The sequence below is a fragment of the Ursus arctos genome, unplaced genomic scaffold, assembly GCF_023065955.2.
Source record: "Ursus arctos isolate Adak ecotype North America unplaced genomic scaffold, UrsArc2.0 scaffold_15, whole genome shotgun sequence".
Taxonomy (NCBI): Eukaryota; Metazoa; Chordata; class Mammalia; order Carnivora; family Ursidae; genus Ursus; species Ursus arctos.
This window is the reverse complement of record NW_026622819.1, coordinates 31582571-31870928: the sequence shown is the minus strand read 5'-3', so window position 1 is coordinate 31870928 and position 288358 is coordinate 31582571. Positions and strand designations below refer to the sequence as shown.

The window sequence follows — 288358 nt, the reverse complement described above, 5'->3', positions numbered from 1 at the left end:
TAGCTTTTGTTTTCTTTTTCTGTACTTCAAGGGGTTGCTCTACTGTTTTCTGCCTTTTCTTATAGCAAATGTATAGTAATTCTCATTTTTGTTCCTATGTATATAACATGTATTTTTTCTCTGGCTGCTTTTAAGATTTCTTCTTTATCACTGTTTTTAAGCAATTTGATTATGATGTGCCTTGGTGTAGTTTTCTTCATGTTTCTTGTACTTAGGGTTCATTGAACGTTTTGGACTTGTGCATTTATTAGTTTGCATTCAATATAAAAATATTCTTTCATTGTTTCTTTTTTGTCACTTCTTATTTTTCCTCTGCATGGAGACTGTAATTACATATAAAGTTTGGGAAGCTTGAAGTTGTCTCAAGGCTTGTTATGGCTATTAAGCAGTAAAAATGTGGGTAACATGACTAAGGGACTGGCCTTTAAATTTTATTTAATTTTAATTAACTAATATATAAATTTATGTAGCAATGTGGCTAGTGGAGTAAATATTGGATAGTGCCAGTGTAGAGGATGAAAACGTACAATAAGCAAATAAATAAAAATGGTTTAGTGTTGTTGGTAAATGCTGTGAAGGAAACTAAAGACTGGTAAGAGGTTGGAAGGAAGGCTTGAGATGAAGGTGTGGTGCCTTCTTATGGAAGGGAGCAAGGCCAGTGTTTTGTACAGAGGAAGAGAAATTCTGGCAGAAGGAGCTTTAATTGCAAAATCCCTGATCAGGAGACGTGCTTGATGCGCTCAAGAAACAGCAAGGAGGCCAGTGTGAATGGACTAAACTGAAGTGAAGGGAGAGTGGTAAAGACAAAATCAGAGAGACACTGGGACACAGAGATAAGCCCTTTGAAGGCCATGGTAAGGACTTGGAATTTATTCTGATTAAATGGAGAGCTATTGTATGTGTTGAGCAGAAGGGTGACATGATCTGACTCACATGCTCCTGCATGCTCCTGCTGCTGTGTGAAGAATAAATTGGGGAGAGCAAAGGTGGATGCAGAAAGGCCAGTTAGGAGGCCCTTGTAATAAGATGACTACTCAGGGTGTTAAGTGTCACGAAGTGGTCACATTCTAGGTATATTTCGAAACAGAGTAGATAGGATTTGCTGAGAAACTGCGTATGTGGTGGAAGATAATAGAGGGGTCAGAGGTGACCTCTAGTCATTTGACTTAAACACTGGAAGGATGGAATTTTAGTTACTGAGAAATGAAAGATTGTATGAGGAGGAGGTTTGCATGGGAAAATATAGCATTCAGTTTGGGACATAATGAGTTTAACTTGCTTTATATACATGCAGGTGGAAACTTGGAATCAGTAATTGTATATAGGAGACTGCCGCTCAGTGGAGTGTTTGGTCCAGAACAGGTGTGGAGGTGGCCTGTGTGTGCATAGTATTTAAGGCCATGGAACCAAATGGGATCCCCTAGAGAGTGAATATTTATAAAGAGGAGAAAAAACTCAAGATGAAGCCTAACTTACCAACTCAATGCTTATTTACCTTGCTTGGACCTCTGAATGCTACAATACCCCTTACTCAACTCTCTTGGCTTCTTTGCCACCTGGAATTGCCTGATAACAATGGTGTCTTTTCATGCAGTTTTGTATGTTTTTGTTTGTATGTTTTTGTTGCAACTTTAATGCAGTGACCACCTGGGTAAGATTGAGCCAGAAGAGGCCATAGATCACCCTCAAAAAGAAAAAAGCACTTACTTCTTGGACAAAGTTAACCTAGGTTAGGATTAAATAAGAGGGCTAGGAGCTCCAAAATAGGATGAGCCTAAAGAAAATCATTGATCACTTTAAGGACCAAGTACTTTCCTGGGCACAGGGGCACCCTGTATGGTTGTGCACACTGTGCATTATGCAAATCTAGGGGGTGCCTTTCCTATCATGCACATAGATTTTTTTTAAAAGTTTTACTGATGAACCATTTTTATTTATTCAACCTATTTGTTAACAATTACCCATGAAGACAGACAAAATTAACCATCATTTAAGTCATCTTTTTTTTAATTTTAATTTTTTATTATATTAGTCACCATACAGTACATCCTTAGTTTTTGATGTAGTGTTCCATGATCATTGTTTGCATATAACACCCAGTGCACCATGCAATATGTGCCCTCCTTAATACCCATCACCGGCCCTTCCCATTCCCCCAGCCCCCTCCCCTCTGAAGCCCTCAGTTTGTTTCCCAGAGTCCATAGTCTCTCGTGGTTCATTCCCCCTTCTGTTTACCCTCCGTTCATTCTTCCCTTCCTTCTCCTACCGATCTCCCTGCTATTTCTTATGTCCCATAAATGAGTGAAACCATATGATAATTGTCTTTCTCTGCTCGACTCATTTCATTTAGCGTAACCTCCTCCAGTCCCGTCCCTGTTGCTGCAAATGTTGGGTAATCATTCTTTCTGATGCATGCACATAGATTTTATATTTACTTTGACAGTTTTCCAGAAGATGGCAGGAAAGAGTCTTGAGGAAGGGATACATTTTTTTATTTTGCCCAAAGGCACCACATTTTCTAAATGCAGTGCAGATCCTGGGCCTCCCTGTCCTGGAGGATGGCAGCCCTCTCGGAGGTCAAAAATTCAAATGTGAAAAGGGGTCCTTCTGATGAAATCTTCTTCATGTTCCTGCTCCAATCCTAACATGCAGGATACATATGTGATTAGGGATAATTCCTCCCCAATACAGAGGAATGCAGTCCAACCTAATGATTTTTGATACGAATGTTTTGATAATTGGACAAATTGTAACTCTTTTTATAAGCTTCCGGGATCATCTATTCCTCTTTCCTCTCACAGACCAGCAGAATGCAAGTTGAGAGAGGTAGTGTGTGCGAAAGTAGATTGAAGAAAGGATTGAAAACTCACAGATTTGATTTTAGGCCTGCTCTGCCCTTAACTGACAACAGCCTTGGGCAAATCACTTGACATCATTTAATCTCATTTTCTGCATTTGCAAAACGAGGGAATTGGATGTGCTGATTATCAAAATCACTTCTGGCTTTAAGATTTCAAGATTCTGAAATCTCCCACAAGATTTTATGTAGGGTTACCTGGGTTAATAAGACAATGCTATTTTTTTACATTTTTTCCTGAATAGTATCAAAGTGGAGAGTATGTAGATTTAAATGATATCCCCAATATTTCAGATTTAGAATAGCATAACCTGAGACCATAAACAATGTAGGTTTTTGAGGTGTTAGGAAATTCTCTCTCTGTCTGTATTATCCATCATACCATGTGGTAGAGGAAGAACAGTTGACTTTGAAGACCAGTCAAAAATCCTGGGTGGAAGTTCAGCTCTGCCACTTACTAACCGTGACCTTGAGCAACTTACTAAACTTCTCTGTCACCTTTCTTAAATATAAAGTCGGAGTGCTAACATCCACTTGAAAGCATTACTGGTTAGACTAATCAAGAATCTGTTTGTAAGAGCTCTTAGTAAACTGCAATATGTTTTACACATTCGAGGGGCTATTAGTATCATGCTGAGGACAGTTTTCCATCACAGAGAAGTATCAACAAGTGAAACACACAAACCAAAGGTATTGTTTCATCAAGAGTCTCCCTGCCACCACAGCAATTTTCTCTATATCATGGCATGTTATCTTCCCAACATCCCCAGGAGGTGAGTTTCAGTTTGCCAGTTTTAAAGGTAAGGAAGCTGAATTATAGCTAAGTATGGTTCAATTTTATGTTATCTTTGAAAATGGTCATAAGTCTAGGGGAGGGACACTTGATTTTATTTTTCTCCCCTACCACATCATGCAAGAGAAAGATTTCATTTTGGTAATTTAATTGTATGTTTTTGTTTCCCTTCTCCTATTCCTCCCAGGTTCTCAGTGTTATATTTCCATTCACATTTTAAAGGAAAGATTTATATGAGCCACACACATGACGTGTGTTATGAAAGAAGCAGGCACAGAGTGTGGCTCATTCTTGATTCCCATATGAGGGGAAGAAAGACAGCCCTTCTGCTTCCTGCCTGATTTTGGCAAAGTTGGTGAGGTTTATTTTAGATATTGCCAAATGTTTGATCTTTTTATTAATATCTCCTATGCCTACATAGCAGCCATCCCCCAGAACTTCAAAAGCCATTTGTAGTCATCATTACTTAGCACGCTGAGTGTCCCTGTGAGACAGGCATGGGGCAGGTGGTGTTATCTGCCTTGTTCACGTGAGAACTGGAACTCAATGTGAGGCCTCCAGGCTGTTCTGAGGATGATTAGATGATCCAGGAGCAGACCTCAGTTTTTTACTCAAAAATCAGTACTTTCACCAGCATAATTATTAGCTGAAAAAAAAAAAATGGGGGACCAAGAATGGAATAGTGGAACTGTATTACTGAAATCCAAACACATTATTTCTTGCTTCTCAATACTAACCCTTCCTTTTACTCAAACAAGGCTTTACATATTTTGAAGCACTTAATCATCCATACATGAATGTACCCACTCCATCGACCATCCATCCATCCATGGATCCATTTTCAACACGGCACTTATCATATTCCAGGCACTCTGCTAGGTCCTAGAGCTCCAAAACTGAAAATGACTTATTCCTTGCCCTCGAGGATCTTTTTTTTTAAACATTTGCATTTTTTAAAAAGATTTTTAATTTATTTGACAGAGATAGAGACAGCCAGCGAGAGAGGGAACACAAGCAGGGGGAGTGGGAGAGGAAGAAGCAGGCTTCCAGCAGAGGAGCCTGATGTGGGGCTCGATCCCCAAACGCCGGGATCATGCCCTGAGCTGAAGGCAGACGCTTAACGACTGAGCCACCCAGGCACCTCCCTTGCCCTCGAGGATCTTAAAATCTACCGGAGACAGATATATTAATTAATAAATTCTCCAAAATAAAGCAGATTCTATGACAGATGCATGTATAGGAAGTAGTGTGGTAAATAAAAAGGGGGAAGTGATTAATTCTATCTGGGGGTCAGCTCTCAAGAGCAGATAAGTTGTTTTGCAAACAGCCACACATGAGGTGTAAAACCCAAACAGGTGTTTTAAATTATGGTACCATCAAGCTTTAGGGCCAGGCTTCGCAGTCTTCAGTGTGCAGAAAATCACCTGGAGGGCTTGTTGAATCATGAATTTCTTGGCCTCCATCTCCAGCAACTCGGATTCACAAGTCTGGCGGGAGTGTATTTCTAGCAAGCTCCCACGTCATGCTGCTGCTGCTGTAGCCCCGTGGACCACATGTTGAGAACCGCTGCTATAGAGGTAGACATCAGAAATCACTTTTAACCAGGTGATGCTCATAGGTCATTTTGCTAGGACCATTCAACCTCAGGACAACAGAGATGAATGAATAAAAGCTCTCATTTTTTAAAAAAAGAGGCAAATGTGACCTAGAAATTTGCAGTGATTTGCAGAGTACCTAGTTAGTCAGTAGCAGAGTTGACGCCATACTGCATTACAAACAGTGATTTCTGATACGTGTGCCTCATACAGCTGTCCTCTAACTCCCAGTTATAGGTCTTAGTCACTTTTATGAGTACTGAGGCGCTGATGGAAAAGTGGCTTGTGCGGGTGACGTGGGCATCTGTGTCCAGACCAGCTGCAAATAAATACCAGGATGAAGACAAAAGACCAACCTCTGTGGCAACAACTTTCAGAAGGTCCTGTTTCCTCAGTTGTAGAGACTTCACAGGAGTCTGTTTAGTGCAGCAACTGTACACAATTCCAGAGCCATCTTCCGTGTACCTCTATTCCCCTCGGAAATGACTGCTTCTGAACTTTGAAGCTTCTGGAGAAGTTTATAGATAGAGCAACTCTTGTTCATTTCCACCTGCGGAAGGACTGAATTAACCAATTTCTGGGTTTCTATCACTTTCATAGTATAGTGCTGCTTTCTTTTGTTCATAAATTGTGCAGGAGACCAGCCTCATTTTTTAGCTGGGAATGTCGTTCAGCCTCTGATCTGAGGGCTCCTTAAAATCTGGACCTTGTCTTCTCTTTGCACTCCTAGGGCCCTGGTATGGAGTCAAGCCTCAGGAACTGCTGACTGGATGAATGAACTGTGAACGTATGAATGTGCCTACTCAGAGTACCGACTTCTCCCCAAAGCAGCAAAACCAGGCTTAGGGCTGGTTTGAGGCAAAGCCATGAAATGAGTAAGGTTTCTTCATCACCCACAGATAACGAATCATTTAGGGCTCCTTCCAGCCCACTTTGGTTACCCTTCCTAACCCTTTCAGGCATATGGTGCTTCTGTGTGGCTCTCTTGTGCTCATGGTGTTTCCAGGGAGCTTTACACTTATCTTTTTTTGTCCTTTTATGTGTGTATGTGTCTTATTTATTTGTTTGTTTAAAAATCCCACAAAATATAAAATTTATCATCTTAACCATTTTTAAGTCTAGAGTTCAGTTGTGTTAAGCATATTCACATAATTGTGAAACATACCTCCAGAGAATTTTCATCTTGCACATCTGAAACTGTATGTCCATTAAACAACCCCTTCTTTTTCTCCAACCCCCTGGTAGTTACCTGGCAATTACAATTACCATTGTACTTTCTGTTTTATGAATTTGAGAACTTTAGGTATCTTGTGAAAGTGGGCTCATACAGTTTTTGTCTTTTTTAACTGGCTTATTTTACTTAGCATAATGTCCTCAGAGTTTACCCAGTGTTGTACCATGTGACAGAATTCCCTTCCTTTTTATGACTGATTACTGTTCCACTGTATGTATATACCATATTTTGTTTATTTATTCATCCATCAATGGACTTTTGGGGTGCTCCCATTTTTTGGCTGTTATAAACAATGCTTCTATGACTATGGGTGTACAAATACCTCTATGAGATCCTGCTTTCAATTTTTTTTGGATATATACCCAGAAGTGGGATTACTGGATCATATGGCAGTCCTATTTTTATTTATTTATTTATTTATTTTTGAGGAACCTCCATACTCTTTTCTCCAGTGGCTGCACCAGTTTCTATCCCCAGTAACAGTGCATGAGACTTCCCTTTTCTCTAGATCCTTACCAACACTTGGCTATTTTCTGTTTTGGTTTTTTTTTTTTTTTTTTTTTTGATAGTAGCCATCTTAAATGGGTGTGAGGTTATGATACTGTGATATGTAGTGGGAAGTATGTATTTGTTCTTCACTCCATTTCTGGCACAGAGCTCCTAAAACCTGTGGAATTTCCTAAATGATAAGAGGAATAAAGATGTCTTTTGTTATGTTAATTTGGTGACTTTTGGACCCCACCTAAGAATGGGGCCTGGTGGCCAGAAGAACCAATCATGTAATCAGAGAGTTGGAACTTTCAGTCTCATCCTCCCACCCCCCCCCCACCTCTGGGGAGGGGTGAGGGGCTGGAGGTTAAACCAATTGCCAACGGCCAATAGTTTAATCAATTGTGCCTATGTAATAAAGTCTCCATAAAAACCCAAAAGAATTGGGTTCAGAGAGATCCCAGGCTGGTGATGATGCGGAAGTGCTAGGAGAGTGGTGCATCTAGAGAGGGCATGAAAGCTCTGCACCCATCCCCCATGCTTGCCCTATCCTTCTCGGGCTGTTCCGGAGTTACATATAATAACTTACAGATATGTTATTTATAATAAGTCAATGATCTAGTAAGTAAATGTGTCTCTGAGTCCTGTGAGTCACTCTAGCAAATTAATTGAACCCAGGGAGGGGGTCATGGGCACTTCTCATTTATGGCTAGTTGGGCAGAAGTACAGGTAAAAACCTGGACTTGCAACTGACATCTGAAATCCAAGGCAGAGGTTGTTGGCACCTCCAATTTATAGCCAGTAGGCCAGAAGCACAGGTGAAGGGTTTCTGAAGGTTGTAGGGACTTGGGGACGGTTAAGGACTGAAGATTTAGCCTGTTGAACTTGATGCTATGTTAATAATAATATTAATTTAATTAACATAATATTAATAATATTAATAAATAATAGAATATCTATAATATTGCTTATAATATTATTAATAATATTATAATAATCCTTATTGAGCACTTACTATATGCCAGATGTGGTTCTATATTAATTTCTATAACAAATACCACAGAATGGGTGGTTTAAACAACAGAAATTTATTTTCTCACAGTTCTGGAGGCTAGAAGTCCAAGATCAAAGGGTTGGCAGGTTGGATTCTTCGGAGGGTCTCCCTCCTTAGCTCATAGATGGCCATCTCCTTCTGACCTTCTGGTTTTAACATGGCATTCCCTCTATGTGTGTGTGTCCCAATCTCTTCTTATAAAGATACCAGTCATACTGGATGAGGGCTCACCCATTTGACCTAATTTTACCTTAATCACCTCTTTAAAAATGCTATCTCCAAACACAGTCACATTCTGTTACCTGGTTAGGACTTCAACATGTAAATTTTGAAGGGACATAATTCAATGCATATATGAAGTCTTACAAAACCCTGTGAGATATGTGCAATTATTCTTCCTATTTTACCCATCAGAAACTGGAAGCATGAAGCAATCAAGTAACTTGCCCATGATCAAAGCTAGAAATGGCTCAACCATAATTTGAACAAGGCAACCTAGTTCAAAGTCTACGCTGTTACTCACAAAACTTTACTGCTTCTGTTATTTGATTTGTAAATTCTGTGCATGCTACTTTGACGAAAATAGAAATTAATAAAAATATGAGCAGGGTTTGTTTTAAAATTTCATCCAGAGCCAGTCTTAGGGTTAGAAAAATGCTTGCTGATTTTACACTGTAAGGACTATAGACCTCTAGCATATGGGGGTAATTTCTGCCCAAGCTTTCCTCTGGTGTCAACCTCTTAAAAAAATTCCTTTGGCTGTGATTTCGCCTCAGGAAATGATTTCAGTGGGGGCTATTTTTACTTTAATACCTGGGAGAACTGGGCTCTTTGGATGGAACGTCTTCAGTGTGTACATCCTGAGTAGATTATGGGCATCTAGTCTTCACATTGGCTCCCGTTCATGGACAATCCTGAAGAGCGGTAACCATAGTTACCAAGTGGCTTTGAAGTGACTTGCTCCAAAGGAAATTCTGAGCTGAAGCTAGAAGATTGCACTGGGGAGAGAATGGAAAAGGAAATTAAAAAGAAGCGAGGGAGTCAAGAAGTTGCAGGAGGTGGGGAGGATGGGAAGTGAGCTAGGCTAAACTGGAAAAGAGGAGCAGGTTAGGTGGGCCTGCCTTCAAGTTGAAGGAGAAAAATCACCAAATCTATCTTAACTGAATTCCATTCTTGCTTTAGGGCTTCTGTATTATATAATTTCTGTTAAATTTCATAGGATTTCTTATTCTAACTTTTTTTACCAACATAGGTTTTTTAATCCCTCCCCCCACTTTTGCAAGGTAAGATAATGATTATTGCTATGTATTGACCTACCCGGCATTTGACAAGTGATCTCTGCTCATTCTTCATGTCTTGTGCAGAGGAAAGGAACGCAGATAAAAGGAAGCAGACCTTCTACCAGCTTTTAACGACTCTAGGAATATTCCAACTTAATCCTTTAAATCTATGACATAAATAATTATAGAAACAGAGGAAGAACAAAAACACTGATAGGAGCTCAAAGGAACAAGTGCTGGGGTAGAGAACTGCCTAAAATGCCTTCAGACCTTTCATCCCTTAGCGAACACCATCTGTTAACATGCAAGGAAATTCAGAAGTCCCTGGGTTATAGCTGTAGGTATGGAGGTGCCAGATGGAACTATCTTAGCAGCTGTGGAAGCTAGGGAATAATTATTTCTCCCTGTATTTTGTGGCCTCAAGAGTTCTCAGTAGATGTGGCAAAAATAATCAAAGCCAGATGGTTCTAGGGAGATGTTGCCCATGGCCCTTCGACCCCTTTGCCTGTTTTCTGCCCTCTTGTCCCAATGTATGACCAGGAAGCCTCCGATCCACTTGGTTAGTCATAATGAATATAAACTCCAGGGGTAAACCACTTTACTGCAACATCGCTGGTACCCTAACATGGGGGGGGGGGTGGTGGTGCTCCTCTGCATCCAAGACACTCTACTTCAGAAAATGTCATGCATTTAGTCTTTACCACCATGGGCTGGTCTTTACTTGTCATATTCTCAGGCATCAGCAGTTTCTGAGCTGCTCACCATATCCCTTATCCCCAAAGCTAGCTCTGGGCTGTTTCTCTGCCCCATGTGATCAATTTCTTTCCTTGAGTTATGTAACAATTCTGTAGAGTGCTTGTGTATTCTATTTCTAATAGTCTCTGTTTAGATCTTGATGGCTGTCACGTACCTTCAGGAACCCTGAGCAGGCTTATACCCATCTGGGCCTTCACAGATGAAAGCTGGCTTGTCAGTTAGGTGAGCCAGCACTGCTCCACTACTATTTCCTTGTTGTTCTTTGTCTTGTTGGAGCAGGCAGCCATAAATGTCTTCAGATATGAGAAGATTTCTCATTTGGATCCTTTATCCTGATTCAACACCAAACACAATCATCCTGGTAGAATTTAATCTAATTGACCAGCAAGGTGATGCTATGTATATCCATTTAGGCTGCAAACTTTGATTGTATATGTATTTTTTTTCTAACCCGTACACTGCATGACAATGAAGTGCTACAGGATAGAGAGCACAATACAGTGAAGATGCAGTCCCAGCAGCAGTTTGGGAGTTGGAAGCAACTGGCTCACTTTAAATATTCGAGAATTTTTCAAGTCAATAGTTAAAGCTTCAAGTCAGTAGAAATCAGCCACTGTGGGAATATTTACACCATGAAAACTGGCAAACAATATAAATCAGGGCTTTCCTCCTCCCTGATCCTGGAGAGATGGCTTACCCATGAGAGATTGGGTGAAGGAGGGGAGAAGTATGGAAGGACCCATACTCTCCAATTTCCAGAGGAAGAAGTTTGTAAATAGGGCTGTCAAAACTGGAAAAAAAAATCAGTAATGCAAATTCTGAAACAAGTCACAGTTCAGTTGGTTCTCATAGGGTATAAAAATTATAAATATTTAATGAAATTAAAAATTTAAATATATACATTTATATAAATACATATATTTATATACAATTAAAGTTTGCAGTATAAACAGAGGTATATATATATGTGTGTGTATGTGTGCCATATATATATATATGTCTATATATATATGGCACTGCAACAATCCAGCAATCTGTGCTTTTTCAGACATCATAGACAAAAATGCCTAGTAGTCCCTGAACTCAGTTTGCTTGCAATTGAGTTGGGAGTATAGGACAGCTATTAGCTAATAGTATGTTCTAAACGCTGAATGACGCTAATGCAAATCTTCCCAGCCGAACTCAGGAAGACAGCTTCACTTTCTCTCCCATACTTACAGACCCCTTTGAGTTGCTAGTTTATCATAAAAACAGGGCTTTGTTTTTCAAGGGGATGACTTCAAAGAAACATTAGTACTTATAACTCCCAACTCAAAAATGTGTTCTCCAAAGTTTTTCTTCAGGCTTCAGTCCCAGTGGTTTTATGTAAGTGTTGATATTTTAAGCCTGTAGCAAATTTGAACTTCAGCCTTTTTATTGCTTTGCCATCACGGTAAAAGATACCTTTCAGTTATATTTCTGTGTTTTTAGTACATCAGTCCCTTGAGATTTTGTGCTTATGCTTACAGAGTATGTCACTGAGCTTTTCTCAGTAATAGACACCAAAAGATAAATCTATTCATCTAAACCATAACCTGATGGAAAAATACTGCAATTAACAATTCACTGGATGCTTTGGCAGCTAGTTCCCAAAGTGCCAAAAAGTCTGTTCACTCTGTCATCTTCTCCTAGGCACTCAAGGGCTCTAAGAGCCTCTGCTGCTTGTCCTAAACCACTAACAGACGGCTAAGAACAAAAGTTAAAGAGTAAATGGAACCCCTACATAATGTTAATCTCTTGCCACCAGTTCAAACCATACCCAGGGTATAAAATTCAAAATAAACCAAAAAGGTAAACAATGTAAAGCTAGTCTTCCTCCAAGCCCTAAGTTTATGCTCTCACACCCTGCCCCCCCCTTTTAAATTAAATTAGGTAAGATTTTTTTCTATTTTTCTTTTTAAAAATCTTTAATTTATTTATAAGTTTTATGATTATTAATTTTTACTATGATAATTCTCTTTTGCTTTCTTTAGGCTTAGTTTGTTGTTGAATACTAATTTCACCAATTGTCTTTTTTTTCTTCATTGGTATAAGGATTTAGGGAAAGGAATACAGCTTTCGTGGGACTCTTTAGGTCTGTTTTCAGTAGGATTACATTCTAGGTATTCTACAATTTCAGTTTTGATTTTCTTTGATCTATAAATAATCTTTGAAACAACATTTTAAAATAGGTAAGTTTCGATCCTTGGGTAGGAATTTCCAGCTTTATCTTGAGAAAGTAGTAATAACTGATGTGTGTTCAGTGTTTACTATTGGCCAGGCACTGTTCAATGTATTAAAAGCACGCTTTATTTTACTTAACCTTCAAACTAAGACTTTGAAATGTTACTAATATATACTTTATCATACATTTATTCCCCCCTCCTCAGCTCTCATCCCCACCTCCCTGTATTAAAAATAGAGACTGGCGCTTAGGAAAGTGAAAGGACTTGACCAAGATCACAACCTAGGAAGTGGCAGAGGCAAGACTAAAATCTACCCATTCTGAGCCCAGAGGTGGGTTCTTGACATTGCTGCAGGAGGAGAGAATCTCTTGTACTGACTCATCAGGTATGGAGCTAGTCAGCTCCTTGACTGGTGGGACTCAACACTTCTGGTTGGGCTGAGTATCTATGCAATGTCTCTTTCAGATATAAGTCACATTCCCAATCAGGAACAAAGAATCCTCCTTGAATCATTTCATCAAATGATTCCCCACTTAGATTTATGAATCTACCTACCTTAGGTGAATCCCCACCTTAGATTTATTAATACCATGATTATATGGTGTACTGCTCAGTGTTACACAAACCTGTTAACTAATACGGTTTTTGCTGTATTTATACCTTTTGGTACATTCATTGTGGTAGTACTCAATGTTGAAAAGGGTATGATAAGTGTTTCATAAATACCTTCTGCAGCGAATTTCAAACTTGGCCGCATATGAGAATCACCCAGAGAGCTTTAAAAAATCTCAATGCCCAAATCTTATTCCAGACCAATTAAATCAGAAATCTCTAGAGGTCGGACCTAAAAATTAGCCGGTATTTTAAAAACTGTGATGTCTTTGATAATGACAGTGTCAATGCTTCTGTTTCTAAAAAACAAATACTATCATTCAACTCATTCATCAGGGAGTGTTTATTTTCAAGTAATTTTTCTCTCCCCCAATGTGTCTTCATTGTATAAAATTTAGAAAATAGTAAGCTCCCCCAAAATGTAGACCACAAAACATGAATTAGCAAAGTAATGATTAAGTGAAGCATAGGTATATTCATTCTCTGAAGATATTCCTTATTAAGCCAGTGTTGATCATATAATTGTATAAGTTCAAAATGGTTTACTGTGACAAGTTCCAGAAAGGAAAATACAGAATATTTGAATATATAGCAGGAGAACTTCTTTCAGTCTGGCACTCAGGATAATTTTCCTAAGAAGTTTGAGTTGAGAACTGAGACTTGCAGAATAAGGAAAGAGTAGGAATGAATTAGGCAAAGGTAGGTGGGAAAAGTCCTTGGATACCAAGGTAACAGAATGGCAAAAGGCCATGGGGTAGTGGGGAGCACAGCTTTTTTTTTTTTTTAGAGACTAGAGTATCTAAAGTGCAACGGGTGGGGGAGTCTGTAGAGGGAGGCAGGGGCCAACTCCGTTAGACATTGCAAAGCATATTAAAGATTTTGGTCTTAAGTGCATTGGGAAATCATTAAAAATTTTAGGCAGAGACATGGAATAATCAGAGTTGTGTTTGGAGAAGATCTCCTTCTTTGCCATGTGGAGAAGAGATTGGAGTGGGCAAGGGGAGAACGGGGAAACTAAGTAGAATAAACGTTGATAGATGGTAGTAACTCAGACTGAGATGAAAGGTCAGAAAAGAAGAGGACAGTTTAGTTATTTAAGGGGTAGAATTAGTAGAATTTGTTGATAGATTATATGAGAGAATTAAGGAGGAGAGAGGTGTCCATGACAACCCCCTATTTTCTGGCTTTCATTTCTGGATACAGGATGTTGTGTTCCCTAAGACTGGACACATGGGTAAAAGACTAGGTTGGAGTGAAAGCAGATGAATTCAGTTTGGGATAGGTTGATTTTTTTTAAAAAAATTTTTTATTATGTTAAGTTAGCCAACATATAGCACATCATTAGTTTTTGATGTAGTGTTCAACGATTCATTAGTTAGTTGTGTATAACACACAGAGCTCATCACAACATGTGCCCTCCTTAATACCCATCATCTGTTACCTCAGCCCCTCACCTACCTCCCTTCTGTAACCCTCAGTTTGGTTCCCAGATTCCAAAGTCTCTCATGGTTTGTCTCCCTCTCTGATTTCTTCCCATTCAGTTTTCCCTCCCTTCTCCTGTGGTCCTCCATGCTATTCCTTATGTTCCACATATGGGTGAAACCATATGATGATTGTCTTTCTCTGTTTGACTCATTTCACTTAGCATAATCCCCTTCAGTTCCATCCATGTCGATGCAAATGGTGGTATTCATCCTTTCTGAAGGCTGAATAATATTCCATTGTATGTATGTACCACATCTTCTTTATCCATTCATCTGTTGAAGGGCATCTCGGCCCCTTCCACAGTTTGGCTATTGTGGACGTTGCTGCTATGACCATTGGGATGCAGGTGCCCCTTCAGATCACTACATTTGTATCTTTGGGGTAAATACCTAGTAGTGCAATTGCTGGGTCGTAGGGTAGCTCTATTTTTAACTTCTTGGGGAACCTCCATACTGTTTTCTAGAGTGGCTGTACAAGTTTGCATTCCCACCAACGGTACAAGAAGGTTCTCCTTTCTGGGCATCCTCACTAACATTTGTTGTTTCCTGTCTTGTTAATTTTAGCCATTCTGACTGGTGTGAGGTGGTATCTCATTGTGGTTTTGATTTGTATTTCCCTGATGCTGTGATATTAAGCATTTTTTCATGTGTCTGTTGGCCATTTGTATGTCTTCTTTGGGGAAATGTCTGTTCATGTCTTCTGCCCATTTCTTGACTGGATTATTTGTTTTTTTGGTGTTGAGTTTCATGAGTTCTTTCTAGATCTTGGATACTAGCCCTTTTTCTGATATGTCATTTGCAAATATCTTCTCCCATTCTATAGGTTGCTTTTAGTTTTGTTGACTGTTTCCTTTGCTGTCCAGAAGCTTTTTATCTTGATGAAGTCCCAATAGTTCATTTTTGCTTTTGTTTCCCTTGCCTTTGGAGACATGTCTAGCCAGAAGTTGCTGCAGCCGAGGTCAAAGGGGTTGCTGCCTGTGTTCTCCTCCAGGATTTTGATGGATTCCTGTCTCACATTTAGGTCTTTCATCCATTTTGAGTTTATCTTGTACACAGCTTCTTTTAATCCTGAAAAATGCTTTGCCCTCCTTGAGCATCTGGGCAAAGCCCAGGGCTCTGGGGACAGGAGAAGCACCATGTGTGTCTGCAGGTAGCAATTCATGCACTTGTTTGGAAGATCCTGGAGAAATCTAGAATCTAATTTGGGTAAGGAAGGATATAAAGATAGGTAGAGGTCAATGGATAGGAATGGGATAGAATTATCAAGGAACTTGAGGCTCCATGATGAATCTAATTAGCCAGAAGGAAAGGAGATTATGGTCAAAGGGGAGTGGGTGTGATTTTATTATTTTAAAGGTAGTGTAACTTCATGCAATGCCAAGGTCTATGCTGTAACCATGGGAGAGAGTGGCTAGGTGAGAAGGTCAAATAAGGCAGAGGCTAAGTGCTTATTGAATTGGACAATATTATTATATTTTATTAGTTAGCTTAAGCTGAATTCTTCCATTAACCACACACTTAAATTTTTTTCTAAGGAAACCTGGTAACCTTGACAAGCCTATTACTGCAAGTAGGGCAGAGCTTAGAGTCTTGTTTAGAATTTTTTAAAAAGATAATTTCTTGGGTGGTATCCTATTGAAACAACATCGATGGGGGAGGTGTGTTTTGCGCTAGTGAAGTATGAGTGGGTGAGCAGGTAGGTGAGCTCTAGTGTTCTTAGCCCTGTTAAAGTGGCTCACAGCTGGAAAGTTTGAGAATTGTTAAATTATTTTACCACACTCACCTAAAAAATGAATTAATTGAGAACTCTTAGTGATGCAGACCTGGCTGATTACCGAATCAACCATCTACAGAGCTTTTTCAAAATACATATATCCATTTCCTACCCTGAAACTAATGTTTCAGAATTTTAGAGGGGTGAAGCCCGTGTGTGTTTATAATCAATCGATTATGTATAGCCAATATTAAGAAACCACTGAAATAATGCTTAGTGCACAGTTACTGCTTTTGCTTGCTTATACCCACGGCTTCTTTTTCTGCTCATGGTGATGTGACCTTACCCTGGGACACCATCCCTAAGCCACTCTCCGTCTATGTGATTTTGGCAGAAGTGATGCGGCTATGACGCCAGAGACAGCAGGTTACCCAAGACTGCTTGAGGTGGGAATCACACCTCTCTTGTTTCAGAGACATTGGTTTACAAATGGCTCAAGACCTAAGCCAAGGTGATTTTTTTATTTAATGTTTTTTTATTATATTATGTTAGTCATCATACAGTACATCCCTGGTTTTTGATGTAAAGTTCGATGATTCATTAGTTGCATATAACACCCAGTGCACCATGCTATACGTGCCCTCCTTACTACCCATCACCAGTCTATCCCATTCCCCCACCCCCCACCCCTCTGAAGCCCTCAGTTTGTTTCCCAGAGTCCATAGTCTCTCATGCTTCATTCCCTCTTCTGATTACCCCCCTTTCTTTATCCCTTTCTTCCCCTACCGATCTTCCTAGTTCTTATGTTCCATAGATGAGAAAAATCATATGATAATTGTCTTTCTCTGCTTGATTTATTTCACTTAGCATTATCTCCTCCAGTGCCATCCATGTTACAGCAAATGTTGAGAACTCATTCTTTCTGATAGCTGAGTAATATTCCATTGTATATACGGACCACAACTTCTTAATCCAGTCATCTGTTGAAGGGCATCTCGGTTCCTTCCACGATTTACCTATTGTGGACAATGTTGCTATGAACATTGGGGTGCATATGGCCCATCTCTTCACTACTTCTGTATCTTTGGGGTAAATACCCAGTAGTGCAATGGCTGGGTCATAGGGTAGCTCAATTTTTAACTTTTTAAGGGACCTCCACACTGTTTTCCAGAGCGGCTATACCAATTTGCATTCCCACCAACAATGTGGGAGGGATCCCCTTTATCCACATCCTCTCCAGCAATTGTTGTTTCTTGCCTTGTCAATTTTTGCCATTCTAGCTGGTGTAAGGTGGTATCTTAGTGTGGTTTTGATTTGAATTTCCCTGATGGCTAATGATTTTGAACATTTTTTAATGTGTCTGTTAGCCATTTGTATGTCATCATTGGAAAAGTGTCTGTTCATATCTTCTGCCCATTTTATGATTTGTTTATTTGTTTCTCACGTATTGAGTTTGAGAAGTTCTTTGTAGATCTTGGATACCAGTCTTTTATCTGTAGTGTCATTTGCAAATATATTCTCCCATTCCGTGGGCTGCCTCTTAGTTTTTTTGACTGTTTCTTTGGCTGTGCAGAAGCTTTTTATCTTGATGAAGTCCCACAAGTTCATTTTTTCTTTTGTTTCTCTTGCCTTTGGAGATGTGTCGTGAAAAAGGTTGCTTTGGCAGATGTCGTAGAGCTTGCTGCCTATGTTCTCCTCTAGGATTTTGATGGATTCCTGTCTCACATCGAGGTCTTTCATCCATTTGGAGTTTATCTTTGTGTATGGTGTGAGAGAGTGGTCAAGTTTCATTCTTTTGCATGTAGGTGATTTTTTTCTAATGAGAACTAATTCCAGGACTTTTGCTTCACTTATTGGCTCATTCTCTTGGCTGTGGGTTTTAGACCTGGGAGGATGTAAGCAGGGAATTGCTGACAGGCATCCTGCCAACACGAAGAAAGTCTCTCTGGAAAGGGAGCAACACAGAGGAAAGCAGAGGCAAAATAAAGGGAGAGACCAATCCTGCTGACAATGTTCGTTAGATTAAGCCATTGCTGATTTTTATTTTAATTACAGTATAATTAACATACAGCATTATATTTGTTTCAGATGTGCAATATAGCAATTCCAAAATTCTATACGTTACTCCCCCTCACCTATTTCACCCATCTCCCCACCTACCTTCCCTCTAGCAACCACCAGTTGGTTCTCTGTATCTAAGAGTTTGGTTTTGGGGCACCTGAGTTGCTCAGTCAGTTAAGCATCTGCCTTAGGCTCAGGTCATAATCTTGGAGTCCTGGGATCTAGCCCCATGTCCGTCTCTCTGCTCAACAAGGAGTTTGTCTCTCCCTCTCCCTCTCCCTCTGTGCTCTCTCTCTCTCTCTCTCTCTCAAATAAATAAGTAAATAAAATCTTTTTAAAAGTCTGTTTTTTGGGGGCACCTGGGTGGCACAGTCGTTAAGCGTCTGCCTTCGGCTCAGGGCGTGATCCTGGCATTCTGGGATCGAGCCCTGCATCAGGCTTCTCCGCTGGGAGCCTGCTTCTTCCTCTCCCACTCCCCCTGCTTGTGTTCTTTCTCTCGCTGGCTATCTCTCTGTCAAATAAATAAATAAAATCTTTAAAAAAAAAGTCTGTTTTTTGTCTCCTTTTTTCTTTATTTTGTTTCTTAAATTCCACATATGAGTGAATCATATGGTTTTGTCTTCCTCTGACTTATTTTGCTTAGCATTATGCCCTCTAGATCCATCCATGTTGTTGCAAATGGCAAGATTTCATTCATTTTATTGGCTGAGTAATATAATATTACATTGTATATATTTACCACATCTTCTTTATCCATTCATCTATCGATGGATACTTGAGCTGCTTCCATATAAGCCATTCCTGATTTTTGATTACATGACCCTATGGTCCTCATTTGCTTAGGTAATTTTACTTGGGCTTTCTTTCACAACTGAGGAGTTTGCTACCTAGAGATTGGAGTCTTGTCTACAGTGATGTTGAGGTTCTCCCATTTTTTAGATGTTCTCCTCACTCCAGGTCGTGTGATTTTATCCTTCCAGGTGGTCTTTATGCCACTCCAGCTCAGGAAATTTACATTCTCAGAATCTGGCTCCTGTGGCAGGGAGACAAGAAAACAGAATCAGATCAAGATGGGAAGAACATTGATTCTCTATAAGATTATGGTCTCTGGTGACCCCCTAGACTTGCTTTGATTGCTCGGTTCCTCTGGAGTCCTCGTTAACATACCCAAATAGTTAAGGAACAAATGGCCTCAGTCAAAAAGAGCAATTTGGGTTTGAAAATGCTAGAAGTAATTGATTAGAACATTATGTTCTGAACTCAGGTTTAAAACACGACATAAACTAGACATATTAATCTAAACATTTTTTCTGTGTTGGCATTTTTCTTAAATTGTCCCTCTTTGTGCCTTTTCCTGCTGGATGCCCAGTTTCATCAGGTTATTAATGGTTTCTGAAATAAAGTGTTAAGTACTCCATGTGGCAAGATGAGGGATCACTTTATTTCCTAAAGTAATTTTGAAGAAATCAAGTTTTCATTGCAAGGAATATTGAGAACTATTATAATATTACCTACCTCATTGAGCTCCCTGCTTCTGATTTTATCTTGAATGTTTACCTCCTGAAACACCAGAAGGACCTGATTAGGAGACACATTTTGTTTTAAATTAGACTCATACTATAGATCCCAAGAGTCACCTAGGAGAAAAGTTAGAATTGTACATCCTACTTCACCTATTGTGTTGCTATTCATCAGGTAAATAGCTTTTCATTTCCCTGGGATGTCAGATTCTATCATTTTAGTGTCTGTAGAAGAAATCACTATAACATTTTCTGTACCTGGACAGAACAATGACCAATATTTTGTAGTACAAAGTCCAACTATCTCATAAATTGAAATGCTAGTCAGTAGATAAAATTTGAAAATGTAGTCCAAAAGAGGGCTTGATATAATTAATGTCCTTTTATTTCTTTTGAAAATGGTATAATCTTATGATTCCGGGTGAAGGTCATGTTTAACTGCTTTTCTCAAATGTCACAATCATTTCAGAATACTGCATAAATATCATTTTGGTATCAGTTTTCTTCCATGAAACAATTTCCCCTAATAACCCGAAACTCCCTCTGAGCCACAATGTCTAACTTTCTTTAATATTAATATAAAACTCAATTTTAGGGGAAAGAAATAGCAAAGAACAATTGGCACTCAAATCCAGAGAATCTATGCTCAGTTGTGTGCTCTTTTTCTTCTTCTTTGTTATTATTTGTAGCTTAAAAAAATAAAAACAAAAAACAAAAAAACACCAAAAACTTGCTAATATAGGAACACAGAACACTTTACTCCCTTACTCCCTTAGTACTAAATGTGCCCCAATTAGGATGGTGCACAGTCCACTGATAAAATGGAGACCACCTTCATTTGTCACTGTCAATGGAGTCACACAGAATTCTAGGACATTCTAAGAGTACATCTTAGCATGATTAAAACCATCCTGATTTGTCCTTTGTGAGCAACAAGACACTCTCAGCTGAAAGCTCAAGGTTATTTCTTGCATTTAAAAATATAGTTCAGAGTAAGAAATAAGCTGTAATGTGATATCTGAAATGCAAAACCCCGCCAATTAAGTAATATTTGAAAATCCAATCCTTTAACATTTAATAAGTATAGAAATGATTCTGAACACACACACGCACACACACACACACACACACACACACACACATCCTACACCTACCTTAGCTTGGTATTCAACAGGAATATATATACACACCTACGAGCATATCTCATGTTGTTTAAACAAATAAGTTAGAAGATCGTTTCTTCTATACTAGGGGCCCCACCTGGAGCTTTGTTAGCGTTCTCTTTGGATCTTAGGCATGTCTGACCTCATCTAGAGTTTTGTAGGGATGGACTTGCCAGGTATCCACTTACATAAGTGATGCTAGGGTCCCCTAGGAAAGCATACATCTTAAGGAAACTGCCAGAGACTCAAAAGATGATAAAAAGAACAGTACTCTGAGTTGGAGGGGAAAAGGGTGATTTGAGTACAACACAGCATCTCTCATGAAAATTGTCTGCCTACCTGGAAATGCCTTCCTTGCCAAGGATTTGGACACCAGTCTTAGAGTAAAGGTGACTTTGATATTTTTTTAAGAAGCCAGATATTGGGGCATGTGGCTGGCTCAGTAGGTTAAGTGTCTGCCTTTGGCTAAGGTCACGATCCCAGGGTTCTGGGATCCAGCTCCATGTCAGGCTCCCTGCTCAGCAAGGAGTCTGCTTCTCCCTATCCCTCTGCCCCTCCCCCCTGCTTGTGCTCCATCTCCCTCTCTCAAATAAATAAAATCTTTAAAAAAATTTTTTTAAAAGCTAGGTATTTACCCAAAGAATACAAAAATACTAATTCAAAGGGATACATGCACCCCAATATTTATGGCACCATTATCTACAGTAGATAAATTATGACAGCCCAAATGTTCATCATTTGATGAACGGATAAAGAAATGTGGTCCATATATATGTATACAATGGAACATTATCCAGCTTTAAAAAAAATGGAATCTTGCCATTTACAGTGACATGGATGGAGCTAAAAAGTATAATGCTAACTGAAATAAGTCAGAGACAAGCAAATACCATATGAGTTCATTCATATGTGGAATTTAAGAAACAAAATAAATGTGGGCACCTGGGTGGCTCAGTCAGTTAAGCATCCAACTCTTGATTTCGGCTCAGGTCATGATCTCAGGGTTGTGAGATCTAGCCTTACATTGGACTATGTGCTCAGTGGGGAGTCTGCTTGAGATTCTCTCCCTTCCCCTCTCCTTTTCCCTCTGTCCCTCTCCCGACTCACACACTTACTCTCTCTTTCTCTCTCTCTAAAATAAATGAATGAGTCTTAAAAAAAAGAAAACAAATGAGAAAGGAGGAAAAAAAAAGAGAGAGGCAAACCAAGAAACAGACTCTTAACTACAGAGAACAAACTGATGGTTACCAGAAGGAGGAGGGTGGGGGGGGGTTAAAATAGGTGATGGGTATGAAGGAGGGCACTTGTGATGAGCACTGGGTGTTGTATGGAAGTGTTGAATCACTATATTGTACACCTGAAATTAACATCACACCCTATGTTAACTGACTGGAATTTAAATTAAAACTTTTTTAAAAATGAAAAAAAAATTCTAGACTCCATTTTAAAAAACACTTAAAAAAATAAGTCAGTCTATGAAAAGACTATGAAAATGTTCAATTGTGAGTTATCACTGTAAAAGAAGAACTTTACTTTTTACTATGGTAGCAGATTTTTGAAAGTAATTTTTTGAATAAAAATTATTAACGATTTTCCTGAAAAAAAAAAAAGCTATTTTTTAATGATCTCAGTGAGTTATGAAGAGATCATCACCTCAAGATGGTGTTGCTTTGTAGTTTATGTTAAATTTTAGTCCAAATGGGAGAAGCAAACTTTCTTTATTAGGAATGACTACTGTTGAATATTCAAATATAGAATAGACACAGTAGCTTGAACTATTGATTGAAATAACCGCCACCCCGAGCAAAGAAACAGGACAAGGGCTCACCCTGCAGAGGACGTCAGGAGTGTCTCAGTAGCACTGGGGGCTTCAGTGGTTTGAAGCAGTGCATTGTCAGGATTCATTCTTGAACCTTAAGGTTACAAAAGTGGCATTATGCCAGTTAATGGAAAGCTCTCACACAAACATCAGCAGTCTGGGTGGGAGGTGAGAAGAGAAAAATAGGAGGTTCAATATGTGTATGTAAGAACCAGATAGTCAAAATTATAGAGTCTTCTTGGAGTCGTCATAAACAGGCAGTGTTATACTGGCACAACTGTGGGAAGAGAAATTACTGTCCTATGACTGCACTTAGGCACCAGCTTTCCCCCCAAAGTCAAAGCGGCCTGGGAAAACTGTCCGCCCTTTCACTAAACAAACTCTTCACTTTAATAAAAGTGAGTAAATTCATCTCAATGTCCTTTGGACAATGAGAATGTGATTGTCTCTATCAAAATACTTGAATTAGGGAGAATTTTCCCAGAACATCTCACTTGTGAAGAATGAGAACCTTTCGTGCTTTTTTTTTTTTTTAATTTAAGTAGGATCCACACCCAGCCAACAAAGAGTCCAGTGTGGGGCTCAGACTTATGACCCTGAGATCAAGACCTGAGCTGAAATTGAGAGTCGGACACTTAACCGACTGAGCCACCCAAGCACCCATCATGTTTTTGATGGCTGTGACAACCATCTGTGGGAAAGGGGATTGGAAACCAGAGGGGCTTTTACTTGAAGATTAGGAAGTTGAGTCAAAAGTAATTTTGCTAGAAACAAAGATGGACACCCCCATGCTCCTTCTCTTCCTCTATCTAGGAGCATATAGGTAGTACTTTCTGGACAGCTGAGCATTAATGGAGCATTATCCCATAATTTATATGAGGATATCAACTGCTAATGGAAGAAATTTTTGAGGATAATTCAACAAAAACGGTGTGTGAAAATAATTGCCTAATCTTTGTAACGGTAACAATATAAAATATTAGGCATTTCTTTAAGTATTTCTTTTCACAGAGGCCCCAATTTCTATTTGATATAATTTAGTGACTTTATCACTATAAATTGAAGAGGTTTTAGTGGTTCTTGTTAAACTCAAGACTATTAAATTCATCCAATTAGAGTTGTTTAAATTATTAGTATGATGCTTCCTTCTTTAAAAGGATTTTTGTAATCCTGTTTAGTACTGCTCATTTTACGAGAAAAATAAATCAAGATTTCAAGTATCTTAAAAGAATGAGAAAATGCTGCAATAACATGGGAGTGCAGACATTTCTTCAAGATTGATTTCAGTTCTTTTGGATATATACCTTTGATTTGCAACAACATGGTTGAATGGAGAGAGCATTATGTTAAGTTAAATAAACCAGACAGACAAAGACAAATACTGTATGGTATCACTTATATATGAAATCTTTTTAAAAATGCCATTTCATAGAAAGAGAGAGTAGAAAGGTGGTTGCCAGGGATTGCAGAGGAGGAAATGGGGAGACGTAGGTCAAAAGGTGCAAACTTACAGTTCTAAGAAGAATAAGCACTGAGGATCTAATGTTTAGCATAGTCAATCTACTTAAAATGCAGTACTGTATACTTAAAAGTTGCTGAGAGTTTATCTTAAGTGTTATCACATTTTTCTTCTAAGAGATTATGTTTTTCCATAGGAATACAAGTACATGATCTCACTTATGTGTGGAATCTAAAAAAATTGAACTTCTGGAAACAGAGAGTAGAAAAGTGGTTGCTAGGGGTGGCAGGGTACAGTAAATGAGGAGTTAATGCTCAAAGGGCACAAAATTTGAGTTTTGTAGGATGAATAAGTTCTGGAGAGCTTATGTACAGTGTGGTGATTATAGTTCATAATACTGTATTATATACTTGACATTTGCTAAAATAGTAGATTTTATGTGTTCTCACCACATGCATACACAAATGGTAACTATGTGAAGTAATTGATATGTTATTTATTGATTATGATAATTAAAACTATCTTTCTAAAGAAATTTCACTATATGTATATCAAAACATTGCATTATATACCTTAAATATATACAATTTTTATTTGTCAATTATATCTCAATAAAAATAGGAACAAACTTCCAATTACACTTAAAAATTATATTGTTCACATATAACTTGAATAACAGAAATATTAATAAAGAAAAATAATAAACTCACTATAGATTAACTAAAATTTCTGATATTTTAATCAAAGTTCATCAGTCATTTCTGACTGCTTTAAACATTTTACTGGCAAGCAAGTCTGTTCAGCCAACAATGAGTCAGATATGAAAAGAGTTAGCGGATTTAAGCGACTTGCTTTCTAAAGAAAATAATGGAACATGACTTGCAATAATTAAAGTCTGGGGTTCGAATTATGGGACATACCGGTCCCTCTTTCCTCTGTACAGTTCATTCCAGGGCTTGCTCTATTCCATTTGACTTGCTAAGTTCATTTACCTCTCATAAGGAAAGTAAAACATGGTAGTGGGAGTAAGGCAAACACGTCTCATAAAAATGACTTAGAGAACTCAAGAATATTGAACATAGAGAAGCAAATGAATTTAATAAAAACATACTAACTGCTTATCCCTTTTCATCTCCCCTACATCTTATTATAATTCTTTGTCCTTCTCTCTTTTCCATCTATCCTAACTCCCTTGGTCATTGCATCTGGTCCATGGCTTCAAATACCACCTGCATGCTGACAACTCTAATATATATACATACATTGGCTCTGACTCTCCCAGAAACTCTAGAGTCTCATTTTCAACTATTTACTTGCCATCTCCATGTGGATACATGAAAGATGTTTCAAACATAATGTGGTAAAAACGAAACGCCTACTCTGACTGCCCTCATTTCCCTTCCTCCTGAAACCTGATTCTTAGGCATTCTTCCTCATCTAAGTTCGTGATAATCCCATCCTTCGTTTGCTTAGGTCAGAACTTTTGGAGTCAGGCTTCTCTCTGGTCATTGCAAAGGGGACATGATACCTGACAGATGCATGGGAGGAAGTTGGAAGACATAGGTCGATAGAGTAGGAGCCAGTCTTATCTCAGTAAATCCATAGGAAGCCTTGGAGAGTGTGTGTTCCAAGAAGACATCTGACAGTGAAGATTCAGTGCTGTGTGTGCCTTTTAAGAAGAGTCCTGTAATTCTGAACACCTGCTGCTGTCATCAAGTGTGTGGATGAGGGAGACAGGGCATGGTGAAAGTTATATTCTAAATGAGTAGCCTCCTCCAGGAGGACTTTTTCACAGTGTTTGGGAAAGTCTGACTCTCTGAACACACTCAAATGTTGGCAACTGTGAGGCGCACAGTGATGCCTGTTTTGGGTGACACTGAGAACAAAGCTTTTAATGATGGTCTCACCCACAGTGTGCAATGCAAAACCCAACACCTGTGACTGTTCAGTCTTCTGTTATTGTGGAAATAATTACACTATTCATGGAACACAATAATCTGCAATATTTCTCAGAGGAAAAAGAACACATTCTGCCTCTCTTGGTTCAATTTCCAGAGCAAAATTCAACAGCTTTACTGTTCTACAGGAAAAACAAAACTAAAAGCAAAACGCACTGACAACTCAGATGAACAGAAAATGGCTCTGGATCTCACTGAATATATTTATTTTTAATTTTCCCTCTCATTTGTCTTTTGTATAGATACAGTGTATTTTAAAAGCTAGTATTCAACCTACTATAATTATTCATTGTTCCATGCAGTCGATGATCATTCATTTCCCATGTACTGACAGTGCTTTTGTATGGATATGCTATAATCAATGGAACAAAATTGGAGTTTTCATTTGCTCTGAGATTTAGTAGTTAGGCCCCACTGGAATATCGGGTGTGCCAGAGTTTACATCTAATCTAAATGTGATTGTGGGGAAATACCAAGCAAAGGAGTGCAGGAGCCAATTGTTTTTGTTACTTCTTGTATTAAGAGGGCTAACCACTTTATGTATATTGTCTCACTAATCCTTAAAAAAACCCTAAGTAGAAACTACTGTTATGATTTTATAGATGAGGACAATAGGTTTCATAGAAGTTTAAATGGTTTGCTTGAGAACACACAACTAGTAATTGCCAGAGCCAGAATTTGAACTCAAGTCTCTTTACTTCAAAGCTTATGTACTTGGGTACTACACTGCGTTGCTTCCCCACCACAAAAAAAGAGAAAAAAATAAAACAAAGGAGTGACATGAAGAAATACAAAGAAGGATGAACTGCCTTCCTTTCTAGGGGGCTTGGAGAACACCCAAGGTAAGGCTAGACAGAGGAAGGCTGGTTTGACAAAGAGTTAAGGCATCTTTGACTTCTACTTGAATGTTTGCTAGACCTTAATGAAAGTGGTAAAGAGAATATGGGAAGAAATACAGCTATTTAAGAGGAAATGATTCCTAGGATATTTCCCAGGACAAAGAGAGCTTGCCATGGTCTTCATGTGCAGTGTTGCTAGTCGCCACCATCCTGGCAGAATTATCAGTGGGGCTGGTAGAAAAACAAAGGCAATGATGCTTCAGCATTTTAACTCATAACAGGGGCTAGAAACCAGAGTTTGTGGATTTACAGTTGCGAAGAAGTGGTTTGGGAGTCTAACCTCCTAATGGCATCAGTATCCTAAGTGAAACATTTTTATCCTGGTGTAATTGAGGATCTGATTGCAGTTACTGGCTTTTAGTTATTTCAAACTTGGTTTGACTGAAGTGGAAGAAAATTCCCAAAGTTCTGTCATTCATTAACAATGGAAAAGTACTTTGGGAACATGGTTCTCTCTGACTTTCAAGGCCAAAATTCTTCTTGCCTTTTTATTGCCTTTTATTCCCAAAGAATAACAAAGTTAACAGGATGTCTTTGACTTGTTAATTATAATTTTCTAGTAACTCATGAAAAAAGAAATATAAGTAATTGGCAAAGTCTAAAAATAGCTAATTTGTGTCTGTCTGCTTATATAAGTAAAATATTACATTGTCCTTATGGGTTGTGAATAGAGAAGTAGTTAAGTGCGTTTTCAGTATTAATGCTTAAGGAATAACATGAGAGCCTGATGCCAGAATGTAAAATGTTTAGGTCAAAAAGACCTATATGTAAGTGTCATAATGGTTAGGAATCATTCATTCAGAACCAGGAGACAAGCAGGGGTTAATATTAGCTTCATTGTCATTTTTGTGAGAGTAAAAATCATTTCCTAAATTAAAGAGCTGCTTTGTGTAGATGTATTGAAACCACACACATAAGAAATGCTTAATGCTTTAAAAATTCGTGTTAATTTCCTAGAGCTGATAACAAATTGCCACAAACCTGGTAACTTAAAACAACAGAAATATATTCTCTCTCAGTTCTGGAGGCTAGAAGTCTGAAATCAAGGCGTCAGCCAGGCCATGCTCTCTCTGAAGGCTCTAATGAAGAATTCTTCCTGCCTTTTAGCTTATGGTGGTTACCAGCAATCTTTGGCATTTCTTGGCTTGCAGATGCCTCGTTCCATTCTCTGTCTTGGTTACCACAGCCATTTCTGCATGTGTCTCTGTCTCTGTGTCCCAATTTCCCTCTTGTTATAAGGACCTGTCATTAGATTATAGCCTACCCTAATCCACTATGACCTTAATCTTAACTTGATGACATCTGCAAAGACCCTATTTTCAAATGATATCACATTTGCAGGTCCTGGGGATTGGGACTTAGAAATAATTCTGTGGTCAGGATCTCAAAGCACAATTCTGTTCCTTTTTTGTGTATTTCCCTTTCCATAAGCTTTCTCTCAGGTACCCTGAAGGCCAGAAACCCGTCTTCCCCCAGTTTTTACAAAGCAAAAACAAGGAATCAGAGAAGTCATGGACCAAAAGCAATATATTAAGATTCAGAGCCCAGAATCTAGTCAGGAAAACAGACATCACACCAGTTATTTTAATAGAGAGAATCTAATATAAGGAATTGGAGGACAAGGGAAAGACAAAAAAACATCAGTGAGGTGACACAGATGTAGTAGTTGCAGGAAGATCAAATGGAAATTGTTGGGAATGGTGCTTGGGAAAGGAGACTTCACAGAGCTGAGACCCGAACTGCTATGGAGATGGTGTTGGGCCCCAGATCTACTGGTATCTTAAGGGCACAATGAGGCTAGTTATATGAATCTAGAAAAAAATGGAAACCAGAATCACCTGCCACTGCCCAGGTGATGAGCTGTTGTTGAGATGACACTGACAAGAACAGCAAACACTCAGGAAGGAGAATGTCCCCCCTCTGCCGGTGGTCAGCAACCCCTTAGTTAGTATATCCCGTTATGCCAGAAACAAACTGGGAGCCATCAAGCAAAGCTGAGACATGGCTTAGTGTCCTGGTTGCAGCATCACAAAGCAGAGTGTGGAAAGGTGGGTTTGGAGCTGAGAGAAGCAGGTGCAGGTTTGCAGAACCGGTTTTTCAGATATGAAAGATTAGTTAACACTGGAAGCTGGTAGAAAGGGGGTAAAGAGGAGGAGTTAATGAAACTAGAGAGAAAGGTGCAAAGGAAGTGTGGAAGGAAGATCTCTTTTGGGGCCAGGAAGTAGAGTAAAATGAATGAAGTTGGTGGATCCCTTACTAGCATTGGATATTTTTAGCACCTTGAACTGAGGGTTTTGAACTTAAACACTTTGGATGGAGATAAGGGCATATGGGGAAAACCTCACCTTCTAATCAAGGAGGAACTAAACAGATCCCGGTGGAAATTTCCTCACAACCTGGGGCAGCTACTGACACTGTATCACTGTTTAAATTCCACAAATAGGGAGTAACTATTATTTATTATATTTTCCTGTTGTATGCACTGAAGGGAACAGAAAATAAATATGAATACATGTATAATTAATTGATATAGCAATTGGTGGATTAGGACTTTAGAGAACAAATAGTTTAGACTCTATATTGCAGTGTTTCTCAACATATTTATGTTTCATTATCGCCCCTTTCAGACACTTTTTCCTAATTGTTTCTCTTCCCATAAAAATTTAATACCACAGATAGAGTGTACATTTGTTTATATACTGTGGCTGTTTGGAGAGACACAAACCATTGTAATGTCTAGTATATCCCCTTCCCATACCCTCCAAGAACTAATTTCTCCCTCTTGGGGGAAGACTGCCCCATTGAGAATTTGTGCCATGGTGGAAGTTGTTGGAACCTCACCGAGAACTCCTTCACTGGTGGTAAACCTATCCCCCAGTTGCTGTGAGCATTGCCTTAGGAGAATTCTCGAGAAGGTTGCCCTAGACCAGAGAAAACCACCACAGTGGAGGTTTTATCCACCCCAAATACCCATTAAAAAACCCCGCCAAAAAAACTGTACCTACTTACAGTGAGGTACAGAAGACTGACCTTCTGCTCCCTGAAAGCACCCCTGTAGGCCTCCAGTCGTGTGCCGAACCAGAAGCTGGACCCTCAGTCCAAAGCCCCAGGACAAGCAAGTAAGCCTCTTTCACAGAAAGACTGGGGGTGTGTTTCAGTCCGCTGTCTGTGCAGTGCCCTGAGGGTGGTAGTCTGCCAAGAACTCTCAGGTGGTTATAATCCCACAGGACCCAGGATCAAGCTCCCCTGGCCATGAGAGCCAGGCAATCATGTAGTGACCCCTGGGGGACATCTGCAAAAACCAGGGCGCCAGGTGTGTCTAAAAGCTCCTTTCAGAAAATACTGGTGTTCTGGAGTGTGGCAGAGGGAGGGCATGAAGATGGCGCCCACCAGCTAAAATGAGGCAGAGGGAGAGTATGCAGATGATTCCTAGAGGAAAAAAGAGTGGCGGAAAGCCCAGTGGTAAAAAAAAAATAAAACAAAATAAAATAAAGATGGTGCCTGCTAGCTAGAGTGAGGCCAGGGGAGAACATGAAGATAATGCCCTCTAGCCAGCAGGCCCCTAGATGTGCACTAAATTAGATGCCTGCTCCTCAGGCCATCACTTTAAGGTTAACAAATGAGCCTCTTTCACATGAAGTCTGGGTGCCTCTGGATCTGCTATTTCTGTGCCAGGCCCTGGGGCAAGTGAGTCTGAGCGGGTAAACCCTATTAGAGCTGTTTGTCGGAAAGCTATAGTCTTGTAGGTCTTGTGAATGCGGGCCCCATTGGTTTTCAAAACTAGATGTTTTGAGGGCTTGCCTCTAGAGTGCCAGTCTTCAAAGCTGGGGTTCAAACTCTTTGCTCCTCAGGGAGAGAAGCTCCAGGTTTTGAGTTCCTTCCTGACTGTGGGTGACCACCTGGAGGTGGGGCCTAAGGTAGACTGTGCCCCAGCTTCTCCTACCCAGTCTGATGTGGGCCTTCTGTCCTTTGTCTGTTTAGGTAGAATCACACAGTTTTTAGGGTTTTTTTGGAGGAAGTTGTTCCATATTTGCTACAGACTCTATGTGTCTGTGGGGAAGGGTGAGTTTAGGATCCTCCTACGTCACCATCTTGAATGGGAACCCCAAGAAGCTCCATCTTAAAGGAAGAGTACAAGCTAGGTGAGTAAGGATGAGTGAATGAAGTATGTTTGTTTGACATCAGAATGAGCACAGATGTGGAGGTTTGAGGGGATGTTGAAGAGGCTGGGTATTCAAGTTAAAGAGTAAATCAAAATGGGTGAATAGAGTAGCTCTTTCAGAGAACGGCTATTCTATGGCAGAGAGGTTAAGTAATTGGGAAGTGTTATGAAGAAAACAAAGCAATTCAATTTGTTAACATCAGGGAATGATCTACTGAGAGGCTGCTTGCTTACTTAAGCACTTGGAGTGAGAGAGGGGAGACCACAGAGGCAGGCACTTTTAGATCCTGATTAGTTGGGAACAGCATTGCAAGCTGACAGTCTAGATCAATGCTGTCTAAATAGAACTTCCCATGAAAATGGAATTTTCCCCTATTCGTACTGTTCAATATGGCAGCCATTAATCACATGGAATTATTGAGTACTTGAAATATGGCAAGTGCAACTAAGAAACAAAATTTTAATTGTAATTAATTTAAATGAGTTAATTTAAATAGCCACCTGTAGCAAGTGGGTAATCAGGTCTAGACTCTAGTCTGAGATGCTTCTTGTATGATGGCCACACTCAAAATGTAATTCTAGGCACAAGTTTCCTACTCCAGGAGGCTGCTCTTCCTTAATCATGACCTTTTCCCTACACGGTCAGCTTCCACATAGTTTATACATCTCTCCTCCAAGAGCATCCCCTTGACCCTTTCAGGTCTGGATTAGATACCCCTCCTCCAGTATCACAAACTTATGCCCCAACACCTTGAGGGCTGCCTGGATACAGAACTGTCTGTACATGCTTGTTGTATAAATAAATAAATAAATAAATAAATAAATAAATAAATAAATGAAAAAATAAAGAACGCTAAGGTGTAGAATCACTTAACTGAGTCAGGTGTAGGTAGATACTGATAATTAGAAGTACTGCAGCTTTGCTATGTGGAACTCCACAAAGCTGAACTCCAGAGAATTAAACTGTTCATGATCTTTACTTGCTAATGGGGTCAATGTCACGTCTTCTTCAGTCTCTTTGTGGATCCGTTAGCTTTGCAATATGTGAGTGGTGGCGTGGTTTGGGGAGCCAGACTGCCTGTATTGAAACACCAACTCTGTCACTTACTAGCTGTGTGACCCCAGAGTAGATGTTGTTACTTAACATTTCTCTTACTCATTTTGGTCATTTGTAAAGTAGGTTAACCTTGGTACCTGCCTCTTGGTGTTGTTAATAAGTAATATTTATAAAGGGCTTAGAATAATATTTGACATACATTAAGAAATTATTTGTTAAGTAAATGAAAAGCAAACTTGGCTACTGGCTCCATTAATATCCCTAGTTAGTGATCTTGTATCTTGATCAAAAGGAGAATTAGGAGAAGTGTAGGCAGTATATGTACATTATTTATTTATTTATTTATTTATTACTGGTTTTGTAGATGTTTTATTAATATGCTACTTCTCTATTAACATTTTTTATTTCAAGTTTTTATTTAAATTCCACTTAGTTAACGTATAGTGTAATATTAGTTTCAGGAGTAGAATTTAGTGATTCATCACTTGCATACAACACCTGGTGCTCATTGCAAGTGCCCTCCTGATTACCCATCACACTTTTAGCCCGTCTTCCACCCACCTCCCCCCATCAACCCTCAGTTTGTTCTCTATAGTTAAGAGTCTGCTTTATGGTTCACCTCTCTCTCCCCCCCTCCATGTTCATCTGTTTTGTTTTTTAAATTCCACATATGAGTGAACTCATAAGGTATTTGTCTTTTTCTGACTGACTTACTTTGTTTAGCATAATACATCGTTAATAATTGGCAACCACCCCATGCCTTCCAGGACCCAATCAGGATGAGGGGTGGGATAGCATATATGAACACTGAGAGAGGCTGAGGTAAAGAGCACTGCTCAAAGAATCACTACATAGACTGCAGAGTTTGCTAAATAGGTGAGAAAGAGTTCTGGAAAGGTAAGAATGAAACAGCCAAGTTTTAAATGAAATCTGGTATGCTTTCGATGTAAAGGGAAGCTTTTTGAAAAACACCTCCTTTCAGGTCTCTTATCACTTTTTCAGTCTAAGCTTGAAGGGGATTTTAGAAATAGAATGTGAGTTTCCACCTCTCCTTTCTCTAAGAGTTGCTATTGGGCATTTGATGCTTTCTTGTCTACTTATATTATGACTCTTTCCTCCTAGCACTCTTCTTTCCCTTCTGGGGAATTTCCTCCTCGCCATTGCCTACACTCTTTTGGGTGGGTGGAGGGAGGAAATCAAGGTGACCTGTCCACTTCAAGGGGGTGGACATGGATTTAACACAGGCTACCCAGACACTGTTCTCTAGGACTTTGATTTTTGAAGGAATGATACGTGGACTGGATTTACCAATCCAGCCATTCATTATCTTGATACCTGTACCCCATGGTTAAGAAGTTCCTATACCTTAAGGCTTTAGGTTTGCCCTTATTCCTGAATTGGTTCTGGAATTCTGGCTTATTCAGAATTTAGCTACTAAATATACCTCCAACAAATTCCATGTTCTACTTACATTAGCCAAAGTTAGTTTTTGGTGTAAAGGAGCTAAACTGATATGATTTCATATTTATTTAAGTCACTATCTAATGAAATAAATGTTGAACTTTGTAATTTTTCCTCAAAGCACTGTGTTTTAGGATATTTTTTTGACTCTGAAGTAAAAAAGGAAGTTTCAAGCTTGTAGTGTTGGGACTTATTGAGGTGAAAAGGAATGCTAACTATTTAGGGATATCAAATAAGAAATACAGACTAATAAGGGAAATTAAGTCCCAAAATCCATCTCTACAACAGAGGTCTGCAAACATTTTCTGAAAAGGCCAGATAGTAAATGATTTAGACTGTGAGGGCCGTACAGTCTTGGTCAAAACTCTTGAACTCTGCCGTTGTAGCACAAAAGCAGCTATAGACAATGTGTAAACAAATGAACATGGCTCTGTTCCAATAAAACTTTATTTACAAATATAGACAGCAGACAGGATTTGTCTCATGGGCCGTAGTTTGCTGACAGTTGCCTTGGAATTGTGCCTGGTATATATCAGGCATTTAATGCATATTCATTGGCTGGATGAATGAAAAAGGGGTCAGTTTCTAGGGTTGGCACAGTTCTTATCTGAAGGCTTCTATTTTCTCTGAGTATTAGCAGCAAGAGGTCAGTTATTGACAGTGGACTAGAGCTGGGGCTTTGAGATCCTTAGCAAAGGTCTGCAATGTCTGACTCTAAAATCCAATTCCTATACTTGCCTGGGAAGAGTTTACTGGAAGGAAAAGGAAAGGAATTCACACCTATTTAAGAGTCTAATGTAGAGTTCCTCACAATGGCTCTTTGGAACACTTGAAACAGAATTACCTGAGGTGTTTGTTAATGGATGTGGATTCTCAGGCTCCTCCCCAGACCTTTTGAATCAGAAACTCTGAATGCACTGCTATTTTTATCAAGTTCCTAAAGTGATTCTTATGCAAATTAAGTTTGAGGACCACTGGCTTAGTTGGTATCAGCAAATTAAAATATATTATGTAATCCTCACAACAACTTTATGCAATAAATATTACTAACCCCATTTTATAGATGGAAATACTGGAGCTTAGAGTTGCAGACGATTGTGCAGTCATGTAGACAGTAAATGAGAGTACGAAGTTTCACATCTACACTTGTCTGCATTAAAGCCCCCATATCCCCACTATGCTTTTCTGCCTCTAGCAACAACAAAACAAAAATACGGATTAAATTCTAGGACATTATCTAATTGGCTCCATCTGTGAAAAAATCTAAACTACTACCAAGGTTCAATTTGAAAATAAAATATCTGAAGATGAACTATTTTGGACTGAGATTTGAAGACTACTGTATAAATTAAAGAGAGGCAGTCCTATAACAATTCTGTAGTTATTGGGTTAGGCGGTGGATTTGGAATAAGGAGGGGTTTCTCTGCAATGTGTCATATTTTTGTTTTCAGTGTTCTTGCACAACAGAGAATGCTAGAGATATTATTCTGAGGCTGTTGCTGGAATCAACTCGATGCAAGCTTTCTTTGATGTGTAAAGTGACAAACTAAAATTCATTCATATTATGAATGAGGTCCAGATTGGCTCCTGCTACAGTCAGGTTGCATCTTATTGGAACATAACATATTTCGTCCCACTGTGTAGGCCATGCCATCATTTCACATAATTGTGAGGATCATATAGACTGTGTTTCAGTTTCATTGAAGTTCACTTAACTGCCAGTTGTTTCCAGCTATATACTATCACCATATCGAACTGGGACTTCTGTGCTAACTCCTTCATGCAGGCCATCCCTTGACCAGCAAGCCAGCTGGAAGCACATAAGCATAGCTGTGATTTTTTCCTCCATCCGGTGAGGAGCTCTGAGACAGGACTTGATGAGATCCTTGAGCTGTGTCCAGAAGGTACAAGAAAACACCATGTGTGTCTCCTGGAAATGAGGCATATTTGGGTCCTCCTGCTCTTCCACTGATTGCTAACTTATGGTATCTCTAGTTGTACAAGTTTGTTGCCTGGCTAATTTTATTCTAAGATTTAAAAGGCTTCTATTTTTGTTCAATACCTGGAAATACAAGGCAACTATGAGAATTTGAGTATGGAGGGTCCTCTGAAGTAACAGAAGAGTAGCATTCTATATTAAGTCTACAAGAAAACGTGCCTATTCTGAACTTATTAAAAGCCAATTCAAATCAAAAGCATGGAATTTATTGTCAAAATTTAGTAAAATTTAAAAATAATTTTGGTTATATGAAAATTCCAGTTTATGGGATACCCTTCTGAAGGTCACCTCCCTGTATGATGTGACTCCACTCTTCTGAAATATTTGGTATGTGCTGAATTACACTTTAATTAAATTTCCCTTATGTGTTGTTGGGTTAAAAGCACAATCAGTACTTCATAAACTGTATGTAAATTTTTCGCCACAAGTCTGAAAAATCATAGGCTGGCTTTTATTCAATGCCCTCCCCCTCTCCATAAAACTGCTGTCAGTAGCTGTGTGCCTATTTAATACCAGTCTAGACAAAGCATAGATGGAAAAAATCATGTCTATTAAAAAAAACGTCCATTATAATATGCTCCCCAATTATTTTCCAAGTAGTATATTGTGTATTATCTATGCCAAGGCTCAGCTTCTTTTAGCATGGAAAATTGAGAAAGGACTAGACAGCCAAAATTATAGTGTTTACAAAGGACAACTTCATGAGCCAGAAAGAAACTGCCCTAAATTCCTGCCAATGGCAGGAAAGAATGCCTTCCTCCTAAGCCCAGCCATAAGGTTCCATCTGCCAGGTGATATTGCAGTACCAAGGAACAGATGATTCCATAGTCTGCCCTGATTTTTTTTACCCTGCGGAGAGCCTAATGTATAGGATATAACAGGAGGAAAGGCTGAGAACTCCAGTATTGAATGAAACCTGCCTGACCAAAGATACTTCAGGGTCAGTACCCTGCTGATAAATGTCCTCTGAAAGAAGTAAGAAATTTCACAGTACCTTTCTTAAAGGGACATCCAAAAGAGCTGCCAGAATTATAGCAAGAAGAAAACTCTTGGCTGAAAACAAGTCTTGAGACCCTTCTTGAACTCTTATCCTTAAGAATACAGGTTCTCTGTTTTATGAATATCCCATTTAGGATTATTCCATATATAAGAACGAGTGGCTCATGCTGGGTAGGGGCAGTGGAAAGGATAGCTGGTTTTTGTACTTCATTAGAAACAAAATTAGGATCACCTGGGTGGCTCAGTCGGTTAAGCATCTGCCTTCAGCTCAGCTCATGATCCCAGGGTCCTGGGTTTTAGTCCCACATTGGGCTCTTTGCTCAGCAGGGAGCCTGCTTCTGCCTCTGCCTCTTGCTCCCCCTGCTTGTGTGTGTGCTCTCTCTCTCTCCCCCTCTCTCTGACAAATAAATAAATAAAATCTTAAAAAAAAAAGAAACAAAATTAGCCAGATAATAACAGACACCTGGAAACAACAGACCTCCCAATCAAGTAAAAGAAGGAATGTAGACAATTTTTAGCAGTGAGAAGTCAAGCACCACAGCAATGTTTTGTAAGAAGCAATAAGAGTTCACATGATGGGTACAATGCCATACAGACTGGAATCTGGGCCAGGACTCCAGATTTCAGGAGAGTTCTGGGGAGAAAGATAAAAACTTCAGTACCGAAGGAGCGAAGGTAGAGAACAGATACAGGAATAACACGATAAGGTTTCCAAGGGCAGGCAGAATGTCTTAGTCATTTGCGGGCCCCATTTTCTAGCTCAGTGCCTCATGCATTGTGAGTGCATTTGAAACTAATGATCACTCTACTCCCTCTTTCTTGAACATCAACTCCCTTTGATTTCTGTGGCATTACCCTTTTCTGTTTTTCTTTAACTCCCTTTGTCATGCCTTTTTAAAACCTCGTTTGAAGGGTTTCTTCTCACCACTTCCAGGACATCTCTATATGGATGTCTTATTGGTACCTCAAGTTCAGTACATAGAAAATATGTTGACTCTTATCTCCAAACCTGAGACTTCTGTGTTCCCTGCCTCAGTGAATGGCACCATCATCTGCCCCAAAACTTAAATTAACAGCTGAGTGGTGGTCTTTCCTCTTTCATCTCCCTCACCGTATATATCCAATCACCAAATCCAATTGATGTGTCCTTCTGAATAGCTTTCAAAACTACTATCCACTTTTTTCTTACACTGATTGCACTACCCTATTCAGGCTACTGTGATCTTTCACCTATATTATTGCACAATCGGCCACCTTCCTTGCTTTCATCTTTGCCACCATCCAAAGCATTCCCCCTATTGCAGCCAGGCAGCGCTGCTAAAAACAAAAATCTAATCATGTCTTTTCTCTGCTTAAATCCTTCAGTTCTCCATTATTCTTGGGTTCCCACATTAAGAATAAAGTCTTGATTTCTTAAAATGATTACAGGGCTCTTTTTGATTTGGCCTTTGATTACTTCTCCAGCCTCCTCTCTCAACTCCTCTTTTCCTATATATACCCCTTGGCCCTTTTCCACTTTATTCTAGAAGCGCATTGACACTGAGCTGACTATAAAAACTTCAGTCCTTTGCACACTGCTCTCTTTGCCTCGATTACTCTTCCCTTCTTTGTCTGGAAAGCTGCTATCCATTGTAGGTCACCCTTTATGTGTCACTTCTTCTGGGACATGTTCCATGCTCCAAACACCCCATCATAGAACTTATTAGAGGGTATAGTGCTTGCTTTTTTACCTTCTTATATTCTCTATCAGAATGTAATCTGCATAAAGGCAGAAATGATCCATCTGCCTTGCTGTCATTATAGTCCTAGAACCTAGCACTGTTTCTGGCATATTATTCTCTCCTAGTGAATAGTGTGAATAAATGAGGGCTTACTGAACTCATCTGAAGAAATTTATAGAAATGGGGTTTGAAAGTAGAGTTTGAACATAAAAGCAAGGCAAGACCTAAGAGTTACGGCCATTACAAGTGTGTAGCCCTTTTAGGAGTGCTAGAGGAACACCGTGATGGATTAAAAATGACTAAAAATTCTTTGACCCTTCTCCCATGGAAAGGCGAGAGTTGATTTCCCCTCCGTTTCAATCTGGGCTGGCCTGTACAATTTGATGAATAGAATATGATGGAGACGATGCTATGCTGGTCGGGACCTGGCATTTTAGAAGACAGGCAGCTTTTACATTATTCTTGTGGAATTCTAAGATGCCATATAAGACGTCCAACTATTCCAATGAAGGGACCACAGGGAGAGGCTCTGAGACTGCACAGAGATGGAGAGGGACCCAGCCAAACCTAGCCTTGCAGTTATTCTTGCTGAGGTTTTAGGCATAAGAGTGAAGCCCTTGGAGTCTTCTAGGTCTTAAGGAAACAGACTACCAGGAGCAAGTGATCCCAGTAGACTCCAAGTGAGCAGAAGAATTGCTCCTCAGAGACTTGCCCAAATTCTTGACCCCCAAGATCATGAAATATAGGAAAATGATTTAGGGGTGGTTTGTTATACAACAGTAGATAACCAGAACATCCACCACTTCCTTTTCACCAGCTGTTAGAGATGCAACGTAGGGAAAAGGTTTTCTCAATCTTGCCATGTTTTCCCTGCAGTAGCCATGCCTTTAGGCTTGAATGTGGTGTGGGGAGATGCATGCTTGGAGTCATGAGTCTCAGCTCATTCCCCATAGCAATAATTTCCTTTGTGATTGAGTTTCAGATCAGCCCTTAAACACCTGCAAAGTTCACATACATTTTGAAGAATTACTCTTTCAGTTCATACAACAAATACTTAGAAGCTGACCAACTCAGACACTGGAAATTGACTGGCTAAAAAGAGCCTCATATCTATTAAGAAGTGGCAAAAGATAACATTCAGGGGACGTGACTTAAAATCAAGTCTTCAGAGAGGTTGACTTGTCCTTGCAACTCATTCTATTCCATCCCAGTTCCTGGGGGCAATCAAACCCCTAGGTGGAGTGCATATAATGGCTTAAAAAAAATCTATATTAGTTGGTCTTTTGTTTGGGCTTAGTAGGATTCTGGTGTACCAACTCCTAATTATTCATGGCTCAGTTTCCTGTATCAGGTCATTGCTTTGTAGCCGAGTCCTTCAAACAGGTATTTTTCTGACAAAAATCTCAGTATCCCAAAAACCAGATTTGTGATACCTGCTGCCCTGCATCTCTTATTTGTCTCAGACCTCTGCAGTTCTTCTGATACGTAGAACTCTGGAGATTGCTTGACCTAACTCTACTTAAAATAACATTCTTAGCTTAGGACGTATTTGGACTTCCCTTCTCTCATTCTTGTGCTCTATTTCCCTCTCCAGTTATTGCCACCACTTCCACATCCCCTCAGAAGGTTAAATCTCCAGCCGGTCCCAGTTGACAATGTGCCTAAGGCTTATGCTCAACTTTGTTCCCAGATTCCCACCCTTATTATATTAGTCAGGGTTTAGTTGTAAGAGACACACATCCAACTAAGCTTCATTTAATCTAAAAGAGAGAATTTATTGCTTTTTGTATCTGACAGAAAGAATGAGATCATCCTCTAGGGCGACTGGATCATGGGAGTGATCCGTAGGTTTATCTCCTGATCTCTAGCATCTGCTTCTCTCATTCCCTTTTGCTATAAATGTGTCAGGAAACAAAACTACAGAGTTCAGGGCTTATATCCTCTTAGTAGGAAACAGAGAAGGAAGAACAGTTTTCATTTTTAGCTGATCATTTCACATGCCTAGACTGGAGAAATCATCATAGGGTAAAGCTGCTTGAGTCTGAGCCCTGTGCCCAGCCCTGTGACCAGGGAGGGGCCTGTTACTGCATAGGTGCTGGGCACAAGCAAGGCCTCAGAGACAATGGGTGTGAGTGAAGGAGACTTCCCAACTTGTCTCTGCAACTCTTGCCAGGTTCTCTGTGTCAGCTGGGATTGTCTAAGAGTGATCTGAGGCGGCACGGGTGAGAGGGACAGGAATAGAGCAAGACAGGAGTGTGTCCATCTGAATACGTGCCTGAGTTCAGTGCAAAGGGGACAAAGGGGACAAAGGGGAAGAACAATGTGGATTTTTCCCAAAGAGGACAGATCTTGACCATATGTCCATTTATAGAGATTTGTTAAGAATGAAACATCAAAAATAAGTATTGGAGGACTGAACAAACTTGGGATTTAGCTGTTTATTGCTGGCATTAGAACAGTTACTTCTTGCAGGTAATTCTATTTGAATTATGTTTATTTACTTATCCTGTACACCAAGGATAATAGCTGGACTTCATTGGAGCTTTTAGCTGACTCAAGAAGGAGGACCCTGACCTGAAACAGAGTATGAATAAAGATGAATATGTTTTCTTTTTTTCTGGCAAAAGTAGCTAAAGAGATGAGAAGTTATTTTCAGATAACTGGTGAAATGATGAAAGGAAGGCACACAGATTTTTTAAAAATTCTTTTTAAAAGAAGGAAATTAAATATTTTGTATAGAAAGCCTAATTACCTTATTTAATAATATCTTTCTAACTAAGAAAATAAAATGAACATATTTAAATAAATCAGGAGTTGAGAAGTTGTAAAAATGGCTTTAAAAAACAAAAACAAAGATTGCATTTTACAATGAGTCAGAAAACTTCTATCTACTTTGTTGCTAATTTGCTAATACATTACTAAATTGATTGTCTAGAATATCCTTGCCACTTTATAGATTAAAACTTAAGCATCTTTGGGGTGCCTGGGTGGCTCAGTTGGTTGAACGACCAGTTCAGGTTAAGATTTCAGGGTTGTGAGATCTAGCCTCGCATTGCCTCAGGCTCCGTGTCAGTGGGGAGTCTGCTTGAGATTCTCCCGCTCGCTCTCCCACTGCCCCTCCCCCTGCTCATGCATGCATGCACACTCTCTCTCAAAGAAATAAATCTTAAAAAAAAATCTAAGCCTCTTTATAAGCTTTCATTGGTAAGACAATTGATTTTAGAATCACCTGTATTAAAGCTTGTAATAGTGCTATGTTTGCACATATTAAGACAAATACTAAGTATGTATGTATTAAGACAAATCTTGCTTTATTAACAAATTATTCTAGAACTGAAGTGCCTTTTGTATTTCCTGTCTCAGTTTTGATCCTAAATCTGATGAGCAGGTATGAGATTTGAGATGAGAGAATATTCTTTTTGTGGAAGTATTTTTGTCTTCACAGGAGGCAAGGGCACTATAGTTGGCTGTTTTTCACAAAACCTGGCTAGTGTTTCTTGAGGGTTCCTATGACAAATTGACTCTCCAGAGAAATTTGGATGTCTTATATGTAGTTCCATTGAGTGCACTCATCCAGGTTAGACCATATGTCTTGGCTTAGTGTTCAGAAAACATGGACATTATACTCAGGCAGCAAGAGTGGTATAGATTTTACTAATTTTCCAGTTTTCACCTGAAAGCTTAGTTCAAATTGGCTGAAATGGGAAGACTGTCATAAAGGGTAAAGTGGCTTAAAGAATCTGAAGCATGTTTAAAATGGACACAACAGATAGTAGCTCAGCCACATCTAGAATCCAGTTTATTAAAATGCAGATTGGATTGGAGAAAAATCATTGTAAAGAGCAATTCTCAATACATGAGAAACTCACACATCAGTCATCCTGCAGAAGGCACAGGTTGAAAAGTAATTTAAAATATCCATGAGTGTGCTGAGTTGTATGGACATCTCAAAAATGGACTCATGGAAACAGCTGATGAAAGGCAGTAAGAAGGCAAAGTGTTTGAGCTGCATATAGGGAGGCAGCCTCCTTGCAGACCGTCAAAAGACAATAGCCGGGCAATGTATAACTGCCTTGACCCAAAGCCATCTCATGAGATAGGTGGATGGAAAAATGTGGAGTAGTGTCTTGAGATGGTTCAGGGGAGCATTTGTCCTCCTTCAGCCTTCCTTCCCCCCTTGGTTTAATGATGTTAAAGAGTTCAGAGTGTTGACTGGGGTCCCCTGCAAATTCACAACTAACCAGAATCTCAAAATGTGACCTTACCTGGAAATGTGGTCTGTGCAGATGTAATTAGTTAAGGATTTCAAAATGAAATCATCTGGATTTAAGATGAGCCCTACATCCAATGGCTGGTGTCCTCAACAGAAAAGGAGAGGACACAGACACAGGGATGATTGTCATGTGAAGATAAGGACAGAGATTGGAGTTATGATGCCACATACCAAGGAATGCCATGAGCCCCCAGAAGCTGGAACGGGTGAGGAAGGATCTTCCGCTAGAGACTTCAGAGCAAGTGTGGCCTTGCTCACAATTCTGATTTCAGATTTATGGCCTCCAGAACTGGGAGAAAATAGATTTGTGTGTTTTTTTAACCACCAAGTTTGTAGTAATCTGTTACAGCAGCTCTTGGAAACTAATACAAAGAGGGAGCAACTCTGTAAAGCTGTCAGAAACAATGGTGAATCCCCATGAATCCACTGCATCTGGGTACCTATAGGTGGACTTTCTCAGTCATTGAAAACACCTCATTTGTTAGTAGAGAGGGGCCAAGAGCAGATAATGACTGCATGGGTGGGGTGAACCTAACCAAATGAAAATCGCATTATGTACAATCACATTTAAAAAAAAATTACCTCTGGGACCCCTGCGTGGCTCAGTCAGTTAAGCGTCTGCCTTCAGCTCAGGTCATGATCCCAGGGTCCTGGGATCAATTCCCTCATCAGGCTCCTTGCTCAGTGGGTAGCCTGCTTCTCCCTCTGCCTGCTGCTCCCCCTGCTTGTCCTCTCTCTCTCTCTCTGACAAATAAGTAAATAAGATATTTTAAAAAGATTATATCTGTGTGGGGAATGGTACATGGGAGAACAATATGTAAATTATGTATCAATTCGCCAGCTGAGATCTGGCACATGAGTAAATTTTTGGAGAATTAAAGAAATAGGGGATATGTCCCATGGCCTAAGGGTTGAGTGGAGGATAAATCTGGGACTGAGTCTCACTATACAAACCTGTGCAACAGGAACTTCGAGTAGCAGCTAGAGGCAACTTTGAAAGTAAGGTGAAGGAACCCAATATGAGTGTTGAGGAACATATGTAAAATGTCTAACAAAATGCCTAAAATATGATAACTATGGCAAGTGTTTAATAATGTAAATTCCCATCATGGTCCCCTTCCCATATTGCTAAGCATTATTCAACCCTTCAGAATAAGGTATTTTATGCATGAAATACTTTTGGAGCTGTGCCCCATCTGATTCGATGTCGGGGTAAGGTCATATATATCTACACAAGCCAAACCCCAACAGAAAGTCTAATCTTTACTTGTCTTTTTCTCTCAATGAGAAAGATACAAATACATATTTCATGGCAACAATTCTAAATTCTTCTATCTGCTTTTATTCCCCTTTTTCCCCAAACTGAAGGTCTCTTACTGTTCTAGCCCAAAAAACTTTGTCATCCATGCTATCCAGTCCCTGTCATCTTTAAGACCAAATCTTGTCTATGCCATCTGTGGCCCCATGACATGTTCCTGATACTTGGATTCATCAGGCCTCAGGGAGTATAGTGCTTGCTTCTGTGTGATTTTCCCAAGAAACCACATATGGGAGAAAGCTCATCCTTTTTCTCCTTGAGGAAGAGAGAAAGAAGAAATAAATAATCAGGCAAAACGTATCAGGGAAAGACTACAAACCTCTCCATATCAAATGATTTTATTCAATTATATGCAATCTAACAGAACTATCTATATCTGACTTTCCTGAGTAGCACATTTTTCTTCCCCTTCATGTCATTTAACTGAATATGGAACCTTCATTTTAAATCTATTAGCAAAATTACCTGGTGGTGTGTGGTAGGTGTCATGTGCTGTGAATGGGGAAACAAAACTAAGATGAAAAACTTGCCTAGAAAAGTATTGCCAAGAGAAAAATGATATGTTGCTACATTTCCCTCTGCCCTAAAATGCTATCGATTTTGTTATACCAAACCAACTCCCACTGATTCTTTAAGCTCCATCCATATTATACTTCTGCTGTGAACTCCCTTCTGTCTCTCCTAGGGATAATCTATCATTGTGACCCCACATAAGTTATTACACAGTTATTTCTATGTGAATGCTTTGTAAACTGTTGTTGCCCCCTGGAAAACTGTTGGTCTTTTAGGAGTGAGGACCTTTATCCTTAGAGTCAAGAACATATGTAGTAAGCATTCTCTAATTATTGAATATAGTTAGTTATTCTTATACTCAGTTTCGCTACACTTTTCCATGCACTTTCAACCATTTATAATGAAGGCAATTGGGTCTATCTGATTCATATAAGGGTACTATCTTAACTCACTGATTATAGGTGTTTTTTTTTTTTCAGTGGGTTTTGACATGTAAACTTTGATCAAATAGTATGATGGAGGAAGGATCCTTGTGTGGCTGTTTAATTCCATGGTTCAAATGAATGACCTTCACTATTTTAGAAGGGATACTCTACTATCTGCTAGAGTCATAATGAGTGTCATAAATGAGTGGCTTCTCCGGAGACAAGAGGAGCTCAGAGATGAGGAGACTCTGAGGCTTTGAATTCAATAAAAGCTCATGAGAACTAACTTGAAATATGGCTGTTGGAAAAAGGTCAATAGCCTCTGGTTTCTTTATTGGGCCTCCATCTTTTTCTTCTCAAGGACTAATCTCATCTAGACTTGGACCAGTCAATTTGGATCATGAGCTTATTTTGCTTGGTCCTTCAAAGCTTTTTTTTTTTTCCTCTTATCCTAGAGACTGACTCTGGTAAGTACATGACTAAAATTGGTCAAGATTTTTACGCTAGAAGACCATGAGGCACAGGAGGGCTGTACTGAAGAGGAGTGACGGGAATTGAGGAACTTCTCTTTGTGAACCTGATGGAATGGAAGGAAGTAAACATTGGGACTAGAAAACCATCCTCAGGATGCACAGGAAACTGGAAAAAAGTGACAGCTGTGTAGAAGAGCATTCTGCTTACTGCGGGCCAAAGTGTCAGTTTGCTGTTAATATACATAATGTGGACATGACTTAATCTCTTATTGGAAAAGTTGTAAATTTGCTTCAAGCTGTATTTTCTTCTTTAGTAGCTTCTTTCTAAGTTGTCTGCCACTGTATGACTAATGTGGTTGAGGACTTCCCAACGGCACGTAGGATTGAGTGGTCCAAAGTATTGGCCTCAGAGGTACACACCCTGATTATTGCCAGAGCAGTTAGTCTACAGTCTCTCACCTAAAATGGTAATAATGGGTTGTTTAAGTTTTGATGTTTTCCAGGTGGAAGAATAAAAGTGCAGCTGTTATATTACCGTCATAATAATAATGGCAATTATTGTTTCTGTTAATGGCAAGAATCTCTGAAAGCTAAAAGAACTTGAAAAGTGAAATTAAGTGGAAGCTGAAATTGCCAGAAGAAAAATTAAGCACGTTATCATTTATCTCCCCTTTAATCCTCCTCTGGAGGGAGCGGAGGGACAGAAATTTTAGGTCAAACCTTTTTATCAACAGTAGTTTCACAGAAAGTGCATCAGACGACTTCTCTTCTCTTCCCTTGAGCTAAAAATCAGGGTGAAACTGTTTTTGGACATTTTATCCCTTCAAAGAACCAGAACCTCTATTGCCTACTAAGAACATTCAGAATCCACAGCTTTGCAAAAGAGATTAGCTTAAAAGAAAACATTATTATCTGGCTTTACAGAGACGTTCAGCCTTGCTTCAAGTCATGTGGTTTTTCCTCCCTAAAAAAAAAAAAATAAATAAACACAAAGAATAGAACAGCAGTTATTTAGAAGGTCAAATGCATCACTAAAGGCAGAATATGTGAATTTTCAGTCCAACTTTCCTATTTCCCCAAGGATCCTCTGTTAGCGTGTGCTATAGCCAGTGGGACAGCCATTGAAAGGGAGTTCTGGAGCTGATGAGAATCACCTATGGGGGATACAATGCGGCATTTTGTGGAGCAAGCTATTCTTGTCTGAGAGGCTAGAAAAAGCTTCCCCCATGAAATAATAAGTAAGAAGAAACCTGAATGATGAGTAGGAGTTAATGTTCCAAGTGAGGGAACACGATGTGTGACGTTCCTAGGCAGAGAAACTGAGAGAAAACCAGTTTGGGTAGAATGCATGGAATGAGGGGGAGAAAGGAGAAGGGACAGTTTGGGAGGTAAGCAGACTTTGAAGGGGCTCAGAAGGCATTCAAAAGGTTTTGGACTTTGTTCTCTGTAGTAATGGAAAATGACTGAAGAAAAATTATGATCAGATTTACATTTTGAAAAGATCCACCCTACTTCATAATTGATGCAGTCAGTGATCATGGATGGACGCTCAAACATTGGGTAGAAGGTCAGTGGAGACAGGACAGTAGCATGGTGCTGGGGATCACATGACAAATAATTTTCTAATAGGAAAGGGAAACATGTACGGTTACAATGAAGAGAGCCTAGAGCTGTCAGTCAACACCTTAACCAAGTGCTAAAATTCAGCATCTTAAAGTGAGGAAATAAGGCAGCACATTCAGAATGTGGGACATCCTATAGTGCAACTATCTTGAACTTAAAAATTCAATGTCATAAAAAATGGTTGGGGACAATTCTAAGCTAAGATGTAAAAGAGATGTAACGATGTAATGCAATAAATTAATGCAGGTAGAACCCTGAGGGTCTGTGGAGGGAGCAGCCACAAAAGACGTTTGTGGACAATTGGGGAATTGGAAATATGGACTGGCTATTATAGAATATCGTGGATTTATTGTTAATTTTCCTAGACACGATTTTGCGATTGTACAAGACATTCTCCATATTCTTAAGATGTATACACTGAAGTTACATTATTTACAACTTTATTTTTTTTTTAAGATTTTATTTATTTATTTATTTGAGAGAGAGAGCAAGTGAGAGCGTGAGCGGGGCGAGGGGCAGAGGGAGAAGCAGGCCCCCACTGAGCAGGGAGCCTGATGTGGGACTCGATCCCGGAACTCCAGGATCATGACCTGAGCTGAAGACAGATGCTTAACAGACTGAGCTCACCAGGCACCTACAACTTACTTTCAAATAGTATAAATAAAATGTGAATATTTTATATTCACAAAAGTATTATGTAAAAAGAGCAAAATAAAGCAAATGTTAACAATTGTAGAATATAAGTGGAGAGAATATGCTCTTTGTTCACTATAAAACTACTTTGAAAGTTTTTATAATTAAGAATTGGTAATAGAGAGGATTAAATATTATGGAATAAAAAAGAATAAAGAAAGCAAGAGTGAATATGGCAGTCAGTGAAGTTACTGCAGTAGTTCAGATAAGATCTGGAGCATAAACTATGGGAGTGGTGGAAGAGATAACTTGGCAAGTTAGATCACTAGGTAACAGAATGGATTGGACAGAATGGATTAGAGGTGATTTTTTGGAAGAGTGCCTGGCATCTAGTAGGCACTTAATTGTCTCAGTGCATAAAAGGACGAATGTGTAACATGGGATTCAAGAAGAGGGAGACGTGTGTGCTTTATGGATTTTTTACTTAGCCAACTGGGTGTATAACCATCAATTAAAATAAAAAACAAGAGAAGGAGCATGTTTTGGGAGGAAAATGAGGTAAGCATGAGGTTTCTTACAAATCACCAAAGTGGAGGTTTCAGGTTCGCATTTATATATAAAGCTCAGGAGCAAATTATTTCAGAATTATTGGCCAATAAAATAATTGAAACAGAAAAATGGCCCAGGAAGAGTTTATAGAATGAAAACAAAAGGAAAAAATGGTCCAGGATAAAGCCCTGAGGCACTTTAACCTTTAATATATGGGCAGAGATGGTTGGCTAGCCAAAAATGTTGAAATTGAGCCGACCGAGAAGTTGGAGAAAAACCAAGAGAGAGTGGCAACAAGGAAGTCAATGGAAGAGTCTTTTAAGAGGGAAGATCAGGCAAGATGCAATTGAAAAGTGAACATAAAGACCTAGGAGACTTCAGTAGTTGGCCTGAGAGAAAAATTTTGGAAGAGTGGTAAGGGGAGACATTAATCCACACTGGATTGCAAAGTTGAGTGAGGGGAGACGATATGAGAAGAGTGAATTAAACTCCTTTGAGAAATTGAACTGTGAGTAAGGAGATGGAGACTAGGAGAAGGAGGAAAGTTGTTTTTAAAGGTGGGAGACATTGAACACATATAAATGCAAATTGGAAAGTAAAGTTGTGAAGCAAAATTGTAGTTCCTGGAAAGGGAGGGAATACCTGATAGCACAAAGTCTCTGAGAAGATTGGAGGTGGTGACATCCAAAGCAGAGATAGGTTAAGGTAGGTCCTGTTACCTAACCATGCTGGGCTTCCAATTTTTATTGGTGAAATGAAGGGCATTAACTGAAAGATTTCCAATGTTCTTTTGGTTCTATCAATTTATGCTTTTGGGTGTCTGGAGGAAGGGGAGAGAATTGGAGTGTGGATCCGAATAGGGTATCAGGAATGTACACAGGCAACAGGACGCCATCAAACTTCAGGGCCAGGAATAATAGTCCTGGGGATGACTGTGTTCATGGGGTTGTCATCTGTGGGGAGATGACATGAATGAATGGACACCTGTGAAAATCTCTCTAAACCATGAAGTGGTGGTTGTTGGTATTACTCCCATCTAAGCCAGAACAAGAGGAAACAGAAATCACATTTATTTTGCAGTTTTACCCATGGCTAGTCTCACAACTACCAAAACTTTAGAGTAACTTTGAAGATATTTTTTTTCAACTGGCAGCCGAATTTAAAATATTTTTCTTAGAACACCTGGGTGGCTCAGTCAGTTAAGCGTAGGACTCTTGATTTCAGCTCAGATCATGATCTTAGGGTCGTGAGATCGAGTCCCATGTTGGGCTCCACACTCAGTGGGGAGTAGTGCTTGATAGTCTCTCTCTCTTCCTCTCCTGCTGTCCCTCCCCCCACTCATGCACACACTCTCTCTTTAAAATAAATAAGTCTTAAAAAAATAAATAGTTTTCTTTAGGTTGTTTTTATATGCAACTCCAGTAAAAGAACATGACCCTCCCAAAAGTTTTTGTTTTTGTTTTTGTTTTGAATTCGGTGGTGACTGTGCCTGACATAAGGATATTGGAGAGGAGGCAGACTTGGAATAGGAAAATAGAGAAAAGAGGAACTGGGGACCATGATGTGAAGATGGGTCAATGCAATGCAAAGGCGACAGGCAGTGAGACAGTAAATGATAAGCACTGATGCTGGTTGTGACTCCTATGGGGATTCAGGAGTCCATTTTTATTAATGTTAACATGAATCACAACAATAATAATAACCATTTTATTGAGCCCTTACTATGTTGCAGGCACCATGCAGACTATTCATCATCTCATGTAATTCTCAGAACAATCCCGTGGGGGTACTATTATTATTCCTATGGGTTTTTTCTGTTGTTGTTGTGATAAATATATATCACACAGAACTTACCATTTTAAACATTTTTAAGTGGCATTAAGTACATTGACATTGTTGTGCAACCATCCATCTCCAGAACTTTTTCAGGATCCCAAACTAAAACTGTACCCATTAAACAGTAATTCCCCCTTCCGCCTCGCCCCTATTATTCCCATTTTGAAGATGAGGCAGCTAAGGCTTAAAGAAAGAAACAAATATTTCTCAAGGACATAGAACTGATATGTGTCCTTAATTTTAGAGTCTCGAATTTATGTGTCTTGGAGGGTTTAATTTCAAGTGAATATGGATTTCCAGGCAGAATTGCCAGTGTATGCCTTAAGTTCCTGGATCCATTGAAGTAAGAAGGATTGTGCTAGGTATATAAGTAGGTCTGAGTTCTGAAATACCAAAGGCCCTTTTAGAACAGTTAACACTCTACACTTAGAATCCTGGCTGAGGAATTTCCTACTCCACAGTCTCTCTTACTCATGGTCAATGCTTTGGGCCTCTATGAGTCTCTCCTCCTTACCAAGGAATAAGGCCTTTTGAGGACAACCAGGAAGGTTTCTTGTGTTACCTTTCAGGCTAGAATGGCCAGCTACAGAAGCATCTAGTAAAGTGTATCATTTAATCCCAAACTATGAACTCCCCCAGAAATTAGTAATGTCTTAAACAATACCCTTATCATCCCTTTTTTGGGGCAGGTTTAGCTGGGAAATTTTTTTAAAAACTGAAAATCAGTACTGCTTTTCCTTGTGATTTTATTTGCTTCTTTTGCTATTTATGCCTTTCTTTCTCCTGCCTCTTCACCTCTTTCTGTAAAGTCAAGCTTACCTACAAACTATACATACATCAGTTGGCAGTGCACTTTAATATGTTGCTTGGATACAGATGTTTGGAACTATAGGAACACAATTTATACCTGATTCTGTTACTAAGGAAACCAGGGCAACTTTGGAATTTTCCTTTGGGAATCATGACCATAAACTGGAAAGAAATCTACTAAGAGTTTTGGAAGATGAAAAATATGTAAGACATGGTTTAATTGTATTTCTACACTGGCAAGTTAATATTTATAAGCTTCTGTAGCCTTTTCTGCCTGTGGTATAAATATTGCTACATGAATCTTTTTCAGTAAGTTTGATCAGATTATATGTGGGGGTGGCCAGGGTATTTAAATATAAACACAAATCACACTTGTAAAACATTTCCTAAAACAGACTATAAATAAAAGCATTGGTGCTTTAAGGGACAACACTTACAGGATTTTAATTCTATAAACCTTTCTTTCACGATCAGAGCATGGGATTTGTAGGAGAAATGCTTTGCTTATGTCAACCCTACTGGAAAATCATCTCCAGGAAAAACAAACAAGAAGTTAATTTGCAGACTCTATTTTGTTTCTCCAGCTACAAGGAAACATTATGCCTGTCTGAGATTTCCTTCCATCCAAACCCTGACAGGCTTCTTTAATATCATTGAGGCTAACAGTGTGAGAGGAAAGTTTAGTACAGCAAGAAAATTCTGCCTGCCCAGGCTAGCTGATAGAGCTTTTTAACATGTATATGTAATTGTGTGCCCAAACAGAGATCTTTGTGAAAGCGAGAATGTTCTCTTCCAGACGATGTCTTCGACAAAGCTCAGTGTTCTCGTTATAGCTCTAGTCATCTTCTAAAAACTGCTGCAGCCCAACTGTAGGAAGTACCTTGTCTCTGAACACAGAGCCCAAATAGTGCTAAAAAGGGAAATGGAACATATGGTAATAAAGTCTCTAAAGCTTGGATGCCGGGTTGTAATCAGCAACCAGGGCGAGAGAGGCATTGGCAAACACGAACTCTGCCCCTAGGGCCTCATTAACAAGGCCAACTGTGCCGCTGTGGAGGAAAACAGTATCACATACTTGAGGGAGATCACAGCCTGTCAGGGCAAATCCTAGATTTCCCCTTGGCTGGAGGGACCATTAACTGCAAGGAAAGGAAACTTCCACAGGAAACTGGAAGAAAACCACTGCCCAAGTGGCCTCTTTCCCGTAAGTGTCTCTGTTTATTTGGAAATAATAATGATGAGCCTTTGAAAGTTTATTTCTGTCAAATGATGTATGTAGAGCACTGAATGTAAAGGATCCGATTTGCTCTTTGGCTACTCCTAGCTCTGACATAATGGAGGTGGGAAGTCGTCCTCTGCCTCAGCTTTCCCATAGGTGGAAAGAGGAGGGCTTGTGTCTGGCGTCAGTATTCCCTAAGATCCTCCTATATCCCCCTAAGATCCTCCTGCGTGCAAGAGACATTTTCCTGCAGGGATGAGAAGACCAATGGGTGATTTTATGAGCACTTCCGAGACCACGTGTCTATATTTCCTTTTCAACCTCAAAAGGCAAGGAAGGGGGGGTAAACAGAAGGGGGAATGAACCATGAAGGACTATGGACTCTGGGAAACAAACTGAGGGCTTCAGAGGGGAGGGGGGTGGGGGATTGGGATAGGCCGGTGATGGGTAGTAAGGAGGGCACGTATTGCATGGTTCACTGGGTGTTATACGCAAGTAATGAATCATGAAACTTTACATCAAAAACTAGGGATGTACTGTTTGGTGACCAACATAACATAATAAAAATTATTATAAATAAAAAAAGGCATCTTTATGGACAAGTAGTTCTGAGACACACATATATCTCTATATACTGTGCACATTTTACCACCTCTTATTCTCTTCCTTTCTCCTCCTCCATCCTCTTCCTCCTCCTCTTCTTCTAACTTATTCTTGTTTCAGAAGTCTCAGTACTATGTGCTAAAGATATGTATTCAAAATAAGAAATCAAGATTTCTTATTCAAAACAAGAAAAGTTTCCAGACTGGGTAATATCCCTGGTTCTACCAACTGATTTAGTTACAGTGGCCTCTGGTTACCCATTCACCATCATATTTACTTATCTATTTGTATGGAGGGGTTTTTATTAAAATTTTGTATTTACCTTGTGGTTCATGACTGCATCTTACCTCTTTGTCAACTCAAATGAACTTTATTTAACAGCTTTCCTTTGAAAATAATAATCATTATTATTCATCAGTTACCCTTATTCTGTGCTTGTTAGACTCTTTAAATATAGCATCACAATTATTAAAGTCAGTCTTTGGTATGAATATCATTATCTTCATTTTATAGATGAGGAGACAGAGGCTGCTAGAAGCTCCAAATCACAGAGGTACTGAGTACCAGTCTGGATTCATAAGCAGTTGCCTGACTTCAAGATATATGGTCATTTCATTACATCAGGCTACATTTCAGAGTGTTTAGATATGTTTTTAAGATCTTATGAGGGCTTTATTGTAATTTGCCTGTACTGAAAGAACTGCTGAAGCTCTTTCTGGAGCTATAAGTTGATGCTGTAAGTGTCCCAAATAGTGTAGATGTTGGCAGCCATAATGTTTACAGTGAAGTATCAAGTTGAGTATGAGAAAGTGGCTGAGAAGTCAAGAGAGACTTGTATTCTACTCACATTTCCGCAGGTAACAAAGTGTAAGACTTTGAGCAAGTCACTAACTAAGTTACCCTTCTATTCCTCCTCTGTAAAATGATTAGTGAACTTTTTATAGACTGATTCTATGACTGCTTTAAAGGAGAAGTAAAAACCTTCCATTAATCTGTGGTGTGGAGAAGTTAACTAAGATCTGTATAACAATTTATATTTCTTAAAGTAACTTAAAGCTTCATTACGTCTTTTAATGACCTAGATGTGTTCTAGAAGATGTGTGTATCCACACTGAATGGTTTTGCTGTGTTCTAATGTGGGACTGGAGGTTGAATGGAGATAAAAGGAACAGAGGCCATGGTTGAAAATACCTCTAGACCCCAGCTTTGGACCTCAAGGTCATGATCCTTTCTATCCAAGTGTCTTAGATCATCATCCTGGAAGAAAACAGTGAGAGGATGGGGGAAAATCTGGGGTAAGTGCTTGAATTTCAGCTCTACCTCACATACTCACACATATATATTTCTAGCGATTTCCTGCCCCATTTCCTGGTAGAATGAGGCATGTGATCACCAGTGCTATTGATGCCTTGAAGAACAGTTGCTCTTGTTGGAGAGCATGTGTTGGTAGATGCATCTTCTCTTGTTGAGAGAACTGCTCCAGGCAAAGCTGGAGAGAACACTCTACACTGTCCTAAACTGGGACAGGTCCCACATGGTAACTGTCATGGGTACTTTGTGGATCCTTCCCTCCCAGGGCCCATGGTAATCTTCTTCCTTAGAGGGGATAAAGATGAGCCTCCTGCCACCACCTATTGAAGAACCACACATCCTTCCTTCTCCATGAATATTTGGGCTAGTCGGCTTCTGTCTTTGGTCTAGATCATCTCTCATCTATGGGGTCTTATTCTAATAACAAAGCAAAATCTTTTATGTTAGGTCTGTAAACTTGGTCTCTCACCCTTTGGAAATTCTTGTAGTGAATAGTTCTAAAAATTGCCAAACTTTATAATAAATATCTATATATTGGATAATTGAATAAACTCTTACATTTTGAGAAAACACTAATTCCTCCAGTTTTCCTCTGGATATTTTCCCAAACAAACCACTTAGCCTTTCGTTCAGTTTTCTGCTCACACTACAATAGGCCAGTTTTGCAGTAGCACCTGCCCAGGTGAGATGTGGAGCAGGGGAGGTTTATTCTCACTTGTACAGGCTCATATGGTCAACTACCCACAGGAAATCTCCATACAGTTCAGATGTATCTAAAACAAACATCTGAAACTTAGTATGTTCATTGAGCTCTTGATTTTGCCTCCAGCACCAGCTATTTTCATATTCCACATATCTAAATTATTGGCAACTATCTTCTTTTAGTTACTATAGCCAAACATCTTGTGTCATCCTTGACTCCTCTCTTTCTTTCACACCCCATGCCCAGTCTATCAGCAAATTTTGTTATCTCTACCTTCTACTTCTAACCATCTCCACTGTCAATCCACCATCATCTCTCACCAGGATTATTTTAATAACCTTTTAAGCTGGATCCCTTCTTCTACCCTCCTCCCCTGTAGTCTACTTCTGACAGTGGCCAGGAAGGTCCTGTTAAGATATAAGTCAGATTATGTTATCTTCTGACCAAAGTCTTCCAGGGAATTCCCATATCACTTGGAATAAAGGCCAAAGTCTGTTTATCATCTGCGTCCTTTATTACTTCTCAGAACTCATCTCCCACCATATCACCTCTTGTTCATTCTGCTCCAGCCATGCTGGCCTCCTTGCTGTTCTTTGAACATGTCTGGTATATTCCACAGAGACTTTGGATATGTGCATATGCATCCACAGTCTCGCTTGCTCAACTTCAGATCTTTATGCAAATATTTCCTTTCACTAAGACTTATTTTGGCTATTCTATTTAATACTGCATCTGACCCCTATTCTCCACTACACATATGTCGTATTGAGTTTTCCTGCTTCATTTTTCTCATAGCATCTGTTTTGGGTTGAATTGTTTTCCCAAACATGTCTATTGAATGTCCTAACCCCTCTTACTTATGAATGTGACCTTATTTGGAAATAGTGTGCTTGTCCATTTAATTAAGTTAAGATGAGGTCATTAGGGTATATGACTTATATCCCTCTGAGAAGAAAACATCATAGGAAGACAGAGACACACAGAGAGAATGCTAAGTGATGACAGAGGCAGAGCTTGGAGCAACACAACTACAAGCCAAGGAAAGAAATGTATTGATGTTCACCACCAGAAGCTAGAAAGAAGCAGAGAAGGATTCTACCCAGAGTTTTAGAGGGAACATGGACCTGCCAACACCTTGATTTCAGACTTCTAGCCTCCAGATTATGAGAGAATGAATTTCTGTTGTTTTAAGCAAGCGAGCTGTAGTACATTATTATGGCAGCCCTGGCAAACTAATATAGTATGGATCATACCATCTGATACACTACATTTTTGACTTCTGCCTAGGATTAATCGGTCCTAATGCTTCTGAATGAACCTGCAGAGGAATTTCATGAAGATAAGAACTGAACTCAAAGCTAGAAGTGGAAATTCTATCTTCTGAGGATAGTAGAATAATTTGGAGTTGTATAAAATTTGGAGACTACAGATTTGGAGTTGTATAAAATTTGGAGACTACAGATTATAGTGTTACAATACAGAAAGTCATCCATTTGAACTCCCAGATAATGCTGACCATGTGCCCAGACCATATAGCGAAAAGAGTTAGGTAAGTGCCTGTGTATTAGATGAAGAAAGTGCTGATGGATAGGTTGGACACAGAAGGACACATACCACAGAGAATTCCTGAGATTTATGAAGATACCTTGTCAAAAATTCACTTGTTTTTAGTTTTTCCTCAGTGTTGGTTTTAATAGGTTTTAATTTTTTTTCACAGCAATGAAAGTGTCTTAATAACACTTTGCGCCAAAAGAAAATGTATTATCTTTGTAACACAATATTATATGTATTATTGAATTCTGAAGCGAAACATGTTAGAAGAGCAATGCATGATGTACAAAGCATTCTGTAGAATGCCTTAGAGCATTTTGAATAACAGCAAAGAGAAATGTTGTCCATCACCCAGAAGTTGCCCTATACCTTATTCCTGGTTTGTAAATACAAATAGAAAATTATAAAAGGGAGAAAAAAGTAAAAACTTGAAAAAAAAAAAAAGAGGACTTTTAGGACAAGATAGTGCAAAGTTTGGGGGAACAGACTATGGAGTTAGAGCTGGGTTTGAGTTCTGGTTCCAAGACTCAACAGCTGTGGATAATCACTGATACCTGCTTCAAGAGTTCTTGTAAGTTAAAGTGGGTTATAAATTAAATACACATGGAAAATACTTAGCTCAGTCCTCAGAAAATGGTACCCATTATTGTTCTGTCTCCCAATGCAATTGCTATCTGTAGGTGAGATTTATTTTAACCTCTTGTAAAGGAACATCAAGAGAGAAAGAGACTTGGCTCACTGCTGTAGGGCTGCTCAAGATCTCCTTTCAGGCAACGATCTAAATGTGCTTGTTGACAGTAACTATTACTGGGAGAAAGGGACCACGCACAGCCCTCCTGGTTAACTACTGTATCGCTTCCCATCATTATCCTTTTCATCTTGCTTGATATAAATATGTAATCTAATGGTCCTTTCACTTAAATCGCTCCTTTGATGATGGGATTTGCAAAGTGCTTTCCAGCCATTCTTTAATTAGAGAAGTCCACCCATTTTTCTAGTGCTTGCCGAGACACTTGAAGAACTTTGGGGAATTATAAATTCCCCCTGATTTTCTAGAGGAGATGGAGAGACGGCCTCACAGATTTCAAAGCATATCATGTAGAGGAGGAGAAATGTTATTCTAGGACATAAACTTATTACTGTTTCCTTACTAATGTTTATTTGCAAGTTCCCTTGAAAAGCTTTTACCATGTGCGTGAATTGACCAGAATCTGTCACATGACACTTAAAACTTCCTGGAAACTGTGCCTCTCTATTTTAATTATCTTCCTCTTTAAGGTCTGGTATCATGGATTCTGATTTCCCAGGATTACCTTCACCTCTCTGATTTGATCCCATGGCAAATAATTATCCAGCTGAGGGTTCAATTTTCCCCTTAACTGGGGTGGCCAGCTATTAGATAACTGTGAATTTTAAACTACTTGGCTAAAGGAAAACACCAGCTTGTAGATAATCCAGGAACTTCACTGGACCTGAGCTTTGACTGGCAATCTAAGCAGGGAGCTTGGCTGTCAACAAATGAAGCATGTTTTAATTAAGAAGTTTTGTTACAGCATTAAAGGGATTAAAGATAGTGTGGTTCCGGAGATCGTAAGCTAGATGCTTAAGGAGGCTCTCCTGCTGTGAGACCCTCGTGACAATCTGACCTTTGCCATTCTGGAAGATGATAAGAAAGAAAATGTGCTATGTTCCTTGGTTTGCACAGTGGTTAAGAAAATAACCAGGTTTTTTGAAATCACATTAAAAGTGCCCTTTCCAGAATTATTTTGGAAAAAGGAGTGTGAGATTATTGCTGTGCCCTCTCAAGGGAATCCACACCCTAAGATTTTGTGGCAAGCTCCTCACTTTGCTTAGATCTCTCTACTCAAATGCTTTCTCCTTTATCTTTCTTTGTGGAACACATCACAATCTTCTCATTCCATTTTATATGTGTATGTTTATTTATTGTCTTGTCGCCTCTACTGGAACATGAATTCTATGATAGCACAGACTTGAGATGGTCACCACTCCATTGCCAGTCAATAACTACTGAATGAAAATTGAAAGACTCGAAGGAGGTAGTGGAGAGATGGAGGTAGATGCATGGTGTATGATAATGAAGTGGACACAACGAGCTGGTCTGGGGGCTATCAGGCCTAATCTGAAAAATTTTTATGAAAACCTGACTATTCTTGTAAGAGCCTAGTTTCTGTCACAGTGGTAATGAGAAGCAAGAAGAATTATAACCCACAAATAATCCTAAAACACTCTTCAATTTAGCCAATAATTTAACCTCTCTGCCAGACTGACCTATCCCCAATTTTCTGCATCCTTTTTTCTCACTTCAGGCAGGAGAGATAAGAGTTGAGCTAGGAAAAACATCAGAGGGTAAGGGAAGAGTGGGTACTAGATGTGTTAGGGTTGGTAGGGATTTGGCGAGAATGGTAGGTCTTGAGGCATTCTCTCTCAGGGGGCTGGTGACAAGAGCCTGATACATCAGCAACTAGATTACTCTCCCATTTCTCCATGGCTCCTACCTTCCTCCCTCATGGCTAAGCCTTATTCAAACCTTCCTCCTTTGCTTTCCTTCTTATTAGTATCTTTCTTTGCATCCTGCCTTCATGACTGGGCAGCAAAGACTCAAGCCCACTCTGGGAGGAGTCAAGGTATAAGATTTAGAGCTAAAGGACAGGGATACCAAAATAGTATCTGTTCTTTCAGTTATTGGCTGAGCTGCTCAGACTCTATGGAAGGGTTTATGTATAAATCATTCTTTTTTCTAGTTTGACTTTTCTCCAGGGAGTGTTAAGGATGGAATAAGTCTTAAATGCATTTTTAACAAGTCTACTTATGCTCTTCTCTGTGTGTCTGCTTTGAATAAATTTATTGTCTACTGTTAGCTTTACTGAAAAGTATCAGATGATGATGATGATGGTGAGAGCTACCATTTTTGAACATGAATGTTCCAGGCCTTATACTAAATGCTATATTTGCATTATTTATTTAATATTCTCAACAGTGAAGGTAGGTATTAGTATTAGCTCCATTTTACCAATAAGGAAATTAAAATTTAGGATAAGGAACTTACTCAAAGCCAATAGCTAATAAAAAACAAAGTCTGTGGTTCAACATATGCAATATACCACATTAATAGAATGAAGTATAAAAACACATTATTTCAGTTGGTGCAGAAAAAGCATTTGAAAAATTCAGCACTCTTTCATGGATTGAAACACTCAGCATACTAGGAATAGAAGGAAACAACTTGAAAATGTTGGCAAGGATGTGGGGAAACTGGAACCTTTATAAATCATTGGTGGGAATATAAAAGGGTGTAGCTACTATGGAAAACAGTATGTCAGTTCCTCAAAAAATTATAAATAGAATTAACCTATGATCCAGCAATCCCAATTCTGGGTATATATCCAAAATAATTGAAAACAGTGTTCCGAAGAGATGTTTGCATACCCATGTTTATAGTGGCACTATTCACAATAGACAAAAGGTAGGAAGCAACCCAAATGTCCATCGATGGGTGAACAGATAAACAAAATCTGGTATATATGTACAGTGTAGTAATATTCAGCCTTAAAAAGGAAGGAAGATCTGACACATGGTATAACATGGGTGAACCTTAAGGACATTATGCTTAGGTAGAATAAGCTAGTCACAAAAGGACAAATACTCTAGGATTCCACTTACATGAGGTACCCATATTAGTCAAATGCAAAAAGACAAAGCAAAGTGGTTGGCAGGGGCTGGGGGAATGGGGTATTAATATTTAATGGGTACATAGTTTCAGTTTGGGAAGATGAAAAGTGTTCTGGAGATGCACTGGTCATGATTGTTGCACAAAAATGTGAATGCACTTAATGCCATAGAACTGTACTTAAAAATGGTTAAAACATTAAGTCTTAAGTTATTTAAATTTTACCACAATTTTAAAAACAGTAAGGTTAGGACTTATACCTAAACTTGTTTAAAAAATGCTTTGAGAACCCAGCATGTCCGGAGCACTTGGGAGAATTACAAAGGAGCGCTCTGCTGTTGAGCCCCTGGATTCTGAGCGGCAGCCTTCTGTGTTTTGGTCCAAGATGCCTGACCGACCAATGTGACAGAGAAGCCAAGATGGTTAAGACTTCCATTTCACAGTCAGAACGCCTGATTTTAAGTCCTATAGTTCATGCATGAGATTGCACCCTCTGTGAATCTGGTACCATCCTTCTCATGCCCTGACATGAGCGGTAATTTCAGAAACTTGCTCAGAAAGGTCTACTTTTTCTGAAGCAAGTGTCAGTTGCACTGCTTATTTGGACGTCGTTCAGGTGTGGTCTGTACCACAACTTTATGAATGAGGTTTTGGGGCAACAGCTTTTCTCTAACACCTCGTGCCCTTACACTTAGAAAATAGCTTGTTGACCAGGTTAGTAGACGATGGGGTGGATGTAGTTGTGGTACAGTCTAGCCTTTCAAAGTCTAGACTTAGCAATATGTCATAATTCTCAGTGGGGTATTGTGAAAGAGTTTTTTTTCAATCTGCTTAAGAGAAACTCAATATCTAAAACTAGCTTCAGCTTCTGCTTTAATGACTTCCAACTACCAACATGGAGAAAGGGCATCCAGAAGAACATTAGGAAAATTAAAATTTATTCAGTGCATGAAGGGGAGCATATGCACAACTTCTAATTATGGCCTTCTATACTATTTGTTGGCTGTGTGACATTAAGTAAGTTATGTAATCTTCCAGGCCTCAGTTTCTTCATCTTAAAGTGGGTTTTATAATAGTATCTACTGCACGGGGTGGTGGTGACGATTAAATGAGATGATCCTAAATGCTCTATTTCTACCCTTGTTCTCTTAAAACTATTTCAACACAGCAGTTGTAGTTACAAGCATACTTTCAAGTCAGACCGTGTCACATCTTGGCCCAATCCTAGAATGGCTTGCCATTTTGCTCAGAGTGAAAGCTGAAGTCTGCATAGGGGCCAGCAGGGCCATACGTGATCTGGCCCTTCTAATTTCTCTGCTATCCACTTTTACTATTATCCCCCTTTCTTCCTGTTAGCAATAGTGGCCATAGCATGCTAGGGATATTCCTGCCTGGAGGCCTTTTGAGGGCTTATCCTTTGCTATGGGACATTCTTTACCCATACATGCATAGAGCTCCTTCTTTACCTGCTTTAAATCTTTATTTCGCGTCACCTTTCAGTGAGGCCTAGACTAACCACCCTAGTCAAAATATAACACTGCCTCCCCAGCATTATCTGTCCCCCTTAGCCTATTATGATCTTTTGTTGGCACTTACCATCTTCTAATATACTAAACAATAAACTTATAGATTGTGTATTTGTCTGTAGCCACTACTAGAATTTAAGAGCATGAGGACAGAGACCTTGATCTGTTTCTTCACTACTGAATCTCCAGTGCCTAGAACAGTGCCTGGCACATAGAAGCCATTGAATAGCTTTGAATGAATGAGTGATTTTATATAAAGCACTTAGCACAGCTACTGGTACATAGTAAGTGCTTAATATACAGTAGCTATTTTAAGGACTGTAGGCTGGTTCCAATTTGAGACCAGATGTGGTGCTTCATACTTCTGCTGTAATGAACATGAGGAAAGCAAATTTATCAAATACAGATCTAGGAAAAGTCCTGTGATGCCAAGGTCCTGAGCATATTTTATCCTATTTCCTAGTTGTAGAAAGTAGGACACTAGGACATGTTTTCAAATGTCGTGTAATTTAAAACAAACAAGGATCTCAATAAAGTATATTATTACTACCCAGCAATCAAATTCTTGGAAAGAAACTTAGATATGTTTACATTAATCTCTTAAAGAACAACTTTTGGCTAACTATATGACTTTGGGCCAGTCATTAATGTCACTGAACATCAGTGTCTTGTCTGTTAGTGTCAGGTGACTGGGAATTGATGTCCTACCAGACTGGGATGCAGTTCTGGGTGTGGTCCCTCCAGGACCATAAGTTGTACCATCCAGTATTTTCATGGGGTAAGAAGGTGGAAGTTCTTCATTCATACCCATTCCTGACAGGACTAAGGCTTAAGAAAATAAATGAATATTAAGTACCAGGTAATGTGTGCCTACCAAGCCATCCTTTGTTTGAGTTCAACTGAGCCCAAGGAATTGGCTCTCTGTAAACTTGTTGCTATGGTTTTGTGCTTTGCCTTTTGTTAATTCTTTCTCTCCATTTTTTCCCTTCTTGGGTCCTCCTCTCTCTCCCTATTCCTCCTTCCTAAGGTGTTACCCCTCCTCTGTGTGTAGGCTCTGCTCCTTGGGGACTTTGATGTCTACTCCCTAGATGAGGAAGTCTGCATCTTTATCTAGCACTAAGGATTTTCCCTACATACCATAAAATAATAAGAACATTATGAATAATTTTATGCAGAGAATATACATGGCAACTTACATGAAATAGAAAAATTCTTTAAAAGCACAACTTGTTAAAACTGACACAAAAGATAGTATTGGAATAAGTTTTATATCTGCCAAAAAAATTGAAACCATAATCAAAATCCTTCCCATGGGAAAACTCTAGACCTAAAAGGCCTCATTGGTTCATTCCTACAAAATTTCAGGAAATAATATTGTGTTTAAACAGATTCCTTCAGAAAATAAAGAAAGAGAACTCTCATGATTCATTTTGTGAGGTCAATACAACCTTGAAACTGAAACGTGATAAGGATATTATAGGGGAAAATTATATCCCTTTATCTACCATGAACATAGACTCAATATTCCTAAACACAATATTAGTAAATAGAGTGCAACAATATAGGAATAACATAATGTTCCATGACCAAGTAAAGTTTATTTCAGGAGTACAGTAATAGTTTAATATTTAAAAACCAATTAATATAATTTCAAAATAACTTTAAGACCGAGCAAATCATATTATCATCTCAATAGATTAAAAAAAGGCACGTGACAAAATTTAACCCTACTCATGACTAACATAAAACAAGGTGAGAAAATTAAGAATAGAAGAGAACTTTCTTAATGTGATAAAAGGCATCTACAAAACTCTAGAGCTGACACCATATTTAATGGCGTAATATTGTATTCTTTTCCTTTAAATTTGGGAATGTCCAGTGTTACCATATCTATTCAACATACTTTTGAAGGTTCTAGTCAGAAGAAAAAGAATAAAAATTATGAAAATACTTTAAAATAAAAAGAATAAAATTGCCTCTATTTACAAATGACATAACTATATAAGAAATTCAAAAGAAGTTATAAGCTACTGGAATTAAGCTATTTAGTAAATCTGCTGGATGGGAAAATCCATATAGAAAAAGTACTTTATTTCTATATATCAGCCAAAAATAAAACAATAAAATTAGAAAAGTAATACTTTTAAAAATGGCACTTAAAAACTACACACCTATAGATTAAGCTTAACAAAAGATTTGTAAGATACCTATAATTAAAACTATAAAGCGTCGCTAAAAGAAATTAAAGAATGCTTACATGGGGAGATGTATCAAGTTTGTGGATTGGAAGACTCAATATTTTTAAGATGTTATTTCCCCAAATTGACCTATAAATTCAGTCTAACTCCAATCAAAATTCTAGCAGTATTTTGTGTAGAAATTGATAAGCTGATTCTAAAATTTATATGGAAATGAAAGGACCTAAAAAAACTTAGATAATATTGAAGAAGAAAAAAGTTGGAGGACTTATGCTATCAGACTTCCAGACTTAGTGTAAAGCTCTAGTAATTAAGACAGTGTGCTATTATGCAAGGAGAGACAAATAGACCAACTGGACAGAATAGACTCACACATATGGAGTCTCTTGATTTATTATAAAGGTGCCACTGCAGTTCAGTGGGAGAAAGTTGGCTTTGCATTAAACTGTGCTGTAGCAGTGAATATTCATATGAAAAAAATGAACCTTGCTTCCCATATTACAGCACACAATAAAATTAATTTGAGATGGAACATAGATCTCTATGTGCAGGACAGAAAAATAAAGCTTTGAGAAGAAAAGAGAAGATACATTTTGACCTTAGGGTAAGCATGAATTTCTTAAACAAGATACATAAAGCATTGCCAATAATAAAACAAAACTCTGATAAACTGGACTTCAACAAAAGCATGACTATCGATTCATCAAAAGATATTAATCATTATAATAATGAAAAGACAAGCCATATACTGGGAGAAAATATTTGTAATTTATGTCTGGCAAAGGCCTGGTATCCTGAATATATGAAGAGTTCATGCAAATTAATATGGTATGAACAAACTATACAAATTTTTAAAAAATTTCAGGCATTTCAAAAACAGGATATCCAAATAACCAATAAGCATATAAAAATCTAATCATTATTATTCATTAAGCAAACAAAAAGCAGAATCAGACCTATAAATACAGAGAACAAACTGATGGTTGGCGGGGTGGGGGTGGAGGGTTGGGCAAAATGGGTGAAGGGGAGTGGGAGATACAGGCTTCCAATTGTGGAATGAATAAGTCATGGAAATAAAAAGTACAATATAGAGAATGTAGTCAATGGTAATTGTAATAGTGTTGTATGGTAACAGCTACACTGTGGTGAGCATAGCGTAATGTATAAACTTGTCTAATCGCTATCGTATACCTGAAACTAACGTAACATCATGTGTCAAAAAAAGCCCAGAAAAAAGCTAAGAAAATAAAAACTACAACCACAATAGAACAACACTTCACACCACTAAAATGGCAAAAAGTTAAAGGATTTACGGTATAAAGGCATATTCTCATACATCGCTGCTGGGAGTGTAACTGGTGCACTTACTTTGGAAAACTGACGATATCTACTAAAACTGCATCCTATAATCAGGAACTTTACTCTTAGTTATATGAGCAATAGAAATGTATATGTATATTAACCAAAACCTCTAACAAGAATGTAAATAGAACTATTATTCATAATAGCTAAAAAGAAGAAACAACAAAATGTCTATCAATGGGAGAATGGATAAAAAGCCATGGTGCATTTGCACAATGGAGTGCTGGAGGCAATGAAAAAGAATCAACTACTGATCAACAACATGGATGAATATCAAATTAATTACGCCCTAAGAAGCCAGACCAAAAAAAGAGTGCATAGTTTTGATTTTGTTTATATGAAGTTCAAACAGGTAAAACCAGTGTATTTGTGACAGAAGTCAGAATAGTGTTTATCTCAGGGGACTGTAATTATTGGGAGGAGACATAAAAGGAATTCCTTGGGTGCTGGTAATATTCTCTGCCTTGATTCAGTGAGGGTTACACAGGAATGTACACATGTAAAGATACACCCAGCTTTCTGGTCAAGATTTGTGTATTCTATGCACTTTGCTGGGTGTGCATTATACTTCAAAAGTAAGCAAAATTTAAAATTAGATTTTAGGAAAGGTAAAAAGCATTAGTTAAAAGAACAGAACTAAACAAGAAAAAATATCCAATGGGGGGAAAACAGTCTCCTCAACAAATGGTGTTGGGAAAATTGGACAGCTACATGCAAAAGACTTAAACTGGACAACTTTGTTACACCATGTATAAAAATAAATTCAAAATGCATTAAAGAACTAAATGTAAGATGTGAAACCATGAATATCCTAGAGGAAAACATATACAATAACCTCTTTGGCATTGGCCATAGCAACTTCTTTCTAGGTATGTCTCCTAAGGCAAGGGAAACAAAAGCAAAAATAAACTATTGGAACTTCATCAAAATAAAAAGTTTCTGCACAGCAAAGGAAACAATCAACAAAACTAACAAGCAGCCTAAGGAATGGGAGAAGAGATTTGGCAAATGACATATCTGATAAAGGGTTAGTATCCAAAATATATAAAGAACTTATAAAACTCAACACCCCAAAACGAAATAATCCAATTTAAAAAGGGGCAGAAGACATGAATAAACATTTCTTGAAGAAAGACATCCAGGGAAGAAACATAAAAAGATGTTCAACATCACTCATCATCAGGGAAATACAAACCAGAACCACAATGAGGTATCACTTCACACCTGTCAGAATGGGTAAAATCAACAACACAAGAAACAACAGGTGTTGGCGAGGATATGGAGAAAGGGGAACCTTCTTTCCCTGTTGGTGCAGCCAATTGGCAAACTGGTGCAGCCACTCTGGAAAACAGTATGGAGGTTCCCCAAAAAATTAAAAAGATCTACCCTATGATCCAGTAATTGCACTACTGGCTATTTACCCAAATACAAAAATACTAATTTGAAGAGATACAGGCATCCTGATGTTTATAGCAGCATTACCTACAATAACCAAGTCATGGAAACAGTATCTTTCTACTGATGAACAGATAAAGAAGTGATATATATATGTGTGTGTGCATATATATATATGTACACATATATACACATATATGTATATATATGCACACACACATATATATGCACATACATATATGCACACACACATATATGTGTATATATATATACATATATATATACACACACAATGCAATATTATTCAGTCATAGGAAAGACACATGAAAAAGTGTTCAAAATCATTAGCCATCAGGGAAATTCAAATCAAAACCACATTGAGATACCACCTTACGCCAGTTAGAATGGCAAAAATTGACAAGGCAAGAAACAACAAATGTTGGAGAGGATGTGGAAAAAGGGGATCCCTCCTACATTGTTGGTGGGAATGCAAGTTGGTACAGCCACTCTGGAAAACAGTGTGGAGGTCCCTTAGAAGGTTAAAAATAGAGCTACCCTATGATCTAGCAATTGCACTACTGGGTATTTACCCCAAAGATACAGACGTAGTGAAGAGAAGGGCCATATACACCCCAATGTTCATAGCAGCATTGTCCACAATAGCTAAATTGTGGAAGGAGCCAAGATGCCCTTCAAAAGATGACTGGATTAAGAAGATGTGGTCCACATATACAATGGAATATTACTCAGCCATCAAAAAGAACAATTACCCAACATTTGCAGCAACATGGACGGGACTGGAGGAGATTATGCTAAGTGAAATAAGTCAAACAGAGAAAGGGAATTATCATATGGTTTCACTCATTTATAGAATATAAGAAATAGCAGGAAGATCGGTAGGAGAAGGAAGGGAAGAATGAAGGGGGGGGTAAACAGAAGGGGGAGTAAACCATGAGAGACTGTGGACTCTGGGAAACAAACTGAGGGCTTCAGAGGGGAGGGGAGTGGGGGACTGGGATAGGCCGGTGATGGGTATTAAGGAGGACACATATTGCATGGTGCACTGGGTGTTATACGCAAATAATGAATCATGGAACATTACATCAAAAACTAAGGATATACTGTATGGTGACTAACGTAACATAATAAAAAATTATTATTAAAAAAGGGGAAGAATAAAATCTTGCCATCTGCAACAACATGGATGGAACTAGGGAGTATAATGCTTCACTATAATGCTTAGCGAAGGGAGTCAGAGAAAGACAAACACCTTATGATTTCACTCATGTGAAATTTAAGATACAAAAGAAATGAGCAAAGGGGAAAAAAAAAGAGGGAGGGAAGCAAATCAAGAAACAGACTCTTAACTATAGAGAACAAACTGATGGTTACCAGAGGGGAGGTGTGTGAGGGCTGGATGAAATAGGTGATGGGGATGAAGGAGGGCACTTGTGATGTGTACCAGGTGTTGTATGGAAGTGTTGAATCACTATATTGTACACCTGAAACTCACATTACACTGTATGTTAAGCAGCTGGAATTTAATTAAAAACTTAAAAAAGAAGATAAAATAATGAAAGATAAACCAACATGTGGAAGAACACAAATCCCAAATTTTCACACCTCTGAATGGGCAGACCACCAGGTTACAGTTTTCCGGGGTGAACAGAAGGCAGTGTACACTGAGGTCTGGGCAGGATTTAGGTTCAAAAAAGGTCACCTAACCCCCTGAGCAGCAGACTTTAGAGCTAACAGTGCTTCAGCTCCTGTGGATGACTCAGCTGATACAAGCAGGCATGAGTACCTCAAAGAGCAGAAAGCCGGGCAGCCTCAGGCACCCAGCTAGACTCTGCAGCCTGGTAGCCTCTAGCAACCAGAAGGGGACTTCTGGCAGTTAGACTTTCCTTATCTCACCAGCAGATCCTGGAGGATGCCTCGGGCATAGACTGACACTGGACCTTTGCTTTTTGTTCATTTTCCACAAAAAAGCAGTTCCATTCTGTGTAAACCTTTTTGAGGATGGGTTTTTAGGCATTGTCAATAAGACTACCACTAGGTAATCCATTTTAGGACGTTGGAAAACATTTTTAATCCATTCTGATGGACGAATTAGTTTAAGAACTAAAAGTATACTAAATCTGGTTTTTGGATTTCATATCACATCCTCAAACTTTGCTGTGGATGGAAGTAACAGAAGGAAGGGAAGAATGAAGGGGTAGTAAACAGAAGGGGGAATGAACCACGAGAGATTATGGACTCTGGGAAACAAACTGAGGGCTTCAGAGGGGATGGAGTGGAGGATTGGGATAGGCCGGTGATGAGTATTAAGAAGGGCATGTATTGCATGGAGCACTGGGTGTTATACGCAAACAATGAATCATGGAACACTACATCAAAAACTAATGATGTACTGTATGGTGAATAACATAATAAAAAATAAAAAATAAATAAATAACAAAACAAAAAACAAACAAAAAAAAGCTCTGTCTAAATCATTGCTTTCTGTTGCCCTAAGTTTGCTCAGTGTTGGATGCTGGCTTAGATGCCAAGCTGAACCAGGAACATAGTAAACTATCTAGTCTTTGATGTTGTAAACTATAATGACTAAAACAATAGTCCTTTTTGGTAATGGCCATCTCAGACTCTTATCCTTCTCAAGCTGTAAAGGGATGCATGTTGGTATTTGTGGTCACATATTGACCAGTTGAAACCTCATAGATTGCTTTCACAAGCAAGTGAACAAGTGATTTTTAGGGACAAGGCACTGCAAAGAGCTACACAACATTGTCACTGGCAACTCTTTGTCTAGTATTCATTCATCCTTGCTAATATCTTACCTGTATATGAGACTTCACAATTTCAACATGCTTCTATATACATTGTCTCATTTGATCTTCATAAATTTCCATAAAATAGGTATCATACCCATTGGAGGTCCATTGAAGGTCACCCAGTAAGTGGAGAAGTTGGGACTAGAACTCATATAACTTAGTCATTACACTCCATTTCTATGGTTGGTGAGGCTGAACTTTCAAGTGAAATCTTTTGCTTTTGAGCTTTCAAATTAGAGAATTTGAACTAGCAAGCAGCCTTTCCCCTTTTTATCTCACATTGGCACAAAACCTTGCAATTCTTGACATTTATACAGAAGGTGTTCATCACACCATTCCATGAGGTAGGTCACACCAGGATCATGAACCTCCTGGAGATCTTGTTATATTGCCCCAAATTAATAGACACCCATGATAAAAGTAGGAGGCTTGTAAAAAATCATAAACAGAGCTCCACATTTTGCTTTAGGTTTAGAAAGTGTCAGAAAAACTTTTATTGAATCATTAGAGAAAGAAAACAAATGCATAGTTGCCATCTCAAACACCTAAGTGACATTATTTTTTTAAATAAAGTGTAAAATACAGGACTTAACTCTAAAGAGGAAATAAAGTTTAAAATTAAGTTCTCTGTAAGTTCATTCAGCATCTGAAGTGATTAATAATAGCTATAATTCATGCACTATCATAATTTCCTACACTGTGGATATTATTTTTCTCTATGGTTTTATTAAAGTATAATTTACATTCAGCAGAGGTCCTCCTTTATAATTGTTCAGTTCTGCAAATTTTGGCTGACACATACAGTTATATAACCACCACCAAAATCAAGATATAGAACAATCCTGTCACCCCACCCCCAAAATCTTATATCATTATTTTATGACTTTTTATGATTACCTACAATGTATTGAAAGACCATGGCATCCAGAAACATAGAAGTTAAGATATGTATGTATAAGCCAAATATGTGTATATTTAGACATTATTTGTCCTATATTTATAGATTGGGAAATTGGGGACCAGAGAGGCCAATACTTTCTCTAAGTGGTGAAGCTAGGGTTGAAACCATGTCTGTCAGACTCACCAACTCTTATCACTATTCCAGGTTATACACTGTTGACATATGGAGATATAAAGTTAAGGAATACCCAACTAATGTAGAAAGACCCTCTGTCTGGAAAGTGGGTTCTGCTGAGGTGGTCTCCAGCTCCCTAGTTATGAAGAAATAGGTTGTTCTTATTTTTCTTTGATAACACAAACCCACCTTCATCAATCATTTTTTACTTAACCTAGTGTGAGACTTTTCTCCCTGTATGAACACTGCTCTGGTTTTGCATAGAAATTTGTAAAAGAACAGAATTTATAGACTGTGCTGTACTTGTACAAATGGTTAGTTCCACAGTTCTATGATTCTAGCTACAACTTGACCATAAAGTATGCGATGCCTAATTTTATCAATGCGCAAGCTATCCTGGACTGAAACCCCACAGAGGAAGAGGAGATGATTAGTCAGACAAGTAAAAATTTGCTGCTTATAGCATCATTCAACTGTGTATAGAGCAAGAATCATTATATTTTAACATGCTGGGAGCACTTGTCTTGATTGAATGTTAGTCAATAAAAATTCCTGTTTAAAGGATTGCTGCTGTGGGGTCTGCTCTTGTTTCCTGAAACCGCAGAGACACACTGAGAATTCAAAGAAAAGCATACTGCACAATATCTGATAAAGTGCTATAAAGTACTAAAGAGGCACAGTCCCTTGTCCATTAAAAATGCACTAAATTTTTCTGAAAATTAGATTTGTGCCATGTGAGTTTTTTTTCTTTCCTGGAATCATAGATTACTTAAATATTTCCATTACAGCCAAGATAGAGTGATATGATAAAAATAATGAAATGAAAGATTATAGTTGTCCACTGGATAGCAGAAGAAAAAGATTGGGAGATTTATAATAAAAATAAAACTCAAAGGAGTTCAAACTCATTCCATTTGCAATTAAAGCACACATTGAAGTCATAAGGTTAGGCAGCCTTGGAAGAGGAGCTGTGCTAATTTATAGGTATTTAATTAACTCCACAGGGTAGAGTCCCTGTTGTTACTTTGTGAGTATAATATTTATATTGATAATTATAAAACTAATTTAAAATTCTAAAAAAGAACTAAGTGAATATAGTAAAACCCATTTTCTCTCAAATCCCAAATAGTCCATCTCAGATTATGAAAATTGACCCAATATTTAGCAAGATCTTTATTCAAAACTTCAGTAGTAGTGAGACAAGGATGAAGAGGGAGAAAAGGAAAATGTAATAAGGTTCCTTCTTTTTGTTCTTTGGATGGGGGAATCTAAAGAATGTCCTGTTTGCACCTAAATGTGAGACCTGAAACCATAAATATCCTAGAAGAGAGCATAGGCAATAATTTTTCTGATATGGCCGTATCAACATTTTTCTGCATATGTTTCCTAAGGCAAGGGAAACAAAAGCAAAAATAAACTATTGGAACTTCATCAAAATAAAAAGTTTCTGCACAGCAAAGGAAACAATCAACAAAACTAACAAGCAGCCTAAGGAATGGGAGAAGAGATTTGGCAAATGACATATCTGATAAAGGGTTAGTATCCAAAATATATAAAGAACTTATAAAACTCAACACCCCAAAACAAAATAATCCAATTTAAAAAGGGGCAGAAGACATGAATAAACATTTCTTGAAGAAAGACATCCAGGGAAGAAACATAAAAAGATGTTCAACATCACTCATCATCAGGGAAATACAAACCAGAACCACAATGAGGTATCACTTCACACCTGTCAGAATGGGTAAAATCAACAACACAAGAAACAACAGGTGTTGGCGAGGATATGGAGAAAGGGGAACCTTCTTTCCCTGCTGGTGCAGCCAATTGGCAAACTGGTGCAGCCACTCTGGAAAACAGTGTGGAGGTTCCTCAAAAAATTAAAAATGGAATTACCATATGATCTAGTTATTCTACTACTGGGTATTTACCCAAGCGATAGAAAAACACTAATTTGAAGGGATACATGCACCCCTATGTTTACTGCAGCATTATTTACAATAGCCAAATTATGGAAGCAACCCAAGTATCCATCGATAGATAAATGGATAAAGAAGAAATGGTATATATACACAATGGAATATTACTCATCCAGAAAAAAGAACAAACTCTTGCTTTTTGCGACAATATGGATGGAACCAGAGAGTATAATGCTAAGTGAAGTAAGTCAGTCAGAAAAAGACAAACACTTTATGATTTCACTCATTTGTGGAACTTATGAAACAAAACAACAAAGGGGAAAAAAGATGCTAACCAAAAAACAGACTCTTTAGAGAGCAAACTGATGGCTATCAGAGGGAAGTTTGGTGGGGGATGGGTGAAATGGGTGAAGTGGATTAAGAATGGGAATGATGATTCCCATTATAATGATGAGCTTATAATGATGAGCATTTAGTAGTGTAAAGAGTTGTTGAATCACTATATTGTACACCTGAAACGAATATAACACTGTATGTTAACTATATTGGAATAAAAACAACAAATAAATAGATAATTAGTGTCCTGTTTGCTTTTTACCAAAAGTAACATAAGGCCAACAAGAAATGCGATTTCCTTTCAAAGACACCCTTGACAAACTAGTCAACTCCTCAGTATTTATTCAATGTAATTTTTTTACTTCCCTTGTATTTCCCCCACTCCCCTCTACGGCACTTTTCCCCCCAAAGTCATCACATGACAATTTCCCCTTTGTGTCTAGGACCTGACTCTATACTAGAGTTTGCTGGAGGATCAGCCAACAGGGCTACAGAACTCAGGGGACTGTGGGCATGTCCATGCTCTCCCAACAGTGGGAGCAACGTTGTTGAGAGGTAGAACTCTCCTGAAAAAAAATCCATTAAACTGAAAGTTCTTAGAGGAAGTAACGGAAATGCAAAAAAAGAGGTATTAGTTGACAATATTTTCTGAGCATGGAACGGACCGTATTAACACAATTATCTCTGAGCTTCATTCTGCCTGTCTTTGGAAAGGAGTGTAAAGTGTTATTTTCTAAATTGTCTTGAGTTAGGGGTGCCTGGGTGTCTCAGTCGGTTAAGTGCTTGCTTTTCGCTCAGGTCGTGATCCCAGGGTCCTGGGATCAAGCCCCACATCAGGGGGGCTCTGCTTCTCTCACTCCCTCTGCCCCTCCCCCCCACTCGTGTTCTCTCTTGCTTGCACTGCTCTCTCTCAAATAAATAAATAAAATCTTCAAAAAATAGAAAAATAAGTTGTCTTGAGTTAAAACTCTGATTGTTTCCAAAAATATTAGAGAAATTGTTACTAGAGGAAATATATTTTTAAAAGAATAAAACTTTATTCATTACTCAGAATGGTATACTTAGAATCCAACACGAGATCTCTTATAGTTAACATCTTTAAATCTCCCTCTCCTCTGCTTCCATCTTCCTAGTTCCTTCTCGGATTCTGACCCTTCTGCCCTCGGGCCTCCCTCTTCTAAGGACACTTATAAATCCATGGGGCCTACCCTGATAACTCAGGATAATCTCCCCATCTCAAGATCTGTGACATGTTTACATCTGCAAAGTTCCTTTTGCCATGTGAGATAATGTATACACAGGTTTCAGGGATTAGGATACGGATAACTTTGCGGGGAGCTATTATTCTGTCTACCAGTTGCTAAGCTGTTGTTCCTTGGTGATAAATCCCGCTTTCTCTATCTCTGATGAGAGATAATGGGACTCTGCAAACTTTATTTCTGCTTTGGTAGCTGGTTTTCTCTTAGGTTCTGCCGATAGGGGGCATTAAAGGGTACTGGAAGGCAGGAAGAGGAAGGGAATTCATTATGTTCAGCTCGGTGCTCTGATTGGCATTGCCCCAGAAATGGTCCTCCCTGGCAGCAGCAGATGGTGTAGATCCCAGCTTTCCCCCACATTCTCAGAATGGCCACACTTCCAGAATCAGCCTCCTTACCCTCAGACTATATGCACAAGCTGGACAATGGACCTTTTCAGAAGTTTGAGTCTCCACTCATCAGAGCCACGGCTCTAAGCCTCTGGCTTCTATAAACCTCAAATTATTTTCTTTCTTTCTCCAGCCATAGAGATGACAGCAGCTTTTTGCAATAATTACTGTAGTGTGCGTTTTTAGGTTTTTCAGTTCTCCGGCATCTGTTTAACTATTTCCCTACATTAAGATGTCTTAGTTGAAGTACCTAGTATACTTTTGTTTTCCTGTTACATTTGCACGATGATCAGTTTTTAAACTCCCCCAACAAATGGGTACGAAACTAAAGGATGATAATAGCCTTAGAAGAAATGGCTAGAAAGAGCTGTGAGGGAAGAGAAATGATCTCAAACCTGTCTGATGCAGTTGTTTTGCAAGAAAGATTATGGTGTAGAAATAAAAGTCTATCTTCCCAAACAAAATAATTTCATGGGGTTATAAGGTCAAATTTTTTTCTTAATGTGAAGCAACAAAAATCCCAGACATGGACTTTTTTTTTAAGTAGCAAAATCATTTTAAAGAATACGACACGGGATTATTAGAAAATCTTTATCCAGTTTAAAGTTAAAACTATGCGAGAGACAGATTTAATTTGGCCAGATTTAATTCAATACTTATGCAATTTTTTAAAAAATAGGCTCCATGCTCAGTGTGGAGCCCAACATGGGGCTTGAACTCACAACCTTGAGATCGAGACCAGGACTGAGATCAAGAGTCCTACGCTTAACCAACTGAGCCACTAAGGTACTCCAATACTTATGTAATTTTTTATACCAGTACTTTAATAGTCTTCTCACTGAAGAGCTTAATAAAATTTCACATACATGTGTATGTGTGCCTGTGTGTGTGTGTGTGAGAGAGAGAGAGAGAGGGATTTATGTTATATAGTCTTACAGACTTCAAGCTGCCAATAGAAAGTGTGCATTTAAATTTCCGCACGTGTGCTATAGTGCAACGACACTCGCAATTGATGACTGCATTACATGTTTGAACATCCTTTGGATTACACCCTTGCCAGAGATAAATGCACTCCACATAAAATAATAATGTTTCAATCATGGAAATGTGATCTTAATCATGTTTAAATCTGCTTTTTATACTCTGACATTAATTAGCAACCCAGAACCCCTTCTAAACCTCCACACCCAGTCTTTGAAGAGGTTATTCATCAGATAAGAATGATGTTTGTCTAGGAGTGCACTTCTCTTAATGGACTTAATATCATTATTTCTAAAATGTCCAGATCCTCATCCCTTCTCCCTTCTCCCCCAGCTCCTACTCAAGTTCAATGGCCTGTCGACATAGGTCTTTAAGGTCATTGAGGCCCTGAGAGGAGGTGATGCGATATAAATCTACCAGAAGTCAAAACAATCAAGTACTTGTGTATTGAAAAGATGACACACTGGGGGCCGGGTAGGGAGAAGTTGGGGACATAGAGCGAGTCACCCTGAAGGTTACCGGGTAGCTGAAGTTGAGTGACAGAAACAATGGAGTTTAAAAGGAAAAAATAATTTACAAGAGGAGAAACTGAAGTGGGGTGTGTGTGCGTGCGTGCGCATGTGTCTAGACTAGAACATGGATAATATTCTTGTGTTCCAATCTGAGGTCTAGTGCTAGTAGTAAGGAACCCAGGGAAGGTAATGGAGGTTCAGGTGTGTAGATTCTTTCCCACTGGTTACTGGTTGCTTCCCTGAGTTACTGCCCATCCTTCTGCTGCACATTCTTCTCTTCCAAGCACAGAGCTCAGGGTTATCACAGAGTTTTCCCATATCCTAAGATAGGCTTCTTTACTGAGAACTTAATGAGCTCTTAAGATGAGATTATTTGTCATTATCTAATAAGCTGACCTATCATAGAAATGACTTTAACAGTCTGAATTATTGTGCAATATAAGAAATCCATAGTGCATGCTAGTTAGAAGAGAGAAGAGGTTCTATGGGAAAATACTAATTTTGATTTGAAAATATAGATGTAAGCAAAGAAGAGCAAAACCCACCTATAAATTAATTTAAAGTTTATACAACCAGATTCGTGATTCAAGTCCATGGGCAAAGGTTTAACTGGCAATCTTAGTGCTATACCCAGACTCTTATATACCCTTCTCCTTAATGTCACAGGGTAGTGAGCACAGGAAAAGCAAAATTATTAGGAAAACGTACAGTAAGGGGTATAAAAACACTATGGTGATAGAGAGGAGGTTTGAGGATACTTAACATATCAGCAAAGGAAACATGCAATATGGCTATGGCGAGCTAAATGACAAATCAATTTGAGTGGCTTGTATATTTAATCATTAGGACCTTTGCATTTCTCTGATGACTCGACTGAAAATTAGCCTGTAAAGAGGACCTTGGGCACTAATGGGTTAATGCATCTGAATCCCCATGTGAGGTACTAAGAGAAATATATACATGTTGTTTATCTGAGTGCCTCCAGTATGTACTAAGGACTCAGTAACTATACCTAATACTATTAGGTGTGCCTGCCTTCTTCCCTGGTAGTGATTTCCAGATAATATATGGTAGAGAGTCTGGATCACTGAATGAAATATGGCTGGTTAATTTTTCTTTCAATTATTATGTCAGATGAAGGTGTATTTTCTGACACTGTTTAAAATATATTTTTAATTATTTTTAAAGTGTTATTTTCTATCCTGGCATACATCCCTAGAGAATTACACAAAATTTACCGCTTGGGTCTAATTTGTGTTGAAATGATATATACTGCCAAAAGATCTAAATGAAACAAGAAAAAATGCAAGCCTTCCTGATACAGGCAAAACATCTGAATAATTGAATGAATCGCCCCATTTTCATCTGGGTGTTTTGTTAGAGGGTAGCTTTAGGCATAACTACACAATAGAAAGTGAAATGAAGAGGAACAAGCTAATTAGTGTTGTCAAATAAACAAGAGTGTAGAGGTGCCAAACTTGGTATCATGATCCAAATTAATCAGCCAAATTTTCTACAGTAATTGTATTAACTGAGTAATTTCCCAATTTCAATTTTTCTTTTTGCTGCAGAGAATGGTCAAATGAGTTCATGTACTTCTCATGATCATTCTGTTTCACCCCTGGCCGTGCTTTACATGCAGCTTTTGTTTTTGTTCCTTGGCTTCCACTTTGATTCCACGACGCCTTCTGCTTTTCCTCTCCTCTGCCCATTGCTCGCGGTGGAGAGGATACAGATGATCGATAGTTCAATCTTAAAACATTTAATACCGATCAGTGACAGATACTCCAAATTATCCTTCGTTAGTCTGAAGCCGTTGTGTCATATTACTAACTGACCTGCCGATATTTGCTTCACATGAAATCCCTTCACATAATATTAAATTTTTTTATAGTATATTTTAATTGTTCCTATAACTATTAAGTTTAACTAATGTCCTACCATCAAAGCACATCATTAAATACATTGCTTGTGGAAATGTGCTTACTTCACATAGCCTAATTATTGTTTCCAACAGCTATTTCGTATAGTTTATTTTAAAGTAATTTTTAATGAGGTGAAGGCCTCCCAATCCTCTTCAGAGTCATTGTAATGAACCAAAGCTAATTCAAACCCATTCTTTTCAAACGTTGGATTTTCCGAATCCTGTGTCTTTTCAGTGTAAGCCAAGAGTCACATCTCAGCTATTTCAGTGCTTGTGAAAGAAAATAATAGTGGCATGAATAATCATAATAGATGTATTCTTTTTCAATCTCACTAATGAAAAGTTAATAATGAGGTATTATGAGTAATATCTTTGTGGAAAATTATACCAACAATTGTCATGTATAAAAAATTTAAGTTTTATAATTACACTAAGTATATGATAATGCTGGGTTATAATTTTCTTACTATAAATTATTTTAAATAGAAAATAACTTCCCTGTTATTAGCCAGGGAGTACCGGGACATTCTTCTGTTGCTTAACTGCCTGCAGGTGGCCACATTACTCAACTGTAACTTTCAGTATTGCATTTTTGAATCTCCATGCAAAATCCAGATTAGTCTTGTGACTCTGGGTCTGCAAACCAGCATGATTCACTTTGAGAAATGTGCCATTTTGCAGTGCCCTGACCACATGAGTTTTCTGCCAATTTCATTAAAATTTAGAGGTTGCAGGCATACCAATTTTTCTGTTTCTGGGAGGTAGCTATAACTGCCTTATCCCACCGTGCTGTGGGATGGGGGTGAGGGGGTCTCCTCTTGGATTATATTTTCTCAGCTTCTCTTTCAGGTGCTTTACAAATTAGAATCCCTCAGCCAGGGAAATAAGCATCTAGGCGTTTGCAGTCTCCTTTTGGACCTTTTTGTCAGTTGCTATGTGATTTATTATGGTCTTGGCATTCAACTCTTCTGGGTCCATAGCTGTCTTTGCTGGGCCAGGAAAGTTGCTCTTTAGCCACCTTGTATTAATGATAGTTTGTTCTTATTTGATGTAGTATAACCATAACCATTTTCTGCAGTGTGTATAAAGGCAAGTTTATTTACAAGCTCTTTATATAAGCTTTTAAAGATACTTTGATTCCCCATATAGCCATTCAGCACTTGGTACAAATATTTAGAACATTATTAGATAGAATGCATTCCTTTATCTTAGAAATGTGATTTCTCTATAACTGTGAAAGGGTCTTTATATGTATCTTCAGAGACATCTGTTAATGCATTCTTAATATGTTTGTCAAATGTTATTTTCAAGCTATATCATTAATTAAGTAAAATTATATTATTGCCTATATAAGAAAGTATAAAAATATTATATCTTATATACATGTGATACATAATAAAATAACTAAGTAGTCACGTGGATGACTTGATGTGTAGTGAACAAAATGAGGCCTAAACCTTAGGTTTTGTTTTTGTTTTTTTTATTAAAAACTCAACACCCAAGACACAAATAATCCAATTTAAAATGGGCAGAAGACGTGAATAGACATTTCTCCAAAGAAGACATACAGTCAACAGACCGACAAAAAGTTGCTCAACATCACTCATCACCAGGGAAATACACATCACAACTACAATGAGGTATCACCTCACACTAGGCAGAATGGCTAAAATTAACAGCACAAGAAACAACAGGTGTCGGCTAGGATGCAGAGAAAAGGGACCCTCTTACATTGTTGATGGGAATGCAAACTGGTGCAGCCCCTCTGGAGAACCGTATGGAGGCTCTTCAAAAACTTAACAATAGAGCTACCCTACAATCCAGCAATTGCACTACTAGTCATTTACACAAATAATATGAAAATACTAATTCAGAGGGATACATGCACCCTGATGTTTATAGCATCCTTGTCTACAATAGCCAAATTGTGAGAACAGCCCACGAAGACGTAGTATATATACACAGTGGAATATTAATCAGCCATAAAAAAGAATGAACTCTTGCCATTTGCAAGACATGAATGGAGCTAGATTGTATTGGCTAATTGAAATAAGTCAGTCAGAGAAAGACAAATACCATATGATTTCACTCATACACAGAATTTAAGAAACAAAACAAAAGATCATAGGGGAAGAAAAGAGAGAGGCAAACCAAGAAATAGACTCTTAACTATAGAGAACAAACTGATGGTTACCAGAAAGGAGGTGGGTGGGAAACTGGATTAAACAGGTGATGGGACGAAGGAGTACACTTGTTGTGATGAGCACTGGGTGGTGTACGGAAGTGTTGAATTCCTACATTGTATGCCTGAAATTAATATTACACTGTATGTTAACTAACTGGAATTTAAATAAAAACTTAAAAAAAAGAAACGTATGCATTTTCTTTTGCCTTTTTAAAAAAAAAAGACTTATAAAAATACACAAAATGAAAAAAATACACAAAATGATAAAAAAATACATGAACTTCAATCATTTTAAAAGAGAAAGGTTTTAGATTATAAAGAATAATAGCAGTGATTATGAAACACACTCATTCAGGGAAATTAGTTATCTTTTTAATGGTGTATGCCTATAGTAATTTTATAACCAGAGAATGTGATTACCCTTGAATTTACTGTAGTCTATGTAAAGTTTTAATTTTACATTTTACAATTTTCCTACAAGTTGTATTTAGGGAAATGCGACATCCCCAAGTTGTATATGTATTATACGTATTTCTCTACATGCAACTGGAGTTAAACAAGGGGCTTTAGAGCATCACATTTATTTCTATAGGTTAATGATAAGTACAGTCAGAAAAACTCTGTTCATTCTATCTTTGGTGATTTAAAAATATGAATCGACTGCTTGACTAAATTAATCAACTTAATACATTGAATGAAATTTTTTATGATAAAATGACATCAATCAGAAGCTAGTTGTGGCTGTAAACCACACACACACACACACACACACACACACACACACACACGTTTGGTGTTTACCACCAGGACGGTATAGTGACAGGTTTATGACAGCTGGCCATGATAAACACATGGCAAGGGCAAATTACGAACTTATGTGTGTTCAGGACTGGAATTGTGTACAGCTACTCTGAGTGTCTGTAGTTTATGGCTTAGATTAAAGATCCCCCAAGTTTATGCATTTACTAAGGCAAGTGCAGGATCTGGGCTTTTTATTGTATCTTTACTTATTTTTATGTTTTTGAAAATATAAATAATTCACATAAACTTTTTTAATGGAATGAAGAAAAAATTAAATGCCTTCTGCTTTGCTTTCCTCCATCCTACCCTCACCCTTATAATCTCTGACAAGAGTGGTATGGCCAAGTACTACAATATTAATTTTAAAAAGTCAAGGCACTATAAATGATGTGGAATTCATCTTTCCAAATAAGGGGGATGTGGTAACATTTGTTTTTTTATTTTAATTCAATTAGCAACATATATTACATCATTGGTTTCAGATGTAGAGTTCAGTTATTCATCAGTTGCGTATAACACCCAGTGCTCATTACATCACGTAACATTTCTTTAATGCATGGTTACATTTGAGCCATTAAGCTTAAGCAGGAAAAAGAGGAGCTTCAATCTTTAAATTGTTTGTTATATAATGAAAGCAAAAGGAGAAAAAAATCACGTGGGACTAAGAGTTGCATAAAGTTGTAAAATAAAAGGTTTAGTACTGAATGAAGATGATTGTCCAGTCACTAGAGTAAACCTTTATTAGGCAAGGTTTTATCCTTAAATGATGCTATACTGGTAATTGGAAAAATGAATAAGCACAAATAGTCATTGTCTCTAATTCCTCTTTGCTTCCGAGTGTGGTGCATTGCTCAGAGCTCCCCGGACAGCCAGATACCTGGTCTCCCTCTCACACTGTGCCCGGATTTCTGACACACTCTTTACCAGCTGTCTGCAGTTCTAGGACTAGGGTTAGACTGAGAGCTCATTATCTGACTTTTCTTCTCAGAATCCTTCTCTCAGGTGCCAGCGGTACCCCACAGCATTACCCGTACCTGTCAGACAGCCCTAGATATACAGGATTGCCTTTGGGGGTTGCAAATTGAGTGAGTTACCCTGCAACGGGGATTATCTTTGCTTCTGTGTACCCAAGGAACTATTCGAGGATGGGAAGAAGCTACAGAAGGTCTCACGAGGCATACTTGTGCAAGAACCCTCATGAGTTTGCACACGCAGACATATAATTTGCTTTATTGCATCAAGCTGTTCGTGCCATAAAGTATAAGTGAAAATCTTCTTGATGAGGGGAGTACATATCGAAGTTGCCAATTACATCTATTGTTGACAAAGGTCTACTAGACTAGGACTCTTAGAACTCCAGATAAATTGGATTGGGCCACGTCCTTCTGCTTAAGGGTGAGAAAGAAAAAAGTAGTCCCTGACATCCAGCTATTGTTCCCCAGGCACTCTCAGCTTGGCCTTGGTGTTCACCTGTTAAATATAAACACATTCACTGAACATCAACATTAGACAAGGCCACTCTGTGACCTTGGTGAATAACAAAAAAGAGCACAATCCCTCTGTAATCATGTCTGAAAATAGACAAAACGTTGGTATTGTCCATGCCACAAATATGATCCGATATCCCGAACTCTCGGGAGTGATTCCTGCTGCTTTACTTACTACAGCTCTAGCCTTAGTCTAGTGTACCCTCCTTCTAGATAAGACTTAACCAAGGTTCTCATTGAATTACCCCCACATACCACTTCCCAGCAGCATCCAAATCAGAGCAAACACCACTTTCTTAAATCCATCCCCCAAATCGCATAACAGAAGAGCAAATTTTATAAGTTCAAACGCCCCTCTCGGGGAGCTGTTCCAAGGTTCCCATGATGTGTGTTTTCCCTCACAGCAAAAAGTAATAAACCCAATTTGTATAATTTCAGGTGTGTTCTTGGTAATCATTGGCTAAAAGATGAACTCTTACTAGATGATTCTGGTGAGCACTTTATAGTTGATCGAACAGCTATGGTCCTTCTGATGACTAACAGTCATTGGTCATTAGGGTTTTTTGTTATGTTAACATAAACATACAATTTACCGTTTGAACTATTTTTAAGTGTACAGTTCAGTGGCGCTAAGTACATTTACGTTGTTGTATAGCATTCATCACTATCTACCCATCTCCAGGACTTTTTCATGATCCTAAACTGAATCTCTGTACCCATTAGACCGTAATCCTCATTCTCCACTTCCCCAGACCCTGCCTGATACCGCTGTTCTGCTTTCTGTCTCTGTGTATTTTACTATGTTAGGTAGCTGCTGTCAGTGGAATCACGTAATAGTTGTCCTTTTGTGTCTGGCTTATTTCATTTAGCATAATATCTTCAAAGTTTATCCATGTTGTAGCAGGGGTCAGAATTTCTTTCCTTTTTAAAGCTGAATAATATTCCATTGTACAATTATGCTACGTTTTGTTTATGCATTCATCCATCAATGGGCATTCGTCTGTCAGTTGCCTTTTGGCAATTGTGAGTAATGCTGCTATGAGCACTGGTATAATCATAGTCATAATTTTTTTGGCAAGAATGAGTAAAATAGTTTTGGGATTTTTTTTGATTCTGCACGTGAACCTACAGGAATCTCTTTCTTCCTTCCCAGGCCACCCTCGGCCTCTAGCAACTCCCATGCCATGAGAAATCAAACATTTTGTTAGTAATGGCCTCTCAAAATCTATATTATTTGTAAGTTTCATCACTGATTTTACCAAGATAACACTAGGGATGGGACAAATGAAGGGAAATGGTGGAGAGGCAGAACAGTTTTGAACCAACTCTTCCTTCAAAATATATTTTCAAAACTAGGTTCTAAGTCTTTTGGTACTCAGTGAGGTGCTAAAAGATAGGCATACTAAAGGAGGCTTATTGACATTGAGGTGAGAGATATAGCCCTGTCATTTCTTTACTCATCCATTAAGCTGTCATTTGCCACTTTCTGCTAGAATCAAGTTCAGGGACTTGCGGCTCTATCTTCTCTCTCTAAGACAGAGCACATAAGAGACACTCAAGAAATATTTATGAAATGAGGAAATGAATGATTATTATGAGCCCTTATTCCTTAGGCATTGTGAGAGGCATTACAGGGTATCAAATAGCACCATCCTTGTCCACATAATGCTTTAAGACTAAGTGAAGAATTGGAAACACACAAGATAGCTGTAAACAAACTGCGGTGGGCATGCAGAGAAAGAGATTACTTCTACTGTGGATAGGAAGGGGAGTTGCCAAGCTGAGTTTAAACAGGAAGAATTTTGCCAGATAAAAGCATGAAAGCGCATTCTGCAGGGGTAGCAAGAAGCGTCACTATAACTACAGTTTACTGAGTTCCCATTCTGTTCAATCAACTTAACATTCTCCACTTCATTTAAGCTTCGTAGTGCTTTCCATTTTTCCACCCCCAGGAGGAAATAATTTCTGTCCACACTTGAGTTCAGGAAACCAAGAAACATACGATAACTAAGCAGGAAAACATGGATTTGAACCCAAGCCTTCAGATGCCGGAGCCTGTGATTCCAACCCCTAGATTATATTTAGTGGGCGCTAATTAGCTTCTTCTGGGCTGTCGCATAAGGTGCAGATGTGGGGGAAGAGAGGAGAGAGAAGACTGCCCACTGCAGGGTTAAGACAGTGGAGGGAAGTGGGGGTTATCGCTTCTTTTTCTACTTTGAACTTAAGTACAGAAAGCATTTTTATACTTGAAATACAATAAAGTTCTTTGAATGGAATATTGTAGAGAATAGTAAAACAGCATTGATTATTGATAGTTACTTTTACAAAGTTTCTTCATTCTTCTTTTTATATGCCTTTTCTTCAAGTTTGAGTCTATAAATGTATATTTTCAAACGTGTTTTTTAATGATCTGCCTGAGGTCATTAAACAGAGTTCCTCTTTTAAAATATTGCTCAGTTGAAATGTGTTCTAATGTTTTCTGACCTAGAATCTATGTTTTTCAGAACATAATTTGAGAACAATTTAATTGTAAAAATAAAACACATATATCTCCAACAATTAAGGAATACTGTGAACTACTGAAAGAAAATACATAGCAAAAAGCCATGTATATTTTTTCCTCTAATATATTTTACTTTCTTAATTGAAGTATGATTAACATAGAATGTTGTATTAGTTTCAGGTGTACAACATCTTAATTCAACAATTCTGTATGTTGCTGAGTGCTCACCATAAGTGTAGTCACCATCTGTCACCAAACAACATTGTTACAATATTATTTATTATATTCCCTAGACTGTTTCATCCCCTTCTTTATTTTATAACTGGAAGCTTGTATCTTTTAATTTCTTTCAGCTATTTCACCCGTCCCCCTACCTACTTCCCTTCTGGCAACCATCATTTTGTTCTCTGTGTTTAAGAGTCTGCTTTTTGTTGTTTGTTCATTTGTTTTGTTTTTTAGATTCCACATATAAGTTAATCACATCATATTTTTCTTTATCTGACTTATTTCACTTAGCAGAATACTTTCTAGTTCCATTCATGTTGTCACAAATGGCAAAATCTCATTCTTTACTATGCCTGGGTAATATTCTATTATAGTATATATGGTATAATATATATGTGATATGATATTACATTATGCCACAAATTCTTTATCCATTTATCTCTCAGTGGACACTGGGGTGCTTCATTTTATTGGCTATTAAAAATAATGCTGCAGTAAACATAGGCGTGCATATATCTTTTTGAATTAGTGTTTTCATTTTCTTTGGTTAAATACCCAGAAGTGGAATTACTGGATCATATGGTATTTCTATGTTTAATTTTTTTAATGAACCTCCATACTGTTTCCCACAGTGGCTGCACCAGTACACGTTCCCACCAACAGCTGCATGAGGGTTCCTTTTTCTCTACCTCCTTATCAACACTTGCTATTTTTTCTCTTTTTGATGACAAGTGTAAGGTGATCTCTCATTGTGGTTTTGATTTGCATTTTCCTGATGAGTGATGTTGAGCATCTCTTCTCTTGTCTGTTGGCCATTTCTATATCTTCTTTGGAAAAACGTCTATTCAGGTCTTCTGCCCAGTTTTTGATCAGATTTTTTTTTATGGTGCTGAGTTGTATAAATTTTTTATGTATTTTGGATATTAATCCCCTATCAGATATATCATCTGCAAATATTTTCTCCCATTTAGTAGGTTGCCTTTTTGTTTTGTTGATAGTTTCCTTCACTGTGCATAAACTTTTTATTTTAGCGTGGTTCCAATTAGTTTATTTTTGCTTTTGTTTCCCTTGCCTGAGGAGACATATCTAGAATAATGTTGCTAAGGCCAATGTCAAAGAAATTACTGCCTATGTTTTCTTCTAGCATTTTTATGGTTTCAGGTCTCACATTTAGGTATTTAATCCATTTTGAGTTTATTTTTGTGTATGGTGTAAGAAAGTGGTCCGGTTTCATTCTTTTGCATGTGCTGTCCAGTTTTCCCAGCACCATTTAGTAAAGAGACTGTCTTTCCCCAGTATATATTCTTGCCTCCTTTGTCGTAGATTAATTGACCATATAAGCATGGATTTATTTTAGGAAGAAAGAGCCATGTATGTTTAAGAGTGGAAGAGGATATGAAGTAAGGAAATGTTCCAAATAAGTAGTGATGTGTATAAACTGGGCATAGTATGATTTTAATGGAGAGCTAAAGATTGCATGAATAAGTTTTCTTAGTAGCATGAAACCACTGCAACAAGTCATTGTGCTCTTTCCCCTTATGCTTAAAACAGTTTTTTAAGGTTAGCTATGATTGACACCACAATTAAAAACCATTAGTATTTTCTCATCTCTGTTGCAGAGATGAAAATATTATTCCACATCTTGAGTTGTCTGGATAGAGTAAAAAAAAAAAAGAAAAGAAAAAGAAAAAACAAAACAAAAAAACAAAGGAAATATTTTCATTCTTCCTCTTGCTATTTCCAGAAATTATACACATGAGAAAGAATCATAAAGGAAACCGAGCTGTAGAATAATAGAGTCACAGGGGGCCCTAGAGATCAGTAACAACTTCTAGTTTAGTTGACCAGTGGTTGTGATGGTTAATTTATGTGTCGACTTGGTTAGACTATGATGCCCAGTGGTTTAGTCAAACCCTAGATGTTGCTGTGAAGGTCTTTGTGGATGTGATTAGCATATATAGTTATTTGACTTTGAATAAAGCAGGTTGTTTTCTATAATGTTAGTGAGCCTCATGCAATCAGTCAAGGTCTTAAGAACTGGGATAGGTTTCCTAATTCAAGACTGCAACATAGAAATCCTACATGAGCAGGGGTGCCTGGGTGGCACAGCGGATAAGCGTCTGCCTTCGGCTCAGGGCGTGATCCCGGCGTTCTGGGATCGAGTCCCACATCAGGCTCTTCCGCTATGAGCCTGCTTCTTCCTCTCCCACTCCCGCTGCTTGTGTTCCCTCTCTCACTGGCTGTCTCTGTCTCTGTCGAATAAATAAATAAAATCTTTAAAAAAAAAAAAAAAGAAATCCTACATGAGTTACCAGCCTACTGGCCTGCCTTTCAGGTTTTCCAGCTCTCACAATCACATGAGCCAATTACTTAAATAAATCTGTCTCTTCCTCCTTCCTTCCCTCTTTTTCCCCTCTCTCCTTCCTTTGCTCCCCCCACATATATTTATAAATATAAGTATATATGTAATACATATTTATTAATATTTTATATTTATTCATACCTTATTTTATTATATACAATTTATATAAATAACAAAAATAAAATATATTTATTATATAAAATTATTTATATTTTATATTTATAAAAATATATAATATATATTTATAAATAATAATATATATGTAATATATATAGATATTTCTCTAGAGGACCATGTCTAATACAGTGGAATAACTAAAGCACAGTGAAATTACATGATTTTCTTTATGTCTTTTAGTAAGTGGTGGCAGAGCTGGTAATAGAAAGATGGGGAAACTGGGTCATAAATTTGCCTAAAATATTGATTATAAGGCTAGGAAAGAAATTCAGAACTATCAACTTTCAGCCCTGTCTTTTCTGGTGGATTGTGTGCTGAGAAAAGTGAAATTTTAGGCAAAACCAATATATTAAAAATTCTGAAATTTAAAGCAGATAAAACAGGAGAGGAATTATTTACTTCACCAAGAGATACAGTGCCTTCCATTTTATTGTTTAATTAACAGCATATAGTACAACATCAGTCTCAGATGTAGTGTTCAATGATTCATCAGTTGCATATAACACCCAGTGTTCATCACATCATGTGCCCTCCTTAATGCCCATCATCCAATTACCCCATCTCTCCCCAATCTCCCCTCCAGCAACCCTCAGTTTGTTTCCTGTAGTTAAAGTCTCTCAGAGTTTTTCCCTCTCTCTGATGACTTTCCATTCAGTTTTCCCTCCCTTCCCCTATTATCCTCTGTGCTGTTTCCTATATTCCACGTATGACTGAAACCATATGATAATTGTCTTTCTCTGATTGGCTTATTTCACTCAGCATCATTCCCTCCAGTTCCACCCATGTCAATGCAAATGGTGGGTATTCATCCTTTCTGATGGCTGAGTAATATTCCATTGTATATATGAACCACATCTTCTTTATTCATTCATCTGTTGATAGACATCTCAGCTCTTTCCACAGTTTGGCTATTGTGGACATTGCTGCTATAAACATTGGGGTGCAGGTGCCCCTTCGGATCATTACATTTGTATCTTTGGGGTAAATACCTAGTAGTGCAATTGCTGGGTCGTAGGGTAGCTCTATTTTTAATTTCTTGGGGAACCTCCATACTGTTTTCCAGAGTGGCTGTACCAGCTTGCATTTGCACCAGCAGTGCAAGAGGGTTCCCCTTTCTCTGCATCCTCATACAATTCTTTATAAAGACAACTTTCCTCAACATTTAAAGTGGTTTCACTAAAAAAAAAAAAAAGGCTTTGTAACTTTTTAGAGACAGGTAAGTTCAACATAAACAGGGCATGTTTTTAAAGTGTATCTTATTAAAAAATATTCTCAAGATCTAGTAATTATTTCATTCTCCTGAAGATGAATGCTCTGTGAGGATAGAAAAGGCAATAAACATGTTATCCTAATAAACATAAATCTCACATTTTGTATGATGCTTTGCTGATAACAAAGCTTTTTCATACACACTCTTTCCTGGAAGCTTCACCACAAATCTTTGAGTTATTGTCACCATTCTATAATGGAGATAACCAGGGCTGAGAGACACTAGAACACTTGCCCAAAATATTTAGACAGAGCAACTGATTCCCAGGTTTGAGCTCTCCTCTCGTGGCCCTACCATGATGCCGAGAGAGCACCAGCATTAGTCAGATGGGTGGTATTTGTAGGTCTCTTGACCTAGAATCTTAGAGTAAGCCAAATTTTCTCTCTAATCAAAAGGATTTGATTATTGGCTCCTACTGGGCTAGCAAGAATATTAAGATTTATCTTAGGAAAAAAATATCCCAAGACATTTCTTTCAAGATAACCCTATCTTGTTCTCTTGAAGCTATGAATTGATTCTAGGAAGCAATGGAAAATTTGATCACTAAGGATGAAGAGTGATCTCTTCTCTCCACCTTTCTCACAGTGCACCCCGTTTGGAGTAAATATTCTGTGGGCTCTGCATCCTCCTGTAATAAGCAAGCTTTAGTGCTGTATGGTTTACTGACGTGAAATGATTATTCCCAGGTGTTATAGCTCTCTCTCCTACCTTGTTTTCATCTCCCCAACCTAAAAGCACCTACGTTAGGAATAGGATTCACACATCACTGCATCTACATTCTTTGGGTTGCAAAGACCTAGCATATTTTCAGTGCGTTACTTGTGCATTCCTCAGGCCACCCCTGGACTCATCACATTTGTAAAACTTGATTTCTCTTCTCTTTCTCATCTGAGAGCAGGTGGACCAAGACAGTTCTTTGGAGGCTCAATGAGTGATTTCTCCTGAGAGAGATACATCTCTCCAGTCTGCCAAGGAATGAAAAATCAGACAATCTCATAAATCATTTTGAATGTTGCCAAATAAATTCCACCAAATGCTACTGGCAATAATTACAGTATGTCACTGGGAAATGTGATTTTCTTGTAGCGTCAGGCTTTAGCCTTGTCCTAAGTGCCACGAAAACAACACAGAGGACATAGGCAGCTCTCTCCTTAGCAATATCTGATTTCTCACGATCCAGGAAAGGAAGGGGTTGAAGTGCTTCTTTACCTTGATATGTCTAGAACAGGATACCAGGGATTAAGTAGGAACCACTAGAATTTACTGCTCTTTACCGACAGCACACTTGTCGGCACTACTCCAAAATTAGCACTACTCCAAAAATTAGGCGAAGTGGTGGTTAAAGACCACCATTTTGTTGTAAGTAGGGCTGTGGGCTCTGGCCGAGGAGAGGCACAACCTGTTGTAGCTTACAAAAAGGAAAGCTCTTTCTTTGGTAGGAATGGAAAGTCCTGAAAGCCAGTATAGAGAGTCTGCTCCCCGGGAAGGGAATAGCAACCCAAGTCTACTAGGATTTTAGGTTCAACCACAAGACTGTCTTTTATACAAACAGGATCGGGAAGTCACATCAAAGGGCCGAGCAAAACCATGGGCAAAGCAGCTGGGTGAGCCAAGTTAAAAAGAAGACAAGGAAAGCTGCAGAATGGCGAGGAAAGGCAGAGACGCATAGGAGGGATAAGACGGGAGGGGGGAGGCGAAGAGGGAGGGGAGAGGAGAAAGCCGAGCGCGGACGTCAGGAACAAAAGCTCCCGCGGAGTCTGGCGGAGGCACTAGGGGAGCATGGGGTGTTTGAATAATTATTAAAATTAGCATGTGTCTGCGCCATCCTGTGGGTGTGGCGCAGAGCGGAGTGTAAACTCTAGCGGGGCCGGAGCAAACATTGGATTAGCGGCAGCAGCCTGCCAGCCTGCCGAGGAGTGCGGGGACCAGCGCGCGGCACGCCGACCGGCACGATGGCCTCGTCTCAGGGGAAGAACGAGCTGAAATTCGCCGACTGGATGGCAACTCTTCCGGAGAGCATCCACAGCATCCCCCTCACCAATTTAGCCATCCCAGGTAGGCGCGCGGAGGCTGCCGACGGGGCGCTCCGCCTGCCCCGCCCTGCATTATCTGCCCCGAAGCGGTAACTTGCCACGCTGCCCGAGGGAGGGAAACTCGTCCCCAGGGGTGGCTCTCCGGCCAGGCGAGCGCGTGCCGGGGAACCTCGGGCCTCTGGCGTTTTGAGAACCTCTGGGGACCGTGGCGCGGCGAGTCAAGGTGACTGCCGTTGCCCTGGGCTTTGGAAGCAGGCAGGCTGTGCGAGAGGGCTGGGGCAGGGGGAAGCCTCGGCTCTAGGATCCGCCTTGCGCCCCCTCCCGCGGTTTTCCTCGCAGACTTGGGGGTGCAGGGCCGATTTCTGGGTTTGTGGGGTGACAGAGCGCGGTGAGCGCGAGCTGGTGTCCTGAGGGCTCGGCTTCGGCTCGTGGACCTCCGACTCCATCTCTGTCAGGGATGGAGCGGATTTGGTAGATCTCTCGGTTAGAACCTACCCGAGTCATTAATATTCGTCCCCAGTCTCCTTTAAAGAGACAAAGCGTTTCCCTAAGAGCGAGGAAAGTTCTGGGACCCGCGGCGGCGTGATCTCTGCCCTTGACCGGGAGCTGAAGGGAGCGAGGGGTCGAGGGCGCCGCTTCCCGGTCTGCGTGGACCCGGCGGGCTTGGCGGGGTGGTCACCGTCTGGATTCTGTTTCTAGTGCTGTTGGCTACGTGCAGCGCCGGGGTCAGGAAAGCAAACCCTTGCGGACCGTGCGTCTGTTGCTCGGGACCCAACCCCAGCGGGGGAACCTGCCTGAGCAGCGGCGGAGGGGTGGGCTTCACAGGCAAACCAAAGGAGAAAGGGGAGTATGCGAGTGTCCAGACAGCCTAGAAGGAAGGAAGTCCGGGCAAAGCTAGGAAGAGACGCGAGGGATCCAGAGGCTTCAGCATGGCGCGCGCGGCTCAGATCAGAGGACTAGGCAGGTTTCTGGGGCGGGAGCGTGCAATAGCCCCTAGCTCAGGTGTGCGGGAGAGAGGGACGTTTCAGGGCGGAGTACTACAGTGACAGCTGGGGATACAACCATACTTCGTTACCAATTTGACTTTCCACTTGCGCTGAGGGTGCAGATGCCTGATTCTCCCAGGAGCCGGCTAGAGGGCAATTTACCCACAGGTAGTCCACCCCCTGCCCCGAGCTCAGCTCGGTTATCAAGTTCAACCTTCTGGTCTGTCTCCTCTTTACCCCATCGAGCGCCCCCTCCCAGCCACTGGAGGAAGACATAATACAGAAGAAAGAAAAAAAAAAAGGAAGATAAGGGTTCCTTTGAAAAATCCCAACAGGCTCTAATCAGCAGCTCTGGAATTGATCAGTAACTCAAATCAATGGTCGTTAGTCAAGTGGATGTTTGGCTACTATGACAGACACTGGCTGTACTGTGAGCGCCAACCCCTGAAGGAAGGGTTTGTTTCCTTTTGCCCTTCTTCAAGAGGTAGCTTCCCAAGAGTCCAGGTATCTCCAAGGAAAAGAACAAACCAACTTCTCCACTGTGCACTTACCCTGCTACCTGGGTGAGCCTGGGGATTGCTCTTTTGAAGGAGACAGTAGAAAGTACACAACTTTGTTGGCAAAATTTCACTCTCACTTCCACAGGCGTTCCTATCTTCTTTGCTTCCTTTTTATTTGGTTTTTAGACAGTTGCTTTCATAAGATCTCACCTGAGCATTTCCGTACACATAGAAAGTAATAAAAGCAAGGACTCTGATGCCAGCCTTCTGATAGGTGACCCGCCAGATACATAGGGAGTTAAGAAGCCTAAGTTCACATTGCTAGTTCTGAGGGATGGTATGATGCTATGTCAGAATCTATATTACATTTCTGTAATTTTTCACTTTTCGAAGTCCTAATATGTACACCAGATCACAGAACCCTTCCCCAAACCTCATCAAGGGGGCAGTGCTGGTACTATTAACTCCATTTCATAGGTGTAAAAATTGTAGCTCAATGAAGGCATATGATTTACCGTCAGTTCAGTGATCTGACCCCTAAAGTGGTCCTTAGGGAAAGTCTCTTAGGAATTTTCGAGGGAAATGCATTGGGATTTGTATCTGGATGGCTCAGTAGCAACAGCTACTAACCAGGGTGAGGGGACAAGGAACTAGGCATTAGCAAGATACAGGGCAATTTTCCTTTTCTCCCCATGGGACAAAGTGAAAACCTGAGGTCAGAGCCTTTGGTATTCTGCTTGTCTTCCAGTAGACGCACTGGGGGTAAGATTGGGAGGCTCTGCATGGCATCTACTTTGAGTATAATACCGAGAGGGGTTGTGGCATTGGATGCAGTGGGAATTTTCACTGCTTTCCCAGCCCTTCTTAATATTATATTCAAAGTGAATCCCCTGCAAAGCCTCCCATTCTTATCCCCAGTACTTCTGAGAAGAAGAAAAACAACAACAACAACAAAATAAAACATGTCTCACCAAATCCACACCCTTGAATTTCCCCATGATTTTGTAAAGTCGGTTTGGTAGATCCATAAATATAAATCTAGGTGTAAACATGGGTTTGGTACTTTTCTGCATTACTCAACTGTGAGAATTTTTGGAGGAAAAAAGACATTCAAAGTTTGATAGAGAAGACTAATTGGAGACTATTAAACACTAATGGAATAATTGCCTTAAAATCATGCTAATAGCTTCCTGGCTGCTACATGTTTACTTGGCCAGTTGCTACAGCTTGAATTAAGTAATTATCTCCACCATTTAAAACCACTCCTGATGCACCATACAAGTGTTTCTGTAGAAGGGAACGACTGCTCGGTCATCCTCAAAGTTCAGGTTTTCTTAGGTGAAGCAACCAAAGAGTGAAAAGCTGCTTAATTACGAGGCCACCCCCTTGGGGCAGCTGACCCAGATTACCCAGGGCTAGTGCAAAGAACAATCTGCAGGTGCGTGATATTCCCCACCCCGAGTGCCATTCTGTCTTCTCTAAACATTTCTCAAGTGTCTGCATCTTGAATGCTTTCAGAACCAAATCGCTTACTGGCTGCTTTGCATTTAAATGGCCTCATGATTTGGTATTGACTGGCCTAACGAATTAAGTTAGTAATCTGTATTAGTAGTTTTACTTCCAGTTTATTTTACAAAGGCTTGGTGCTGTCAGACTACATCGACAGTTACTCAGATTTTCCTTTCCTTCTTCATTTCTTCCAGTCTCTGATGCCACCAAACTAAATTTTCATTCATACATGTTTTTTAAACAGTATCCTGGCATTTTGGGTTATGAGAGATACTTCCTGTCACTACAGGCAGGTGAGAGAATAAACAGAAATGGAAGTAGGAAGACAAATGGTAAAATTCAGGGGAAACCGAGTCTGATGAATTTCTGGCATCTTCGCAGAAGAGTTCTAACCCTATAATCATGGCGCCTCCAGAACCATGGCAAAGAGTTCCATCATGGGAGGAAGCGAGCTTATTGCTTGATCTAGGTAAGGTGTTGGTGATCTGGGTCTATGATAGGGAGTCATTCTGTGCAAAATCTGGAAAGATCAGGAAGGGTTTTTTTATTCCACGAGAGGGTTCTGCCATACATTTTCTGATAGGTGATGAAAATCTTTGCATAATACAGCAAAGTGACCATGTAATAATGAAAGATTGGCCAAAATATTGTGGTATTGGAACTCAGAGAGAGTGTATGTTTCCTTGGAGTTCATAGAGAGGCCAAGACCTCCAGCTGACCCTAAAGACAGACTCCAGCAATCAGAGGCCCCTCTCCCCCTCCCCTATCCTTGGAACCTGCATTCCACCCACTGTTCCCACAGCTGGAGGCCTTTCAAGGACGCTGCCTTATGAGAGTAAGTCGTTACTGAGACCATCTGGCGGTCCACGTGACTGAACCCAGGCACGGCCTCTGTATAAAGTCTTAAGGTTGCAGTTGGTGGGTGTGAAGATCTTCTCTTCCTGTGGCCACCCCGAACAAGCCTCGTATGTAAGTTTCCTTGCTTATTAAACCTGCCACCCACCAGTCTGGGGCGGCCTGCTTCTTTCTCTGGTCTCTTCATGTCCTCTGTGTACAGGGGTCAGTTTTCGAACCGACAGTTAAACAGGAATTGTTGATTGTGCTTTAGATAAGGGACACAGAAATGCTTTGGAAATCAATAATTATACCTGACAATTTTGTTCATTTTTTCAAGAAAATGCCAACGGCAATGAAAAAGAGCAGTTTTACTTAAAGAAACTAGATGTTTATACAGCTCTGATTTCTGTGTTCTTGTGTCTGCTTTTATTAGTTTTTCATTTCTTTCCTCACGACAATCTTTTCTTTTTCTTGCCAGTATTTCTGGAGCCAGCTGTCTTCTTCCTTTTCCTTCTAACTTACTATTTCTATTTTGATTGGGATGAGACCATCTACAGGACAAATCTACCATTGGGTCTAATTGTACAAATTTCTTTTAAAAAGCAGGGTTTTGGTTTTTGGTTTTTTTTTCACCATTTTAGTCAGGATGGTGATACAGAAGTTAATCTTTGAAAGCAACCAAAAAGTAACAAAATTGCTTAGGATGAATACCTTTTTTGTGTTGCCTTTCCAAGTCACAGTTTTGTTTTTGATTTTGCTAAGAAGGAAAAATTAAATATCTGGAACATCATTTATTCTAGGACTTTTTCTTGAGGAGTTGAACTGAATCACCACCTATTAATATAAAGTGATACTGATGCCATTTCACAGCTTACAAAATGTTTTCTCATGTACACACATGTTTTCTACATGTTCTGTCAATAAACCTCCAAGGCCTTGCTACTCAAAGTTGGTCCAGGGACCAGGAGAGGTAGAAATGTATCTCTGATTCCACCCTTCAGACCAATTTAATCATAATCAGCATTTAACAAGAGCCCGAGGTGACTTATATACACATTTAAAGTTGGAAAAACACTGCTTTAGGGTAGCTCTAAGGGGATCCTTTATGTAAGTGGCAGAGCCAAATTTAAATATACATCTTTGACTAAGCTCTTTCTTTTGGACCATGCAGTCTATTTATGAGTGTTCAAATTTATAATCAGGCTTAGAGCCAGAATGTGGGTATTTGACTCAAGGCTAATGGCCCAGGTTGGGAACATACTGAATAACTCATATTATAGTTCATCATGCACCTTGAACATAAATGTGACTTAATTGCTACCTAAGTGTTCAAATTAGGCCGCTGTGATAAATGTAAAACCTTTCCCCTCATTTCCTTAAAGTACTGCTATCAGCCATCAACAGCACTTAAAATCAGCCTATTTGGTGATGCTAGTGGTCGCTAATGGCAATTTAGGAAACATCCCTGTGTTGCTTCTTTGTCCATTTGGTCTCATTCTTTGTTGTGTTAAAGGCCCAGCTACTATTGTTGTATTTATAGGTTACAGAGTCATTCAATTTATCTATAAGCTAAACTTTTCAATATTGCTCTTGAGTAAAAGTGGTATCATGAAGGCAAAATCAGCATCAGAAAGCCATCAAAAACAAAGGTAAACAGTAAATTGATTTTTTTTTAATTAAAAAGGAAATGACCAATCTTGTTTGTATTTGCAAACCATGCCTCATTTATTTGAAGCATGGTTGACATGGAATGGAAACATAAATGTGGTTTTTAGCTCACTTAGTTGAATTTTAGTTATTAAGCATAATCAGTGTTCCAAAACAGTTAACTTAAAAAAAAAAAACCCTCAATTTGCTAAAATGGATAACACAATGTTTATATGTTGAGGCTTACACACTTTACCCTTACAAAAATGTCTCATATCTTAGAGTTTCTTATGCTTAATTCCAACCCCACCCAATCAAAATGGAAAGCGTGAATTACAAACAAGAGGAATGAGACGGTTGAGTGCCGTACATCAGCAGTAATATAGGGAATATTCGTGAGGGAAGGGTAAGAAATGAAGACACAGGGACACAGAAGGTAGGTTTTCCTAAACTCTGCCACCCCAGAGTAAAATCAAAATCATGTTAAATTGTCCATTTTTACCCTTCCCAAGCACTTCTTTAATGGACTTCCAAGTAGTTCTAGAAATCTTTGGACAAATTCTTAAGTATGCATTATAAGCCGATTTGGGGAGGGCTACCACATACCTGGTATCTGCCATTTTTCTTGCTTCCTGTTTTGAGGAAGCTTTGAGGAGTTGTCACTTTTGCTGATGGGACATCTAGAGGAACTGTGTTTCCATAATTTTTATACCTAAAATACCACTGCTACTGGCAGTCCCACCAGGGCCTGTGCTATATCTGCAGAGACCCAACATTGAGATGTCAGTGTGTAACAAGAGTCCTGGATTCCACCGTGGTCAAAGGCTCCCAGGGCTGGGTTCCACATTGTGGAAGCTGCAGATACCCACCTCTGCTGACCCTGTCTGCCATCGCTGCTAGAACTATGATTGCCAGCACTGACAGAACCCTTGAATCTTTTTGTGTAGGATGAATGTCCACAAAAGAGCTTTTTAAATTTATATTGATTCTTTTGTTGTTGCACCCTTACCCTAGGACTCAGGTATGAGTTTGTGAGGGCTGGATGGAGGATATTATGTAGAATAGACTTTGTTCTGTACTCTGAATTATTCTCAATTTTAGCCCACTCTCTATGTGCACATGTGTGTGTACATATAGTGTGTATTGACTTTACTTTTCCAAGGAACTTGTTTTCCCCCTGCCCAATAAATAGACCTCTGGTGGGTGCTACCTAATTAATCCTACCTCCAGACAGGTCCAGAGTAGGAATGCAGCTGGGGTCCGTATTGTTCCTGGTGAGCAGCCTGGGACAACCTAAATAGAGCCAAATAAATGGACATACCTAAAGTAATTGCTAACACCTCCATTGTTTGAAAGCAGAATAGTAGAGTAATAGATGTGCTCTGAGCCTTAAAGAAAAGGTTAAATCTCATGCATACATGCATATATATGCACAGATTTTAACTATTGTTGATCAAAGGGGTTAGCTCTGCTAATCTAGAAATTTTTGCCTATAACTACGGATGATGCTGCCTCTTACATAAAAGCATTCGTTTTGGGAAACCAGAGAGCATGTCACCTTAGTGGGTACTCAAGGAACTTCTAGACACAAGCATTTGTTACCCTCAAGAAGCTTATATATTCTCTTAGGTTAGGATTCGTCTTAGAAGATTGGAGGCCAGAAAAGTATCTAAATCATATATTCCAAAGGCAGGGGAGAGTGAGAGAGAAATTTACCATGTTTCAGATGGAATTTTGTTGCCAGAAGCTTTGGCCAGAGCCATATGCTTTCATTATGCTCTCTTAAGAGAGGAAGATGGGTCAGGAAGCGGGGCAGAAGGAGATGGTTAGACATTCTTGAGAAGCAGCCAGGATTCGTCACCTCCGGAGACCAGGTACTGAAACAGGTGGCACATAGATTCGTTAGCTGTGCTCTTGTTATGTCCCTGTATTTCATCACAGACCCTGGAAATGGACAGCTCTCTTACCACTGTATCTTAAATGCCAGCTAATACAACGTTTCCCATAGAATTCTTCCTGTGAATTCATTTTTAGGAAGCAGCCATGTTTATGCTTAGTCAACGTTATAAATGACGGTTGTGCTTCTTGATTCACTTGGAGAATTTACTTCATGAAGAAAAGTGGGCTAGGATGAATGGCAATTTTAGTTGCCTGCTAGGCTTTCCTGGAAGTCCGCTCGGCTTGTGGGGTGGTGAAGAGGAAGATCCACTCAGAGGCATCCTAACGGGCAAATGGGAACCTATCTCAATGCATGTGTCAGTCCACATTCCCCTGTGCAGGGGGGAGGAGAAAGAGAAGTAAGACCAGGGCTGTCTTTAGCAGAGCTAGCTCTAAACACACTCCTGCCATGTCCTGCCCCGGGCTTCTCTCCAGGGGAGAGGGTGGTGAAAGGTGGTCAAGGGGATGTAAAAATACTGACTTGAAAGTTGCTAGAAGGGAAGGCTACAGAATTAAGTTTGGTTTAGTCCTTATCACCCCCTCATGTCCTTATTTCTCTTTATATCTGCTCAAATTCCTTGGGTCTGGCATTAGAGTCCCAGTCTTGAAAATATCCTTAATTCTCTTATCTCCCTCTTTTTTTGTTCTGCTTACCTGGAAAAACTTGAACTCCATTAGTCTCTCTCTCTTTTTTTTTTTTACACCTATTCTAATATCAGAAAACTTCAGTGGCTAAACCTTACTGGGGGAAAATTACACAGCCTGGATGCCTCAACTCACTAGAAATTTCTGACCATATATCTTATTGCACATCCCCAGTAAATTCATTTTCCTGGTCTCTGAGATGACAATTTCATAGCTCTTCTTGCTCCTCAAATCAACACTCCCCCCCCCAAACTTACGATCTAACCTTATAATTTACATAGAAAAATACATACAGAGAAGAACTTCCTCGGTTTCCCACCATTAACCCAATAACTTACCTGCATCTATTTCTGCATGTTCTGCATTTTCTTTATGTAAGAGAAATTCCCAGATCCGCTCCACCTTCGCCAGTTGGGGTCTGGCTCCCATCCACTCAAATCTCCTCAGAGTTTACTCCCAAATTCATCGCCTCTCTCTCGTGTCATTATTTTTCTTTACTTCTGCTGGATCACTTTAGTCAGTACACAAACATATTATTGCCCCTGTTTAAGAAAAAAAAAAAAAAAGGCCGTATCAGCCTTTCTCTCCACTGTACTAGATCTCTCTGATATTTGTAAAAACATCCCCTCTGTTTCCTTTTCTCTGGCTAGCCCATGCTAATCTCATTATTTCCCTACCACTGCACTAAAATCGTTTTTATCAAGGTGCTAGTGATCTGTATTTTGCTTAAGCTAATGGTTAATTCTTTATCATCTTATTTGATCTTTCAGCATCATTTGATGTGTTTGACTACATTTCTGTTTTGTTTTTTTTTTTAAAGATTTTATTTATTTGACAGAGATAGAGACAGCCAGTGAGAGAGGGAACACAAGCAGGGGGAGTGGGAGAGGAAGAAGCAGGCTCACAGCGGAAGAGCCTGATGTGGGGCTTGAACCCAGATTGCCAGGATCACACCCTGAGCTGAAGGCAGACGCCTAACCGCTGTGCCACCCAGGCGCCCCTACATTTCTGTTTTTAAACATGTTCTTCCTTTGACCTTTTTATGACCCTTTAAAATATTGTGCTAAAAAACCTACCGTGAGATTTACCCTGTTTTTAAGTATACAGTGTTATTAGTTATTAGTATAGGGTTGTATAGCATATCTCTAGAATGTTGTCATCTTGCATGACTGAAGCTTTATATCCATCAAATAACAGCTCTTTGTTTCCTCCTCCCACCAGCCTCTGGCAACCACTATTCAACTTTTTGCTTTCATGAGTTTAACTTCTTTAGATACTACTGAGTGTAATATTTGTCCTTCTGTAACTGGCTTATTCACTTCCCATAATGTCCTCAAGGTTCATTCATGTTGTAGCATATGACAGTATTTCCTTCTTCATGGCTGAATAATATTCCATTATGTATATTCCACATTATATGTATCTGTTCATCTATTGGTGGACATTTAAGTTGTTTCTGTATCTTGACAGTTGTGAATAATGGTACAATGGACATAGGAGTGCTAATAGCTCTTTGATATCCTAATTTCAGTTTTGGGTTTTGTTTTTTTGTTTTTTGTTTTTTTGTTTGTTTGTTTTTTTGGGTAAATACCCAAATATGGAATTGTAAGGTCATATAGTAGTTCTGTTTTTATTTTTTTGAGGAACTGCCATATTATTTTCCTCAGCACCTGTATCATTTTACAATCCCATCAGTAGTAAACAAGGGTTCCAGTTTTTCCACATCTTCACCAACACTTGTTTTTTGTTATTGTCTTTGATGATGACCATTCTAATAGGTATGAGGTAGTATCTCACTGCAGTTGTGATTTTCAATTTCCTTGATGATTATTGATGTTGAACATCTTTTCATATACCTGTTGGCTATTTGTATGCCTTTTTTTTGAGAAATGTCTATTCAAGACTTCTGCCATTTTTAAATTGAGTTATTTGGTATTTTGCTATTTGGTTGTAGGAGTTAATTATATTTGTTGGAAATTAATCCCTTACAAATATATGGTTTGAAAATATTTTCTCCCATTTCATAGGTTTCCTTTCTACTCTATTGATTGCTTGATTGCTTTCTTTCTGTGTGGAAGTTTTTTAGCTTGTGGTCCCACTTTTCTATTTTCCTTCTGTTGTCTGTGCTCTTGTTCTCCTATACCAGAAATTATTGCCAAGACCAATGTCCAGAAATCTAAGAGCTTTACTGTTTCAGGTCTTATGTTTAAATCTTTAATTCCTTTGAATTAATTTTTGTGTATGGTGTTAAGGGTCCAGTTTCATTCTTTTGAATGTAGATATCCAGTTTTCCCAACACAGTTATTGAAAAGCCTATCCTTTCATCATTTTATATTTTTGGCAACTTTGTCAAAGGTCAGGTGACTGTAAATGTGTAGGTTTATTTCTGGGCTCTCCATTTTGTTCTGGTGATCTATGTGTCTGTCCTTATGCTAGTACCATACTGTTTTGCTTACTATAGCTTTGTAATATGTCTTAAAACATGAAGTGAGTCCTCCAGCTTTGTCCTTTTTTCTCAAGATTATTTTTGCTATTTGGGTTTTTGTGTGTGTGTGGTTTCATGTGAATTTTAGAGTTGTTTTTTCTATTTCTATTAAAAAAATCATTGGGATTTTGATGGAGATCACTTTGAATCTGTGGATCAATTTGGATAGTTGGGACGTTATAATATTGTCTTCCATCCATGAACAGGGGATATCTTTACATATATGTGAATCTTCAGTCTGTTTCACAAATGTTTCACAGTTTTCTGAGTACAAATATTTTACCTCCTTGGTTAAGTTTATTACTAAATGTTTTATTTCTTTAAATGCTGTTATATGGGATTGTTAATTTCCTTTTTGGATAGTTTATTTTTAGATACAGAAATGAGACTGATTTTTGTGTATTGACTTTTGTATCCTGCAACTTTACTTACTGCATTTATTCAAACAGTGTGTGTGTGTGTGTGTGTGTGTGTGTGTGTGTAATCTTTAGGGTTTTCTACATATTAGATCATATTATCTGCAAGCTGAAATCATTTTAGTTCTTTCTTTCCTATTTGAATGTCTTATTTTTCTTGCTTAATTGCTGTGTCTAGCTCCAGTACTATGTTGAATAGAAACGGTAAGAGTGGGCATACTTGCTTTGTTCCTAAGAACTTTTAGCTTTGAGTATGATATTATCATGGACATTTCATATATGACCTTTTTAATGTTAAAGTCATTTCCTTCTATTCCCAGTCTGCTGAGTATTCTTAACATGAAAGGGTTTTGAGTTTTCGTCAAGTGCTTTTTCTGCCTCTGTTGAAATGATCATGTACTTTTTATCTTTTATTCTGTTAATGTGATGTATCACATTGATTTTTTTTTTTTAATATTGAACTATCCTTGCACTCTTGGGTTAAATCTGACTTGGTTGTGGTGTGTGATCCTTTTAATGTGCCGTTGAATCTGGTTTGCTACTATTTTATTGAGGAATTCTTTAACTCATCAGGGATATTGGCCTGTAGTTTTATTATCTTGTAGTATTTTTGTCTGGCTTTGACATCAGAGTAAATCTGGGCTCACAAAATGAGTTTGAAAGTGTTAGTTCCTCTGATTTTTTGGAAGAGTTTAAGAAAGGTTGGTGTTAATTCTTTAAATGTTTTGTAGAATTCAGCAGTGAAGCAATCTGATCTCTGGCTTTTCTTTGTTCAGAGGTTTTTGACTACCAATTTAATCTCCTATTAGATATAATTTGTTCAGATTTTCTATTCATGTGTGTTTCTAGGAATTTATCCATTTATTCTAGGTTATACAGTTTGGTATATATTGTTCATACTAGTCTTTTTAAGTCCTTTTTATTTCTATGGCCTCAATTGTAATGTCTCCTTTTTCATTTCTGATTTCATTTGTTTAAGCCTTCTCTTTTTTATTATTTGGTCTTGCTAAAGGCTTGTCAGTTTTGTTTACATTTTCAAGAAACCAGTCTTTAGTTTTGTTTTCTATTTTTCTATTCTCAATTTCATTGATTTATTCTCTAATCCTTGTTATTTCCTTTCTCCTAACTTTGGGCTTAATTTGTTCTTTTCTTTAGTTTCTTGAGGGTCTAGAATTAGGTTGTTCGAGACTTCCTTTTTTTTTTTTTTTTTACATTTAATTTATTTGAGAGAGAGAGAGAGTGAGAGAGCACATGTGTGTGTGGGGGAGGGACAGAGGGAGAGAGAGAATCTAAGTAGGCTCCACACCCAGCACATGAGCCCCATGTGGGGCTTGATCTCACAACCCTAAGATCATGACCTGAGCTGAAATCAAGAGTCAGACACTTAACCAACTGAGCCACCCAGGCACCTTAAGACTTCCTTTATTAATGAAGGAATTTATTGCTATAAATTTCCCTCTTAATAATGCTTTTGATGTATCCCATGTGTTTTGGTGTGGTGTCTTCATTTTCCTTTGTCCTGAGATATTTTCTAATTTCCCTTTTAATTTCTTATTTGACCCAAATTAACCAAATTTCTTATTGGTTATTAAAGAGTATATTGTTTCCATGTATTTGAGAATTTTTCAGTTTCATTCTACTGATTTCTAGTTTTGTTCCATTGTGGACAGAAAAAACACTTGATGTGATCCTAATCTTTTAAATTCCTTGATCTGTTTTGTGGCCTAACATGTAATCTCTCCTGGAGAGTGTTCCATGTGTGCTTAATAAGAATGTGTATTCTCTATTTCCTTACTGATCTTCTGTCTGGATGTTCTATCCATTCTCCAAAGTGGCATATTGAAATTTCCTATTTATTTCTCCTCTCAGTTTTGTCAATGTTTGTTTCATATATTAGGTATGTGTTAAGTACATGTATGTTTATAATTTGTATATTTTCCTTGTGAATTGACCCTTTGTGGTTGTATAATATCTTTGTCTCTTGTGAAAGTTTTTGACTTAAAGTCTGTTTTCACTATTGCAAGTGTGGCTACCTCTGCTCCCTTTTGGTTACCATTTATATGGAATATCTTTTTTGATCCTTTCATTTTCAGCCTATCTGTGTCCTTAAATCTAAAGTGAGTCTCTTTTTTTCAACAGCACGTTAAAAAGATCATGCATTATTATCAAATAGATTGTATTCCTGGGATGCAAAGATGGTTTAACATATACAAATCAACAAATATGATATACCACATTAATAGAATCAAGGATAAACATCATCATCTGATCATCTCAACAGATGCAGATAAAGCTTTGACAAACTCAATGCCATTTCATGATAAATTCTCTCACCAAATTGGGTATGCAAGGAACATAATTCAACATAAAATAAAGATCATATATAACAAAACCACAGCTAACTTCATACTCAGTGGTGAAAGCTGAAAGCTTTTCCTCTAAAATTGGAAACAAGGGTGCAAATACTAACCATTCCTATTGAACCAAGTATGGAAGTGCTACCCATAGCAATTAGGCCGTAAAGAGAAATAAAAGGCATCCAAATCAGAAAGGAAGAAGAAAAATTGTGTGCAGATGACCTGCTCTTATATACAGAAAATCCTAAGGGCTCAACTAAAACCTTGTTAGAACTAATCAACAAATTCAGTAAAATTGCAACTTACAAAATCAACACGGATAAATCAGTTGCCTTTCTATACACTGACAACAAAATTTTTGAATGAAATAATAAAAACAACCCCATTTATAATAGCACAAAGCACCAATAAAGTACTTAGGAAGAAATCAAACCAAACAGATGAAAGATTTATGCATCGAAAACTATGATATTGATAAAAGAAATTGAAAAAGACAGATTAATGGAAAGGATAGTCTTTTCAATAAATGATTTTGGGAAAACTGGTATTTGCATGCAAAAGAATGAAATTGGGCCTGTATCTTAATCATACACAAAAACTAGCTCAAAGTGGATTAAAGACTGACGGTAACACTCCTAGAAGAAAACATATGGAAAAAGTTTCTTGACAGTAGTTTTGGCAATGACTTTTTTGAATATGACACCACAAGTATAAGAAATAAAAGAAAAAATGAGTAAAAATAGGACTACATCAAACTAAAAAGCTTCTGCACAGCAGAAGAAATAATCAACAAAATGGGAGAAAATATTTGCAAACTGTATCTCTGATAAGGGGTTAATTTCCAAAATATAAGGAACTCCTCACAACTCAATAGCAAAAAAACAATCTGATTAAAAACTGGACAGCAGACCTGCATAGACATTTTCCAAAGTAAACATACAAATGGCCAACAGGTACATGAAAACGTGCAAATTCACTAATCATCAGGGAAATGCAAATCAAAACCACAATGAGATATCACCTATATACCTATTAGAATGCCCATTATCAAAAGTACAATTAACCTAGCTAGAGATTCTGGAGGCCTCTTAAACCTTTCTTTTGTGGAACTATCTTCTCTCGGCTTATCTTTGTAGTAGATACTTCATTAGAGGGATTTGTTGGTCCCTCCCCTCCACTCTGCCAGCATCTCATAATCTCTCACTTCCTCTCCTGTCTGTTATCATGCCACCCAGCCCTTGTTTTGTTCTCAGCAGTTCTCAGGCATCTAGAATGTGCCAGGTCCCATCAAGAGGCAAGCAAGGCAGCAGTCAGTTCCTTGGGCAGTACCTTGAAAAGCCAGAACACTGGACACATGCTCTACTCTTCTTTACCCTCAGAGGGGAAGGCTGCCAAGCTGTATTGGCCTCTGTCTGTGGTATTGCCAGTCCTCTGGAGCAGCAACAAGCCACCCAGCTTTCTTGTTCTCAGTGGCTCCCAAGCATTTCAAATGTGCTGGATTTCCATTAGGGCTCTGAGACAGTTGAGGCAGAAGGCAATTGTTGGGGCAGCCCCTCCCCCCAAAGTCAGAACATTGGAAATACTGTCCAATCTTATCTTCCCCTCTTCAAAGAGAAGCTGGGAGTTTACTCTCAATCATGTGGCACTGTGTTGGGGGAGGGACTAAGGCAAGAGTGTGCCACAAATTTTCCTACAAGCTTCAATGGCTGGTATTGCACTTGTGTGGGGTGTAGGAACCTCTGAACTGGTGTCTGGATTTCTTACAAAGGGAATTAACTCATGTATTGCTGAATTAGTGTCTCCAAGGAGGGAAGAAGGGTTTGGGGTTTCCAATTCTGCCATCTTGCCGATGTCACTATTACTATCTTATTTTTTCAACTTTACTGGCTATTTCCTTTAGGTCATCTTTGCTAGCTATGCATCCTTTTCTTTACATCTAAGGAAATGTTGGAGTACCTAGTACCTTAGGCCTTGATCTCTTTTTCTTTTTTTCTATAACTATTCTTTTCCCTAAGGTGACAATATATAAACCAATGGCTTGAGATAATATCTATGTGAGGATGACTCCTAAGTTTATGTTATTAGCCAGACATCTCTGCTGATCTCCATCCTCAGATATCGCACTGCCTTCCCATCATTTGCATTTGAAATCTCAAATTTAACATGACCTAAAAAGAACTCTTGAGTTTACCATCCATTGCCAAGTTTGTTTCTAATGAAGTTTTCCTCATCTAAGTATTTTGCATCACTGTCCATCAGTTTCTCAAACCTTGGAATGGTTCTTCATTCTTCCCTCCTCAAACCCTAAAACCACCCAACAGTAAATCCTGGTGGATCTTTCTCCAAATGTATGTCAAATCTTCTCATTTCTCACTGTTTGCACTATTACAATCCTAATCTAATTACTGTCCCCTCCCGGGGGAATTACTCCAAAGGCTGCTAACCCATATCCCTGCCCCCAGGGATTTGTCCCTCTACACAGAGTAGCCTTCAAAAGTATAAATCTGGTATATTATTTACCTGCTAAAAATCCTCTGCATGTACTTACTCAAATTACTGGTCCCTGTCTATCTCTCTGACCTCAAATCATTCCACCTTTTTCTTACTCACTGATCCTAGCCTTTATTTTTGTTTCTTTTTGGCCCTCATGTCCTCCGGATTTCTTCTTGTTTTAGAGATTTGAACTGTCTTCCAGATTATCATCAGTCTGCCTTCTTCCTCTTCTAATGATGTCTTCTCCTCAGGAGACATCCCCTGACCATGCTAGCCAATGCAGTTTACCTCTATCCTCATAATTTTTCCAACAATTGCTTGATCTATTGTCTTCATAGTGCTTAAGTGGTAACAATTAACTCCTTTAGTTATATATTTATTATATGTCAACTGCATATAATACAAGCTCCTCAAGAACAGGACCTTGTCAGTCTTTCCAGGTACCCAGAATGTGTCTGGGCTACAGTCAGTGTGCAATAAATATCTGTTGACTAATACATGACAGTATAGAGGGAGTCTGATTTTGCATGAAGACCTCTGTTCAGTTGATTTGAGAACAAGGCAACCCAACAAAAGTATTCAAGGCAGATCCATTATTTGAATTCTTTATAAAGTCCTGACCAAAAACAGGTTAATTTCAGCAAAGGAATGATCTCCATGAACACTAGTTAAGATTATACTGGGCCCAATCCAATGTTTTTGTGAATAGGACACATGACAGTTGAACAAAGTGAAATAGGAATTTGTTTTATATAGCAGTTTCTAGCCATTGCGGCACTACATGTTCAACCAGTTTTCTTCTATTTTTATATACTAAGTTGATTGGTTATAATAAAGACTTCGAAGAAATATCAGATTGGACTGTGACTTTAGGAAAAAAACAACTGTGCTGTCTTTAATACTGCTCAAGTTTCGGAGTTTTGTATTCTAATCATCCTAATCGTCTGTAAGTTGGTCACTTAAATATGATCTGTATAGTGACTTATTTAACCAAACTATAGTAATAATACTAGATTCCACAATTACTTTGAGTGTATTCTTTATTAGCCTCCATAAGAAATTTCTTTTAAAATTTCTATTGGAAGTATTCAGAATATAAAGAGCATAAACCATCCTTGAAGAAAAAAAAAAGTATTCAAGATAGCCACAGGCAAAAAACGAGGATCCAAATAGGAACCAATATAACAGATTTTAAATGCCACGTACAAAAGATGTCAGAGCTGGCATTTAATTGCAGAAATGTGTCAGCATGGCTGAAGTCCAGAAAAGGCAGAGACTGAAACAAACAAGACAATACCAAGATCTCTCCTCACCATGCTTAGGAGCTAAATGTAGTACAAGAGAGCCTAGAACATTGCTTGGGACAGATCATGTAAAATTAACAAATGATTACAAGAAATAACCATTCCCTGATTCAGGCACAAGATACATAGTTTAAAAATTCAGGTTCTAGTTTGCACCCTGGCTTTGCCATTTATTAGCTCCGTGAATTTGGGGAAATTACTTAATCTCTCCATGCTTCCGTTTCCTACACTAAAAAGTACCATAGGTTGAGTACTTTATAGAAATAGTATTTCTTGGGTTGTTGCAAGGGTTAAATGAGGATACACATAAAGTGCCTGACAGAGCCTGACATACATGGTGCTACCTATTCACTTTTTCATACCCATACCGTAGGATAGAAAGCGTTCTCTATCATTCTCCCTACCCAGTTTAGACTGCCTTGTGCCTGACTGTGCACTCTCTCACTGATTTATGAGAAAACTCCTAGGTGTTACAAGTTGGTACATTAGGTAACAGAGCCTAAATTTTAAAATGACTTATAAACTTGAAGATTAATTGAAGTTATTCTGATGAGTTTTAAAAAGAATCAAACTAAAAAAAAATTAAAATATAAAATATGTAACAGTTGGTCAACAGAAACCTATGCTTTGTGAATAAAAGACCTAGGAAGATCACCGCTGGAAGCTAACTATAAATTAATAGTGTGACATGGCACCCAAAATATCTATACGTGCTTGGGCTGCGTGGCTAGCTAGAGTTTACAGAACTAGGGATGTGATAGCCCGGCTGGCTCTGACTGAACTCAGCCATCTGCAGCACGGTACTCTGTTCTGGGCTTCAAACTTTCACAGAGATTTTTGGAAAGCTGCAGTGTTTCGGGGTAGCAAAGGAGTGGGGATTGTGGGGAGCGCTTTACCAAGCCATTGACTCTGACTTTCTGGAAGCCAAACCCTTCAAACACATGAAGGAGAGGTCTCTGAAGTCCTAAATTAAAGCAACCATAAAACAGAATTTAGACGTATGAAGGTTTTGGCAAGCTGAAAGGAAAGGGGGGAAGCCTTTATCAATGTGACTTTTAAGTAGTGAATTTTCCCTCTCCAGTGTAAGTATGTAAAGAGAGGCTAGACGTGTCATCTTCAAACATCTGCATTGACACAGAGTTTGGCCAGATGACCCCTAAAGCGTTGCCTGGTTCTAAGATGTTGTGTGGTTTGGAGTATGTTACTTAGTCTTTTTGAACACTGGTTTCTTATACGAAAATAGAGATAGGAGTAGGGCCCATCTTCATGTGGCTGTTGGGCAAATTAAGTGGAGTAATTGATGTGAAACATTAGCATAGTGTCTGACTGCTAGTAAGATCTCAATGCAGGGGTTGTGAGTTATATAAAGTTACCTAATGAATTCTTCACAGTCAGAATAAATCAAACCTTCTCATAAGCACTATTTCTACCTTATCTGTCCTCCATCTGTAGCATAATTTTTGGTCTTTTGCCTTCATTTTTTATAGTTTTACGTATTGTTTAATTGCCTAGAAGGATTTAGCAATCTCTTTTAGCAGGCAGGATATGAACTGAAAATTGAATACAGCAAGAACAAAGCCCATTTTAATTTAGGACCTGAATATTATTTCCAAGGCTATTAGATTAAGAACAATATTTTGGCATATCAGTAGATGGAACTTATTTTTCTCCTGTGTCAATGTAATTATTGAGACTGACCTCCTGTGATAGAAGATGTGCAGACTTCAGGCTGTGATCATTCCATTACCCATATACAGACTGGGATCTCCTGGGCCTTTCCTGAAGTCAGGATGCCAGAATGACCCTTAGGGCCTGACTTCGAGCAAAGTTCTTACAGGAGAAAGCAACAACCCTGACTTCAAAATTTTTGAAGAATGTTTTCCTCCCTAAAGCCAGCTTATTCTTCATTTCATTATGTTAGTGGACAATTCATCTAAGGGCCATTTAAACAATTTAATGGGGGCACACTATAGTATTTGGCAATGGTATTTGCTTATTCAATGTTGATAAAATGAAAGATTGGCAATAAAAAAAACCTGCCGGACTTGAGAGCTAGAAATGTATGAACAAATATTTTGCAAGAAGTTCCTAAAAAATAAAGGTGTGTGGAGGCGCCTGGGTGGCTCAGTGGGTTAAGCATCTGACTCTTGATTTCAGCTCAGGTCATGATCTCAGCTCAGGTCAGGATCTCAGGGTTGTGAGATCAAGCCCAGCTTGGGGCTCTGTGTTGGGCATGGAGCCTGCTTGGGATTCTCTCTCTTCCTCTCTTTTTGCCCCTCCCCCTACAACTCATGTGTGTGCATGCACATGCCTCTCTCTCTAAATCAATCAATAAAAAGTGTGTGACTTATGGAGACAGTAACTTAAACATGGCTCACCTACTTTGGTCTCAATAATTCAATGAATGTTCATGTAAATATTAGAATACTATAGTGTGTATGTGTGTGTGTTTTAGGATCTTAAATCACACATTTTATAGGTATCAAATATTACCACGTCAACCCGATTAAGCATTGGAAATCAAACATATAAAATCAACTTTCCATCCTTCCCCCACCATCCCATGCACCTGATAAAATGGGCATTACTTTTTTTGGTGACTGCTGGCAGTCTGGACTTCTGGGTGGAGCAAGTCACTCAACCTCTTTGTGTTTGTTTTCCTCCTACTTAGATGGTGATATGAATAACTGCTTTCTCAAAAGGAGAGTGATTCCATTTTAATGCATTTGAAGCTTTCACAAAATGTGTATGATAATACCAAGATCAGTAAAATTAGACTAAATAATTATGTGTGCATTTGCGGTGCTGACAGAATTTTGCATAGAGGAGGGTGTAAAAATGGCAATTCAAAATCTAAACACACATGACTATGAATTTATATAGGACAGTAATGTGATTTTTTACTTCCAAAATATATAATCTAATTGACCAATCATTTTTCAAGATGTAAATAGTGTTTTACAGATACATAAATTCAAAGGTTTCTACTTTAAAAATTATGGTAAAATGCACATAACACAAGATTTGCCATTTTAACTATTTGTAAATGTGTGGGTCTGTGGCACTAAGAACATTCACACTGTTGTGCAACCATCACTGCCATTCATCCACAGAACATTTTCATCTTACAAAACAAATGTATTAAACAATGAGATTTAAACATTACTTTAAAAATAATTGTATCTTTCACCTCTAAAGCACTTTTGAGATTGCAAAGACATAGTATATATTTTATCATATTTGTATCAACAATCTTTTAAGAAAGATGGGGACTCAAGGTTCAGAGACACTTGGTAGTTTGCTAGCTCTCACTCTTCTGACTAATTGGAAAGTCAGAACTGGAGCTCAGGACATCTGGCTTCCAGTGCCATATTTTTCCTGCTTAATCCATTAATAATGCAAAATGAACTCATTGATGTTTTCACCTGTGCTCAAGTAACTCGGCTAATTTTTCTTTGTGCTAACCCATTGTAAACTTTGTATTGCTTTCTAGGTTCTCTTTTAATCCCTTCTATTTGAGGTTTGTGTTTTTTTCCAATGAGATCATATTAGGTTCACTCTAATTGGGAGCATTTTTGCTTTCAATGATATATGTAGAACCTGATGTTAAGTGAACCTGCGCCGTGGATGGATCTTGAGAACATTATGCTAAGTGAAATAAGCCAGTCACAAAAAGACAAATACTATGATTCCATTTGCATATGTTATATCTAAAATAGTCAAATTTATAGAATCAAAGAGTGGTTGCAGAGGCCTGTGTTGGAGAAAGGAACTGGAGAGACCTTGGGTATTAACAGAGTTCCAGTTATGCAAGATAAAAAAGTTCTGGAGATCCATTGCACAACAAAGTGAATAGACTTAACACTATTGAACTGTAACACTTAGAAGTGGCTAACAGATGGTAAGTTTTATGTTGTGTGTGCATATATTTGTTGTTGTTGTTATTGTTGTTGCCATAACTGGTGGGGGGAGCAGAACTTGCCCAGTCAGATAACATTTTATAAGCACCTGGAGGTTCGCTCTGCAGTTTCCTGCCGTGTTGTAATTCTTTGAGGCTCTAACACCAAGAAACAGCATCTTCTTTAGCTTTGTTCCTGGCTATGAGACTAATAATTTGCTTTTCCCTCTTATTTCATTCACAATTTCACTGATTGGAGATGGCCAAGTCACATTACCTTCTTAGGTCTCTGTTTTAGTGTGATATCAGACTAATGTACTTTGGCGTCTTGAGTGTCCTGCTGGTAAGGATTAGCAAAATAATATATGACAAGCTTTCAAATTCTTTCCATTGGAAACATCTTTCTGAGTTTGTAAAACACATTAGGATTCACATTGCCCAGAGTTACCTACCAAGGACAATTTCTCTTCTTGGATGGAGTGACTGGCACATATTACAACTTGGACAAGGTCAGGATTCACTCATTTAGAAATAATCTACCAAATGATGTATCACAGGCTGTTCTCAGGGCTGGAAATGGAAGTCAACAAGCTAGATCAGGCAGTTCCATTCAGTAGTAGGAAGGAGACTGTAAACAACTACAGGGAAGAAGAGCCTTTGAAAGAATTGTCAAACAACTGTAAGTTGTAAAATAAAATGTGTGTTTATTTGGGGCCTTAGGGATTGCAATCCACCAGACAGACTCAACGAAAATCCAAACTGAACTGGAGGAAATAGTCCAAGATGGCAGAGGAGTAGGAGACCTCAGTTTTGTCTGATCCCAGGAATTCAGCTAGATAGCTATCAAATCATTCTGAACACCTGTGAACTCAACTAGAGATCTAAGAAAAAATAGCTTCAGCTCTACAAATAGAAAAGCAACCACTTTCTGTAAGGATGACAAGATGGAAAAACACTTCAAAAAAGGGAACAAAAGGCAGTGCTGACCGCCAGGAAACTAATCAATATGGATATAAGTGAGATGTCAGAACTAGAGTTCAGAATAATGATTATAAAGATACTAGCTGGGCTTGAAAAAAGCATAGAAGACACTAGAGAATCCCTTTCTGGAGAAATAAAAGAACTAAAATCTAATCGAGTTGAAATAAAAAAGGCTATTAATAAGATGCAATAAAAAAATGGAGGCTCTAACTGCTAGGATAAATGAGGCAGAAGGGAGAATTAACAATATTGAAGAAAAAAATGGAGAATAAAGCTGAGAAAAAGAAAGAGAAACAACTACTGGATCATGAGGGGAGAATTTGAAAGATAAATGATACCATAAAATGAAACAATATTAGAATAATTGGGATCCCAGAAGAAGAGGAAAGAGAGAGAGGGGGACAGAAGGTATATTGGAGCAAATTATAGTGGAGAACTTCCCTAATCTGGGGAAGGAAACAGACATTCAAGTCCAGGAGTCACAGAGAATCCCCTTCAAAATCAATAAAAATAGTTCAACACCTCGATGTATAATAGTGAAACTTGCAAATCTCAGAGACAAAGAGAAAATCCTGAAAACAGCTAGCTCAGGAGAAGAGGTCTATGACCTACAAGGGTAGAAGCATCAGACTGGCAGCAAATGTATCCACAGAGACCTGGCAGACCTGAAAGGACAGGCATGATATATTCAGGGTGCTAAATGAGGAAAAACATGCAGCTGAGAATACTTTATCCAGAAAGGATGTCATTCAAAATAGAAGGAGAGATAAAAAGTTTCCAGGACAAAGAGAGACTTAACGAATTTGTGATCATTAAACCAGCGCTGCAAGAAATATTAAAGGGGATCCTTTAAGAGAAGAGAGAGCCCAAAAGTAACATAGACCAGAAAGGAACAGAGGCAATATACAGAATCAGTGACTTTACAGGTAATACAATGGTACTAAATTCATATCTTTCAATGGGTACTCTGAATGTAAATGAGCTAAATGCCCCATTCAAAAGACACAGAGTGTCAGTTTAGATAAAAAAGCAAGACCCATCAATATGCTGTCTGCAAGGGACTCATTTTAGACCCAAAGACACCTCTAGATTGAAAGTGGGGGGTTGGAGAACAATTTATCATGCTAATGAACCTCAAAAGAAAGCTGGGGTAGCAATCCTTATATCAGAGAAATTAGATTTTAAACCAAAGACTGTAATAAAAGGTGAGGAAGGACACTATATCATAATTAAAGGGTCTATCCAACAAGAAAATCTAACAATTGTAAATATCTATGCCCCTGACATGGGAGCAGCCAATTATATAAACCAATTAATAACAAAATTAAAGAAACACATTGATAAGACAAAAATCATAGGGGACTTTAACAGCCCACTCACTGCAAAGGACAGATCATCTAAGCAGAAGATCAACCAGGAAACAAGGGCTTTGAATGACACACCGGACCAGATGGGTTTCACAGATATATTCATAGCATTACATCCTAAAGCAACAGAATACACGTTCTTCTCTAGTGCACATGGAACATTCTCCAGACTAGATCACATACTGGGTCACAAATCAGGTCTCAACCTGTACCAAAATATTGGGATCATTCCCTCCATGTTTGCAGAGCACAGTGCTTTGAAACTGGAGCTCAATCACAAGAGGAAAATTTTGGAAAGAACTCAAATACATGCAGGCTAGAGAGCATCTTACTAAAGAATGAATGGGTCAACCAGGAAATTAAAGAATTTAAAAAAATCATGGAAACAAATGCAAATGAAAACACAACTGTTCAAAACCTTTGGGATGCAGCATAGGTGGTCCTAAGAGGGAAGTATATAGCAATACAAGCCTTTCTCAAGAAACAAGAAAGGTCTCAAATACACAACCTAACTTTACACCTAAAGGAGCTGGAGAAAGAACAGCAAATAAAGCCTAAATCCAGCAGGAGAAGAGAAATAATAAAGATTAGAGCAGAAATCAATGAAATAGAAACCAAAAGAACAGTAGAACAGATCAACGAAACCAAGAGCTGGTTCTTTGAGAGAACTGATGAGTTTGATCACCCCCCCCCCCGCCAGACTTATCAAAAAGAAAAGAGAAAGGACCCAAATAAATAAAATCATGAATGAAAGAGGAGAAATCACAACTGACACCAAAGAAATACAAAGAACATATTATGGGCAACTATAAGCCAACAAATCAGGCCATCTGGAAGAAATGGATGCATTCCTAGAGATGTATAAACTACCAAAACTGAAACAGGAAGAAATAGAAAACCTGAACAGACCCATAACCAGCAAGGAAATTGAAGCAGTAATCAATACTCTCCCAACAAACAAGAGTGCAGGGCCAGATGACTTCCCAGGGGAATGCTACCAAACATTTAAAGAAGAAATAATACGTATTCTTCTGAACTGTTTCAAAAAAATAGAATGGAAGGAAAACTTCCAAACTCTTTCTATGAGGCCAGCAGTACCTTGATCCCAAAACCAGACCAAGACTCCATCAAAAAGGAGAATTACAGACCAATATCCCCAATTAACATGGATGCAAACATTCTCACCAAGGTACTAAACAATAGGATCCAACAGTACATTTAAAGGATTCTTCACCATAACCAAGTGGGATTTATTCCTGGACTGCAAGGGTGATTCAACTTCCACAAATCTATCAGTGTGATACAGTACATTATTAAAAGAAAGAACAAGAACCGTATGATCCTCTCAATAGATGCAAAAAAGAAAAAGCATTTGACCAAGTACAGCATCCTTTCTTGATTAAAACTTTTCACAGTGTAGGGATAGAGGGAGCACACCTCAATATCATTAAAGCCATATACAAAAAGCCCACAGCAAATACCATTCTCAATGTGGAAAAACAGAGCTTTTCTCCTAAGGTCAGGAAGATGACAGGGATGTCCACTATCACCATTGCTGTTCACATAGTACTAGAAGTCCTAGCTATCAGACAACAAAAAAGAAATTAAAGACATCCGAATTGGCAAAGAAGAAGTCAAACTCTCACTCTTTGTAGATGACGTGATATTCTATGTGGAAAATCCAAAAGACTCCACCCTAAAATTGCTAGAACTAATACAGGAATTCAGCAAAGTGGCAGGATATAAAATCAATGCACAGAAATCAGTTGCATTTCTATACACTAACAATGAGACAGAAGAAAGAGAAATAAAGGAGTCAATCCCATTTACAATTGCACCCAAAACCATAAGATACTTAGGAATAAACCTAACCAAAGAGGTAAAGGATCTGTACTCAGAAAACTATAGAATACTCATGAAAGAAATTGAGGAAGACACAAAGAAATGGAAAAATGTTCCATGCTCATGGATTGGAAGAACAAATATTGTTAAAATGTCTGTGCTACTTAGAATAATCTATACATTCAATCAATCCCTATCAAAATACCATCAACTTTTTTTTTTTACAGTACTAGAACAAATAATCCTAAAATTTGTATGGAACCAGAAAAGACCCCAAATATCCAAAGGAATGTTGAAAAAGAAAACCAAAGCTGGTGGCATCACAGTCCTGGACTTCAAGCTCTATTACAAAGCTTTAATCATTATGACAGTATGGTACTGGCACAAAAACAGACACACAGATCAATGGAACAGACTAGAGAACCCTGAAATAGACCCTCAACTCTATGGTCAACTAATCAACAAAGCAGGAAAAAATATCCAGTGGAAAAAAGACAGTGTCTTCAAAAAATGGTGTTGGGAAAATTGGACAGCCACATGCAGAAGAATGAAACTGGACCATTTCCTTACACCATACATAAAAATAGACTCAAAATGGATTAAAGACCTAGATGTGAGGCAGGAATCCATCAAAATCCTAGAGGAGAACATAAGCAGCAATCTCTTCGACCTCGGCTGTAGCAACTTCTTGCTAGACACATCTCCAAAGGCAAGGGAAACAAAGGCAAAAATGAACTATTGGGACTTCATCAAGATAAAAAGCTTTTTCACAGCAAAGGAAACAGTCGACAAAACCAAAAGACAACCGACAGAATATTTGCAAATGCCTTATCAGATAAAGGGCTGGTATCCAAAATCTATAAAGAACTTATCAAACTCAACACCCAAAGAACAAGCCTTCCAATCAAGAAATGCGCATAAGACATGACCAGACATCTCTCCAAAGAAGACATCCAAATGTCCAAGAGACACATAAAAAAATGCTCAATATCACTTGGTATCAGAGAAATACAAATCAAAACCACAATGAGATACAGGCTCATGCTAGTCAGAATGGCTAAAATTACAATTCAGGAAATGACAGATGTTGGCAAGGATGTGGAGAAAGGGGAACCCTCTTACACTGTTAGTGGGAATACAAGCTGGTGCAGCCACTCTGGAAAACAGCATGGAGGTTCCTCAAGAAGTTGAAAATAGAGCTACCCTACGACCCAGCAATTGTACTACTAGGTATTTACCCCAAAGATACAAATGAAGTGATCTGAAGGAGGGCACGTGATGTAATGAGCACTTGGTATTATATAAAATTGATGAATCACTGAGCTTTACCTCTGAAACTAATATATATTAATTAATTTAATTTAAATTAAAAAAATAAAAAATTTGAGAGAGAAGAAAAAACTGAGCTGGGGAGAGACAAAAGAAGGTTAGAGTTTTTAAAGAGGAGATAGGGGATTTACATAAATTCTTTTGAAGAGAAGGTAATTGGTGCTGGCTTATCTACAGTTACATTAATCTATGTGTGATTGGTTGCTGGGGCTAGTGTTAGGCAGAAAGTCCATTTATGCCCATTATATCATAAGTGGATGCCTTGGCTTTCAGCTGAATTCAGAAAAAAAAAAAAATCAAGAATTTGAGACCAAAAATGTGCATAAGTCCCACTTCCTCAATGTCCTCTCGGCTACATTTTGTAAATAACTCTCTTAGCAATGGTTACTCCATTTTATTTTTTTCATTGTCAGAATTCACCTAAATCAGAGGATCATATTGATTTTTATCAAAATATCTGTGCTCTAGGTGAAAACAAGTCCTCTTGGAGGATTTCACTCATTTTCACATTAAAATATAGAGCATGGGCACAATGGTTGGGGACCCATACTATGCTCCCATAAGCACTCTTAGGTCATTAGCTGGGGCCCTGAATAGACAATTAAAGACTGAAATTTTCACTATCTTAAATATTTTCAAATATCCAGATGAAGGCCTGAACTTTTCACCTTTCTCAGGGATGTTTTTGTGGACTCACTCTGATCTTCATGCTGGAAGGTGGAAAAAGGGAGGGAGGCCGTGGCTAAGGTGCTCATCCCAGAAAGTTCTCTGTCTGCCTTTAGCCTCATTCCCCACAGGGTCTCAGTTTCTTTTAGTCTTCTTCCAGGCCTACAGACAGCTGCTTGCAGTCGTATTACACTCCAGTTACCTGCATCTTCAGTTTCAGGCCCTGACCACAGTAATATCAAAAGACAGCATCTGTTCTTTTGCCTGGCCCTTTTAGAAGCTGTCCATGTGGTTGGAGAACACTTGCTGAGTTCTGGGGTCACCCTGCTCAAAGAAGTTGTTTCAGAAGTGATGGAAAGGCAGTTGTTGGTTTTGTTCCTTATGTGCAAATCCAAAAGTGCAATGTGACTCATCTTCAGTAGGCTGGAAAGCTCTCACGCAGGCAGAAGTCAGTTCTGGGAGGTCTAGCTAGAAGTCCTATAGCAGTACGTTCATAGGAAGAGATTGGAGTGATAGCTGCCGTTTATCAAAGGCCTGCCTTCTGGCAGCCACTTGCATATATTAACTCTAAACTTTATAACAACCCTGTATGGTCAGTATTATTCCCATTTTACAGTGGTGCAAACAGAGATTAGATAGTTGGGCTCACAGAAGTATTAGGTGATGAAAACAGTGCTGTCAGGTTTCCAAGTTCGGGTGTTTGGGTTTTTTTCTTTTTCTTTTTTCTTTTTCAATTAGGTCTTCTATCCTGAATAAAACTCCTAGGTCTTGAGTAGCAGTTCTCATTATTTGTCCAGAATTATTTACATTGACTTTTATAAATTACATTTTTCTGTGTTTTTCTGTTTTAAATAAAGAGCTTCTTTGAGCCCTTTTAAAAACAATCACTGTTCACATATTTTAATGTTTTAACTTACTTTCTCGTTGGGCTATAACTTTAAAAATGGACCTAGATATTTTCTTAAATCCTTAAACAAGTAAAGCACCAAACCTAATGGAATTAAATTCAGCAAGAGCAAGATTAAAAGTTTGCTTTATGCCCAAATTGTGTTTTTTCTTTACGCCCTATCCCTGGCTGCAAATGTCATCATACCATTTTCTATCAGATGAGAAACAGCAAATGTTATAAATGAGAAAAATGTTCAGTGCAGCTGCATCAGCCTCCCAAGTGCCTAAGTGGAACTTTAAATCCCAGGGTTATATTCGAAAGGACATTGCTGCGTAGCACAGCTCCGAGAGCCTCTCAATGGGTGATGCATTGGTCCTTGACCCTGAGAGATGGCATTTTGATTTTGATTACTTTTTTATGGAGAGTTTAGAACCTTTCCCAGAATATTGCTTTTAGGGGATTTTTCTTGGCTAATGTTTGGGCAAAAATCATTTTTATTCCCGCTGAAAGTCATCTTTTTAATCAGAATTCAGAACAGAATATGGCAAAGCTTTGGCTCCCAGCTACTTAAAATTGTTTGATTTCATTGTAACATTTGCTGATGGTCATAACAAATGTATTTTCCCAAACTTTAAGACAACATTTTAATTGAAAATTAAATGAAAGAAATGCATTTTACTAGATTTTTTTCTTCCATTAAAAAAAAAAGAAACCTATGTAAACAACATTTAATGATTACTTTCTATATTCTAGGCCATGTGTTAGATACTTAGCCACATATTGGCTAACATTTCTATGTCATGAATTCATGGGTTTTTTTTTTTTTTTTAATTAGAGAATTTCTCCCTTTAAGGATGATACCTTGGTTAATTTCAACTATCGTGGACAAAATTTTTTAAAACGACCAGACTTTCTTATTTTTCCTCTTTTTCTCTTATATTAAAGACCAATATGATTTTTTTAAAGACCGATATAATTTAATCATTTTTATGGTACAGGATAATTATTAGCATCAATTATTGAACTACGTACCATACAGAGCTATTTGGAAGAAGCTACAGGTATGTGCACTGCTGTGTGCACATATACTCACTGGACTAGGCATCTCTTTTTTCTTGCATTTGAATATTATAGTTTTTTAAAATTATGGTAAATAAACAAAACATAAAATTTACCATTTTAACCATTTTCAGGTGTAGAGTTTCTACAGCATTAATTGTATTCACACTGTTGTGCAACAATCGCCATCATTCATCTCCAGAACCTTCTCATCTTCCCAAAACCCATTAAACACTAACTCTCCATTCCTCCACCACCATCCCCCGTTCCCTGGAAATCACCATTCATCTTACGGTCTCTGTGAATTTGACTACACTAGGAACTTCATATATGTGGACTCATGCAATATTTGACCTCTTGTGAATGGCTTATTTCACTTACTGTAATGTTTAAAGTTCATCCATGTTGTAGCATGAGTCAAAATTTCTTTCCATTTTAAGGCTGAATAGCACTGCATGGTCTGTATATACCACATTTTGTTTATCCTTTCCTTCACTGACCGACACTTACGTTGTGTCTACCATTTGGTTCTTGTGAATAATGCTGCTACGAACATGGTTGCATTAAGTGTGTGCACAAGTCCCTGTTTTCACTCTTTTTGTGTACATTCCCAGAAGTGGAATTGCTAGGTCATATGGTAGTTCTGTGTGTAATTTTTTGAGGAATGTGATTGCTATAGTTTTGGTCTCTCTTCTCTTGCTGCCATTTCTTTGTATGGTTAGGGTGCTTTTCTTTAGAAACCTTTTCCTACCTAATTACACCTCTTTATTTGCTGTTTATTTTCTCTTAGTTGAAGAGGGATTTAGCTAAATTGATTACAACTGTGCTTAGAATAGAAGTAAATAGGCTCTGAGGGACATTTAATTAAGTAAGGTTCATCAGCTTTAGTATATAAATGTTATCACATCTACTTTAACACTGAAAGGTCCTTTTATATACTTTCAATGTATATAATTGAAAGTGTTATTGATGGTGTTTTAGATAATTAAGACATAGGAGTTGTGACTTCTAGATAAGCAAGCTATTATAGTTACGTGGATTAAGATTCCTTAGTCTAGATATTATATGTATTCTTATGATGAACCAAACATTGGATGTTATCCATAACAGAAAATTTTTTTGGAAATTCATGAATTATTATTATAGATGCTTATTATGTATTTATGTCAGTCTCTAAGCACAGTTTCAGATTAGCATGTGGAAATAGTCTAGGTCTTGAGTATAAAATGCAAATATAAGCCTTTGTGCACCTGCCAAAACAAAACAAGACATAATTTACTGGTGGTACAAATGACTTTAATAATGGCCAATAATTTCACTAAAAATAAATACATACCAATAAATAATATGGCCACATGGAAAGGGGATTTGTTATGACAGTCAAATATTAGATCTTTAACTATGATATATGCAAGTCATCCTAAGATCATTTCTCAATGGTGTGCTTTTTTGAGGGATTACCATTACTACTGCAGCATTTTGGCAAATTGTCTTCCCTGACTTCTTTCCTTGTTTAGGCAAGCCAAGCTACCCAGCCATCACTAAGCACCTCAAAGCCCAACCCTGATCAGGACCTTTATCTCGGAACCTGTTTTTTTGTCATCATTCCCACTTGTACTCTGAGTCCATGTTTCCATTTAAAGTCTATTTGAATTCTGACCTATTTGGTTTGTCTCCCATTTCTACTTGTTTCTCACACATGATGATGGGAAAAATAGGCCTCTGGAAAATAAAATAGGAAGAATTATCTACATTAGAAACTTTATCAGAACCAAAACCAAAATGGAAAAGACTTTTTTCTCCTGAAATGGAGAAGCTTCTTTATTGAGGATTAGTAGTAGGAAATCAGTATACCCTTCCTCCTTCTCTCTCTTTCTCCCTCCCTGTCTTTCCTTTATCCAATGACCATTTACCTTAATAGAATTTATCAGACACTGCTGGGTTCTATGCACTTAAGTAGTTCATAGCTTTCTGGAGGAAGCACACATGTCAAAAAATAAAGATAATACAGTATGATTGGAACCAAAGTAGGGATCTGCCTAGCTTCTCTGTAATGTATAAGCTGTAGGGGGAGTGGATAGAGATTTACCATAAGAGGTAATGTTGAGGTTGAGTTTCAAGGAATTAGTTTTCTTTGCAGAAAAGGAAACCCAGAGAAATTCCAGGAAAAAGGGTCAATATGTGCAAAAACAGGGCAACTAATATTTGATAAAGCAGGAAAAAACATCCGGTGGGAAAAAGACAGTCTCTTCAATAAATGGTGCTGGGAAAATTGGACAGCTACATGCAAAAGAATGAAACTTGACCACTATCTCACACCATACACAAAAATAAACTCCAAATGGATGAAAGACCTCGATGTGAGACAGGAATCCATCAAAATTCTAGAGGAGAACATAGGCAGCAACCTCTACGACATCAGCCAAAGCAACCTTTTTCATGACACATCCCCAAAGGCAAGAGAAACAAAAGATAAAATGAATTTATGGGACTTCATCAAGATTAAAAGTTTCTGCACATCCAAGGAAACAGTCAGAAAAACTAAGAGGCAGCCCACGGAATGGGAGAATATATTTGCAAATGACACTACAGATAAAGGACTGGTATCCAAGATCTATAAAGAACTTCTCAAACTCAATACACGAGAAACAAATAAACAAATCAAAAAATGGGCAGAAGATATGAACAGACACTTTTCCAATGAAGACATACAAATGGCTAACAGACACATGAAAAAATGTTCAAAATCATTAGCCATCAAGGAAATTCAAATCAAAACCACACTGAGATACCACCTTACGCCAGTTAGAATGGCAAAAATAGACAAGGCAAGAAACAACAATTGTTGGAGAGGATGTGGAGAAAGGGGATTCCCTCCTACATTGTTGGTGGGAATGCAAGTTGGTACAGCCACTCTGGAAAACCATGTGGAGGTCCCTTAAAAAGTTAAAAATTGAGCTACCCTATGATCCAGCCATTGCACTACTGGGTGTTTACCCCAAAGATACAGACGTAGTGAAGAGAAGGGCCATATGCACCCCAATGTTCATAGCAGCAATGTCCACAATAGCTAAATCGTGGAAGGAGCCGAGATGCCCTGCAACAGATGACTGGATTAAGAAGTTGTGGTCCATATATACAATGGAATATTACTCAGCAATCAGAAAGAATGAGTTCTCAACATTTGCTACAACATGGACGGCACTGGAGGAGATAATGCTTAGTGAAATAAGTCAAGCAGAGAAAGACAACTATCATATGATTTCTCTCATCTATGGAACATAAGAACTAGAATGATCAGTAGGGGAAGAAAGGGATAAAGAAAGGGGGGGTAATCAGAAGGGAGAATGAAACATGAGAGACTATGGACTATGAGAAACAAACTGAGGGCTACAGAGGGGAGGGGGGTGGGGGAATGGGATAGACCAGTGATGGGTAGTAAGGAGGGCACATATTGCATGGTGCACTGGGTGTTATACACAACTAATGAATCATCGAGCCTTACATCGAAAACCGGGGATGTACTGTATGGTGACTAACATAATATAATAAAAAATCATTATTAAAAAAAAATATGTGCAAAAACATCAAGGTGTCAAGTAATATGGCACATTCAGGAAGTCATTAGTTGTTCGACACAAGGAGACCTATTTGGAGATGAGATAGAATGGGTAAGGCCTGGATAAGAACTAGAGGGGAATGGGGCATTTTTAGCTAGAGCTGAGAAAGAAACATCCTGGCATCTATGCTTGGGGAACAATTCTAAGATAGTATGTAAATATGACATGGTGAAAAGAACTGCCAAATAAGCCTTCATATTAGAACAGCTATAAGTCTGGGGAATCCCATATTCCTGCATTCCTTGATCTTCGGAACTAGGACTACTCAGACTTCACTTTATAGTGTTCCTAGCTCCAGACAATTAATCCAAGACTGTCTTTGGGCAGTGGTGATATCTCTCCCAATGGATTAGTTACTTAACATTAATTTAGCTTCATTTCCCTGTACATTAATTCTCAATATAAAAGAGGCTTTGGATTGGCTTCTCGACCAGATTGGTGATCTCACTCCAACTTTTTGTACAAGGTACAAATGGGCTTCTTAGTACAGAATCCTAGAGTTTGCCTGGCTGATTCTTCAGGACTCTAATTGTCATAACCTGGCAGAGAGGGAAGCATAACACATTTCCTGGTAGGATAGGATGTCTAGCAAGAGAAATGGAAATGCTATATGTGATAGAGTCATTCCTGTGCCCTTAAAGGGAAGAACTGAGAAAGTAGGCATAGAGAGGAGGAAGGAATTTCTCCCCTCAAATATTCTCTGCTCAGGTTTCTATAGGATTTGAGTTTTGTCCTTCCATAGAATCTCCAGAGGACTTAAGTTATGCCTTGAGTCATGGTTCCCGTATCAATCCTGCTATCCAGTTGGACACCAGGAGACTGCTTTCATCTTGGCTTTCTTTACTTGCCTCCTATTTAAATTTCCCCTAATTGCCTTTTTGGTTTGTCTCAGCTTTATAACCTGTCAATAAAGCCTAACAGCCAAGTATTGTTTATAATGGGTGATTTTACTCAATCTTTCTAAGCTCTTATTCCTTTAGAGGGCAGATCATGGTATGTGTGATTCATTGTGTGCAAAAAATGTTTCCTCTGGCTAGCTGTCCTTTAACTTCTCTGGTATTCAGAGTTCTTGTTTTTAAAATCTGAGGATTGGAGTAGATGATCCTAGGATCCAACAGGCTATCTTATCCTGCAACTTCATAGTAAATTGAAATTTTGACCCCTTTCTTCATCTCTCCATTCATCCACTTGATATAGCCTCATTATGAGCAGAGGATACTTCACTACATCTTGACTTTGGAATTGGCCTTATGACTTGCTGAGAATAGGACAGAAGGTACAGTTTGCTAGTTCTGAGCCTAAGCTGTAAAGATGCCCCTCTCCTGCACTTCTGCCATGATTATGAGTGTAGCTTCTCTGCGTAGCCTGCCAGTCCCAAGACGAGGATGAGAGACATGCGGAGCAGAGCCACACAAGCCACCATTGCCTCATGTCAAGCCTTCTTGGGCACTTCAAATTTGTGAATAAGAAGTGAATATTTATTGTTGTGTGCCACTGAGATTTTGAAGTTTTTTATTACATACTATTATTATGGGAGTATCTAACTGATTCAGTCTAAATGGCTGTAGTGTTTTGCATATAGTAGACTTGATAAATATTGATTGATTCTGTTATTGAGAATTGTCTTATTGTTTTTGCATGAAGTGCAATGGTCAAAATAAAATATCCCCTTCATTATAGGTATTATAAATCTAAACTGCAATGATTTAGGGATTCTTAAAAAACTTTTCTGTGAGAGGAAGTGGAGTAGTAGTTATCAAGTGCTATACCTTTCAGATACTTGTGAAAGTACTTTCACCCTTGCAACTACACCCAACTGCACTCCTAGTCAGTACATGTCTGTTATCAGTCCTTAGAGACACCACTCCTTGCATGCTCCCTTCAGAAGGTTCTCAAGTGACTATGTAATTTCCCCAGCTGGTTGTGTTGGGCCATGCTGACCTAGATCATCTGGGGGAGAAAAGAGCAGCTGCTGAAGAGATGAAGGTTTATAATGAGACTCTTTTCACTGGAGTTTTTACAAATTAGGTCAGTTATAATCTGATAAAAGGAGGAGATAGTCTAGCAGATAATTAGGAAATTGCACTGAGATATAGGACAGCCTCTTCAAAATGACTTCTAATGCTGAGAAATCTAGAGTTTGGGAGTTACTTTGGTGTAAGGGGACTGGATCTTAGTTATCATGGAAGACACCTCTTGATTCTGAGTACCATTTGAGACCGAGTGCCTGAGAAAAGAGGTACCTGATCCTTTGAAGGACCCTTCAGAGAGAACCAGGTAATGTCACAGGCCTTTTAGCAATGAGAATGCAGAAACTCAGAAGGTAGGAAATTGACCCAAATTCTTCCTACCCTCCAGTGATACCCTGGTTGTTTGGTATAATGCCATGCTAATAAAGTATTTAAAAAAAAAAACTGATTATCCACAGTAACCTCTGCATTGTACTAAGAGATGAAAAGATTATTGGATATTATAAAATCTACAACTATTACTAGTAGCAAGTACCATTTCTTGAGTTCTTACTTTGAACTAGATCATTGTATCTATAATATTGCATTTAATTTTTATAATTTTATTCTAAGGATGATAGTATTATTACCATTTTTCAAATGAGGAAATGAAGCCCAGAGAAAAGAAGTGATTTTTCTTCAAGTTCACAGGACCAGAAATATAAAACGTAGGCGCTTTGGCTTTTAGGAGATTGAGGGAGTTTTCTCGGGATAACAGGGCTAGAAAAATGATACGTGGGGGATGATAGCAGTACAAGTGGCATAAGATTGGCTAGGAGAGAAAGGCCTTGACATGAAGGGTCTAGAGGAGGATGCTCAATCTTTTTCTATAAAGGGCTTTGAGGGCCATATGGCTTCTGTTGCAATTACTCTGCCAGTAACATGCAAGCAGCCATAGATATATGTAAACTAATGGGCATGGATGTGTTTTAATAAAACCAGATATGAACACTCAAATTTGGATTTCTCAATTTTAATGTCACCTTGTATTATTCTTCTTTTGCCTTTTTTTAATCATTTAAAAACGTGAAGCCATTGTTAGCATGCAGACTATACACACACAGGTGGCAGGCTAGATTTGTCCTGTGGTCTGTAGTTTGCTGACCCCTGGTCTGGTGTCCAGAAGTATGTATGTATCCATATGTATATGGTTTTATTATTTACTGAAGCAGGAAATGAGAACAACACTGTCACTGAATACTGGTAAGACAGGGAAATCTGTGGAAACCTCACTCTGTAACCTTCTCAAAAGCAGTGGAAGATTGGAAGGTTCACCACTGTTACGTCCCCTAGAATCATCTGACCTTTACTAAAAGCCTTGATGAGAGCTTTGGGATTTCCTTAACCTTTCTGTACTTCAGTTTTCTCTTCTGTATAATGTGGGTAATAAGAATACACTCTGTATGTGTCAGATTCCCTGAAACCAACCCCAGGTTCAGCAATTCACTAGGAGGAATCCTAGAACTCAGCATTTGGTCATGTTCATAGCTGTGACTTACTATGGTTGAAAGGATATAGACCAAAATCAGGAAAGGGAGAAGGTACTTGGGGCATAGCTAGGAAAACCAGGTGCAAACTTCCAGGGGTTCTCTCTCAGTGGAGTCACACAAGACATGCACAATTCTTTCAGCAATGAGTTGAGACAACACCTGTGAGGTGTTGCCAACTAGGGAAGAGCATTAGAGATTCAACAGGGTTTTTACTGGGGGCCGATCACAGAAGATCCTCTGTCTGGCATGTGTCAAATTCCAAATACCCGGAAGGAAAGCAGGTGTTCGGTGTAAACTGTATCATTTGCACAAATAGTTTAGGCATAGTGAACTACTCCTATCATTTCTGGGAAAGATGAAAACCCCCTGAAACCCACATTCCTAGCCAGCCAAGTGAAGCTTGTAGGTAGGCCTTTCAAAGGATAACAGTCAGGCCTGTTACATTAACTCTCTTCTGTACATTTTCTCAAAGTGGTGAGGATTAAATGAGTTAATGTATTGTGCTTAAATAATGCTTGGCAGAGAATGATCACACTAAGCTGCACATTTCACTCTCAGAAGATTAACCAGGAGGCAAGAAGGCATCATGAGAAAGTCTCATAGGGTTGCAGATAGTCCACATTCTTTCATGGATATATTTTTGTGGTATGAATCATTATCCACTCATATAAACACATGGGAGAGTGTCATTAATTTTACCTCTTAAATTATAGCAATTAAGAATATGCCTCCCCCCAGTAATCTCTTCAGTGTTATGCCTTATAGGCCAAACAGATACTTAGAGAGGTCCACACACAAGAGACAATGTCATTCTGCTGTTCAGAACTCCTTTGATAGTGGAGGACACTCATGCTCATGGACTCCTGAAGATTTGTTTGAAATTAACAAAGAAGAAAGGGCATTTTGTTGTAAGTTTCCACTGAAGCATTGGAGGGGGCATCCAGATCATTTTACAATAGTAATTGACAAGGTTACCTCTATGGATTGTTCTACTATGTGCCTTTCTCTCTACTAAGGAAGCCTGAATGCAGAATGGTTCTTCTACTGCTTCAGTCATTGTATTGCTCACAATTGGTACCAAGAAAGGATGACAAATGTGCTATCAGTTTGTAGGAGGGAGCAAGTCATTACTTTGTTTTGTGCAGCAGAAATCCCAGTGATCATAAATTGATTCATTAAAGGCCTAAGATGTCAGAGTTCCTCTTTTATTCTGTTGAGATACTGTTAATCCTCAATTACCCGCCAATGCATTTTCCACTTTATGGCTAATTTAGATGCTAATTTTTAATACTGGGCAGAGTTTCCCCTGCCATCCAGAATATTTTCCTTTATGTGGAGATATTTTTTTAGACAATAAAAATGCTTTAAAAAGTAAAACACTTAAATATCTTCTGCATAATGCATCATATACATTAAGGAGATAGACATATTCTTTACACATAATAAAACAATTATCTTTTTATAATGGAGATGTTACTTAAGAAACATGTTAATATCTACAACGAGCAGTTCTTCCTTTTTTTAAATCTCCTGAGTGTTGAGCAATCGATACCAAGCTAAATATCATCAATTCTCTAATAACCCAGTGCTTTTCTGACAAAACCATAACCTTCAAACCATCATTACTTCTTAGAAAGCAGAGCCTTAAGCCCCTGCAGTGTTATCTCTGAAAGAGGACAATATGGCCTGCCCACTCAGGATGAGAATTCATATTATTTTATTATATAGAAATTATGGTCTAGATCGTTTCCTTTTGAAGAGCCTGCTTTAATTACTGCAGGTCTTTAAAAAAAAAAAAAAAACCCTTGGGTAAAAACTAAAAAATGTAGCCATTTCTGATTCTATCATGTACAATTTAATATAGTTTACAGGTTTCTTCGTCACCTTAAATATCTTAATGAGTTTTGTAGGCCAGAGACTCTTAAGTCATGAGAAAAATGGTATTTAGTTAGATAAGGAAGACGATGCATAATTTACCCAATTTTTAGGCCAAACTCTATTTACCAAGTGGTTCAGAAACCAAGCAGGGCAGCTTGGATGCAGCTACTGATGCTTAAGATTAACTTGCCTGTTCCTGAAACGTATGGGATGACAGAAGCATTACAGTTAGAAAAATGAAAAGAGAAACTGCCTCAACAATGTATCTTCTATAACCAGAGAGGGTATCCTTTATGCCATAGGCTTGTTTGAAGCTTTAAATTGTGGACTCATTACATTTAGCAACTTAATTTTAAGTATGAAATAGATCCAGATTTTAATTCTGTGGCATTGTTCTGAGATTGGACCAGCAGTTTAAAATCTTGGTTGTCAAGGGAGGAGCAAAGGGGATGAGAGCATCGTTAAAACCCATCTACCCACAGTAAGTAAGACAATAGGAAGAGGGAAGGGTATAAGCAAATAAACCACCTTTTGGTTTTGCTAACAAACATTTCTATGTGTAGTTGTAGGAAAGACCATCTTTAGTTCTGATAAACAATCTTATTGGTATTTAACCTTGGTGACGAATGTTTAAGCCCAGCCAGCAATTCGAAGCTCAATCTTAATACCAGAACGTTGGTTAGTGAAGTAGGGAAGGGGTTTTCATTTACCTTCAAAGATGGGCTTGAGGAAATGTTCTGTTTTCATTGATTCAACTAGACTCATTGAAATGCTCATTTTATTAAAATTCATATAGGTTTTTCGCAGGTGTTCACTTAAGTTATCCAGTCAAAATCTGACATTAGGTTAACTTTAACTTTCAGTATGAACACACTTTGAAACTTGCTTTTACCAAGAGAGTCCACTTCTAGGAATGTACCCTACTGATATATGTGTACCTTTGCAAAGTGATGTTATGTACCAAGATGTTTCAACATTGTTTGTGGTAGTAAAACATTGGAAACAATCAAAATATCTATCAGCAGAGGTCTGTTTAACTTATGAACAATGAAATACTCTGCCAGCATTAAAAAAAATACTAAGACAGCTCTATATGTCCAATGTGGAATGATCTTCACGGTATTTTAAATGAAAATTATCATGCAGGAATACGTATTATGTGCAACCATTGGTATGCAAGTATATTTTTAATGCTTACTTATGATATATATTTCTATTCATGCTAAAAATGCATGGAACATCTTTGGAAGGATACAGAGTAATTGGTAACAATTGTTGCCTCTTAGAAGATGTAAAGTTGTTGGGAGTGGGATGAGAGGAAGATTTAAATTTCACCATATATACTATTTTATACCTTTTGACTTTTGCAATATGTGTGTATTATCCATGTAAAATGTTGTTTTAAAAAATTTACCTGCTTGGGAAAAGCAAATGGATTTGTCCCCTGTTCTCCAGAATACTTTGTTCATACTACTATTATCACATTTATCAAATTGTCTCCTGTTAAGAATTTTCTGTTGAATTCCCTTGCTAATTTGTGAACTCCTGAAGCTTAAATTGTTTTATGCATTTTAACATCAGATCTAACATATCTGGCATATGGCAGGGGTTTGATAATGTTTTAATGAATAAATGTACTTTTCTATGACATGATTTACTTTAGTTATCTTGGTTTTTACTTTGTTATTTTATGATAAATTGTAAACAAAGTAATAGTTAAATTATATGGTACAAAAAAAGGCTTATATTTTAAAAAGCAGAAGTTCCCTATCCCCATCCAGTTTTTTTCCCATAGAGAAAACTACTCTTAACTTCCTTTTTACTGCATTTTCTGATATTTACCTCTATACCTCTAAATAATAAGCTTATCTTGTTTCTTGCTGATTTGTCCATTTTAGGCAGCATCTGTTGACTTCTTGGTATAGTACTTGAGGACTTAACTCTCTTACTGACTCCTACCTCCATCTCTATCATCCTTTCATTATAATTATATTATGATTTTTGGTTAAATCATATAGTTAGTGTCTACATTCCTACAACCAGGTATCTGTTGTTCATTCCTATGACTGGGTATCTATTGTTCACTACTAAGCCAAATAATGTACTATGATTATATTTCATACAGTTTTTTTTCTAAAGCTAAAAATTGCATTTAAAAAATTGTTTTCTTTATGCTTATGGTGGTTATGCTCCAAATGCTCACAAAGATTTGTCATTTGCCTATAATAATTTTTCCAAATCCTTGCAGTTCCCAATAGTGCATAGGTTTATTTTTCCCTGGATACCTCACTCCCGAGCCCTTCAAGCTCCTGTTAAGTATGATTGCTCTCTAGGTAGATATGCAGCTGTCCTCTCTACTTACTTTTCTGACACTGTGTAGAATTTCTTATATCCTGGATTCTAAATTCGTATCTTCTGTGATTTGGTAAAGTTAATAGTGATCCTAATTAACATTTGTTATGTGCCAGGCACTGTTAACACGCATGGACTTGCTGAAACCTAATATGCTTACATTAGGTTGGTACTACCTCCTAATACTACCTACCGTGGTAGATACTATTACCTCCATTTTACTGATGAGGACATTGAGGTCCACAGAGGTTAAATGGTTTCCTCAATGGCCCACAGCTAGAAAGTGAAAGGATTCAAACTGAGGAATCAGATTCTAGGATCTGTGCCTAAATCAATTTAGTATACTACCTCTTGTTCTCAAGATGTGTTTTCATTATATGTGAAAGGGCATTTAGGAGGTAAACTTTTGAGTCCTTGCATGTCAGAAAATATAATTTATGCTCATGATTGATTGACACATTGGCTAGGTATAGAAGTCGAAGTTGAAAATCATTTCAACTGAGAATTTTGAAGGCATTTGCTTTTAACATCAGTGTTACTTTTGAGAAATAAAATGCCATTTGACTTCCCGTGTTTTGATCTGTTTGTAAATAACCTCTGTAAACTCAGAAACTCCTGTTTATCTCTAGTATTTTCAACTCTCATGATCTCTGATATCCTTTCATTCATTCATTTTGCTGGGTAATTAATAGCCCTTTCAATCTATTAATTTATGTTTTTAGCACTCAGAAATCTTCCTTTATTGCTTCTTTGCTAATTTCCTCCCTGTTCTTTTTGTTTCTTTTAAAAATCCTATTAGTTTGTGTCCTTAGAGTTCCCTTTTCTCATTTGTTCCTGGTCTTTTTCATGTTGGTGATCCTTGGATGTCCACTCATATGTAGGCGTGAGACCAGACGAAAGTTTATGGGAAGTTTGGTAATGATGGTGATGATGATTTGTATGTGTGCTGGAGGGAGATAGGGGATGCAGTTTATCAACTCTTAGGATTCATTTTAAGGTGATCAGATGGTAAGCATGACTGTTCACTGAGGTAGACACCGCCCCTTGTTGTTTTGTGGAAGTATTTTAAGAACATTCTAGGACGTTTTTTTTTTTGTCTTTTTGTTTTTGCTTTTGTTTTCTTTTTGTTTGTTTGTTTTCTTGTTTTTGTTTTTGCCTGTTTAGGCTTCTAACATCAGGGAAAATAGGCCAGTAAGGGAGCTGGGATTTCCATTGTTGAGTGGCATTTACCCACCTTCAGTTTTCGCCATACATGTGCCCCTCCTGGATCAATTTCTCCTGAGCAAAATCTTTGTTCTTCCACTTTGTGGAAGGAGAAATTCTTGTGCAGTTGTATGGGGTGGAGGAAGAGACCTAGGGGTCTAACTTCTGATTCATAGACTTTTGACTAAAGCTTCCCTCATTTCCACCTTGTCTCGTTGCATCTTCCATCATACTTAGTTCTTCTAGATCCTGTGCATTTTCAGGTGTCTATGGAAATGTCTTTCTTTCCATCAGTATCCTCTCTTCAGGCCCTTGGGTTTCAGCTTCCTCTGCTCTTCTAAGTCATTCATAAGTCATTCATTCATCCACTTTTTATCTTCCAGATATTTGTTGATGTCTCTTTGTTTCTTTTTACATTCTCATTATTCTTGTAATTTTTAAATTTCTTGGGGTTTTTTTGTTTGTTTGTTTGTTTTTTAATTTGGGGAGAGGGTAAAGATAAACACATATTTAGTTTGCCATATTTCCTAAGTTTATTACACATTGTCCATTTTTTAAAAATTGAAGTATAGTTGACATACAATGTTACATTGGTTTCAGGTGTAGAACATAGTGATTCAACAAGTCTATACAGTATGCTATGCTCACCACACATCATATACTTTTTATTGATACCATGGCTAGCAAAATCAGTGGACAGAGCTGCTGGTCTGGATCACACCAAAGAGGCTTTGTTGAGTTCTTCTTGAACTAACTCCTTTCAGCTCATAATCACCTTGGTCCCACCATTCTTATTTTCTACCTCCCTGAAGGAAAGCAGGGTATTTAAGAAGATAGAGATGGTAAATAAGGCCGTTGGTGCCTAAGACCTTTCATTAGGGTGAAAGAATATGGTAGATGAATTTGTGACTCACACCACTAAGAAAAGTAATGAAAACAGCATATGTTTTGATATAGAAAGAACATTTTCCTACCAAGCTAATATGTAAGTATCAGGATGAAAATATATCCTAATTTTTTTCTCACTCATTATTTCAGTGATGGTAAGTTTTTAAAAACATAATTACTGCTGTTTTATAAAACTCTAACTGTGATACCTTTTATAGTACCTATGCTGCTTCTTCCCACATTGCTAGATTCAGTTATTAACTCGACATCCATTTTTAGATCTGCTTTTTCTGTCCAGTGCTCAATTTTCTTACACATTTGAAAGTACTTTTCTTTTAAAAATTTTTCTCAATTTTTTTTGAGTAACATCTATACCCAATGTGAGGCTCAAACTCAAAATCCTGAGATCAGGGGTCACATGCTCTACTGACTGAGCCAGGTAGGTGCCCCTGAAAGTACTTCTCGGTGAAATCTTTAAAAAACTATTTTCTGACCCTCAAAATCTTTTTTTATTAAACATGTAATATTTTAATATCAAATTCTTATTATAATTTTAATTCTATTTGTAGACGACAACTCTTTAGGAGATTAGAAAAAGAGGGTATGAAAGAGAACAATACTTTTTAAGTGTTGGTTAATGAGATCCAGGGCACAAGATGAAAGAAGTAGGTTTCCTTTTGTGTTTGCAGGAGGATAAGGGAGAGGAAGAAAGAACAGACTTAATTGAGTAGTCTTTTTTCTTACTCAAGATCTTGTTTTCCATGGGTTAGGAAAATTTGGGGCTTAAAAAACTCTAAGCCAGTTTCATAGCAGAGGTATATTTTTAAATTGAATTGAGGGGAAAGGTCTTTTGAGGTTAGTAAGAAGCATCAGTAGGGAGCTGAGACAGCAGCTTTTACCCTACGCTATTTCAAAAGCCAAGAGCAAAGCTAAGAATAGATGTTTGTAATGGCCTGTCCAGTTTTCAGACCACAGATCCATGTTCCCTGGTCCCCCTGCCTGCTTGGAGTATCATTTTAGAATATGAAGTGCTTGGATATCTCAAAAGAGAGTGAGTCACTTGCTTACTCAAGCTCAATTTTTCTTTTACTCCCCTGGTTGGCTATTGGACTGAAAGCAAAGCTGAGGCAAGGACCAAGAACAAGACTTCTAGATCAAGAGAGTAAATTGAGAATTGAGCACTTGCTGACTCTTCTCTCATCTGCTTCAGGCTCATAAAAAATATTGGGTACATACTTAAAAAAATTAAGAAAAAAAATAAATTTCAAATGCTAGGAAGGGGAAATCTCTGGAGACCGTAAGCAGGAATGCTTTAAAAAAAAAAAAGAAAGAAAGAAAGAAAAAAGACAAGCTTCTATGGGGATGAGTGGAAATTGAAGCTTAGGAACATAAAATGCTGTTCTTAAGCTGAGTTTCTCTGACAAGTCCTGAGTGCTGGGCACTACACTGTCAACACTGGGGATTTCATGAAGCTGTATGGGGTTTACACAGAAGACAGTCTCCCTGAGTATCTGAGAAGGTCAATACAATGAAAAGCACACGGTACGTTTAGCAAGCTTAGGAATTTATATTTCCCAAAATGGGAGCATTAAACAATCTGAAAAACACTTTTAAGTAAATACTTTTTATGTCCCTTAAAAGATAAATAGCAGAATAGGGACATAAGAAAGTACCAGTGATTAAAAAAACAAAAACAAAAACAAAAAACCAAAAAAAAAAACCAAGAATGAGTGACAATGAAACAAGCAGATGTATTGACATTAACATTAAAGTTCTTAGAACTTCGTAAAATTGTTATACAAATAAAAAGAAAACAGATACATTGAATAGAAGACCAGAAACAACTGAGAAGAGAATAATGAACTGAGAGAACACTGCACAAAGATCTAGAAATGGAAAGTATGAGATAGTTGGGAGACGTAGAAGATTCAGAAAGTCCAGCATACATGTGCTACAAATTGAGAAAGAAGAAAATACAAAAGAATGGTGTAGAAACTATTTCAGGAGATAATGGTTGAGAATTCCTCAGAACGAACATAAAAACATTCGGATTAGAAATGCCTTCTGAGTACTGAGCAAGATAAACAATGACCAGAAGAAAATAAAGGAGTGATTTTTGAAAGTGAACACTGAAAACACAATTTTTACTCATATTTATTATACCTCATCTCTTCTCTTTTTATTGTATGCATTATACTGTTCACAGTATACAAAGAAGTGGTATACACAAATAATTTTTTTTTGCTAATCATCGTGCATAGTCAATAAAGTTTGGAACTCACTGATATTTATATCTCATAAGTATAATCTTAGGATTTTTTAAATAAATAGGTAATTAAGATGAACCAAAACTGTGGGAACTTGATAAATGGGTCCTCATATGTCCTGAAACTACATCACAGAGTTCTTCATATTAAAGCTGATTGATAAGTCAACACAGTGTACACCAAGGGATCCTGTCAGACTAGAAAGAGAGAATAAGGGTCGTTTTGCATTCAGTACTGGGCATGATGTTGGACTCGTCTGTGAGTGGCAGTTGGATGGCTCAGTTATGGAAGCCAGGTGATCAGCAAGAACCTGACCAAAAGTGTCTAGACCAATGCTTATAGCATAATTGCTAATAAAACATTTACATTAAAAAGTGTTCTCACTGATTTTGTTGAGCTCCCAAGGATTTAGGAAGCCTAACCCTCCTTGAGAAGGCAAGTGTTCAAAGAGGAAGGGTAGTCCTGAATGTGAATGTTATGATTGGTAGAATAAAGGAAGCTCAAGGAAAACCAAGCCAGCAGTCAATGCCAATGCCCAATACACAGAGGCATGGAGATAATAGTGCAGCAGCTAGTTAGGGACACCTGCCATGATCAGGAATGCAAGCCTTATGTTATGGTCATTTAATTCTGGGGAAAATTTAACTCATGGAACATTTGCATCCAGATAACAAGATCTGGGAAAATCCCTAAGAAGTTGCAAATAGGGATTGAAGATGGAAAGCAGACACTCAGACAAAGACCAGAAATGTGAATCTCCTACCAGTAGAAGCAAGTACAAATTCTTCTTGAGGTAGGATTGGTGTTTAGGTGAGACTACAGTTATTTTATACAATTGTTGTAAGACACACAGTTTATAAACTTTTCTCAAAGACAAATTTGCTCAGAGTTCTACACATGCTGTTTCTAGTTTCTGACTTTCCACTCATTTTCTCACTGAAGTCAATCTAGTTGCTGTCCTCACCATTCGACTAAAAATGCTTATTATTAATCACTGATAACTTTTGATTGGCAAAGCCAAGGCACACTTTTTAATTTTTTTATTTATTCATTTTGATTTTATTCCTCTTTATTTCTCTTTCAATTCTTTTTTTAAAATTATCTTCAGTTAGCCAACATATAGTACATCATTAAATTTTGACGTAGTGTTCAACGATTCATTAGTTGCATATAACACTCAGTGCTCAACACAACTGCCCTCTTTAATACCCATCACCTGGTTACCCCATCCCCCACCCCTCTTCCTTCTGTAACCCTCAGTTTGTTTCCCTGAGTCCAGAGTCTCCCATGGTTTTTCTCCCTCTCTGATTTCTTCCCCTCCCTTCCCCTGTGGTCCTCCACACTATTCCTTATGTTCCACATGAGAGTAAAACCATATGATAATTGTCTTTCTCTGCTTGACTTATTTCACTTAGCATAATCCCCTCCAGTTCCATCCATGTCAATGCAAATGGTGGTATTCATCCTTTCTGATGGCTGAGTAATATTCCATTGTATATATGAATCACATCTTCTTTATTCATTCATCTGTTGAAGGACATCTCGGCTCCTTCCACAGTTTGGTTATTGTGGACACTGCTGCTATGAACATTGGGGTACATATGGCCCTTCTTTTCACTACATCTGTATTTTTGGGATAAATACCTAGTAGTGCAATTGCCGGGTCATAAGGTAGCTCTCTTTTAAATGTCTAGAGGACCTCCAAAATGTTCTCCAGAGCCTCTGTACCAGCTTGCATTCCCACCAACAGTGTAAGAGGGTTCCCCTTTCTCTGCATCCTCGCCAACACTTGTTGTTTCCTGTCTTGTTAAATTTTGCCATTTTAACTGGTGTGAGGTGGTATCTCATTGTGGTTTTGATTTGTATTTCCCTGATGGCTAGTGGTGTTGAGCATTTTTCATGTGTCTGTTTGCCATTTTTATGTCTTCTTTGGAGAAGTGTCTGTTCATGTCTTCTGCTCATTTCTTGACTGGATTATTTGTTTTTTGGGTGTTGAGTTTGAGAAGTTCTTTATAGATCTTGGATACCAGCCCTTTATCCGTAATGTCATTTGCAAATATCTTCTCCCATTCTGTGGGTGGCCTCTTAGTTTTGTTGACTGTTTCCCTTGCCGTGCAGAAGCTTTTTATTTTGATGAAGTCCCAAAAAGTTCATTTTTGCATTTGTTTCCCTTGCCTTTAGAGACGTAATGCACATTTTTTAATCATCTCAGCATAGATTCACAAAGTTGAGCATATTTTCTTTCTTTTAAGAAGAACCTTATCCCACAAGCTTCTGCTACAGGTACTCTCATGGATTTTCCTCTTACCTCTTAAGCCACTCCTGCTCAGCTGTCCTCTCCTATAAGATTTCTAAATGTTAGATTTCAGCTTTATCCTGCACCCTGTTCTCACCGCTCACTCTAGATGAAATCACTGAACACCACCTATATGCAAATAACTCCTGACTTTCTCTATTTAGTCAAGATCTCTCATCTGTGTTCCAGGACTATCCAACTCCCCACATGCTGTCTCCATTGGATGGTCTCACGGGTATTGCAAATATGTTCAAAACTGTACTTCTCAAACCCCATTTCCCCTGCAATATTAGAATCTGACCTTTGGTTAACTTGCTAGCTCTGTTCCCCTGGTAACCTGATCAGAGCAAAATGTCAACCATATTTTTAGGTAGAATTGCTTATGATAAAATGACCTTGGATTTCTAAGCTGAATCTTGACTAAGAACAGTGCCATACACTGGATGTGGTCATCATAGCTTTGGGCTTTCTGAATATGGTGACTCTTATAACTGGACATGTCCCTTGCAGAAATATGACAGTGACTTGCCTAGGCTAAACAGCTTGCTAAAGAACGAGCCTGAAATCACATGCGACCCTGAGGCTCTCTAAAGCTGCTCGATGCAGTGTTAATATTGTTAGTTTCTCAGGGCTGTGGATAAAACAAAGTTATTGATTGTGAGGCATGTACTTCTTCAGTGGATTTGAAACCTAAATTACAATCAACTCTGTTAATGTAAAACAGAGATATGGACATAATTTATCACAGCCCAATTTCTAAGTAGTTGTCCCTGAGATAGGAGCGGGAGTCTGACGTGTTGGTGTGGAACCCACTTGGGTTCTGACCACGACACTGAATTTGGCTGCTGCTGCTGCTGATTCGGGAGCACAATAAGCTACTTCATCCCCCTCTTCTGAGCAGCTGCTGTGGCTGACGTTACCATCCTTTCCTTTCTTGATGGTCTTATCACTTAATCATTTGAAAGATGATCAAACACCTCTGAAATACTGTAAAAATAAAGCTAAAGTAGAAATATCAGTGTAGGTTAACAAGTGAGGCAGTGATGAATAAATATTTCTGTAACCCAGTGTCTTGAAAGAAAAGAAAGAAGGAAAGGAAGGAAGGAAGGAAGGAAGGAAGGAAGGAAGGAAGGAAGGAAAGAAAGAAAGAAAGAAAGAAAGAAAGAAAGAAAGAAAGAAAGAAAGAAAGAAAGAAAGAAAGGAAGGAAGGAAGAAAGAAAGAAAGAAAGAAAGAAAGAAAGAAAGAAAAAAGGAAGAAAGGAAGAAAGGAAGAAAAGAAAGAAAAGGGAAGAAACCACCACAGTTGTGCAGCGTACTTTATAGAGGCGAGAAAACTAAATTCTCAAGTGTGCGTGAAACCAATTGCAGTGACTTAGAAGAGAGTCATTATTTCAAGAAAACTACATTATTCCTCCTCCTCTCCTCTTTTGCAGAATTTAAGAGGTAGGAGGGACAATTTCCTGCTCTTTTGTAGGATACCAGAAAAAAAAAAGGAAACTATTTCAGTCATGCGTTACACTGTCCTGTAGGCTTCTCTAGCTGAGAATCCTATTGCCTTCATTCTTAATGCATAACACGCTAAGGTACCCCTTTTGGTTTTATCTCTTGAGTCAATGTATGGATTATATAGAAAAGTCTGTTCCAATATCGAGAAGAACTGTTTTGCTTAATTTATTTATAAGTAAACCGATATAATACTGAACTGTATTATATAATTTGATTATCCAATTCAGTTTTTAGATATAGTCCGGATAATTTTTGGTCCTTTCAGAAAATAACAAGCCAGTGGTTAGAGGACAAAAATGTGACACTACTGAGAATGCATTTACTGGTGAAATATTAAAAAAATTCACCTTATACTGAATTTAGAAGCCAGACTTATTATAATCCCTTTGATCACAGACAAAATATTTAGGCAACAACAGTAATTGCACCAAGAATAAAAACCTGACAATTCCAAAACAAAGAATAGCTTCAATAACTTTATACATTCAAAATAAGACTTTTAAATAACTTGCAGAATGCAGACTATAAGCCACTTGTTCATGATAACACATGAAATCGAATTATCAAAGATTTCAAATGAAATTTCATTTTATAAATACATTTTAAAAAATCTATCTTAAATAGAGCAATAAATCTTTCAATTCTTGTAGGGTAAAGAGGACTCACTAGGTAAAATTGTTTGTGTGAAAACACATTTAATTTCTTGGTTCCCCATAGTACAATGGCACAGAAGTAGAAGCATACCTAAACCACCTGATTCCTTTCAGTGTGCCAGGCACTCTGTTCTAAATGTTGATGAGCTGCAAGAAACCCTGGCGTTTCCAAGCTGGGATTTGATCCCTCACGTTCTTATGTTTCTTCAACATAAAAAAAAAAAAAAAAAAAAGTATATCTGGTGAATCCCATGTCTTAGTCCATTAGGGCTGCTATACCACAATTAGAGGCAAGGTGGTTTATGAACAGCACAAATTTATTTCTCCCAGTTCTAGAGGTTGAGAAGTCCAAGATTAAGGGGTTGGCAGATTCTCTGTCTGGTGAGAGCCTGTTCCCTGGTTCATAGACTGTTATTTATTTTTTCAGTGTCCTCACATGCAGAATGGGAAGGAAGCTCTCTGGGGCCTCTTTTATTTATTTTTATGATTATTATTTTTTAATGTTTTTTTATTATATTATGTTGGTCACCATACAGTACATCCCCGGTTTCTGATATTATAAGGTCACTAATCCCATTCATGAGGCTTCTAGCCTCCTGACCTAACACCTCCCAAAGCCCCATCTCCAAAGGCCATCACATTGGAGATTAGCTTTCAACATACGAATTTTGGGAGTACATACTCAGTTTATCGCAACACATACTCTAACAGAAGATGAGGAACACAGATGTATTACCTGTGCACCTCTCTTTAGCCACATTCGGAATGATTGAAGTACAGTGCAGCAGGAGCAAAAGTGAGGTGTATTAAAATTCAACCAACATCATCGAGAACTAGCAGTGTGGTCACCACTGTGGTAGGCATTGGTGTACTGAAATGAAAAGCCCCTGTCTCTGAAAGGCTTGCAATGTAGATGCGGAAAGAAAGCACCCATAAAAGCACCTTTTAGTGGAGACTGGGAATTATTATATTTTATATACACATATCTTTCTCGGAATACATAGTTCAGTTAACTCCTTTAAATTGGAGTTCCTTTTCTCTCTGTTAAGCCTTTGTTGCATATGATCTTGACCTGGGTTTGTTTCTGGAAGCTATACTTTGACCTCCATCATTAGTTCCTCGGCAAGACTTGTATTTATATATCTAATCATTTCTCCTTCCCTTCTCCTCCATGACATCTTAGCCCACGCAGAATAGATGATCAGTCATTACTTGTCACTTGCCTGATCTTATGCTTGATGGAGGTAAGCCTTAAGTTGGGCACAAAAGAAGTTGGTAGGGAGAGGTCAGAATCTGACAGGTAGTCGAGAGTGCATTATTGGCAGAGAACATAATGGAAGATGGAGAAATTGTAGGAAAGTGTAAGATGGAATGGAGTGGGATGTGTTAGGAAGCAGTAAGAGATAAGGCCCTCTAACCAGCTGGCAGTCTTGAAGCCAGGGATATGAAGTCTTGCTATTAACTTTATAAACATGGTATTTTAGGAATATTCACTTGACATTGATATGCTAAAGGGACTTATGTAGTGTGATGTAGTTGGACATGTCCCATTCATTCATGTGAATACACCATTTTTTCAAAATTAGTGAGATTAAGCTGGATTTGTAGTATGTATTCATTGTGCTGGGGTTTTTTTGTTTTGTTTCATTTTTTTGTCTTGGGTTGTGTTGACTGATTCCTCACCTCCATTTATAGTAATGGAATCTAATTGAAGGACTTTTAAGCAAGCAGCTCTGCCACGCTGATGTGGGTGATTTGTTATAACATTTCTGAAATCCTGAAGACTATTTTTTCCTTTTATCTAGTCTGAATGCCATTTACATTTGGAAGAATCAAGACATGAAATCCTCCTAACCTCTTCAAACATGAAAGTGGCTGTGGATGTATTTTTGTTATTTGTCTTCTTAAGCCATATTTTTCTCTACAGCCTTGAACTTAAGTGAGGAGACTTAGAAAAAGAAGAGAATGTTTAATCAATAACTTTACTGTTCTTTTATTTAGTCATTTGAAAGAGTACTTGGCATTTAAGGGAAATATTTTTCTTTGAAAAAATAGGTAAGAAAGAAAAAACTCAAGCAATACTCTATGGAAATGTCTAAACAAAAGATGCTTTTCATAAGGAAATAAGTTGTAGGAACAGACACTCTGAAAAAAATATAAATATATCTTTTTTTATTTGAAAACGTGCAGCTAAAATGTAGCATGGGTGGCATATGTGTGCCTAACACCACCCTGTGTTTCTGTATAAATTATTTTACGTTCAGATAAGGGACTCTCCCTGTTGAATGTGTATGTAGCTCCTGAAATAAATGCAGTTTATGTAGGTGACCTTGCATGTTTTCCCTCTGGACCCTTGTTTTTCACTTCCTAAAGAAAAGCGTTCATATTTCCGAGGGGAATATTCTGACCTCTCCCTACCAACTTCTTTTCACAGCCTAAAGAAAAGCATTCATATTTCCGAGGGGAATTCAGCATGCTGTGAAATGACCCGACCCTCTACTCTGGCCACTTGCTTTAATCCACTGCTTTGCCCACCACCGGATCCCAGCAGTTAGCCCAGCACCTGGCACAGAACTGCCGTTCAGTTAACACTTATTGAAGGAAAATTATTAAAGTTCCTTTTATTTGCCCCAACTTGCCTCGTCACTGATAAACTTCTGCTCTTTCTTTTTTAAAAAGATTTTTTATTTATTTATTTTGAGAAGGAGAAAGAGAGAGAGCAAGAGAGAAAACAAGCTGGGCGGGACGGGGGGGGGGGAGACAGGGAGAAGCAGTCTCCCCACTGAGCAGGGAGCCCGATGTGGGGCTCGATCCCAGGACTCTGGGATCATGACCTGAGTCGAAGGCAGACACTTAACTGACTGAGCCACCCAGGCGCCCCAATAAACTTCTGCTCTTCAACGTAAATGACTATAATTTCTTATTCATCCTGGTCACATTTCCTCTTCCCTCTTACTCTGCAGAATTATTTTTGCATTACTTCCGGTTTTATTTTCAACTTTTCGGTTTCACTGTCTAACCTTTCATTTCCACTGAGGATTCTCAGGCTGTTCACTGTGTCCTTTATTCCTTCTATATTCAGTTCTTTAAATATTGAGTCCCTAAAGCTTCATCCAGTTGGGTCATACCTAAATCTGTTTTCTAAATTATTGCACCAACCACCCTCTACCCTTTCATCTCTGATCTAGTTAATTTTTTAAGAATTGAAGTATAATCGGCATCTAACATATTAGCTTCAAATGTACAACATAGCGATTCGATATTTGTATTTATTTGACCTAACTAACTTTTACCACCATGGATTTTATCTAGAATGGGAAGATAGAGGAGGAAAAGCAACTGATGGCCTGTAGTTAAACATTGCTCCAGTGACAACACACATTTGTTCCCTCCCTTTGGAAGTTGTCGTGTTTCAAACATATTGTATATAATGACGGTTGATTCTTCCCTAAATTAAAGTTGCTGCCTCTTTTGGTTCTTTCCACTCATATATATACAGTTTTTCTTTGCAAACATCCGCAAACAGCATTATATTTCTGTGATTTATGAACCGTTTTCTTTCTTAGAACTATAGAACATCACTTTTTGGGAGAGTAAGCTGAAACACAATGGTCTACAGAGATGGGGAAGACTCCGTCTTTTTGGTTGTTACACAGCCCTGTGCAGAGAAAGCATCTATGTTCCACTGAGGAAATACGTTTAGTACCTAGTACATGCCCGGAGCTATACTAGTCTCTTTATAGAAACATAAGTAGTTCATCTATTCCTCAAGACAACCCTGTAAGATATTTATTAGCTCCATTTTACAGAGGAGACAAAGGTATTATTAAGAAATTTAAAAACATTTTGTCCAAGGTAAATAGTCCTAATGAATTATTGGACTAGGATTTGTACCCACATTTGTCTATCCTTAATGCCATTCAATAGAAACACAACAAAGCAGACAAACTCCAGGGAAGTGGCTAGATGAGGGAACATACCTATGAAGAACACAGATCTCTAGGAAACCAGTTCCCATGTGGTAGGAGAAAGAAGATAGAAAATAGTGGGCATAATAGCAAAACATTCAGCCAAGAGTCTGTGACACTTATATCAGTTCTTTGTTATGAGAATATTTAGACTCTCTGGCAGGAAAGGGAAGGTCGCAGGGCTTGTAGACCAGAGTTAACTGTGGGAGCCTCAGAAATGTGTTGCTTTAAGTGTAACTGCTTTTAAATTTCTGGTATTTGCTGGGAGGGCCAACATTCCTCAACAAAATAATTAAGCATTGTTTAAATAAAGATGTCTCTGCCCACACCGATCTTGAAGTTGACTACATAGAGATGCCCGGGTGGAGGGCAGCTCAAGGATGTATCACTGCCTTGTGTGTCTGCTCTCGAGATTATTCATCTGGAGGTCGTATTTGACACTATCTTTGTTGTTGTTAGTTTTTCCTCTGTAATCTGTGGTGTTGTCTCCTTATCAAGAGCTACACAGGTCTCTGGGACTGAGTTCCACGTGCTCTGGGAGATAGCGATCTACTCATTTTAGGTACTGCTCTGGATGAAAGCTTTATAGCCTCTATTTATAAAGTTTAGACCTCTCAAGTATGCCTTATAAGTTTGGTGAAAATCTTACCAGCTTCTTTTTATGAATGTAGATTTTTCTCAGAAAATTTCCCCTTTATTCTTCTTTAATACTTAGTATGGTTCCATTCTTGTGAAAGTCTTAGGTAGAGTAAGAAAGAGAACCAAAGGAAGTCTTGTCCAAACTCTGGTAAGCAATTTAATAGGAGACAGTGCCAGCAGAATTTGGGAGAAGAGAATACCATGGGAAGGGCAAAGTTGGGAGACCAAATCAGGGCAGCTCAGTCTGCTTTCCCCATCAAAGTCCTTCAGGTACCAGTACATTGGGCACTGGTTTTACTTCGATAAGGAATGTGATCCCCATGAGAGGAAAGAAGAAAACTAGGCTGACAGGACAGCCATCAAAACATCACTGTTTCTCAACATAGCCACAAAATTGTCCTCATCTGAGAGTTGGGTAAATATTCCACTTCACGTGTCAGGCAGGCTTCGGGAAGCCTGTACACCAACAAGAAAATGATATTTTATCTTACTGTTCAGTGAATCAGTTGATTATATTGTTTAAAGAAAATTGCTAGCCGAAATCTCTAGAATAAAGGAATAAATGTGAAAAAAGAAAGAACCCCAGGGAGAGTCAGTTCTTAGGGTACAACCTCCCTCCAGTGTCTTTCATTCAGTGAGTTCATCTGGTCCTTTGCTGATAACAAGGATTAGGAGTTGATGCCTGATGAAAAATAAAGGGGGCCCAGCTCTACCTGACAAAATAATCACTCTATTCCTCTTCTGAGGTGTTTCTGCAATGTTCTTGACAAAGCAGTGCTTCTTTGTCTCTGTATAAATGTTTGGGGCACACCACCTTTATTATCATGGTGGTCTATACGCATCTTTTTGGCTAGACTTTGACCTTGTTGACACTGGGGACAGTTTTGTGCTCACTTGTGTAATAATAGGCACATAAATGTCTATCAAATTGAATTGTAAGTATAATCCTACCATTTTCCTCCTCAAGCAGAGATCTTTTATAGCATTTCCCAACGATCGTCATATGGCTAATATTCTGTACATTTCTTCTGACAAGAAATCCACTGGCTTCCATGATATTCTGTATGTGTATCTCAGGAGCCAAAAAATAACAAAACAAATTTAGATGTGCACTTCTTTTCACTGAGACATCTTAGGATACCTTGAAGTATTTGGAATCTTTGAGCCTTTGGTAGCTTCTGAAGAGTCTGCCCCAGAGTAAAATGTACCAACAGAACATTATTTTCCCAGATTCCACTTATTTCATCTGAAGCTTACACCAGAAGAACATTGTCCTGACTCAGACCTTCTCCAAGCTAGAAACGAGGACACAAAATTGCATTCCAGGGTCATACTAATTTGGTATAGAGACAGCAGGAAGCTCCCCCTCCAGTTTTGCTAATTGGCTTCCTGTTCTCCGTTTTTCTGCTTCTGTCCTCCCCAGGGTAGGTGGGTTTCTGCTGCAAATGATTTCCTTCCGTTTGTCTCTCTTCTCTCTATCCATCTGGGGAAACCTTTGAACGGAGAAGAGGGAATGGGTTGATGCCACCCTCTTTCTCTACATTCCTCACAGAAAAGGATCTGTATGCACACATGGGAAGCAGCCCAAGGATTCAGGAGACCTGCATTTAGAAAATGTGCCACTGATAACTGACTTCTATAGACATTTTCATCTCCCCTTAACAAGTAAAGGATTCTTGGAAGATGAGAGTTAAATGGGAAGACAGTAAATTTGCCTCTCTTTGCTAGTGGGGAGACCTGAAGCCTGAGGTCAGTTTGTGTCTTTGCAAAAAAACAAAAACAAAAACAAACAAAAAAAACAAACAAAAAAAACCAACCTGTTTCGTCAGTGTTGTAAGTCTTGTAAAGTCTGTGTAAACTGCCAACAGCTCTCCTGACATCCACGTTTCCTAGGAAGTGCCCAGAGAACTGCAGCTTTAAGTTGTTGAGGAATAGAAGGTTAATTTTTAATTCTCTGTCAATCGAAACTTGCCAATTAAAATTTCATGTTCTTTTCTCTTAAAGACTTTTGAAAAATGGAGTATAGAAGCTTCTCTAGAGATACTATAACTACTACCTGGCTTAAAGCTTTTATACATAAGATGCTCTAAATGTTAATTTCCTATCAATTACAACTTGTAAGAAATTCCACAGCTTTTCTGCTTTCTTTGCATCAGTCTTTTATATGGCATCTACTCAGGCCTATCCTCTACCCCCATCTTTACCAAGCTCCTCTACAACTTGATCCTGGGAAATCTAAGTAAAACCAAGGGCAGCTTTGCAGATTAAAGAAACGATGAAGTTCTGTAGGATTGAGTCACTTTTTGTTTTCAGGGTACCATTTCTGAATGTAGGCGTATTTACTGCATTGTTGCCGTCTTGCATACTTCTCCAAAGAATGCCATTGACATCTCCTTTAGAATGACAATTATGAAAGTGTTTGGTGTCAATACCATTTCTCTGCTAACAGTTATACTTATGCTTTAAGATACACTGTATAGCAGACACTATTGATGTCCCACATGTATCTCCCCTTGGCCCTCCCCATTCTGTGCCTGCCAATGGCTTCTAAATGCAAGTCTTCTTAATGAAAGTTTGATTGGGGGGTGGGATGCCAGCAGAGCTTTGATCAATGGCAAAAAGGAAGTTGGTAGATAAATATCCCAGTTCCCTCAACCACCACCATCCCCACTCTAGGTGAGACAGCTCTGAGGCATGTTCTATGTTATACATTAGATGGTCCCAGTGGGAGGAGGCTGGGGTCTCACAGTGAATCCTGCTCATTACTGCACCTTGCATTGGCTCCTGTCCCTTTCTTGTCTCACTTCCCCACTTTCCTCCTGGTGCTTCTGCGATTGTTTCCCACATAAACTACTTGAGCAAAATCTTAGACTCAGCCTCTGCTTTTGGGCAATCCAAACTCAGCTATAAGCAGAGAGAATACATTTTTTTCTTTGAAAGTGAAAATGTCATTGATAATGGTAGAAAAATCTGTGTATAATTTAGAAAATTAGAAAGTTATCTTGAAAATAGACCAGGACCTATGCTCTAAGATTTCTGCTTTAGAATCTCAACACAATCTTGTTTAGTCACTCTTTTAAAAATTTTCCTGAGCTTCAATATAAAAGATATTAATGCAAATTGCTATGAAGATATCAATAAATGTAACATCTTTTCCTATGTATAAGAATATTAGATTACACATTTGAAGAGATTAGGGAAAACATAAAAAGTTAACAGATAATAGATAAAATAATATGCAGAATGTCAAGGAGTAAATGTTAAAATGTAACACGAAAATGGAGACAATATATACCAGAGGAATTCAGAAAGAAGGAAATGTGTATGGAAAGTGTCCTGGAAAATACTATGGAAGAAGATCCCTAATGGGCTAAAGGATGTTTTACAGGTGCAGAGAGGAGAAAGTACATGTGTGTGGCATTCTGGGTCTGGGTGAAATGGAAGATTCTTTTAGAGAAGTGCAAAAGTTAGAAATACTTAGGTACCTTGTCCTGGTTAAGAACCTAAATGGGGGTACCTGGGTGGCTCAGTCGGTTAAGCAGCTGCCTTTGGCTCAGGTCAGGATCTCAGGGTGCTGGGATTGAGCCCCACCTCAGGCTCCCCACTCAGCGGGGATTCTGCTTCTCTCTCTCCCTCTGCCCCTCTCCCTGCTCATGTGTTCGCTCTCTTTCTCAAATAAATAAATAAAATCTTAAAAAAAAAAAAAAGAAGAAGAAGAACCTGAATGTGTCTAAGGAGTTTGGAAAGTGAATACGATTTTTCTTTTTCTTTTTTTTTTTTAAATAAAGTGTTAACAATTTATTCGTTTTCTCATCTGTTCATTAAACACATACTGAACTGCTGTATTGAAAGGCATACACTTGCTTTTGTAACCTTGTGAAAAGAAGACAGGAGAAAAGGATGACTCAGATAATTTAAGAAGTTAGGAAATTTAAAAAATAATTGAGCTTGGTTTTAGACAAATTTTGTATTTATTTGGTTATTCACTAACTTTTCCAGAAACATTTAAGTCCACACTGAACCCATGTACCAGTCCCATCTGGCTTTTACAATATGAGAGGTCTTCTCAAATTTATCTTGTTCTCTGATTCTATCCATTTTTCTCAGTTACTTTTTGAAAAACCTAATTGGCACCAAGTCTTAAGATATTTTTCAAGGGATTATGGTATTGGCCAGTGGCCAGATTGGGATGTGGGATGCAAGAAGGCTCCAGCCAAAGTAATTCCCCCGAAGCTTGGCCCCTTTCCTCTCCTCTTCAAGGGCAGGTGGCATTTCCATCCTACTCAGTTTGTTGAAGTCCACAGGGTTCCTGGCTCGGGTCAGCTCCACAGGCTCCTGGAGTGACGGCAGAAATGGGCTCCAGGTGCCAGTCAAGAGCACCTTGTCAGATGCATTGATTTTACAAAACCTCTGGTGACTCTTTTGGTCCTGGAGATCTGGGGAAATATGACTATAGAGCCGATGTTTCAACATTTATGGCATGTGAAGAGCTATTATGAGGCTTTCAGTTACAGTTGCACTGCTGTCTGAGGGTAGGTTTCTCTCTTGCCTCCCCCCTTCTCCCTCATCATTTTGGTGTATGAATGATTGGTGATGTTTGTACTGTTACATTGCACATCAGCCGACAACAGCCAGAATGTTTCTGAATCCTCATTTAATTCATTCACAGCACTGTGTGCAACCAGAGGGTGATGGCAAGTTAATGGGCTTTGCCTTAATGAAATAACTACCTCCCAGGTTTGGAGGTTTATGCTAGTTTGTATTTGTCAGCATTATCTAAGTGGATACAAGCAGAAATTGTAGCTTTATGCTGACATATTATCAGGTCCATTTGCAGCGAAAGACAGATGTTATGGCCTCCTGCCACTGCTCTGTTCTTTGAGCCATTTCAAGTTTTATCCCCTTTCATTCCAGGCAATTAAATGCGACATCCCTTGGGGCTCACCTGTGTGGCTTAGATGAAGAGGCTATTCAAACTGTGTATTCCAAGGAGTTGCATCTTAATTCCAATATGCTGTTATCAAGCAGGGTCTATTAAGTGTACTGGCTCTGTCTCTCTGTCTCTGTCTTCCCCTTCCCCTGCCCTTCCTCGTTCCCTCTCTTTTAATCCATCAGCATTTAGTATCCGGGAAATAACATGACACAAAAACCAATGCCTCCCAAAGAACAAGAAATTGACAAGAGGCTTGGCCTTAGCTTTTTAGATATATTTTGACTTAGTCCTTTTTCTCTCAAATTCTTTTTTCTCCATTCACTTCAATTACTACTGAGTCTTTAACCCCGGCTAATGACTACGCCTTTCCCAGTCTGCCTTTCTGGTAACTTATTAATGCTTAGCAATGAGAAGAAAAGGGCAACAGCTCTATTAACACAACCAAATTGATTCATAATCAGACATGAACCAGGAATGGGTAAGAGTTTTACAAGCACTAAAGGTTAATAGAACCATTCTCCAGCCCATTTTCCAAACCAACCTTCCCGAGGTTTGCTGACCTCCACCCCCAGATATACAGCCATTGCATAAGAGCTTTTGGCAAGGGTGGCATGTAGATGGAAGTTATTTATGAACATTAATAGCTTTTTCAACTATTGTACAATTATTAGAGCACCCCTCCATGTAGCCCTCGCTAGGTTCAGAATAAAGCAATTATATAGTTAATTTAGCATTTATCTGGAAGACTGGGTTCCAAATTAAAAAGCTTGTTCAGTTGAAACTAGCACTTACTCATCTCATGGCGATTTTTACACAGCCTCTATTGCCTGTATGAAACACCCATTTGAAGCTCTTTTTTGGAATTGGCTGGTTGAGTTAGATCACAGTCCAATCAATTTCAGATTGAACAGCCAGTTGGATAGAAGCCATACTTTCCATTACCGGTTAATTGCATTGGTATGAACGTGATTGGCTAATTCATCGTCCAAAGCCAAGGAGGCTCTAAAATAGTTTGTATGTGGTAAATTCACTGGTAGGGAGGAAGCAAACAACGTCACTCCCCCTCAGCCACCCTATATATGCTATTCTCTGATTGTTCTGAAGAACAATTCCTCCCTCCAGCATCCCCCTCCCAAATATAGTTTCTCTTGCATTTTAGTTTTTGGAGATATTATTTTGTTGATCTTTTTCTCAAGAAAGACGGTGCCACGGTATCAGAGAGGAACTCAAAGAAGACTTTCCCCATTGAATTCAAGCCTTGCTTCCTAGTGAGAATCAGTGGCAATATTGCCATATTCCCATTGAAGGAGTTTTAAAGACTTTAATAATCCTTTACCTGCTGAATGACTCGCTTGTTGAGATTCTGTCATGCACTCGAGGAGTGATATTAGTTTTCCTTTGATTCATTGGATAAAATGTGGCATAATAAGGACACCCCAGTCAGCGTAATTCCTGTGTTTGGAGCTGGGATGATCTGGTCTATGTGCCCTTCCTTAATAAGAGACCCTGAACACTGGATATAAATAAATTGATACTTGAAAATAGTCTGTCGCCAGGAATTATTCTCCTCAATGCAATAAACCAGCCTTGTTATGAATTCAGTTGGCAGGATCCTAGCGTCACAAATCAAAATTGACCTTACCCCTGTCAACTGTGCTCAGCACATTAATATAAAGAAATGGGTTTCTCTTCAGGGCCGTGGACTTAGATCCTCATCAGTGGAGAGTTTTTCTGGAGCTATGTCCAGGGAGAGCATGTGACATATTTACATGTTGTTACTAGCTGTCTCTGTGACAAGAGCTTATTGGATAATCTCCTTCTCTTCCTTTCAGACTATGGACCAGTTATTACTTCCTTCTCTCCTGTTTAATTCTTTGAAATAGAATACCCAAATAATATACAAAAATACTAATTCCACTGCCAAAATTAATACCCATACCAATAGCAGACTCATATAGCACTTACTATATGCTACCGTAATCCAAAAGCCTACCAGGTGCTAATAAAATAACTTCAGGACAGATCGCCTATGAGTCATTTGTTTGTGTCTGTTTGCTTTGATGCACAAACAGTTAATGGGCTTCAGCCCACGATACCTATTTAAAATTGAACCAGACATTTGATGATTCATTTTTATTAATATCATTATTTGCAGTTATGAAACCAACTGCTTAAAAGGTGTCCTCTTTTATTAATTCATGTATTATTAACCTTCCAGCATAGTATTGTAGCTTAACTGGTATTCTAGGACCCTTGGGTTTGTTTAAGAAATTTGGACATTTAAGAAATGAGGACAAAATAAGAAGAATTGGGCTTCTATTTCAGTAGGAGGCATTTAGTTCAATTATAGGTAAACAGGCTGTTCTTGGCAGACAACGTTGATACTACTGCCCAGGTGGAAGATATTGGCTAATGCTATCTAAAAAACACTGAATGAGTCCCTGTCACCACAACCAAAAATGGGCCTCCACCTGTTTCTGCTGGTGTCTGAAGTGCTATCATTAGGATTTCTTCCCTTTGATTCTAACTTTGCCATCCTCAGACAGAAATGTTATAGGATTAGTTTCCTAAGAAAGCTTGAGGAGTCTTGGGGACCTGTATGATGAAAGCCTAATGAGAGGGAGATACCCCTGGGCCCACTATCGGACTAAAATAGCAGACGAATAACCAAATGGTTGTTATGGGAGAAATACGCTGTCATCACTGTTCACTTGGAATTAAGGCCACCAAATTACAGGGTGGAACGTAATACTGGCCTAGAGATGAGCAATAAAACATGAGAAGGAAATATATTCATGGACTGATTTACACTTCACTATCTTTTCCATTTAAAAGAATGCCTGCAATAACTAGGGGGGAAAAAAAGCAGATTCTAACCTCTTACCAACGAAATAGCTCAGGAAAAGTACTGAAACAGAACAGGGTTAAAAAAACAAAAACTAAAGGTGCAGGAGAATATATGTGGATTCTCAGACAGATTTGTTATTTTCTAGTACAGTCACAAGGTGTCCTAGTACTGATACCTAAGTATGTCTGCGCATCACCCAGCCTGCCCTGAAATATTTGTCAAAAAAGCTAATAATTTTGTTTTATCAACACCTTCCAAGTTTCCTTAAAGGGAAGACGTAGTTCAGATTTCTTCCCGAAGACTGCTGCCCTACTCAGCAATCTTGTAGCTCTCCAAGCTGTGCTCCTTCTAATAAAAAAAAATAATAATATATTGAATACTTCCTAAGTCCTAGGTCCTCTAATGACTGATTTTATCTATCTATCTATCATCTATCTATCTATCTATCTATCATCTATCTATCTAAATTACTGGACAAATATTAATATGTGAGGATTCCCTGGATCGCCTCCTACTCATAATAAGGAGAATTCTGTCTTTGCTGACTTCATTTTTGGGACTCGTGCAGGTTGGAGCAAAGGGAAAGACAAAAATCAGCCATGGCATATTGAGTCCCACTGGAAGATAGAGAAGAAGGGACAAGCAAGACAAGAGGGGTGTTTGAGGGGTTTGTGTGAGGGCAGGGGATTTCGGGGCTGCTAATGAGCTAGGGAAAGAGGACTGTGCAGTTTTCTCCTGTGTGGTGAGTGGAAGCCCTCTTTGGCATTGTTTCGCCCCTACAACACATTTATGTTTTTGAAAGCTTGCTTAGTTTCATTGTTTTTGGATGTTGGAGAAGTGTTATTTCTCAGTGGTACCGTGCACTCAGGCAAGGCATTAAACAGCCCAATGATACATTATATACAGTTTACACATTCATTATCTCATTCATTCCTCTTAATCTTCACAATGTTGACTTTTATTTTTCTTCCATTTTACAGATGAGAAAACTGTGGCTTAGAAACATGGTGATATGGGCAGGTTGGCAGCAACCTAGTCCTCAGGTACATTATGATCTTAATGTGTGTCAGGACACATAAAGTGTTGGGATGCATCAATGTATAGCAGAATGTGCTAAGGAACTCTGTGAGCTTTGGAAAGTGTCAGTGAACATGGAAGGCTGTAGAATATTGTCAGCTAGGTCACACAGTGGGCCTACTTTGTGCATCCAATTTCCCATGAGCTAACATCTGTCTCAGTTGCTTATTCATTATTACATAGGGATTTAGAAGGTAAATTCACTATTATCCTGGCCATGGGAAGTTTGCTCTTTTTAATAGTTTGAGCTTATTAAAATTGCAATATGATTATCTAAATAAGACTCTGGTATCTATGCTGGTCTGCATAATGTTCTTTAAGGGACATCAACAATGGAGTTGACTCAGGGAAGAATCTAAAATGGTCTGTTACTCAAAATTTAAATTTCGTTTTCACAAACACAGTATGAGCGTTCAAAAAGAATAATTTAAAGCCAGATACAAGAGCTCCACAAAAGTTAGTTCTCATATAGATTTAAAGAATTTTTTTTAGATTTTAGAGTTGGTCAAAGCAAGCATCTGTGTCTTCTGTGTGGAGACACTTCTGTGTTGTACATTTCTAGCATACATATTTCATTTTATAGGCAGGGAGCTTGAAGCACAAGGTAAGATCATCTCTCATGTTCATTTGGCAGAACTGAGATCATCGATAAGGCTTGGCCGGGACTTCTCCTACAGGTGATACAAGGGACATGCAGAGAGACAAAAGAACGAAGAAACTGCCTTAGAAGTGTATGCTGCGGTCCAGATTATGTCAATGTACACCATACATGGTGATGCCTGTGGGCAAATGGGGATGTCCTGGAACAGCCTCTTGGATCCCCCAGAGAAGATCCCCCAAGAGAATGCTTAGAGAAGCTATCTCAGAGGAGGAACTTCTCTTGGCCATAGAAAGAGAAACTGGCGTTCCATGAGAATGCAGAGAAGGGTAAAAATCAGGGTAGAACTGTTGGGTTCTGATGCATTTGTACTTTTCCTTGTGAGAAATAGTGATCTTGCAGATGGTGGCAGAGATGCCTTGTCTCAGCTAGAATTGCCTCACATGTAATGAGTGGTGACATTGACGTTGCATGAATGGGTTTTCTAAACCAGTTCTTGTCTGTGTCTTAGCTAGTGCCCTTCCTTTTTGCCAGATGTCCATTTCTCTTACCTTGCACCTCTCTTTAAGACGAGTTTTTGGTCTGTCATCTTTTTGGGTAGCTTGAATGATCTTAAGTAAAAATGAATGAATGAACGGACAAATGGACAAGCTTTCATGTCAAGATATTAGAATAATTCATAAAACATGAAAAAATGTTCACAATCATTAGCCATCAGGGAAATTTAAATCAAAACCACATTGAGATACCACCTTACGCCAGTTAGGATGGCAAAAATTGACAAGGCAGGAAACAACAAATGTTGGAGAGGATGTGGAGAAAGGGGATCCTTCTTACATTGTTGGTGGGAATGCAAGTTGGTACAGCCACTCTGGAAAACAGTGTGGAGGTCCCTTAAAAAGTTAAAAATTGAGCTACCCTATGATCTAGCAATTGCACTTCTGGGTATTTACCCCAAAGATACAGACTTAGTGAAGAGAAGGGCCATATGCACCCCAGTGTTCATAGCAGCATTGTCCACAATAGCCAAATTGTGGAAGGAACCGCGATGCCCTTCAACAGATGACTGGATTAAGAAGATGTGGTCCATATATATAATGGAATATTACTCAGCCATCAAAAAGAATGATTTCACAACATTTGCTGCAACATGGACGGGACTGGAGGAGATAATGCTAAGCAAAATAAGTCAAGCAGAGAAAGACAATTATCATATGGTTTCACTCATTTATGGAACATAAGAAGTAGGAAAATCGGTAGGAGAAGAAAGGGAAGAAGGAAGGGGGTGGGTAAACAGAAGGGGGAATGAACCATGAGAGACTATGGACTCTGGGAAACAAACTGAGGGCTTTGGGGGGGGGATCGGGATAGGCTGGTGATGGGTATTAAGTAGGTCACGTATTGCATGGTGCACTGGGTGTTATACGCAAGTAACAAATCATGGAACATTACATAAAAAACTTGGGATGTACTGTATGGTGACTAACATAACATAATAAAAAATTTTATTAAAAAAAACTAAAGAGTAAACTAACTACAATAATCAGGCAACTCTGATTCTGTGGGCCTGAACTATCATTAGAATTGCCTCTGTTTTTGTCTCTGCATCTCCCTGTATATTGCCTGATCTTGTGTTTTTCTATGAGGAAAACCACACTGGGCAGAAGGAACATGAAGCCAGGGCCTGGGTGTGGGGCCCTGGAATGACCATATAGGCACAAATATCAGATGTTTAACCCTACTTGCAGGGCTAGTGAACCTGAGAGCATTCCAGAGGGAAGAAACAGGGAACAGGTACACACAGGTCCTCATCCAGGTGCAGGACCCACCCATATGAAACTGCTAGACCCAGCTGATGCCAGACACCAGAAGGGCCTTAACATGTAAGGGGAAGGCACTCCAAAGTATAGGGTCCCCAGAGGCACATGGCCTGGGGCAGTGGCCTTGCTTGCTTTGGACCACTGGCTTTTTCCTCTTAAACTCACTCACCAAGTCTGGACCCATAACTTCTAGGTTTGTCTCTTCCCAGTCTCCCTAAAAGAGGAGACTTCAGTTCTAAAAGTTGTAGAGAATACCCTTTCTGCCTTAGGTTAGGTCACATGTTTACTTCTTAGAATAATCAAAGTGGCCAGAGGGTGAAGTATTCTTTGGCCCAGCTTGAGTCCTCTTATTCACCTGTGAAATGATCAGGGAGAGAAGTACCATGATTACCATGAAGTATGGACAGATTGCCAAAATCAAGAGAGTGATGTTACTAGAAGATGTGTACAAATCAGAATCAGAATCATAACAGCTAACACCTATAGAACATTATTATATGTCACTATGTGTACTTAACATACATTAACTAATAGAATCATTACAACTCTCTGTAAGGTAGATATTACTTCCTCTATGTAATGGATTAGAAAACTGAAGCATGAGAGATTACATAATTTCCTAGGATCTGAACCCAGGTAGTCTGGTTCCTGAATCCAGGGACCTAATCATTGTATTCCGCTGCTCTTTATAAAAGGCCATCATATAAGCTGAGCCCATGACCCACCTGTCTATGACTCCTTCCCCTCCTATCCTTGCCCCAGCTGACTTACTCCTTTCCACATCTTGAAAGTCATAGTCACTGCTATCCAATTTAATACTAATTACTATTGGTTTTTTTACTCTTTATTCTCTAAATTCTCCCTGCCCACCTAGCCTGAGCAAATATATGAAAAGAGACAACGTTGTATGGTTCTTTTATGTCTCTGGAGAATCTAGTTCTTAAAAAGGGACCAATATACAACTCAATGGAAACTTGAGATACTGGAAGTTTTAGAAATTAGGTTTGGGGCATCTGGGTGGCTCAGTCAGTTAAACATCTGACTTTCCATTTCAGCTCAGGTCCTGATCTCAGAGTCCTGAGATCGACCCCGCACTGAGCAGGGAGTCTGCTTCTCTCCCTCTCCTTTGCCCCTCCCAGGCTTGCACACGCACACGTTCACACATGCACTCTCTTTCTTAAATAAATAAATAAATCTTAAAAAAAAAAAGAAATTAGGTTTAGACATATGGGAGATTGTCAATTTAGGAGTAAGTTTCAGTGCATAAAACAGAAAAGAAAATTCAAATCATACTAGCTTAAACAAGATTTTTTTTTTCTTTTTGCCTGAAGGAAGCTTGGAGGGAATTAGTACAAAGCTGAAATGGGAGTTTTATGATGTCTTCAGGGACCCAGGCTTTATGCTCTGCCATTCTTAGTACTTAGTGTCCATCCTTAAGGCCACTTTGGGGTCAGATATTACATCTGCATTTCAGACAGCCCAGAAGAGGAAGGGCACTCCTCAATGGGAAAACTTCTTTTAAGGAGACTTCCTGAAGGTCTCAAATTATACTTTAGTTTACTTCTCACTGGATGGAACTCTTCATATAGCTACTCCTAGCTGCAAGGGTGGATGGGAAATGTAGTCCTTAATTTAGCCTATCAATGTGCCCACTTAAAAATCAAGGTTCTAGTAATAAATTAGAAGGGGAGAATGGATATTAGATTGGCAACTAGTAAGTTTTGCCACAAGAAGAATGAGAGTAATCTTCTATCAGTTTCTTCTCTGCTACCTTTTATTTTTTATGAAAAGATTTTCCATTCATGACCCATGCAAGAAATTAAAATGTGTTCTGGGCATCTCCTGGGAGGGGTATGGACACCTGCAGAGGAGCCTGGTCCCTTTTCTATGGAAACAGGTATCAGGAAATATCCCTGTGTGCCACTGCCAATCACTAATGGTGCTGTTTTTGTTTGCTTAGATTGTTAAAGATAAGGGTTTACTTGCATTCAGACAAGCAAAAAGTCTTGCAATTTACCTTGATAAGTGTACTTTTATAGTTATAGGAATGAATACATGTAAAACTTTGCTTTCTTTGTCTCTTTTCCAAAGAGAAAAACATTTGGCTGACCACTTAGGGTTTTTCTGATGCTCTGATTTTCATTGGTATAAATAGCTTGTAAAGTTGCTTTTCTAATCAGAAGTTCAATATTAAATAATCATTTCCGAAGGCCACTCCCCAAGTTAACAACCTTGGATATTCTTAACGGAGAGACTTGCTCCTGAGTTTGCGTGGGGCTCGTATTACCTTGTGTATTCATTAAGGTAATGACTAAGCTGTGGAAATAAGAAGCCCAACAATACTTTGACTTAAAAAGTGAGGAATTTAATTTCCCTCTCGTGTAAAATTCTGATGTGAGTGTTGTAAGTCAGCAGCAGCTTTGTACCACACAGTCATTCAAGGATTCAGTCATAATTGGTCTAGTGGTCACCTTTCCGGGCAACCTAAGGCAGAACAAACCAAAGCCCAGAGCTAGGGATTTCTTTCTAAATATTACTTGCCTCATATTCCATTGATAAGCAGTACCCATGGCTGTAAGAGGAGCTGGGACATGTCTTGTAGCCTTGTGTCCAAGAAGAAAAAACTAGACTTGAATGAATGGCTAGCAGTATTTATCTCAGATTAATGGATAGTAGTTAGTCTCCCTTCTTTCACATCTTTCTTCACATCATAACCCAGTCTCCCCCAATACCAAAGAGGTCTTTTGAAAAAGTAAATTAGATCACATGGTTCTTCTTCCAGTCTCTCTGATGGCTGCCCCAAATACTTGAATAAAGTCCAAGCTTTTTGCTGCTCTCTGCCAGACAGGGCATCATCTGGCTTCTGGCTCTTCTTCACCCCACCCCCTCCATTCTTGCATGGTTTGGGTTCTGCCACATTGGCTTCTTTCTTTTTTTTTTTCTCCTTTTTTTTTACCTCACCCAGTGCTTTTCAGCTTTAAAACTCGTGAATGTGCTGTGTCGTGGGTCTGGACCAGAATACCTTGAGATGATCACATTGTTCTTCCTTTTCATGATTTCACTTTTTCCTCAACTGTCACCTCCGCAAGAAGGCCTTCCCCAGCCACTTCCCACTACCACCAATTACTATCAGGAGACTCTCTCATTATGGTCTTCTTTAATACTTAATATTTTTTGAAATTGCCTTTTCAAAAATCCATTTACTTATTTGTCATGTTTGTTTATTTGCTACGTGTTTACCACCACTTGGAATGAAAGTTGATTGTGGTCAGAGTCTCTGACTGGCTCATAGCCCTTTCCAATGGGCCTGATGTCTCAGTAGTTCATATTTCTATTTGTTTCATGAATGCTGCCTTGTTCACTGTATTTAGATTATAAGCTCCACAAAGACAGAGGTGATGTCTTCTAGTTTAATTATGTATTTAAATTTCCAGTAGGGTGAGTTTATTAAATCAAAGATAAAAGGGAATAATATAGAAGATTTTAAAGAGAAAATGGCCCAAGGGGCTAACATTTCAATCAGAGGATCAGATTTTACACCATTTTCCTTTCTGACCTCATGAAATTCTGGTGACAAAGCTTATCCCTATGATGCTTAAGTAAAAGAGCTTTCAGAAAGAATTAAGGGGCGCTTGAGTGGCTCAGTTGGTTAAACGTCTGCCTTCGGCTCAGGTCATGATCTCGGGGTGTTGGATCGAGCCCTGCGTTGGGCTCCCTGCTCAGTGGGGAGTCTGCTTTTCCCTCTCCCTCTGTGCTCTCTTTCTCTCCCAAGTAAATAAATAAAATCTTTTTTTAAAAAAGGAAGGAATTAAGGTGACACCTCCTGTTAAATTCATACTTTTTCCTTGACTCTACATACTAAATATCCCAGAGGATAGAATCCACACAATAAAAAATAACTGAACTTTAGTCAACATGGATGGATGGGTATAATAAATATCTGTCTTCATTGAAATGATGACAACATTGTACACTTGTTGAATTAAAGAGATGCCCAGATTATTATTTATCATTATTTATTATTATTTAGTCAATATAGATATATTATTTTGGTTTTCAATACCTTAAGTTTGGTTGTTAAAAATCTCTTCTGAAGTAGGTTTATATCTTTTGTCCTGTACAGCTCATAGCAATGTGCGGGAGTTTTCTGCATTTGCAAGCTCTGGATTTAACTCTCTATACCTTCTTTCTGTGCACCTGCTGAATAATATTGGATTGAATTGAAAGATGTCATGTCTGCCTGTCATAGTAGGTAGTAGAAGGTCACAACCTTTGACTGTCAGAATTTCTTAGTAGAAAACCCGCTGATGCTATTGCAAAGAGACGCCTTATAAGAAGTTGTCAAGTAATTCAACAATAGTAACAGCTAAAATTTATTGAACATATTAAGTCACAAACTATGAATTTGTGTGTAATTTAACTATTTAACCAAGTCTCTGGTTGGAGATGAGTCAACCGAGGGTTAGAGACGTTAAGTCACTTGCCAATGATCACACAGCTGGTGAGAGATGAAGCAAGGATTTGAACCCAACTCAATGTGATAGCAGATCCCATTCTTTTAAACAATGCTAAATTGCCTTGTATTAGTAGGCATTTAGAGGGATGGTGCTCAGATATCTTAGAAAATCTGATATTAGGTAATTGCCCAGGTAGTTTTTAGGGTCGACATTTATAAGCCTAAACAGTTGTAATATTCAAATTATGTACCAGGCATTCAGTCAGAATGGATACTGAACTAATTTAAATAGATGCCAGCATGTCTTACCTGATTCATGCTTCCTGAATATCATTCCTGTTCCAACTACTCTTTCTATATTTTCCCCTTCCTCAGAGAATACACTGAGAACCTCTCACCCCTAATCAATGTGTCGGGACCGATTGGTATCCACAGGGCAGGCCGAGCTGTTAGGGGCAGGATGCCATCCAGAAGGTAGTATAGAGTGGCTTCAAAGGCCCTACAGAGGGATCTCTATAGTATGACGCTGAATGATGCTTCCTGTTTCTTCGTGGCAGAAAGGGAGTCTCCTTTCTCTGCTAAATTCCGAATAAGAAACTTTGTTCCTTTAACTTGTCTCCATACATATTATTTTCCAAAATTTACCCAGTGTTTTAAAACTTATTTTGCAACAGAACCATTATGTTTACCAAAGAACACCTATTAACTTTGCTCTGAATTAGTGTTGTGGGAAGTGTGTAATCTGCAAGTGTCTTCCCCTCCTGTGCATGACCAACCCTTCCTCCCCACCTCCACCACACCCCCTGCCCTGCCTCAGTCACCTATGACCAGAGAGGCTTAGTGACTTTTCGAAGATTTCTCAGGCAGAAAGTGAGACTCTTGAGTTTTCAGAGTCTTTAGCATCTAGCCCAGTGCACTTTCCACTCCATCCCCCTGTTTGCACACCACCGCTGCCCAGTGTCCATGTGAGCAGCGCCCGATGAACCGCAACTGTCAGATGGTAAAACCAGACGCTCATCTTGGGTGTCAATGGCAGGCTGACGTTTTCTGCATACTCTGGCTTCTCTGAAGATGTTGTTCAGAAGGTTACTAATAATAGTCAAAACTCGGAAAATAATATCCATCAACATGGGACTAGTTCTATAAATTCTGGTGTAACCATATAGTGGCATCCACCATCTTCACGGAAATGATGACAACAGTGTACACTTGAATTGAAGAGATGTCCAGAGCATATCAGAAAGGGATAAAGGCAGGTTACAAAATAAGATTCTCAGCATGATATCATTTAAAGTCGTATTGTATGTCTTTGTGGACACACATCTGTGTGCCCCCCAAATCTAAAATCTGTATGCCAAAATATTAATAGACAATTATTTGAATAGTGGCATTATATGTAATTTTTATTTTCTTCATATACCTTTTATACAGCTGGAAATATTTTATAAAGAGTGTGTACTACACTTTGCGAAAATTAAGAGGAAAATCTATGAAGCTCTTTTCATTCAGAGAAACAAAACGTTAGCTGCTTTTCATTCCTTCTTTACCAATTCCAAACCCACATATTGTCATCCCCCTCCCTCCGCCCGGTCCTCCACAGTGTAAGCTAACGCCTGCTCCAGGTATAACCCCAGGAGCACTCTAGAAACAATTCCTCCTGCCCCCTCTCTCACCAGCTTCCCTTTCCCCAGGTCCTTGATCATTGGTTTCCTTCTTGTCTACACAATGTCTGCCTCTTCACCTTTCACCATATTATCTCCATCCACCAAACATCTATCCATCATTCAGGGCCCATTCCAAGATTCACCTCTGGATAAACAGATTCTTGGTGCCTTTGAAATCATCCCATCTGTTGTATTTTTATGCTGCTTTTACAAGATTACATATCGGAGGATTGGATACAGGGCTCTGTGCTCATCGTGCCCTGCATAAAGCCATGTGATGAAGGGAGTGAGTAGAGAATGAAATCCAGGCTGCAATCTGATCACCAACCTGAGGCCCCCGAGCTCCGTTACTAGGTCATATCCCTCTGTCATTATAAAAGCAGTGACAGCCAAGCATTGTGCCACCTGCGACTATACAGTATCAATACTCATCTCTTCATTACCCAACGAGGAGACCGTTTGGGTCTGCTTTTGCTCACCGTCAGAGCCCAGCACCTAGTACAATGTCTGGCACACAGAAGGTACTCAATAAATAGTCACTGTGTGAATTAATAAATGAATAAAAGGTCAGTGACTTGTCCAAAAATCACACACAGGAATCAAACCTAGGGTGCTTTGTAATATAGCACCTTGGGTAGCTGCCACCAGAACAAATAGAGGTAAGCAATGATATGTAGGAGAGCCACAAGCGTTTCCAGCTTTTGGCAAGTGCCCCCAGGGACTTTCTTGAGCACTGTCCCCCTCCTTTCCGCGCAGGGGGAGAGGAGCTCACGGCTCTGGCACTGCTGCTGGATGTGTTTGCACGGTGTGGGCTGCCCTCAAACACTCCATCCCATTGGCTCCAATCACATCATATGACATCACAGCTACACAAGTGACCCATTCATTTTCTCTTCCCACCTCTAGGCTTTTGATGGAAACAGATCAGAGGAGGGGGAAAAACCAGATCACCTCGAGGGAGATGAGTCATTTTATGTTTTTGTTTCTGTGCATTAAAGAATTGATTCATGAGGTTTTAATGTATTACTCGGTTTTGCAGAAATTTTCTCTCCCTACTGTGAGGGTGCTGATTTGATCAGCTGAGACGAGCAAGGCTGCGTTCACACCACTTTAATCATTCTTAGGATGAGCATTTTATTTCCTGATTTCTACTGTCATCCTTGTGAGTCAGTAATAGAAGAAACACTTTGGCACCAAGAACTCAGGTCTTGTATCTTCTGTGCCTGAGCAAATATGGAAAAAATCTATAAAATTGCTCTCAGAGGTTACTGAGAAATTAATCTAGCTGCCTCCAGCTTGAGACTGAGGAAAGGGGTGTTTTAGCCGTTATTGAGTGGGATACTTTACAACAGGGAGATTTGGGGAGCCAATATCAGTCCATTTTTTTGGCTTTCTCATTACCACTACTGAGGCACGTAACAGGTGGAAAAAGGGGGAATAGGGAAAGAGATAAGGAACACTTAATGAACACGGGGCATATTCTGGGTGGCAGGTGTTAAGGATTTATTGTCATATAATCCTCAACCAGAGGCATGACGTTGGCGTGGTTGTTTTCACTTAAGATGTGGGTTCTGAAGCTCAGAGAAGCAGATTTGCTCCAGGTTACTTGGTTGGTAAGTAGCAGAGTCCAAATTCTCATCCTGGTCTGGCTCTCACAGGGGAGCAGCCACAGAGGCAGAAAAGGCAGGCTGGGGACTGTGCGGGTGTCATCCCTGCCCCCCCCCCCCCCCCGACCCAGCTCCTCTTTCCTGCGATGGTGAGAGCCCAGCTGGCCGGCCGGCCCGCCACCGAACATCGCTTCCGCTGTGCGACGTGACCTCACTAGCAGCACCCGCTCGCGGCTCCAGGACCTTGAAAATAAGGTCGAGTTCCTTGTGAAATAAGAAAATGATTCTGGGCTAAAAGAAAACTTGAGGCAAGACAGAATGAGATGAGGACAGAGTCGGCAGCCCTTTCTGTCCTTTCTCGGGAAAAGAAAACGCACCACTTAGTGGAACCTGTAAGCAGGTCAGCTCAACAAAAAGATCAGGAAAAGTCACCAGATTGCAGCGATTTATTGGAAGCATGACAACTGGTTGGTTACATTTTTTCTTTTCATCTACTGGCTGTGCTGTTATATTAAGTGGAATCTTGGTTGTGCTGTTCTATTAAATAGAATCTTCTTGCTCTCTTATTTACTCAACAAATATCTATTATGCACAGACAGTGGCAGATTTTGCTGGGTGCTGAGATACGACAGATGTGATGTCTTTCCTCTTGGAACTTGGTTCTCTTCCTTGCTTTTCTTTGGCAGATTGTGCTTTGGAAAGTCCAGTTTTAAAGTACTTTCTGGAGAAGTAGACATTGAAAGAACACCTTGCCTTTATGTCATTTATCACTGAAATTTTAAGACCTGATGAAAGAAATCAGGAGTAAACAACATCAGTTCAGTACATCTTCCTTCCTCTCCCCTCTTCCCCCCTCCTCTTTTCTTCCCTTCTTACTTTCCTTTATCTTTTGACCAAACTCTTTCTGGCCACCAGAAAAGTAGTGGTAGCCAAAGAACTGAGAGTTTTTCAGCTTTGACCAACTTACCCAAATTACACAATGGAAATATTTAGAAAGAAACTCTACTTTTAGCACCAGTATAAGAATTGCAATTTCTGCATTAAAATTGCTTTTATTTGGAATTACGTCGTAGGGTGAGGGAGGCTTGTAACATTATCCAGGGTAGGGGCCTTCCGAAAGTCTCAGTCGGCTCTGGATTATAAAGTCAGTTTAAACAATATCATAGCATCCAATGGCAGGAAACTAGGGAAAGTTGGGTCCTTTGTGGGGAGGCCCAGGGTAGTTAGAAAAAGCCCCTCTTGTCTCCCAGAGAGATCTCTCACTTCATCTTTCTGTCTCCTGTATTCTCTTCTGGTCCGACTGGCTTCTCCCTCTTGTTCCTCTTGCTCAAGGTCCCATGTGGCTGCCTTGGGCTTTTTATGTGCAACAAACCACACGGGCCTAGCACCCATCCTGGACCAGTTATAAAGAGATGGCCTTGAAATTGGAGGTAATTGCATTATTGTTCCTCTCTTGAATTTCTGAAAACAGAGTGTCATCTGAATCCCACCGAAATTATCTGCCTCTCACCTCCAACACCTTGTTTTTATTAGAGATTTGTGAGTACTGGCTCAGCAAGACAGCCAGGTCAATGAGACCTCCCTTTGTGGGTTTTAATGTAAAATACTCCACATTTAGTGTGAAAACAATCAAACAAAAAAGATGATTGGATTCTGTTCTACTAGTTTTCCTTTTGAGTGAAGAACAGAAAGGTGAAATACATAGACAGGCAGCCAGCCACTTAATGTTGTATCTAGTGACTAGTTTCCTCCCAATTCATGTTGTATGATTTCTAGGACCTCTAAATCTATAAAACCATCTGCCTTGTAAGGAAGATTTAGGATAAATTTCTTATGAAAGTGATTGTGTTATATGAATAAATCTATAACCTAATATGAAAGTCACCACCAAGGAATGTGTAAGAATTGGTAACTCTAAATATTGGGAATTTTATAGATACGTGTATGGCAAGGGTTGTGATAATGGTTTCACAGATATAGACTAATCTCCAAACTCTCCCAGTTGTTTTCGTTATATATGTATAGCTTTTTGTATATAAGTCATACCCCAACAAAATGGTTTAAAATATAAATATAAAAACATGAAAAATAAATATCAACAATTTTATATACTTGGTGTGCTTTTTACCTTTGCAAACTCTTAGCACAGTCTCTCGGATGCTCAGAGAAGTATATATAAATAACTTTTCCTGATTCCTATTCAAATTAGAGAATAAGCCAGTAGTTCTATGACCATTCTTTAATTAATTAAAATGCTTGGAATTCAAAACATCGTTAATGAGAGGAAAGCTCTACATAGAAATAAATTAATTTTCTTTAGCCTGTTGGGGGTTGGGCTTGGCGTGGATCTTCTCTAACTCTGACACTCTGTGCATCTGCTTGGTGACTCTTGCCCATGGTATAATGAGCTCTCAGTGAAGAATTTCTTTCTTGGGTATTTCCAAGTGAAGACAGTTTGGTCAAATACCCAGTAGAGGACAACCAATGGGTCAGCCATGCCTGGGGGACAATAGTGGTTCCTAGAGCCAGCTTGGATAAACAGCACATGGAAACATTGTAATGGGCTGGAGTGACAGCTCCGGGATAGCAATGTTTCCTCGTTCATGGTCACTTTCCTATTTCCTTTACACCTGACAGTACATTTTTAAGGATTTAAATATTTCATTCCCCCTCCCAAAGCTCGTAGGTAATTTATATCTTCGAATGATGTGAGCCTCAAGGACTACTCTGGCCCTTGAAGGTGTTCTGGAGAGAGACTGGGGAAGGTCAGCCACTCAACAAATAAGTGCGTACTTAGCACACATCAGGTCAGAGAATTCTCTTGTAGGCTTGCCAAGTTAATTTTGGAAAGGCAAAGGCCCAAGCAGAGAGGCCGGTGAAAACCTAACCACGCTTGTGAGACATTTTGTGTCTTTTCTAAATATTCCTGCCTCATTAAATTCCGTTTTTTCAGGAAGATGTGGAAATTTTTGCTGCTTCAAGCTGCGGTTATTTTCAATAAATCGAATTAGTGCTGTTTTCATACTTAACCTTGGAAAACTACAGACAGGTCAATTCTTTATAAGTTCACTCTTTTGGTTTTATAATCTCATCCTACCAGAATTCCAAGCAACTGTTTGATTCATTTCAATTTAGACCTTTCTTGGATTCATTCCTCTCTCATGGAAAGCGAATTGATTAAATGTATGTATTTACTTTATTGACAAACATTATACATCCTTTGCTATGTGCTAGAAACTGTTAAAAGTGCCTTATTAACTCATTTAATTCATAATAACCTATTGAGGTGAGTACCGTTATTATTCCTATGCTATCTGTGAGACAACTAAGGCACAGAAAGGTTAAGTAATTTGTTCAAGGCTGCACAGCTGGCAAATAGCAAAGCTAGGATTCAAACTCAGACAGTCTTGCTCTAGAATTTGCTCTCTTGATTTAGATCCCTGAGCGATGCCTTACCAAATTGGCATTAGGACCTGTCTTTGACATTTGCTTTCCTCTGATATATAAAACAGTATTTACAGAGTCATGAAGATTCATGAGAAGTTGAATATTGTTCTAACATTATTATACTGGTAATTAACTGGTGCTGAACGAGAACACTAAACATAAGTTAAGGGGCACCCGGGTGGCTCAGTCGGGATTGAGCCCCATGTTGGGCTCCCTGCTCAGCAGGGAGCCTCCCTCTTTCTCTCTCCTTTTGTCCCTCGCCCCATTTGTGTGCTTGCGCTCTCTCTCTCTCTCTCTCAAATAAATAAACTCTTTAAAAAAAAATAAACTTTAGCTTATGTGACTCCTTAAAAGACTTTTATAGATTTTTGGATCAATGTGGATGTGAAGAGATGTTATCTCTTAAAGAAAAGTCTCAGATCTGAACTTCTTTCTTCCTCATCCTTTTCTTTCTCCCATTCTCCTTCCTTACCAGGTTTGCTTGTTTCTCTTTTTGAAAGACATTTATTTCCTAAGACATCCACACATACACAGCATTCATTCACAATAAACCTGACTGTGCTCTTTTTTTTTCTTGTGTGAAATCATATGAACACATTCATATTCAAGATGACTTGGATCCCAAATTCAGTGACATAAAAATCCCAGTTCAGTAAGAGACAAATCCACAACATTCCCCTTATATCATTTGGCCCATACTCATGTTTAATCAATCTTTACAATTCAGTTGGACCTGGCAGTTGCTAAGATAATACAAGACAACATTACTGATGATCTCTCTCTTTCTCCCTTTCACTTTTCCTTCCATCCTCCCTCAACTTCCCCCAAAGTATCATTTCCAGATATTATATGTATCCATCCCCCCCTAGTAACAGTGTTGTCTTTGTCCCATTCCATTCAGTTTTCTGTCTCATCCATTGTCATTGGGGGATCACTTGGTCACTAAGCAAACCCTAGCAGAGAACAGGTCATGCATGAGTCCAGTGGCTTTTCTGAATGGGGAAGGTTTTCATAGGTAATATTGCAGTTTGTTTTGGTGATTGCTTATATGCCTCATGCGATAGATAGAATGAGTGATTTCCCCTTTGAGGAACATCCCGAAGTCTGGGCTGTTTGGGTGTATCCTGAGTGGTATAGATACAGAGACTTTCTAGGAAGCTGGAATAATTCAGTGCTTCTCCGAGGTAGAAATGCCCTCTTCCAGCTCTCCCAAGTCAATCTGTAGTCCGGCTATTCCAGTTTCTGGAAATAGTCTGAACTCAGGGAATCTTTGAAATAGTGTGTGGATAAAACTGGCAGTTCCTTTTTTTTTTTTTTTTAAAGATTTTATTTATTTATTCGACAGAGATAGAGATAGCCAGCAAGAGAGGGAACACAAGCAGAGGGAGTGGGAGAGGAAGAAGCAGGCTCATAGCAGAGGAGCCTGATGTGGGGCTCGATCCCACAACGCCGGGATCATGCCCTGAGCTGAAGGCAGATGCTTAACCGCTGTGCCACCCAAGCACCCCAAAACTGGCAGTTCTTGAGGGCGCCTGGGTGGCTCAGTTGGTGAAGCATCTGCCTTCGGCTCAGGTCATGATCCCAGGGTCCTGGGATTGAGCCCCTATCGGGCTCTCTGCTTAGCAGGGAGCCTGCTTCTCCCTCTCCCACTGCTTGTGCCATCTCTTTCTGTCAAATAAATAAATAAAATCTTTTTAAAAAATTGCAGTTCTTTTACCCATCCTATGTATCTTACTGTGATACCAGTTTTTTAAAAACTACTTTTTGTCACCAACTGTTTGTTTGCTTTTTAATGGCATTTGAAGCCTCTATAAAGCATTTGCTTTGTGTGGAAAAGTGCACTAAATATTATGGAGTGGAAGTTGGGAGGATGAGGGTATTGATTTTAAAAATTAAGCAATTTCTGAAAATAATATCTGAGTAGACTAGGATGGAGATAAATGTGTTAAAACACTATAATGGTCTGCCAGGCTGTCAAAACAAAATAGCGCAGATGAGTGGCATCAAAAACAAATTTATTTTCTCATAGTTCTAGAGACTGGAAGTCCAAGATTGAATTGTCAGCAGAGTTGGGTTCTTCTGTGGCCTCTCTCCTTGGCTTGCAGATGGCCCCCTTCTTGCCGTGTCCTCATATGATCTCTACTCTGTGTGTGCTCACCCCTGGTGTCTCTCTTTGTGAGTCCAAATTTCTTCTTCTTATAAGGACACCAGTCAGATTGGATTAAGGCTCATCTTAAATGGCCTCATTTTTACTTAACCACCCCTGTAAAGACCCCATCTCCAATGACAGTTGCATCCTGAGGTTAGAGCTTAGGGGTTACAGCTTCCACACATGAATTTTGTGGGAACACAGTTCAACCTATAATAAACATGTAGGAATGCTCGTTGAAATGTAATTTTTAAAATATATGTCCAAGCTTAGAAGAAAGATGTAGAAATTCCTGTAAGTCAGAGATAAGAGGGAGCTAAAAGCTGGAGAAATTGTATTCCATTTAAGCCATGGCAGAATGGGGAGCAATGTGTGGGGGGAGGGATAAGGCTTAGGTTTGAATGTTTTCCCAGGGATAGAAGACAAGACATCTGACCCAAAGTGATCCCACAGAAGGTGGGAAATGGGTACTGAGACTCCCAATGAAAGATGAGAAACTTGAAGCATTTCTACCTGAAGAAAAGGGGGACTCCATGGATTCACTGCTTAGCTTGGGAAAAAATGCAAGATGTTTATTTCTTTTCTGGTGTTTGAATAGATCAAAAACGTGTTTCCATGTGCCTTTAACGAGATTGGAGCCCAAATTTATCTTACCTAAGTAGTACTCCAAACCTTACCCTGAAAAATTAACTTTAAAGTTGTTCCCATGTGAATGATACTCATGGGGTGAATAGAGGAAGAAAATCCCAAACTATTTGAGAGCAACACTTCAACAATCCAGGCTACCTTAGGGATGAGAGTCAAGATTCCCTTAAGAAAAACAATGCTTGCTTCAAATGACCTCCCAATAAAAGTCTCAAAACACACCTGGAATTATCTACAATGAACATGAGGCAGCAGATAATTAATTTGTCAGGTTGGCTGGAGGGTTAGCAACCAGAAAACTCAATAATAATAGACAAGTCACCTGAAAGAGATATTCACATAAGTAGAGCTAAAATTATTAAAAAGATTAAAATAACCATCAGAAAGGATGAATACCTACCATTCACATCGACATAGATGGAACTGGAGGGGATTATGCTAATGAAATAAGTCAAGCAGAGAAAGACAATTACCATATGGTTTCACTCGTATGTGGAACATAAGGAATAGTGCAGAGGATCATAGGGGAAGGGAGGGAAAACTGAATGGGAAGAAATCAGAGGGAGACAAACCATGACAGACTCTTGACTCTGGGAAGCAAACCGAGAGTTGCAGAAGGGGAGGTGGGTGGGGGGATGGGGTAAGTGGGTGATGGGCATTAAGGAGGGCACATGATGCGATGAGCACTGGGTGTTACATGAAACTGATGAATTATTGAACACTACATCTGAAACTAATGATGTACTATATGTTGGCTAATTGAATTTATATTTTAAAAAAAGATTTAGATTAAAATAAGATTGAGAAGCCCCCCCCCACACACACACACCAAAACAAGAGTAAGGTGTTATTTGCCAGAACAAGAAAAATAAAATTCCTGTATATAGAATATTCTTCACTGAATTTAAAACCTGATATACTGAGTAAATATTGTATTTATATAGAGCTAAAGAAATTTAATGAACTAGAAAACAGAGCTGAGAAAAGTAACAAGACTGCAACACTGAGGGAAAGAAATGGACACCTGAATGATAGGGTAAGAGTCATAGAGGATAGAATGAGAAAATCCAAAATAAAGGGAATAGGATTTCTGAAAGAAATAGAATAGGGAATGAACAATATTCAAAGATGATGGCTGAGAATTTTCCAGATTTGATTAGCAACATGAATCCTTATATTGAAAAACCCCATGGGTCCTGAGTGGAAAAACAAAAAGCAAATCTACATGTAAACATAATGTAGTGTGATCGCAAAACAGCAAAGAGAAAAGTCTTAATAGCAATAAGAGAAGAGAGATCAATCCGTTACAAAGAATAGAATCAATTAGCAGAGTCTTCAATAAAATCATTACTGATCGGAAAAGAGTGAAATAATAGCTTCAAAACAGTGATACCAATAAAAGTATTCTAGAATTTTCTATTTAGATTAATTACTTAAGTGAGAACAAGATAAAGCCATTTTCAGAAAAACAAAAACTGAGGCAATCACTCAAAGACCCTCATTAAATGAATTGCACTAAACATGATATTTTAAGAAGCAATGGGATGCAGGAAGTAATGTGGAGCAAAGAAATTAATAAATACATATATAAATCTAAATGAACATTAGGTGCAAAATGTAATAACAAAAATGATAATTTGGGCAGAGGATTAAAAGCAAAAGGGAACTGGGGCACCTGGGTGGCTCAGTTGTTAAGTGTCTGCCTTCAGCTCAGGTCATGATTCCAGAGTCCTGGGATTGAGCCCCATGTTGGGCTCTCTGCTCAGGGAGGAGCCTGCTTCTCTCTCTGCCCGTGCCCCTGCTTGTTCTCTCTCTCTCTCTGTCAAATAAATAAGTAATCTTTAAAAAAAACTAAAAGCTAGATAGAGCTAAGATTGTTAATAATAACTGAAGGGATAATCAGTTTTCTAGTATGGTTTTCAAAAGAAAGATAGAAACATTAATGTTAGACTGCCTAGTTAAGTATGCTTGTTAAAATTTGAAGGATAAAGACTAAAATAGAAATAGAATAAATAATTTTCAAACCAGTAGAAGGACGAGAGGGAAATAAACTTAATACAAAGGAAAGTGGAAAATAATCAGAAAGAAAAAGTATGGCAAATAGAAGGCACAAATAAGATGGTAAGAATAAATCCAAATCATTGTTACAATGAATACAAACAAATTAAAAGACAAATAAGAAACAACCCAATTAAAATATGGGTCAAAAACCTTAACAGATACCTCACTAAAGAAGGTATATAGATGGCAAGTAAGCATATTAAAAGATGCTCCACGTTATGTATCATTAAGGAATTGCAAATTAAAACCACAGTGAGGTGCCGCTGCACGCCTATTAGAATGGCCAAAATCCTAAACCAACATCTGACAACAGCAGCTGCTGGTGAGGATGAGGAACAGCAGGAACTCTCGTTCCTCGGTCGTGGAAGTGCACAATAGTACGGCCACTTTGGAACAGTTTAGCAGTTTTTTACAAAACTTAACATACTCTTACCACACAATCCAGCAGTTATGCTCTTTGGTATTTACCCAAAGGAATTGAACACCATGTCCACACAAAAACCTATACATGAGTGTTTATAACAGCTTTATTCATAATTGCCCAAACTTGGAAGCAACCATGATGTCCTTCAGGAGAATGGATAAATCAACTGTGATACGTCCGGACAATAGAATACTATCCAGCACTCTAAAGAAATGAGCTATCAAGCCACAAAAAGACATGACAAAATCTCAGATGCATATGACTAATTGAAAGAAGCCAATCTGAAAAGGCTACACACCATATGATTCTAGCTATATGACATTCTGGAAAAGGCAAAGCTGTGGAGGAGTAAAATGATCAGAGGTTGCCAGGCATTAGTGGGGGAGAAGGGATTGATGGGTAGAGTATGTTTAAGTCAGGGGAAACTTCCTGTGTGATTCTATGATGGTGGGTACATGTCATTATATACTGATCTAAACCGATAGGTGTACACACCAAGAGTGAACCCTAGTGTAAACTGTGGGTTTCGGGTGATAATAATGTGTCAATGTAGGTTCATCAGCTATAACAAGTTTTCCACTCCGGTAGGGGATGTTGATGATATGGGAGGCTCTGGGTGTGTGAGGATAGGAAATATATGGGAAATCTCTGTACCTTCAATTCAATTTTGCTGCAAACCTAAAGCTTCTTTAAAATATAAAGTCTATTTTAAAATAGACTTTTAAAAAAAAGACCATTAGGAGGCAGTTTCAGAGGGTCTTGTTTTTATTATCTTCATGGGAGACACACCTGAGACATAAGGACATAGGAAAGTTCAAAGTAAAAGGATGGAAAAAATATACTAAGTGGATATTAACAACAGAAAGTTGATGCAGCTATGTTGATATCACAAATTAGACTGTAAGGCGAACAGCATTACCACAAGAGAAAGACAGTTACTACACAATGATTAAAATAACAATTCACCAAGAAAAAGCTTGAATAGCCCTAAGGATGACATACACCTAACAAAATAGCCTCAAAACATAGAAATAAAAGCTTATTGCATGCACTCCAGTAACTAAAACCACAATTTTAGTTGTGGAATATTTTTAGTATAATGTTCGTACTATGCACTCGATCATGCAGTTAAGAAATTAGTAAGGGTATGTATGATTGACAAGACAATGAAAAAGCTTCATATAATGGGTAAATAGAACAATGCTCCCCTCAAGGATACTTGAACCCTTAAAGGATACTCATTCTTTTCAAGCATATATGGAATATATTCAAATATTAAGTACATATTAGGTCACATAGCAGGTCTCAACAAATACCAAGATTAATTATCAAGATTATACTTACCAATTCCCTCATTTTCAATGCAAGAATAGAGAAAGAAATAACAAAAACATTGAAAAAGTGATTTTTAAAAACGCTAGGTCATTAAAAAATTATTTCCTGTGTTAAAGAAAAAAAGTAATGGACAGTGAAAGTAGGTATCAAAACGTGCAATAATAAAACTAAACTTGTCGTAAGAATGAAATTCAGAATCCTTTATGCATACATTAGAAAAGAAAAAAAATGGGAATTAATAAGCTAATCACCTAACTCAAGAAGTTAGACAAATAAAGGGAAATTAAACCCAAACAAAGGAGGGGAAAATGATAATGGCAGAAATTGATTAAATACATATCAGAAAATACAGAGAGACAACAAAATAAAAATCTATTTCTTCTAATAAAATAGACTGTCCTCTGGAAAAAATAATCAAGAAAAAAGAATATAAAAAACAAATAATGCTAGAAATGAGAGGGCATAACTATTGGTGCAGCAGAATTTTAAAAGTTCATGAATTACTTTATGCTAATACATTTGAAAAACTTCCCGTTTTAGAAAAATATAACTTAACTAAAGATAACTCATTAGAAATAGAAAATCTGAAAGGTTTTTTAATGATTAAGCATTAAAAAAAAAAACTTGAAAAAAAAAATCTTTCCTAACTGACAGATAAAACATTTGGACCAGACTATGTTCTAATCAATCTTTCAAACCAGCATAGAACATGTAACCCCTATTTCATATCAGCTGTTCTAGAGAAAAGAAAGAGAAGTTAAAATAATAAATCAAAGTCAGATAGGGCTTATATCAAGAATGCAAGGATATTTTAAAATGAGAAAATCTGTAAATGTTATTTACCACATTAACAGGTTTGAAAAGGAAAAAAAAAGTTCATCAGCTCACAAATACAGAGAAAGTATTTGATTAAATTAAACCCCCACTCATAATTTTTAAATATATAAACTTTTTAGAAAACTAAAAATAGAAAAGAGATTCCTTAACCTGATAATGTATTTACCAAATATCTAAATTTAGCATTGTATTTGGCAATGTAGAGACTCTCTTTAAGTTTAGAAACAAGGCAAAGATGCCCCCTGTCATTACTGCTATCCAGCACTGTGTTGGAGGTCCAGCGAGTATATTAAGAAATAATAAATAAAAACACACCTATTGGAAAGAAAGAAAACTGCTACTTTTTGTAGCAAACCAAGCTATAACATACCTGAAAATAAGTCTAATAAAAGCATAGAAACTTCATGAATAAAATATAAAGGATTAAGGACAAAAAAGAAGACTTGAAGAGTTCAATATGATAAAGATGACAATTCTCCCCAAATTGTTCTATCAATCAATGCAGTCCCAATCAAAATTTCAACGAGTTTTGTCAACAAGTACATTTCTAATGTATTCTAAAATTCATAGGAAAGAATGAAACTCCAAGATCAGCCAAGTCTATCCAGATAGGCAAAGACAGTGGTTGATAAGTTTCCCAAGACTAGAGTTTAGTAAAAGGCAGAGCTAGGATCAAATTCTGGTTCATACTGCTGCCAAGTCTACATTCTCACATATCATGATCCTCAATAACATTTAAGTCATGATTTACAGTTATTTCTAGGATTGAAAATGGATAATGTGTGCATAAAACAACAGTCAGGGCTAAGGAAGTTATTTATAAGGAAGAATGAGCTAATTAATTTGGCTGTGGACCCCCTGAATCTACAGTAATGCAAGCTTATTCAGAAATATAGAATTCTGAGTTTTTGCAAAATAATATATACTTTGTTATCTATAAAAATCCAGAATAAGGATAAAAAATACAATAAGCATGTTAAAAATAATACATATATAAGTAACTCTTAAAGCAAGATTGACAACTTTTTATGCATTATAAATATATAAAATACATATTTGCAAGAATCTAGGTTATTTATCCTTTTTGAGTAATACTGAGAATTATAATAAATATGTGAAGAAAAGCATGTCATTACAGCAAACTTGTTTTATTAATGTTTTATTAATGTATAACTAGGACATGAGAGCTCACTGCTCAGTATACCTGAGATGACTTGAATCTGAATTTTTGTTAAAATCAGCTGAAATTAGAATGTGCATATATTTAAGTTTTCCATTCATCTGGTTTCTGCCAGCTAGTTTTTTTTTTTTTAATCTGCTGAACACCCAACACTATAATACTCTGTAGACTCTTAAAAGAAATATAATTCATGGACTCTACCTACCCTCAAATACCCTGTATTTTAATTAGCAAGCTAGAGTCCAGAACACAATTAAAAAGGAATTAAGAATTGAGCAGTGTGAATCTAGCAATATATTTTATGACAGAGATGCACAAACATAAATATTAGTAGGGGAGAATTTAATACATTCTGTTTTTAGTGTTTAGTGTCCCGACACTAAATATATTTTTCTTTTTTTATGTTACCAAAAAACCTTCTGGGGCTTCAGAGCAGATAACGTTACTGGAAATATCTTTTGTTCACCTTGGGAGAGCAGAAGAGAATCAGGAGTCTACTTGGTGGGTAGGATTCAACTGAAATAACCAGAGAATACAGGGGAAAATGTCCAGTCCGTGAGCTTAATGGAGAGCAAGACTTGATTATCTGTAGCCTCACATGATGGAGTTAACTGGCCTCATGATTGTAGAGAAACTGCCTGAAAGAATTAGTATAGTGAAAACAACCAATAACTGGCTACACTGCAGAGGGGATGTGACAAAATTAAGGGGTGGGGGAAAGACTAGAAATGCAGAAATAGTGTCATTGTGTATCAGTATTCCATGGCCGGGCCTCTGCCTGTAATTATTCTGCTCTGAAAAGATAAATTCTCTCCTGAGTGTTGGAGGTGCCATTTGCCACAGGGGAGCAGGAGGAAATGCATGGCTAAGCCTGGCAGGTCTGGTAGAATCCCAGCCTAAGAGATGGAACCTATCTGCAGACTAGCCCAGGAAGGAGTTCGGTAGGCATAGACAGTGAAGCTTCTTTGCATCTTTTCTTGTTCCCCTTTACATTCCTAATAGAAAACGTGATTATCATTATCTTGTTTCATGTGGCATCTGAAGTTGACTGTTTGGGAGGACAAGAAACACTGAATTTGTGCCAATAATCTTTGGGTTGTTGCATTGCTTGGGCTAGGATTTCCTTAATAGCCATACGACTCTCAGAGATGTGCTCTTCTGGGCTGAGGAAAAGAGACAAACAGATGTAGTGGATTCATTTCAAACACTTAGTGACACCTATGTGTTTTCTTTTTTTTTTTCTTTTGTTATATTCTCTAATTGATATACATCCAGAAGTTCCTTTCTGTTCTATGGATAAGAATTAGATGTAAAAAGAAGTCCATTTAAGCCCTCATAGATGTGGTACTTGATACAGGTGCAATCGTGGTCTTTATTTTTATTTGTATTTTACACCCCCACATACTTTTTGAAAAGATTTGAGCCTATTATAGCAACAACATATTTGACACCAAATGGTTAAAAGAAAAAAGAAAAGGAGATTAGTAATTAAAGGGAAGAGAAAAAAGGAAGTACCACATATCTCCAACCTGGAATTATTTAGCTATGAAAGGAACTTGCTATAAGGACGCATAGAGATAATTTTCTGACAATAATCATAATCAAAATTGTAATATTTAATTCTGAGGCATTTAAGCACTGTGCTGAGTTCTTTACATCATTAATTAATTAAATGATTACATCATTTGATTCTGCTGGTGGCCCACTGAGTGAGGTTGGCTTATGGTATTTTCCCCATATCACAGCTAAGGAAACTAAGGCACAATGAGATTAAGTCATTTAACTTGTCACATAGCTAAGAAGTAGTGGAACTGGGTAATCTAATTCTAGAATCCATGTTATTCTCTCCAGTATGACCATTGATGTGGAATAACTAGTGGACAATAGGATAATACTATTCAAAAAACTAAGAATTTGGGGGTGCCTGGGAGACTCAGTTGGCTAAGCATCTGCCTTCGGCTCAGGTCATGATCCCAGGCCCTGCATCGGCTCCCTGCTCAGCGGGGAGCCTGCTTGTGCTCTCTCTCTCTCTCAAATAAATAAATAAATAAAATTAAAACAAACAAACAAACAAACAAAAAAACTAAGGATTTTGCCCTGGCTACATGGGGTTCAGTCTCAGAATTTTTTTAGATTGCTTTATGGTATACATAGAACAAAATGCTATTTACCATTATCCCCAAACTCCAATTATGTCTTGGCATCATAGAGATCTGTCTGACTTGCCACGTATGTTGTTCTCTATTGAAAAGAAAATATGTCCTAGGAAACCTCTTAAAACCTCCTCTAGCTCTTTGATTCCACTGTTCCAGGAAATTATTCTAAATAATGCATACATTGTATAGGATATTGGCCCTAATTTTTTCTGAGATCCTTTTATGAATCATGAAATCTGGGGGTAGGGAGTTTTCTATGATTTGGGGGAGACTTGTGGCTGCACAATCTTCAGCAGAACAGGGAAGGGAAGGACTCTTGCTGCTGGCTGCATTTTCCTATTTTCTTCTCCCTGGAAACACCATCAGAGGCCATTTTCCCTCAAAACGACTAACCCCCAGCCCCTGTCCTGCCCAACTTCCAACTTTTTTGTTTCCAATCTACACAGAAGGAGAAAAGGGAACTAATAATGACATAAAGTAAGACCCGTTGCCCAACAATCAGGGGTCATGGCCTCAGTCAATCCTCCAAGATGGCAGAACCTCGACCTCTATAGCCCGAGGCTCAGCCTTGGCTCCTCTCTGACTCTACTGCTCTGCACACACAAGGTGATTTTATAAGGCACAGTGTAACCTTTTGGGGGTGTGATGGTTCATCATTTCATTGTGAATTGTAGGTAATGACAAAATATTTGAGAGTTATATTCTTTCAAAAAAGATGAATGATTCAGTGTCATGTTGCAGTAGCAAATAGCTCAGATAATTTATGAGTAAATGTGTTTTCAGTTGGAAGCTGGGGTGGAAGGTGTGGGGAAGAGGTGTGGCAGGAAGAAAAGGAACAAGAAGATAATACTTCTACTTTAGGAATTCTTGATCTAGTCTAATTTATAAACTGGAGGGCTTGTGATGAGGTGATTGTAGTGTTCAACTATGCGTTTGGCTCAGTGTCTAGGATACTGCCAGGCATATGTCAAATATTAAGTAAAGTTTACCAAAAAAATTAACTCTTATGTATTTTTTTGTTTTCAACTTCTAGGTTTATAAAAGACCGTAAGGGTTCTTTCTGCTGCCTGTCCCTCTGTTTTCACATAGGGCTGTACATCAACAGAATTTCTTGGATTTTCCACCCAAATACTTCTAATGACTCTTTATGAACAGCAGCCCCCAAACCAGAGTGGGGACGGGGGTTTGTGGGTTGTTCAGAGCAGCCTGCCACAAGAGAGAAAGTTTTGAAGCCTCATGTTTTATCTTAAAAACAAAAGCAAATTTTGTCCTTTTTTTCTTGGGGTGTGTGTGTGTGTTTGTGTGTGTGTGTGTGTGTGTGTTATGAAAATAATCTCATTCTCCTTAAACTATGAAGCAAAATTGGGGGTGCCTGAGTGGCTCAGTCCGTTAAGCATCCAATTCTTGGTTTCGGCTCAGGTCATGATCTCAGGGTGGTGAGATGGAGCCTGGCGTCAGGCTCTGCACTCTGCCCTCAGCACTCAAAGCAAAGTCTGCTTAAGATTCTTTCCCCCTTTCTCTCCCTCCACCTCTGCTCCTCCCCTGGCTCCCACGCACGTGCACTCTCTCTCTCTAAAATAAATAAATAAAATCTTAAAAAAATTTCATTCAAAATCGATGTTCTAGAAACATATGCCATGCTTATGCGTTGGCTTCTACAGCACCACCCTGCCATGTACCCTATACTGCAATTTGAAAAGACCATCTCAAGCCATCCTGGACAATCTTTTCCCCTAATAATGAAGAAGCAATTATATTTGTTGTCTGATTATTTGATAGGGCTTAAGTTCAGACACCTTAATATGTCATTTGAATTCTGAGCACTGATATATTGATAATCCCAAACTGTTAGTAAGTAAGGAGATAAACACCTGAGGGCATCTTTTCGTCTCTGTCCCATACATCTTAGGCTCCAAAAGCCTGGTTGGTCTGTTCAGCCAGTCTGACATGTGCACCAGATCCGGCTCCCCGGCAGGCGGCTTTCCCTGGCCACCTTGCCCTGGCGTCCATACCCTTCCCGCGGGAGTCCAGTCATCGCAGGTTTGTGCAGCACAGATCTGTGCCATGGCTTGACGGCTTTGTGATGGCAGCACTCTCCTAATTGTCGGGGGAAAGGTCGGGAAGCTCATTTGCAACAATTAGTGGCTGATCAGAGAGTGGTTAATATTAATGTGTTATTCTGTTACGGGATTTTTTTTTTTCTTCTCTTGGGATTTCTCCAAGGATTTCTCAGAGGCCTGACTGCCCCCCTCTGTTGATTCTTCAGTCACCAGCTCTGTCTTCTTGCTTTGCTAGCTAGAACAAGAGGCAAGGAAATACTTTTTCACAGTCTGATCAAACAGCAACTTGAGTCCCTTTCTTGGTATCAAGCCAAGTGTCATCATCTGCTTCTAGCAGTTAGTTCCGGGAGTGGGAAGAGAAGGAAGCTGACCCATGAATTCAGCTGAGGCTTCTAAGAAGACAGATTCCATCAACCAACTGCAAGGAGGAAACTCTTTGGAATGCAGGCACCAGTAATATAACCGTCTTTCAGGATAGTGGCCATCCTAAGGTGTAGAAATGGGTATTCCTTCCTGGTACCATTAGACAGCCCACAGTGGGTAATAATAACAACTGTCATATGCAGAGAGCCCTACAATTTACAAAGTGCTATTTCATTGTTTCATTTAATTATCATAATAGCCCAGTGAGGAATGTCTACAAAGGACTAATGGGCACCATTAGTGTTAACTACATATTTGAGAAGGAAAGAGAGAGGTCTAGTAGACATCTACTCAATCATCCTGAAATGTCCCCACCATTGTTCTTGTCATGCCTCTCTCTGCATATCTGTGTTCTCAAAGTGATGATTGGCCCTGGGAAATGTTTTTTGTTCATATAGGATTAATCGTTATCGCTGGGACTCTGCTGTAGTAGACTTCGAGGAGAGCTGCCTTCAAGCCCACAAATAAGTGTGAGTTTCTTCCTGTCTTCCGGTGTTCAGTTCCACCTCTGACTGGGCAGAGGTCTTAGGTGTGGGCAAAGGGACACCAATGGTTCTTGAACTTTTTCCTCCTGCGAGATCCTTTCTCACATGGAAGACATCTCACAGAGTTAACTCAAATTCTGAAAATTAGCATGTCTCTTTCAAATCCAACCAGATCTGTCTTTGGCTATGGTCCCATGCTTCACAGTGTCCGGCTTGCCATATGCTGGGTTGTGTCACTGTTTAGCAAAAGGGGATGCTGAATGGATCTGGTTGTTTGGAACATTCCACTCACTTGGCCCTGGGCACTACACTGGCTTCCCATCTGCTTCTGAGTACAGCTCTTGGATCTGATTCTAATTCTGAAAGTGGGAGATGGTCTGAGACCCACCCTCTCTGGGATCTGACTCAACCTTATGTGCACAGAGCTTCCTTCTTTTGAGAGAGTTTTTATTCAATTCAGTCAAAGTTATTAGGCATTTTGAGCAGTATGAGAAGAATTATGTTCTAGTTGGTAGTAGACTCAGAGTTAGGAGAACCCTATTCCAAACAAAGCTGTATGTTCGACATATTGCTTTTTTCCTTCAGATCTCTCTACCCATTCACTTGTCCCTGGGTCCTGACTATTATGGAATTCATCAATGGGCTCCTGCGTTCTCAAGTTCTCACTAGTTTGACTAATGGAGGTAACTTGAGTGGATATAGGAAAGTGATGTTGAGGTCTGGGGTATTTATTGCTCTGGGTCCCTTTCTGAGCTTGCTTTGGGATGGGTGAATCTGTTCACTAAAAGTTCCTCCCAAGGAGCTTTCATTGGAGCCCTTTTCTACCAGTTTTTGGTGGTACTCTTCATCCTTACCCTTTGCTGCCCAGCAATAATAGCAAAGTCTTCAACTGTTACTAGTCTTGAGACACTGCACTATAGTCTGTGGTTCCTCTATACCCCATTCACATGGTCCCATCATATATAAACTTTCCTTGAATTATCCTAATTGGATTGTGCCACGTGTTTTCTGTTGAGACTCTGGCAGATGCGCTGTGTGATTTGGGGCAAGCCCCTTCACAGAACTATTTAATCTCAAATGTTATGTGAGAGATTTAAAGCAGATAGCATCCATTCCAGCTCAAAATTTGCTTGGCAGTGTAGGGACTGAAAAGTAAATCTCTTCTTTAGGAGCTTCAGATCTCATTAAAGAGATAATCTATATACCACTGAAACACAGAATAAAACAAAGTATCCAAGTAATTAGGGTACATATAGCATTCTAAGAATTCAGAAATGGGCAAGGTCACTGTGAACTGAGTGGCCAAAGGAAACATATGGATCTGCCAGTAAATTCTGCCCCAACACCAAAGAACCATTTGTTGGTGGATTTTCTAATCTAGATCCAATTTGGATCTTGTATTCAAGGCTGTACCAAGCAGAAGGCCTATTTTGGAGTTATTCCAAAGAGCCCACACAGTATTGGTTAACCTTAGACAAGGCCTTTTGGAAATGATTTACTCTTGATTTACTCAGCTACATCCCACAATAAAATATAAAACTTCTAGGATTTCTTGAATTGAAATATTCTTTTTCAAAAAAAGCAGAAGATAGGAGTTGAGAGGCTAGAGTTCTAATTTTAATTGCCCTTCGTTAGCTCTACTCTTAAATGTTTTTTAATCTGAAAATAATTCTCTTTTATTTTATTTTTTATAGGTGAGTTTTGTTTTTTTCCTTGATTCGTCTATATTAAAGACATACACACTGATATAAGAATAATATAACAATCACCATCATTTCTATCATACAAATTAAAAAATAAAATATTATCAAATATACTTAAAGTCCATAGTATACCTCCCTGTTAAGATACTACTTTTTTCCCCACCAAGATAATTCCTACTCCCTCTCTCCATCCACCCACCCCAACCAAGGCCAAGATGGACACATTGCTTTCCCAAATGCCTTTGTGTAGGAAAGCCTCACTTTCACTGAAGATATATGGGTAGGTATACTTTTAGCCTCAAAGGATTTTAGCTTTATGTGAATGTGGCCCAGACTTTCTGCTGTGTATCTGTAAAAACCCAAAGCCGTCGGAGTTTACATCAGTAAATGTCCTCATGACATCCAAGGCTTCCGGCTGGCTTACCCTATTGGATTCTGTCTGCTCTTTGGTTCAGGTTTGATCATTGGAGATTTTCCTTATTTTCATACTGGATCAGCTGTACATTTTTTAAATAAAATATTTTAAAAATATACCTCCACATATTTCTTTTATAGTAGAAGACTTTAAAAAATATTTGGTTTACCACATTCTGCACCACAGTGCAACAGCGAGAACTTCTACTAAGAGTCAAAGACTACTCATACTGGAAGTTTGAAAACCCTTCTCCTATTTCATAGGCAAGATGACCATTGCCTAATCTAATTATGAAAATAGAAAAACTTTCATCACCAAGAAGCTAATTTGGCTAAGCCAAATCTTCCATAATTCAAATACACTATTAGAAATGAATAATGGCAAGTAAAATAAGTCTCTTCAGCAGTATTCTGTAGAACTTTTCACTTAAAATTTCTTAAAGGCGGGGACCATTGTTCTAAAAACTATTTATTTGAGTTTATTAGAGACAGGAATTGCCTGATATATTTTTACGTCTCTCATGGTGCTTAGCACCCCCTTTCATATTGCAGGTATTCAATATGTATTTACTGATTTGATTTGAGTTGAGTCTTTCATTTTCAGTGTGAAAACAAAATGGCCCTCATGTTTTCTCTTGTTTTGCCGGTCCTAACACTGAAATTGAGCCAGCTCCCAGCAATCCCTTCCGTATGTTCCAGAAAATTTGTGACTTTCATGATCTAATATTGGGCTCATTCAGTTGCAAAGTATTTGCTTGGCTTGTACAAAAATAAATAACTTTTGACTAGGGAGTTGTTTTTTAATTATTTGCAACCCTGTGTGGTTTGAGTGTTAACTCCCAAATTAAACATCTAACAAGCGTAATACAATAAATGGCAGGGTTTATTATAATTACGTTTCTTTTGTTTTCATCTCACCCTGGGATCATTAGAAATGACTGGTTGGTGTGGGAGATCATTCCATCTCTTGTTATGTCTTTTTTCCTGAGGAGACCAAAAAAAGTGAATAAGAACATGGAGTGCACATTTGACCACAATTTAAATCCAGTCTGAACAGTTACTACCCAAAGACAACACAAATAGTCTGGTTCAATAAAAAGGCTTTTCAAAAAAAAAAAAAAAAAAGGAATTTCCTTAAGAAGTAAAACAATTGGTTGAGATGTGCTTGTTTCTGTGTGTGCTCTCCACAACGCATGTCCCAGTTTGGAAACTTTGAGGTAAGGCCTTGAGTAACTAGACATCGGAAGTAAGGACTAGCAAAATTAGAAGATAAGTGAGGGAATAGAGATGTGAAGCACGGAGGCTGAAACAAGAAATGTGGGTCTCGTGGGAAGACAGAGAAAGGTATGAGATTGAAAGAGGTTGTAGCAGGAGCGAGCAGCAGAGGAGCTGTAATTCTCCCTGCTCACACCTCCCATGACTGCACAGCCAGCTTTCGGTGTCCTTTACTTCTCTGAAGGGAGTGACACGACTCTGAGGGGAGACCGAAAGAATCAAGTAGAGGAGGAGGAAAGAGTGTGTTAAGTCACCAAAAAAAAAAAAAAAAAAAAAAAAGACTACTGACTTTCTGAGAACCTATTTAAAAAAAAAAAAGAAATAAGAAGAGGTTCTCTTCAGTATAATTTATATGAGAGGAAATTCAGAAATGCATGCTAATAGAGGAATTATTAAAATATATGTTAGCACATGCAATATAATGCAATCATTTAAACAATGTTTGAAGACTATGTCATAATGATGGGAAAAGACTATGGAAAAAATTTGATGATATAACCTAGTGTGTTTGGTACACGCTGATCGAACTATGTAAACTATGAATGTGGATGGATGTATCCTAAAAGCATAAATGAGTAAATGGATGGTTTTCTCTAGGGAAGTTCCCCTAAGGTAGGAAAATTGCGTATCTTCCATATTTTTAAACTATTGCTTATTGTTGTTACATTTGCTTGGTAGCCAATAAAAACACCACATGTATGCTGGGGTGTAGAAAAGGAAGTGGGGTGAAGTGGTTTGGGAATATTTGTATTGGTTGTAGTATGTATGTGTGTTCTTGGATTTAGGAGACAAGATATCATGTAGCGGTAAGGTGATACTATTCAGAATCTTTTTAGGTTTAATATTGGTACCCGTATTCTAGTTTTTAGCAACCAGTCCGTATGTGTGCCCCAGATCTGTCATGAGTTTCGAGAGCAAAAGGAGGTATGCGGTTCTCTCCATACCCAGATTTCAAACCCCAAGGCTGGAGGAAGGGAAAGGGAGATTGGAAGGAGGACCAAAAGAATAAAAAATCCCCATGCCTCAAATACTTCTTTGATAAGAAAATACCCAGCTGTTGGCAAAAAGTGGTGTTTTGTGAGGGCATCATAGAATCAAAGGCTTAAATATCAAGATGTTCTCTCTGTAGCACAAACATGATTAAGGGTAATGTTGTCTTATTTCAGATTTTCATTATTCATAAAAGGAAAACCAGTAGTGCCAGATATGCAAGAACAAAGCTAAACAGGCTTCAGAGGCCTTCTGGCTCTCAAATCTAAGAGAATATAATAATTGGACTGTTTATTTGCCATGTTTCATATTTGTTTTCTTCTTAGAGGGCAAACACAATAGAGATTCTTTTCATTCAGAATAGTTGGTTTTAGTGCTAGGGATTGGGTTTTATGTAATCTGTCCCCTCCCTTTCCCCCCCAGGCCATTCATTCTGTCTGCCTAGGGAACCAGGGCTGCTCCAATGCTTACAGACATTCAGGGCTGCCCCCAACTCTGGAACCTGCCAGTAGAGGGAAGTTCTAGTGAAGAAACCAGTGGATGAGGTGACATTAAAAACACACCAGCATCTTAAAGAACTAGCTCCTAAAGAGGAGTGGGCAAGAATGGGTTGAGTGTCCGGTGACCACCTCTCCCTTCCCCACTTCTTCACCCTTTGGATGCGTGTTACCAGAGTGTGGCTGAATTTCCTTAGCTTCTCCTTCAGTGGCTGCTCAGTTCTGGGTACCTGTCCCGAGGATCAAACTCCTTGGGGGAAGAGATAGTCATGGAGCAAGCTACTCTCCAGGTGGTCTGGGTTGAGGGAAAGCTGAGGGCTGTGGCTCTGGATATCAGGAGGAGGACCTATACGTGTGGTAAGAATCTGGAACAGTGTATTCATGAGAAGCAGAGCCTTCCAGCGAAGGCAGGTCTTGGCATTGCTGTGTCTGGTACAGGAAAGGAAACTCATGGTCCAGGGAATCAAAAAGAGAGAGGACTTTAAAACACACTTATCTATCTATAGCACCCCTAGATGCTGTGGCAATATTTTCATGGAGTAGTTCTAAGATTGTATGACAGCCATAGCGGTTATAACTTTTTGGTGCAATTCTCATTCATTCATTTATTCAGCCTATGTTTGGTGAGAATCTGCTGTGTGCTAAGCAGTCCAGTGCTCAGAGTTAATAATACGGAAATAATAGCTATTATTGATAATAAAAGCTAACATTTATTGTTTTCTGTGATCAATGTTTGGTGCTTATCATTTACTTTATAAACTTTATTTGTAGATAACACTATCAGTCCTATTTACAGATGAGGATATTGAAGCTTAGAGAGATGGAGAGATATTATTTCATGCAACAAATATTTATTGAATATCTTTAATGTGCCAATTGCTGTGCCTTTTATTTTATTTTATTTTTATTTTTTTAAGATTTTATTTATTTATTTATATGACAGAGAGAGCCAGCGAGAGAGGGAACACAAGCAGGGGGAGTGGGAGAGGAAGAAGCAGGCTCCCAGCAGAGGAGCCTCATGCGGGGCTCGATCCCAGAACACCGGGATCACGCCCTGAGCCGAAGGCAGACACTTAATGACTGAGCCACCCAGGTGCCCTTGCTGTGCCTTTTAATGGGGATATAGTAGTGAGCAAGACAGATTAGATTCTGATTCTCATGGAATTAAGTTCTAGTGAGGGGAGATAGACAATAAGCAAATAAGCAATTAAATGAAGTGAAATTGCAACTAGTGATAAATACTATGAAGAAAATAAAAGCTGATCATGTGATAGAGTCTGACAGGCAGCAGGGAAGGGTTGGATGAGTTACATGCTTTAGATGCAGGAAGGTTTACTTAAAAAGATGGCAGTTGAGTGGAGACTTGAACCAAAAGGTGCCAGCCCTAAAAAGAACTAGGGCGAAGCATTGTAAGCAGTGGGAATAGTGAGCACAAGGGCTAAGTTCGAACAAACTTAGCGTATTCAATAAGCAGAAAGAATCCAAGTGTAGCTGGAGTCCAGCCAGCAAAGGAAGAGTGACCCATCTTGAGTGACCGTGGGACCCTGGGCTACATACTACTGAAGACTGCTGGGAGCCCAGTTTCCTTCTACTTCATGGAGCATCTTAGGGGGCAGTGAATGGGGAAAGAACCACACAGTGTGCTATGGAAAACAGATTTTCTTCTTGCCTCTTAGATAAAACATGTCTCTCTCAGGTCCAGAATGTCTGGTCCTTCTTGAGCTGTACAGGCCCTTTAGGGGTCAAGGCAGAGCAGATTGCCAAAAGGAGCATGATTTTTTTTCTGGTTCTCTCCCAGATTATTTGCCAACAGATATGTCCCCTTTGAGTTTCCCTTTAGGCTCTGCTAAAATAAGCAAGACCAAGACTATTGACAAAATATGCCATTTTTCTTCCTAATCTTTGCCCCATTTCTTTCATGGACATCACCTCTCATCTTTCTTATTTAGTCATCCTTTCCCCTGAATCACTGCATCTGGTAGAGTGGCCATTATGAATCTGGAAATACAGACATTTGAAGAAATTGCAGCTTGGTGGCCTCAGGGATAAAAGGAATGAGACTCAGATCTGCTCTTCCTTTTTCTTATGGCCAGGGACTTGTATCAGTTATTAATTAAGATGTGCAGATTGATTTCCAGTGTTCATATGAGTATTAATAAGAAAATGACCTCAGAAAATTTATCAAAATATATGTTTTATTATAAAAATTTCAATAAATGTTTTATTAATAAAGAAAAAGATTAGTTCAGGTTTTCTTCTTTGTGACACAGCAAAGTATTCAATCAAGAACCCACAACACAGGCATTATGATATCTCCCCAAACTTCAAAAGCACACAAGCAGAAGTGTATGCAATTGTGTGTGTGTGTGTGTGTGTGTGTGTGTGTGTGTGTGTGTGTGTGTGAAGATAAGGGAACTGGGGAATGGGGAAGCACAGAAAAATGGAGAGAGAAGGCACTATAACAGCAGTTGTTGAGCAAGAAGAGGCCAATATTACCTTAATACCTCGCTATGCAAAGTGTGATCCTTGAAACAACATTGATAGTACCTGGGAGCTTATTAGAAATGCAGAATCTCATGCTGCATCCCAGACCAACATAATTAGATTTTAACAAGATACCTGAGTGATCCCTATGCATTTTAACATTGAAAAAGTATAGCCTTAATGATGGCATGTGTTTGGGGTTTTGTTCTTACCCTTTAACTTTGATTATTGATTATTCTAAAAGATCATGTTGAGCTCAGGACTGAACAATTATTTTATCAAAGGTATCATATTTGGTTTATCATAGCATTTATCATACTTTATGATAATTGTGGTTTTCTTGCCTATTTCTGCCCATTATGATCTGAACTCCACAAGGACAGAACCCAGATGAGTCTTGTATCTGTTTTATTTCCTGATTTATTTATATCCCTGACCCAATGCATGGCATATAATAGGAAATAAATGTCAACCAAAAGCTTGGCCTGGCAGAGCAGAAGATGAAGCATAAGAAATAGAGGGATGGATAAAGAAGATGTGGGGTGTGTGTATGTGTGTGTGTGTAATGGAATATTACTCAGCCATAAAAAGGAATGAAATCTTGCCATTTGCAATGACATGGATGGAGCTAGAGAGTATAATGCTAAGTGAAATAAGTCAGAGTAAGACAAATACCATATGATTTCACTCATATGTGGAATTTAAGAAACAAAACAAATGAACATGGTGGGGAGGAGATTAAGAAAAACCAAGAAACAGACTCTTAACTATAGAGAACAAACTGATGGTTACCAGAAGAGAAGGGGGAGGAGGGATGGGCTAAATGGGTGATGGGGATTAAGGAGGGCTCTTGTTGCGATGAGCACCAGGCGTTGTATGTAAGTGTTGAATCGCTAAATTCTATACTTGAAACTAACATTACAGTGTATATTAACTAACTAGAATTTAAATAAAAACTTGAAAAAATTCTAAAAAAAATAGAGGGAATCCACTTAGTAAGTGCTGTTATTTTAATCTCTCCAACCCCTCCCCCACCTCTTCACAGCCATACGTAGAACTTTCATACTGTCTTGCACACAATAGGTGTTTGATTTATTTAATACATTAAATAAGAGCTAAACAGATCTTGTCCCTATAACACTCAAGCCACACAGAAGCTTCTGGAGTGGTGACGGAGATCAGCAAATCAAAGGTACCTGTCTGCATGGGTTTAATTTTAACCTAAAAGAGCTACTGAGTACCTTGAGAACTTGTCAGAACCATTGAAAGAAATTTTGAAGTAAAAATCTAGAGGTTAGTAGAAGGAAGTGCCAAAACCACATATTCTGTTGGGTTTTAAACAAACTCTAAAGCAATGCCTCATTTGTGACAGCTGTATTTAGACAGCTTCCGAATAGAATGGCGCAATGAGGAGTGTGCGACAGGTGAGTTACAGGTGTGGGGAATGTGGGCATTCTCGATGAAGCAGGGACATTGGGAGTGCTTGGTTCCTACCTCTGGAAATCGCTCCATCTGCCTGTATGGTTTCCACGAGAGGAGGCTTTCTCAGCCTTGTTACTACTGACATTTTGGGTGGGTTGATTCTGTCGTGGGAGCACCTGCTGCCTTGTTGGACGTGCCACAGCGTTCCCGACCTTCCACCCATGAGATGCCAGGAGCAGCTCCCTTCCGTTGTAACAGTGCAAAGTATTTCCACAGGTTGTCACATATCTCCAGGGATAAAATCACCACGGGTTGAGTACCGTTACTCTAGGAAAGCAGATGGGTCTATTGCCCTTTCAAATTACCCAACACTGATCTACTCATCTACTGATATTTTTTTTTTAAAAGATTTTCTATTTATTTATTTGACAGCAAGAGAAAGACAGCCAGCAAGAGAGGGAACACAAGCAGGGGGAGTGGGAGAGGAAGAAGCAGGCTCCCAGCGGAGGAGCTTGATGTGGGATTCGATTCCCGGACTCGGATCACTCCCTGGGCCAAAGGCAGACGCTTAAAGACTGAGCCACCCAGGCGCCTATACTGATATTTTTTCTTAAATCCTTATATCTAGGTTATAGATTCTTGATTCTTTCTGGTCTCAGGACCCTCCCTTTTTGGAAGCTGCCCTCACTGAGGCTGTGTGGCCAGGCTTAGAAGGTCGGGATGCTGTCAGTGCTGGCTTAGCAGCACGGTATACACCGCAAAACCCCAGAGCTTGTTTCCACTGGACCGCGGCTGAGAAGAAGGGCCCAGATGGAAAGGGACACTGCAAGGCTGAGCTGGCTTAGACAGGAATCTCAAACTTCTCTATTTCTTGGGGCCTCTTTTAATTATTTTTCTGGCAGCCCTATTGATAGTCCTTAGAAAGAAATTCATATGAAAAGCAGGTTTAATGGTTTCACCAAGGGTGGCAGTTAGAATAAGCACTTTTTCCTGCCCCTTGACTGGAGCACCGCTGCTCTTAGACTAGTCGCTGCAGGCTTATCTATTGGTTTAAGGCAACAGCACAGCAATTTTAAAGAAATGGTGATGAATATTGAGCTTCCGTACTCCTGGGAAGCATCAATGTAATAGGGCTTCTCAAATTTAGCATCTGGGTTCCTGGATCAAAAGACTTAAGTGAGGAAACCAACCTCCTTTACTTCAGCTTACTGTCTCAGAGGTGTGCTGTGGGGCGCCGGGAAGGCGGTACACGGAATTTAAGATACAGATTTAGCCAAAGATAAATCACGGCATGACTATTTTGATCACTCTCTTATGAAAGGATTCATCTCAGTGTGCTGCAAGATATGTCAGATTTATTATTTGAAAAGGTATTTTCTGTACATTTATTTTGTCAAGTGAAGTATACATATTACCAGTGTGTGGTTTTTAATTATCTGTTCAATTCTGGAAGTGTTTTGGTTTCTGATCCGTATTGTCCATTATCTCTGATGATGCAAAATCTCTTGTATTTTCCACAAAGACCCGGTCATGTGCTGGCGGACTGAGGCAAGATTATGTGCTGGGAGTAAGGAATGATCCCTTTTCTTCAAGGTTCGGTCTTTGTCTCCAAAAAACTCCCAGTACCTGATCAGTTTAATTAATGGCGTAAACAAAAATTAATGAGATTAATTATAGGTTGTCAAGTAAGAACCAGCTGATTAATTTTAAAGGTGGTTTTTTTTTCTGTCAGATTGAGCATCACGTATTTACAGTGGAGAGAACCGATTGACTTCCAAACCAAGTAAAAGTGACTTGAGAATTAATATTGTTTTCATAATCTCCTCCATGACAGTTAGAAGCCAAGAGTGGATTTTATTTATTTTGGGTACTCTCAGGGATGGGGCAGTACTGATCTATCTGCAGAGAGGACCGTGTGCTGATGTCCATATGCCATCAGTCAGGTTTGCAACCTCTCGAGGCCAGGGTCTGCACAAAAGGTGTGTTGAGGGATTTAGTACAAGGTAACAGGGAATGGAGCTGGCTAATTAGTACTCTGGAGATAGCACTGAAGAATATTAAAGGAATACCACCAGGCAGACAGACTCAGCAGATAACCAGGTTCTAGTTACCACTCTAGCATTTAGGGAGGCGGTTTCAGTCTCTTATGGGGTGGCAGGGGGGTTACAAGACCAGATAATTCCCCAGAAGAGTTGGACACTTAGATATCTAAGTTACCGAGTCAAAATTCCTGTTAATGAAAATAAGACAGAAAGCAAGAGGAACCTGTTGATGAATCCCAGTGTATTTAGCTGGAATCAATTATATCTTTTCTCTAAGGTCAAATCCATTCTAGAGGCCGAGACAGGGTAGAACCCTTGAGGAGGGTGGAATGGTGGCAGCTGGGATGAAGGGAATAGTACCTGAAAGCTATTTCAGTGCTCCCAGCAGGAACCCAGGCCACTGGAACAGAAAAGAAGCACATTCGAGAGAGGATTTGAAGGTCAATACAATGGGGCAGTAAGACCGATTAAATGTGAGGTTTGAGAGGCAGGTAAGAATTGAAGATGAACCCAAGGATGAGATAGGAGGATTACAAGATAATTAAGTTTGTTACAGGGCACATGAAAAGATGAACCCAAGGATGAGATAGGAGGATTACAAGATAATTAAGTTTGTTACAGGGCACATGAAAAGGAGCAGTTCTTCCTGGAAGAGGAAGATGCTAAGGTCCGTCTGGGACATTTTAAGTTTAAGATTCCCATGGAGTGATGAAATTCAGTTGCCTGGTAGGCAGACGGGGGTATGGAATGCAGGTCAGATGAGATGGTGTCCCTTCACGGTGCATCTATTAAAGTTGTGAGGCCAGAGAAGTAGATGAGATTACCTGAGGAAAAAGCACAGAGCCACTTGAAAGCTTGAACAGAGCTCTGGAACGTCCTCATTTAGGAGCCAGAAGAACAACAAAGGGTCGTGAAGGAGACTGAGAAAGGACAATCACACAGAGTGTAGAAAAACTAGGCAAGAGCCATGTGCCCAAAGCCAAAGAAGGAAAATACTGCAAGAAGGGAGCAGACAATGTCAAATGTTGCAGAAAGGTTGAGCACGATTCTCTCATTTGCTTATTCAACAGCTGAACTGTTGCTGAGTTACAACGGTTTCACTAAACACCTGCTGAGTTCTGTGGGAGAACTTCGGAATGAGGTCACAGAAGTGGCTCATGAGTTTTCTGTCGTGGTCACCAATGATGTTTCACAGAGGATTCAAATGGTGGCAACAGTGATGGTCTGATCACGGTGGATGAGAGAGAGAACCAAAGTCAGGGAAACAGAGCCAGGCTTTGTAGACCGATCTCCTGAGATATTTGAGGGGAAATGGTAAAGAAAAATGGCCTAATCTGTAAAAATGGTTATTAGCAGTAGTTATTTCACTTTTGCAGCATATCCTGTATGAATGATTTTGACCCATTGACTTCAAATAGTTTTATATTCGTAAAACCGGGTGCAGTAGTGGATGCAGAATTACAAGGCCTAGGGTGTTTTTTTCTTCTTTTTAGGAAGCTTAAAATCTGCTTATAGTGTGTGCGTATATGTGTGTGTAGAGAGGAGGGTTTGCAGGTGGAGAGCCAGATACAAAGAGAAAATATTTAATGAACACGATGAGTGTTAGTAACAACATCTAATAACAGTTCCTAGCTGATGAGGGGGGACTGCAGGCCAAAAGGACTATGCATTCAGGAGAAAGGAAGGCCACCATGAGTGAAAAAATCCTTCGCCACAGAGAATGGAATACACATGGGTCATAAAAGAAGACTAGGATTAAGAATTTCCTAAATTCAAAAATTCTGAGCACCTGGGTGGCTCAGTCGATTAAGCACCTGCCTGATCCCAGGGTCCTGGGATCAAGCCCTGCATTGGGCTCTCTGCTCACTTTTCCCTCTCCCTCTACCCCTCTCTCTCTCAAATAAATAAATAAAATCTTAAAAAAAAAAGAGTCTCACGAGGGGAAGACAAGAGGGTAGACTTCACTCCAGAGCTGCATCTCTTCCCATGGAAAGTAGAGATTGTGCCACCTGCCTATTTCCACCCCAGAAAAGGGCCTCAAAAACTAAATCTACCCTTTCAGTTCCTTACCCAGCAGTTTTCTCTTGGTTCACAGGTGGAGGGTACATATGCTTCCCCAGTCCTGGGGTGTTGGCCTTATTAGCATAAAAGGTATCAAAGTATCAAATATGCAAGAAACCTGCTACCAGACGGCAGGAGTCTTGAAAACCTCAGCACAGTGCCAACCGACAGGAATAAAACAGGCAGGGAGAGGGAAGCGTGGCATGCCATAGATAAACTTGCAAGCAAGCTCAGTGCTCTGCAGAGCAAGGAGGGGAGCAGTTCCTACTGTGATGGAGTGGGAGCCTGAGTTCTAAGGTCAGGATAGAGATATTGGAATTGCACACGCATGGCCATGTCCAACCCTAGCCTCCTGTTCTGAAGGCCTTTTGTTCTGAAGGTTCACAGATGAAATTTACTTGATACATTCTCTTTCATGTTTATTAAACCGATAATTTTGTAGAATTTGAAATGGAACTGTGGCCAAATCAAGAGACCAACCAGAAGTTCATCCCAGAGAACTTTTATAGATAAAACTGGGAAGATACTGAATGCAAGAGGGTTAGTATTTAGTATAAGTACATAGCAGAATGTAAATATTTAGTGGCTGTTCAAAGCAACAAGGAATGGGGTAAATTTTATTGTTCCATATCTGCTAAAACCTTAGACAAATGGTAGATAAGAATCTTGTTTTCAAGAAATATTTACAAACCTAAATCCTACAATTTAAATCATTTCCCTTCTTGTCCTCCCTCCCGTGCGAGCTTGCACAACCATCCCAATGTATATTAATCTAGGTAATGTTTTCTTGGTCACAAGTGAATCGATGTTTCGTGACTAGGTATACGACCCTAAGAAAATAACCGTAATTCAAGGTTTATAGTCCTTTTATGGAACTTTTTTGAACATGGTTTCATTTATTCTTTGTAAGAATCCCGTGAAGTAGGTACGGAGAGTATTTTAATTTGGCAAATTGGAAAGTCCAAAGCCAGAATGATTAACAATCTGATGTTAAATTGTGAGTTAGCGACTGAGCTTGAATTTGAGGCTTGTCTCCCAACACCCACTCAGGGCTGCTGTCAGTGCACCCACCCAGCTTACTTTCATCTGAAGGCCAGACCGCACCAGACTGAAATCGAAGTGTTGGCCACGCTGTGATCTCATCACCTGAGGCTGAAGCTCCCCTTGCAAGCTTGCTGCTTGTTGGCAGAATCTAGTTCCTTGAGTTGTGGTCCTCAAGCTCCACGAGGCTGCCCGCTATTCCAAGGGTTGGGAGGAAAACGTTTCCTCTCCCAGTTTGGGTCCTGTGACTGACAGTCTGAAAGTTAATTGATGATAGATAACAGGAGAAAAGACAAGGTTTGTCCATGTGTGCGCAGTGTACAGGCGGAATCACTCACAGATGAGTAACTCACTGAACAACCAGGAAGAAAAGGCTTGTTGTTAAACTTAGCCGAAGGGAGGCAGATGGGTTTTCAATGGGAGAGTATGGAAGGTGATACAATGAGCAGCTGAATTTTCACCTCCTAGTGCTAAGAAAGAGTCCGTCTTTTCCCAATCAAGAAACTCCTTGGGAGATAGGTCAGTGGCAGCTGTATTTTCAGAAGCTCTGCTTAAATTTAGATAAATATTTCTTTTTGTGGCTGCTGATTGTTCAGATGTTTTCAACTTAAAGTAGTTTTCATACCACTTTGGTATTAATCCCATCAACTACCATACGACCCTCTCTATAACATTGCATTTTGCTTTTTTAAAATTGACAGAACATCTGTTGCTGCTTGTTGTCTCTGTTTTATGGGCTGACCTGCTTAGGTCAGGCCCACCCAGGATAGGATAATCCCTCTTTGGTTAACTCAAAGCCAACTGATTGGAAACCTTCATTACACCTGGGGAAAAAAATTTCCCTTCTGTATACTAGATGATACCCCATCATATTCACCACACTCAAGGGGAGGGGAATTATACAGGGCATCTGTACTCAGGGTGTGGATGTTTTGTGGCCATCTTAGAATTTTTCCTACTGCATCACCCAATAGGATGAGAATCTAAGTCTTCTACTACCGGAGACCATAAAATGAGATTATCACACATATTCCTTACATTTTTGAGTTAATAAAATGGATGTTGCATGCTAGTCAGTTGGACCAGATGACATCAAAGATCGTCCATGACAGTATGCAGAATGGAATAACTCCATTTGTACATTCAAGAAGACCTTTTAAACCAACTTTGTTTCTTTCATTCTCTTACCTGATGCATTGTTTTCAAGTACAGAAAGATGCACATGAACTTTTTTTTTTTTTTTAAAGAGAGAGAACATGAGTGGGGGGTGGGGGTCAGCAAGGGGCAGAGGGAGAGGGAGAGAGAGAATCCCAAGCAGGGTCCATGTCCAGCATGGAGCCTGACTCGGGGCTTGATCTCTTGACTCTGAAATCATGACCTGAACCCAAATCAAGAGTCAGGCGCTTAACCGACTGAACTACCCAGGTGCCCCTGCACATGAACATTTTTAATTAATTTCTCTTCATTAAAATTTCACAAATTTCAGTTGTGTGTCCACTATACTCAAAATGTTACATTAGTTTCGGGTGTATAATATAGTGATTTAACTCTATATGTTATGCTATGCTCACCACATAGGTAGTAAAATTCTAAGTTCTTATATTAGGCAGTTGGGTCTGTAAACCTCAAACCCCTTTGTTAACACAAAAGAGTTGTTATAGCCTGTATTAGTTAACTGTTGCTGTGTAACAAATTATCACAAAACTCAATCACTTAAAATACCACATAGTTTCTATGGGTCAGGAATCCAGGCAACACTTAACTGGATTCTCTGCTTTAGGGTCTCTCACAAGGCTACAGATCAAGATCTTTCTGGGGGAGAATGTGCTTTCCAGCTTACCCAGTGACTATTGACAGGATTCAGATCCATGAGGGCTGTTAGATTGAAGGCCTCATTTCCTAGCTTGCTGTTGGCTGGAGGCCATTCCCAGTTCTTTGTCACGTGGGCCTCTCCAACATAGCATTGTTCTGCATCAAAGTCAGCATGGGCGAGAGTAGCAAGATGGAAGTCGTAATCTTTGTAACCTAATCTCAGAAGTGGTATCCCATCCTGTTTGTGTTATTTAATTCATTAGAAACAAGTCACTAGATTGGGCCCATACTTGGGGGCTAGGGGGAGGGGTAGTGAATGCCAGAGGGCAGGGATTGTTGGGGTCTATTTTAGAACCATGCCTACTGCCTGAGTGAAGGAATGATTGAGCAGACTGAGGAGAAACTGATAAAAGTGCTTGTTTCAAAGAAAGGAAAAAGAAAATGACCTCTACCACTCCATTCACTTATTCAGAGCCAGAGTAAATGAACTTGATTGTTGTGGGTTCCTGATGGGAGTGGCCAGCTCTTCTCTGAGTAGAGAAGGCAAATCAAACCCAAAATGAGAGGCTAAGTTTAGAATCAGGGAGCAACATTAAGCATCAAGTCCAAATTGGAGTTTGGAGCTATAGACAAGAGAAAGATAAGAGGTGCGGAGCCCAGGAATACTGAGCCCGTGTAGAAGCAAAATATTAGACCAGATAAGGCAGAAAGATTATGGATGTAGCCAAGAGCAAAGAAATAATGCCTAGCACTCTTGTGGGCAGGGCTCTCTGATTTTAAAGAACCAGGGTGGGGCCAGACTTTTCCTCTGTTACGAACAGGTCATAAAATACTGTTGTATTTTTGTTTTATATTCAAACAAATAGAAAACTTAATGGTTTAGTGAAAATGTTGAAATTGGGGAGGAAGTACTATTCCAAATGAAATCAAAAGCCATGAAGCGATTCCTTTTTTGGCCAACGTTAGATTATATATTTTCTCCCTAGATGCAAAGATAGTGTTTTGTATTGATCAATGATTTAATTCTCCTCTCCAAGTATTTGCACCCGGCGCATCATTCTGCACGAAACGCTGTGCGCGTACCTGACGTCATCGAGCTTAGAACAAATAGTCATGGGGGTACCGATGGTTTCTTCCGACAGCTGTTTTTCATTTTTAGTTTAACATTACCTTATTTTGATCTTATATTTTCCTGAAATGTCAACAAATAATTTAATCTAGAGACTAATGTTCTTTTGTAGGATTTTCAGAATTGGTGAATTTCCTAGGCTTTTTTTTTTTTAATTTGCCAGATAGCCACATGACAGAATAGTGAAACTACAGTCGTATTGAAAGCAAAGAAGCACTCATTTCTGGAAAAAGAAATCTAGTCATATTAAATTCACTTTCTGCTTGCTTCCAATTATGTCTTCTGCTACATTCTAGAGGTAACCAGTCATTTTCATCCACCTTTTTTTTTTCACATGCTTGAAAATTAACTTTTAAAAATGTTTAAATTTTATAAATTAACCCTTCTCTTGAAGGTTTATTTACTCATTTGTACCTATTTTAATCCTAGAACATTCGATGATAGCTCTTCCTAAACTCACCTTTTTCTTTCTTTCTTTAAATGTATTCTCTGTGTATATTGATCCACAGTAGCGTTTGTTTAGCTTTTTCATTTATATTAGCAATTGGCTGAACGGCAACTAATAAATCAATATGCAGCAATTTAAATGCCTGTTAAAATTTGCCAGCGCCAGCTCCAAACTGCCAGTTCTGCTTATTCAGAAAGTGCTGACATTTTCTTCCCATACCATGTACTCAAGATAAATAGATCAGACAGTCCCAGATTAAATTAAACATGACATTTCTCTATTTGGGGGTTACATTTCATTGTTTAAAAAAATCTAATAATTCTGAAGCGTTAGCTGTTCCAGATCTTAAAGGTTATCATTTTTAAGGTATTAAAGTATTTTTCAAAATATTTTCTCTAACAACTTACAGACGTGTCTGCAGTTCATACTCTTGTGATTCGTCTCAGCTGTTTAATGCTCGACATGGATAGATAGATGTATATAGAGAGATATAGATTGATGTAGATATGGAATATAGACAAAGATAAATATTGCATCACTGAAAAAAAATTGCTTCCAATAGCTTATCAGGCAAAGGGCCTGAGGTGATAGATGATAAACATAAAGGGGAGTGTGTGTGTGTGTGTGTGTGTGTGTGTGTGTGTGTGTGTGTGTTGGCTGGGAGGAATGTAGGAACTAGAACAAGGCGTGTATTTTTTTTGTTTCAAGAGAACTAAATCAGGAGTAAGGCAACACAGTCTGAGGAAGCCTGAGTAACAGATGGGGAATGATGACATCTGCCCTTTCTAGCATGTGAAAAGTTCAGGATACATTCATTTCATTTGACCTGTTCAGTAGGCTGTGCCCAAGAATTAAAAGAGGCTTTAAAAAACAAAATTAGAATTTAAAATAATTTCTCTTCATTAGGTCCAAATAATACTCTAAATGGCCCTCTATACTTACCGGCAAATTGTGCACGTGTTCATTGCTACATTTCTGGAGTTCTGGTCTTTGTAACAGACAAAAAAATAATAATCATCATAATTAAATGGGTTGACCTTGTTCTTCCTTGGAAGAAATTCTTCCAAATTTGGAAGCCAACTCCAAAGAGAGCTTTCAATGTTGAGAGAAAATATTTGTGAAGAAAATACTCTGCCAGTTAATTTTTTAATGCTTTTAGTTTTGTTAACTTAAAAGAAAAATTGTTTATTCTATATATGAAAAGTACTTGGCCTCATCTAAGTTCATCATTGCTCAAATGCAGCGTCAAGAGTGCTGTTAAATACATCAACATTGTACTGTCCTCTTGCTTATTTCTCCCTTTCTCTAGAGGGCCCTCTTCTGCTTTCCAAAGTGTTATGAGGTACCAATTCGCATGCTGATCATCTGCCCATGAAAAAGCCTCCTTTATTCATTGAAACAAGCTCTCTACCATTAAAATCAACTCAAAGTGAAGGGAAAGGGCAAGATAGTAGACAAAGTATTTGGGAACCAGTGAAGCCTCATAAATTACATTTTATGAATGGTCACTTATGCCACTTATATGGAAAGCCAATCCTATCTAGCACATTAAATTCTTAGTTTACAGAAGTAGAAGGTGATCAGTTTTATTTATAATATTGATCAGAAGGGATTTTTACACCCTTTTGTAATCAGTTTGATCTGTTGAAATGCTATGTGTACTTCAACTTAGGACCCTCCTAAGACCTGAGACTGAACTAAGTAAATATTGCTTATTATTTCCTTTCATTCATTCGAGGGAGAGATATGGACACTGCAAGAGGGAAAGAAGTTGGGAAGAACAAAGGACTGAACCATAACCACGTTATGCCTTGTTATTTTTCTAGGGTCTCATGATTCCTTCAGCTTCTACATTGATGAAGCCTCACCAGTAGGGCCTGAACAACCAGAAACCGTCCAGAATTTTGTCTCTGTATTTGGAACTGTAGCCAAAAAGCTGATGCGGAAATGGTTAGCCACTCAGACAATGAACTTCACTGGTCAGCTAGGCGCCGGGATCCGTTATTTTGATCTTCGAATTTCCACCAAGCCCAGAGACCCCGACAATGAACTCTACTTTGCTCATGGTTTGTTCAGTGCCAAAGTCAACGAAGGCCTTGAGGAGATCAATGCATTCCTCACAGACCACCATAAGGAGGTAGTATTCTTGGACTTCAACCATTTTTATGGGATGCAGAAATATCACCATGAAAAACTGGTCCAAATGCTGAAAGACATCTATGGAAACAAGATGTGCCCAGCGATTTTTGCCCAGGAAGTTAGTCTAAAGTACCTGTGGGAGAAAGACTATCAAGTGCTGGTCTTCTACCACAGCCCAGTGGCTCTGGAGGTGCCCTTTCTCTGGCCTGGCCAGATGATGCCAGCACCCTGGGCCAACACCACAGACCCAGAAAAACTGATCCAGTTTCTTCAGGCGTCCATCACTGAGAGAAGAAAGAAGGGCTCGTTTTTCATATCTCAGGTGGTGCTGACCCCCAAAGCTAGCACTGTGGTCAAAGGAGTGGCCAGCGGCCTCAGAGAAACTATCACAGAAAGGTAAGTGTCCTTAAGGTATCAGATACAAAGCTTAAGGAATTGAACATACGTCCATATAGCCAGTAGCAGACAGAGCTAAAATGCATACTCATGTGTATTAGTTTCCTAGGGCTGCCACACAACACACCACCAACTGGGTGGCTTGAAACAAAAGAAACTTACTGTCTTCCAGTTCCAGAGGCTAGAAGTCTGAAATCAAGGTGTCAGCAAGGTCAACTCCTTCTGGTGGCTTTGAGGGAGAATCTTTTCTATGTCTCCCCCCTAACTCTGGCGATGGTTGATAATCCTTGGCATTCCTTGGCATGTAGATTCATCATTCCAGTCTCTGCCTCCATCTTCACGTGGTGTTCTCCCCATGTGTCTTTGTTTTCTCTTCTTATAAGGCCAGTCATATTGCATTAGGGCCCACCCTAATGATATCATCTTAATTATGTCTGTAAACACCCTGCTTCCAAATGGGCCACGGTGATGGGTACACGGGATTAAGACTTCAACATATTTTTTTCTAGGACACAGATCAACACATAGCACCATGTATTTTGACTCCATGTCCAGTTATCTTTTCATAGCACTCCTTTTCACATTTGCTTAGCACTTTGTAGATTACAAAGCCTTTTCTCTCCTGCTCACAGACTCTTTTTATGTACCTGATTCCATTTGATCTGCACAACAACCCTGGGAAGTAGATACTGTCTTACAGATAAAAATTGAGGTTCAGAGAAGTGAAATGTTTTGCTTAAGGCCAGTTGGACAATGAATGAGGAAACAAAGATCCGGATTCCATTCTTCTCACTCTATATTCTGTTCCTTACACTACATCGTAAGCAAGGATCACCCTCCAGAGTGTGGGTATTCCATTTGTCAAGCCCAGTCATACATGTTGGAGTGGTGATTACTTGTGAAGTATATAATTTGAGCAATCACCAAAGATCTCTAGCTCTTTCCCATGAGTGTAATACAACGTGCAGAATTGTACATATTATTTATTCTTTTGAGTTAAAGTATTAAATAATGCAGGGATGCCTGGGTGGCTCACTCCATTAAGCATCTGCCTTTGGCTCAGGTCATGGTTCCAGGGTCCCTGGATCAAGTCCCGCATCGGGCTCCTTGCTCAGCAGGGAGCCTGCTTCTCCCCCTGCCTGCCGCTCCCCCACTTGTGCTCGCTCTCTCTCTCTCTCAAATAAATAAATAAAATCTTTAAAAAAAAGTATTAAATAATGCAGATATGGTCTGAAGAGAAAATATAATTCTTATCAGACTCTTATCTTTAATTAATATTTTGAATTATGGTAAAGAGATATACCATACATGTTTTGCTCAAGGTGTTTGTAGGGAAAGACAAGGCTATGAGGGGAAAAGATTAGAAGATGAGATGGTCTGGATGCCCTCATAGCACAGCACGTACAGTAGGGAATGGCAGGACTTGACCAGATCTGCATTTAGATCATTGGTGTAGCTTGGAGGCAGAGGATTAGAGAGAGTGGACAGGGAAGAGGTGCTTGGAACTGTTTGGGCATGGTAATGCCAACTAACCTAGGAAGGGAGGAAATACAGAGGGGATGGTATGCCGCAGCAAAAATTAAGATCATTTGATGACATTTAGCTATGAGGTATGATGGGAGAAAGGAGTTTGGGATAAACGTTTCTTCTTGAGAAGTAGAACGAGTGATGCAGACATTTACAGAATCAGGGAACAAAGACACAGGGACTTAGGGAGGAGGCAGGGAGGCTTCAGTCAGGGTTACGCATCCAGTAGATGTGGCCAATTGATCATTAAGAATATAAGCCAACTCAAGTGGCAGTTATTGGCATTTTTTGGCAGTAAAAACCACAAGCCATTGGAATTGAAGGGTTCCTCCATACAGAATCATAACTTCCATCTGTTATTCAGATATTAGCTGAATTCAGAACAGCTTCCTGTTCTTCAAAATTTTAAATGCAATCCCTAGCTCTTCATTGTACACTCTATGCAAGTATAAAGCCTTCGCTAGGATTTCTGCTCATGTCTATATTTCTTACCTTCTTATGGTATGAGCCCGCACTGCTTCTGGATTACATCGTTTTCCATAAGGTGATGGATTTGATTGTCCCATGTGGCTTGTCCATGTCCCTGTAGAACTGGAGAGACATGAAACTTGCTTCTTGCCCAATTTCCACAATGGTTTTTAGACTTTATTGAGGATTTGAGGCAACAGGGTAGGTTTTATAATTATAGTGATACATATAATTTAAAATTGAATTTTAGAATTGTCTGTGAGTATAAACATTCTGGCCTGGGATATCTTACCCCGATGGCATCTATATCATTTTAACCCCATCCTCAATTCTTGTGGCTGAAACTTCTCTTCCACTTCCTTCTTCTTGTCTTTTTCTCATCTCTTTTCTTCCGCTACCCCCACATTGTCTTGGAGATTCCCCATTCTAGCTTATTGTGCCAAATTATTCACCTCTCTTCTGGTCCTGAGGCTCAGCTAGTCCCATCAGAGTATTCACCAAACCAAGAAGGCTTTCTGTGTAATAGCACCACCTTCTACAGAAGTTCATTGTTTTGATAAATAACAATTTACCTCCTCTCTTACACCCTTAAAAATGAGGGAGTTATAGCATATACACATAAGAATGTGTTGTTCTCAGCCACACCCCACACAGGCCCCAGATTTTGAGGAATTCCTGAGGACCCATTAGAAGTGGGGAAGAGGCAGGAGGGGTCTGAGACTCAGCCAACTCCAATATTCTTTATTCTCACTACATCTTTAATGAAGGAAGCTTCCTTTCTAAAATTTCACACCTTGGGCATGAAAGGAGACTTCCCATAGCCCTCCCAGCTTTACCTTCTGTTGCCTAATTCTATATTTAGGAAACATTTTCCATATAATATGCCTGCTTTGCATTTGGCCAAGAACCATCCCTTGGTATACCAAAGGTATGCCAAGGCCATACCTTTACCTGTGTAGGGAATAGCCTTTGGGTAGTCAAGAATAAAAATCTACGCAAGGAATAGATGACTTTCTTTTTCTCTCTTATGACATTTCATGCAGCTAGGTCTTTGCAAGTTATAAGTTGAACTGCTCTTTGATTACTTATGCTATAGTACCGGATTAGTAAAGCAGGATTTGTGGGGAAAACATCAAATAAGAAAGTGTTGAAAATTATATATCTACACAACTCTCTCAAAATATTCACAATCTTTAGCATATACAAGACACTAACAAGCATTTTAGTGAAGAATCTTATTTAAATTGAACTAATGCAATGTTATGCAAGCACTTAATTTTTTTTCAGATAGCACTTATTAACAACCCATGGAACTCATTCTGAAAAACTGTCCTCAGGCATCTGCTCTAATTCAGAACTTTTCACTTGCCTCTGGCTTTCTTCTCTGGAATAGTAGAGCTACGTCACTGAGAAGAGGAAGAGACATTGAGGGTGGGGGAAATGGTAGGAAGAAAAAATTTAATAAATTCAAATGAAGACCCTATAGGTAGAATCGATTTTTTCTTCTCTCTAGGATTACACAAATTACTTGCAAACGATTTGCAAATATATCTGAACCTGGCCAGGATGAACAGAGTTTATCTCAGAAGTACTAGAAAGACCTCCTTGTAAACAAATTGCCATGCCTGTATTCTGCACGTGGTATACCAGTGAAACTCGGGTTTTGTTTTGATTTGATTTGACATATTTCAGCCTTCTGGGTGAGGGTTATAGGAAAAGGTCATTGTCAATCCTTGGATGGTGCCTTGCAAAGGTAATTTACTTAGTCTGAAAGAGTCAGTGAAAGAACACTTGATTCCCGAAGGACATAGTGCTTCTCTTTTCTCATCAAGTGATAAAGCCCACGAAGATGACTTTCTGTCATTTTCCTCTTGCTATGGTGCACGAAACTGCTCATTCAGAAAGTCATATGTTAACACCAAAAGATGTAATGAGACTCTCCTTTGCCACCAAAGGAGAAGTTACTAGATGATTTTAAGACCTCTCTGTTCCTTAAGTATTTTCATCTGCAAAATTTGGAGTTTGTACTAGACTATCTCCAAGATACTTTCCAGTTCTAAAATCCTACAATTCTAAGATCCTGCATTTGACTAGTTTCTTTATAATTTTTTATTAAGCCTAATATTTGGGCTAACAAAACTGTGAGCACATGCATTTAGAAAACAGTGTTTGAAGGTGCGAGTGGCTTTCAGGGAGACTAGTCAGCCTGGATTCAGGTAGTGTAGCTTTCAATCTGGCCACTGGGTCCAAATACTGCAGATGCATTTTCCACATTTTAGCAATGCCGAAAGACACAGATTTTTATTTCTTAAAGACCTATTTTTAATTTATTTTTCAAACACCAGCTTTTGCACCTCACCCCCACGGAATTCACACATTCTTAAAAAGAAGGTGTGCAACTTGAGTCAAGTCCTTCCCTAATTTGTGGAGGTTTATTAAATTATAGGTTTTGTTAGTTAAAAAAAAAAAATCGGTTAGACCACCTGTCAGAATATTCAAGGAGCAATGCATCCTGGCAAGTAAATTGATGCTGAATTAATTTAGACAACGTTTATACAGGCCAACAATTTAGATGATGATGATGCTGATGATGCTGATGATGCTGATGATGGTGGCGGTGATCATCTATTTTAAGTGTTCCATATCTGTTTAATACTGTGCTAACTGCCCTGACCATTTTCTCTCATCATCACAGTCACTGCCTTGAGGATAAGGTAGAATTTTCAGGATGTAATTGTTGTTGGTTGGTCGTTAATAAGCATCAATATGACCCAGCTGGGAAAATGAAGGCAACTCTATTTGTTAAGCTCACATCATATGCCAGGCAAGGTGCTACGTGCTTTACATGAGTTGTACCCATTCTATCCTCATCCAACAAGGTAGGTACTATTAGATACATTAGAGATGAAAAACTGAGCCTCAGAAATGTCTAGTACCTTGCTCAAAATTCCCATATTAGTTTAGCAAAGCCAGGATTATTATTTGGGTGTGTTTGACTCCAAGTTCTATGGTTCCTCCTGCAAACCAGGTAAAATTCACATTTCTTAGTAGTGGGTACATGTAATATGTTATCTGTCTTCTTGGAAGACAGAGTTAGGTCCAGGGGTTTGGGAAGGTCAAGTATGCCACAGTTGGGATGGGCAAGGCTATGAGAAGAGCAGATCTGAAGTGTGTGGCTTTTCCTCAAGAAAGCAAACCCAGGTAGAATGCTGTCATGGGGGCTCATGGAAGCAGCACCACCAAATAACAGAAAGGAAAGGAACTTAAAGTGACTTGGCTTAATCCTCCTTGCCTTGTGCTTACTGCGCATTTGACTGTTTCCATCGGACAAGGAAATTGAGGCCAGAGTTATGCTAAGTGATTGCTCAAGTAACAGAGGTAACTGGCGGCAAAAATGGGATTAAATCCAGGTCTCTCAGTTTATAGGCAGAAGTCTGTCCTCGAGACACCTTAGGGAGGGATGAGGACAGAGGATGACAGGAAGACTGGAAAGGACCAGAGAACATCAGGCTGCAGGAATCAGCATGGGGCTTTCAGTGGGCACCAGGTGCAACATAACAAGGTAGCCTGGAACCTTGCCTGGAGGAGTCAGAGGTTGGGCCTGGAGATGGGCCATGGATTTTGTGCGGGTCTGGCCTTTCCTGGGCTCTCTCTGCCTCATGAGCACAATAAACTCTAATATTTCTATCTAATGGGGACACATCCCAGTTCACAACCACATCTCAAACAACACTTATGCTGTCCAGTTTACCCGGTCGCTGCCTGAACCCAGCAGATGTGGGCTGGTCTCTGGTAAGCTGTTCACCTGCAGCGCCAGTCCTCTCAGGAGTTTTAGGGAACTCACGAAGGTGGAGATTCAGCCTGGTTCAAAGGCAGCTCAGGTTGATGTGAGAGAGCTCCTGTCTCCATGAGGAGAAGCTTCCTGGCTCTGCCCCCCGGGCCATGTCCCCAATAGGTCAGTGCACCCGTGGAACAGCTGATAATGGATTAGGCTGTTCAGTAAAAGGGAAAGCTGCCTCCTCGGGCTACGTATGCCTACAGAGAAAGAATATCAAGGAGACTGTGGAAGATCAGTATTAGGATAATCCTTGTTTGTAAGATGCTTTCAACATAAGATTTAATTTCTTCAACATGTAGTTATTGGAAGCCTCATTTGTTCAACAGGTATTTTTCTCAATTTGCAATTTAAGAAACTGAAGGTGAGAAATGCTAAATAATTTGTTCAGCTGAGACTTGAACCAGTGCTACGATCAATTCAAAATCTAGGTCCTTTGAACCACTAGAAAGAGGAGTTTGGCTTGTAAATCAGAAGGAAGCTCCAGAAAGCAAGCCTTTTCTGAGCCCAAGGCTTGGCAAAGGGTCTGTGCCGATGGAGAGTTTGTTCAAATGCAGGTTCCTGGGCACTGCCCTAGAGATTCTGATTCACGATTCTGTGGCTCAGGGTTTTAAATTTCTTTTTTTCCCCCCAAGATTTTACTTAAATTCAAGTTAGTTAACATATCATGTAGTATTCGATTCAGGAGTAGAATTCAGTGATTCACCACTTACATATAAGCATCACAAATGCCCTCCTTAGTCCCCACCCCCCCACCCCCCTCCCCTCCCGCAACCCTCAGTTTGTTCTCTGTAGTTAAGAGTCTCATGGTTTGCCTCCCTCTCTGTTTTTATCTTATTTTCCTTCCCTTCCCCTATGTTCATCTGTTTTGTTTCCTAAGTTCCACATATGAGTGAAATCATATGGTGTTTGTCTCTCTCTGACTGACTTATTTCACTTAGCATAATACATTCTAGCTCCAGCCACATCGTTGCAAATGGCAAGATCTCATTCTTTTTTTGATGACTGAGTCATATTCCATTGTATTTATATATACCCCATCTTTATCCATTCATCAGTCAATGGACACTTGGGGCTCTCTCCAGAGTTTGGCCGTTGTGGACACTGCTGCTATATGGGCACGTGCTCCCCAGTGTTGATAGCAGCTCTACCAGAACGTTACAGTTCTAACAGACTCCAGGCGAGCCCTTCTTTGAGTAACAAGCTGCACCTCAACCACCCCCAGCAACACATAAACTTGGTTTTAGGAAACCTGGAAAGAGTTAACCCCAAGGTTTATCAGTCCCTTTCCAACAGCAGGTTCAGGTAATTCTTCCTTAAATCTCAGCCATGACTTCTCTACCCACAGACCCCGCCAGATTGGTTCTGCCACTAAAGCAGAGCTGCCCATCACTGATCTCCAAAAACCGATCCCCTGCTGTTCTCTCTCGTGCATCGCCTCTCCCATGTCACAAAGCTCCCTCCTGGCATGATTGTGCTGCAGGAGCATGGCCAAGTCTTTGGGGAGGGAGTCTCCACTCCCCTGGGCTCAGAAGCACATTCCTTTGCAGAATCCTTAGTAACTTTGAGACTCAGTGTCTCCCACCAAAACCGATGAATATTACAGCACTTTGCAACCCGATGGCCTCCCCAGTCCTGATTTCAAACGATAAAAAAGAAGATTCTGTAACAACTTCCCACAACGAGGCCATGTGATACAAGAGTGACTTCAGCCTGGCTCCTGCTGGGGTATGTCAGGAGGGAGGGCTGTCTATAACTCTCTCTGTTTTCACAACTTTTGACCTAAGAACTTTTAAAGCCAGAGTTTACATAAAAGCTCTTTCTCTTCTTCAATCTGCTGATGTTGTGTGATTAAAGTACAGGTGAATACAGGCAGGCTCCTTTCATCGTCTGTGTCAGGAGAGTCAAAGACCAGAGAGAACACCAAGCTGTTGGGAAGTCAGATGCCCATTCAGTGCCTGGTGAGGGTGTGTGTGTGTGTGTGAGAGAGAGAGAGAGAGAGAGAGAGGGAGGGTGTATGTGTCCAGCTGCATGTGTGTGAGAGAGAGAGGAAGTGTGTGTAGGGAGGAGGGAGGGAAAACATATATACTTTTCTAAAAAGCATGGCATAGGATAGAGGTTCACCCACTTTCATCTCTCTGGATATCAGTTTTCTTATGGGGAATTGCTGGGCAGATTGAGTTTAACATCTGAAAAGGAGCTAGCCTAGTGAGTAGCTGGAACTCACAAAAAGCTGAGAGCAGATGGGTTGATGGCAGGCAGATTAAGATGGAGGGTCCAGCAGCAGGGGTGTTTAGTCAGTCAGGTTGTCGCACAATCATTTGGGGACCTCAGCCAGCGCCTGAGGGGAGAGGGAGGCTTGTTTCGGACTTGAAATGAACCTTAAGATGTATTGTCAGTAGACGAGCCAGTAAGTGGTGTCTGATTCAAGGAGAGAGGAGGCCCGGACGTGGGCAGCACGGGCCACCTACTCAGGTACAAAGATGAGGACTTCGGAGCCCGCTCTCCCTTCTCTGTAGGGCTAGGGAGGATAAACTATAATCGTAAAGGAGTAGCAGGCTCGTTTATTTCAGTCTAGAGAGGTAGGTGTTTGGTTACTTTGTGGGTGACCTTGTTTTTGTGCTTAGACAAAATTACAAAATATCCTTTTTTATCTCCCTGTCTCAGGATCTCAAGTAACCTTGTCAGAGACCCCTATTCTGGGAGATTGTTCACGTCCGACAGGAGAATAATGGGGCCTCGGTGTGAGTGTCAGGCCAGCTTCCTAATGTCAGGGGTTGCTTTTAAGTTTTTTTTGCCCTTTCCAGTACAATGCAAGGAAGAAATATCACTTGTTTCCATTTGCTTTGAAAGCCTTTGGTGTGAATTGGGCTTTCCCTGTGCTTTTCCTTTGTTGTTGTTTTTCTGAAACAAACGAGGGAGGCTATAACTGTGCCGAAGCCCAGACCATTTTGATAACGAAGCCAATCGAAGAGTTGGTGACACCCTAGCCCAGGGCTTGTCTAGTGAAAATGCAAACTCTTCACATTGAGCCCTATTGACAATCAGCTTAATACTCTTCCCCTGGAGTCTTGAATTTCTGCCTAGCTCTCTGGGCCAGGGTTGGAATCCCAGGTGGTAGCTCTCAAAGGGGGTGGGGGTGAGAAAGAAATGTGAGAACACGGCATTTTGAAAAGGGAATTGCTGAACCCTTAATATCTGTGAACATTCCAACTTCCCAGAATTCCACAGCTCATTCAGGGCACAAAGAAGCAGGAGGTGAGAGTCAACTGTCACATTTACAGATGAATTGTTTTCTTGCCCTTTTTGGCAGGGGGAGGCATATTTGTCTTGGCCTTGCTTGAATGGGTGCCCCTGAAGGCTTATTTGTGTTGGCTGTTCTTGGTAGACCCAGCTTTGGGTGACTGATCTACGCATTACCGAGGGTGACTCTGACAAGTATGAATACCTACCTAAGTGAGGTGTATAAGCTAAATCCTCTCTGTCAGAAGACAAAAGGATGCGGAGCTGCTTTCCCCGCGCCCCACCCAACCGAAATTGTTACATAAAGTAACTAACACCACTCTAGGCAATGACGTCGCAGCTTTTAATTTATCACGTTCAGTTGATAAAATAGTTTCTTCCATTATATTTTCAATATAATAACAATTTAAAAAGCTGGAAATATGACATTTTCTCAGACTATCTGGCCTCGGCATTTCAGAAGAAAATACTATCTTCATTGGCTGCAGGCACTAAAACGCGGCTTCGCGGTATAGAGCACAAATCTTCCGGCTCTTGATCTGTATGTCTGGGATTATAGCTTCACTAATTAACTTATTTTAAAGTACTGAAAATAATTAGACAAGAATAGATAGAAACTTGCTTGTCATAATTAATTTTTTTTTCAGAAATCACAAGTATAGCTTGCATTTTTACTTTAAAATATTCCTTCCTCCCGCCCCCTCATCACTTATTTCCCTGTGGTCTCAGCTGTTAAAAGAAAAGAAGCTTACGAGTTGTTTCTGGAGCTGTGACATCCTTGCGTGAAGGAGCGGTATGTGGCAGTGACACTGCAATGTGTGATTTCATTAGTGAATGCTAAAAGCACAGGCTGCCCTTTGGAAATGTATGGGAGATTTGGCCAAAAAAAAACCTGAGCGAATTCACCTTGTAGCTGCCTCTTATGTGAATACTAAGCAAAAATGCTATTGCCAATGTGACTTAACTAAGGTTCAAAAACGAACCAGTCAGGAGAATAAATAACACAATAACGAGTTACTCATGAATGTACATTTTTCAGACTTTTTGGTTCATCTTTGAAGAGTTGAATTTAGATAGCCTGTTTCTCCAGGTAAAATACTTGTAAGAAGTAGCTTGTAGCGAATCGATTGTAGGGAAACTTGGTTAGATCACTCAGTCTAAGTTCAGTCTGTTAACAGACACCATATGCTGATTTGGGGGAGATATGATAAATCTATTGCTAAAAAATAGCCTGGAAACTTAGTTTTATTCCTATCTTGGTTTTACATTTACTGGTTAGCAGTTGAAGGTTTATTTAATAAGTTTGACCCTCAGGCTGAAGAATTTCACACCTTTGTACACACACACCTCATTGCCACTGTGTGCTTACACTTTACCCACGCGGCTAAGCAGCCCCCAAACGGGATATGGCCAAGGACCCTTGTATCTGATAGTGACTGAGAGACTCCTTAATGCCATGAACACGTGTGGGAGCATTTTGATGTCTCCGTGACATGGACTGTGCAAATAAAATCTTGTTCAATGTTCTACCATTTTCTGCTCCAACTAGCATTAGGTAGCCAGCTTTAGATTGAAAAGGTGGGGTGTGTGTGTGTGTGTGTGTGTGTGTGTTGAGAGGGTAAGAAAGAAGTAATGAAAGTAAGTAGAAATCTGCTTTTCTCTCAGCACCTGTGAGAGTACATTGCTTTATTCCTGCTCCATGAGAAGAGTTTCACATGCAATGTGTCCTTATCTTCCAGTTGAGGGTAGAGAAAATGCTCAAATACCAAATGTATTCTCTCACCTAATTTCAAGATTGTTCTGGAACATGCATTTACATTCTTTCAGCTTGCTCTAGACCTTATATTTTCTTTAGTGTTGTTCTTGAGGTATTTCTTTGGCAATTTAGTTGTGAAAAATTTTTTTTCCTGTCCCAACGTTGCATGGCTTATTTTATTTGTGATATTTTGAGGTTTTTCTCTGTCTATGACTCTTGCTAAAAAATTCAAAGAGAGCTTAGATATGGTGGGATAGAGAGGGGAAGAAAATTGTGTAACCCACTTGGTGAGTAGGATGTGTTTAGGCTATGGGTTTAGAGAATTTTAATTTCTATTTTTCATGGTGGACCAAAGTAGTCTTTCTCAGAGTTCCAGCTCAAGAATCCACCCATCCTTTGAATCCAGCCAGTCACTCCACCAACAAGAACATGTTAAGGTCATGCTGTGGACTTGAAGTGCAGATAGGAGAGGCACGGTGTAGTGTCTTATAAAATATTGACTCCTGATCCTTAGGTTACAAGGCAATCTTTTTAGAATTTGAGATTTATATAAGAGACAGAATTAGAGAATGGTACGTGACAGAATTTGCAACTGAGTACGAACATTTTGACTTGTAGATTTCATATGCCATAGGAGCTCAAAAGAAGGAAAGATGACAGAAGTGACTTACCTGATATCTCAGGACAATAACACACTGACCTTTCCCGCCCTTTTCCGTTCCTCAAAACGTTGCAATGTTGTGCTCAAATATCAAAAGTATATCTATTTTCTTTACTCAAATGTGATCTACTTTTGTGGTTCTCCAATTATTGACCATTGACAATGGCAAAAGAATCTTTTCTAAGGTAAAAAATTCTGCTCGGGTTTGAGAACATTTCCAGATAATAATGTTCAGACTAGGCCAACAAGTGAGAGTTCCATGACGGTTTGAAAGACCCAGGCACAGACACTCAACGCTTTGCGTGTTTATCGGTGTTAGTGATGGCTGTTTTTGAGAGAAGGAAAAACAAACCACTATGTGAAAGGATTTTCTTTTGACCACAAAATTCAGCAAGTCCCCTGAGAAAGCTTGTAATGACGTGTTACATATCTTATTTTAAAAATTTGAGGTAGAAAAATATGCTTTTAGGCTTGACACTCTGTCCTGTCCACTGTATGCGCCAAGATATATTCCTTTGTTATCAGAAGTACGTATCAATGGAGTACATTCCTTCACTTATTTGAATTAACTTGACAAGGGAGCCACCTTTGGGACTGACTTCTGAAAGACAGCTGAGAAGCAACTTCTGACAACTATGGTTGGTCTTTGCACTATTTTTTCCTCTCTTCCTTCTCAGTTTTGCAATGAAAAGGGACAATTTTATAGCAACTTGGCAAAACGGTAGTGCAGGAAGTCCCAGCTGTTCTTGCCCCAGCTGCCTGCGAGATCTAATAACATAGGGTGGGAATAGCACATCTCCCAGAAGAGTGCACACATTTTAGTTTGCTTTAATTTTCCTGCCAATTAGACGTTTAAGATGCCAAATGTATCTCCAGGCAACCTCTGTGACAATTTAGTACCCTTTGGTAAAGGCGCCGAAGGCAAAGAAAGATTTTCAAGTGGCAAATAGCACGGAAAACATTTACTCTTTCATCACCAAAGAAAGGGCATGTGCATACCTATGGAGACACGAGGACACAGGCAAGCTTAGTAACACTGCCACTACTGAAGGCTGCGAAAGAGCCCGGGAGTCAGAATTCTCAGCCAAGGGCAGAATTTCTTAGCTCAGAACTGGCATTTTAGACAGGGTAGTTCTTCGTGGGGAGGGAGTGTCCTGTGCGCTGTACAATGCTCGGCAGCATCCCTAGCCTCCGCCACGCGACTCCAGTAGCACCTTGCCCCCCAGTCACAGCAGTCCAGAATGTCTCTAGATATTGCCAAATACTACCCCCCACCCTGTGTCCGTGTGTGTGTGTGTGTGTGTGTGTGTGTGTGTGTGTGTGTGTGTGTGAAAATTCCCTCTAGTAGAAAACCACTGGCCTGGAGCAGCCATTGCACAAACGATCTGTGAAGTTATTTTTCCTGGAGCTCTATTCCTTTCCTTGTTAAACAAATGATACCAACTGCTCGGGGATTAGGGAAACATAAAATATTTAGTTATATGGCTTGTGGGGTTTTTTTGGTCTAAACGAATATGCCAAAATTTATACATTTTCAGGGTCTGCTGCCTTCAGATTAGTCACCTTGGGAATTTACGGATCCATCCAAGGGATACTGAAGCACTTTTAAGACCAGTTTTAGTGGGGGTAAATCTTCATCTTTTCAGGGTGAATTGGTTTTTGAAACCACCTAAACTCAGAGCCAAGTTTAGTAAATAAGGTGGGTGAGCACAGCTGATGAATGCTGTTTGGAGTCAAAATCCAAGTGGTACAATAATGAGGTTGATTTTTCTTCTGTGCCTCATGAACATACTCTGAAGGTAATTTGAATAGAAGAGTTATAAAAAGATTTTGAGTCATCCTACCATTGATGGGCTAAGTGAACAATCATCTCCACAGGTAACAATTCTGAATGATGGCTCACTTTCAGCTTGTAAGTTCTAGGGTGTGTGTTATAAAAAGAACATCCCACGTCTTTAGAGTCATACCTCATAGAATAAAGTAGTATAAGAGAAAATATTCTTGATTCTTGAAAATGTCTTTAAATATGTTTATTATTATTTGTATTATGTCGATTAAACCATAGATCTTTATAGAGCGTTTACTGAGTCTGTGCTAAGTGCCTGACTTCAGAATGACTAAGATACAGTCCCTGGTTCTCAAGGGGGTTACTTTCTAGTGGGGAGACATATTCATGAGCAGTTTATTTCAACATAGTGTGGTAAGTGCTAAGATAAACCAGAAGCAGATGTTTACTGGTTTCTGAACCCAGCACTGCCACTTACTAACCAATTATGTCAGCTGAAAGAAGTCAATTTCATCTGCCTTCAGGTTCCTGATCTTGTAAAGTAAAGACATCGACTAGCCTTTTTCCCCTCTTCTGGCATCAACACTCTAATTCTATGATAACAGTGACAATTTCCAAGGGCATACGTATTGCAATATTTTGTAGGGGAAATCTAATACATATGGTATCTACACACTAACCTTTAGTTTCATTTGAATTATTACTAAAACAGGAAGAAATTCCCAATTCGATGTTCATGAACACCAACTCTTGGGAGACCTGACCTGTTACGGGTAGTTCATTATTAAAGAGTGATTGTAAACCAAATGAATTATACTTTCTTTCTCCTGAACTGTGCAGGGTTATAATGAGCTATATGTAGCTGTGGTTGACCAGAAGTTGCTGTATCTTAGGAAAATGGTAAGCTGTGGAAAGTGAAGTGAAATATTTATCTTTAAAAATAAACTCCTAAATCCTTTGTTATTCAAATCAATGCATTATTAGAAAAAATGAGTGCCATCCATAAACCTAGGTTCAAGTTTGTGTGATTTTCAGGGTGTCAGTTTCTGACCTCAACATTCTCAACTGTAAGATGAAGTAATTGGAACGAGAAGTTATATTTTTGAATAACTATAGTAGACATGTCTGTTCTCATTTTAGGCCTCCTAATGTTGAATGATGCAGATATTTTCATTTCTATTTTATATGTGGAAAAAAGGAAAAAAGAAGGCTTAGCAAAGTAAACCAACTCACACAGCCTTACACAGCATCTATGGCAGAGCTGGATACAAACATATGTCTGCCCGATTTCAGAGTCTGTGTTTCTTTTTTAAGCCCCTACACATCACTCCACGTTCTAAGTTGTTTCTGATTAAGTTCTGAAATTGTATGATTTTTTTCACAAGGAACCCAAAGCAGTCATATGAAAGTACCATATTTACCAACAAGTGCAAAATGAAAGAGAAGAAAATGTTTCCATCTACTTCCAAATTCAGGAATTTTAAATAACAAACAACATAAAGTCCTGTCGGAAGAGTAGCTTTTCCCAACATGTGAAAACGGCTTCCAGTGAGTACCATTGATTCCTACCCAGAATATTTTAAATTTCCGATGCTTCAGGGATCAAGGAAAAGGCAATCCAATTTTCAGATTATCTCCTTTGGCTAGTGTACTAACTGACATGCTAACATCAAAATAAGCGTGGGGTTCTGTTGGGTGGCTTGCCCAAAAGGCAGACACCTCCATCTCCAGTTCTAAACTTTCATCCGTGAGGAACATTGGTGATTCAAGTGTTTGTATATTACAATTGTGAGAGTTAGTTCAAGATTAAAATAGTCAATTAAATGAAATATCCCTTTTAACTATGTTACTTTTTATGTTGTAGGTTAAGAAAAAGAGTTGCAGTGAATTATAGAGCTAGGAATTAGCAAGAGCCCTCAGATGTGGCTTCCAGCAGAGAGTGGCAAAGCAGTCTATCCATTCACTTCTTTATTCCTCCATTCATTCTCCATCCAGGGAGTGAGATAGATTCTCTTGTTCATTCCAGTAGGCATCTTGTTTACGTTTCCTGTATAATTTGAGTAGCTCAGAGAATTTACTTTGGACACAGAGTTGAGCTTGTCCTGATTGCCACTTGCCATGTATGATCTCAGGCAAGTTCTTGAAACTCTCAGCCTCAGATCCTCCTCTGTAAAACAGAAGTCTAAATACACCTGTCTCAAAAGGCTACTGCAGGGGCGCCTGGGTGGCTCAGTTGTTAAGCGTCTGCCTTCAGCTCAGGTCATGATGCCAAGGTCCTGGGATTGAGCCCCGCATTGGGCTCCCTGCTTGGCAGGAAGCCTGCTTCTCCCTCTCCCACTCCCCCTGCTTGTGTTCCCTCTCTCTGTCAAATAAATAAATAAAATCTTAAAAAAAAAAAAAAAGGCTACTGTAGAGCATTAACATGATAATTATGCAAGGTGTTCAGCTCAGAGCCTGGCACACAGTGAGAGAGAAATAAATGGTGGCTTTCATCATTATTATTATTAACAACAACATGGCATGCTGCTAAATTAAAAAAGTAAATAATTTTCTTCAAGAACCTAATTTCTTATGGAGAGATTTCATTATTGAGATTAATTAATTTGACTTTAAATAGAACCTTATTGTAATAGAGCTTATTATTATGATTTGGATTTTCCAATAGATGTGGATACACGTACACTAAGTATCAGATGTTATATGGCCATCTTGCAGCATATATCTTGGGGTTTTGTTTTTCTCTATCACTAATATTACAGATTTCTATTATGTTTCTCATTATTTTTATTTTATAATCATTTTTAAAACGAAGCTTAACTCTGTTACAGTGATTCTGTGCATCAGAATTACCGGTAGGACTTAACTATCTATGTGTGTTCAGGCCCCTTCTCTGGAGATTCTGCAGTAGGCCTGGATCTCAAGGTCATTTTGGTGTTGGTCAGCTTTGAGAACCACTGATTATACCATGAGCTCCTCGAAGACAAGGACACCACCTGTTCAGTTTTGTATACCCTAAAATGGCTTATAATAGCTATTAGGTATTTTTTGGAGTTCCGGAGGTCAGAGATCATAGAAGATAATGAAAAAAGAATTGAGTTACATATTCCAAAGAAACCAAGTCTTGCATGCTTTTAGAAATGAATTCATACTTAACAAATAATTGACTAGAGCCACCTAAAATTATTACAATAACAACTTTTAATTGCTATCATTGTTTTCTAAAATTCAATCTGTAGTATTATTCTGACTTCTACATTGGTTTATACCAAGGAGTAAAGACTAGCCACAGTTAACAAATAGCTTAAATGCCCGTCCTTCAGGGATCTATTGACAGATTGGGCTAGCTAGATAACGTTGACAAGAAACTGTGCTGAGAAAGACATATTGTTGCCGCTGATCACATTTCCATTGCGTAAATACATCAACCAATGCAGTAGATGCTGTTGCAAGTCAGCATATATCCATCTCAGGGTGAGGTCAAGCGTGTCTGCACAGACATGGTTGTTATAGTAAACTGAAAATAACTCAGTAGGTCTCTTCTAGGATCTCTGTCACCCTTGGTGACAATTTGGTGTGACTGGGGTAATTGTGCGGCTAATTATGGCAGCTAATGGTGGGCCCCTGGGTTGTGTAAGTTTTCCACATCCCCATGCCGCCCTCCCTGTTTGCCATGTAGCTTGAGAAAACATCACGTGACCCTCCAGATGGTATGGTTTAGTGAGACTTCCCCACTTTGGCCCTATCAGCAGAACGATGGGAAGGGAGAAAGATTCCTTCTATCTCTGGGTGTCACTTCCCGATGAGGTTTTGGAAAGGGTTCATAGCATGTGTTTCAGAATATATTAATATCACAAAGATTTGTTCAGACGTGGTACTCTATAAACTGGGTTAAAGTGAGAGGCCATTTTCATTTATAAAAACAGGGATCCTCATAGTTTGGGAATTGTTGATACCCCCAATAATATAAAGCTTAATATTTGTGCTAATGAAAGAACAATCTAAAGGAGTGACCCAAAAGTCAGTTAATAATAATAGCATCTCAACAATTGCTGATGTCTGTGATCATAGATCCACACACCTGAAATGATTTGCCCAGAGTTGCTTGCTAATTTTTACTTAGATCAAAATCTCCTGTAATCATACCCAGTTTTCTCTCCATAATACAAGGTCATCTGTTGGTAGTAATGCCCACCATTGTAGTAAATTTCTCAGGGACACAAGATGCCCAGTTTTCTTGGAGAAGGGATTGGGTAGTAAAGATAAATGGCCTGGTTTTGCAAACAATTATTTCACATAAGTTAAAAATCGAAGCCAAAGGAAATCATTTGATGTCCAAAAGAAAAAGATACACTAGTGGAATGAGAAAGAAGGCCTGAGGTATGGTGAGCAGGAGTTATTTTCTTCTTCTCCTCATTTTATCCTCACCTATTCCAATCCAAACTTCAGCCTGGCCAACACCCTCCACCACCACTTTCCAGATCTTGCATGCAACCCAGTGCTGTGATTAGGACAGCATGGATCATGGATCAGGAGAAAGACAACATTTGGTAAATGAAAACAAGGCAGGGGCACCTGGGTAGTTCAGTCGGTTAAGCATCTGCCTTCAGCTCGGGTCATGATCCCAGAGTCCTGGGATGGAGCCCTACATTGGGCTCCCTGCTCAGCAGGGAGTCTGCTTCTCCCTCTCACTCTGCCTCTCCCCCTGCCCTTGTTCTCTCTCACGCACGTTCTCAATAGTTCTCTCAAATAAATAAAATCTTAAAAAAAAAAGCAAAGATGCTCATTTCCTCTAAATGTGTATAATACGCGTCAAACCGATTAAAGAAAAACCCCTAGGCGCAGACTTCCAGCTTCCTGAGTGGACAGGGAGGTCCTCTTCACCCCTGTGCTCAATAGGGGTGGCAGGGAGAGAGTCTGGATGGAGTGTAAATGAACACTGACTGTCTGTGGCATGACTCTGTTATGAGTTCAAAAACAGGTGGGGCTTCAGGCTGAAACAGGAGCATGGAGGTTGGAGATGTGGATTGTGGTGTTCTCATTTCAGATTAAGTGCTGTATTGCCTTGGAGGGATCATTATTCAATCTATAGAGTGTTCTAGAGTGCATTGTCCCTGTTCCTTTGAAGAGGTATTGCTCCAGGTATTATATGGCTCTTCATAGCTCTGTGCATTTTAAAATATGATCTCCAAAGACAGGATAATAATTTACATCGCATAATAAATTGTGAAGTTAGGAGTCGTGATACCTAGAACTCCGAGGGCATGTTCTGTCTGGCATAGACGTAAGAGGCTGCCTGCTTCTACGCTCTTAGTAGGCTGATGCCTGGTGTCCTGGTACGAGAGGCAGGAGGAAATTGTAGTGTAGTGAGATGTCTTGGAATAAACATGGACACATTGGGGTTTCCAAAGTCCAGTGTGTATCTGTATTCTGCTAGGAGTTGTTTCTTTAGACATATAGAATGGAATGTGCTTACGGGTAAGAGAAACATACAATACATTAGGGAAGTTACAAGGGGTTCTGTATTCTGTAACATAGCATTTGGAATAAGAGCAAGAAATAATTCTAGTGAAAGAGAAATGGTGCACGTGACAAAGGGTCTTCCTTGTATTTCATGCTAAGAAATTTGAGGTTCCATGAGAACTAATTGAAGGGTTTTAAGCAGGGAAAGAGTATGATCAGATTTAGGCAAATCACTCTACTTACAGTAGAAGGAATGGGTTCAAGTGGGGCAGTACTAGACCAGAGAGGAGACAGGGGACCAGAGAGGAGTTACCAGACCAAAATTCTCTTTGGAACAGGAATTTTGTCTATTTTTACACCTCAAGCTCTAGGTGTATAATAGGTCGTCAATAAATGTTTGTTGTTTAATACAGCTGCGGTTATAATTTAGATACCATATGGTGATGGACTAACTAATATGGTGGCCTCAGGGATTAAAAGAGGTGGACAGAGATTTTGAAAATGTTGGTGAGGTAGGCTCTACAAGGGTTGACTATTGACTTGTTATAGGAAAAGGTGAGGGGAAGGAGTTGTGGCAGTCAAAATAAAAACACATGTTACTGCCTTGGCTCATGATGTCATTCACTGAAGTCAGAAACACCGGATGTAGAGCAAGACGTGGAGAGAGAGATGACAGTTGGCTTCACATATGTAGTCTTTGAGAGGTTTGTAGGACATCCAAGTCTTGACAAACATAAAGCCCTGGCTGGAAGAGTCTGAAGGTCTCAAGAGAGGTCTGGGCTGTGAAATTATTTGGAGAGGTTACCACCATATTGATGGGAATTAAAGCCATGGAAATAATGAGATCATCCACGGGTTGCAGTGGGGAGGGGGGCGTCCCAAAAGAAGTGGGCATAGTTCTGACAATCACCAACATTTTAGGTTTGGGCAGAAGAAAAGCGGTTGTAGAAATAGGCAGAATGTGTGCAAAAGAAGGAGCACATATTCTAGCACTGAAGATATAAAGATAAAAGAAACATAGTCCTTCCTGGCAGAGGTTTGAATTCTGGTGAGGGAGGAGGCAAGTAAGTAGATAATTCAGAGCCATTAATACTCACAGCAGAGAGCGCAAGTACTGCTGGAGCCCAGAGGGGAAGTGTCCCTACCAACCCCTTGACTCCCGCCCTCCCCCAAAACAAATGCAGAGCTAGAACGTGAACAATTGCCTCCCCAGTGAGTGGTTTCAGAGCACAGCAGGACTCCGTCTTTTACCTGCTAATTTGTTTATTATGTCTTCCTTTAATAAAATCGAAACACTACAAAGGCATCGTTTTTTGTCTCTTTTGCTCACTTCTGTGTTCCCCGTGCCTAGAAACGTGGATGTTCAATAAATATTTGTTGAATGAATAATATGAAAATCATGCATCTGGACCAGATCTAGGAAAGCCTACTTCTATATAATTCCCAAAATGAATTTATTTTCTTGTGTTTGGCTCTTTCTCTTAAAAGCTGAATGGTTGGGGAGCCTGGGTGGCTCAGTGGGTTAAGTGTCCAACTCTCGATTTTGGTTCAGGTCATGATCTCATGGGTCATAGGATCGAGCCCCGTATGGGGCTGTGCAGTCACAGGAGAATCTGGTTGAAGAGTCTCTCCCTCTGCCCCTCCCCTACTCGTGCACTAGCGCACGCACATTGAAAGGGTAAGAAAGAAGTAATGAAAATAAGTAGAAATCTTTTCTCTCAGCACCTGTGAGAGTACATTGCTCCCTTTCCCCCCCCAAAAAATAAATAAATCTTTTTTTAAAAAGTTGAATGCTCAAAATACTGGTTTGGACTCAATGTTCACTCAGTATGCAGTATTTTAGTTAAACAAGAGATTACACAGTGTCATGAGGATATTTAATGCCTCTAGTAAACCTCGTTAGCCATGATGTGCACTATCTCTAAATCATACGATAAAATCTTTGTATTTTCTTTCTCTTCAAAACTTTTCACTAAGAGGATTCTCCTGCAAGTAGGTCCAACTCTGGGAAGTACGATGTGGTGGAGGGTCTTTTTTCAAATTAACTTTTCTCATTTAGAATTCTCTTGGAAAATTACCTGAAACTTAAAAAAAATTCACAGCTCCAAAAGAATGACTTGTTAAAAAATGATTTATCTCATTTTAAGTTCTCTAAACAAAGCATTTTTCAGCTGTCAAGAATTGTTCAGATGTATGTTTGTTTTTTGCTTGAATAACTCAAAGACATCTGAGTCTTAAAAATATCAGACTTACTAGTGCAGAGTTCTGAAGAGTTTGGGAAAAAGTAGTTTGTAAATGGATCGCTACCTTTATTGTAACCAAGTACATTAAGAAAAGCAGGTGGAGATTTAAGACAAGGCTCACTATCATTCGTTCTTATCTTAAGCACCTGCTTTTGTCAGCGTTTGCTAGATGTTGTCCATTTAAAGAAGATACTGCCCCTGCCGTCATAAACCCAGAGATTTCCAGAAAAACTTCATAGAAAAAGTGGTTTTTGATCTCAAAATTATAATCAGTAGGAATTTGTCAGATGAATCTGGGGAGAAAAGAACTGTTAAGGCAGAAGGAATACTGCATGCAAGTTGTAGGAGGTGTTTAATAGGCAAGGATGTTCGTGTGAAAGATGCACTAGGTAGGGGCGCCCCGTGGCTCAGTTGGTTAAGCGTCTTACTTGGGCTCAGGTCATGACCCCAGGGTCCTGGGATCGAGCCCCGTGACAGGCTCTGCGCTTCTTCTTCGGGAAGGCTCTTCAGGAGTCTGCTTCTCCTTCTCCCTCTCCTTTTCCCCTCCCCCTGCTCATGTGCTCTGTCTCTCAAATAAATAAATAAAAATAAATAATAAATAAATGCACAAGGTGTTTAATGGGGTTTGAACTTAAGTTCATGTGGACGAGGGCCAGATGAAGTAACCAGAAGTTTAAAAGAGGTCAGAAAATGGGGTGGGTCTGTTCTGCTTAAAGCCTTTCAATTGATAAGGGAGACATAGTTCTTTATTTTATGTTTTTAAATACATGTAAGTTTCGGGAGAGTGTATCTGTGGCTATAGCTCATACTGTGACCAGTTTTATCGTCAGCCAGGTTCATCGATCAAAATTCTCTGGATCTGGCCATTCTTGGAAATAGACCATTTCCAGTCTCATTAAACCCGCACAACTTAATGTTGCAGTAGGTAAATTAGATAGAAGTGCCCTAGTTCTTAAATGTAATATTCACCATGAAATGTAATATTCACCATACCAGAACATCGTGATCATTTTGCTCCTTCTTTCAAATGTTCCCTCAAATAAATAAATAATTAAATAACATATTTCTCACATGTTTCAAAGCAGCAAAGTGAGGCATGGAATTTGAGGGATATGACTTAATTGAAAAATAATATACACTGGATTTAACGTCGTAAGACCAAGATCTGGAGATCCTTAAAGTGTAATGGGCTGTAGCAATATCATTAACCTTATTCATTGAACGAATGAATAAACAATTTACTACATTGACAACAGTGAGAAACCTGGAATTTGAAAACTGGAAAGGATCTTAAGCTCTCCTTACAGCAATTTCACTTAAATATATGAAAACTGAGGGCTATAAGTCAAAGAGCTATTTAGCAGAGTTGGTCCTAAAATTCAGGCTCCTTGTCTCCCAGGCCAAGGGCTCCTTCCTACTATATGTCTCCTGTCATCACTGAAGTGACGTTTGAACTCCCTCTGCTCTGCCAGGAGCAGAAGTAGAAAGGAGAGTGGGAACCTCACTTTACTTGTATACGTTCTCAGACCTCCTGCCTCATTCTGGAAATATAAGGATGGATAAAAGGGGAAAGGGTCCCTACTAGTCTGAAGCTCATCCTTCAGTGTGAGTAGATTTTAATGAGAGGCTGAATAAAATCACACTGATGTGAAATGACAAGCTGTAGGGAATGATGAGTGGGAAAGAGAAATGTATGTTCCAACAGAAGCCCAGATTGGAGGGACCTTGTGAGTAAGGGTATCCACCTTGATTTTTAAATTTCCTTAAAAATCCAAGAAATCTGAAAGTTAGAGCAAGTTTGCCTCCAAAAAAGTAGTTTCTACAGCACTTGGTATTTCTCCAATAGTTTATGAAACATATCATCACCTAATTCAAATTGTTTCCAGTCCTTGCCAAAAACAGTAGTATAAAGGCTGGTTTGGTGAATTTTGCCCACTACAAGAGCAGGGAGCAATTCTTCGCAGAGCTTTCACATCAAGGTGGTGGTAAAGGCATTCAGTTGTGAAACATAGTTACCAGTCTCAGATTCCAAAATAATAATAAAAACACCAAGATCTAAAAAGAACTTTAACAAATAAGAGATTCTGATTTGTTTATGCAATATATTTATCAGACTTAGGCAATTATCTGACGAAAAATAATGTTGTTTATAATTACTCTACTTCACAGACCTCTGTGGGACTTTTCTCCCACTAAGTCTTCTAGAATGGATACCCAGGAAAATTTTCTTAATCTTATCTTTGGACAGATTGTACCTTATTTTTCTGATTCATCTTTAATGCTCAGGTCGCCCTTGTTGTTGTATTCTTTTAGGTATGATTTAAGAAAGATGAAATTTGTATTTAATTACTCAGTTCTCCATTGCTGTGACAGCCTTTTTAATGCAGTATATTTATGCTCTAAAAAGAAACATAGAATCCGATGAAAATTCATAGTATCCTCTGCATAAAGGCAATTAGGACCTAGTATCCTAAGATTATTTCCCCTACTCCTATAGGTTCAGATGGAGAAAAAGGAACAAATGGAGGACAAGGGCGAGTGAAGAGAAAGTCTCCAAGAGAGATGGGGCGTGTGGTAGATGTGGGGTCGAGTAGTGGGAACTGTAGCAAACAGAGCTCTCCCACTGCCTCCCTGATGGGGTCTGCAGTGGGATTGGCTGAAACCAAAATGCCTCATTCATTTCCAAGAAATAAATAGGAGAAATGAAAAAGAATAAGAGAACCAGGCCCTTCAAGAGAGGAAAGTGGAGGGGGGCACCTGGGTGGCGCAGTCGTTAAGCGTCTGCCTTCGGCTCAGGGCGTGATCCCGGCGTTGCGGGATCGAGTCCCACATCGGGCTCCTCTGCTGGGAGCCTGCTTCTTCCTCTCCCACTCCCCTGCTGTGTTCCCTCTCTCGCTGGCTGTCTCTCTGTCATAAAAATAAATAAAATCTTTAAAAAAAAAAAAAAAAAGAGAGAGGAAAGTGGAGGAAAGCCTCAGCCAGGCATACAGTGTTTCAGGCCTAGTCATTTCTAGGAGTCTCACTGTGGAAATGACCTTGAGTATTTTAAAGCAAGGGCACTCAACCAGCATGTTGTAAAACTGCACACTGAGCTGTCAACTTTTGATCAATGTGTAGAATTTACTTAGGCTTTGTTGTGAAAATAAAGAAAGCAGACAGCAAACTGCCCCTGAAGTTTATGACATGAGGAAGAAAAGACTTAGCAGATACTCAGCCCAGAGGGGAATGGTTTGGCTTTTGAAGTCTCTTGGGACCTTGAAATTAAAAATGTTCTATGCACAACTACTTAAAGACATGAGCAAGAGGGAGCTGTGTGAGGATTATGGTATCTTGTGGAAACTTCTGGCATGTGAAGTATGACTGGAATCTTCATCAGCCTCAACCATTGCGTAGCAACCAGCAGGCAGAGATGAGCTCAGCTGAACAGGCTGGGCAACACGCGGTAGAACTGGATACAGTTCTCGGCGACAAAATGGAGCCAAGCACTAGGAAAACATAGAGCCTGCAGGTTTACTGGGACGTGCTGGGACTTTGCCTGGGGAGTTTACGGTACAGGTACGGGATTAAGTAGGTAGAAGAAGCACAGAGCTAAAGGACAACGAAGAGAGACAACCGTTAATGTAGGGTGATTTATACTCATCATGATACCATGTGATCGTGTTGTAGTAATTGTTTGTTTAGTGCTTTTTTTAGTCAGCTGGGCGGCAGAGTACTCTATAGCATCTCAAAGTATCATTTGAATCTCCAAAGTATAAGAACCACTGCTTTCAACCCTGGGACCCCTTCATGTGGGCAAAGTGTGAGATGTGGTTGACAAACCCTCACCTCCAACTCTCCCCTTCCCCATGAAGCCAGATGTCCTCTGGTTGTTGGGGCTTAAAGGAATGTTGATGTCTTGGGGACACTATCCTTTTATCACATTCTGGTAGAATTCGTTAAAACAAAATGTTAAAGAATTCCATATGCTTTTCCCAAAAAGAGACATCTCTGAATTTGGGAGAAGTTATTTTCCTGAGAAGGTCAGCCCTGGATAGGAGCTATTTATCAAAATGATATTTTTCTTCCAGACATTACACTTTGAACTTGTGGTCGCTCCTTTGTTCCTAAAGTCATGTTTAGTATCCTAACTGCCTCTAATGAGCCCAGTCATCCTTTTAAAAAAAAATTTTTTTAATTTAAATTCCAGTTAGTTAACATACAGTGTAATATTAGTTGTGTGTGCATAATATAGTGATTCAGGAGTTGCATACAACGTTCGGTGTTCGTGTCAAGTGCATTCCTTAATCCCCAGCATCCATTTAACCTATTCCCCACCCACCTCCCCTCTGGTGACCATCGGTTTGTTCTCTACAGTTAAGGGTCTCTTTCTTGTTTGCCTCTCTCTCTCTTTTTTTCCTTTTGGTCATTTGTTTCATTTCTCAAATTCCACATATGAGTGAAATCATATGGTATTTGTCTTTCTCTGACTGGCTTGTTTCGCTTAGCATTATACTCTCTAGCTCCATCCGTGTCGTTGGAAATGGCAAGATTTTATTCTTTTTTTTGGCTGAGTAATATTCCAGTGTGTGTGTGTGTGTGTGTGTGTGTGTGTGTGTGTGTGTGTATGTGTGTACTACATCCTCTTTATCTATTAATCAGTTGATGGACGCTTGAGTTGTTTCCATAATTTGGCTATTGTAGATAATGGTGCTATAAACATTGGCGTGCATGTATTCCTTTGAATTAGCATTTTTGTATTCTTTGGGTGAATACCTGGTAGTGTGATTGCTAGATGATAGAATAGTACTATTTTTAATTTTTTGAGGAACCTCTAAACTGTTTCCCAGAGTGGCTGCACCAGTTTGCATACCTACCAACAGTGCATGAGGGCTCCTTTTTTTCCACATCCTCACCAACAGCTGTTGTTTCTTGTGTTGTTGACTTTAGCCATTTTGACAGGTGTGAGGTGATATCTCATTGTAGTTTTGGTTTGTATTTCCCTAATGATCGGTGAAGTTGAGTATCTTTTCATGTGTCTGTTGGCCAACTGTATGCCTTCTTTGGGAAAAAAAAAATCTATTCATGTCTTTTGCCCTTTTTTAAAAAGATTTTGTTTATTTATTTATTTTAGAGAGAAAAAGAGCATGAACAGAGGAAGGAGCAGAGGTGGGGAGAGAGAGGAGGGGAAAGAACCTCAATCAGGCTCTGCGCTGAGTGCTGAGCCCAACACAGGGCTAGATCTCATGACCCTGAAATCATGACCTGAGCTGAAACCAAAAGTCAGACGCAACTGACTGAGCCACCCAAGCACCACTTCTGCCCATGTTTTAATTGGATTATTTGTTTTTTGGGTGTTAAGTTGTATAAGTTCTTTATATATTTTGGATACTAACCTTTTATCAGATATGTCATTTCCAAATACCCTCCCCCATTCTATTGGTTGCCTTTTAGTTTTGTTGATTGTTTCCTTCACTGTGCAGAAGCTTTTTATTTTGATGAAGTCCCAGTAGTTTATTTTTGCTTTTGTTTCCCTTGCCTGCAGAGACATATCTAGAAGGAAATTATAGCTGATGTTGAAGAGGTTACTGCCTGTGTTCTCCTCTAGGATTTTTATGGTTTCAGGTCTCACATTTAGGTCTTTAATCTAATTTATTTTTGTGTTTGGTGTAAGAAAGTGGTCCGGTTTCATTCTTTTGCATGTTGCTGTCCAGTTTTCCCAACGTCATTTGTTGAAGAAACAGTCTTTTTCCCATTGGATATTCTTTCCCTCTTTGTTGAAGATTAACTGACCAGCCATCCTTTTAAAAAAATAAATCGTTCTTTGGAAACAGAAGAACACGCACAAAAACAATTTTCTGGTCACTTAAACAACTACTGGATAGAATTAAGGGTCTTCACCTTGCATATGCAGAACTGGTAACATGTAGTCATGCGGGATCTTTCTATTTTACCCTATCAGCCATTATCTGTTGATAGATATTGCCAACAAATCATAGGAAAGATTAGTAGGTCACATTACAGTCACCTAGGGATTTTGAATTATGTTTTATATCCAGTTGCCAGATCATTAAAACAAATATCTGGATGTGTGATTATTTGACCTTGTTAGTTCCTACCATTCTTCACTACCCTTGGCCGACTTTCCAGAGCTCAGTATTTCTATATGTGAAAGGTATAGAAGGCAGGTTAGAAATCACTGTTCTTTGCCAAACACTCATGGATCAACCACAGGTCTTGAACTCTCCCAAAGCCTTTTCCTTAGTGATCCTGCATTTTAGGGACTGCCAAGCATGTAATGTGTTTACCATCACCTCTGGCCCAATTCTGTTTGGATATAAAATAAAACCAGACCAAAGCCCCAATAATCTGCTCTATTTGTAAGTCATCATTTTATGTGGTGGTTATGGAATTTCTGGAAAAAGTCCCTTTCGAAGTTAGAAAGACCTTTTGTCCTTTAATTTGCAAAAGCCACTTTATCTTGTTAATTAAGTAGTTAAGTTAGACTAGTATATACTGACATTGCAAAGAAACACCAGAATGGCTGGAATTTTTTTTACCCAGTTTCCCACACCAACTCAAACTCCTATTTTCATTCTTGGGACATTAGATATAAAAATACAAAAAAAAAAAAAAAAAAAAAAAAGTTCCTGACAGGATTTCTCAGCTATACTGTGATTACTTCTTCTTATCCCCCTACCTACCTGTATTTTAAGATAATCATGTGTTGGGGTCCATTTGGAACCTCTGTTAGACCATAATATCACACAAATAGTCATGCCTTTGTTTTGAAAATAACACCCAGAACAGCTTCTCCCCTAACTCATTTTGGAAATGAGGCTAATACCTTACAAAGTGAGAAACACTTTACAACAGAGAATCCCAGGAAGTGTCAGATAATCATTTGAAAAAAGTGTTTGTTTTCCAAATACCCACTAAAGCTGCCAGAGAACATCTCTAAAAAATCTCCATCGAGCCATCTTTACTTAATGCTTTGGGGAAGCAGTGAGTCGTGATGACAGGATGCCCACCATCACTGAAAGAGTGGCGGCTGTAGGAACGCCTGGGTGGCTCAATGGTTAAGTGTCTCAGGTCATGATTCCAGGGTCCTGGGATTGAGTCCCGCATAGGCTCCCTGATCAGTGAGTAGCCTGCTTCTCCCCCACCCCCTTTGCCTGCCACTCCCCCTGCTTGTGCAGTCTCTCTCTCTCTTACAAATAAATAAATAAATAAAATCATTAAAAATAAAAAAAAAAAGAGTGGTGGCGATCACAGAGATGCTGGTGTCACTGCCTGGAGAGGTGGGTCAGCAAAGGAAAAGAGTGGTAAAGCCAGCAACTTTCATTGTCTTATGGACTAGTTAGCCCCTTGGGGAACCACTGTGGCTTTCTGCTGTCTTTTCTCTCTGGCCCCTACTTGGTGATGCTTTTGAGTCCTAGTGCTTCCACCTGGTGGGTTATTGAAACAGGGAAAGCCGGGGGCAATTGCAACGCAGGGCAGACTTATCAGAGAGAAGAGAGTGAAGTGAAGGCCAGCAGGAGTTTGAGTTGGTTTCACGTGTCCCCCACTAATATCTGTCATAATCAGGAACAACTTAAGCTGATAACTGCCACATACAGACTGTGCTTGGCCCAGAGATGCAGACCCAGGAACATGGAGCTTCCTGCCTTTGGGACCTCAAAGTCCAATGAAAAAGGCTGGCATCACAAGAAATTGTCACAGTGTAGTATGATAAGCAAGTAATGTAAATCTGAACAACATGCTGTAAGAGTTCAGAGGAGAAATCAATCATCTTGCCTTGGAGTAAAAGGTTGCTGAAGACCTGTGAGACTGATCTAGTAAATACCAGAACAGACCAACTCTACTGGGTGGCACACTTCACCAGTAATGGACCAGAGATCATTTAAACAGGTGAAGCGTTTTGTTTCTGGTTTTGTTTCTTACTGTGCTGAGGTCTCTCTTCAAAGTCCTGAAATACCCACTCACTAAACAATGAGATAGCACTGCACGCCTATTAGAAAGGCTAAAGCCCAAAACACTGACACCAAATGCCCCACCAAATATGGAGCAACAGGAACTCTCATTCTTTCTGGGTGGGAACGCAAAATGAAGCAGCTATTTTGGAAGACAGTTTGGCAATTTCTTAAAAAGCTAAGAAATTAGCTTTGTAATTATAATTGCAATTAATTATTTTTGTAATTATACAACCCAGCAACCCTACTCCTAGGTCTTTATTAAAATGAGTTGAAGCCTTATATTCACACAAAAACCTGCACATGGATGTTTATAGCGGCTTTATTCATAATTGCCAAAACTTGGCAGGAACTAAGATGTTCTTCAGTAGGTGTCTGGATAAACTGTGATGCATCCTTACAGGGGAATATTATTCAGTGTTAAAAAGAAATGGGGCATGAAAAAACATGGAGGAAACTTAAATGCATATTGATAAAGGATAGAAGCTGACCTGAAAAGGCCACATAGTGTTTCCGACAAAATGACATCCTGGTAAACGAAAATTTATAGAGACAGTTGGATGGTGATGATGGTTGTACAACAGAGTGAATGTATTTAGTGACCACTGAACTGTACACTTAAACATGGTTACAATTGTAACTCTTATGTTATGTATATTTTACCCCCGCCCCAACTATAGGAACAGTGAAAGATCAGTGGTTGCCAAGGGTTTAGGAGAAGGGAGGATGGGTTGAATGGGTGGAGCACAGCATTTTTAAGGCAGAAAACTATGACACTGTACTGGTGGATTTAGGACATTATGCATTCTTCAAAACCCACAGAACTGTACAACACAAAGAATGAATCCTAATGTAAACTATGGACTTTAGTTAATAGTAATGTATCAATATTGGCTCATCAGTTGTAACAAATGTGCCACACTGATGCAAGATGTTAGTGATAGAAGAAGCTGCGTGGGGGAGAGGATATATGGGATTTTACTATGTAATTTGCCTGTAAACTTAAAAGTTCTCTTAAAACTAGAGTCTATTCAAAATACCCATTTGCCACAAGTATATGGCAAAAATTAAACATGGATTGGTTTTGATTTGAGCAAAAGAATAGAGATCTATAAAAGTTAGTGGCCTTAAACCTGAAAATATATACAACATACACACACACACATGCATGTACGTTCATGTACATCATTTAGGGGAAAAGATGAAACATGATAAGTAATTGGAAACTTACCAAGAAATTTGGTTGTATGCATTAGCCGGAGCTAAATGACAGGTCGTGTTCAGAAAACAATTGTTACTTCATGATACTCTCATTCTCTAGCCTCTCTTACCACACTACTGGTTCAGTTATTGTCTTAGTGCATCAAAGTAGATAACATTAGATAAACCACACCCAGAGGGGTATGGATGAGAGGGATGCACTCTGGATGGGATTTTAGCATAATGGGGTTCCAATTTCAGCTCTGCCACTGAGTGAAAACAATACAAGGACAAGCTACTTACCATTCTTCATGCATAGTTTCTACATCTATCCAATAAGAGGGTTGGACTACATACTCTCTGAACTCCATTCTTGCTCTGGAGTTTTTTTGTTTTGTCTGGTTGAATAGAGCCAAAACATAATTTGGACAATCTCAAAGAAAACCCATGTCTGCAGAGATAATTTCATTTTGAAACAAATCTAATGTTGACTTACTTCATCAATTACTTATTTGGACTTTAAAAAAGAAAATACTCAGGGCGCCTGGGTGGCTCAGTTGGTTAAGCATCTGCCTTCGGCTCAGGTCATGATCTCTGGGTTCTGGGATCAAGCCCTGCGTCTGCCTCCCTGCTCTGCGGGGAGTCTGCTTCTCCCTCTCCCTCAGCCCCTCCCTGCTGCTTGTATTCTCTCATTCTCTCTCACTCTCAAAATAAATAAATAAAATCTTAAAAAAAAAGAAAAAGAAAAAGAAAAGACTCAAGTTGCTATCCTGACTGCCCTAGCTAGGTCAGACTTACCCTATTACATGCTTTTATAGAGCCATTCAACTTCCTTACATGTCTCCCACCACAGTTTGTAGTTACACTGTTATCTTTATGATCATCTTGTTAATGCCTGCGCGCACACACACACACACACACACCCCCGCCAGTACTGTAGCCACGTGAGAGCAAGGAATAAATGGATTGTGTTCACCATCAAATTCCCAGCACTAGGGCCCAGAATAGGTGGCTAATACATGTGTACTGAATCAATCAATAAATTAATCAATGAATGATTCACTAGATTAGTTTAGTGCAATAGAAATATGTTTTAATTATATGAAGTAAAAGAAAGTTATGATATTTAAAACATGATTTAGTCTGCACAAATTAGGAAGCTTTTCCTAAATGATACCAAACACAGGTTGCAGATTTGAGCTGAAAGTTTTCCCAACAGAAACTTAGGGGTTTTAATTTTTAGTACTCAGTGGTAATTTCTTTTGCATAAATGATCTTCAGTTAATTGATATGAGCCACAAGCATCAGTTGCATTTATGTATTTCTTATCTAGAACAATTTCTAGGGGTACCTGGGTGGCTCAGTTGGTGGAGCATCTGACTCTTGATTTCAGCTCAGGTCATGATCTCAGGGTAGTGAGATCCAGCCCCCAGTTGGGCTCCCCAGTCAGTATGGAGTTTGCTTGTTCCTCTCCCTCTGCTCCTCCCCCTCTTTGCTGTCTCTCTCGATCTCACTCTCAAATGAATAAATAAATAAAATCTTTTTTAAAAAAATAAAACAATTTCTAGGCAAACTAATGAATTAAAGTTATGAGCAAATCAGTGTGAACTATGCTGAACATAAAACTTATAACAAAAATAACTATTTCCTCATGTGACAAAATGGAAATAGATTTTTATTTTAGATGCAAATATTTCTTCAACTGATGATTTGATTATTTGGAAATGCCTGAAGTCCTACCTTGTATTTGAATGAGAGCTGAAGAAATCTGAAACCTTAATTATTGAAGTCTACTCTTTCTAAAAATAAGTTGCATTTCTAGATGGTTGACTTAGTGCTTGGTCTTTTGGTCAGATATGTCAATAAAATATTGGACGGACTACCTTTTGCCTTATTCTTTCCTGTGTTCATGGAGATGATTTTAAATGCCAGCTTAATGCTTGCCTTTATGTCCAATTTATTATTCATGTTTTAGAAGCCCATCTGAAATCATTCCTTTTAAACATGTCCATTAATTCAGAACATCAACTTTGAAAGATTATTTCTTCAGTCCAAGATAATGTTTTTTTAGGTGAATGGAGAATCATAGATGCCATTTAAAACTTAGAGCTAATACAAAATGGTAAAAAAAAAGCAATATAGCCTGTTGTTAGGTATCTGAAATTGAAATAGATGCCTGAGGTGTAAGGAAGACTTTTTCTTTTCAAGCAAATGAATCATCCAATTCAGCTTAAGCAAGTAAAAAACACAATTCATGGAACTGTTTGCCTTGTATATAGCAAATATATGCTTGGGCTTTGGGGGGAAATGTTTTCATATGGCTTGACACTGAAAAACATTTTCATTAAGAACAGAAAAACGTCAGAATGCACTATTAGTTGATGCCATTCTTTATTTTGTCAGGCTCAAGCATTTTAGATTTTTATTTTTATATTCTTAGTCTAGACATGTGTTATGGTTTTAAATTATGTCAATCCAATGTTCAGGACGTAGAGACACACTGAGTTTAGTGATTTCTGTGACGGCCGACATGGCACCACCTACTGAGGTTAGAACTTTTGACTTCAGAACGGAATTGACCATTTATTTTAGCCAAAAGAAAGACACTGACTTTGCATATGAACAAAGTTAATTTTCCTTTTGCTGAATAGGAATTCATTTTCAAAATAGTCATTGGATATTTAGAGATATTTTGCTTTGGTTTTGGATTTTTTTTTTCTGTTTATGGAAAAGGTTTTTGAAGCAAAACAAAGTAGATTTCAAGTAACATAACATCTTCAGATTGAGTGATCAAGGATAGTCACTCCATTTGAAGCAAAAAATATGATTTTAATATCTTTAGTCCAATTTCCCTATATCATTTTGGTGTATTAAATGATCATCATGTACCCACACCCTTAGAAGCCCAGTCATCGGGTAAGGACTCAAGGGCAGGAAATGTGAAGCTACCTGGGTTTAACTCTGAGGATCCTGCAGCTTGTGGGAAGTTAGAGCAGCTTTGACAGCGCAGGTGTGTTGACTGATGAGTTAATTATCGTTAAGCTTTTACATGCTTCAGATGAAAGGAAAATCCATGCTCACGCTACTCACATTCAGGTAAGTACAGATTTTTGAAGCTGTCAATTTTCCACTTTTGAGACTATGAAGAATTCCAGGACCCATCCAGACACCCACCAATCCACCATTATTTTTATTTTTGTCCCCAGATACTATCCTTAGATAAAATGCAAAAAAAGAAAAAAAGAGGAAAAAAGGAGGTGCTGTAGCTCATGTTTCTCTATAGGTGAAGCAACAATAGCAACTTACTGAAATAACGAAGTACGTTACAAAATCTTATATATTTCAGTTTTAGAATGAACCAGCTCCTTTTCTATTGCCTATGTTTACTTTTATGCTACCCTTGTGAGTTTTACTTTTGTTTTGAAATTTTTCTACAACAGTTGCTGTTGACTTGATATATTAAACAGAGATAGAGGATGAGATGTTGAAGCTGGTAACTGAATTTCAACATAAAATTTACAAAGCATTCTGGGCATCTTATTTTGTATGTTCAATAAGACATATTTTGTGAACCTTCATCTTAATCATCAAACTGCCTTGTGACTTGAGCTCTTTGGGGCCCAGATCTTCTGTACCATTGTTAAGGAGATTGGTAGACAGAATCAATAACATCTAACTAGTGCATGAAAGTTGAAACTAGGGCCATTTCCTGAATAAATGTTTGGGTTTTCTGGTTTAAACTAGAAACTTTTAAGGTCTCATCTCTATATACTCTTGTGAGTTCACTCTTCAACACCTAGAACAGTGACTGTCATGCAGTAAAATGTGGTTTAAAAGGATTGAATGAAAACTATGGCATCACTAGCCAAAAGGATCCAAGAGTGTTAGTTACTGTTACCATGGCTTGATCAATTAGAGGATATATCGATTACCCTGTGAGGGACAGTGCCCTCAAAATCACATCTGTTTGTTGCCGTGCTCATTTCCAAAAGGGAAAGATCCTTTGCTGGCTACCCAGATTTATGTTTGAATAGATAGATAAGAAGACAGGGGTTTACCAGACTTCAGCCCCATAATCAAGTCTCATTTATTATAATGAATAGAACAAAGCTTTCTTGTAGATAGTTGAAGCTCCAACTGAGAGGGGGCTGTGGTCTTGTATATTAAATAAGAAAATGTGGCTAAAAATGGGCACCTTTGCAACCCAGATGAGTTGTTTGGTCCCAAAGCAGTATGCTAGAATCTCAGTTTATAACCTCTATGTACCTACAGAGGTACATAGTAACTAGAAGACTCCAACTCCATTCTAGATTCAAGTTATTTGAGATTAGCAACATGAGGGAGATTCTAAGAAATGCAAAAAGAGTGATAGAAACTCTCTTCTCTACCACGGCCTTGACTACTTCCCCACCTCCCTTATGGCTTCCAATAAGGAAAGAAGAATGACGCCTAGCCAACGCAGGTTGGGGGAACAAACATTGAAAACCCAGTGGCAAGCCATTCCATTTACAAGTGAAAAGTTCAGCTGAGAGCAAGGAGGATTTTCAGTATACGGAATTCCAAGTAATTCATTTAAGTGGAACAACTTAAATTTGTAGGGCTCTTTGCAATTTTCAAGGGTGTTCACAGTCATGATTGTATCTGAGCTTCCCACTAACTCTGAGGTGGAGTGATATATTTCCATCTCACACACTGCACCGACAGAGCCAGTCATTTGCAGGCATGGCTCAAGTAGAGTTGGTTTCAAGAAATACTTTTTCAAAGTCGGGGGGAAGCTTCATTCTGGACATAATGTAGCAGTGTAGAAACATGACACTGATGGTGTTGTCTTCTTTAGGCTGCCTGTTAGTGCTAGAGCCAGGTTCAGAATCAAGGATTCATAATTCTCAAGTCAATCTTACTGATTTTGTTTTTTTGCCACGCACTTACGCTAGATATGATAGTACGATATAGCTAAGAAAAATAAATGAGCATTATGGGACTTCTTTATTTGTTATCAGAAAATAGTAATGTAGAGCGTTTAAAAATAGCAAGTATTTTATGAGCAATGATTTTATATTTATGTTAAACAGCTTACTTCAGTAGGATATGAAGAAAGGTTTCTGTTTGTTTTTTAAATATCAACCCTAAAATGGAATGGAATACCAGGAATAAGACCTGTTATAAAATACATCTTATTATTAGTAGCTAAGAAAGACACATTTGAAGATATTTTCAAATGATTTCCACTTAATGACTTCCAGTGGGACATGAGTTCTTAATAAAATTAGCAGCATTATTCTTTAGGTTCTTTCTTGCTGATTTGAGCTTTTAGTTGAAAAGTATTCATTAATTCTTTCACTTGAAACTAGCGCTGTCCCTGTGAACTTCCCTGTCAGACTATTCCACCTTGAAGAAGAAGGTTCTTCCCTGGCCTTGTATCTTTCCGGGGGGCAGGGCTGGTGAAACTGATGAACAGCGGGCCCTCAAGTCATCACAGACAATGCCCATCACTAGCACAGCAGTCTCATTCAGCACCAACTGCCCCTTGTAAGTTCCTTTTCAAAGTTGAACGTGGGTTGTTTGAAAGAAAAGTTTCCATTCTACAGTGGTGAGGATGTATGGGATTTTTAGAACTATCCTTCTTGCCTGGAGCAGAGAAACTGAGACACCTAGCATTCACGTTATTTGACAACTTTTGGTTAATCGATGGATCAGTTAATTGACGTGTCAGTTATATATAAAATATATTTTGTTGTCTCTAGGGCAGTTTTGATATTTTAATATAGTAGTTATTTAATTTCGGAGTATCATGTTATCTGTTTTCAAAGACACTGTGTGCAGTCAAGTTCAAACTTCAGCTGTAAGCAAATACACTGATAGAAGGCAGGTTGCAGTGCATGCTGGTCACTTCACTCCCTAAATGACACCGCTTCTTCATTATTTCACAGAAGTACCACTGATGGAAGGACCCAGGAGAGCAGCACCTGTATAAAAACATGCAGTTAATGCAGTTGTAGGAGTGACTATAAAATTTTGGAAGTTAATTGATATTCCAGAAACACACACACACATCAGACCCTCTTTTCTGAATTTTCAACAACTCCACATCCCTAGCAGAAGTCTCTCCCCACCTCTCTGGCCAGTGTCTTTCCTTCTATTCCAGCCTGAATCAATCTTATAACAATGTTCAAAGTCTTATTCCTGAAGACCTCCTCTCAGATACCCCAGGACTGGTCTGTCATGAGGGAGCATTTTATTTCACCTTATTGGGGGGGCATTTTTCTAGCACGCCCCCGATACATTTATACATTAAAAGATTCTAATTAAGGAAAAAGTGTAGCAATTGTTCTTTTAGGACCACATTTTCAAACCCTTCCCTAAAATTCAACCAGACCCTGTTGCTAACGCTCATCTTTCATACAGCACATTCTGTGTTCATTGACTCTTAGAATCACTAGCTAGTGAATTAATGACTTAATTAAGGCTAGAGTGAGCACCAGCCCTAAGGAAGGGCAGCATTACTATCACTAGTCACCTTGCCATACCTCACCTCTGTACGTGCTAAGCGCAGACTCAGGCAGGCAGGCTCAGAGCATTTACATGGCCACATAGTCACGTGCATATGTGATTGAAATTTTTGAAAAAAATATATTATTTCAAATTTCTCTGTATCTGTACAAGTTCTTCTGATGTTGCTATCTGAATTCTAAAACAACCCAGAGGAGACTTACCTGGATGGCTAACATTCCCTGACTAATTCCATTGCTACTGCCCGCTGGAGCTATCTCTGCGAGGATCGAAACTTCCATTTCTCATCTGACACCTTAGCCTCCAGCCACTATTCTAGCCTCACACCATTCTCAAGGGCTTTCCTACAGTTCTGGTGGGAGCTCAGCTCCTGCATCCTTTATATCTTCCTTGGCAACAGAGAAGAGATTCCCTGAGTCAAACCAGGAGAAGAATGTGTAAGGTAGCAAGCTTGTGTTGACTCTTCTAGAAGCAGAGTTCCTTCCCCTCCACTAGCACTGCCTAATATCTTCCTGCTTCCTTCAGAAGAAGCTACTAATTCCAGGAAGAAGGTGATGATGCAAAGATCTTAGAAGTATTTAATGAGAAATAGTCAAAATAATCTTTGACCATGATAAGAGAACAATAGTATTCAGAATGAGGGTGGGAATACCCCGTTATACTCTACACCCAAGTTAGAAAATTACATTATTTCTCTTTTGGATGAAGTATAGACAAATGCAGTGTTCAGAAGAGATTGACAAATAAAATAAGAATGTTCCAAACTGAATTATATAAGGGAAGTAAATGGGATGTTTCAGATGGAGAAAGGGAGATCCAGATGGAGGGGCAGGAGAGTCCTAGTTATTTCCAAATATTTAAATGAATGTCACGTGGAAGAGGAATAGACTTGTTCTGGATGAACCTAAGAAAGACTAGTGGGTGGTCAGAAAGAACCTTCTAATAGTGGGAGTAGTCCAAAGATGTCTGCCTCAGGAGGCTGTGAGAATTTCAAGTCCCTGAAACATATGGCAGAGTTGAGCCCTTGAAAGTGAGGCTGTAGTGCAATAATTCGAAAACAGTGTTCTATAGAACATTAGATCCACCAGATGTCCATTGGCAGCTTATGGGAAGAAATAAAAAGGGTGTGTGTATGTGTATACGTGTGCGGGTTGGCAGTTGTGGGACCGTCCTTGGGTCAAATAAGTTTGAAAACAGGGGGAAAATATTTTTAACTTATTTCAATAATATCTCAGTGTTTTTAATATGATAATATGCCCAATATGTTACTATGTGTATTGTGAACATCAAAGAGGCTTCAACATTACCTAAATATATTTGACCAAAGGAATATTTGTTTGTCTCAGGAATATCATTCAATACCTCATGAAGTCTTATCCCATGGAACTCAGTTTAAAAAAACATTTTATAGAGAATGTGGCCACTGTTTATAAATGTCTTAAGGACATTTTCAAACCTGATACCCTCTGTCACTTTTCTAAATGTGGCAAGGAGAAAATAGGCAAGGAAGAGGGAAAATGTATTAACAAATGATATACATATATGATACCCTATATGGCTCAGCAATATTTGTTGTATATTATTAAGTTTCTAGGAATTTTCCATGTTGTCAAAGAATGCTAAAGTGGATAATTTAAAAAGTGTCAGGTAACATGATTGCCCAAAGATATAATGAACAGGTAACACAACGGAAAAAACTCTTCTCAGGCTAATTGACCTAAAATTTTCACTCTTTTGGTGCTATTAAGACTCTGAGGGGTGCCTGGGTGCCTCAACTGGTTAAGCCTCTGACTCTTGATTTTGTCTCAAGTCATGACCTGAGGGTCCTGAGATCAAGCCCCTCCGAGGGCTCCCTGCTCAGCAGGGAATCTGAAGATTCTCTCCCTCCCTCTCCCTCTGTTCCTACCACCCAACCCTCCTCCCCACTCCATTCTTGCCCACTCAGGCGCGTTCTCTCTTTCTCAAATAAATAAATAAATCTTTTTTTAAAAAAGACTCTGGGGGTGCCTGGGTGGCACAGCGGTTAAGCGTCTGCCTTCGGCTCAGGGCGTGATCCCAGCGTTATGGGATCGAGCCCCACATCAGGCTCCTCTGCTATGAGCCTGCTTCTTCCTCTCCCACTCCCCCTGCTTGTGTTCCCTCTCTCTCTGGCTGTCTCTACCTCTGTCGAATAAATAAATAAAATCTTTAAAAATAAAATAAAATAAAAAAAGACTCTGACTTAGTAAGACCACTGTCAGGAGGAAATTACAGAATTAATAGCATAATGGATATTATTCCCTTGCAGAACAGATGACATATTCCTCTCCCCCTTGGACCTACAGTTGTCACTGATTAAGGAGAAAAGGCCAAAGAAATCACCCCTGATAATTATGCATGATTACATGGACCTACAGACACATGAACACATTAGCACCTGGGATATTATGATCAAATTAAATTCTGTGTGTGTTCATTCTACCTGTTAGCATTTTCTCTAAGGAAAGTGAGATTTCTGAATTTGGCCTTTTTTTTTTTTTTAATTGAGCATTTGATTTGGATGCTCTAACCACATTCGTCTTTGAAAGAATGTGTCAGGGAAGTACTCTTCACAAAAGGCTGTGATGATGTAATAAATGCCCCCACCCAGCTTCTGCTGAGCAATTTGGATTGGAAAAGTCTTCCATTAGAGGGACCATGACAAACGTTTTCTTTAGAAGCAGGTTTAGATTTTCTGAGCCTGATATATTATTCATAGCATAATGGCATCCAGAGGAAAATTCTAACAGATAATTAAAATAAGACTATGTGGTAACTGTTTCTAAGTAGTCTGATTTTTGTGGCTTTTCTGCTTTACCAGAAGAAGTAGAGGTCCCTATGTGACTCTGCACTTGCATGGCCCTAAGCATAAATGGAGTTTTCCTCAGGTGATCCCCTCCCACCCCTCCACCAAAAAACTCCCCTCAAACCAGCCTAAGACCCACCCTCTTTGTATTTTGGAAAAGGAAATGTAGTTTTAATTTCTCTGTCTCATTAAGGTTCCCAGAAACCACTCTTGATTTCTACTTGGGTTGAAAGAGAAAGCCTACTGATCACAGAATTTCTGCCATCTAAACTGGGAACTTGTAGGTTGGGTTTCCCAAGAAATACACTCTGAGGTGCTGAGATTTGTATGCAGAAATTTTGTTCTGGAGCTCCCTTGGGGTCCATGCCTATGAGAGAGTGAAGGAAACAGGATTAGGCAAAGGGAGAAGCTAAGCTATTCTCAATAAAGGCCTCAGCCAAACCCACAGAAGCTCTGGAGCTGGAATGAACTTTCAGAATTGTCCCACTTTGAGGCAAGTACCTCTGTATACTCCTCCTCAAAGACCAGTCACTGGATTCAAGTTGTCCCCAGAGAGGATGTATCACCTTGAGTGAGGTGGCTTTCTTTGCTTGGGGGCAGTTCTTGGACAGAAACTCAGCTGAGAGCAGCTGGGAGAAGGACTGCCCTCAGTCTGGAAGGGGGGGGTGTGGGCACTCTTCACAGCAGTCACCCTACATTCATGCATAGAGAAACTTTTTCAGTCACTTGCCTTAAAGTAACCTAAAACTAGGAAAAATGAAAAAAAATTAAGGTAACTAACATTTATTTATTGTCTACTATGTATTGGGCACTTTAAGCATTAACACTAAAAATGGAGTAATAGCTAACATATACGGAGTTCTTATCTCTCATGTATTATGTTAAATTTTATATGCATGTTATTCCATTCAATCTTCACATTAGTTTCCTCTTCATATTTTGTTTTATGAGCAAGGAATCTAAAGCTAGAAAAGTTTTAGTGACTTGCCTAAAGTAACACAAGCATAAGTGAGAGTGCAGGATGTGAATTCAGAGTCAGCTCCGAAATCTTCACTCTTCACCTCTGTGCTCTAGCACCTGTCCATATCGTGTCGTTTTATCTTACTCTTGCAAAAACGCTATGAGGCATGTACCATTATTATCCCTGGCTGACAACGAAGAAACTTCACATTGGGGAGGTAACATAACCTTTCTTGAGGTCACACTTCATTAATAAGTCTACTACGGCTCTGCCTGATTCTAAAGCTTCTGCTCTTTCTACTGCCCCTGTATCGATTGTAGGCAGTCCATTAAAACTCGATAAATACTCACTTAACTTATGAGTCCTTAGAGAGTAGTTTTTATTTAGCCTCATGAATTTATAAGAGTCTATGGAATGTTTCCATTGGAATTAGCGTGAATGTCAAGAAAGAGGCCAGCAGCTACTTCTTGAGGCCAAAAGAAGCTTCATGGACATCTCCATTTGTTTCCATGCATTCAAGGCTATTCAAGGCAATTATGCAATTTCTATTTGTAGCAGTTCAGGTAATTTCAGAATGAGTTCCATCATTAAGGCAAAGACCATGTTCCACCCATCCCTGTAGCTGTCCCAACAACTGTCACATGATAAGTACTCAATAAGCATTTATTGACGGTAGGAGGGAAACTGTAAAGGTGATGGACACCTGTGGTTCCCGGGATTTCGCCTTGAAGGACTTTTTTTTACCACATTTTGCCCTCACAGAGCCTGTCTCCTCTTAACGTATATTTGATAAGTAATAACTTATCTCCCCGTTGTTGAAATTAAGTGCATACAGAATTCCACTAGAACTTCCAATAAACAATAGGTACTCAGTACCAAAACTGAATGGATAAAATGATCCTGCCTGGCAGTCAGGAAAAGTGGCATGTCCGTTCACTTGTGCCACCACAGTTCACGGGTGACTGATTTCTGTCGCAGACTTACATTACAACCTCTAATATCCCTAGTCCAGGACCCCCCAAGTTGGGAATCATTGAGAGGCAAGGGATCAACCTGGAGAGTCCTGGAGCTGTTTGTTCCAAGCAAAAGCAGAAATGTCAAATTTACTTTCAGCACAAGTTCAACCACAGCTGGCTCTTAGCAAACGGAAATGTTTCCAAAGAGCAGAAAGGCAGGGCAGATGCCCGCAGATAGAAACTGTATTGAATAAAGCAAATTGCTTCTGAACTTGGGGTAGCACACTCCCCGAACGGGGCTGTGAGTGAGGGGCTGTTTGGTGTGGAGAAACAAACCGAAGCGAGCACACTTGACCCCACGCGCAGACGCACTCATGCTCTTGAGGCCCCACCCTCGAAAGAAAACCCACCCTGTGCCTCCGGGCAATCTCAACCTCCGTGTACGGAACGTCTTTGTGTTTAGAATTTGCCGTGCTTTCTTGCTTGCCTGCTCCCTTAGAAAATTTGCAGACGGAGCGTCCCTGCTCGCGGCAGCTGACCCGCTCACCTTAGTGCTCCTGGCTTAGGCTGAAACACGGGCGGGGAGCAAATGCTGAGCCTGCAGACGCGGTACGGTTATGAACTCTAAACACCATTCTTCTTGTAGTTGCTATGATCTTATTCTAATTGAAAATGGATTTTTAACGGATTTCTTCCACACCACAGTAAAAAGGGCTCCCATTGCCAGCATCAAAGGAAACGCACGGCGTCCTTTGCTTTGATTTGACTGCATTGCTTTTTGCTAAACAAACACAAAAATAAACTAAACAACCTGCCCGGCACAGGAAGGAGATGAAGTAGCTTTCGTGTATTCCTGAGGACTTGGACTGTGAGGGTGACAAGAAGGTTGGTCGGTGTCCTGCACGATATGCCTGGTGTGACACAGCAGCTCTCGTGTCCTCCCGAGGCTCCCAGAACGTGTCTGCCGTCACGGTAGAAGCAAACCTGGACCTCACATGGGAAGAGTACCCTCATAGATACCATCACTTCGCGTGGGGGTGTGTCTACCTCCCAGTGCTATTATCCCCGATTGTATGATTAGGGAAAATGGGGACGCAGAGGGTTTGCACAATTTGTGCAAGATTATAAATAAAACACATTATTATAGTCAGGACCAGAGCTGAAATTTCTCTTTTAACACCAATCCAGTTTGTTTGTTTTCTTGTTACTTGTTTGTTCCTTAGTTTGTTTTTAATAAATCCCTTTCCCCTACTAGACCGCATAGACCAGGAGAGCAAGGGCTGCGTCTGTTCACTAGTCCCACTGGGTCCTCAGCACACAGAGCAGTTCGTAGCTCGTGAGAGGTGCTTTATAAATATCTGTTGAACAGACGTCGTTATCAAGCTACAAATGGAGCTTAAGCAGAGAATCCGGGAAAGTCAAGGAGAGAGGGATTTCTTCCTTTCTCTGCCACGGAGGGAAAAATGCAGACCGCTATGTGTGTGGTTGTGCCTTTAATTACTTTCTGTTTCACACGTAATAGTTGCAGGAATTTCATTCCGAAAGTATATAGTGCCGGTTACAGGAAGACGTGAAAAAGCTTCAGTCTCCCACGGAGGAGAGCTCAGGTCCTCTAAAACCTCTGGAGTGCTTGTGAGGGCATTCGTTTCACAGATAATTCATATGACTTCATGCTTTCTCTGCGCTCAATTTTAGGGGAAAAAGATTTTTTTCAAAAATGAGCTATTTTCATCCGACGTAAATCAGATATGCTGCTTCCTGAACAGAAACAGGTTTAGCAAAAAAAAAAAAAAAAAAAGATAAGCCTTGTGTTTTAGGAAGTTAGGATTGATGAGATAAACCATCTGTCTGCCTGAGGTTAAACCTACATGGTTTAAACCTACAGATGGAAAGGTCCTGCCTTTTATCACTGTGCCCTTTGGTGAGTAAAATGCCAACGTTTTTGGCAAGGGCCTCTTTGTATTTTGTCATTCTCTTCCTTACATTTTTCAAGTGCAATTTCTAAGCTTTCAGAAATGACCAGACTAACTGGGAATCACATTTTAAAATATGTCAGACTCGATTTTAGTTAGTTGGTCTGGGTGACTCAGTTGCTCAGGGAGAGAAAGACCTATGATCATAATTTTAAACTTTGCTGATCCACAAAAAATCAGGAGCGACTGGGTCTGGGACAGGCAGTAACAAGGCTCTGACATTTTCATCTGTAATCTTTCTCCCCAAGGGCATCAGGCAGTTGTGGAAAAATTAATGAACTGAATTTGGAGATTCTATTTCATTCAGTAAAAGAAATGTGTCATTGTTTAAATGAAATACGTTCAATTAAATTCACTGAAAGATGCAAATGTTTTATTATCATTCATTCGTAACTGCAAAAAATCACAGTTCAGAGAGGTTAGAGAAGTAGCGTATATAAAATGCATTTGTGGTCAAGGTATTATGTATACACACACACACACTTGAATATGACTTTGACATGGATTCCCAAAAAATTTGAATCTAATTCAATGATAAATAATTATAATTAATAATGAAAAAGAATCCAAAATTGATAGTAAATAAAGAAATCTGATTAAGTTTAATTCTGATAAACTTTATTCTTCTGAAGGTAGTGGTCACTACTATCATTATGACACAGACGCTCCTGACTCCCTATGTATAACCCAGGGAAAGTCATTTTGCAAATTGACTGGTCAAGCTAATTAAAAAAAAAAAAAAGACCTCACTTTCATTTAATAAAATAGCAGTGAATTCACAAACCGAAATCTGTGGCAGTAGCCACCGTGAGAAAAACGGGGCAGTCTTTTCACGAATTACGGAATTCTGTTCCTGCATACATCTCTGTTGGAAAAGTGATGTAGGGGCACCTGGGTGGCTCAGTAGGTTGAGACTGAGGATCCGACTCTTGATTTTGGCTCAGGTCATGATCTCATGGGTTGTGGGTGGAGCCCCAGGCAGGCTGCACGCTCCTCGGGGAGTCTCGCTTCTCTTCTCCCTCTCCTTCTGCCCCTCCACACACACTCTCTCTCTCTCGCTCTCTCTAAAATAAATAAATCTTTTAAAAAAATTTTTAGATAAAATCTGTTTATTTACTCAGTAAATATTTATTGGATACTCCGTCTATGCCAGGCACTGCACCAAGCACTGGGGATGCAATAGTGGGAAAGCAAGACAGCTTGTCTTCAAAGTGACTGCCGTCCAGCTGGGGTGACAGATAGATATTGATCACATATAATGACAATTCCCACCAGTGTTTTGAAGCGGTGACGTTTAAACTATCACCTGAAAGATGAGGGAGTTGGCAAGTGAAGGGGCATAAAAGATAAGTCATTCTGGCTAAAAAACAAGCAAACAACATTTACAAAGTTCCCTGAGCAAATAGGCCAGTCGAAGTTAGCAAGCTTGAGGATGTGGCTAGAATTCATCGAGGGGAAGGATGACCAGAGACAGAACGGAGAAGCCACAGGGGGGCCATTGTCCAAGACCCCAAAGGCCAGTGAAGGATTTTTACCTTTGTGCTAAGAGCACAGGGAAGTGATGGAAGCATCCTAAGTAGGAGTCAGACATGAGTTAGAAAGTCAAGGTCAGCACACTGAGAGTTACTTAACTCAGCACTTTAAACTCCTGAGTCTTTTCCTTTAAATCTTTTCAAAACCAGTTCTCAAAGCCAGCACATCAGAAGACCTCTGGCTCCTCTCTTTCCCCTCCCGTTGTTCCTTGGAGGGAGGGTTTCTGATTCCTGCAGATGTGCCTGTTTCTCTCCTAGGAAGCCTGCAGTCTGTTTGAAGATGCCTTTCCTCAGGCCCAGGAGAGTTCCACGGCCCAGGGAAGGGCTTTGAGGCTTCGCACACCAGGTTTGGGTTGTGAGCCTGCCTGCTCTTTCGCTACCATCATTTATTTAGCAGTTCTGAGGGGAGAGGCGGATTAGATGTTTGCCCCAACTGTGTTCCTGGAAACAGAGCCCTTCCAAGAACATTTCCCTAAGAGCCTCATCACCAGTCCTGCCCTCGTTCTTTCTGTCTTTGATTGGATTTGTGCCACTTGGAGAGACATCCCACAGGCTCATTTTTACATCACAACTCTATTACGGCTGGGTGCTGCTCTCAGAATTTCCTGCGGCCTTCCTTCTTAGAGAGTCTGGAGGTGGGAGGATGCTCAATACAGTCCCACTCAGAGAGAGCTGGGCACTCATCTTAGCACTTTACACACGCTACTTTAATCCTTGCTATTGTGTCCATTTTCTAGATGGTGAAACTGAGGCTTAGAGTGTTAACTAACTTGCTTACAATAAATACGGGTGCTGAGACTTGAGTAGAAACAGCTTGGCTCCAGATTTGACTCTAGTGCTATGATTTTATTTAAATTTTTATTTATCTTGAAGTGATTCTCCTGGTTATCAGGGTGGTCTTGTGACTAAACAGTCTAAATCTACACTATAAACCCAGCATCTAATGAAAAAGAGAGATTAAGAAAAAAGGTGGCATTTATAAGATAACTTGCACTGTTTATATAGTCACATCTTTCTTTACCATAAATAAATAGTAAAATATTAATACACAGATTCAAAGGAAATTCAATACTCTCTTCAGAATATATAACTTTGCTATGAAATATTTTCCTTCATAATACTAGTGAATGTTATTCAAATTTCCACTAGCAACTTTTTGGCTGCATGGTGGAAATAATATGAATGAATGAATGAATGAATGAATGAATGAATGAATGTTAGGATCTCATAACAGTCTGAGGACAATCTGAGAACTTTCAAAGGGAGACAATGTGTTCTTTATTTATATGTGACAAAAATACAAGTTTCGGTGTGATTAGATGGCAGACTTTGTATGAAATTAATAGATTCTTCCTCACATGGGAAAATCAAAGAACCCTTCTTTAATTGGACAAAATTAATGACAAACATTTGAGTGCACACAGAGTGAAGCTCAGACTCCACAGGCCGTCAAAGGAGGCTCTTAACTATCTGTGCCTTCCTGTGCCTTCCTGTGCCTCCCTTGCAGGTGTGTAATACAGGTGTTCCCCTTCTGTCCCCACACCTCCATGGCCCCTACTCTCTGGTCACCTTGTCTTTCCTAATCACGTCATCTTTCATGCCCATATGCTTCTTCCTAAATCACTGTGTTTAGGTCTGATTGACATATAAAAAGCTGTGCATATTAATGTATACAAGTCGATGAGTTTAGGGATAAGTACATACCCATGAAACCATCACCATCAAGGCCACAAACATATCCATTACCTCTCAAAGTTTGCTTCTGCCCCCTTTATTACTGTTATTATTTTTGTATGTGTGCGTAGTAAAGAACACTTAACATAGGACCTACCCTCTCAGCAAATCTTAGTATACAGTATGGGAGGAGGACATTATGCTTAGTCAAATAAGCCAGACAGAGAAAGACAAATAATGGATCGTCTCACTTACGTATGGAAATGCAAATAGTCAAACTCATACAAGCAGAGGATAGAATAGTTGCTAGGAGCTGGGGAGAGGGAGGAGGAATGGAAAAAGTGAGGGTTAAATGGTACAAAGTTTCAGTTTCGCAGGATAAGTAAATTCTGGAGATCTAGCAGACAGCCCCTATGCTTTTGCATGTACTGTTCCCTTTTCTGGAAATGCCTTCCTTCTTTATCTAATGAGTCATGACCAAGTTCAGATGTCTCCTGTTTCGTGATGTATTCCTTAAATTCCTCCTTAATTTCTGCTAAGAGACATAAATTATTTCATCTCACATGCTCCCACAGATTCCTATGCCCATGACCGTTGTACCATATTGCATTGTTACAGTTGGTTCACATCCATTCTGCTTGTTAGACTTTGTGACATCTGAGACCAAGATTTCTAGTTCAACATTTAAATTCAACAGATGTGTTGTTTTTCTTTTTGGGTTTCAGGGATTGTGGTAAGTACAGAGGATATATCGGTGACTATGATGTGATTTTTGTTCTTAGAAAAGTGTGCACTGACAGAAATAGGCATGGAAATGGATCGAGTCAATGCCATGTGCGATGCACAGTCAGGCAACTGTACTTCAGGAGCGTAAAGCGTAAGGAAAAGAAAGGGTTCTTCACCCAGCCTTGGATGGGAGGAATCGAGATAACATCTGAGCCAAACCTTGGAGGGCAAGTAGAAATTAGACCAAGGAAGGTACTGAAGAAAGAATGGTATTTCATAGAAAGGAAAGCCTGAAAAAAATACTGAGCATGTTGTTAGGGGAAAGTACAAGCCTCTCAGTATTCCTGGAGAACAAATCAGCACGTAGGAAGTAGTAACGAATGAGGCCAAAGAGGGATCTGTGTGGTAGATGGTGTGAGGGAGATAGGGACAGAGTCGTCTACACTGCTGAGAGCTAGGTGTATCTTGTAGGAGAGAGAAGACCTTATGACTGTTTTTGTAGAGGAATAAAGCATTCAGGGGGAAAAGGTTGTCCTGACTGTAGTGTAGAAAAAGCACAAAATGGAGTGTGTGGGCAAGGCTATGGCAACATTTCTCCAAGAGAGAAGAAGACGGTTTGAACTCCGAGGTGGCTCTAGGGAGCCGCAAGTACAATACCATCCTCCATAGGTGTGCAATACCTTTGTTGAATGAATGAATGAATGAATGAATGAATGAATGATTTAAAAAGCTAACTTAACTAGCTTATACCACGGAAATTGTTATATCAAAACAATACTTTATTACCACAAGAGTAGGGTTTTCAATTCACTCTATTCAACTAAATGTCATCAAAACTTGGCAATTAGCTATAAAGTTGCATTGTCAATATTGATATGGCACCCAAAGTGACAAAACTTCATTCTGAGGGGGGCAAATAAAAAATTTACTCTTCTTGTATATAAAACACAGCTATATAAACAGTATATCAGCAGAAACACAGACTATCTGTGGTATATCATGGACCAGGAGGGATAGCAGAAAAAAAAATTTTTTAAGGCTCCATAGGGGGGCAGTAATGAAAATGGGTTAAGAAATGGCCCTCTAAAAAATTATTATAACTTCAGTAGCATCAGCCAGTTTAAATCCAGGATATTGACTCTTCTTGTTCCACATAATTCTACTTAAGACCGTCTGCGTATTTGAGATTCAACCTGGCATTTTTGCTTGTTTTGTCTTTGGTACCATACTGACTTTAGGAAAGTATATCTGAACAGAAAAATAGAAATAGTCCCACGACTCAGAGAGAAGGCATTTTAAATGTAAAACTCATTTTTCATCTAAGGCCCGCAAGCTATTCCTAAAGGATGTCTCATCGATCCTCAGAGCAATCTATTTTATAGGGAAACAGAGCAGAGCACTCTTACGTTCTAACATCTCCCTATGGAGATGATAATTAGTTGCTCTAAATTCAGGCCCAGGAATCTTAATCTTAGAGTAGCAGAAGGCATCCGAGGAGCTGTTTCTGTGGTGGTCGTTGTTCTAAGATGGAAACTGGTTGCTCTGGACCCTCCTGTGACCTAGTACCTCAAGGAATCTGATGAACCAGCTACCCAGTTAAGGTCAATGCAGAGTCAATGCCACGTCCTACCTCCCACCCTTTCTTCCCAGGAAATGCCCAATTCTGATGCTTAGTCCACAGAGAGTCTGCCTTTCCTAAAATGCCAAGGTGATAACTGCATTCACAACACAGAGATATCATCTGCCGCAGCAAGGCCAGAAGGAAAAGTAATGGAATTCAAACCCGAGCGGCTACACACACGTCGCCCCAGCGTCTGTCTTTCTAATGACCTTGAACACACTTGCTGAGGGATCCAGATTTTTCATTGTAAGGTAGAATTATCTTCGGAAACTGTTGCTGTGAAGACCAAGTCTCTTCACCTTCCAGTCGATTCTCTGAATGCATTTAGAAGCGACTTTTAGAAGCGACTGGATGCTCCTCTCTCTGTGTCTAACGGGAAAATGTACATGCTGAAAAACGTGGGTCAGAATTTTCACCAGGTTGATGTAGTCCAAGGCAGTAGAGCCAGTTCCGCCCGGATGGCTCGGGTTTGTTAAGACTAGATTTGCTTGCTGACATCTGGAGAAATGCACATGTACTGCACCCACACTTTGGCTTCACAAACCAAAAGGGGCATGGCTTCCTTTTTGTGCTGATTTTCATGATAATTACATGCTCCTGGTTTTCCTTTTACTTCTATGCCTACTTCTCTTTTTCTTTTCTTGAATCAAGTTTTCCACCCAACCCTTACATTTCACATTTTCTCGTCTCCTTCTATAAAATCAGATAATCTTATCCACTCTCATAGCTCTAACTATGCTATGTGATGGCTCTTGACAGCTCTGTGTCCTGAATATCAGATCTGCCCTTACGTACCAACTGAGATCTCAATTCATATGTCCCAAAGCCACCTCAAAGTCAATGTCTCAGACCAAACTTAGCACATCCACTGGAAAGCCTTCCCTCCTGTCTTTCCAAGATTAGCGAGTGATGTCCACCTGCCAGAATACTGCTAGCAATCTAGGCATCCATCCAGGGCCTCTTCCCCCCTCTCCTTCTCCATCCCACCCACACTAACCAAACATCATTTTTATCTCCTCAGCCCTTTCAAAGATCTCGATTGCTGCTGGTGCAACGCCAGCTACCACTGCCTCTGTCAGGATGACTTTGACAGCCCTCTAATTGTTGCTCCTGCCGCTACGACAGTTCTGTCCCATTTACTGGCCCATACTGCAGACAAGCCACTCTGTCCAAATCACAAATCTAAGCATACGATTTCCCTAGTTAACAGCTGACAGTTCTACATTCTGAAAGCCCTCTTTCATCTGGTTCTTATCTCTTCTCTCTCCAACATAAGACTTCCTTAAATTTAATGATGTAACTGCTCTGAGATTCCTACCCACCGCCTCGTTCTCTCTCCCCAACCCCTCCTCTCTCCTTCCCTCTCCATCTTACCCAGGCATTCAAAGTCTGCATCGATTTCCTCACACTTCCTTTGTTGTGGCTCCGTCAGCTCTCAGGGCTGCTTGTGTATCCATTTCCCATGTAAACCTCCCTTCCTGACCCTGGGAGTCAGAGTCGGTGTCACTTCATGTGCTTCAGAGGACACTGCACAGCGTCACTAGCATCACCTGTGTCTCCCTGCCCACATGCCCTGCTACTAGGCACACACCATACTGTCAGAAAGCGAGGACACGGCATTTCCTACACGTGACATGCACTGCGTCATCCTCCATCACCTGTTCACGCCTTGACCTGGCTTATCTTCCTGATCCTCAACATTCAGGGAGCAGGCTTCTGGAAAGTTTTCCCTGACTTCTCAGGCCAAACTCAGTGACTGTCCTGTATGCTTTCATGGTAATGAGTCATCTTTTTTTTTTTTTTTTAAGATTTATTTATTTATGTTAGAGAGAGAGAGTGAGCTCAAGCAGAAGGAGCAGAGGGAGAGGGAGACAGAGAATCTCAAGCAGGCTCCATGCTCAGTGCAGAGCCCAGTGCGGAGCTCGATCGCACGGCCCCGAGTTCATGACCTGAGCAGGAACCAAGAGTCGGAAGCTTAACCGACTGAGCCACGCAGGCACCCCTGTAATGAGTCATCTTTTATGATGAAACTCAGCTTGTACTACTCTTCCCTGCAGGAAGTTCCAAAGCCTCCCTGTTTCACTCAAAGTAGCCCTCAAAAGCCCTTAAAACGGGGCCCTGCAGGATCTGTCCTCTTGCTTCATCTTTTACTACTCTCCCCTTCTTTTTTCCAAGCAGGCACGCTACCTGTTTAGAGCCGTGGTGTAACTGAAAAGCTTTCCCTGGATATTCACATGACTCGCACCCTTGTCCCTTTTCACTTTTGCACAGATGTCGCCTTATCGATGAGGCCTACTAACCCACCGTATTTTAAGTTGTAATCTACACCACCCCGCTCTACCTGCACACTCCTAACCCTTTTCTGTCCCCATTTTATAGCACTTACTCCCTCCTATCAAATGATATCATTTATTTGTGATTATTATTTAGTATTTGTCCCTCTTTGTCCTGATTGTATTATGTTAAAATTTTTTCTTTATCCACTTGCCTGCCACCAAATCACCTCCTCTTCGGCTGCAGGGGTTTTGTCGTTGCATCTGTTTACAGCATCCAGCACATTTCCTGAAAATAGCCGGCTCGTAATAAATGTTTGTTAAGTGCATGTATTCATCTCTGACCTCACCACCCCATAGCTTTGCAGGGTTTGCAGTCACACCATGCCAAACTAGAATGTGAGTGCAAGAGTGTCGTTTTCTTAGTGAAAAAGCTGCACTGTAAACTCTCACACATCTGAGAGCTCCAAAGACGAAAATTCCACTACGGACCGCTATGGTGAATGCTTCTCCGGCAGAGTCCCTTCAGAGGTTAAAAATTTACCATTGTCCATTTGGCTTTTTTCTCTATCCTGTGTCTCTAATTGGGGGATTTATTTCGATATGTTAGAAAACTAAAGGAAAGCCTGGGTATCCTAAGCTTGAAAAACAGTATCTTGCCTTCTGTGACTTCTCTTTTTCCTTCCTTTCTCAGAGCTCTTCCTGCCATGATGCAGTGGGTCCGCACTCAGAAGCCAGGAGAGAGTGGCATCAATATTGTCACTGCTGATTTTGTAGAACTGGGTGATTTCATCAGCACTGTCGTAAAGCTCAACTATGTCTTTGAGGAGGGAGAAGCCAACACTTGATAGGACCATTTGGAGCAGCCGCGAGTAAGATAGAGAAGACTCATTGTATTAGGCATATTATCTCTAAACACTCCGATCTTCCTATTCCACTGGTCTCTGAGGGGGTTAGGCTGGTAGTGGGTGGGAAACGGGGAAACCATTTCTTCAGTGATTATTATCGTACTGCATTACTATAAATATTTCATTCCCATTTGATGAGCAAAATCTGCTTCTAGTGTTAAGGATAAAAAAAGACCAGTGAATTTTGTTTTTCAGATTTAGTCTTTGCAATGTGTAACTCATGAGTGTTTACTTGACTGCGTTTCTGATTTCAGCCTAGGGCTCCTACACTGATTGCTCTAACTGAACCTTTCCACTCCCTCTCTCGCTCGCTCTTTTTAATCAGATGCCGTATGGGACTCAAAATAATTGAATGCCCAACATAATGTGTATTACACTGTCGTACTGAAATTTGTTTTTGTGAGACTTGGTATAATATAATATTCTGTAGTCATCTGCAATTGATGGATCATTGCTAACTTTTGGTCGTAGAAAATATGCATCAAGTCAGTTTCCCTGCATCAGTAATATTGGAGGACGTAATCAGTGATCTTTGTGTTATATGAAAATAACAGTGTTTCACAGTATTTCTATTTAAGGCAGCTATAAATATAGTGTAAAAACTTTTTTGGAAGAACAATTAGTGCCAACTCTGTAGTGAAAGGTGGCGGAGGGGGAAGAGATAGATGCCATTTTAATTCAGGAATCTCTTAAACAATATCGCCCTGCAAATGCTCAGTAAATGAAAAATAATGACAAATGTGTTAAAATCGGGAAACTCTGAAAAGAACTCTTACAAAAATCTCCCCTAACAATTCTCTTGATTTAAAAAAGAAAGATAGAAAAGGAAGAAGAAATAAATAAAAGATTGTGCAAGCTTTCCTACAAGATTGGGATCTCCAAATATGTAATTCTAAATCCCAGATTTTGAGGAACATATTTTGAGAAGCTTCAATTCAGATTTTTACCTGAAGTTGAGGAAAGAGGAAAGATGGCAGAAAGAATTCGAGTTTTTGAAACAATGTCCATAAAATCTCAAAGATCCATGAAATGTCTTTAGGGGATTCTTAAGTACACGTGATCTGGGCAGACGCACTGAAGATTAACACTGACCCATCATTTCTGGATTCTGTCCTACCCCAGGATCGAGACGGGGCAGAAGCAAAAGTTTCACAGAACCTTTCAGTGTCCCAAGATTTGATAGTCCGGGTCTATGGTGAAGAAAAATGGTAACAGGACTTTGAGTCTCGCTTCCTCCGTGATGTCTTTGTGATATTTGACAACTCTAAGATAATTTTAAGAGAGCACGATAACCCTCAACCATGTGCCTCACAGGAATATTGTGAGGCACTTCTAAAAATCTACAAATTGCTGACATTCTTATAATTATGAATTATTTTATCTTCATGTTTAGAAATAATTGCTCCTCAGTAGTTCCCTGGGAAAATGCAGTCCCTGCAAAGTAGGGCCATAGAAAAATAAAAGCAGGCCCTCAGTTTTTAATTAATTTAAACATAGGACACGTGGTTTAATCTCTTAGACCTAGGCAAGGGGGTTGATTATGTCAAGATTATGAATAATCAAGAGCTGGTTACAAGATTATAAATACTCATTGTCAAAAAATAGTACTTATTAGCAGCTGCAGGGAAGCAAGAGAAATTGTTTATACTGAAGAGAATGTTTATGCAGAGTGTGTAGGTCTGCTCAGTAGACCCGGTAAGATGCATATACACGCAACAGTTCCACAGTCCAGTTGTGTGTCTATGTCTCGCTGCACACAGTATGCCAACGTCCACCCACTCCTGCTAGTGGACAGATACAAATGCGCACAGACACACAGACATGGGCAGACACAGCCACAGTTATTTTCAAGCAAAAACATTGATGATATGAAATAATTTAATTTTGGGACTGAAACCCTTAACAAGGTATGAAAACAGTGATAAGACCTTAGAAAGTAGAGTGGCTGACCATATTCAGATATTTTTGTAAAAATATTCTAGCTGGGGACTTAATTATTTATAAATATAGTTTTCTTTCCACCTTCCCTCCCCTTGCAGTTTGTCTTTTTAGCTCTTTCATCTGCTCTTAATGTGCAATTGAATATGAATCATTTTTAAAGGACTCTGGATTATTGAAATCTTCGTCCTGTAAATTTGCTTTGTGAGCAGATTTTCTCTCTGATGATTCACGATTCATCCCTAGGGAGGATCTTCAGCCAAGCACACTTGCAATGACACAAGGATTTAACTTATAAATAGGACAGAAAACAAATCTTTCAACATATTAATGAAGAATGAATAAAATATAGAGGTAACTATGTTGTATTTTCCTGACCTTAGATGCTTTCTTATAATGTTTGCTTAGAATTAGCTTTGTCATATTTGTCATTTGGGTGCTGGAAAAAACAAACATGCTGAAGCTTTAGACTAATTGTGCAGTTTTTTAACTGGAGAAAGCTTGTTATTGCTATTAATGATATGCACACAGAAACCTTGTTTGACAAAAAGTACTTTCAAGTCAATGCTATGGTTTCCATGTGGACATACAGTCCCTCTGTAGCAGGCACCGAGAGTAAATGGACTTGCCTTAATTTCTAAAGGAGGGAACAGGTAGAAGTGAACTATGGGTCCTCCAGCTAGAGGGAGAGTCACCAGGATGGAGTCCTTGGAAAAGAGAATGGAGAGAAGGCGACTTTGGCTGTCTTCTGTCCATTGACCCTGCCCTGGAGCACATTTAGGGAGCAGGCTGTGGGCCTTCAATAAAAAGTGCGGGTGAGGACTAGTATTATGCAATCAGAGCTTACCCTCAGCCTCTGCTCCTTTGTCTTAGGGGGGCATTGTCTTTCCCGAGAGCTAGGAGCACAAGGGCTACAAATAGGCCCCAAGATAGTAGACGATACATCTTGGTGCACTTTTTTTTTTGCTTTCTTTTTTCTTTTGCTTTTTGCTTTTTCTTGAGACTATATCACAAGTCCTGCAAGGCAAAAAACAGAAACAAAATCCAACTTTTACCCAATCTGCAGCAGGAAATCAAAGGAGTGGGTAGGATGAGGGAAAGTATGCAAAGAATATCATTTTTTGGTTTGCTTTCCCGTCTGTAATTTTGAAGGACCAAAATGGTGAACACTCCTGCCATTATCATCTATGTCTCCCTTATTACTACACGATCATATGAGTGCAGAGAATGAGGAGGCATCTTTTCAAAGCCTTAGGATATTCTATATGATGACCTCAATATTCACTTTCAGCCATACTGGGAAAACTCACTTTACAGGGAGCGCCACCTAACAGGGAATGTACTAGAGCATGAAGTGTTTGGCATATATGCACCTGTATGTGTACACACATGCAAACACACACACGCACACACACACGGGATGCACATCTCACACACACATTATTCAAGTTAAAACTGCACTCTCTAATCACTCAACTTGATTCTATGCCATTTTAACTCTTAAAACCAATATTTCCTACATTCATAGGCATAAACATAAATTCAGATATTTAAATATTAAAGAGGAGAAAGAAATCACTGAAAACCAGTGAAAAATGAGACCATCATAAATAAGAAATGCCTAGTATAATAGTCTAAATACGTCAATTACACTTCAACCTGGAGAAGTGAAAATGGACTTGAATATAAATTACAAACAAACACTCATCTTAAAGCTGTTTTAAGTTCTTTGAGGTCCGGGCATGTTTTAGCCAGGGTTGCCTGTTCAGTTTCTCCCCTGTTAGCAGTCCAGCCTGGGAAGTTGGACGTCTCAGGAAAGGCGTGTGCTCATGAGTTTCCAGTTCTAGAGTTTCACAGATCCAATGACACAGTCTCCTAAACTTTGGTTACTCATCCGAGTGAGAGCGCCATAGGCTGAGTGCTTGAGTTTTGAATTGCTAACAGAAAATAATGCACAGTGTCCCTCAGGATATGCCAAGCAAGGTTTTTAAAAGTATTTTATTTTACAGCACTCTAGTCTCTTCAACTAGATTTCAGTGACACGATGGTGTAAATGCTAATTTGCCATAACTTCTTGGTGGCTCCTGTGTTACATACAGTTTTAAATAATGCTCTAAATGGTTTGTTTTCCCAACAACACCAATAAAATATTCTGTAGAATTTGTAAAATGTATTGATTGAGTCTGTTGAAAACTGTGCAGTTTTGATTTCATTTGTGATACTATTTCGTAGATATTAGTTCTAAATGTATATTTGTATGAGTCAAAAGTATGTGCTTGTATGTGGTTGGTGTGTTAATATATTGTATCTTATCAAAAATCAAACTTATCCTAAAGAAAAAGGGCACATTATGACCAGCCTTAATTCATTGCCATTTTTTGTTGTCGTAATTTGGGATCAAAATTTAAAGAGAAATTACGTTTTTGTTAAAATAGCCTTTTAAAAAAAATCATATGAGGAATGTGCTTTAGAAATTATCTGAGTTCCCCCAAGCAAATACTTAAGCTTGAAGAGCACCTGAAGCTTCTGGAAAGTTTCCAGTGTCAATCATTTATTAACTTCATTATCATGCAAAAAAGTTAGATTCATGTTTGTTTCCATCAGCAACAGAACCAGTGCACTTCTTCCAAACACGGAACCATTCTGTTTGTGAGGATAAATTTTCCAGGAAAAAGTGTTTTTTCAAACCATTGCTTCTTAAAAATTGGATCTTCTCAGTTAAGATGAACTGCCTAGGCTCTGTGAGAGTCGCTGAAGACCCATCAACATTAGGTGGCATACACACAGGCATACAATATCCTTTTACACCTTTGCTATCTGCCTACGTGTAGTCTAGCAATAGAAAATGCATGACTAATTCAAGGATCTGCATGAGTTGTCATGCTCAAAGCAAAAACGTTGTAATCTTCCTTGAGCCTGGGATCTGGGTGTGGAATATTAATCAATCTTCTTATTTCCTCTTCTTTCTCTATCGTCAGTTATTTCTTTTCCATATTTAGGCTTGCCAGATAAAACACAGGACACCCAGTGAAATTCAAATTTCAGATAAACAGTATTTTTTAGCATAAGAATTTCCAAAACATTTCATGAGACATACTAAAAACTGATTCATTGTTTATCTGAAGTTCAAATTTAACTGGCTGTGTCCTGTATTTTTTCCTCTGGCAATCCTATCCATCTTGACTCTCTCTTTTTCAGTTGGGCTACCTATAAAGGGTGAGATCCTACCTCCTTCTAAACCCTTATATTAATATATCTCATGGAAATCTATAGTCCCAATACCCTTCGTGAAGGAAAATGTTGGTCCATACCGAGTTCCACGGATGCTTTACAAAGGACCAACTCAAATAAAGATGGCATAATCAATCAAGCAAGTGCCTCTGTATGATTAATGCCTCCACATTCAAAATTTCCCTTTACCATCCCGTTGCAAGATCCAGAGTCTCCCCCACTAGCCCCTTAAGTAACATTCCCCAGTAACTGGGACACCCAAAAACACACTACACGTTAAAAATGTCCCTGGGAAGTGGTAGCACCTTCCAACTCAATGCCAGCACCTCTTTTAAAAGTCAATTTCCTCTTCATTCGGAGAGGTAACAAACTAATCCGTTAATCCCCTCATTTAACTCCCCACCACAAATTACTTTTATCAGTTTAGAACTGATCATCTATGGAATTATTGGACATAGAAATTGGACATAGAAAAAAAAAACTCTCTTGATTGCTGAAAAAAGAGAAAAAAAGAGTCCGGGATATAGATACAGCCTTGTCAGAGCCACCTCAGGAGACTGGGTTGGAGTTGGGCAGGGGATAGAATATGGACCCTGACAATGAACCGGTACCTGCCAGGGAGATTTGCCAAAGCAAATTATAACAACCAGCCTTTTTTTTTTTTTTTTTTGAAGGAATTGAAAACTCAAGACACCCCAGGGTAAGAACAATGAGATCTAAGGCCACTTTCTAGAACAGTTTGCAGAGAATAGAATTATGTTGGAATTCCTAAAATAGAGTTTTCAAAGACCATTTTATCCAACAGTGAATCCTTGACATGGCCTGAATGTGGATGGAGTTTTGGAATATTTTTGGTACCTACCGCCTCTTTTGAAATTCCTGTAAGTGACAAGAAAATCCAGATTCCTTAATATAACGTTTCCATCTCATGGTCCCTGCTTGCACACGTTTGTATTGATTTGCTTCATTTCTAAAGGATGGGAGTTTGCAGAGCTGGTGACATTTCCTTCATCAGACACCAGAAATGCACCAGAGGGAGACAGATCTGTGCCTTCTCTTTTTAGGATCTGGTCATTGATACTTTAATAAATGTGGTGTAAAGAAAATACATGCCTACCACTATTCTGTTTAGCAAATGTGAATTTTTTGGATAAGATTGTTGTTCTTAATGTAAAAAATAACTTTCTTTGTATCCAGTGAAATGCCTAATAAAGTCCTGGTACCAGTTATCTTCATTTTTTTATTTCGTATTTATCAGTGCTTCATTATAAGTCCAAAAGTAAATCTCTTAAATAGAACATGACTCAGAGCACGAGCAAATATAATTATTTTTTTTAAATATGAATCATCATATAAGGATTTCCTCTGTGAAAGGATATATTCTTCACCAATAAGGCAATGCCATGAGTACTTCCATTACATCAAAGTTAGGTATCTCCAGAGTCTGATGCTCTTAGCTTCTGATATTACCACACAGAAGACCAATATTAATATAGCAATATTACATTAATTCAGTATTATTTTTATAAAATGCCATTTTTGAGGTTAAAAGCTTAGGGTGAAGGAAATCTACTTTTGCTGAACCTTCGCTATGCTCAATGCATGAAACACTATTTCAAAAAGGAAATGGCCTTTGTATTTCACCAAATAAACCCTATGTCCTGGGGTTAAATCAGCCTTCAAACAAAATGTAAACATTGTGATAGTAATTTAAAGACAGTCCAGTAAACAAAACAAAACAAACACACAAAAAACATGTGGTCCAAGATTATTTTGGGGGCTGAACTTGGGCGTAAGTCCCCCCAAAAGTTCTGCTTGTTACACACATTGGTGGGTTCATGACATTAGAGGATTTCTATTTATAAAGTTGTAATGATTTTGACATTTGCGAAACAGTGTATATCTGCAAATAATACTCCACATAGTCACGTCTTTGTCCTTAAGATCATATTGCTGTAGTTTATCAGAGCCATTATTCATTTAGTCAGTTATTTAGCAAATATTTGCCAAATACCTACTGTACGGTAAGCTCCCCACTAAGCTCTACAAAACATTTTTAAAATGTTCCTTAGGAAAATGGATGAAGCACATCTTTGGTACTTTCTCAATGGAGCCAACATTTGGCATCATTTTGTCTTTTAACAAATAAACAACAAACAAACATCCATTTATTCTCAATGAACTTTTCAAAATAATATCCCCAGACAGCAAAGCTTTCAGGAACAGTTGTTCCTGAAAACCTAGGGGAAAAAGGACTATTTCTGCAGTAAGTCTAATTGGAAAGAGGTTGGTCAAGGCCATGTGTTAATGAAAAGTGGACGCCCCCTCTCCCTGCCACATTCCCTGTCGCCGTGCACAGGAGCACGTGGTACAGACGTGTCTGCCCCATGCTCTCTGTGCCTCTAAAACAGCCAAAGCAGAGGCTCCATCTCTTCTCCCTCCTCTCCTCACCTCCAGGACGTCAGATGAAACTTTCTCTTGCCGGGAGTTGCGGACTTCATAAAGTAAAGCAGACCCCATAAGGAAGTGTCTCTTCCACACAGGGTGAAAATGGTGACGCTTTCTCGATCCAAAGAGTGAAGACGTCATCTGGAATTGGAGGAAATACCTGTTTTAGAGTAGAAAATAAGACTGTCCCTTACTAATACAGTGATGGACGGTTTCAGCATTGGCTCCCTCAGCATGCAGTTCACCAAAATCCTGAGTCATAAGCCATAATACAGGCTGCGTTGGAATCAAGTTCGAGAAGCAAACCTCAGTGTAACTAGGCTCCTTCCACCATATTCACCCTTCCGTTGAATGGATAGATGTATTCCCGGAAACATCCAGAGCTAGCTATTAAGTAAAGGTGAACCACATTAAAACCACATTGAATTCTAGAAAGTGGGATTTAGTGCCCTAAGTGACAGGCAGAGGAGAGAGGTGAAGAACACCAATGCTGGCAGTTCCTGAAGAACTTGTCAGAGCCCTTATTCTCCCCTCACACTTTTTACCTCATAGAAATGTGTAAACTTATCCTCCTGGGGTTTTACTGAGAAATAATTGAGAGAAATCTTTTGCCTCAACACAAGTGCTCAGCTATTATTAAATTGTGCTCTTTCATTTTGAGGGGAACGTGTGTCTGCCGACTGGTTTTTATTTCGGCATGAGGAAAAGGCAGAAAATATTAATATAGAAGCAATAATCCTTTTCTCGTTGAACTATAAGATGATGAATCCTTCACTTAAACTTTGACAGGAAGAGGCATATCTTAGCTATTTCTGCATTCCCGGGGCATGGCAGTTATTAAAACATGTTTGGAAACAACAAAATTAAATTGTGAGTAGATGTGACCCAGTCAAATGGTAGACAAATGCTTGAGAAGGGCATGCACGTGCTGAGCCCCGTTCTGCGGTGAGGAGGGTTCAGAAAAGTACCAGGCAGTGTCCTCCACGTCTTGTATTCCTTGGAGAAATACTAACAACATTGGAGGAATTTAGGGGAAAATATACTGTATGTTGTTCACTCCAAGCATAGAAAAACCCCATCTCTTAACCACAAGGTCAACTCAGTTGTTGCAAAGAATATCCACCCAGGGGAACTGGCTTATGATGCATCTATTTAAAAAAAAGCTGGGAAAGGGTGGGGGAAGGGATTACCTTTTTTTCCCCATTCTTCTTCTTTTTTTTTTTTTTAATGTTCAGTTAGCCAACATATAGTTTTGTTTTTTGTTTTGGGTTTTTTTGTTTGTTTGTTTGTTTGTTCTACATTTTGAATTTCTACAAAATCTCTTGCACAATTTTCCTTGCTTCTTCTGCTTGTAGATACAAGTGGGGTTGCCCGGATACAGTAACTAGAATTCCACAGACGCCTGCTTCTACACAAGACCTCTGCTCACACACCCTTTTGGAAGACTGTTCCCTTCCCCACACTCACCTGGGTCCCCAGAAGATGTTTCCTGTGTGCTTAATAAAAAACTCCACATTTTCCGGCTGCCGGCTCTTGTTACTTCCTCATCTTGACACTCATTTCAGCCTCCAATCTTGGCCTCTTTTCTACCAGACCCAAGAATCTGCCCAGTAGGCACTGCTTATCCCCAGCCGGGCATCAGTGCAGAGCTAAAGCCCTCAGGTACCAAAGCGGAGACCAATCATGGCCGAACGCAGGCAGGTGTAAAATGCTTCCCTTCCCTCTATGTTACATTCAAATAGAGAGACTCTGGCATCCTGATAGTTACCCAATATCAGTCCTTTCTCTCTCCTTCCCTGCCCCTCACCCCATTATCTATGGACTTGGGACAGAAATTAATTCCAGTGACAGCCACCATGCTGTTCTCAAAGTCACATGCTAGTCTCAAAGTCACTACTCCCCTCTGAGGACCATGCTTCCTTTCTGGTCAAATTTATCTTCATGGCTTCTCCTTCTCTCAAGAAATTATCCTAGGAATGTTCCTGGTTCTTATACAAATAGGCCTCTGATAGACCCGCCCTCTTGCTTCTGTTATTCAGACCCATTCTAGGACCCCAGGTGCATGTACCCTAAAAGAACCAGCAGCTCCTGCCAGCAGCCGTCTCCATACAAATGACGCAATTGGGTAGGGGACTTCCGTGTTCAGGTTCACAGCTTCTCTTTCGTAGGATTCTTCCTTTATCCACTGCAAACAAAACCTATTCCCTCACAATCCGATGAGCTCATTCACAATGAAGTATCAACAGGGCTTAAAATAGTGGTTTTCAAATGTTTCTTCTTTATAGAAGCACTTACAGAAAAGGAAAAAGTAAAACTCACAAAATAAAGCATTACAGGATTGCTCATAAGGGAGAGGCCAAGAGCTTTGTGCCCCTACTCCACCGGTGAGTTTTCTTGGGAAGCCCTATGAAGACTCCCTGGAGTTGCACTTCTCAAATTTTATGGTGCATACAATTACCGGAATGTTCATAAAAGACAGATTCTGATTCAGCAAGTCAGGGATGAGGCACCAGATTCTGCCTTGCCAGCCGCCCCCAAGTGCTGCTGATGCTACTGGAACAGGCATCCCACTTTGAGAAACTACCACGGAGCTCAACTTTAAAACAACTGCTTTGAAGTCTCGACTTTTCCATGAGATTGACTTTGTGGGAAGAATATATGACTGGATCTTTAATTTTAAAATCAATTTGGGTGCAGGAATTACTACTGGAAAAAAAAAAAAGGCTATCATAATTAAAACCCTTTTGTTTCCTAAGCCTAGTCAACCTGACACCACCAGCAACTACCTGTTACTGGTTTCACAAATCAGTTTTATGTGTTTAATCAGTTTAAGAAATCAGATTTATTTGCCCATCGATATGAGAGAGACCACGCAGGAGACGAAACGTGGGTCATCTCACCAAACAAAGGAGAACAGAGAGCTGTTACAGAGTTCTGTGTAAGATGGAGTTTAGATGGAATTTCAAAACAACACTATTTTAATATGATTGCAGCAAGTACGGCTGTGAAACAGTCTGGATGACAAAGTGGACCCAGTGTCCTATTGCCTTTGGCCCTACAAAGAAGGTAGCTGGTGAGAAACCCACTTCTCCAAAGCTCTGCTCCTGGGTTGTGAGCAGAGGCTGCTTTCTTGTATCCGAGCGACTCAGATCCTGCTTGCAGGAGTGGGAGGTCTCATTCTTACTGGTAGAATTTCAAGTAGCCACAGTCACTCAAGACGGTGTCCTTAGGATACTTTAGAGCCACAGCGTGTCCTTGGGAGAAAGAGTGTTTCCTGTTCACTTTGCCGAGCAGGCTTTATCTCTGCCTGTTACTCCAGCCGGATGAATGGCCAGGCAGATTTTACTTTCTCAGTCCAAGCTAATTCTTACCTTCTCAATTTGTAAGTGATAGAAATCCAACTCTAATTAATTTAAGCTCCCCCCCCCCAAAAGGAGGGGCTACTTCTCAGTCTAATGGAAACCGAAACAGAAGCAGCTTTGGGATAACTGGATCTGGGATCTCACACAGTCTCATGAGGGCTTGATTTTCCTCCATCTCTCAGCTCTTCTTTCCCCTGCATTGACTATATTTAAGTAGGGTTTTCTACACTGAGTCAAGATGACCAAGGAACACTTTTCTTTCCCAATAACTTCAAGCAAGAAACAGAATCGAGTCTGACTGGTCTGAGCTGGGGCTGAAGTCAATTTCCCAATCAAGCCCTGCACAAAGGACAATGGAGAGGGATGGGAGATAGTCGCTTACAAGGAAAATCGAAAGTGGGCTATGAGGCGTGAGAAGGTGCTCCTGTCAGGCACCGATACCGATGTCCTCCACCAAGGCTTTCCCATCACCTCTGAGGTCAGGCCCTGGATGGGGGCACTGCCTTCCTTTCCTCCTCAGGCTGGCCTTGATTGCTCTGACTTCAGTTCTGAGTCTCAGAGGAGTTAGGAAAGAAAAAACTAACATTACGTAGATATTTAACTTTTATGTTTTAGAGGGGTTTTTTTGGGTTAGTTTGTTTGTTTTACTTTTTTATTTTAAATGATTTCAAACTTACAGAAAAATTGCAAAAATATTAGAGAAAACTTTCACATAGACTTTCTTTGGAGTCATTTTTAATTAATTTCTTTTTAATGTTCGGCTCTTATCATCTGGGAAATAGTACGTTTTAAGGTGTTATTCACATTCCAGAAGCAATTGAGATGTCAGTACTGAAAACTTTAAAAATCTATATCCTTGAAGCCATTCATATAATAAAGTAGGTCTTCATTCAAAATGCACGGTATACTAGAGCACCGTGGAGAATATAAAAATAAAGTCAGGGGTTCATATAAAAAGAGGAGAGAGGAAAATCCCTAAGATGTAGAATATACGAGAGGATGTTAGGTGTGCTGTTTAGTCCGAACAAGATGCAGGCTAGAATTCGTGCTGTGGGGAAGTGACAGGCAATTCTGAGCAAGGCCATTTTCGGAAGAAGGTAATACAGTGAAATTAATGGTTTTATAATGGGAGAAATTATAGCCTTGGTAGCTCCCAATCATTTCTCCCTAATCAACACTAATCGCAGGAGGTCCAGAAGTCATCAGCTCTGTCCTTGGGGTCACTGTGGAAATTATGGGCTGACCTAAAGCTACCTGGTATCTGAGAGAAGCATTTCTGAATTAAGGAAGTGAATGAAGTAGAGTGTGGGTTGAGGATGTCAATGTTCAGGAGCTCCGTAGGATTTTCTGCAGGATTTCCTCCCAAAAGTTGGTTACTAATGACTGCATTGAAAGCTTATTAGATGCCCCCATCCTTTAAGACTCTCCACAAGGCCACATTCCAATTTTTGGCTGCCATTTCAGCAGCTACAATTTCTTACAATGCCACAAAAAGAAAAAGTCCCTCCGAATAAAAAAATATTATATAAAAACAAGCTTTTAAACTATCAATGGAAATATCAAAAGATGACTAGCAGCCATGGGGACATGAATGGTTTTTGTTTTATACCTAGCCCAATAACGGTGTATTCGTTTCCTAAAGCCGCTCTAATAGCCTGGGTGTGGCTTAAAACAACAAATTTATTCTCACACTTCTGGAGACTTTAAGTCTGAAATCAAGGTGTTGGCACATTTGGTTGGTTATTGCAGGAAGATTTGGGATGGGAAAACCTATCCTATGCTTCTCTCCTAACTTCTAGTAGTTGTAGGGAACCCTTGGCATTCCTTGGCTGATGAATGAGTCACTGCCTCCACGCTCACATTGCCTCGTCCTCTGTGCTTATGGCTGTGTCCTCTCCTCTTCTTAGAAGGGCACCTCTCACTGGACAGGGGACCACTTTAATCCAGTATGACTTCATTTTAACTAATTACATCTGAAAAGAGCCTATTTCCAAAGTGGATTGCGTTCTGAGATTCTGGCAGACACTCTTCAACCTACTACCAATTAGCAGATATCTTAAAGAAATGCTGGAGCAACCACAGTGGGTTTAAAAATAATAGCAGTGTATCATCCATCTTCCTTTTGATAAATTCCCCTATCGTTCAGGGGATGGTTTAATTGTTCAGTAGATTTAATTTAAATCAAAACAGTGTCAAATAAAATTCAAATGACTAGTGTGTAAAACTCATTTGGAAGTGTTTTTTCTTATAGACTGACACTCTAGGAAGGCCTGGACACCAAAATCAACATTCTCACATTGTTACTATGTAACTCTAAAACATAACGTTCTGGCATACTCTGTTCAAATAATGTGTCTTTTTCCTACAACCTCCCCCCTATGACATGTCTCTGTAGATGTCTTCCCAAGTAAAATGACTACATGACTCATAATCCTTTTATCCTTCTTTATTTACCATTTTTGGTTGCACTTCAAGAGATAAACTTGTGTTAACAGGTTTACAGAACGACATCTAGATAGAACAGATTTGTTGTCGCATGGTCCCATGTAGATACTAATAAACCCTGGTGTACCCATGGGGATCAAACAAGGAAACAAACCCCATAGTCACTTGAACAGGGAAGGATTAACGTAAATAATTATTAACTATAACAGGAGCTTGAAGTAATAGAGAATTGGCTAGCATGAAGTACGGAGAACTAGAACTCTAAAGGATATAGAAATAGCAGAAACAAGGAGCAGTCTCAACCTCCAGGTCTGAGACAGCATCCAAAAAAGAGGTCCTCCCAGAGTGAGATCCGTATCTTCTTGGGCATTGCTGAGATGCTCTGTCACTGAACTTGGCGGTAACGCACCCTCCAGAGAGCCATCCAGAGGGAGCTGTAATGCCTCAGAACCCATCGCATTTTGCTCAAGTGGGTGTAGGGGCAATGGGCAGAGCTGTGCCCCAGCCGAGAGTCTCTGCTGCAGGGCCATCCCTGGGGAAGCTGCTGGCCAGTGGGGGTTCCCGAGCACCGCGCATGGCAGGAACCCAGCACTAGAGCAAGCATTTGGCAGGAGGCTGGCAAGAGGTACAAACTGGGGCCAGGAAGACAGTAACACTTTCTTCCTTCAGCTCCTGTGATATTGTGACTGAAAAGAAATGTATATACGTGGTTCTGGTCCACAATTTCCTGCTCACAGCTCCCAAAACCCTTGAAATTTCCGAAGTGTTGACAGTGATAAAGGTGTCTTCTGTTATGTTAATGCAGTGACTTTCGGACCCCCACCTAGGAATGGGGGCTGGTTGCCAATGGAGCCGATCCTTTGAAGAAAGGGTTAGAACTTTCAGTCCTACCTCTAGGCCTCCAAGGAGGAGAGAAATATCAGAAGTTGAATCAATCACCAATGGCCAATGATTTAATCAATTGTGCCTATACAATGAAGCTTCTGGCTTAGAGAGAGTATGGAAGTTCCTACCCCTTTTCCCATGCCTTTCCTTGCGTACCTCTTCCATCTGGCTGTTCCTGAGTTATGTCCTTTTATAATAAACCGGTAATCTAGTAAATAAAATTTTTTCTGAGTTCTGTGGGCTGCTCTAGCAAATTAATTGAACCCAAGCAGGGGATCTTGGGAACCTCTGATTTGTAGCCAGTTGGACAGAAGTACAGGTAACAATATGAACTTGCTGCTGGCATCCGGAGGGTGGAGGACAGTCTGTAGGACTGAACTTTTAACCTATGCAACCTAATGCTATTTCTGGGTAGATAGTGTTAGAACTGAGTTGAGTTGAGGTGAATTCTTGGACACCCTGTTGGTGTCTGAGAAGTGCTTGATGCTGTATCGGAAGCCCTGCCAACACCCATGTTGGAGTTGGGTCCAGAACCATAAAGGGTTTCCCTCCAATGTGCTCTATCCCTAAAACAACGTTGTGACAGATGACAAAGGAAATCTATTTAAAGGACCCAGCTGTATTTTCACAACACAGGCAATGAAGTGCTGGTTTGGAGCTGTAAATTCATAACTGGCACATCTGGACATCAACTTCCTTAGTGTGCAAAGGGAATTTAATTATCTCTCCATGGCTTAATGAAACATTCTAGACTGCTAACTTTAAGCAGACTTTTGTTGCTTAATGAGATATTCTGTACCGCAAGCTAACTTTTATGGCGAAGAGCGAGTTTCTCTAAATTATACAAGTGCTAAGAGAACACCATAACCCTGGAGCTCAGATATCTGAGGTGTCCTGTCTGTGACATTTCAACACAGTGATGTTCAATGCTGGGCCAATTACAAGGCTTTTATCTTTAATATGAATAAAACTGAAATAATCATCGCATAAAATTATTATTTTTAATTTAAAAGTTGAATTACTTTATTTACTTTGTGCTTTTTTAATACTTTATGACGACGTTGTTTCTTGATAACCGTTAACATGGGAGGATCTAGCCTGTATTACACATCTTTTATGTGCTAGTACTTTCTTTCTCTCATCTTATTTAATTGTCAATATTGACCTTGGAGTTTAAGTATGATCATCTCCACTTTCTTTATTTAAAGAAAACAAGACTTCAAGTTTAAGGACTATCTTAATCCTACATAAGCTAATGAATGGTTGAACCAGGATTTAGATGCAGGCACGTCAGGATCAATGACTCATCAGGCCCCCACATAGCTCCCAGAAGAAAATAATACTAATATTAAGAAAAAAAATTATAAAGTAGTCGTACCATTGCTACCGACTCTTTGGCTCTTTTTCTCTTCAATTATAATGGCAGAGAACATTATTGCTTCTTGCAGAGTTACACCAGATAAAGCAGATCAATGATGATTATTATTTAATAATATGCACGATAACTTATGACGCTTATTATGTATGCTTATGGGAACTAACTTAAGTCATTTTTTTCCACTTCACCTTTTTGTTTCGACATCCCATTTCACTCAGAACCTTGTGTCCACAGGTCTTCTTCTGTTATCACTGTCTGACTCACAGGAATTCACTGCTAACATCCAGGGGAGGGTGGAACAAAGAATGAACTTATCACCAATCCTTGCAGTTATTTGCATAGAGATTTAATGGAAAACATCAATAAAGAAAATTATTGAAAGGCAACTTAGAGAATAAAGAAGCTGGACAAACAAGCGTCCTGTACGTCAGTGGACATTAATGAATCTTCTCCTTCATTAACCTGTTTTAGGACCTGCCTAGGAAATATTCCTCGTTCTCTTTGAATGATTAAAATATTTGATTATTTGACAAAATAAGCATATGATCTACACATTGATTAGAATGTTCTATATATTTAATTCGAGTGTATCGTGAAAGCTTACAGTGCCAAAGAACTTTTGTAAGTGATTCATTCACTACTTGTCAAACATATACCATGTGCTAGTCTGGTAATACAACCATGAACAAAACAGACAAAAATCACAGCTGTCCTAGAGCTTAGAGTCTAGTGAGGAAGACTGACAACAAAATAAGTGAGTAATTTTAAGGTTTACTGGAAGGTAATATGGGAAAAAAAAAAAAGCAGAAAACGGGTATTGGGAATACGTAGGTGGCTACAACTGTAAAAGGGAAGCTGAGGAAAAGTCTTACTGAGAAGGTGGCATTCGAGTAAAAGCCTTCTTTGCACAAAGGAAGAGTGAGCTATGTCAACATCTGGAGAAGAGCACTCCAGGCAGTCTATCAGACATCTCTTATGCCTCCCTGAGATCCTCTTGGCCTCATCTGTGTCTTGTCCCAGTTTTGCATGGACTTTGATGGATATAATTTCTTTCCTTCTGCCCCAGGGTTTCTTGTTGATATTGCTGCAGACCCTTGGACACCTAAACTCACATTGGCACAAGCTGGAATACAGAGGAATTAATGTCCATGTGCCTAAAGTTTAACAAGGCAAAAAAGGAGCCTGTGGATAAATTCTTCCCCCTTAACGTTCCCAGAAACAGTGCTGCTTAAAAGTGCAGTCTACTGAATCAAACAACAAATTGCACTAAACGGAGGCCAGTTCAATGTGTCCTTGCATCGTGTCTCCCTCCTTTTCGGTATCTTTCTTCTCTTCCCTGGCACTGGACTCCCTGAAAATATCACATAAACCCTATGCCTCTGTTTCTGGGTAGCCTAAGCTAAGATACAAACTGAAAAAGAAAATCTACCTCAGATTTCTGAGGTAGAAATCTGACCGGCACCGTAAGAACAGCAAGAAGGCCATTGTGGTAAGGCCAGATGGGGCAAAGGAAGAGTAAAAGGAAACTAAGAGAGGTAATTGAGGACCAATCACGTAAGGTCTTACAGACACTGGAGAATTTTGGCATTGATTCTGATTGAAATAGAAAGTTCTTGACATGAGCTGACTTATGATTTAACAAGATCACTATGAGCACTGTGTTAACAAAAGAGTAAGTGGAGTTAGAGTAGACATGGAAAACTGCTTAAAAGTCTTCTGTAGTGGGGCACCTGGGTGGCTCAGTCGTTAAGCGTCTGCCTTCGGCTCAGGGCGTGATCCCAGGGTCCTGGGATCGAGCCCCACATCAGGCTCCTCTGCTGGGAGCCTGCTTCTTCCTCTCCCACTCCTCCTGCTTGTGTTCCTTCTCTCTCTGGCTGTCTCTCTCTCTGTCAAATAAATAAATAAAATCTTAAAAAAAAAAAAAAAAAAGAAGCCTTCTGTAGTAATTCTGGTAAGAAATGATAGTGGTTTGGGCCCGTAGCAGCAGAGGTGAAAAGATATGGTGGATTCTGGCTGTATTTTAAAGGTAAGTATATCAAGACTTTCTTTATGAAGTTAGAAGGAAAGAGGAAGTATAGATGACTCCAAGGAAACTTGATTTGACATAAGCTGTAAGGAAGAAGACATAGAAAGAGTAGGTGTGAGAAGAAAGCTCAAGAATTCAATTTTGGACATGCTAAATTTAATAAACTCATTAAACTCCAGTGCAGATGCCCACAAAGGAGTTGCATATATATGTCTGGATTTTGAGGGTTTACGTTTCAAGTTTCAGAATGGTAGTCATCAAAGTGTTATTAAGATTTAAAGCCATGAGACTGAATGAGATTACCATGGAAATGAGTATAACCAGAGAAAAGAAGGGGTATAAATCCTGAGCCCCAGGGATACTCCAACATTAGTTGTTAAAGTGGGGGAGATAGAGAGGAATCAGCGAAGAAGACTGAGGAGTGGTCAGTGAGGATGATGAAAACCAGAAGAGAGTGGCATCCTGGAAGTCCAGTAAAAAATAATAATAAATAAATAAACAAAACAAAACAAAAAGCACTTCAAAAAGAAAAGAGAATAAAATGAAAGAAAAGAAATAAGTGATTTATTGTGTCTAATACTGTTGAAAGGACAACTCGGATGAGCATTGATATTTCACCCTTGGATTTAGCAACTGGAACTTGTTGACAACAGTACTTTTATTGGAATAATAGAGGCAAAGCATGATTTGAGTGGGTTCAAGAGAGAATGGCAGAGGAAAAATAGAGGTAGTGAGTAAAGACTACACTTTGAAGGGTTTTGCTGTAAAGAAGAGTAAAGGAATTGAGTGATTACTAAAGGGAAAGTGACGGGAAAGGTTTAGTGGAGATTGTTAAAATAAGAGCTTATAAGTAGATAATGAGAATAATCCACCAGGAAGGAAAACTGACGATGCAGACGAGTATTACTGGGGAAATAGCCCTGAGATGTGAGAACAGCATCTGAGGGACAACTGAAGAGGTTGTCTCTGCTGGGAACACAGCAAGAGGGAGGGCAGAATATAAGGGTTCAAGGGCGCCTGAATGGCTCAGTCAGTTAAGTGCAGCACTCTTGATTCCAGCTCAGGTCATGATTTCAGGGTCGTGAAATAAAACCCCACCTCAGGCTTCCTGCTGGGTGTGGAGCCTGCTGAAGATTCTCTACCTCGTTCCTCCCTGTTTCCCCGCCTCCCCCCTTTACTTGTTCATGCTCTCTCTCTCTTCTTCTTTCCCTCTCTCTCTCAAAAAATGAGAAAATATAAGGGTGCAGATGCTGGCCAGTGAATAGCTGTAATGTGGGAACTTGTGACCCTTCTCCTGCGATTGCCGCCCTGTATTCTGTAAAACTGAGAGCGAATACATCAGCTGAGAGTAAGGGTGGGTGAGTAGGTGTTGATGGTAAGAAAAGAGAGGAGAGAGCATGAAATAGTCATCTAACATCCTTTCTGTTTGAGAATTCTAGCTATCTACTCCCATCTCACCTACCCCAACTACCAACGTCAAATGGTAACCAAAGTAGAATTCAAGGAGGAGTTTCACAGCGAGCAGGTAAACCACCCTCAACTCCTCCATGTTCCCTGAGCCACTTGGTATGGGGCCAACAGTGGGCTCTGTTTTTAATCACTTAAAATATTTTTAGCAACAACTAATCCATCTTCATGTCCCATCCCAAAGGTTCAAAAGGTATCAGATTAGTTCTGTGGGTGAGGAGTCAGGCAAAGCTTCTTTTCTTGTATGGAATGACTTCTTGAGGAAAAGCTGAACCAACTTTCTCTGGTAGTCATCTAGGGGATTCTGGATATTGTGATGAGGCAGGATGAATCCAAAGTTTTCTTCCTTTCTTCTAGGACCGTTACCAGAGAAGTAGGAGTTAGAATCTCTGTGCCCCAGGAAATTCTACGAACTGAACAAATACTGATCTCCTTTCTGTTGGTCTGCTTCCATTTGGCTATTCTTCATTATATTTTTTCCAGATACATAGTCAGACCCTCTTTTTTCATGTCTGGATTATGAACTAAGCTTTGCCTTATCTTATAAGAAAAAATAAATTACAAGAGTCAGAATGCTTTCCTTCTTAAAATAAATTTTACACATGCACTATGTCTTTCATACTCACAAAAAACCCTATCAGAAATGTATCCAATTTTGTAAATAAAGAAACTGAGGTTTTTAATGGTCTATTCAAATTTGTGTAGCTAATGAGCAAAGGATGATTTTTACCAATGTCCTTTTACTACAGATCTCATAATTTTTCACTAGGCTACATTATACTTACCCAGCTTCTCTCTGCCATCTACGCAGTTAGAGCACTATACCAACCCAACAAAATCCTAGATGAACTCAGCTAATCTAAGCTTACAATATCCAACTAGAAATTGATTAGCTGTAGACATGTAGCATCCTGAAGAAAGATTCTAAACTCTCCAGTCAATGGAAACAGATACTTCATCAGTAAAAATAAAGAAATAGAATTTTTCACTAGTTACTAATATGCTTAAGGAAGGGTTAAATTTCCCTAAGTTACAGAATTCTGGAGAATCTGCAGGCTAATATTTTAGCCAGTCAATACCCTGGAATTAAAAGGTCAAGAGTCTCACAGACCGGGAAGACTATGACAAAAGAGTTGGGGTAAAGAAAACAAAGAAAGAGAAAATCAAGGGATAATATGTGGAAAGAGAAAACAAATATTTACCCAGCTTCTGTAATCTGCCAGGCATTTTATAGCAGGACCTCTCAAAGGCTAATAATGTTCATAACATTGCAAAATTTGTAATTAGGATTTCAACTCAGGACTCCCTGACTCCCAACCTCATGTTCTTTGCACTAAAATAAAAGGTATAAAAAAGAAAAAGGAAAGGTGATTTTATCCCCAAGGGTCCTAAAAACCTTGCCAATAACAACATGGTTACAATAAATGTATTTAAGCCTAAAATACATTCCAAGTGGCCTGAAACAGGCCAGACAATATGAAATCTAACTACATTACCTCTTCCTGCAATTGATCTTTACTATCTTTATTGATTTGATTTGATTGCTCTGCATTTTTCATTGACAGTTGCTTAGTGGTGGCTCTCAGTCATTAACTACAGCCTGTGTCTGTCCAACAAGATATAAACACGTGTATAATGAAGCACTAAAACAAAAGGACAAGCACTGAAACACCGCTCCTCAGTGACGTGCCAGCCTGAACAGTTAACTAACACAGATCCAGAATCACAAGAAGTCCTGTCTTGAGACGCCTGTGACAGAGCCTGCTATCTTCCCGTACATGCTGTTTTCAAATGTGAATAGCTTCTTACGAAGGCAGTGAAAAGGAAGGCAATTTTGCCAAAAAGAATAATGTGTAATCCAATGTTTCACCTGTATTCATCGGTTTAGCCACACAGATGTTAATTGTATGCCCAAAACCAAAATAAGTTTCATAATCTCAATAAATAATAGACCTCTTATAAGAAAGAGACATCCATGTGTTGAATGAATATGAAAAACTCCTATTTTTCAGGTATTCTCCTATATCCTATAGATATAGAGGCGAACAAAATACAGACATACTCGCTGTCATGGAATAAACTTACATTATAACAGGGAAAGCTAAAACCAATTTTCATACAAATAATTATAAAATCATAAATGTAATACAATATATGGAATGAAATTAATGAGTTGTGAATGTACAAAAAATTACCTGACTTATTTTGGAAATCACAGCAGGTTCCTAGAGGAAGTGATACTTTGAGTTCAAAAGGGCAAGTAGGTGCTGGCTAGCTAAAGAGAGAGGAAAGGTCAGGGAGAGCATGGGGAGCAGCAGTAAGTGGGAACATGGAATACTCGGGTATCAGAAGGAATTCCAGTAACGCTCGCGGAGACTGAGGAGGGAGGAGCCTGAGTCAGAGAAAAAGAGGTTATTCAAGGTCTTGTGGACTGTGAGAAGCATTCTGGACTGTATTTTAAAGATTGTATTTATTTATTTGACGGAGATAGAGACAGCCAGCGAGAGAGGGAACACAAGCAGGGGGAGTGGGAGAGGAAGAAGCAGGCTCATAGCAGAGGAGCCTGATGTGGGGCTCGATCCCAGAACGCCGGGATCACGCCCTGAGCCGAAGGCAGACGCTTAACCGCTGTGCCACCCAGGCGCCCCTGGACTGTATTTTAAAGGCAATCTAATACTGTTAAAGAATTTTAAGCAAGAGAGGGAACTAATCATATTTGTTTCTTAAAAGATTTCTCTGGATGCTATGTAAAGAATAAATTAGAAGGGCCAAATAAAAATATTTTGCAAGAATTCAGGTGAGAGATGATGAGGGTTGAACTAGAATAAGGGCAAAAGAGGTGGAGAAAAGTAGGTGGGTTTGAAAACACAAGAATTAGCTTTTGACTCGATAAGGGGGTCAAGAAGAAAAAGGGTCTGATATTATTTCCATGTTTCTAACTTGAGAAAATCAAGAAATTGTGCTGATTATAAAAATTGAAGAAATCTCAGGATGCACACATTTGGAAAGATGCGTCATTGTTCAAACTTTGGGCATAATGAATTTTAGACACTTGTGTGATGAGGAGGAGCTCTTAAGTTGGCTGCTGGGTAAACTGGCTGAAGATAGAAATTTGAGGACAAGGTGAACATCTCCAAATCTACTTAGGTACAGAGCCTAGATTGGAACAGGCTCCCTCTCAATTATTTAGGTTGCATTGCATGATGACAGCAGGACATAGATATGAGCAAAGGAGAAACCAGTAACAGATACCCGTTGTGACAAGTATTCTCCTCCCATGTGGACCCTCAAATTAACTGATCTAATCAGCTTTAATTCTTCCTCATATAAGTGGCTTTCTTGTTTTAATTCCGTTGGGCTAAGATTTAAATCTCAAAATCAAAAGATTTTGAGCCATCAAAAAATGGAAATGAAGATATGAAAGCAACATTGCCAGAACTTTATGCCCTAAGAGGTAGAAAAGGTTAAAATTTTAAGTATGAAAGGACATATTCAAAGATGAAAAATTTACAATGTAGCTTAACAGAAAACAGAGGTTAATATCAAGAAAGAGAACATAGTTCATCAGTGATAAATTCTCAACACTAATCCAGGTGGTATACAGGGTATTTAAAAAATACTTGCTGTCATCGAGCCTTACATAGGAAACCGGGGATGTACTGTATGGTGACTAACATAATATAATAAAAAATCATTAAAAAAATATTTGCTGTACATCATGCTTGTGATTAAAGGTAATGATTCATAGATGAAAGACATTTAATTATTAGGCAGTATAAGTAAAAATTTTAAAAAGATACTTCAAACATATGGTGTAGGTTATTTGTTCAGTCAATAAACACTTGTTGAGGAACAATCATTTGACAGACCCTGTGTTGTATTGTATCTCAAGATATAGAGAAGAATAAAATATTAGTTTCTTGAATTGTGGAAAGTCAAGTTTTAGGGAAAAAATACTTACAAAACATAAGTGCTAAAAATAAATATGGATTTCCACGGGAAATTCCATGGGAGCATGTAAATAGGATCAATTAAATTGGTTGGGGGTAATGATATTTGAGTTTGATATTAAAGGGTGAGTGTGCCAAATTGTAAATGGTGGAAGGGCTTTATAAGCATAAGGCATAGTTTGGCAAAAGCATTCTTTTGCCAATGAAAAACTGTGATGGGCTCAGGGGCTGATATACAGGCATCTGTTGGGAACTGGTGGAAGGGTCTGGAATGGCAGATTGGGGTTCTGTGTAGTGTGCCACAGTCTTTATCCTGCAAGTAATAAGGAAACATCTGATCTATTCCCAAAAGGGAAGTGAGTAATGTTCCACATGGAATCTCGTCTGGACATGGAACCTCTAGAATGGTTCCCTAAGGTGTCATAGCACTATTACAAACCAAGTGCAAAAGAGAACACAACTGTCAACATTAAGAAAGCCAAATCTGTCAAGTGTGAGGGGTGAGCACTATAGATGAAGTGTATCACAAGGCAAATGGCTGCAGGAATGGGTTGACGACAGAAAGGGTAGAGTAAAATAAAAGGTCCCAAGAGCTGGAGAACAACAGATTCATTTAATTGGCTTCTGGCTAGGACATGGACGAATTTACCTGATTAAAAGGCATGCAGGTTGGTGAGCTCTCACATAGGGAGACACTGGTGATTGTCACACAAGGAGCTAACATAATCAGACTGGTATTTTGGAAGAATTGCACTGAGGTATGGTAAAAGATGGAGTGAAGAGAAACAGAGGTCAGGAGAGCATTCTTTTCTGAAAGTGAAGGAGAGATAGCCTTTGATGAAGGTCTGAACTAGTTTATGGGCTGGAGTAGTTTGATCAGGAAGAGGAAAAATTATATGATGGCAGAGTGGTTGGGCAGGGTGATTGGCAGGATGGGTAGAATTTAGCTTGACCGTGAGGAATGGGGAAGAGACTCCATATTTGGAGGGAAAGGCAGCAGACCTTACAGGATAGCAGATTTGGAAAACTCCTGAGCCAGACCCCATCTGGCATTTTGGTAATCATACCTGATTCCTGATATGAGCTCTACCTTTCGGAAAGAATTTGTAAGTGTCCTCAGTACCATACTGGTTACTGTCCAGTGGCTTTCTGCATCAGTCACCTTCAAATGTTTCAGCCCAAAATCCTGTGGTTGGAAACCAATACAATAATAGTTAATCTGTGGACTCACATTTCTTTAGAAGTGAGAGAAATTTCCAAAGGTCCTCAGCTGTCCATTCTCACCATTTCCAGAGGATATGAACCCTTCTCACATGTGGCTGACCTTTTACGTAAGATTATGTGCCGTGGTAGAATGGAAAGAACTTGAGCTTTAACCACATATTAGCTAAATGATTGATGAAAGTTGTCTTACAGTAAGAAAAGATGGCTGTCTATCAAAAGAAAAAATGATATGGCTGAAGTATCTGCACATTGAGCGGCAATCAGAGACATTCTGCAGACTGGTCAGTGCTTTTTAATGATTTCATTGACGTCAGACAGTGTCTAGCGCAACCAGCTATTTTTATATATCAGTTGAAAATGCCGCAGCTATCTCTCCTCTGAATTAGATCACAGAGCAGCAACGAAACACTGGCTCTGCCATAAGGGAGATGAACGGGCACTTCTGGGTTGTGTTAGAGACAATATGAGTTTTTCTCTATCTGCCCTGGAGCAGTGGTTGCAGTTGTCAATTGTACAAATCACTGGGTACCTTTTCTTCAAGTATTTGTATGAAAGGAAGAAAGGGAATATTTTGCTTCGCTGATCTGAGAGTAACTACAAGAAAGCTGAGCCTAGTGAACACAGCAAACCCATCTTTAGGAAAGCAGCAAGATTATCAATGCCAGACCAGGGAAGGATGTCCTTTTCTCCATCTTAATACTGATTCCTTTAATGAAAGGGAAATTGGAAGATCAGGTTCAGGTCCAAGGAGATTACCTGGGCCCCAGGACACTGAGGGGCTAGCGTTCCTGAAGAATTTCTCCAACTGGATCTATATTCTGTTGCAGCTGTTACTGAAAATACCTCCTGATGTTGTCAGATCGGAATCTCTGGACTAGAAAACCTTATGCATAAGCACACAGCAGCAGCGCAACTGTGATTGGTATTCTCAGCAGAATCCCCGAGTAGCTCCGAATATGTTTTCATGTGCTATCGTACTTTGATTAGAAATAAAGCAAACAAATGATCAACAAACATCACATGATACATGTTCAAGAAAAGACTCATAACCATGATGACAAAGGTCAAAGTAGATTTTTTAATCTCCCTAAATACGATCAGTTTCTTGTGCATGCAATTTTGCTTACTGCAGAAGGTAAAAACTCATTATTTTATAAAATTTGGGGGCTGAGGTGGGGAGGGATAAACATTCGAATTCAAAACCATCAGCTTTTTGTGACTCTATGTTATTTCCCAGATAAGGACAGACATTTCAGCAAGACCTTTGTTGCTGGGCAGTATTATATGACCGTACTTTATAAATTCTGAATTTTAAATTACAGATGATAATATCAGCTCCCAAATGTCAGACATCATGATGAATTGGCTTTTCAACTTCTTAAGCCATTCGCTTGCCTTGCTTCCGAAATGTCAAATGTAAAGGCTCCTGATAACAAAGCTGTGCAAAGCATGTTATTATTATTATTATTATTATTTTTGCAACAATCATGATACTTAATGGTAATTCTTCCAAAGTGTGTTTCATATGTGTTCTTTGCTTCATATTCTAATTGTTCAGACTGAGTCAGCCTTGGAGTAAATTAATCAAGAAAATGTACCTCCCCCAATACAGTGCATTCGAAATGATTGTTTTCAGCACTTCTATAGCACTAAAATTGTGTTTAAAATGTCAATTTAATGCCTAATTAACCTCTTATTTTTAATTTGTCTTTTGTTCCAGACACACAGGTGTTCATTTTGCCCTTTTGGAAAGTGAAGGTAGAACAGCTAAAAAAAGAATGCCAAGGCTCGTGGATTTTTCTTCATTAGCATCTTAGTCTAGCAAAACTGACATAAGAATTGCACCTCATAGGGGCGCCTGGGTGGCACAGCGGTTAAGCGTCTGCCTTCAGCTCAGGGCGTGATCCTGGCGTTATGGGATTGAGCCCCACATCAGGCTCTTCCACTATGAGCCTGCTTCTTCCTCTCCCACTCCCCCTGCTTGTGTTCCCTCTCTCGCTGGCTGTCTCTATCTCTGTCGAATAAATAAATAAACTCTTAAAAAAAAAAAGAATTGCACCTCATAGTTCATGGAATGTTGTTATAAAGCAATATTAAAAACTGGACTGTTACGCTTTTTCTTCTATTTTTATTAAAGCTAAAATGGAAATCCTTCTTGAAAAGTACAGAAATTAAACTGTAGATTGTTTGGTGGGTTGATTCATTTATAAATGTACTCATTTACTCATTCATTCAACACCTCGTTATAGAGTATCTAGCAAGTCCTAAGCACTAGGTGAGGTAAGAAATCCAAGGGTAAATAAAACACAGTTTCTAAGTTTGAGGAGTTGGAATCTACAGTGGGAACAAGCTATACCATAGCCATAGATAACAAGAACTCAGGAGGTCAAAGACTATTCATCTCTTCTTTCTGGCCATGACTTTGAAATTTCATTCCTGAAGTTCTGAAAATGACTATTACACAATAATGCTTCAAAAAAACTAACCTAAACTATAATCTAACATAGTTCTAAAGAATCCTCCTGCTGTGCTTAGGTCCCATGGCATTCAGCTTTTATCCTCTTATTCAGTTATGTCTCCTCGAGGACAGGAGGCAGGTCACAGTGCCCCTACACATTCCGTAATATAAACAAATCCAGATTTCTAACAGTGACCCTCATCAAATTAATTGTACCTATTGCTCCATTTTCAGCAAATTATTTCTCTATTTTCTTTTGTATCTCTCAGGAAAATGAATTGCCAGTCTAACCAATTCGATGATCGCAACCTTGTTTTTATTACAAAGGAAGCGCTTAACTTTCAGATAGCTTAATTGATAAACAGAACTGTTGACACAGGAGACTCAAACAGCCTTCCTCCGTATTAGCCATGGAAGAGAATAAATACAGTCACATCCTATATGCACTAAACATCTCTGGAAGGATATACAAATTCAGATTCTGGAGGCCTCTATATTCAAATTAAGACTATTCTGAGCCACAAGAATAGAAAGACTCAGCATTTCTCTCAATGAGAAAAAGCATCATCAACGGACCATCGTTACTCTAATAATAGCACCTAACGCTTACTGAATGACTATCAGATACTTACTGTCATTTGCTTTTCACATGCCTCATCTCAGTCCATCCTTACAAGGGCTCTCACTTCCACCGCTACAAGCCTCAAAACGGCCCAAGGACCAAAGATAGCCCGGTGCAGGCACGACACCTTCAAAACCTGCTGCGTGTGATCACAAGTGCCAACCAGCCCTGCCGTTCGATGGAACTTGAATACGCAAAGGTAACTTTGGGGGTAATGACCAAAGACAGCTTTATTACTTTATATATGAGAAGGGAGAAGTAAGCCAAGTTGTATGGAGCTGAGAAGGGATCAGAAGGAGAGGAAATGAGAATGACGCTCCCAGTGGTATGTGGTGGCTAAAGGACTTTTCACCTCAAAGATGTCTACAGTTTAATTTTAATTTGTTCTTGTATATGTGATGCTACATTTGTACTCTGACAAACTTCAGGAAAGTCTTCTACTCACACAAAATTACCTTGTACAGGTAGGTGTATATTTATTTTTGTTGGTTAATTCAGGGGGGTTGCATTTTTTTGTGTATGTGAAAAATAAGGAAAAGATCCAAGTCCTACCAAAAGGTTGACACAGTCTGAGAGGAAGAACATGAGTAAAACAGCAAGTCAACTCATAACGTCAGAGCCAACTGTTGGAAGCAGGTACCTGAAGCCAGAGGTGACGGTGAGAACACAAGTCCCTCTGGAGTTCTTGGCAATCTTGGAAAGGGCTCTGGTCTTCCACATTCCAGGGAATGGGGCTCAAATCCATCTTTCTTAGACCTGAAGAATTCGGGAGAACTCCAAACACCCAGAATACATAAGTATTTGCTTTGAACAAAGCACTTCCCCCACAGTTATTACAGAGGCTGCAAACAAAAGATTTGTGTATCTATTGCCTGTTAGAATGCTAAAGGAATATAAGACTCTGCATTGATTAAATCTCCTAACAACTAGATTTCTGTCTTCCCTATAATAACTCATTTTTAAAAAATGGGTTGGTACCTAGAGAAGTGATTCCTTGAACTAGAGCCAACACATTAAACATGTGATTATTTCTCTGAAGCTCCAGCATTCACCTCTCTCGAGGAAGCCTGGAGACCTAGGCTAAAACGGTGTAGATGCATCAATATTTTGAGGTCATTGGACTTTGTTCCCTGGTCTCTTATAACATATTTCTATAAAGGCCACATTTGAATTTTATGTAAAATGGCTATTGAAACATTCTCCATGTTGTCATTTCCTGTCTGTGGCAGAGACTACCAATTGCTCATCAGCTATGTTTAGTGGAGTATGCCTACCCTGACGAAGACTACACTTCCCAGCCAACACTGCGTCCTTACCTGATGTGGCATGTCATTAAATTGGAGCCAATAAAATAGGTGCAGAAGTGGTTATGTGAGAGTTCTGGAAAATTCTCTTAAATAGGAAGGGACAAATAATTTGGGGTCTTACTCCTTCTTGCTGACAGCCTGAAATTCAGATGTGATAGCTAAAGCACCAGTAGCCGTGTTGGACCAAAAGATACTTTGAGGATGGAAAGCACAAATCTTGAGGATGATGGACCAGAAAATAAGAGCCAAAGTCCTCAGTGACACCATGAAGATTCTCCAAAAAAGCTTGGGATTCCTTCTTTTACAAGAGAGAGAGATAGTTGCTCATTTGTTCAAAGCATTTTTATTTGGGGTTTTCCTGTTTTATGCGACAAATCTAACCATCTGTCTCTTGCATAAGGATTTGAATTATAAGTTTCTTGTAGAGTTTATTGCCAGGAAAGGCTACTTCTTTCATAATGGGTTGACTTTATATCTCACTGCCTTTGTTTTTTACGGTCTTGTTCACCGTGAAGAGCAGAGTTAGATTTCGTGGTTGTTGGCAGTGATGATTCTCGTCTTAGGCTGTGGTATAATGATTTCCACCCCGCCCCAAGCCTTCCCACATCTTCTGGTAGTTTACCTCCGTCTCAATTAGTTCAACTGCATATCTTTATAAACTTCCTGAAAAGTGTTTTTAAAAATATATAATCATAGGATTTAATATGATCTGCTGATTAGGTGACATTACGTTTTAGGAAGGAATGATCCAGGAGAAGGGAACTGTGGCTTGAATCACGGATATTTAAATCCCAAACTGCTTAGTCTCCCTTAGCTAAAGGATATCCTCTCTTTGCTCACCAAACAAATCGAAGACAAACAAGACCTATGTATATTTACAAAAACAATTTCGATTATAAATATAGTTCTTACACTGTTGCTTCCTTTGTACATACAGAACACGGGAACCCAAGACAGGACTATTTATGAGTACTAAATTGATCGATGTGGGATAATGAGGTTTTATGCGAACAGCTAGTAAGTGGCAGAGCCAAAAATGAGACCCGGTGTCTGTCCTCTGTCCATAGTACCGATTCTTACTTGTGGAAAACAATTATATGGCACAGTCTCGGGGCAAAAAAATAAAGCTAATGCGCTAACAGCCACCATCTCCTCTCCTCTTCAAAGATTCTTGTTTCTTTTTTAATTAGAAAGAACCGATAAAGTAACAGAATATAAACCTCCACGGATTACACAGTTACACCTCGGCCACCAGTCTGAGGTGCTGGCAGCTTGAAATCAGTGACCTGATGTTGACACACCTCCTGTCCCTCCCCCACCTGTTCCCTTGTTTCTTCCAAGACTGGAAACTTCTCAGATCTGCAGGGAGTTGCTACAGGTATAAGCACATTGGAGAGAAGTGTGGGGCGATTTTCACCACACTGTATAAATAAATGCAGAAAATAGAAGCCTTGTTTTCATTAGAACGTAGTTCTGACTGCAATCTCTTTTGTGGGTGGATAAAGTTGGGCACACAGTAAATGATTTTGCTGAACTTACTGTCAACAAGAGAATAAAGTTAAATTCCCTTCAGGCAATTTCTTACTTAAACACAGAGATTTTCTTAAGCAGATTATTTGGAAAACATAACTCGATAGAGCAAAATAAAGGTATTCTCCCCCCAAAAAACCTCTTAAAAGCCCAGAGAGAGAAAAGGCTTAACTCCTCGTGGACAGAGGTTCAAGTTTCTAGATTCTACTGGTGCCTCTGTCCACTCCTCCACCAGCACTTGCTTTAGGACAGTGATGTTATGTTTGTTTCCATCAGAATCCCCCACTTTTGACTCTTCTAAAGCAGGGACGACAGCACAGAGACAGGAAAACATATAATGGGGACTCAAGGCCAAAATGAAACGAATTTCTAATTTAAATCTCTCTTGCCAGTTCCCTGTTCTTCACAGAAAGAGATCTGCTCATACTCACACTTAATCTACTCTTCTTATTTGAACTTTTACGTCCTTCTTTACATTCTCCTCTCCAAGCCACTTGTGTTTAATTGTTATTCTTTCCTAGTTTATTGTGGTACTTGGTCTTTTGACTGCTCCATTTCCTTTGAATGAGGGAGGAACTAACTCATTCCTTCATTGATCAACTACGAATAGTTCCAATAGCAATGAAAATAGGGCCTGCTGGTAAAAATGTCAAAGAAGATTCAGCAGCTGTCCTAGATGGCTATCTCCCAGAAGACCTGGTCTTATCACAGTGCTCAGGGCCTAAAATCGGGCTCCACAATGCACTTGCCATTCTGTTATATGGCATGCATAAGGCATGGTTTGGTTTGGTTTGGTTTTTAAGTTTATTTATTTATTTATTTATTTATTTATTTATTAGCGAGAGGGGGAGAGAGAGATCATGCACAAATGGGAGAAAGATCAGAGGAAGAGAATCTTAAGCAGACTCCCTGCTGAGCATGGAGCCAGACGCAGGGCTCAATCCCACAACACAGAGACCACTACAAGAGCCAAAACCAAGAGTCAGATACCCAACCGACTGAGCCACCCAGGTGCCCAAACATGGGTTTCTCTTATTAATCAATTATTCTAATTCAGAAAAAAAATAGTCTAATTAGTGTTTAAATGGATTGCCAATTTCCCAAGAATTTAAATACAATAAAATATAATAAGTTTACAAAAATACATCATGCAGATATTTTTTCAAAATCCAGAAAGATTTCAAGATTGCATGTGGAGCATTTTGCCCCACCCTTGGAACATACTAAGTTCTCAACTTTGACTGGAATCAGTTTTGTATTATAATGGAAATTGTTATGTTCAGACATCTCAGTAAACAAAAAGGTATAAAGAAGTCTATATTTAACCAGCCTTGAAAAGTGGTTTTGATAACATCTTAAAATCAGATTGGGTGGGGAAAAAAAAAAAAAAAGTTCTCTATGGAAGAACCAAGCTGAGGAATAAATGACTAGGTAGGTACCTATTTTTAAAGAACCTCATCCAATAACAATGTATGAATATTAAGATATCAGGACATCCAAGACACTGAGCTAGAAACTCTGCAGAAGTAATGAGATATAATATCTATATTCTACCCTAAAAAGGCTTGAGTGATAAGCTACTTGTGGAAGAATAGTAAACAAAGCAAAATTACAAGAACAGCTATAGACTCTTTATAGGTCAGAGGCAGAAGAGGTTTCGTCTCAAAGCAAAATTCACAGGCCACCTAGGAAGGTTAAGTAAGTCAGCCTAATTAAGCTCAAGTTTCTAAGAGTCATTCTGTCCTTTTGCCTTATGTTCCTATTACCACCTTCATCCCTAAACTCAGTCTTATTCCCTTCTGGCTCTCACTGAACAAACCAATTTTATTTTATTTTGTTTAAAGATTTTATTTATTTACTTATTTATTTGACGGAAAGAGAGAGCACACAAGCAGGAGGAGCAGCAGGCAGAGGGAGAGGGAGAAGCAGGTTCCCCACTGAGCAGGGAGCCTGACATGGGGCTCGATCCCATGACCCTGGGGTCATGACCCTGGGCCAAAAGCAGACACTTAACCGACTGAGCCACCCAGGCACCCCTGAACAAAACATTTCTAATCTCCCAAGGATCCCATCCAGAACTTAGTGGATAACAGAGTAAGCAAATTCTTATCTGACACTAAATTCCCAGCCTAATATAAAGGGCTTGTGTCACAAACTTGAGATGGAAGTTTATTAGATAGTGCTCCTGGGTTCAACAGTGGGGAAAGAGAAGGAATCCGTATTGGAAAGAAAGAGAATTGGGGCAGTGATGTGCTCACATCAAGCCCTTAGCCAACTCCAACAGAAGCTCCAAATTGCTGGGATTCCTTAAGAGTTGTTTGAAGCTGGGTCAATGGGCCCAGGCTGTTACTTGCCCAAGTCAACAAGTTGGAGCAAACAGCCCTGGGAAAGGATTGTGGCAAAGTTGGCTCTCTCCAAGGCAATCCTGAAAGAGGGCAGACGGCTGTCCACAGCTCTGGGAATAAATCTTTCAGGGCTGGAGGGGGATCAGAGTGGCACAGACCAACATCCACACAGGTTACACATTTTTTTTCCATTTAAGTTTTCCAAAGTCGAAATTGTGTTTACTCATTTTATGCATGTATGCAATTCACTGATATCCCCTGATTAGTATTATAATTACCAATTCTGAGTAATAAAAAATACTATAAATTTGTAGATGACTGTGATATTGCGACTTATACTAAGAAATATGTATTTATACATATTGGTCTTTGTCCTGTTTCTGGCTCCTATAACCCTTGGAATATCCTAAGGGATGAGAGCAATAAAAGTCTTTCATTATGTTAATGTTGTGACTTTTGAATCCCACCTAGGGATGGGGCTGGTTGCCAGGAGAACCAATCATATGATTAGAGGGTTAGAACTTTCAGTCCCACCCTCAGACCTCTGGTAACGGCCAAGGGGCTAGAGATCATTGGGATTAACTTCCAAAGCCATGACTCCCTGAACAAGGGTGAACAGATTCTTTAGGGTTTAGAGTGAATTTTCGGAAGGGAATCTATGTCATCACATGTAGATGTGGGTATAAGGTCACTCATGCATCTTAAGGAAACACGCTCATACATACATAGTATGTTATGTTAAAGAGGTTTGTTTCTCCTTGGGAGGAGATTTTAACATTACAGCGAGGTAGAGGGACTGTGGGACGCTCCAGGGTCCATCTGCAAGGGGTGAGCCAGTGGGTAAGCTCAAACTGGTCTAGGCCAGCCGGTGTTCTTGCTGTTGTTTACCTCTAAAAGATAAGGTTAACCTTCCTGTGAAGAGGAAGGGAGGAGTAGGGGTCTTGCTGGTGACACTTCAACGTTGGTGAACATACGGAAGTGCTGGGAGAGTGGTGCGTCTGAAGAAGGCATGGAAACTCGCGGTCCTTTCCCCATGCCTTTCCCTGTGCACCTCTTCCATCTGGCTATTCCTGAGTTATGGCCTTTTATAATAAACCAATAGTCTGGTAAGTAAAATGCTTCTCTGAGTTTCTGTGAGCTGCTCTAGCAAATTCATTGAACCCAAAGAGGAGGTCATGGGAACCTTTGATTTATAGCTGGTTAGTCAGAAGTACAGGTAACAACCTGGGCTTATGACTGGCATTTGAAGGGGGGGCAAAGAAGAGGATTTGTGGTCTTGTAGGAACGAACCTTCAATGTGTGGAACCTACTTCTATCTCCCCATACATAGCTAGGGTGTTGAGTTGAATTTTCAGACACCCTGCTAGTGTCCAAGAACCGCTTGTTGGTTGTATGAGAAACACCCCCTCAAAACGCCCCCTCCACACCAGTTGAAACTGGTTCTAGGAACTCAAGGAACGATAAAGTTTCAAAGCACTGAATTAGTTATAGTGTTCATACCTCCTTCTTCAAATAGAATAGCTCTCCTTTCTCTCTTGCCCAGCTGTTGCCAAGTAATTTACAACTCGAGAAAGGATCGTGGAGGTATAAACAATGCACAGATGTCTCTCTGATTTCCTTTATTGTGGTTCCTCTGGGAGGCATTAGGGAAATCATTCTTCGGCTTTGCCAGAGTTCGTTGAGGATGTTGGTCATAGTGGGAATGAATAAAGGCATGCAAACAAAGCAGCCCTGTTCTTCTCATTAGAGAATGTGATTGGAGGTGCTGGGTCAAGATACCATCAGAAGTTGGCCTTCTGGAAACTTGTTTCATAGACAATTTAACTATGATATATAAACCGGCATTTGTATCCTAGAATTTGTAAAAATATGATAGAAGCTGGTCAAGTTTCTCACTTTATAACTTTATTCATTCACCAACAAATTTCCTAATGGGCCCGCGAAGAACTTTGGAGCCACAGTAGTAAATACAACAGATACAGCTACTGCTTTCATGAGAACTGCAGAACAGAGAAGTAAATAAACCTTTTAACCAAGAAAATACAACAAAATCCAAGGTGTCCCAGGGGCATAAGCAGGAATTCTAATCTAACCTAAGGAATTACTATAGATCCCCAAAAGGAAGTGACATTTTTAGCTGAGACCTGAAAATGATTTGGGCTTAGACTTTGAAAGAGGTCAGGGAAAAGTGTTCTAAATGGAGGGAGCAACTTGGTCCCAAGGAAAAAGTATGGTGTATCTTAGAAAATAACCAAAAGAAAATTGGATGTTGAAGGGAAGGAGTGAGGGGAAAGGAGCTGGAGGTCAAGGGGGAGAATAGAACTAAATTATGAAGGACACCATAACACATGTTAAAGGGCTTGGATTTTATTGTCCAAGGGACATAAGGAAGCCATTGAAAGATTTAAAGCAGAGAAAATATATAACCCTAGTTCAATTTTATAAAAATGACTCTGATGGCAGTGTGGATTGGGGAGAACAGGACTGTGGGTAGAAACCTGGAAAGAGTTTAAAAAAAAAAATGACACACTTTATCAGGGTATTGGAGATGGAGATGGAGAGAAATGACTAGATTTAAAAGATAATTAGCAACTAGAATCCTGAGGGTTAATGATTGCTTAGATAATGTGAGGAAGCATTGGGAAGTCAGGGAGCACTGCCAAGCCTCTGACTTGGGCAGTTTGGTGGAGATTAGTGCCATTTATTGTGTCAAGGAAGGCTGGAAGAAGAAATAACGGAACTTACAAGTTCACTTACACACGTTTAACGTTGAAGTATCTTTGAGGCATTGATGGGTAGAGTTTCAGTAGTGATTGGACTTTGCTTTGGGGGCTTCCTAGGCTAGAGACATCCATTAAAGCAATCTGAAAGAATGATATCGGCCATGGAAGTTTGGAGACCAAAAAGAGTAGCAGACTTAGAACAGCACCATGAGGTAAGTCAATGTTTTAGGACTGGGTAAAGAACAGAGTCACAAATGCATCTGAGAAAGAATATGCAGAGAGGTAGGAAAAAATGAGAAGAGTTTGTTTGGCAAAGATTGTTATCTGAGCACC

At 39.2% G+C, this 288358-nt stretch overlaps 1 protein-coding gene across 1 annotated transcript; it reads left to right on the top strand.

The window, feature by feature from the left end:
• Window positions 1–90356: 90356 nt before the first annotated feature.
• On the top strand, window positions 90357–259080 carry PLCXD3 (phosphatidylinositol specific phospholipase C X domain containing 3). The gene is made up of 3 exons (XM_026506887.4): window positions 90357–90647; window positions 199892–200600; window positions 252473–259080. Exons 1-3 carry the CDS (start codon window positions 90545–90547, stop codon window positions 252624–252626), a joined length of 966 nt encoding a protein of 321 aa, XP_026362672.1. The 5' UTR covers window positions 90357–90544; the 3' UTR covers window positions 252627–259080.
• Window positions 259081–288358: the final 29278 nt, after the last annotated feature.

What these genes read in the sequence shown, in the direction of transcription:
- PLCXD3 (XM_026506887.4), top strand. Translation starts at nt 90,545, where the DNA reads ATGGCCTCGTCTCAGGGGAAGAACGAGCTGAAATTCGCCGACTGGATG. An exon ending in CACCAATTTAGCCATCCCAG is followed by an intron (nt 90,648 to 199,891) that starts GTAGGCGCGCGG and finishes TTATTTTTCTAG; the next exon opens with GGTCTCATGATTCCTTCAGC. An exon ending in AGAGAAACTATCACAGAAAG is followed by an intron (nt 200,601 to 252,472) that starts GTAAGTGTCCTT and finishes TTCCTTTCTCAG; the next exon opens with AGCTCTTCCTGCCATGATGC.